The sequence below is a fragment of the Neoarius graeffei genome, chromosome 15, assembly GCF_027579695.1.
Source record: "Neoarius graeffei isolate fNeoGra1 chromosome 15, fNeoGra1.pri, whole genome shotgun sequence".
Classification (NCBI taxonomy): Eukaryota; Metazoa; Chordata; class Actinopteri; order Siluriformes; family Ariidae; genus Neoarius; species Neoarius graeffei.
Window position 1 is genome coordinate 42,993,112 of NC_083583.1, and position 288,358 is coordinate 43,281,469.

At 42.2% G+C, this 288,358-nt stretch overlaps 1 protein-coding gene across 1 annotated transcript; it reads right to left on the reverse strand.

The window, feature by feature from the left end:
- Positions 1–30,117: 30,117 nt before the first annotated feature.
- Positions 30,118–207,945, reverse strand: ncanb (neurocan b). The gene is made up of 14 exons (XM_060940663.1): positions 207,546–207,945; positions 200,091–200,265; positions 191,706–191,833; positions 189,415–189,708; positions 188,262–189,014; positions 172,232–173,314; positions 171,246–171,320; positions 133,253–133,369; positions 91,742–91,855; positions 49,980–50,138; positions 45,632–45,714; positions 45,009–45,153; positions 30,428–30,610; positions 30,118–30,236 (listed from the first exon to the last, which is right to left on the reverse strand). Exons 1-14 carry the CDS (start codon positions 207,943–207,945, stop codon positions 30,118–30,120), a joined length of 3,828 nt encoding a protein of 1,275 aa, XP_060796646.1.
- Positions 207,946–288,358: the final 80,413 nt, after the last annotated feature.

Consider the following 288,358-nt stretch of genomic DNA (forward strand, 5'->3'; position numbering starts at 1 on the left):
GGCAGTGAAAAAAGTGAAGAGCTCTGCTTGGCCTGGCATGCTCATAATGTGGCACTTCTTTTTACTGTTGCACTCAGTAGCAGAAATTAACATGCCATTTATTAAGTACACACCAGCCAGCTGTGCAAACAATTACCTTTACAAGCATCATTTAGATGATCATAATGCCCTGATAGCAATAATTCGATAAGCATGTTTTTGGTAGTTGAACATACCAGCGAGTGAGTTTCATGTTGCCGCTGCTTTACTACCTCACTAGTGGTCAAAAATTGCACTATTCATCAAACTGTGATGTGGCACAATATTACCTTCAGTAATGCACTTTAGATTAAAGACATTTTACCTGTTCATGTACATCTCTCTGTTCTTTGTTTGCATTTCGTCCTGTGGTTTAGGTTGGAACGAAAGAACAACAGGTGGTTGTTAGTAGCCATGATGATGGCTGATTCTGCCTCCAACAAACTGCCTCATCTGTTTGGCTCTTTTTCTTGGAAGCATTTCCTGGCAACACAGAGTTGAGTGTCTAGCTGCCTGGATGGGGCTTGACAAAATATTAGTTTGAAGGGAAAAACAATAAAAATGCATAGTCATGAATTCCAAAGTTTTTTTTTTTATTTCTACATAAATAAGTAACAATTACTATTATATTTAAGCTTTTTTTCTTTAATACATGTTATAGACAAAAGTCAGAACTGAGCTCAATTGTATAAAATGTAATTAAACTTATTAAGCTAAGGACAAATTCTAGTACAGCACTATAGTACAAACCTTCAGGGTCATCTGATCATCCATCACTTTTCATAGCAAGCAACTCCTGTCAAAATCCACTGCCTCATCATGGTCAAGATGACATACTTGACTTACAGTGGTGCTTGAAAGTTTGTGAACCCTTTAGAATTTTATATATTTCTGCGTAAATATGACCTAAAACAGCATCAGATTTTCACACAAGTCCTAAAAGTAGATAAAGAGAACCCAGTTAAACAAATGAGACAAAAATATTATACCTGGTCATTTATTTATTGAGGAAAATGATCCAATATTACATATCTGTGAGTGGCAAAAGTATGTGAACCTTGAGGATTAGCAGTTAATTTGAAGGTGAAATTAGAGTCAGGTGTTTTCAATCAGTGGGATGACAATCAGGTGTGAGTGGGCGCCCTGTTTTATTTAAAGAACAGGGATCTATCAAAGTCTGATCCTCACAACACATGTTTGTGGAAGTGTATCATGGCACGAACAAAGGAGATTTCTGAGGACCTCAGAAAAAGCATTGTTGATGCTCATCAGGCTGGAAAAGGTTACAAAACCATCTCTAAAGAGTTTGGACTCCACCAATCCACAGTCAGATAGATTGTGTACAAATGGAGGAAATTCAAGGCCATTGTTACCCTCCTCAGGAGTGGTTGACCAACAAAGATCACTCCAAGAGCAAGGCGTGTAACAGTCGGTGAGGTCACGAAGGATTCCAGGGTAACTAAGCAACTGAAGGCCTCTCTCACATTGGCTAATGTTAATGTTCATGAGTCTACCATCAGGAGAACACTGAACAACAATGGTGTGCATGGCAGGGTTGCAAGGAGAAAGCCACTGCTCTCCAAAAAGAACATTGCTGCACGTCTGCAGTTTGCTAAAGAGCACGTGGACAAGCCAGAAGGCTATTGGAAAAATGTTCTGTGGACGGATGAGACCAAAATAGAACTTTTTGGTTTAAATGAGAAGCATTATGTTTGGAGAAAGGAAAATACTGCATTCCAGCATAAGAACCTTATCCCATCTGTGAAACATGGTGGTGGTAGTATCATGGTTTGGGCCTGTTTTGCTGCATCTGGGCCAGGACGGCTTGCCATCATTGATGGAACAATGAATTCTGAATTATACCAGTGAATTCTAAAGGAAAATGTCAGGACATCTGTCCATGAACTGAATCTCAAGACAAGGTGGGTCATGCAGCAAGACAACGACCCTAAGCACACAAGTCATTCTACCAAAGAATGGTTAAAGAAGAATAAAGTTAATGTTTTGGAATGGCCAAGTCAAAGTCCTGACCTTAATCCAATTGAAATGTTGTGGAAGGACCTGAAGTGAGCAGTTCATGTGAGGAAACCCACCAACATCCCAGAGTTGAAGCTGTTCTGTACGGAGGAATGGGCTAAAATTCCTCCAAGCCGGTGTGTAGGACTGATCAACAGTTACCGGAAACGTTTAGTTGCAGTTATTGCTACACAAGGGGGTCACACCAGATACTGAAAGCAAAGGTTCACATACTTTTGCCACTCACAGATATGTAATATTGGATCATTTTCCTCAATAAATAAATGATAATAAATGATAAATAATATTTTTGTCTCATTTGTTTAACTGGGTTCTCTTTATTTACTTTTAGGACTTGTGTGAAAATCTGATGATGTTTTACGTTATATTAATGCAGAAATAGAGAAAATTCTAAAGGGTTCACAAACTTTCAACCACCACTGTACTTGACTTACACACCTGAGAGGCTTTGACCATATTTCAGTCCTATTAACCAGTGATCTGACTTCACATCAGGAACAAAGAGAACAGCAGATAAGAAACACTATGAGTGTGAGCCAGCGTGACACATTGCTCTTGAGTGTGCATGCGTTTTCATTTCATTTGATCTTCGCCTTTCCTTTCTTCAGCATAAAGTGAAATTAGGTGACCTTAGATCAGTTGAGCAGAGCCCAAGGGTAAGTAGAGCTGAAGCAGAAGAGCCTCCATCTGTGTCCCATTTCTCACTGCTGACAGGAGGCTAGAAGAAAAAAAAATCAAACATGATGAGACATACAAGCTGAGAAGGAACAAAAGTGTTATTACACACAGAGATGTATGAAACAAAGTCTTGTTGAATACATACCAGAGTTGAATACACACCAGAAAGGAAGACACCAGTAAATCCAGAGGAAGCGTTCAAAAACATGGGAATAACGTGCAGAGAAACTACACACACACACACACACACACACACACACACACACACACACACACACACACACACACACACACAGAGGACTGAACCAGGGACCCTGAAGTGGCAATGCTACTCACTGCACTATTACACCCAATCAATATCCACTTGTACAGTATGTTTTAACAGATACGCCATTGCAAATTTGTATTTTGCATGATTCAGATCACACTGATTCAGATTCAGAAAAGTATGAATGAATGGATAAAGGTAATGAAGGTGAGAAGCAGAGTTTTTGGTCTTAACTTTTTTCTCTCTCTTTAAAATGTCTGAGACCAGATGAGAATGATTGCATTAATAGATTGCATAGTTGTTTTTTTTTACCCTTGTTAATGTAATCCTTGTTTTCACCAGCTAGCATTCTTAACATCTTAGCAGATAGCTAGCAGTTCTAAAAGTCGCCAGTTAAAAACATGAATGCAAGCCAGCCAAGTAAGCTTTGTGACTGTAGGTCAAAATATTGCAATAATGTAATTATTTTGAGACAAGATGCCCATTTGTCCCCCTATCTTGTGGCTAACTTATATTTCCCTTAAAAAGATTTTTTTTAAAAGAAGCATAAGGAATTAATCCAGAGAAATACTTTCTCAGCATATAGAAAACAAACTGTTCAATATATAACATAGACACACAAATCATTACTAATCAAGTCAAAAATAAGCATTATCTCTCCACATCCCTGGCAAGTACAGAAGTTTCCAGCAGGTTTTTGGGTTAAAAAAAAGAGAGAAAATGTAACTCTAGTTGACAATAGAGAAAAAGAAAAACAAAATCAAATACCGTAAACAATACCCTTAAACGCGTCGTGCGGTAATTTCAGCAATCAGGCTATATCATGTGTCAAAATGTCGGGTTTGGTGGGTTATTCAAGCCCCTCGATTTCCCGCGATCTCAGTGTCACGATGCGCCCGCTACAAGCATTTAAAGTTGACGCGCACAGCCAAATTTAGGCAGCCAGCCGTTAACTAGGTCAACTTATGTGTGACGTCATACCAGTAACCTCCCTTGGGTGATGCTGGCCTGTCGCCATGTTTTCTCTATAGCGTGCGTTTACCAGAGTTGTTTACATTGCAGATTTTGTGGATTTATTCAGGGCCCGTTTACACGAGGACGCTGTCGGGTAAAAACGACTAAATATTTTATCAGAAGTGCCTTTCGTTTACACGAGGACGGTATTTCCAAGGCTGAAAAACGGATAAAATTGAAAACGCCTTCCAGAGTGGATAAGTTAAAAACGGCCCCCGTTGCATATCCGTCTAAACTACCCAATACGCGAAACTCTGCTCGGATCTGCTCACGTCGGGTACGCGTTTACGTCATACATATGTCATATACTGCACAAGCCAGCCCGGGAAGTAAGAAAGTAAGTAAAAAAGTAAGAGCATGTCTGATTACATCGATCCAACGGACCTTCAAGCTGCTCTGTGTTTTAATGCAGTAGATGTGTTTTCCTGCTCACCCGCCCAGCTGGAGCTCCTCAGTTTGGTGTCGCCAAGTTGTGCACGCGCGCGCCGCCTATTCAAGCCGCTCGTGAAACCATAAACCCGAGACTGAAAACAAAACTAGCAGCCGAACGGGTTTATTTTGCTGAGATGGACACTGCCTTTTCTCTTCTTCACCAAAACAAGAGTGAGTGTTACTTAATAAAGGCAGATTAAAAGAGTTTCGGTTTGCTCCTGCTCCTCCCTCGAGCACTACAGTACCTCAGCCGGACCGGTGTTCTGTAAAGTTATCCTAGCAAGTTCTCATACAGACCGTTTTATTATTCAAAACAAGTCATTACAAATTATTTGACTCGGCCAAAGACTCGACCAATACGCACAAAACATAAAAATCAGCAAATGCGTGAAATTCTCACCGATTTTCTATCAGCCCAGCTGATCGGTGGGACAAAACTACTGTTGAATTTTCCTACCCTCCTGGATTTCGCGCATGCGTAGTAGGCTTGGTAGGATAACTTGACAGAACAGCGGTGCAGATGTGCAGATCAGACAAGACAGAAGACGTTGCGCATGCGTGCAGACATAGCGGAGACATTTATGCGTCACCGTATAGACGCAGATTTCCTCCTTGAAAACGGTCGTGTAGACGCGGAAAAAAGTGAGAACGAAAACGGACTTTTGCGTTTTTGTTTTATACCGTCCCCGTGTAAAGTGGGCCTCAGTTTGTGGATAGTTTTGAACACTCAAAACACTATGAAATGATGTATTAATATTCTGTGATACAAAATGCCTAATCGGTGTATTGTGTTTGGCTGTAACAACGAACACTGAACACTATTTGTGACTGTTGTTATCAATGGATCTGATTTCAAGGTCATGGCTAGGTATTGATAGAAAAAAAATATTTTTTTTAAAAACACATGTTTTAAGTGTTTCTATGTATCAATCATTAATTGTACAAAATGATTTTCATACATTTATGTATTTGTCATATCTTTCTTTGTCACATGAAGTGTTGTCTTGATAACATATGTGGCACATAATTTTAGCAAATGGATGACAGAAGATTAATTGAAAGATTTATGCCACAGAGCTGCCTTTAACTAATAATTATCACTTATTACTGACGATTGTACGTTTACTAAACAATACAATACAAAGCTCAATACTCCCAGCCTATAACATACTGAATATCAAGTTAAAATCAACCGCAAATAAGGAAAATGAATGAAAGGAAAAGGAAAATGATGAAAACTGGAATATCAAGGGGTCTACTGTATCAGAAGGCCCACTGCATTTTGCGAGATCGCAAGCTGTCAAGTTGCTAGAATTCAATCTTTCTAGCTATACTTTCACCCCCTACAGCTATCAGTATTACACATAATCATAGATTAATCACACAGCATTCTAATTCAAGTGAAAATGGTCTTTAAAAATACACACAAGTAGTGATTTAGTCAGAGAAACCAACCAAAACAAGTCTTCAAGTCGCCGGTCTTCTTCATTCTCGTCTTTGTTTCTGTCATCGTCAGAACTGTCCTCATTTTCTTCTGAAGATGAGCGCTCAGGTTCAAATCTGTAAGGCTGGATACCACCAGGACATTCAGCTGTCAAAATCTCTACTTGTGGGCCATTTTCTTCTTCTGTATCGGTAAAATCAAAGCTAATTTCCTCAGCATCGCTCCTATTTTCTGGTGTGTCCGCCATTGCAACTGCACCGAGTGGTTACTGGTATGACGTCACGCAGCTGTTCCATTGACCGAGAGGGGGCGCTGCGAACGCGGGAAATTTCAAGTGATGGGCATGACCAAATAAGGACCGATTACAACCACGGGAAGCTTTTGAAAAATCGACGGTCAATTTATTTCGAATCTCGAAAGCATTCTGGTGCAGAATAATGCGACTTTTATCGCCACTGCGTGACGCCTTTAAGACACACCTCAGAATTCAATTGTTTTTCTTTATTTATATTCTTTAAAACTGGGCGGCACGGTGGTGTAGTGGTTAGCACTGTCGCCTCACAGCAAGAAGGTTCTGGGTTTGAGCCCAGCAGCCGGCGAGGGCCTTTCTGTGTGGAGTTTGCATGTTCTCCCTGTGTCTGCGTGGGTTTCCTCCGGGTGCTCTGGTTTCCCCCACAGTCCAAAGACATGCAGGTTAAGCCTCACTCACATCCCGCCATACGTGCTGCTACGGGCGGTCTACGGTAAAAAAATAATTTCAAAACCGTGCTTGAGACTTGCGCGACACTTGCGTGTGTTCAGCACTGTAGAAGGTCGAAGACTGCCCGTGGAGACTTTTGGTCCTGCACATGCAAATTTTACGGGTCTTGTGACAAATCGAGAACGCGTACACTACGTACGGAACCCGTACTCCTTTTGTACACCTGAACCAAGTCAGCAGCGTGGCTAGTAGGGGCTTTTTGCGATGACATTAAGACTCATGAGTGATGCACGGTCATCGTATGAGTGACGTCTCATCTCATCTCATTATCTCTAGCCGCTTTATCCTTCTACAGGGTCGCAGGCAAGCTGGAGCCTATCCCAGCTGACTATGGGCGAAAGGCGGGGTACACCCTGGACAAGTCGCCAGGTCATCACAGGGCTGACACATAGACACAGACAACCATTCACACTCACATTCACACCTACGGTCAATTTAGAGTCACCAGTTAACCTAACCTGCATGTCTTTGGACTGTGGGGGAAACCGGAGCACCCGGAGGAAACCCACGCGGACACGGGGAGAACATGCAAACTCCACACAGAAAGGCCCTCGCCGGCCCCGGGGCTCGAACCCAGGACCTTCTTGCTGTGAGGCAACAGCGCTAACCACTACACCACCGTGCCGCCCCGTATGAGTGACGTGCCTCAGAAATACTACACAAGTATTCCACATTTGCTATTTGTGTGGCGCAAGACAGAAGTGCATCTCACTTTCTACCCCTATGTGTGGCGTGCACGCAGTGCACCCGACATGAGGGGCAAGACTCTGGGTATATATATTAGGGAGGAACCAAGGAACCGATCGTGTAGCATTGTAGAAAGGAAGAAGACCACCTCATTTGCTGTTTTTATTTGAGTATATGTTTAATTTACCATGCAAACGTCAAATAATAAAACATGAATATAAGGGAATAACGCATTTTATTACATTGTAAAAAATCCCAACTAAATAGCCCAACAGTTTGAGCACTGAAGCACACTTTGACTCCAAGCTGCTGTCCTGCTCCTACTCCTGCTGAGTGGTGGGACGGGGTGTCAGGATGTCCTTGTCCTCATCACTGAGCATGGCACAATGGCCTGACAGTGATGCCGGGATTGCACTGTCCTCACTTCTGGGCATCGTTAGCTGAAACATACATGAAAAACAGCATATATAATATTAATCACATAAGCATATAGATATTGAAATGAATGTTTAAAGCATGTGTATTTACCTGTGAAAACCCCTCTGGCGGGATGCTGTGCCTTCTGCCGGCTTGAAGGCATACTTCTCCCTGTCCGTGCAGGGCTCGCCGGTGCTGCTACCATCATCAGGGCCGCTGACAGCTTTGGCTGGGCCCGGGACAAAATGCTCTGAATGGGCCCCCCCTAACAACCCCCCCGGCCAACCCACGCCCACCTCTCTTATCCCAGTCTTTACTCACTCCAACCCTTAAATGACAGGTATTCAAAAAGGTATTCAAAAAGGTATTCCTAAACTCGTGGATAGTCTACTATAATCATGCGATTGGGGTGCTCCTGAAGGAGCAGCGATGGACGGGGGATTTCAGGCAGGGCTGGGGGCGAACATAGTATACTGTGCGTGCGTACTGTCCAGTGTGAAAAGCAGAGAAGAACACACCGCTCGAGAAATGGCGGGATATGATTGCGGGCTAATGTGAATATTCTTAGCTTCAATCAGATATATGAAACACAATGTTATTAAGCCGTTGTGGTTATGAAATGATTCAATGCCCTGTGCGTTTGATATGGTGTTCAGTGTGACTTGCTCTCCCCTCGTTTGTAACATGAATTGCGTGCCGCGCGTGCCTTGGTTGGGGTTACTTTACGGGGCTGGAAAAAGTTGGCTGTGTCTTACCTGGCTCAGCTGCCCCACTGCCTTTGCTAGTACCTGCTGCATCATCCGAATCTTTTTTAAAATATTTATGCAGTGAGCCCCTGAGTCTCTTGGTTTCTTCCTCTCTTTTTTCTTTTCTTTTCTTTTCTGTGCTCCTGACTTGTACATGTTGGCAAATGGCACGCACGCTGATTGTCGAAGCGCTATGATCGAACGATGTCGTTTTTTTCCCCTTAATCAAAGAGTCAGACCAAACCATTTTTGCATTAGGGGTGGTAGGGGGTTCTTGACGCCTTTTTCAAAGACAATAAAGGCAAAAGATCTAGAAATCATTTATTGAATGCAAATATAGCACATTTCTCCCCCAAATCAACACATTTTGAAATGAAATAAAATAATTTAATCGCAACTTCATGAGAGCCCAGTTCTGGGCCCTCCCCATTCCTGGGCCCAGGACAACATACCCGTTTGTCCCCCCCGTCGGCAGGCCTGACCATCATCATCAAATTCTTCCTCCTCCTCCCCCTCTGCTGTTTCAGGCTGGGTTACTTCACTTTTGCTCGCTTCTTCTTGGGTCCCATTTTCTAAACTTCTCATCTCATCTCATCATCTCTAGCCGCTTTATCCTGTTCTACAGGGTCGCAGGCAAGCTGGAGCCTATCCCAGCTGACTACAGACGAAAGGCAGGGTACACCCTGGACAAGTCGCCAGGTCATCACAGGGCTGACACATAGACACAGACAACCATTCACATTCACACCTGCATGTCTTTGGACTGTGGGGGAAACCGGAGCACCCGGAGGAAACCCACGTGGACACGGGGAGAACATGCAAACTCCGCACAGAAAGGCCCTCGCCGGCCACGGGGCTCGAACCCGGACCTTCTTGCTGTGAGGCGACAGCGCTAACCACTACACCACCGTGCTGCCCCTTTTCTAAACTTTAAACTGAAAATTTTAAAATTTTTCCCACAAAATATCCAACGTTCTTCAGCCGAAAGACAGATGTAGAATGCTGCAGACACGCTGGTTTTATACCCACTCCTGGCTTGCATCACATCCAAGTTATGAGTGGTTGTCATGTGCTAATCACATGCATCACACACGCTACAAGTGCGGCCTGAACTCACAGCACAGGAAACTGGTAAAATGCAAGTCTCACACACTCCACACTCACTGAACACACACTGATCACGTGCGTCAGATATACGCTTTCCACGGGCTAACGACGCAATTTTTCCCACGCCTCAAGGAAGTCAGGTGTGCAACCTGTACTTGACAAGTACTTTGCCTGTACTCCTCCCCCAAACTTTCCCCCGGGTTCAACGCGACTCTGCGGCACAGCTGTGAGCTACCAAACCCTGCGACCCGTGAGTGTCCAAAACACTTATGGCGGATTGTGAGTGAGGCTTTAGGTTAACTGGTGTGGGTGCAATTGGTCTTAAGTGATCAGTCTCATTAAATCAGTCTCATTAATAATACCATTAATTTTGGTGTTTAATAATAAATTACCAAACAGCTAAATTATGGTATATTCCAAATTATTATGATCACTACTGATGCAGCAATAATGTATTACTTACTGTATTACATAGACACTACAGCCAATAGCATTCATATACACTTGGATGAAGACAATTTGGAGTTCTTTGAGACTGTGTGACTTCAAGGATACAGCAGCAAAACGGACAAGCACAGTTTAACAGAATAAATGAATTTATTATAACAACGATACTAAATGGGTAATAGCCGTTGAATACATTCAATATGGTCAGCAGCAATATATAGACAAGGCACAAACAGTTAAGTAGTACACTCGATGAGCATGTGTGTATGTGTGTGTGAGCGTGTGTCTGTGTGTGCGTGTGTGTGTGTGTGTGTGTGTGTGTGTGTGTGTGTGTATGAGAGGGAGAGCGAGAGGAGAGATAGAGAGAGTTTGAGTATGTGCGCGGGAGGTGCGCGGACAGAATGTGTGTATGCGTGAGGATGCGCTGTAAAATTTGGAGATGCGCGCGAGGACATGCAAGGTAAATAAATCAGAGATTGGAATGTTATCTAAAGTGTTGGGGGGAAGGGAAAATCACCTCGTGGTTTTCTTGAGACAAAGGAATTCGTCGTGGTTGCTAATTCCACTACCTTATAACATTACCAAATCCACTGAAATCTTGATGAGGTTAAAGTGTGTGTAATAATGAAATTAAGGGGTGTTAGAGAGGATAGAGAAGAGCATGCAACAACCTATCTATTAAAACAATGGAGAGAATAATGTAGAACAACAATGATCAACTCGACACTCTAAGTGTCTACAGTGTGCACAATTAAACAGTTTCTGAGTTTAAATTCACACTACTTCATAAAGCTAATTCCTAAGACTAGTTTGCCCAAATGCCAGCCTTACTTCCAGTATCTTGCTCCTATGCAGGAATGCAGAGATGTCCCAAAGTTTTGTGGAGTTTCGGGTGCTCGAGGAGGTTCACAGAAGGCTCGTGGGTCGCTCCTGTGAAGGCGCAGAGAAGTCCTTGATCCAAAGCTTCGTCGTTCGTGAGGAAAAGTCTCTGACCAATAATGTGCACAGCAATTAAGTCAGAAGGAATCCGGTCGCTTCTAACTTTTAATTAACTGCTTGGGCTGCAGTCGTAACATCACTTATAATAAACAAATAAACAGGTTGTAACTCAATTGAGTGAGACGACGCAACTTAGGTACTCTTTATCGTGGCCAGTGATATATACAAAAGCGCGCTGAGTCTTCTTTCTTGCAAGGCAGACGTCGTGATTTCGGATGGTCCGATGAACGGGGGTATCTCTATATGTCTGTATGACGTGAAGATCAACAGAGAGAGAGCGAATTGAGGGTGACCGGGTCACTTATAGAGTCAGGGCGATGTGACGTAGGTGATCATGGACGACGTGACTTAGGTCATTGCGGGAGTTAGTTGATGTGATTTGCAGTTCTAGACGGGGACTGTGGCTGTGCCTACACTGGTGGCTCTAAATTGACCGTAGGTGTCTAATGTGAGTGTGAATGGTTGTTTGTCTCTATGTGTCAGTCCTGTGATGACCTGGTGACTTGTCCAGGGTGTACCCCGCCTTTCGCCCATAGTCAGCTGGGATAGGCTCCAGCTTGCCTGCGACCCTGTAGAACAGGATAAGCAGCTACAGATAATGGATGGATGGATGGATGGATGTTAAATTACAAATTAATATCAAGGATGAATTTTGTATAATATGGATTACTACAGTTGTGGAATAGGGATATTTATTATATTTTTATTATTAACTATTTACTGTTTGATCTCAAATGCATTAATAAGGCAAGAAATTGCACTAATTAACTTATGATGAGGCACAATTATTAATTAAAAAGCATTCCAGGTGACTCCCTCATGAAGCTGGTTAAGATAATGCTAATAGTGTACAAAGCGTCATTAAGGTAAACAGTGGTAACTTTGAAGAATCTAAAGTACAAAACATGTTTTGTTTTTTGTTAAACATTTTTTGTTGGCCACATAATTCCATATATGTTCCATTTGTTATTTCATAGTTTTGATGTCTTCAGTATCATTCTACAGTGTACAAAAGAGTCAAAATACAGAAAAACCTATGAATGAGTAGATGTGTACAAACTTTTGACTGGTACTGTAGTTAAAACTGAGCACTGAGAAAAGTGAAGACAGTTATAAAGGGAAAGGCTGGACATACAGTGCCCTCCACAATTATTGGCACCCCGTAAAGATTGGTAAAAAGTATTATTTAAACAAATCCATATTTTGGTGAAGTAGCTTCATCTCACACTGAAATAATGAGAAAAATCCAACCCTTAATTAAAATAAATTTATTCAGAGAAAAACAAATCCCTCATCAAGAAATAATTATTTTGGCTTGTGTGTTCTCTTGTCTTTCCCATGTTGATGGATGACTAAGGGAATTTGGCCTCTGTGTCACCTCATATTTGTCCCCAGTTAATCAGGAAGTCATAAATTACAGCTTGAAAATTCCAACACACTCCAATCAACTCAAAATGTACAATTTAAATGGGAAACATGCTTCAGTTACATTGTGTTCACTATCATTTCCAGAGGTGCCAATAATAGCAGCACGTGTTTTTGTTGAAAATAATTATTTTTTGATGAGGGATTTGTTTTTCTCTGAATAAATTTATTTCAATGAAAGGTTGGGTTTTTCATTGTGAAATGAAGCTACTTCACCAAAAGGTGGATTTTTTTTCTAACTCTTTTTACTAATCTTTACAATGGGTGCCAATACTTGTGGGGGAACTGTACAAGATCTAAAAATAATATCACATTCAGAAACCATCCATCCATTATCTGTAACGGCTTATCCTGTACAGGGTCGCAGGCAAGCTGGAGCCTATCCCAGCTGACTACGGGCGAAAGGCGGGGTACACCCTGGACAAGTCACCAGGTCATCACAGGGCCGACACATAGACACAGACAACCATTCACACACATATTCACACCTACAGTCAATTTAGAGTCACCAGTTAACCTAACCTGCATGTCTTTGGACTGTGGGGGAAACCGGAGCACCCAGAGGAAACCCACGCGGACATGGGGAGAACATGCAAACTCCACACAGAAAGGGCCCTCATCAGCCGCTGGGCTCGAACCCGGACCTTCTTGCTGTGTTGCAGTGCTAACCACTACACCCCTGTGCCCCCATTCAGAAACCTTTAACTGATATTTTCAACTATTACATCTTAACATACAACTCTTGAACCCATTCAACCAAACACAACTAAATATGCTAATTAAAATAAATACAAACACTTGCACTTGACTGTAATGATGTAATCATTGTGATAAAGACATAAAAATAATCTAGAACATAACCACACAATAGATGGGATTTGTGATGAGGTTTCTTATCATTATTTGGTGTGGAAAAAATAAAGACATGAAAATGATCTCAGCAGGGAGTCTTCATTTATTCTGACCTTATGTGCAAAACAAAAATAATTCTCTTTTGATTCTAGCAAAGATGATACAACTGCGATAATAATCCCTCACTTCTTACAAACACTAAGCAGAGAATAAAGATATACAATGAATAATGAATTAAAAACAGCCATAGAATGAGCTCAGTTGTTGAAAGAAGAATCATTTGCAAAAATCATTTAACTTCAGGAAGCTTCAATGTTTAATATCTAAGAAAGTAGTTTGTAGATAATGAAAGTGCACACCTCTTTGTAAATTCTTCCAACAGAGCAAGCTTTTTCTTTGTTTACGCTCTGTGTGTGTGTGTGTGTGTGTGTGTGTGTGTGTGTGTGTGTGTGTGTGTGTGTGTGTGTGTGTGTGTGTGTGAAGCAGAAATCCAGCTGTTTAGTTGTAATTGTAAACTGTCAGGAGCACATATTAAGAATAAGCACTGCACTGCAACTGAAATTGAAATTGAAACAGAAATAAAAACCGTGAGGCTAATAAAAATGTTCAGACACAAGACACATAAGGAACAACAAGGCTGTCAAATCACTATTTAAGAAAAGAGAGAAACGTGTGTATATGGGTGACTCCATATCAGGCCATTAACCCTTGTAACACTTAAAAGTTCATCTTTTTCATAATATTTCAAAATTGAATTGCCAATGGCTGAATTTTGGTCTTAAACAAGAAAGAAGGTTTTTAAGCAAAGGATTAGTAAATAGAAAACAAACAGAATGTGGTTAATTATTCTTTATGCTAATGGCATTAAGAAATTAAGGACACTGATAATTTACTTATTTTTTAAATTAACTTAAAATGTATTTACTGGCGGCACGGTGGTGTAGTGGTTAGCGCTGTCGCCTCACAGCAAGAAGGTCCGGGTTCGAGCCCCGTGGCCGGCGAGGGCCTTTCTGTGCGGAGTTTGCATGTTCTCCCCGTGTCTGCGTGGGTTTCCTCCGGGTGCTCTGGTTTTCCCCACAGTCCAAAGACATGCAGGTTAGGTTAACTGGCGACTCTAAATTGACCGTAGGTGTGAATGTGAGTGTGAATGGTTGTCTGTGTCTATGTGTCAGCCCTGTGATGACCTGGCAACTTGTCCAGGGTGTACCCCGCCTTTCGCCCGTAGTCAGCTGGGATAGGCTCCAGCTTGCCTGCGACCCTGTAGAACAGGATAAAGTGGCTAGAGATAATGAGATGAATTTACTTTCAGTCTATAATTTGGGTGACAGGATTGTATTTTCAAAGTCTCATCTCATCTCATTATCTCTAGCCGCTTTATCCTTCTGCAGGGTCGCAGGCAAGCTGGAGCCTATCCCAGCTGACTACGGGCGAAAGGCGGGGTACACCCTGGACAAGTCGCCAGGTCATCACAGGGCTGACACATAGACACAGACAACCATTCACACTCACATTCACACCTACGGTCAATTTAGAGTCACCAGTTAACCTAACCTGCATGTCTTTGGACTGTGGGGGAAACCGGAGCACCCGGAGGAAACCCACGCGGACACGGGGAGAACATGCAGACTCCGCACAGAAAGGCCCTCGCCGGCCATGGGGCTCGAACCCGGACCTTCTTGCTGTGAGGCGACAGCGCTAACCACTACACCACCGTGCCGCCCTACTTTCAAAGTGACCTCATCATTTACATTACATTACATCACAGGCATTTAGCAGACGCGCTTACCCAGACAAGTGCAAAAGTCAGGTACAGGAAGTGCTGAACTTGTAGACAAGAAAGTTCATGTGCCAACTGAACAAATGACAGATTAACACCTAGTGTAATATTCTGTTGAAGTAACAATGATCAGCAAACAGCCAAGGAAAACAAGCCAACCATACAAATGAGCTGACAAAGTACAATGATATTGATTCATCAGTCAATCTCACAAGATCATTGAAAATAAAGAAAAAAGACAGGAGATAACTTACTTTTCTTCTTTCCAGGATCTTCAGGAAATTCAAATGATTACATTTTCTGTTGACTTCTGGAATGTTCAAAATATTTGATAGGGGTGAATGTTATTGGACTAAACGGTTTTATGTGGAGGTTTTATTAATGTTTTAAGTAAGTTGTATATCTGAAATATGTACATAGATTGTTGTGAAGGACACTTTATCTGTGTTTAAAAATGTCATTCACCTCTACTTTATATATGCCAGTCCTGCATGTCTTGGGGCGTGCACCTGGAGGCGCGCCTCGGGCTGCGTGCGCGCCAAATGAGCTCTGGCACGCGTGCTGTAAACAAAGCGCACCTGTCCTCTATCAGTGAACTAAGTGTTGGGCTATTTAAGGACTGTGCCGATGCAAAGACGACGTGAAGTATTACGCCACGTTCAGTGCACATTACCAAGCCTTGTTTCCCATTTTTGTGATCCTCCTGGTTCCTCGACTCTTGTTCCCAATTCTAGTTCTCGTTCTCGTTTTGCCTCCGATATCCTGTTTGGGCCTCGATTGACCCTTTGCCTGTTTTCACGTTTATGACCTTGCCTGCTGATTTGGACTGTTTGTTGTTCTATGTGTTTCCTGCACTGTATGTATATAGATCGCACTGTATTATAATAAGCACTTCTGCATTTACATCCGCCTCCTTTGCGCATCTGACATGCTTTTTAAACGTAATATCAATCAGACACAAATGGCACCCAAATCATGAAAATAAATATATTCTATAAAATGTCAGATTGCAAAAGTATACTCAGCATATAATCACCTTTAGTTCAGTTGTAGAACCTCAGTGAAATCAGGAAGCATCATGCTATGCATCAGGAAGCCATGTGTCAGTCAGGCATTTGGTTTGAACTGCAGATACAGAAAAAAAAATGATTTGTAACACCTGTCAACTGTAGGTATGAAGGTTAGCCATTCACCTGGAGGATTTGTATGGAGACCAGCAGTGAGAGGAAAAAGGCAAACACTGCACTCGACAGATACTCTGGCCGTCCCTGTGGCCAGTGAGGCATAATAATCCTGTCATATGGAGCATACACTAAGCTGCTTAATGAAGGAAATTTCTGGATCATCAGCCATGGACCTACAATAACAGCATGCTGGTAATATGTAGAACACACAGCCTGTGCCAGCCTTTAATGGCAGCACTAGAATGATATTCTGTATTTATCTGTTGGCTGTATTTTTTTTTTTGCTTGTTTTGCAGGGCATGCTATTTTAGAAACTATTAGAGGCTGCAGATTCACCACCTGTACAATCATTAGCCTGTTAAATGCAGTTGCACTTCCAGGGATTAGTGGACCTGCTCTATTCATCAGAGTCTCTGCTGCAATGATAAATGCATTTAAAAATGGGTATTAACCTTTGGGTGGCACCAAGTCACATGGTGTTTATGAAACAACTGCTTAATTGTGTCGTACAGCTGAGAAATGGATTCCTTACCCATTTTGTGTTGTAACCCTTAAATGCCCAGCTGTCTCACCAACTGTTTGTTCATCCCTCAGTTTTATTCACAAAATGGCACTTATGTCGAATCTGAATTGTGATACAATCTGCCATTACAAATGTTTAATTGCCAATAACAGATACAATGCAGCAAATTGCCTATGTAGCTATAACCATATTAACAAACAACATGACAACAGTTTTCGAATTTGACATTGTTGGCCATTTTTTGGTCTTGGAAGTGCTGATACTGGAGACTCCTTGCATGAATGTTAAATAAACATCTTGCAGAAAACTTCAGCAGTTCTTACTACAGAAACAATAACATATTAGAACAAATGCATTGGTATAAATCAAGTTTATTTTCAAGTTTATTTTTGTAGCGCTTTTGACAATAGACATTGTCGCAAAGCAGCTTTACAGAAAATTAAAGACTTTAACACAAACTAATTTTATCTCTAATTTATCCCCAGTGAGCAAGCCTGTGGCAATGATGGTGAGGGAAAAACTCCCTCAGACGACATGAGGAAGAAGACTCGAGAGGAGCCAGACTCAAAAGGGAACCCATCCTCATTTGGGTGATAACAGATAACATGATTATAAATAACTTGCTTCTATAACTGGGTCCTATAGAGTCACAAAGTATAACTGTGTAACCTGGAAATTCATTAGTTTTAACATGAGGTCTGCTTTGTTGAAGTTATAAACTGTTCATTGATGGAAACTGTTCATGACAACTGCAGTCCTAAAGTTAGCAAGTCAATTGAAGTCCTCAGACATAAATGCATTACTGTAAGTGTCCAGAGCCATCTTACAAGGGTGACTTCTGACTGTCTATATGGGGCCGTCCTCCACAGGTGCAATGTGATGAGACTCCAGCCAGACGTAGGGCATCAGGATGGATCAGGCAGGTCTGATTATTAATGACTATTAACAAAAGGCTTGACTAAACAGATGTTTTCAGCCTAGACCTAAAAACTGAGACTGTGTCTGATTCCCGAACAGTTGGAAGGCTGTTCCATAACTGTGGGGCTTTGTAAGAAAAGGCTCTGCCCCCTGATGTAGATGGGGGGGCATCTGCACTATACTATACAGTATGTCTGTACTATACGAGGTACCAGCAGATAGCCTGCACCTTTTGATCTAAGTAGGCGTGGCGGGTCATAGAGGAGCAGAAGTTCACTCAGGTACTGTGGTGCGAGACCATTCAGTGCTTTAAAGGTCAATAGTAGTATTTTATAATCAATACGAAATTTGATTGGGAGCCAATGCAGTGTGGATAAGACAGGGGTGATGTGGTCATATTTTCTAGTTCTAGTAAGGACTCTTGCTTCTGCATTTTGAACTAACTGGAGCTTGTTTATGCATTTATTGGAACATCCAGACAGTAAGGCATTACAGTAATCCAACCTGGAGGTAACAAAAGCATGAACGAGTTTTTCTGTGTCATGTAGTGACATTAAATTTCTTATCTTATCAATATTTCTGAGATGAAAGAAAGCTATCCGGGTAATATTATTGATATGAGTTTCAAATGAAAGATGGGTCAATAATCACCCCGAGGTCTTTTACTGCTGCACGTGAAGAAACAGAAAGGCCATCCAGACTTACTGTGTAATTAGAAAATTTACTTCTAGCTGCATGTGGTCCTAGTACTTCAGTCTTGTCAGAATTAAGCAGAAGGAAGTTAATAAATCTGTGATTTGGCTTGCAGCTGGAGCTACTGTCAGAGCTTCTGTTATAGGAATAATTAATCAACACCTTCTGAGCAGTCAGAATCGAGACCACAACAGCTCTGTGGTGTAACTGTCATTTCATGTTCATTTAACATCTTTCAATACATAAAAAAAACCTCTGTGAAAGAACATCTAAAATGCTCAAAAGCTCTTTTCCCTGCAGTAACTTACAGTGCATTGATTACTTTGTGTTCTGTTTTTGTGTAGGAGAGAAACATTTCGATCTCCTCTCTATCAATGTTCCACTTTTTCCCCACATTTAATGAGGATGGAGTGTCCTTGAAACCTGCAGAGCTGAGCACACATCAATCGCCATCAGTTTATCTCCTGTAGCTCTGAAAATGTGCATAGTCACAGTTAAATCTGAAGTGTTAATCTGCCAAAAGTGTTTTCGCAGAAAAATCTAGAGGGTGAAATTGTTCTTCTGAATATTCCAAGGCAAAATCAAAACTAATAATCTGAGGTAGATTGTGCCAATTTTAATATATTTCTGATCATGTACACTGGAGTGCTTGCAAACTTGCATTCACTGGCAAAAATACATTTGTAAACGATTGACTTTTGCCATTTCAAGACTTTGCCTCAAGCGTAAACAAAATGTATGAAAAGTGGTTTATGTAAATCAGTTTATGATGAACTGGCATTAATACTGGTGACCTACAGTCTGACATGGAAAAATAAATAATAGTATTCAGAGATGCTTGTTGAATAATAATAATAATAATAATAATATCATTATTAGGGGCGGCACGGTGGTGTAGTGGTTAGCGCTGTCGCCTCACAGCAAGAAGGTCCGGGTTCGAGCCCCGTGGCCGGCGAGGGCCTTTCTGTGCGGAGTTTGCATGTTCTCCCCGTGTCCGCGTGGGTTTCCTCCGGGTGCTCCGGTTTCCCCCACAGTCCAAAGACATGCAGGTTAGGTTAACTGGTGACTCTAAATTGACCGTAGGTGTGAATATGAGTGTGAATGGTTGTCTGTGTCTATGTGTCAGCCCTGTGATGACCTGGCGACTTGTCCAGGGTGTACCCCGCCTTTCGCCCGTAGTCAGCTGGGATAGGCTCCAGCTTGCCTGCGACCCTGTAGAACAGGATAAAGCGGCTACAGATAATGAGATGAGATGAGATATCATTATTAGGCACGGTGGTGTAGTGGTTAGCACTGTCGCCTCACAGCAAGAAGGTTCTGGGTTTGAGCCCAGCGGCCGGCGAGGGCCTTTCTGTGCGGAGTTTGCATGTTCTCCCCGTGTCCGCGTGGGTTTCCTCCGGGTGCTCCGGTTTCCCCCACAGTCCAAAGACATGCAGGTTAGGTTAACTGGTGACTCTAAATTGACCGTAGGTGTGAATGTGAGTGTGAATGGTTGTCTGTGTCTATGTGTCAGCCCTGTGATGACCTGGCGACTTGTCCAGGGTGTACCCCGCCTTTCGCCCGTAGTCAGCTGGGATAGGCTCCAGCTTGCCTGTGACCCTATAGAAGGATAAAGCGGCTAGAGATAATGAGATGAGATGAGATTATTAGGCACGGTGGTGTAGTGGTTAGCACTGTCGCCTCACAGCAAGAAGGTTCTGGGTTTGAGCCCAGCGGCCGGCGAGGGCCTTTCTGTGCGGAGTTTGCATGTTCTCCCCGTGTCCGCGTGGGTTTCCTCTGGGTGCTCCGGTTTCCCCCACAGTCCAAAGACATGCAGGTTAGGCTAATTGGTGGCTCTAAATTGACCGTAGGTGTGAATGTGAGTGTGAATGGTTGTGTGTGTCTCTGTATGTCAGTCCTGCGATGACCCGGTGACTTGTCCAGGGTGTACCCCGCCTCTCGCCCATAGTCAGCTGGGACAGGCTCCAGCTTGCCTGCAACCCTGTAGAACAGGATAAGCGGCTACAGATAATGGATTATTATAATTATTATTATTTACTGTGGAGCATTTTATCTGATGATAAAATGGTAAAGTAACTTAAATGCAAATATATTTAAATGAAAAGCAAACATTAAATTCTATATACATATACATCCACCCCAATACATCATCATTCTCCACAGATGATCACAGAAAAGATCCTCCAAAAGAAAAATATATGTGACGAATCTCAGTCATCCAGGCACATAGCAATCCGTGGTTGGCCGAAGAGTTGCTTGAAGATTCCTGAAAACGCTTCGCCTCTCATCCTAAAGGCATCCCCAGCTCTGTCCGACTAAAGGGAGTATCCAGTATTTATCCTCTCATGGATCATCACAGAATCCGAATCAGAATGCTGATGGCTGCATTGTAGGTGGCCAACAAAAGATGTCATAGACACCCACCTCTGTTCAACGATGGTCATTCCAGGTTGACAAAAATGAACGATCCTCTCTGGCCAAGATGTCCGCCAGTTTTCTGGAAGTCCTCTCATACTCCCGCACCAGTCGAAGGGATCTCATCCCAAAGTGCGTAGAAACATATCTGTGACGAATCTCAGTCCTTTAGTCGGACAGAGCTGGGGATGCCTTTAGGATGAGAGGCAAAACGTTTTCGGGAATCTTCAAGCGAGTCCAGTTGCTCTCTTCGGCCAACCACGGATTGCTATGTGCCTGGATGACTGAGATTCGTCACAGATATGTTTCTACGCACTTTGGGATGAGGTCCCTTCGACTGTTGCGGGAGTATGAGAGGACTTCCAGAAAACTGGCGGACATCTTGGCCAGAGAGGATCGTTCATTTTTGTCAACCTGGAACGACCATCGTTGAACAGAGGTGGGTGTCTATGACATCTTTTGTTGGCCACCTACAATGCAGCCATCAGCATTCTGTTTCGGATTCTGTGATGATCCATGAGAGGATAAATACTGGATACTCCCTTTAGTCGGACAGAGCTGGGGATGCCTTTAGGATGAAACGTTTTCGGGAATCTTCAAGCAAGTCCAGTTGCTCTCTTCGGCCAACCACGGATTCCAAAAGAAAAACTGCTTGAAAGAGTTCTTTGCATCTCAAAGTAGTTCTTTAGTTAAAAATCCTATACTCCTTGGTTCATCAAACATTCTTTGGAAAAGTTTTCTAAAGAGGTTCTCTGAAAGGGGAAACCCCTGTTATAGGTTTCTGTATAGCACTTTTAAGAGTTCCTCCAAATGGATAAACCAAAGAAACTTTTTGGGTGTGAGAAGGAATTTCCATCCATCCATTATCCATAACCGGTCATCTGGTGCAGAGTCGCAGGCAAGCTGGAGCCTATTCCAGCTGACTACGGGCGAGAGGCGGGGTACGCCCTGGACAAGTCGCCAGATCATTGCAGGGCTGACACATAGAGACAAACAACCATTCACACTCACACCTACAGTCAATTTAGAGCCACCAATCAGCCTAACCTGCATGTCTTTGGACTGTGGGGGAAACCGGAGCACCCGGAGGAAACCCATGCAGACACGGGGAGAACATGCAAACTCCACACAGAAAGGCCCTCGCTGGCAGCTGGGCTCGAACCCAGGACCTTCTTGCTGTGAGGCAACAGTGCTAACCATTACACCACCGTGCCACCAGAAGGAACTTTTTAAGACTAAATAGTTTCTTAACAGTGTAACAACACAAGGCATCCTTATGGAGAAGCCCAGAATAATATATTCTTACAACAACAACTAATCTTTGGTTCTTCAAATAGCATTCTAAATAGGTTCTATGTTGTGAATCATCTGTTGTAGGGTTCTACATAGAACCTTTGACCTAGATGGACAACCTGTAGCACCTATATAGAACTTTTTTTTTCCAATTGATGGGTAGCTGTCATTGAACCATAGTCTTATAAATCTGTTTAATCATCCAGTCATTACTTTTTGAATAAGATGTCCAGAGAACATTTTTTTCATTCAAAATGTCTTAAAAGGTTCTACTTACAATGCTTTTCCCAAAGGATTCTTTAGAACCCTCTCTTGTAGCGTTCTCCGTATAAGTTTTAAAGGGCTGATGACACGAACATGACTCTATGCAATTTCTTAAATAAACTATACAACATGGCAAACATGTTAGATTTCTGTTATAATTACGTGAAAAGAAGCTGTTGTTACGCAAATATCCAACTTTTAATTGCACAGCGCAAGAAAACTGGGTCCGTGGCTCGCGGCCATGTTGTGACGTCAGCGGGAGAACACGCTGCGGTTCACTGGCTGTTCTACTCATAGACATCCTATGGTTCTACTCTGGTTCTACTCTATGGAAATGGCGCATGAAAACGCCGGTGAACTCTCTAGTGCTAGCTCTTCCTCTTCTGGGAGTCTAGAATTGTGTTGATCTCTTCCGAATAGAATCTATGATAGCCTACCCTCTTTACCCTTTGCCTCTCGTTGCTAGGCGGCAGTTACATGAAAGCCGCAAGCTTTCACAAGCAAATACATGACTGATATCACACCGACTTTATGATTACATTTATGATTATCATGTAGAATCTATAGCTCTACGTACCTTTATCTTATGTCGTTTCACAACACATGTTCTGACAGGAGGACTGTCTTTGGATCCGGCATAGCTACTAGTAGACCCCCTCCGGAATACTGGCAGTGTTGCCAGATTGGGAGGTTTCCCGCCCAGTTGGGCGGTTTCAAGTGCATTTTGGTGGGTTTTGAACATATTTTGGGCTGGAAAACGTCAGCAGTATCTGGCAACAGATCTGGCAACAGATACTGCTGACGTTTTCCAGCCCAAAATATGTTCAAAACCCACCAAAATGTACTTGAAACCGCTCAACTGGGCGGGAAAAATCCCAATCTGGCAACACTGTAGGCACTGCTGATGGTAGTAACACACGTTTGTGCTGAACTGAACACCCAAGAGATTCCTTTAAGCTGGGAAGGGTGTCAAAACAATCCAAATCGAAGTGTTCAGAGCACAGGACGGATGTTGGTGAGGGCTCCCACTTGTCACGAGTGCGCCTGACTTGCTTCACCCACTTCGCATGCAGCTCAGGATCTCTGGGAAACTTGAATAAACTTACCCCATCCTTGTGGGTTTTGGAGCAAAAGCCGGCAACACAACGCGAAGGCATAATAACTAATATATATATATATATATATATATATATATATATATATATATATATATATATATATATATATAAAATAATGTATAATAATACTAATAATGACAAACTGAACACCTGTCGCATCAACAATAAACTGGTAAGTTAGGAGGAAGGTTCTTTCGCTGATGTCATATAGCTCCTCCTCCTCCTTCATCTCCTGGGTGTTGCAGCCCTGTCAAATTTGCCCAAATAGCCGTGTTTTTTATCATAACTTGTAAAATAGGCGCCTTCGTGAATTAATATATGGATCATCGGGAATTACTTTTTATGTTATAAAACATCGCCAAAGATGTCAAAAACGTGTCATCAGCACTTTAAGGCTTCCCTCACAAGCTTCCTAACATTGTGGCAATATAAGTATTACAAGCAAACTTTAAAAAAAAAAAAATCTTCAAGTGGTCATTGGATTAAGAGTTAAAGGCATGGTAAGCTATTTTTTTTCATAAACTTTTTGTTATATTTCTTTAAATTCTCTTTTTTGGTTATATTTATCTCATCTAATCTCATCTCATTATCTCTAGCCGCTTTATCCTTCTACAGGGTCGCAGGCAAGCTGGAGCCTATCCCAGCTGACTACAGGCGAAAGGCGGGGTACACCCTGGACAAGTCGTCAGGTCATCACAGGGCTGACACATAGACACAGACAACCATTCACACTCACATTCACACCTACGGTCAATTTAGAGTCACCAGTTAACCTAACCTGCATGTCTTTGGACTGTGGGGGAAACCGGAGCACCCGGAGGAAACCCACGCGGACACGGGGAGAACATGCAAACTCCACACAGAAAGGCCCTCGCCGGCCACGGGGCTCGAACCCGGACCTTCTTGCTGTGAGGCGACAGCGCTAACCACTACACCACCGTGCCGCCCACTGGTTATCTCATCTCATCTCATTATCTCTAGCCGCTTTATCCTTCTACAGGGTCGCAGGCAAGCTGGAGCCTATCCCAGCTGACTACGGGCGAAAGGCGGGGTACACCCTGGACAAGTCGCCAGGTCATCACAGGGCCGACACATAGACACAGACAACCATTCACACTCACATTCACACCTACGGTCAATTTAGAGTCACCAGTTAACCTAACCTGCATGTCTTTGGACTGTGGGGGAAACCGGAGCACCCGGAGGAAACCCACGCGGACACGGGGAGAACATGCAAACTCCACACAGAAAGGCCCTCGCCAGCCCCAGGGCTCGAACCCAGGACCTTCTTGCTGTGAGGCGACAGCGCTAACCACTACACCACCGTGCCGCCCCCCACTGGTTATATTTATTTAAATATAAAAAATATATTTCTTTTATTTCTTCTTGTTTGTTATATTTCTTTAAATTCTCTCTCTTTTTTAAAAAACTTTATTTTTTAAATACTTTTTTGCACTCTATTTTTTTTTTTGTTACTGTCTATTCCTGACTCTTTCTATCTGTGAGCTGCTGGAACATGTAAATTTCCCCACCAAAGGAAGAATAAAGTTTATCTTATCTATTCTTACATCCCAATAGCAATGAATAAACCAAATGCTCTGACAATAAAAAAAAAAAAAAAACTGTCATCTGTGGCAGTCACAGGGGTGTAAAAAGCTCGTACAAACATTTCATTCAGTCCAAAACCTGCCTGTCTGCAGTGCACACACTGCTCATGACTACAGTCACTGGAGTGCTAAAACTGGCAAACTCGTCACACAAGAATGGCAGAGAAAGTGGCAGACAAATTTTCCAGTTACGCCTAACATTATACCTTCAGCAGCTTGCACTGTTAAACAAAGCAAGAAAATGAAGACTGAAGTAGACAAAGCTACGACTGAAAAGAAGTTGGATAAATGCTGCCTTCACATGCTATCAGTACGTATTTTATGGTAAATGCAAACTGTTGACTTGGAAGTTGCACATGAACGACCTCTCGACTCATAATTTGGAGTGGGCACTTCAAAAACAATTTTGATACCCGAGTTCCCGATTGGGATGACCTTCAACCTTTCAACATGGTAGAGAAGAGGACAGTTTTAGGAGTTGATAGTACATAATTGTTTATTTTTTAGCAATACAACTCTCGTTAGCTGTTGCTTGTGTACATAATCTAACCTTTAATCCATGTACACTTGAATGCTATTTTGCATATGCATTATGGAATCAAAACAGGATTTTACTAAGAAACAGGTGAGAAGGAATTTTGCGTCCACTATTTTTCATTTCGCTCAGACAACAAAGCACTGAACATGACATACTCGTAATTCAGACTTCACAAGTGGGAAGTAGGCCCTTCCAAATAACACATGAAGGCAGGAAAAAAAAAAGCTCCTCAATGACAGCAACAACTAAGGGAGTTATCTGGTTGTTGTTGTTGTTTTTTTTTTTTTTGGGGGGGGGGGGGGGATTTTGTTAGTTGAATATGAGACACTCCTCTCCCCCAATGCTCTCTGTTGTGGATTTATCCTTCAGCAGTGATCAGGTAGTGCGCATTCCTGTGTTTTGGAATGGTTTTGGTGGGAAGCCTTAAGAGAGGGAATTTTTTGGGAGGATACTTTCAATATCTTGCTTAAACTTGATGGTTTCTCCAAAATCACCTACACTGTGATTACCCTTAAAGGTTCTTAAGGTCTTTAAAGGGTTTTTACCTGGAATGTTTTCTGATAATACTGGGAAATACTCTGTTGTACACTCTACGGTCAGGTTCTACAAACTTTAAATGCTCTGCCACAGGGATGAATGTAGGACCCTTTTGAATTATCTGAATGTAGATTGTGTCATTTTAAAAGTATGCATATAACTGAAACAAAAAAAAACAACACCCAGGAGTGGTACTGATCCAGCCAAATGATTTTAATTGATCATTTGTCAGGTAAAGAATGTAATACAATGACAGGACTAGAATTCATAAGAACACCTATAAATACTGATCAGTACACATGGAACACTTTCACATCGCCTGACTCAACATCAGTAGCTATAACAGAGCAATGACACTACTGCAAAAGGAAACCTGCGAGTCCATAGAAACCATAATGCCTCTATCAAGATGTTAAATGTTTCTCTCTGCTGTGGTTACTTTAACATTTTCCCCAATTTGTTCAATAAATCTACTTTGGATGGTAAGTTAGACTATGTGATTGTGTTCCATAACTCTAAGCAACAAACACATCCAGATTTCATTAGAAAAAACAGAAATGACAGGAAATGAAAAGTAGAAAGGTACAGAGTATGTACATCACAGAGGTGAGGAGTGGTGCAGCAGAGCTTTACACATCATCAGAGTGGTGGCAGGTGTATCAGCTAAACTCACGCTTGAGCCAAACCTTCGCTTTTCAGAAGATAGCATCTAAAACCTAATTTACTATAGTGTTTTACAAGTGAATTAAAACAGAACTTTATGTGGGTTAGAAAACCAATAAGAACACCTCACTGAAAAATTAGCATGATTCCAAAGAGAAGAAAGACTAATGTTAAGAGTCCTTTGAGACTAAAGCTGATATGGACTCATTTAACCAAGACTTTAAGTCAAATATGTACAAAAACTAAAAGCAAAATGTAGATCTGTGCTTTCATTACCCACCTCTACACTTCTATGTGGGATGGGGATTAGTCAACTAGCATGGTCTTGAGTCTCCACTTGCACAGTCTCTCTGACAGTCTGAGAGATCTATCACAAAACACAGTGTGTATGCCAATTATAATACTGTTATAGCGCTCGCCTGTTATTCTTCTGCTTAGTGTATGGCAAATTTCAAAAGCAAAAATGACATACATATGGAACAACCTGTGCCATTTACATCGGACTCCTCTGCCTCATTCTGTTACTTTCCTCACTTTATAAAAGCATATAACCAAAAACCCTCTTCGGCAAAGACAACGCAATGAGAAGGAGATAAGCTCCAAACACTGCTCACACCAAGTGGCGTAGTTGGGAGATGATAGATGTGCAACTCTAACAGTGTCTAGATGGAATAGAGGTCACTCCTTTTCCCCTAGCTCACTCCTGCCCTCCTTTTAAACACCTACAATACAAATACAAAAAGGTGCATGTCTTACAAAGTGTGCACGTCTGTATATGGACATTTCAATAGCAAATATTAAACCAAGACCTTTGACAAAGTTGCTGTCTGTTTATGCATGGTATAATATATTTCATGTCAGACAAATGTTCCTTAAATGGGGCCATGATCCAAAAACCTAACTAGTTTGTGATGCCGCCCCAGAACCTTCAGGGATTTCAATGGCTCTGGAGTAATTAGTTAGAAGACTTGCCTCAGGAAGCCTCAGCTTTGAAGAATACTCTCCAACAAACAGCTATGAGCATCCTCCATTTAGAGACTCAATGTCATAATTATGAGTCACTCTTCAGGTTGCTGTTATTCATCTGACTTGCCATTGTGGTTCTATAAAGAGTTTAAAGCTGTTTATATGACAAAATGTGAAGGAAAGGTAAATTAGAGAGTGTTCTCACGAGTGGTCAAGTCTGACAAATTTATATATTACCAGAATCTCATTTTTGAGCTGTTATAGTCGAGTCCGTCTGTATGTGATTTGATTCATTCTACTAGTATCAATAATGTCAGCTTTAGAAGCAAGTCTGATATTTTGCATAAACAAGTCATGAACTATTGTCTAAAAGTCACTGTGTGGATCTTAATGCCTATCACGCCATCATTTAAAAAACAGATGACCAGGAGTTGACCTTGACATTAATTAGCATTCTTGGGAATAAAAAAAGCAGGGTTTTTTTCCATCACCTTGCACATGTCCTTGTCATTGACAAGCTGAATAAAGGCAGCGATGAAGACTCAAGGAGTTAGAACACAAAATGGAAAGTGTAATCTCTAGAGGAACTGAGGGAGGACAGAGGGAGAGAGATAAGCACAAGTAGTGTAGGCATAACGGGGAGAATAAGGGAGGAATAAGGGAGATCATATGAAAGTGTGGCCCTTTTATGGCGAGGATGAGAGAAAGGCAGAGAGCTGGTGCAGATTTCATTCCAGTCAGCTGCTGCAGCCTTCTTTGGAAAACAGGACACGCACCTGATCCTTAAAAAAAGAGCAGAAAAGTTATCCAAACCACAACGAGCACTGAGCATAGTTTCGATTAGAAACAAATGTTGAGTCTCTTGTGGCTACTTTCCTCACATGTCTCTACAGTTTTAACCCCATGACCTTAAGTGTAGCTCAGAGTGGAAGTGAGGCACCTCTACAACTGGACATTTTACCCAGGAGCCCTTTTGGAATCTGTGCATGGCATGGGCTCATCTGTGTTTACAGTGTTGTAGTGATCGATCCTTTTTAATTCACTCCTGAACTATCTACATCAATTTCACAAGCAGCTTATGGGTACAGGGCATTACTCCATCTCTTCGTCTTTTGTTTTTATACATTTTAACTCTTTCATACAAATTGTCAGATAATTCCAACAATGAGTGGGAAAAATCGTTCTGCCTCAAAACAACAGCTATAGAATTATTATAGAATGTAAATGTAATTTAGGCATTATACTACCACACAATATAGACAAATAATTTTAAGAGACCTGTTGTTTTTAAGATAAAATAAAAGTACTGAAAAAAGAACCCTTTATGTATTTCCAAATTAGTTGTGCAACCACTTGAATAATTCTGGTATTAGTTTCCCCAAAACATCACAGTGGTGGAGGGTCACATTAAAACACTCTCTCTACCAGTAATGATGATCTTAACTTTTAAATGCTTTTGGGAAAATGGGCTCTGTATTGTCTTGGTTTATCGAATGAGAACATGCCAACCGTGCAATAGTTTTTGACTACTTGCATCATGCTAATCAAGATATTTTGGTTAATAACTATTCAGGGATTACTCAGTACATGTTAAAAATGTAAATGTCAAATAGTGCAACTAATATGACTAATTTAGCCCAACTATCCTTTTATTTATTTTATCGATCTCTGAAGTTGAAAGGTGAAAAAAGTTTCCTCTGTGTTGCCACTGTAGTAAAAGATTTTAAACACTAACACAAAACAACTCTAAGCAAACTTCCTAAATCAAATAATCATTACTTCTCTTAATAAAAACACAACAATCTATTCAGAATTACCATTTGGTTAAGGTAATGCCTTACAAACTGCTAACCAAAAAGAAACAAAGATAAAGAAATGCTCTCAGTTTATGAAAGATATATGGGAGTAAAACATGAGCATGAGTTCTTGACTATTGATCCTGCATTTTAAAAGAAATTCAGTACTACATGTACACTTCTGTCCCAAACTGCCACCTCTTATACCTGCTTATGTAAAAGTACAGTACACAACCAAAAACAGTTTTCAACCCCTAGGAGTGTGAATGAACTCCCTTGAGTAGGCTCATTGTAGGTACAATAAAATGATGGACAGATTAACAGAATGAACAACAACAACAACAAAAAAGAAACACTGTAGTCATTATAGTCTATGTGGGGTCTAGCAACGACCCTCTGATCACAGGTTTGAGGGATAGAGGCTGATGAAGGAAATGCAATGTTTCAGACAGTGCAGGAACAAAGAGAACTTGGGACATGGGTTTTGTTTTTGGTTAGAAATGGCCATGATCCTCCTGTCTACCCCGATGACCACCTGAGCCATGCTTCTTGTGCTTTCTGCGCTCATGATGAGATTTGTGATGATGGCGCCGGTAGCGATGGGATCTCCGAGCTGTAAAAAGAGATGGAAAGGGAAAGCAAATGAGCATCGAGTCGCCCAAAAGGAACTGCTCTGAACTGCTTCTTCTTTAGTGATCTTTAAAAGGCCAAATTCAGTTCATGTATTCATTTTGTTTACTCACACACTCAAACACTTGATATATGATATGTTAAGCCTATGTTTAATTTGACATGGTCACTTACACTTTGTGCAGAGGATTTTGGGATGGTCCCATTTACCACTGGCGCGGCACTTGGTGGTGGGAATATGGCGCTGAAGGAACCCATTTGCACACTGATAACGTACAACTGAGTGGATATCATAGTGTGAACGCTTGCGGCCAATCAGGACAGCATTGTCCACTAGGGGAGGGGGGCCACACAACACTGCAGTGACAGAAAAAAAAAATCACAGTAAAATCAATCAAATCACAAAATGTGTGGTATATGAGGTGAAGTGATCTGGGAAAACCTGTTAGTTGTCACTGTAGCTAAATAAGGAAATTACATTACTGGCATTTAGCAGATGCTCTTATCCAGAGCAACATACAACATACTGTACCCAGAGCAACCTGGAGAGCAGTTGGGGGTTAGATGCCTTGCTCAAGGGCACTTCAGCCATTCTTGCTGGCCCAGGGAATCAAACCGGTGACCTTTTGGTCCCAAAGCTGCTTCTCTAACCTTTAGGCCGTGGCTTCAGGAAGGAAATCAGGCTTTGACCAAAATTGGGGGTTTCTGCCTATAACATACTTTGACATCTCTATTTTGAAAAAATGTAAATATATCCATCCATCCATTATCTGTAGCCGCTTTATCCTGTCCTACAGGGTCGCAGGCAAGCTGGAGCCTATACCAGCTGACGATGGGCGAGTTGCAGGGTACACCCTGGACAAGTTGCCAGGTCATCACAGGGCTGACACATAAACACAGACAACCATTCACACTCACAATCACACCTACGGTCAATTTAGAGCCACCAATTAGCCTAACCTGCATGTCTTTGGACTGTGGGGGAAACCGGAGCACCCGGAGGAAACCCATGTGGATAGCATGCAAACTCCACACAGAAAGGCCCCTGTTGGCCGCTGGGCTCAAACCCAGGACCTTCTTGTGTGAGGCGACAGTGCTAACCACTACACCACTGTCCCGCCGAAATGTAAATATATTTTTAGCAAAATTAATTTAAGATACTTTGAAAATACAGTGATGCTTCAAAGTTTGTGAACCCTATAGAATTTTCTATATTTCTGCATAAATATGACCTAAAACATCATCAGATTTTCACACAAGTCCTAAAAGTAGATAAAGAGAACCCAGTTAAACAAATGAGACAAAAATATTATATTTGGTAATTTATTTATTGAGGAAAATGATCCAATATTACATATCTGTGAGTGCCAAAAGTATGTGAACCTTTGCTTTCAGTATCTGGTGTGACCCCCTTGTGCAGCAATAACTGCAACTAAACATTTCCGGTAACTGTTGATCAGTCCTGCACACCGGCTTGGAGGAATTTTAGCCCATTCCTCCATACAGAACAGCTTCAACTCTGGGATGTTGGTGGGTTTCCTCACATGAACTGCTCGCTTCAGGTCCTTCCACAACATTTCGATTGGATTAAGGTCAGGACTTTGACTTGGCCATTCCAAAACATTAACTTTGTTCTTCTTTAACCATTCTTTGGTAGAACAACTTGTGTGCTTAGGGTCGTTGTCTTGCTGCATGACCCACCTTCTCTTGAGATTCAGTTCATGGACAGATGTCCTGACATTTTCCTTTAGAATTCGCTGGTATAATTCAGAATTCATTGTTCCATCAATGATGGCAAGCCGTCCTGGCCCAGATGCAGCAAAACAGGCCTAAACCATGATACTACCACCACCATGTTTCACAGATGGGATAAGGTTCTTATGCTGGAATGCAGTGTTTTCCTTTCTCCAAACATAACGCTTCTCATTTAAACCAAAAAGTTCTATTTTGGTCTCATCCATCCACAAAACATTTTTCCAATAGCCTTCTGGCTTGTCCACGTGATCTTTAGCAAACTGCAGACGTGCAGCAATGTTCTTTTTGGAGAGCAGTGGCTTTCTCCTTGCAACCCTGCCATGCACACCATTGTTGTTCAGTGTTCTCCTGATGGTGGACTCATGAACATTAACATTAGCCAATGTGAGAGAGGCCTTCAGTTGCTTAGAAGTTACCCTGGGGTCCTTTGTGACCTCGCTGACTATTACACGCCTTGCTCTTGGAGTGATCTTTGTTGGTCGACCACTCCTGGAGTGGTTAAATGGAGGAAATTCAAGACCATTGTTACCCTCCCGTAACAATGGTCTTGAATTTCCTCCATTTGTACACAATCTGTCTGACTGTGGATTGGCGGAGTCCAAACTCTTTAGAGATAGTTTTGTAACCTTTTCCAGCCTGATGAGCATCAACAACACTTTTTCTGAGGTCCTCAGAAATCTCCTTTGTTCATGTCATGATACACTTCCACAAACATGTGTTGTGCAGATCAGACTTTGATAGATCCCTGTTCTTTAAATAAAACAGGGTGCCCACTCACACTTGATTGTCAACCCATTGATTGAAAACACCTGACTCTAATTTCACCTTCAAATGAACTGCTAATCCTAGAGGTTCACATACAACCCCGATTCCAAAAAAGTTGGGACAAAGTACAAATTGTAAATAAAAATGGAATGCAATAATTTACAAATCTCAAAAAGTGATACAGTGGGGCAAAAAAGTATTTAGTCAGCCACCAATTGTGCAAGTTCTCCCACTTAAAAAGATGAGAGAGGCCTGTAATTTTCATCATAGGTACACTTCAACTATGAGAGACAGAATGGGGGGAAGAATCCAGGAAATCACATTGTAGGATTTTTAATGAATTAATTGGTAAATTCCTCAGTAAAATAAGTATTTGGTCACCTACAAACAAGCAAGATTTCTGGCTCTCACAGACCTGTAACAACTTCTTTAAGAGGCTCCTCTGTCCTCCACTCGTTACCTGTATTAATGGCACCTGTTTGAACTCGTTATCAGTATAAAAGACACCTGTCCACAACCTCAAACAGTCACACTCCAAACTCCACTATGGCCAAGACCAAAGAGCTGTCAAAGGACACCAGAAACAAAATTGTAGACCTGCACCAGGCTGGGAAGACTGAATCTGCAATAGGTAAGCAGCTTGGTGTGAAGAAATCAACTGTGGGAGCAATTATTAGAAAATGGAAGGCATACAAGACCACTGATAATCTCCTTTGATCTGGGGCTCCATGCAAGATCTCACCCCGTGGGGTCAAAACGATCACAAGAACGGTGAGCAAAAATCCCAGAACCACACGGGGGGACCTAGTGAATGACCTGCAAAGAGCTGGGACCAAAGTAACAAAGGCTACCATGAGTAACACACTACGCCGCCAGGGACTCAAATCCTGCAGTGCCAGACGTGTTCCCCCTGCTTAAGCCAGTACATGTCCAGGCCCGTCTGAAGTTTGCTAGAGAGCATTTGGATGATCCAGAAGAGGATTGGGAGAATGTCATATGGTCAGATGAAACCAAAATAGAACTTTTTGGTAAAAACTCAACTTGTTGTGTTTGGAGGAGAAAGAATGCTGAGTTGCATCCAAAGAACACCATACCTACTGTGAAGCATGGGGGTGGAAACATCATGCTTTGGGGCTGTTTTTCTGCAAAGGGACCAGGACGACTGATCCGTGTAAAGGAAAGAATGAATGGGGCCATGTATCATGAGATTTTGAGTGAAAACCTCCTTCCATCAGCAAGGGCATTGAAGATGAAACGTGGCTGGGTCTTTCAACATGACAATGATCCCAAACACACCGCCCAGGCAACGAAGGAGTGGCTTCGTAAGAAGCATTTCAAGGTCCTGGAGTGGTCTAGCCAGTCTCCAGATCTCAACCCCATAGAAAATCTTTGGAGGGAGTTGAAAGTCTGTGTTGCCCAGCGACAGCCCCAAAACATCACTGCTCTAGAGGAGATCTGCATGGAGGAATGGGCCAAAATACCAGCAACAGTGTGTGAAAACCTTGTGAAGACTTACAGAAAACGTTTGACCTCTGTCATTGCCAACAAAGGGTATATAACAAAGTATTGAGATGAACTTTTGTTATTGACCAAATACTTATTTTCCACCATAATTTGCAAATAAATTCTTTAAAAATCAGACAATGTGATTTTCTGGATTTTTTTTCTTATTTTGTCTCTCATAGTTGAGGTATACCTATGATGAAAATTACAGGCCTCTCTCATCTTTTTAAGTGGGAGAACTTGCACAATTGGTGACTGACTAAATACTTTTTTGCCCCACTGTATTGTATTCACAATAGAACATAGACAACATATCAAATGTCGAAAGTGAGACATTTTGAAATTTCATGCCAAATATTGGCTCATTTGAAATTTAATGACAGCAACACATCTCAAAAAGTTGGCACAGGGGCAATAAGAGGCTGGAAAAGTTAAAGGTACAAAAAAGGAACATCTGGAGGACCAAATTGCAACTCATTAGGTCAATTAGCAATAGGTCATTAACATGACTGGGTATAAAAAGAGCATCTTGGAGTGGCAGCGGCTCTCAGAAGTAAAGATGGGAAGAGGATCACCAATCCCCCCAATTCTGCGCCGACAAATAGTGGAGCAATATCAGAAAGGAGTTCGACAGTGTAAAATTGCAAAGAGTTTGAACATATCATCATCTACAGTGCATAATATCATCAAAAGATTCAGAGAATCTGGAAGAATCTCTGTGCGTAAGGGTCAAGGCCGGAAAACCATACTGGGTGCCCGTGATTTTCGGGACCTTAGACGGAACTGCATCACATACAGGCATGCTTCTGTATTGGAAATCACAAAATGGGCTCAGGAATATTTCCAGAGAACATTTTCTGTGAACACAATTCACTGTGCCAGCCGCCGTTGCCAGCTAAAACTCTATAGTTCAAAGAAGAAGCCGTATCTAAACATGATCCAGAAGCGCAGACGTCTTCTCTGGGCCAAGGCTCATTTAAAATGGACTGTGGCAAAGTGGAAAACTGTTCTGTGGTCAGACGAATCAAAATTTGAAGCTCTTTATGGAAATCAGGGACGCCGTGTCATTCGGACTAAAGAGGAGAAGGACGACCCAAGTTGTTATCAGCGCTCAGTTCAGAAACCTGCATCTCTGATGGTATGGGGTTGCATTAGTGCGTGTGGCATGGGCAGCTTACACATCTGGAAATACACCATCAATGCTGAAAGGTATATCCAGGTTCTAGAGCAACATATGCTCCCAACCAGATGACGTCTCTTTCAGGGAAGACCTTGCATTTTCCAACAGGACAATGCCAAACCACATACTGCATCAATTACAGCATTATGGCTGCATAGAAGAAGGGTCCAGGTACTAAACTGGCCAGCCTGCAGTCCAGATCTTTCACCCATAGAAAACATTTGGTGCATCATAAAATGGAAGATACGACAAAAAATACCTAAGACAGTTGAGCAACTAGAATCCTACATTAGACAAGAATGGGTTAACATTCCTATCCCTAAACTTGAGCAACCTGTCTCCTCAGTCCCCAGACGTTTACAGACTGTTGTAAAGAGAAAAGGGGATGTCTCACAGTGGTAAACATGGCCTTGTCCCAACTTTTTTTAGATGTGTTTTTGTCATGAAATTTAAAATCACCTAATTTTTCTCTTTAAATGATACATTTCCTCAGTTTAAACATTTGATATGTCATCTATGTTCTATTCCGAATAAAATATGGAATTTTGAAACTTCCACATCATTGCATTCAGTTTTTATTTACAATTTGTACTTTGTCCCAACTTTTTTGGAATCGGGGTTGTACTTTTGCCTCTCACAGATATGTAATATTGGATCATTTTCCTCAATAAATAAATGACCAAGTATAATATTTTTGTCTCATTTGTTTAACTGGATTCTCTTTATCTACTTTTAGGACTTGTGTGAAAATCTGATGATGTTTTAGGCCATATTTATGCAGAAATATAGAAAATTTTAAAGGGTTCACAAACTTTCAAGCACCACTGTACTTTGAACCACTGCCTTTGCTTTCTGCATACAAAAACAAATTTGGGTAAGAAGCCAGTATAACAAACACAGTGGTAAATGCAGTCTGTCTGTCAGATATCAAAAACCTTTCCAGCTAAACGTGATTTCCTCACACAGCTTTGCTCAAGTTGTTGGACAGCTATGTGCCATAGTGAAAAGTGTAATGGATAATGCTGATTATGCTGATAAGTGACTGCAACTTTTCTTTGATAAATTTGTTGTAATTTGTATGTGTTTCATATTAAATTCAGTGCAAATGAAATCAATAGCTTTGAGAGAATCTATGTGTTTGTATTTCTCACTGGAGTTGGAAAGTGCAATTTTCTTCATTTTTGTTTTGTATGGTAGCCAAAATGTTTGAAAATGTTTAACTTTACTTCTGATTGAAATTCTTGCAAAATACATGTAGTGTTCAGAATTTCATATAGGAGAAAATGTTAAAAGGGCTTTCCCAGACCACTACACATTCATCATTAATACATCATTAACAAGTCTTTAGTGTCTAAGAAGACCAGGTGTTTGTAGAAATGGTTAAATATTGCAGAAATGTCACTGTGGTGGACAGGAAATAGACAGGACAGGACAAGAACAGGAAATGAATGTAATTATACTTGCACTTGGACTGAGAAAATGCAGAAATATTATAATTACACTAGACATATATATATATATATATATATATATATATATATATATATATATATATATATATATATGCTGGTTGAACTCATCTATGAGACGTAGCACTGAACAATGCAAAATGTCAACCATAATGATCCAGCTTATTATTCAGTTATGCATCTTAAAACATTTTATTCAGTAACTAAAGTAAAACTAGTACGAAGGGTGAGGAATGTGATTCAGGAGCTAGTGACAGGTCTGGGGTCAAGGACTTCATGAAACAGAATGCATTTTACTAGCGTGTCCTACTGTATTTCCAAACAAAACATCCGTCCATTATCTGTAGCCGCTTATCCTGTTCTACAGGGTCACAGGCAAGCTGGAGCCTATCCCAGCTGACTATGGGCGAGAGGCAGGGTACACCCTGGACAAATCGCCAGGTCATCACAGGGCTGACACACAGAGACAAACAACAATTCACGCTCACACCTACAGTCAATTTAGAGCCACCAATTATCTTAAAGTGCATATCCTGGACCAATTTCGTTTTTTTTATATGAAAGTATGTCCCTTTACACACTCATCCAGAACAGTAATTTTATACAAGGCCATCTGTCTACAGCAGAAAAAAATAAAATGACAAAATGCGTCTGGAAAAATCCCAAGGGAGTCTGAAGCCAGATTCGTGATGTCACCTGCGGAACCGCCAGCAGGCTGCGAGAGCTTGCACGGTTTCAGTGCACAGCCTGTGTAGACCAAGTTTAGCAGCTAGCGATTTTGCATTGAAATATGGAATTGTCACCTGAGCGCAATGTTACTTCACCTTTGGAAGAAGAATATAATGAGATGTCAGAATTATTTCTTACCCTGGCAACACTCAACTTGTGAATTGCCGATTTTCTTGGTCTTTTTCTCGGCTCTGCTTGGTTCTCGGCTTCGAGGGCCTCAGTGGATGTGGCACTTTGCCTTCTGTCAGGGGAGACGAACACGGCTGGCTCCTTTGGTGACGCTGACACAGATGGAGACGGTGTTGCTTTGGGCATTCTGACAGATGGAACTGCGTGTTTTTTCAGATCAAGTTGCCTCACGAAGCCCATTTCCCACTGCAAATAGTTCTCAAAGTCGTCGAACCTTGTGAAGTGAGCACCGCAAATAATGCTGTAGTCTGTAGCATGTAGCCAATTTTTCCGGGTGCCTCGCACGAAGCGCTCCCATTTCTCTCTCATTGTCCGGTCTTTTGGAAAACGATGAGTACTAATCCCATCAAGATTGGTGTTGCTACTCCCTCCTACGATACATCTGTTAACCATTTTAATAATTACGTGATAACGTTGAAGAAATTTGCAGAAAACCACCAGGTCGTTTTCTCATAAACAAACCAGCGCTGATGTAGGATTCAGAAGGCGGCATCCCGCACGTGACGTCACGAAAATCAATGTTTGCCGGGAAATCCAAATGCCAAGTTTTTTCAGAGGCGGACGAATTCGCCTCAAATGGCTTGATTTCAACTGAATTTTTCTGGTATTGCACAAGGTAAAAAAATTGCACAAAATGCAAAATGTGACAGATATTTGACCAAAGTTTAATATAAAATAGGAGAATTACATTGATCTTGCTCCTGAATTTACCCATGATATGCACTTTAACTTGCATGTCTTTGGACTGTGGGGGGAAACCGGAGCAAACCCGCACAGACACGGGGAGAACATGCAAACTCCATCCAGAAAGGCCCCCATCAGCCACTGGGCTCGGCCCCACAACCTTTTTGCTAACCACTACACCACCATGCCGCCCAAGGTAAAACATGGCAATGTCATTGCTTAATATTTGTTGTCACTGCCCACATGTGCAAGGTGATGTAGTCAGTTATCTGGAGATATTTAGAATAAGGCAAAAAAAATTGCACATTGATGGAATATTGCAGAAAGACTCTTTTTTTAAAGTGGTTGATACTGATGACCTGTGCAATTTGTGACCAAAAATATGAAACAACAAGATGAGAATGGTTCATTTTGATTTCAGTTCAAAGAGGTCTTGCTGTAGTTCTTTTCTCTTTCCTTAGATGGCAGTCTTGCTGCTTAAACTCTGTGTCTCTCTTGACTGAGTCTGCAAAATTAAACTGACCCAAGTCTGCTGTGGTGAGAAAAGACACACCACAGGGAACTAATTTGCAAACAGAACACATGTATTACCTGGTAATTTCCTGACAATCATTTCCAAACATCTCCAAGTATCTTTCAAACATCAATGAAGCAAAACAGTGAAAATCTACTAAATTCTATGACCATGATGGATTTATACCCATTTGGACTGTTATCGTTTCATGTGTCATTTGTTCCTTTTGAGATAATCTTTCTTTATCAACCACAACAACTCTAGAACAACAATCAACACTAAAGGTTATCTGTAATCCTTCAAGATTAATCAAATACAAGAAAAAAATAGATCTGCAATGCCAGTCGCTGTTGACATGCATCATCCAGCAGCTCCTCTAGATTCTCAAGATTCCACCACCTCCATGTGTGAATGAACTGAGAGCTTTGCACCTCTGTAGAGAGGCATACAGGCAAATGTCATCTAGAAAAGCCCTACTGCTGCACAAAATACAAAGGTCTAAAACAATATTATTGAAGGTGCGAGCATGAGACAAAGACAGATAGTTTTTCAGATTCTGCCATTTAGCAAAAACATTACTCAATTCCTTCCCTTACCTGGGATGATATTGCTGGACAAATAAGACATTTACAAAGAGTTTATTCTCCTAGGATTGTGAATGGTGCAACTATCCAACTGTTGCTCTTGAATAAAGCTGTAATTTCACAGCCAAGTCATTTATGGCGGCAGCACCAGGGAGGGTTTTGTAAAATAAAGCTGCATGGTGTTTTTTTTTAAAAGCCTGCAGATCCAAGCAAAACACTTCAGACATTTTCTGCTGCCTTTATAGTGCTGTCAAATCCAAGAAGGTGATTTAATATTATAGTCACATGTAGGACATCGCCTTACTGACTCAGGGTTTAGTACTGCCTAAGGGCAGACAGAGCCTCCTAACTACAGTAAAAATCTTGTGGACTTGGTGTTCTGTGAGGTTTACAAGAACTTATCTCCAGATAGAAGACTGTGATTTATTGTAAACAGAATTTTGGAATAGAGAATGCAACATCTGAAGTCAATCCTAAATTTGGATTTAAAAAAAAAAATTACGTTCTAAAAGTTCCAAAGAATGTTTTATAAAATTACACACTTCCATGCACAAATCTATATCCATCCATCCATCCATCCATCCATCCATCCATCTTCTACTGCTTATCCGGATCCGGGTCGCGGGGGTAGCAGCCTAAGCAGAGCAGCCCAGACTTCCTTCTCCCCGGCCACCTCCACCAGCTCTTCCGGGGGAATACTGAGGCGTTCCCAGGCCAGCTGAGAAATGTAATCTCTCCAGTGTGTCCTGGGTCTGCCCCGAGGTCTCCTCCCGGTGGGGCATGCCCAGAAAACCTCCCTTGGGAGGCGTCCAGGGGACATCCTAACAAGGTGCCCAAATCACCTCAACTGACTCCTTTCGATGTGGAGGAGCAGCGATTCTACTCCGAGTCTCTCCCGAATGACCAAGCTTCTCACCCTGTCTCTAAGGGAGAGCCCAGCCACCCTGCAGAGAAAACTCATTTCTACTGCTTGTATCCGCGATCTCATTCTTTCGGTCACTACCCATAGCTCGTGACCATAGGTGAGACTGGGAACGTAGATGGACCAGTAAATTGAGAGCTTTGCCTTTTGGCTCAGCTCTCTCTTTACCAAAACAGACCGGTTTAGCGTCCGCATCACTGCTGACGTTGCCCTGATCCTTCTGTCCAATTCCTGCTCCCCCTTACCCTCACTCGTGAACAAAACCCCGAGATACTTAAACTCCACTTTAGGTAGCAACTCCCCCTTGACCTGGAGTAGGTACTCCACCTGTTTCCGGCTGAGCGCCATGGCCACGGACTTGGAGGTGCTGATCCTCATCCTAGCCGCTTCGCACTCGGCTGCAAACCGTCCCAGAGCATGCTGTAAGTCACAGATTGATGAAGCCAACAGGACCACATCATCCGTAAAAAGCAGAGACGTGATCCAGATGCCAACAAACCAGACACCCTCCGCCCCTTGGCTGTGCCTAGAAATTCTGTCCATAAAAGTTATGAACAGAACCGGTGACAAAGGACAGCCCCGGCGGAGTCCAACGTGCACCGGGAATGAGTCCGACTTACTGTCAGCAATGCAAACCAAACTCCTGCTCCGGTCATACAGGGACCGAATGGCCTGCAGTAGTGGGCCCTGAACCCCATACTCCCGAAGCACCCCCCACAGAATACCACGAGGGACATGGTCATAAGCCTTCTCCAGGTCCACAAAACACATGTAGACCGATTGGGCAAACTCCCATGCACCGTCCAGTACCCTTGCAAGGGTAAAGAGCTGGTCCAGTGTTCCACGACCAGGATGAAAACCGCATTGTTCCTCCTGAATCCGAGGTTCGACTATTGACCAGAGTCTCCTCTCTGGCACCCCAGCATAGGCTTTCCCAGGGAGGCTGAGAAGTGTGATCTCCCTATAGTTGGAACACACTCTCCGGTTCCCCTTTTTAAAAAGAGGGACCACCACCCCAGTCTGCCAATCCAGAGGCACTGTCCCCAACCTCCACGCAATGTTGAAGAGGCGTGTCAGCCAAGGCAGCCCAACAACATCCAGTGCCTTCAGGAACTAAGGATGAACCTCATCCACCCCCGGAGCCTGGCCACCGAGGAGCTTTTTAACCATCTCGGCAACCTCAGCCCCTGTGATAGGCGAATCCTCCCAAGCACCCTCAGACTCTGCATCCTCCTCGGACAACATGAAGGTGGGATTGAGGAGATCCTCAAAGTATTCCTTCCACTGTTGGATGATGTCCCCAGTTGAGGTCAACAGTGCTCTGTCCCTCGCTGTAAACAGTAGGGACAGAACACTGTTTTCCTTTCCTGAGCCGCCGGATGGTTTGCCAGAATCTCTTCGAGGCCGACCGAAAGTCACTTTCCATGGCCTCTCCGAACTCCTCCCACACCCGAGTTTTTGCTTCAGTGACTGCCAGAGCCGCATTCCGCTTGGCCCGTCAGTATCTGTCAGCTGCCTCTGGAGACCCACAGGCTAACCAAGCCTGATAGGACTCCTTCTTCAGCTTGACGGCTCCCCTCACCACAGGTGTCCACCAGTGGGATTACCGCCACGACAGGCACCAACAACCTTGCAGCCACAGCTCTGCACGGCCACCTCAGCAGTGGAGGTGCAGAACGTGGTCCACTTGTACTCAATGTCCCCATCCTCCCCCGGTAAGCAGCTGAAGCTTTGCTGGGTGTGACAGTTGAAGATACGATGGATGGGAGCCTCCGCCAGACGTTCCCAGCATACCCTCACTACTCGTTTGGGCCTGCCCGGTCTGTCCAGCCTCCTCCCCCGCCATCTGATCCAGCTCGCCACCAGGTAGTGATCAGTTGACAGCTCTGCTCCTCTCTTCACCCAAGTGTCCAAGAAATATGGTCATAGATCAGATAAAATGACTACAAAGTCAATCATCGATTTGCGGCCTAGAGTGTCCTCATGCCACATGCACTTATGGACACCCTTATGCTCAAACATGGTGTTTGTTATGGCCAAACTGTGCATGGCACAAAAGTCCAACATCTGAACACCACTCGGGTTCAGATCAGGCAGGCCGTTCCTCCCAATCACACCCCTCCAGGTCTCACTGTCATTGCCCACGTGAGCATTGAAGTCCCCCAGTAAAACAATGGAGTCCCCTTGTGGTGCACTGTCTAGCACCCCACTCAAGGACTCCAAGAAGGCTGGGTACTCCGAACTACCATTTGGCGCATAAGCGTAAATGATAGTCAGCGACTGTTCCCCGACCCGACAGCACAGGGAAACGACCCTCTCGTTCACTGGGGAGAACTCTGATGTTAGCGCGCCAAACTGGGGGGCTACCAATAGCCCCACCCCTGCCCAGCCCCGCTCACCCTTGGCAACTCCAGCATAGAAGAGAGTCCAACCCCTCTCCAGGAAATTGGTTCCAGAGCCCAAGCTATGCGTTGAGGTGAGCCCAACTATATCTAGTTGGTACCGCTCAACCTCACGCACAAGCTCAGGCTCCTTTCCCACCAGAGAGGTGACATTCCATGTCCCAAAAGCCAGTTTTGTCAGCCAGGGATCAGTATGCCAGGGCCTCCGCCTTTGGCTGCCACCTGATCCACAGTGCACCGGACCCTTACAGCACCTCCTGTGGGTGGTGGGTCCACAGGAGAGTGGTTCCATGTTGCTCATTCGGGCTGGGCCCGGCCCCACGGATATAGGCCCAACCACCAGGCGTTCACCAACGAGCCCCTCCCCCAGACCTGGCTCCAGGGTGGGGCCCCTGTATCCCTGGTCCGGGCAAGGGTACTCGGATACCTGTTTTTTCTTTCATAAGGGTCCTTTTTGAACCACTCTTCGTCTGACCTCTCATCTAGGATCTGTTTGCATTGGGAGACCCTACCAGGGGCAATTGCCCTGACAACATAGCTCCTAGAATCCCTGAGGCACTCAAACCCCTCCACCACGTTAAGGTGGCGATTCAAGGAGGGGACAATCTACAAATCTATACACACTTCCTAAATGATTCACCCCGGACCTGTTTATTCATATTAATTTTAAAATTATGCAGACATAAACAAACACATCAACTCCACCTATAAACTTCACTTCAAATATCCTTTTATGACGATGACAGTAGATTCCATAGCTATCAATTTTTCAGTCACATGAATTGTTGATATAATGTTCACCAGGTTTTTTTTTTAATTCACTCACCCAACCCCCAGAAAAATTTCCAAAAAGAAAAAAGTTAGCATGAAATGTTTGTTTAAATATAACATGCTCCTTTTGGTTTATATATGCACTATGCATACAAACTGATGATGTAATGTGGCTGTTGGTATGAACTACTTTTACTAGCTATATTAATAAGCTTGAACAGTAACAAGAGTGAAAAATATACAGTACAGCACAGCACAGCACAAAACTTCACATTTTTCAAAATTTAATTGAGCGAGTCACTGGTCTGACTCACTAGACTGACTCAAATAATGTCAGTGTGCATCAATAGAACATCACAGCTCACAGCTGAAATGTTAGCTAAAGACTTTCTGCCTTTTTGTTGAGGGCATAAAGATATTCATCACACAGGATAAAGACTTTGGCTACATGAAGTTGTCCATCCTGGATGTTCAAATGCTTGCTTATTTTTCATAGTCGTACTTTTGAGTTCAATTATGTAAGACGTCACTATTTAGCCTAGTTAATTGGGCCGTTGGGCAAACGGACATACCATGTGACTGAACAGCACATTGGCGCTTTCACTAGCCTGGTGGGCTAGCTAATGAATTTACGATTTGTCCATCCCTAAACTAAGATTCAGCCATCAGGAAAAGGTGAGCCAGTACTAGTGTAGCTGTGCATGAGCACCATTTGTAAAAAATTTTGTAAGCAATCAGAATAACCATTCACAATCCAGCTAGGCAGCCAAACTGGGCTATTCTGCAAGCTTTGTCTGCTCCATATGCAAATCTTCAGACAGACAACGTGAGTATAATTGGCCCACAAAGGAATGAACTGAAGCACCAGTGGTATTACAGAAGGACCATAAACTACTTCATGTTATAATGAAGCCTTTAAAAACTGCCCTCCTGATAAAGTCTCTAGCACACCTTCACTGCCTCTGGGACTGACTTTTATCTGAAGAGGCACAGCAGAAGGAAGAATAGAAAGCTGAATTCACACTCTCCAGGTGGAAGATGAATGATTAAGGGTGATCGAGGATATGAGATACGATAAAATGAGACATGAGTTCAATTTGATGTATGCAAGTAGCATTAATATAAGTTGATACCATTGCTACAAGTGTCCGAAAGTGTCTTGAAGGCTCATATATGTTAATGTATGGAATGCAGAAATTCATAAATGAAACACAACACACATATGAGCAAACAGAATGCCAAACACACATCTTTCCATTCTCTTGCTCCCCTTCTCTCTCTCACACACCTGTGCCTTTCTTGCAGATATAGGGCAGCTTATAGTTGCAGGGCACGTCGTTCCATTTGCCATTCTCATGGGCGATCATCACCACACAGTCCTCTCCTCCCGCAAAGAAATTATCAGGCTGGTTCTCCCTCCAGTTCTCATATTGCTGCAGGAGGCACAGGAATATTTCAGACACAAACAGAATCCAGTTAACATATCCTGCCACACATCAAGCATATTACAAATTCATTTGCAGATAGAGCAAATGGATTTGAGGCCTTGGATATAAACAAGTTTACTGGCTTTACAAAGTTTGGAGAGTAAATATTTTGAGGTGTAATTTGTCTCAGAGCATATACTAACTGAGAGCTGTGCTATTTAAACTGCAAAAGAACAGAAAAATCCCACCGTACGCAGTTTTTGTTTAAACATTGCAGCTGTCTTGCATCTTGACCCAACCTTTTGAGTTATTTTAGAAACATTCAGCTAGCTGTCTAGCTTTCTGCAGTCAGCAGACTACTCATCAAAAAAGGCAATTGAATAATAACAAAAAAACCAACCCAAACCTGACAAAGGAATATGCCACTCAAACAAATTAGATGGAAACATCTAGTGACAGACAAGTGAGCTTTGCCTCGTCTCACCAGATCCATGTTATCAGTCCAATGGAAATCCTCCTCCACTGTTCTGTCATTAAGACCGATCCAAGTGTTCTCATGGCTCATACCTGTTAATAAAAGATCAAAAAGTTCAAAACAAGATCAAACCAAACAATATACAAAGTCAACCAAAAGCAGATTTCTCATTTGGTACTCCATCCATCCATCCATCCATCCATTATCTGTAGCCGCTTATCCTGTACAGGGTCACAGGCAAGCTGGAGCCTATCCCAGCTGACTATGGGCGAGAGGCGGGGTACACCCTGGACAAGTCGCCAGGTCATCACAGGGCTGACACAGAGACAAACAACCATTCACACTCACATTCACACCTACGGTCAATTTAGAGCCACCAATTAACCTAACCTGCATGTCTTTGGACTGTGGGGGAAACTGAAGCACCCGGAGGAAACCCACGCAGACACGGGGAGAACATGCAAACTCTACACAGAAAGGCCCTCGTCGGCCGCTGGGCTCGAACCCAGAACCTTCTTGCTGTGAGGCAACAGTGCTAACCACTACACCACTGTAACCACTCATTTGGTCGTCAATCTCGGTTATTAAACTTTTTAAAACCCACTTTTCTCCCAATTTAGTCACTGCCCATACTAGTGCCGCTTTTCCACTACCAACGCGGCTGAGTTGGGCTGAGCCGTGCGGTGCCGAGTTGGGCTGAGTCGAGCTGAGTGGGGCTGTTGGGGTTGCATTTCGACTACAACCGCGCTGAACCGTGCTGGCTGGAAGTGGGTGGACACATTGGGTGGAGTTAGCGAAAGTGGGTGGACGTCACGTGATGTCGTTAGGCGGCACAAACAGTGACATCAGTGACCTTTTAAGCGGTAGTCTCACGACCCGGATAGTAAACAATAAACATGGAGGACATGGAGTCGTTAGTGTTGCTGGTCTTGGTGCTGTGGCTTGTTGTCACCGACAATGCCAACAGATACTGGCAAGAGCATATAGATGAGGCGAGGCGCATAAGGCTTCATAAATTCTCATAATTCATAATTCTTCTTCTTCCGGGTTTACGGTGTTTACAGATCCCAGCGTGCTCGCGGGGCATGTGTGGGCATGTGAGGACACTCCTCCTCACCAATCAGTGCACAGGGGAGTGTCTCCTCACGCCCCTAGCCCCACTCGGCTCGGTTTGGCTCACTTCAGCCCCACTCCAAAACCGTGCGAGTTTTGGGTGCTGAGTAAGGCTGAAGCGAGCCCAGTCGCGCCACTCTGAGGTAGTCGAAACGCGAGTCGTGTTGGGCTGAAGTGAGCTGAAAAAGGGTAGTGGAAAAGGGCCATAGCTGAGTCTGTCCTACTGATTGACTCTAGGAGGGTGAGGGGTTGTTTCCTCCAACACATGTTCAAATTGCAATGCAACATCATCGGGCAGCTAAAGACACCTGGAGGAGCTTTCACATGTGAGATTGCCTAGCATTTGACAAGAAAGAGGAACGCCATTCTTTCCGCCCAGCAAGCAGGGCCAAGTTATATCCTCACAGATTTATCAGGATTCAATCTTGTAATTTCCCAATGAAAAGGGATTGCTGTGAAATCAAGAGTCAAATACACACACTGAGACTACGTTCAGACTGCACCCTGAAACGACCCATATCCGATTTTTTTGCCCATATGCGACCTGTATCCGATTTGTTATTGACAATCTGAACGACACAGATCCGATTTCTTTCACATGCGACCCAGGCCGCTTGGATATGTGGTCCTAATTCCGATGCATATCTGTTATTTTCACATGCGACTGCAGTCTGACCGGACAGGTCGCATTCATGCGACCTACACGTCATCAACAAGAGACAAACGTCACTATTCTGCGTTGGCTAATCCCGCCTCTTTGGTGGAAAACAACAACATTTGTACAGTTTTCAGAATTTAAATAGACTTTTATAGAATTGATCAAGCTAATGGTGGACTTGGTAGGGACCTGGATGTTGATCTGTTAGCCTGATTAAATAAAACAGTTTATATAACTAATTTATAACTTAAACCATCCTGTATTACAAGATTATAAGATTGTTCTGGAAATTTCCAGTAATTTGACACCTTCGGTCTCATTAGTCTGCTGCCCACATTAATCAGATTATTGTGTGAGTTCTGCCGCCGCCACAAAAATCACATCGCCAGGTCTCGCCTCATCTCCATGCTTTACTTGCAAACTTGAAGAGTGCGCTTTTTTTTTCTTTACGTATTACGTAGATGTGCTTATTACGTGTCAATTTGCGCATGCGGGACACTTTTGGGTCGTTTTCCGTTCATATTGGAGATCGCATACAAGTCTCATATAATTGGTAATGTGAACGGCCTAACAAAAAAATCGGATTTCACAACAAATCGGATATGGGTCGTTTCAGGTTGCAGTCTGAACGTAGTGTGAAGTCCATACTCCATGATTACTCACAAGCCCAAACCTGGATCTTTCCAATCTCAAACATTATTCAGACCTTAAAGCATGCACTACTGCCTACTGCTAACACATAAACACTGGCTGCCAATAATACATAAGTGTTACATACTTATGTTATCACAAGCAAGTTTACCCAGTCCCCATAAAGTGATGAAGGGTTTTGGAGAAAGGAGATTCTCAGTCATTGTGTTGCAGATGAACATCATTATAAGGACCTTTAATCTTCCTAATGGCTGAGCTTGTTTTATTGAAGGTGTAGAGACTAGTGTTTTCAAGATGATTAAACACACCTTTCGGGTTCCTGAGTGCTGCAACAGAGAAGCATTTGGCCTATCTTTCAGAGACGGCGAGTTCGATTCTTGAAAATGCCACAGCCAGTTGTGGCTGGGAGTCCAAGAGAGCAAAACTGGCCATGCTGTCTCGATGGGAGGGATGGCATACTCTCTCCCTCAGTCAGTCACGGCAACACTAGCTAATCTTGGGTGCCTGTGAGCTCATGTACAGTATGTGGAAGAGTTTGGACAGAGCTTTCCTCCAAGTGTTATATTGTTCTTTGATGCTGCATGAGCAGCCATTCAGAAAGATACAGTTGGCTGGCTTCACATGTCTTGGAAAAAATATGTGAGCGTCATAACCCTCCTTGGGTGGTAGCAATCATATGATAGGGGAGAGCTGGGAACTGGCCAAGTCTAAATAAGGGAGAAAATTATGGACTTTTTGGGATAAAATTGATGTTCCTCTATGTGAAGAAAATGTGTGTTTGAAACAGTGGTGACCAGCAATTGTCTCTATAATGTCATCAAATGTATACTGGCTTGGTAACACATGCACAATGTAATCATGTATTCTATATATCCCACTATATTACAGGCAGGATTGTACATTGGAGAATATTATTACATATGATAGAACAAATTTTAATAAAAGTGATTTCACACAGAAAGCTTTTAGTTCTGCACAAATGTCTATTTTAACCAATGTTTAAATCCACACTAACTATAGAATGTGCTGTAGAATCATGCTCCTATTTGTCAAACACTGCTTTTTTATAAGCATATAAACTCCACAGACATTCACCCAAATCTATTAAAAAATATTACTCTATTAAAACCAATTAATTTACAACATAGTCAGCAGTATAAATGCTTTTAACACCATTTGCAATTCTCATTTCAAATCTGCATGTTCACTTTCTTTTTCATGGTTCTTTCATGGTTTTTCTCCCTTTGATGCTTTACATTTATGCCCACTATCAAAACATAATCTCTAAGGATTTAGCAACTCCACATTTGCCTATATATAAACGTTTGACATTTTTTAAAGCAGAATATATCGATAAAGCTCTCCAAAAAGGAGGTTTAATTATTCTTTGCCATGTAATGATTTGTAACTAAAAATTTAGAAGAGAAAATGGCAGAGATATCTTTTCACAGATACACTCATCTTTTAACTCATTAACCAACATGTTTGCTTGCAATGCGATCAGACATAATTCGTGGGCTGTGTAGTGACCTGGAGTATTCAGTCCTATTGGGTAAAACACAAATTAAATTTTGTTAGTCATATTTTGGAAATACATACAGTTCATATACTATTTACCTGCAGATATAGACTGTATAATTTAGCACAAATCTTGCCTTTTATGTCTTTTTTTTTATTTCTTTGCCCAGCACCACAAGCAAATTCTACCATTCTGTAAATATTCAAGTTAATTTGTTTATTTTAAAATTCTTCAGTCTGCATTTTCTATCCACTGAATCTATTGGGATACCAAACCAGTAATTTAAATTATCAGACTGAGGGCTCAGAAAAAATTAATTAACCACCAGTTAGCACTTTTCTAAAACATGTATAAAGTGTTTACTGGATGTCCTGCAAAAGCATTACACAGTTTGTTAAATGTACAGAGTGACTAACTGTTGATGAAGTCCTGCTCTTCTCTGGTGTGAATGCTAGCCAGGTGGCCATTGTGCTCTCTACAATCTTTCTCCGCATCTTCCCAGTTGAGTCGGTGAATAAAGTATCTGTAACAATGACCGTGGAACTTCCTCCAGTTATGATCACAACCCTCAGTGTCTGCAGGGAGAGTGAAAAGTGAAGGAGAGAGAGAGAGAGAGAGAGAGAGAGAGAGAGAGGAAGCGTTCATTAATGCAACTGAAAAACTGAAAAGCCAAAGTCACCTTCCATTCTTTTCCCATTCATACTCCCACACACATACACACAGACTCTATGTTTCAATCAAGTGCACTAAAGAGACATGTCTAACTGTTTCATTTCCTCTTCTTGGCATCTATGTTCTGGCCCTCTAATCCGTGTCTGTGCACTTTATGAGTGAACAACTTAGCATTAGCACAAAAGACAGCAATCCAGAAAAAATGTCTTCCACTGCTGTGCTCAACAGCTAATTAAGGCCTTTCACATCATTGTCTGAGCATCTGAGCAGATTCTCTCCAACCCTCTAGGGTTTTGAGCATCTGTGCAGAAGAGGAAACATAATCTGCACACTTTTGTGTGTCTGTGTGTGTATTCACATGTAAGAACATAAAAGTGTATTAATACATACTGTATGTCTGTGTGTGAGTAGAGTGTGCAGGTCTTATGTGAAAGCCTGTTTCATCACCCTGGACAGATAATTTCAGGAGGCTCTGAGCACTGCACCACCGCTTTCTTCTAGCAAATCTAAAGCGACACCTGCAAATTGGCCAGTGCAAATTGGGCCGTATGGGCTGTGATTAGCATGCATGCCTGTAGAGACCCAGGCTGAGAGGAAGGTGTTATGAGCCGGAGTACTATAAAGTAAAAAGGTGAAAGAGACAGGTAGAGCAACGTGCCTTCATCGGCTGATGTAATTTTCCCTGCAGTATTAGTTCTCATTCTCATTCATCACATATCTGATCACTTCCAAATAATTTTTACACAATGTGGACATGACATGGAAGGTAAGCTGCCTTTGTTATACTTCAAACAAGTGTTCAGTAGTGTTGCAGAAATTGTGCTTGATGGTTCTGACCTTCATTTTCACTTCTTTCTATCATGAAGTACAAAAGACAAAGAACAAAAATGTATTCTGCAGTTATAATACAATGATTCTCCATAGTTATAATAAAAACATGAAATATAAAAAATTGTATAAACTTAAAAAAAAAGTAGAAATATAAATAAAGTCCATTTGTGGCAATGGGGGTGTGGTCAAGCGCCGGTTTGTGAATGGAGGGCGAGGCCAGGGAAGGTGAGTGGCAAAATGATTACACCTGTGGTTAATTGATGCTGTATGTGTGTGTTTTGCAGTAATGGCTGAGGGCTGATAAGGAAGGAGAGAGTGAAGAGGTGGCGTTTACCTCCCAACTGGAGCATTCAGGTGTGTGTGTGTGTGTGTGTGTGTGTGTGTGTGTGTGTGTGTGTGTGTAGTGACACACATTAGACAAAGCTGAAAAGCTGGGTAATAGAATAAAAACGAGTGAATTTATGACCACTACTCGCCTGCCTGTGCTTCAGTGTTCCACCCACTCTCAGGGACATTTACACCATTAGTAGCAGAGATATAATTAAACTGTAAAAACAGCTATTAAGAATTTAGTCTTTTTGGACTGGCAAAAGTACTAACCCCATTTCCATATGCTAACCCCATTTCCAAAATGCATAATGCATAATCAACAACAACAAACAAACAAAAAACCAATCTGTGATTTTTAATTCACATGAACCTTTATTTAATTGACAAAAATACAAAGAAAAGATTTTCAATAGTTTTACTGACCAACTTTGTTTATATTTACAAAATACAATTAAGTTAGAATTTGATGCCTGCAACACAATAAAAAAAGTTGGGACAGAGGCATTATTACCGTTGTATTACGTCACCTTTCCTTTTAATAACACTTTTCAATTGCATGGGAACTAATTGTTGCAGTTTTGCAATTGGATTATTTATCCATTCTTGCTTGATACAAGACTTCAGCTGCTCAACAGTCCGTGGTCACTGTTGTTTGATTCTCCATTTCATGATGCACCATACATTCTCAATAGGAGACAGGTGTGGACTGGCAGCAGGCCAGTCAAGCACATGCACTTTGTGTCTACGAAGCCACGCTGTTGTAGCCCATGCAGAATGAGACCTGGCATTGTCCTGCTGAAATAAGCATGGACTTCCCAAGAAGGGACATTGCCTTGCTGAATATGTCTCTCTAAAATCCCAGTATATTCCCCAGTATATCAATGGTACCTTCACACATATGCAACTCACCCATGCCGTGGGCACTGATGTACCCCCATACCATCACAGAGGCTGACTTTTGCACCTTTCTCTGATAACAAACTGGATGGTCGTGTTCACTTTTGGTACAGATAACTTGATGTCCAGTTTTCCCGAAAACAAGCTGAAATGTGGACTCATCTAACCACAGCACACATTTCCACTGTCTTTCAATCCACCAGAGATGAGTTCAGGCCCAGAGAAATCGGCAGTGGTTCTGCATAGAATTGATGAATGGCTTCCTCCTTGTGTAAATACAGTTTCAGGTTGCATTTCTGGATGCAGCGGCAGACTGTGATAACCCCTTCAGACACAAGGAAAAATGCTATGGAACTTCATGCTATGGAACGTCATGTGTACAATTGTACACATTATGTCTGAAGGGGTTAAGTGACAACAGTTTTCTGAAGTACTCCCGAGCCCATGTGGCTATATTTGTCACATTAACATGAGGGTTTGTCAGGTAGTGCCGCCTGAAGGCCACGTACATTCAACACAGGGCTTTACATTAACTTTTTTGCTCACCGGCCACTGCGGCTAGTGGTTTTCCCGAGTCACTAGCCATTCAGCCTTTTCACTAGCCACAATTTTGTTGCCAGGAAATCGCAGTTTTTTATTCATGATACGTTAAAGGAAGAGTCCACCGTATTTCCATAATGAAATACCGTAAAATACCAAATAATAGCCGAGTTCCAATTAACCGCCGAGTTCCCTTTAACGGCCGGGTGTACGCGTGTGTTGTGACAAATAAAGGCCGGTTCCGAATACTCGCCGGGGTCTAAAAAAAAAAAAAAAAAAAGCGTCCGAACGTTCTATCTAGAATCTTGAGGCCCAGCACTTTTCTGGTTTTCTGGTGTTTAAACGATTTTGCATTGCATAGTTTTCTACCGAAACAATATGAATGAATGAATGAATGAATGAAATTATTTCTGTAATACTGTTTACAACATTTTGTTACGTGATAATAAACATGCCATTTCAATGTTATAATCTTGGTCTACCGTAATATTTCTTGAGGAATGCAACTCCGTAACTTTTGACAGATGTCTTAGCCACCCCTTTGGGGTATTCACCCAACGAAAGCCAGCGTGTGTGGTGACATTGAGGACTGCGGGTTTCCAAGGTTGGACTGCTGCTTCTGTTAAACGACCTAAATTGCCGAATGCATGCGTCAAAGCACACACTGAGTTTTATTAAAGACCTTATACCATTTCACTTGCCCTTACCCATTCGGATCTGGAAGACGCTTTACAAAAAAGGTGAGAGCGTTCTAACATGCATTTCAGTCTGCTCGCGGCCAATCTAATCCAAGGGGCCTTTTCAACAAGTAATCTGTCGTGCAAGTTGGGCAGAAGCACGCGTCAGGCAGGCAGGCAACATGTAGGCCTACAAGTCAGTAACCTATTCAACTAACTTTCATCCCAACTTTAAGTTTTCTACGGGGTCGAGCCACCGTACCAACTCACTCGGGGAATAGGCTCATATCGGCCAAATAGGGAGACGTCTTGGAGAGAAACGTGAGAATGCAAGATGACAGTATGTAGCCACTGCAGGTCACTTATTTTTCAGCATAAGAAAAAACCCTTTGGTTTGACACTTCGCACCCTAATTATGTTGCTTCAACGTCGCGCCCTCCATGCAATTTCAGATTGACAGACATCGCGAAGCGCAAAGGGTGGAGGCTGCATGGGTGAGGGTGATAGCAAGTGACCATAACTTTGCAGAGTAATTAAATCACAGTGCTGCGCACAGACAATGGTGTGGTTTCTTGATTATTTTGTAAAGCATGCGCTTAACTAGTCATTAACAGGAAAAGGTGTGTGATTTATCCTTTATCCACCCCGACTGTGCCATGCGAAGATGCATTCTGCGTCTTCAAAATTCCCCGAAGTCGGCACCGTGCTATCTGTAATCTAACTCTAAACAAACTGTAAGTTATACTGGTTAAAAGTAGGCCTATCTGAGAATGATTTTTTCCCCGTTTTGAGGTAGATTTTGGGGAAGGTGCTTGTGAAGAAGGAATTAATCGCCTGTTCCAAATAGCCGCCTAGTCTCTAATACGCGCCGGGTCTCTTACGTGATTGAGACAAATAATCGCCCGGGCTATTATTTGGTATTTTACGGTATGCTCTTATCTGAATTGAGACGAGCTGCTCCGTACCTATCCAAGCTTTGCGTGACCTCCCAGTCAGTCAGACGCAGTCAGACGCGCTGTCACTCCTGTTAGCAATGTAGTGACAGGCGTACTAACACCTTCTGCGTACTTCGGCAGCGCATTGATATCTGAGCTCCGTATCAATGCGCTGCCGAAGCGCGCAGAAGGTGTTAGTATGCCTGCCATTATAGTGCGGACTTTCCATAGCATAGAAAATCGCTACGTTTCAATTTGTGTAACTGAACTTGTTTCATATCACTGGTCATATAAACCTATGTAAACAGGAAAAACGCGGAAGAGTTTGGTCACATCTAACTACAGCCCCAAAAAATACCGTTGGCTATACTGAGCCTAGCTACATTGCTAACAGGAGTGACAGCGCGTCTGACTGCGTCTGACTGACTGGGAGGTCGCGCAAAGCTTGGATAGGTACGGAGCAGCTCGTCTCAATTCAGATAAGAGCATATTTCATTATGGAAATACGGTGGACTGTTCCTTTAAAGTTTGGAAGATCTAGATTTAATTATGAATGGCAGCATATAATGTATCTCTACAGTAGCACTCAAGTATTCAGTGCTGTTAAGGTAGCTCCCTATATGAAAACATGCAACCAATTCAGACAAAAATATAAACAGAGTATTCTGTTTATTGAACTCAGATTCAAGCCCCTTACAATATGAAATATCGTATAATATGAAAAATAACATTCAGTACAACTGAACTGATTCTAATATTAAAAGTCCAATTCAAAACATTTATCATTGAAAAACATTTGATGTTTTGATATGCAAGTATTATGTGTATTATCAAGTGTTATTATGTATATTATGTATTATCTATTAATAGTGTGTGTGTGTGTGTGTGTGTGTGTGTGTGTGTGTGTGTGTGAACATGTGTAGAGAGATACATTAAATGTCCTCATTACATTCATCATCAGATGAGTCTGAATGGCCCATGAAAAATGGTCTTCATGACCTGAGGCTTCCAGCAGGCCATAAGTTGATAGCTGGGGCGAGATCAACTTCTTTCCAATCGCGTAAACGTTTCTAAACAGCAGCTCCATCCTCTCCAGCTCAGCCGACTTCATGACAGCCAGGGACTGAAAGCAATGCTGTCCTGTAGTGACCAGCTGCCTTTGCCTGTTCTGATGTTATAGTACCGATAGGTGCATTTGACTTTTCATGGTCCTTTATAGTTTCGAGTTTAAAGTTACCGGTGCCTGTCTTTGCCAGACTTTCTACAGTCTTCGCAGAACATGGTATTTTCGGTTTTGCTATGAACTAGCCAATCTCGCCCGAACTTCCATTTGCCATTAAACTGTCTTATCTTCCTATTAGCGTCTTGTTCATCTCCATGGCCGCAGCCAGCTCTGAGGCCCCCGTGGTCCGGACCTCGGTCATTTTTAAGAGCTGAAAATACATTTGTACGCTAAATATTCAACTGGATAAAAAAATAAAGAACACTCAAAAAAACCAACATGGGTGTCTGTTACATGAACCTAAGTCTAACATGTAACGGTTGACATTTAGGTCACTCAACAAAATTGTTTCTGGCTAAGTTAACGCATTTTACTTGGGTGGAAATACTTTCCATAATTTTATTATGTTCACTGAGCAAGTTATTTGCAAGTTATTTTTTTGAGTGAATAACATTAAAACGTCTCCATAAAAAGTGCATTGTTAATGATGTTAAACGTTGATTCTGTCTCTGTTTGGTGCGCGTGGCTCTGAGACCAAGAACACAAAAGCAAATGAGTGCACGCGCGACTCGGGGGAGGAACGCAGTGCAGGAGACACGGGGTTTCCATGGTAACCATCAGCGCACTTTCATGAAGCTCTTAAATTTACATTTTCGAACTTCATAGTCAGCTGGGATAGGATCCAGCTTGCCTGCGATCCTGTAGAACAGGATAAAGCGGCTAGAGATAACGAGATCAGATGAAAAAATGAATATTATTTCCCAGCTTAAGGTCGGTCCGTATCGTGAAATACCGTGACCTCGGCCCAGAGGCCTCGGTCAGTATTTTCAAGACCTCAGTCACGGTATTTCATGATACGGACCCCCCCAGCTGGTAAATAATACACACACACACACGACGGTACTGTTCCATCCCGGGTTATGAGAGATGCGGTACACTGATTCTGACAACATGATGACATCGTGGCTACAGCCTACAAACAAACAAACAAACAAACAAACAAACAAACAAACAAACAAACAAACAAACAAATGAATGAGTAGGTACACCTTTTCGACCAACAGGGAACAGGTTCTTGAGCCAATTCCATTCAGCATTCTTTGAACAAGAACAGAATCCGTTCTCTGTGGGTCGAAAAGGGGTAACGTCCCAGTTCGGTTATACTAAACATAGGCACTAATGGAACGCTGCTCAGCCAATCAAATTAGTGAGTCTGTATATTACTGAACTGTTGTATAATTAGTTAATTAGCTGATTATAGCTGAACCAGGGGAAAATGGCGCATTCCAGGACCACATTCAGGAATCTGTGGTGTAATGTGAAGGTGGCCATGTTTTGCCTCTAGTGGCTTTCCATATAGGATGCGCCATCAAAACCCTATATTCAATATCTTGAAAGAGGCTAAAGAGGAGCTCAAGAGGAGCTCATATGACTCTCTGAGCAGATCGGGTTTATCGGGAAGGTGTTATGAGCCGGAGTACTGTAAAGTAAAAAGGTGAAAGACAGGTAGAGCAACGTGCCTTCATCAGCTGATGTAATTTTCCCTGCAGTATTAGTTCTCATTCTCATTCATCACATATCTGATCACTTCCAAATAATTTTTATACAATGTGGACATGACATGGAAGGTAAGCTGCCTTTGTTATACTTCAAACAAGTGTTCAGTAGTGTTGCAGAAACTGTGCTTGATGGTTCTGACCTTTATTTTCACTTCTTTCTACCATGAAGTACAAAAGACAAAGAACAAAAATGTATTCTGCAGTTATAATACAACAATTCTCCATAGTTATAATAAAAACATGAAATATAAAAAATTGTATGAACTTTAAAAAAGTAGAAATATAAATAAAGTCCATTTGTGGCAATGGGGGTGTGGTCAAGCGCCGGTTTGTGAATGGAGGGCGAGGCCAGGGAAGGTGAGTGGCAAAATGATTACACCTGTGGTTAACTGATGCTGTATGTGTGTGTTTTGCAGTAATGGCTGAGGGCTGATAAGGAAGGAGAGAGTGAAGAGGTGGCGTTCATCTCCCAACTGGAGCATTCAGGTGTGTGTGTGTGTGTGTGTGTGTGTGGAGTGACACACATTAGACAAAGCTGAAAAGCTGGGTAATAGAATAAAAACAAGTGAATTTATGACCACTACTCGCCTGCCTGTGCTTCAGTGTTCCACCCACTCTCAGGGACATTTACACCATTAGTAGCAGAGATATAATTAAACTGTAAAAACAGCTATTAAGAATTTAGTCTTTTTGGACTGGCAAAAGTACTAACCCCATTTCCATATGCTAACCCCATTTCCAAAATGCATAATGCATAATGCAAAACAACAACAACAAACAAACAAACAAAAACAATCTGTGATTTTTAATTCACATGAGCCTTTATTTAATTGACAAAAATACAAAGAAAAGATTTTCAATAGTTTTACTGACCAACTTAATTGTATTTTGTAAATATAAACAAAGTTAGAATTTGATGCCTGCAACACAATAAAAAAAAGTTGGGACAGAGGCATTATTACCGTTGTATTACATCACCTTTCCTTTTAATAACACTTTTCAATCGCATGGGAACTAATTGTTGCAGTTTTGCAATTGGATTATTTATCCATTCTTGCTTGATACAAGACTTCAGCTGCTCAACAGTCCGTGGTCACTGTTGTTTGATTCTCCATTTCATGATGCACCATACATTCTCAATAGGAGACAGGTGTGGACTGGCAGCAGGCCAGTCAAGCACATGCACTTTGTGTCTATGAAGCCACGCTGTTGTAGCCCATGCAGAATGAGACCTGGCATTGTCCTGCTGAAATAAGCATGGACTTCCCAGGAAGGGACATTGCCTTGCTGAATATGTCTCTCTAAAATCCCAGTATATTCCCCAGTATATCAATGGTACTGTAACACACATGCAACTCACCCATGCCGTGGGCACTGATGTACCCCCGTACCATCACAGAGGCTGACTTTTGCACCTTTCTCTGATAACAAACTGGATGGTCGTGTTCACTTTTGGTACAGATAACTTGATGTCCAGTCTTCCTGAAAACAAGCTGAAATGTGGACTCATCTAACCACAGCACACATTTCCACTGTCTTTCAATCCACCAGAGATGAGTTCAGGCCCAGAGAAATCGGCAGTGGTTCTGCATAGAATTGATGAATGGCTTCCTCCTTGTGTAAATACAGTTTCAGGTTGCATTTCTGGATGCAGCGGCAGACTGTGATAACCCCTTCAGACACAAGGAAAAATGCTATGGAACTTCATGCTATGGAACGTCATGTGTACAATTGTACACATTATGTCTGAAGGGGTTAAGTGACAACAGTTTTCTGAAGTACTCCCGAGCCCATGTGGCTATATTTGTCACATTAACATGAGGGTTTGTCAGGTAGTGCCGCCTGAAGGCCACGTACATTCAACACAGGGCTTTACATTAACTTTTTTGCTCACCGGCCACTGCGGCTAGTGGTTTTCCCAAGTCACTAGCCATTCAGCCTTTTCACTAGCCACAATTTTGTTGCCAGGAAATCGAAGTTTTTTATTCATGATACGTTAAAGTTCAGAAGATCTAGATTTAATTATGAATGGCAGCGTATAATGTATCTCTACAGTAGCACTCAAGTATTCAGTGCTGTTAAGGTAGCTCCCTGTATGAAAACATGCAACCAATTCAGACAAAAATATAAACAGAGTATTCTGTTTATTGAACTCAAATTCAAGCCCCTTACAATATGAAATATCGTATAATATGAAAAATAACATTCAGTACAACTGAACTGATTCTAATATTAAAAGTCCAATTCAAAATATTTATCATTGAAAAACATTTGATGTTTTGATATGCAAGTATTATGTGTATTATCAAGTATTATGTATTATCTATTAATAGTGTGTGTGTGTGTGTGTGTGTGTGAACATGTGTAGAGAGAGACATTAAATGTCCTCATTACATTCATCATCAGATGAGTCTGAATGGCCCATGAAAAATGGTCTTCATGACCTGAGGCTTCCAGCAGGCCATAAGTTGATAGCTGGGGCGAGATCAACTTTTTTCCAATCGCATGAACGTTTCTAAACAGCAGCTCCATCCTCTCCAGCTCAGCCGACTTCATGACAGCCAGGGACTGAAAGCAATGCTGTCCTGTAGTGACCAGCTGTCTTTGCCTGTTTTGATGTTATAGTACCGATGTGTGCATTTGACTTTTCATGGTCCTTTATAGTTTCGAGTTTAAAATTACTGGTGCCTGTCTTTGCCAGACTTTCTACAGTCTTCGCAGTACATGGTATTTTCGGTTTTGCTATGAACTAGCCAATCTCACTCGAACTTCCATTTGCCATTGAACTGTCTTATCTTCCTATTAGTGTCTTGTTCATCTCCATGGCCGCAGCCAGCTCTGAGGCCCCCGTTGTCCGGACCTCAGTCATTTTTAAGAGCTGAAAATACATTTGTACGCTAAATATTCAACTGGATAAAAAAATAAAGAATAACATTAAAACGTCTCCGTAAAAAGTGCATTGTTAATGATGTTAAATGTTGATTCTGTCTCTGTTTGGTGCGCGCGGCTCTGAGACCAAGAACACAAAGGGAAATGAGCGCACGCGCGACTCGGGGGAGGAACACAGTGCAGGAGACACGGAGTTTCCATGGTAACCATCAGCGCACTTTCATGAAGCTGTTAAATTTACATTTTCGAACTTCGTAGTCAGCTGGGATAGGATCCAGCTTGCCTGCGATCCTGTAGAACAGGATAAAGCAGCTAGAGATAATGAGATGAGATGAAAAAATAAATATATTATTTCCCAGCTTAAGGTCGGTCTGTATCGTGAAATACCGTGACCTCGGCCCAGAGGCCTCGGTCAGTATTTTCAAGACCTCAGTCATGGTATTTCACGATACGGACCCCCCATCCAGCTGGTAAATAATACACACACACAACAGTACTGTTCCATCCCGGGTTATGAGAGATGCGTTACACTGATTCTGACAACATGATGACATCATGGCTACAGCCTACAAAAAAAAAAACCCTTATGAATGAGTAGGTACGCCTTTTCGACCAACAGGGAACAGGTTCTTGAACCAATTCCATTCAGGATTCTTTGAACAACAACAGAATCCGTTCTCTGTGGGTCGAAAAGGGGTAACGTCCCAGTTCGGTTATACTAAACATAGGCACTAATGGAACGCTGCTCAGCCAATCAAATTAGTGAGTCTGTATATTACTGAACTGTTGTATAATTAGTTAATTAGCTGATTATAGCTGAACCAGGGGAAAATGGCACATTCCAGGACCACATTCAGGAATCTGTGGTGTAATGTGAAGGTGGCCATGTTTTGCCTCTAGTGGCTTTCCATATAGGATGCACCATCAAAACCCTAGATTCAATACCTTGAAGGAGGCTAAAGAGGAGCTCAAGAGGAGCTCATATGACTCTCTGAGCAGATCGGGTTTACTTTTCAGGTTTACTCTGTACTACATGTTTAGCAGCGCATTTGTAGCCTGCCTTGTTTGTGATTTTAAAAATAAATCATTCGATAAGCCAAAGCAATAGAGTGGAAAGTTTCAACTTATGTTTGCCTTGGATAACTTTGCCTAAAACATGGTGTATACTGATTTTTTTTTCCCAGAATGTTTTTTTTTTGTGTAGGTGTAACGGATGCCAGATTGTGACTGCATCTCAGTTCCATAGGCTACAGTACATGGTTAGGGTATCTTTTGTGGGTGGTAAAAGAGAGCGACTGGACTTGCTTGAAGATTCTTGAAGACGTTTCACCTCTCATCCGAAAGGCTTCTTCAGTTCTGTCTGACTGGTAGGGAGGATCAGGTATTTATCCTCTAAAATAGAGGATAAATACCTGATGCTCCCTACCAGTCAGACAGAACTGAAGAAGCCTTTTGGATGAGAGGTGAAACGTCTTCAAGAATCTTCAAGCAAGTCCGGTTGCTCTCTTTTACCACCCACAGTTTACTATGACCTGGATGACTGAGAATCTTCACAGACAGGTATCTTTTGTCCTCATTGCTTGGGCCAGATCAAACCATTAAACAAGCTTAAATTATTCTTACTCTTGCCACATACATATTTTTTTTTTCAAAACTGATGATATTCAGTTCAAACACCATTAAAAGTAACTTCAGGAATAGATCTCTTGTGTGATGTGTAATTCACCCTCTCATTTAAATGTGTCGAACATTTTTCGGCGCATGCTTTGCGCATCACGGACCTCGGTGATTTTAAAATGCTGCTCCGGCCCTGATCATCTCTGCCCCTTTTTCCCTGAGCAGCAGGGTTTGAAACTCCAGCTATATGCCGCCACATAGTGCGCTTGTCAGCCATCAGCAACTTTGTTGCTTCGTTCATTAACCACAGGTCACTGTATCATTGATTTTATTTGAGCTGTTAACGAACGTTCTAATCCAGGGGTTTTCAAAGTGTGGGAGAGTCAGCCCCCCCTCAGAGAGCAAATAAACAGCCCCCCCCCTTACAATTTTTGTTGTTGCTATACTTAAATGTTCCATTCGTATTTAAAAAAAAATGGTTGTTATACACATTTTTATTTTTTTCTTTTACACATTTTAAACATCTGTGCTTTTTTAAAACTTTTTTTTTACACATTTTAAACATCTGTGGTTTTTTTTAAAAAACATCTTGTTTTACACATTTTAAACATCTTATAGCATCGTTAGCTAGCACCTCTTGGCAGACAACACACTGTGGCAGTGGAGCATCTTCAGATCCAGTCCATGAAAATCCAAACTTTAAATAATCGTGGTCATACTTCCTTCTTTTTTTTGCTTGGCCCAGACTCTGTCTCCTCACTCACTGTAGCTTTAGGTACTAAAAATCAATCCTGTTAGGGTTTTGCTGGGATTTGAACTCAGGTCGTTGGTGTGATAATCCAGCAAACCCCCACTAGGCCACCAGGGGGATGACTCAAGTGCAGAGGCGTGAGGCGAAAGTAGAGTATCAAAAAAAAAGTTTATTTACACTATTTACAATCCAATGGAAAAAACAAAAAGAAAATCCAAAAGCTCAGAAGATAAACCAAAATAAAAATATCCAAAGGTAAAATGTCCAAAAACAAAAGGAAAGGCAAAATGCTGAACGCTCAGAAGATCAAAAAGGTACAAAGTCCAAAGAAAGCAAAAATATCAAAAACACAAGGGCACAGGCAAGATACGTGGGACAGAGGAAACTAGCACTAGACAACATAGCATAAAGACTCCGTGACAAGGGAACAAACAGAGGGGTATTTATACACAAACTAATTAAGGAACAGGGCGGGGCAGGAAACAGGCAATCAAGACAAACACAAAACACAGTGGCGGCCTCTAGAGGCCAAAACAAACATGACAAGATAAACATAACAGCGGCCTCTAGAGGCCAAAACAGTCCCAGTCCTAACAGATCCATTTTGTCTCTGGCAAAGCCTAGCTGAAGTTCGCGAAATGTCCGCAATGGAGCACTTGCATGTGACGTCACAGCCGATCCAGATTGTGACAGACGCCATCTTGTCGGTCAAACGCCATATTTCCGCCTTCTACTTCTACTTCTGGTTCTACTTCTACCTTTTCTTCTGGAAAACCCTACTATATACAATTCTACTACAACGGCTGCGACTACAAGTTCTCCCTACCTGTGCATGATTTTTATGTTTTTTGTGTGTATTTTTGCGTGTTGTTCGTCTGTACCGGACTTCAATATCCACTACAACCGTATGGACTTACTGGACATTGGTTTCCAGCAGAAAATGACGGTTTGTAGTGATTTCCATCGCATGCACAACATTCCGGACGAGATAGCGAGACCAGCGGGGTCTCCGTGGATTGTTATTGGAAGCAAAGCGAAGGAGGCGGCGCCGGGAGCGGAAGCAAAAGCGAGGCTGCAGAGCCGGCCTGTTGACTAAGCTCAGAAAACAGCTACTTAAATCTCCACTGCTAAGCCTCTACCTCTCCAACGCTAGATCCATGGTAAACAAGACGGACGATTTGGAATTACAGCTGGAATTACCTTATTCTATTCTATAATCGGCTGGTCAGTGCTATACTCAATACTTAAGTGACTTACCCATCCAATGAGGATTCTTGTTTACAAGATGCCACATCTGAGTCGCTGACAAATCCTGAATTTCTGTAAAGATAACTGTCCAGAGATTTATAAGCACGCAGTGCTTCACCACTGAACAGCGAGGGAAAGTTAATGAGGTAATTATACACGTCTGGGTGTTCCGCTGGCAGTTCAAAATCCGGTCGTGAAAACTCCGTCCGGTAAGCCATAAGGGTCACTAATCTGTAGATCGTTTATTTTAGACATATATCTAGTTATCTGTTCATTAGAAAAATGAGCCATGTAGTCTGTCGGTTGAAATTGATCCATTCTGTACACGAGTGCAGCAGTATTCAGTGGTGTTTTTTACCGACAAGATGGCGGTTGTGTACTTTCCGGTCACGTGACTGCAAGATCTCTATAGTAACTTATTCTGGTTTATTTTTCCTCACGTTGCGCCCCCCCTGAAGAACTCTGGCGCCCCCTAGGGGAGGCGCGCCCCACACTTTGAAAAGCCCTGTTCTAAACAATTCTAACATGTCAGAATGTTTATGCAGGTGCTCATGGGAGTTGTAGGAGCGTAATATTACATTGCAATGCGTTTATTATATCAGATGCCTTCAGAGAAAACTACAATTAAAATATATTGTCATACCACAGAATAAACCACCCGCCAAAGTGGCTAGTAGGACTAAAGTTATTACCCACCAAAGCCGAATTTTACCCGCATTTGGCGGGTGGGTGGGTGCTAATGTAAAGCCCTGATTCAACGGTGGTTTCCAACCTTGCCCTTTATGCACTGAGATGTCTCTGAATTCCCTGAATCTTTTCACAATATTATGTGCTGAAGATTTTGAAAGACCTAAAATCTTGTGTTGAGAAATTTTCTTTTTGAACTGACTCACAATTCTCTCATGAATTTTGGTACAAAGCAGTGAGCCACTTCTCATCCTTGTGTGCAAAGACTGAGCCTTTGGTGCTGCTCCTTTTATACCCAATCATTTTAACAATTAACCTGCTTATTGTGGAATCTTCCAAAATGGTGTGACTGGAATATCCTATAAACTTTTCAGTCTTATTTTGCCTCTCTCCAAACTTTTTTGTGTGTTTGTTGCAGGCATCAAATTCTAACTTTCTTTATATTTACAAAAAACAATTAAGTTGGTCAGTAAAACTATTGAAAATCTTTTCTTTGTTCTTTTGTCAGTTAAATAAAGGCTCACATGAATTAACAAATCACAGATTTTTTGCTTTTCTTGCATTTTTGAAAATATCCCAACTTTTCTGGAAATGGGGTTAGTAATTGTAATATAATCAGAGGACATACTTAAATACTATACGTCATAAATGGATAGTTATTCAAAGTAACAAGGTTGTAAACACCTAATTGGTTTATACCTGCATTTCCACAAATATACTAATGATTTTATATTAAGAAGAAGAAGAAACCTTTATTTGTCACATGCACACTTCAAGCACAGTGAAATTCATCCTCTGCATTTAACCCATCTGAAGCAGTGAACACACGCACACTCAGAGCAGTGGGCAGCCACACCAGAGCGCCCGGGGAGCAGTCAGGGGTTAAGTACCTTGCTCAAGGGCACCTCAGCCCAAGGCCGCCCCATGTCAACCTAACTAAACCTAATTAAAAACAGACTCTTTCAGTGGTCAGAAATAATGCAACAGAAAAAAGTAAACCTTTGGCAAATACACCTACTATAGAAATCACAGAAACCCAACAAGCAGCAAAGCATAGAAAAGTTTAAAACATTTTGTAAAATGTGTCCAGCACTTATTTTCTTTACTTTGGCCCAGATAGCCAGAATACAATGTATTTCTGTAGCATGTTAGGTCTGTCCCTAAAAAAAACTTGCTGTTTGCAAAATAAACAGCAGTTTGGTTCACTTCTTGCAGCCGGGTTGATTACTGTGTTCACACCTGCCCAAAGATAACACACCTGGGTTCTAATAAAATGAACTAGGTGCTGCATATGTAAAAAGCATCCTTATTCATCCTGTTCTACCTGTCAACAATTGTAGTGCAATGACAGAGACAAGACAGTACCAGTATGTACTTGCTCATTAGGAGTCTATAAACTACATTAACAAAAAGTGAGAGAAACAACCTTGTCTCTTGCATTAAGCGTCTGATGGTTTCAAAATAAAAAAGCTTGTGCTACACAAGCATCCCTCTCTCTTCTCCAGTCCATCACACAGAGTCTGACTGCACAGCAGTCGGTATATTATTGTTCAGTGGGAGCATGTCCAAATCAGCTGGCTCCAGTGGAGCCCAGCCTGTTATCTCCACTAGCAGGAATAATACAGAGGCAGGAGGCTCTGCAAGCTACCATAGGTATACAGTGTGAGTTAGTGAGAATGGGAGTGGAGAGTGGTCCACTCTTTTCTCCCTACCTGCTAAGCATTGTCCCAAAGTCATGTGGAATTTACCAGTGGAGAGCACATGCAAATAAATGACTTCTCCCCTTCTCCATTTTCTTTTATCATATGTATTATTAATATTTGCACTGTGAAAGAACTCAAAACAGATATGAAGATCTGAGAATTCCCTTGTGCTTTTTGTGATCAATATTCAAAGGTTTAAAGACTCACCCCAATTAAAAAAAATACCAGTGCCCCTGCTGACTGGTTACTCTAGTTTGCGATTAATATTCATCCACCTGAATGAGCAGCAGTTAAAAATAAAACGGGGAAATGCTTCCAAGTGAGTGACTGGGTAATTTATCTCCATCATAAGGTGATATTTTAGTGCTTTAGCGTTCAAGATCCATGATGATAAAAGACTAAGCAAGGGGGAGGAGAGAGTGATTTTAAGGGCTTTTCTGTTGATGGCACTCTGTGGAGATGGGTGGCATGCTGCCATTTGTACAGGAGTCAGCCAGCTTTGCCAGCTCTCTGAACATGTTTTTGTTGAATGCTAAGATAAACAAAAATACATAATTAGCATATGTGTCGGCGATAAACGGGAACAGGGAAGGTACTGCAGTCTGTATGATGTACTAATGTGTGTGGATTTTCTCAGCTGTCTGTAAGTAGACATGGTGAAGAAAACCTGTGCCAGGAAAAAAAAAAAAACCCAAAAAACAAAAAACTTCCATGAACAGAGAACCTGGAGTGCCTGAAGTCATTCACTGTATAAGAGCAATGGAGGGACATTAGAGCTAGAAAAGAGAGAAAGGGAGGGGGAGACATAGGAGAAGAGAGAGACTTTTGAAAAACAGCACTTGGAAGAGACAGTGAAGAAGACATGAGCTCATGTTCTTGTTTAACATCTGTAGTAGGTTGTTGCTGAAGGTTCTGAGCATTCTGAATTTAAAGGACATGGAAGGTGGATTCAAGTAAACTGTGTACTGTAAAGGTCAGTATTCTGCTTACTGTATGAAAAGTGTTGGAATGGGCAAGTCCAGACCTCAACCCCTTTGAGATGTGGCAGGATCTTAAGAGAGCTGTACATAAGAAAATGGCCTCAAACATAAGTAAACTGAAGCAATGTTGCAAAGAAAAGTGGGCCAAAATTTCTCCAAAAGGACATGAGAGACTGATAAACTCTCACAGAAAATGTTTATTTCAAGTTGTTTTTCCTAAAGGTGGTTCTACATGTGACTGAATTATAGAGTATACTTATTTTTTCCCACCCGGTTTCTCGTAGGTTGCTTTATGAGGAATCGGCCAATATTTGGAATGCTGATGTTGCTGGTTTAAGAAGGTTGTGGTTCTCATCCAATACCTCTCTGCTCCCAGCTCCTGCTCTGCCAAATGTGCCTGGTCTTAAACACTCTGCAGCACTCGCTAAACACTCAGCAGCACTCATCCCCAAACCCACCAACAGAAAGCATCCATGTGTGAAGAGACTCCCCCATGATTAAGTAAGCACAAGATGTGCTCTTCTTCCCTTAATACACTTGGCAAAGATTATACATTAGCATATGGGCAGGAAGCAAGTCTGTAGTGCAACATTACAATTATGCAAAAGTCATTAGTTCGAGTCCTATTTATAAGGTGGAATGTTTTAAAATTGACTTACAAACAACGGAGAAGTAAATGTTCAGTGACAAGGTGATGCTCACAAATTATAAAACAACCATTACCTTCCAAATTCCATTCAATCCACGATGGGAATTTGTGCTACTTAATAATCAGTTTATTAATAAATACATTGATAAGTAGTTTTTAATCAAATGAGCAACAATGTGGCAGCGAAGATGTGGTCAAGCACCATCTGTAAAGCAGAGTTGCTGAGAACAAGTCTACTGATGTGTTTTTAACTCCTGCCAGATGGAAAAGAGAGAGAGAGAGAGAGAGAGAGAGAGAGAGAGAGAGAGAGACGGAGCAGTGAACAGTGAGATGATTATGTGCATTTTCTTTTCATTTGTTTGAGTGCACCGATAAGGTATAGCTCTGTAAAGCACCACTTGAAAAATTAAGAGAATAATAATCTGAATATTTAATTAGGAGTCCGCCTCCTGGCTCCTCATTCTACACCCAACTTAGCAGACTGTCACATACACATTCATTAAAAAAATGAAACACCACAATAATAAACTGATAAAGAAGAAATAAATTGACGTATAAAATAGTTAGTCAATCTACTAATACACTGAAAAGCATTTAACGGACTTGAAATTTCTCTTCTGATGTTGTGAACCAAGTGATATTGAAATTAGTCCAGCATTTTATCTACTCCATATTCTATTATCGCTTTGTCCACTGTCCCAGGAGGTATGACCAGAACATTTCACTGATTTTTAAAGTGGAGCTGTCATTACTCAAGGCTTTCTGCTTCTCATCACCTCTTATTTTAGACTTCTGTCACTGTGAAAAACAGTATGTAATTCAAAATGAAAAGAAAAAAGAAAAACTGTGGCTTGTCAGTTGATTTGTCGATTGACGAATTGATTATTCAGTGGCACAAAGAGGTCCCCTCTACTTGGGAATGCCTCAACATGTGTGAATATGGACCACTTGCATGTGACGTCACAGCCGATCCAGATTGTAAACAGACGCCATCTTGTCGGTCAAACGCCTTTCCGCCTTCTACTTCTACTTCTGGTTCCACTTCTACTTCTGGTTCTACTTCTGCTTCTACTTATAGCTTTTCTTCTGGAAAACCCTACTATATACAATTCTACTACAACGTCAACTCCACTGAAAATCAATAAAACATAAGACGAGTGGAATCCTGTGTCAGAGCTCAGAGGCCTCGGCTCAGAGGCCTCGGTCAGTATTTTCAAGGCTGAGGTCACGGTATTTCACGATACGGACCGACCTTAAGCTGGTAAATAATATATTTATTTTTTTCTTTACCAAATTCTAACAGAAAACGAAAGCGCCCGAAAGAGAAACCATATTTAGAACAAACCTGCTACAAGCTCGTTTTCGACTTTCTCCTGAAATGTTTTCTTTTATTTCGTCTTCATCGGGGTAGTAAAACTTGCTTTTGCTGTGAACACTGTCGTTATCGCTATCCATGCCGTAAAATTAATGCTATTATACTGAGAAATGCAAAAATAAATGTTGACAAAAAATTGCTACTACAACCCCGATTCCAAAAAAGTTGGGACAAAGTACAAATTGTAAATAAAAACGGAATGCAATAATTTACAAATCTCAAAAACTGATATTGTATTCACAATAGAACATAGACAACATATCAAATGTCGAAAGTGAGACATTTTGAAATTTCATGCCAAATATTGGCTCATTTGAAATTTCATGACAGCAACACATCTCAAAAAAGTTGGGACAGGGGCAATAAGAGGCTGGAAAAGTTAAAGGTACAAAAAAGGAACAGCTGGAGGACCAAATTGCAACTCATTAGGTCAATTGGCAATAGGTCATTAACATGACTGGGTATAAAAAGAGCATCTTGGAGTGGCAGCGGCTCTCAGAAGTAAAGATGGGAAGAGGATCACCAATCCCCCTAATTCTGCGCCGACAAATAGTGGAGCAATATCAGAAAGGAGTTTGACAGCGTAAAATTGCAAAGAGTTTGAACATATCATCATCTACAGTGCATAATATCATCAAAAGATTCAGAGAATCTGGAAGAATCTCTGTGCGTAAGGGTCAAGGCCGGAAAACCATACTGGGTGCCCGTGATCTTCGGGCCCTTAGACGGCACTGCATCACATACAGGCATGCTTCTGTATTGGAAATCACAAAATGGGCTCAGGAATATTTCCAGAGAACATTATCTGTGAACACAATTCACCGTGCCATCCGCCGTTGCCAGCTAAAACTCTATAGTTCAAAGAAGAAGCCGTATCTAAACATGATCCAGAAGCGCAGACGTCTTCTCTGGGCCAAGGCTCATTTAAAATGGACTGTGGCAAAGTGGAAAACTGTTCTGTGGTCAGACGAATCAAAATTTGAAGTTCTTTATGGAAATCAGGGACGCCGTGTCATTCAGACTAAAGAGGAGAAGGACGACCCAAGTTGTTATCAGCGCTCAGTTCAGAAGCCTGCATCTCTGATGGTATGGGGTTGCATTAGTGCGTGTGGCATGGGCAGCTTACACATCTGGAAAGACACCATCAACGCTGAAAGGTATATCCAGGTTCTAGAGCAACATATGCTCCCATCCAGACGACGTCTCTTTCAGGGAAGACCTTGCATTTTCCAGCATGACAATGCCAAACCACATAGTGCATCAATTACAGCATCATGGCTGTGTAGAAGGAGGGTCCGGGTACTGAACTGGCCAGCCTGCAGTCCAGATCTTTCACCCATAGAAAACATTTGGCGCATCATAAAACAGAAGATACGACAAAAAAGACCTAAGACAGTTGAGCAACTAGAATCTTACATTAGACAAGAATGGGCTAGCATTCCTATCCCTAAACTTGAGCAACTTGTCTCCTCAGTGCCCAGACGTTTACAGACTGTTGTAAAGAGAAAAGGGGATGTCTCACAGTGGTAAACATGGCCTTGTCCCAACTTTTTTGAGATGTGTTGTTATCATGAAATTTAAAATCACCTAATTTTTCCCTTTAAATGATACATTTTCTCAGTTTAAACATTTGATATGTCATCTATGTTCTATTCTGAATAAAATATGGAATTTTGAAACTTCCACATCATTGCATCTCATCTCATCTCATTATCTGTAGCCACTTTATCCTGTTCTACAGGGTCGCAGGCAAGCTGGAGCCTATCCCAGCTGACTACGGGCGAAAGGCGGGGTACACCCTGGACAAGTCGCCAGGTCATCACAGGGCTGACACAGTCCATTTTTATTTACAATTTGTACTTTGTCCCAACTTTTTTGGAATCGGGGTTGTATGTTTGTTGTTGTTGTGAATGAGCGAGTCGCCAAAGGTCCGTAACCGGGGTCTGGATTGTAGGATTCCGGACTGCTCGCGAGCCAATCAGAGCGCACGATTTGATGGAAACCGGACTGCAAAAAAAAAAACAATATAGCATACGAACCATCAAATTGTGTAGTGTCGTCTATTTCGCATCAATAAATTGCATCATTGCCTTGTGACAGTGATACCAATAATGAGATACGCATCACAGTTACAAATACATATTTACTCCTTTCTTTTATACAACATGCCATGTGCCAGAAACAACACCACAACATTAATTATGGTGCGACTCTGCTGGGTGCCTGGTGGACAGCAGTGAACCAGCGCTTTCACTCTGCATCATTACTATATAGTTACGATCGAACATCAAACCTAATGTCAAACAGTTGTCTGGTTACATCTGTCACACCCATGCGTGTTGGAGCTTGGAGCACACAGCCGCAGACTGCAAAGCACATGCATGCCATTGGGACTAATTAGCATGCATCTGTTACTGATTAGAGCTCAATCACAGCGCTTACATATAAGGACTCTCGGTAACACAGAGACATTGAGAAAGACTTGTATTTTGTATCATTTTTAGGGTTTTGACCCTGTTTGTGTTTTTGGACTGTGAGTATTGTATTACCTCTGATATCCTGTCTGTGCCTCGCTCGATCACTGCCTGTTTTTCGACTCTGCCTTTGTCTGTGTTTTGGATCCGTTTGCTCGTGTGCTTTCAATAAAACTCTTCCTGTGATTACATCCGTCTATCACCCTTACATGACAGAAACTATCAATTGTCCAACAAGCTGGTGGACTAATAATACTGTTTTAACTAGTTTTATATGAAACTCTCATGAATATTTTCTCTAAAATGTGTTCGTAAATAATCCCATGTTATTTTTTAAAAAGCAAATTAAAATAAGCACTGGATAAAAACCCATTTATCTTATGTAAATAAAGATACAAATTTCGTTGTCTGGCAGTCAAGTGTTTATGAGATACGTTACTTTGAACTTACAGTTGGGTTCCCTGTGGTGGTACGTTTGTTGTTCGTACGGACGTCGTACGGTCAAGCCATTAAAAATCATGTCAATGCATTACCATATTCTCTTAAGTATGGGGCTCTGCTATTACAATTAAGAAAAGTTCATTAGTGTAAATGATGCCTAAGGACTCAGGTGGTTGAAATTAATTTGATGGCATAAAGTACTTTCTGATACAGGACCCCAGTGGAACCGTCTATCTCAATTATTTGCATATCTAGGTCTCTATCTCAGCCCTGTGCCTGCCAATCTGGCAGTCAATCAGTGATCCTTTAAACAAATGCACAAAGACAATGTGTGGGATGATGTCATACAGCATGTGAAGCCAAAACTTTAATTAATGACAGTCCCTTGAAAGGTATTTGATCTGACTACAAGTTCATGAAACAGTCACAGGAACTGTTTATAATATAACTTATGAAATAATACTGTTAGTGGATTAACTATATCACACTATTTTAAATTCAAACACATATGCTGACTGAGTGGTGTGTCAACAAACAGCCTGCAAATGCACTTGACCACAGTAATGATATCCTTAAGCCGGATGTTGAGAGGACGCTGGCGTGTATGTCGCCGCTTCTCACATCCCACTGTTTACATGCTCTCTGGTTTGATTTTGTGTGTATAATCTTCACACAAGGAGTCGGAAAAAGTTTACTTGAAGTGCATCATTAACATTACTGTACAATCAGCGGCTAGCAAGCTTTACCAACGCTACGCGGACTAAATCAGCTGTCGTCAACTTCTATCGAACAAACTGGTCTTACCGGTGGTTACTCTGGCTTCCCCCACGTCAGGACTGCCTAGTCTCCCCTGCCAACATTGCTGCGGCTGCCTGAGCTATCCTTTACTGTCGCCACATCCAGGTTGGATTTTTCCCGGAGTGCAACCGGTGGCTTAGCTACCCAGCCAAGCTAGGTGCACTCCTGACATGGCTTTCTTTAAATACTCCTCAACGGAACTCAGGAATCTCTGCTCCTCCATCTCTCCGAGCTGCTTGGATGTCATAAAGGCTCTCCATCTTCTGCGTTGCCCCCCATATATCCACAGGGTCGCCCGACATAAACTGGTGCAAATAAGTATAACTTCGGCCATCTCAGCAGTTCGGTGCCTTACTTCCTTGCTGCGATGTCATCAAAACAAACATCATTCACGGTCTGTTAACCTGCGTCTCCTGACCTGTGTTGACATGGTTGCTCCCCCTGTCTCATTTACTAACAGGACTGCAACCTTCTTTCTCCTGAACACCCGTTCGCTAAATAATAAGGCTGGACTAATTCATGACATAATAACTGAGAGGAAATTGGATTTTATGTGTCTGACTGAGACATGGCAAAATCAGCAAGATTATCTATCACTCAACCAAGCCACCCCCCCAGGCTATGCCTACATCCAAAAGCCTCGCTGTTTGGGCCGTGGCGGTGGGTTGGCTGTAATATACCGTTCTGATATCATGGTCAAAGAACTCCCCATCAACTCAGCTACATTTGAATGTGTCCATTTTGTGCTAACTGGGGCTGCACAACTCCAAGTAGTCCTGGTCTACCGCCCTCCAAAATCCTCTAACAGTTTTCTATCTGAATTCTCAGAGTTACTCACAGCAGTCTGCCCCATGTCTCCATCCACCCTTGTTATTGGTGACTTTAACATTCATGTGGATTCCAGCAGCTGCCCTTTTGCTGCTGAATTTTTGTCACTCTTGGACTGCTTCAATATAGTACAGCATGTGCGTGGTCCCACACATGCCAAAGGGCACACCTTGGATCTGGTGTGCTCTACTGGCACAACCCCCTCCCATCTGGAGTGTATGGACCTAGCCGTATCGGACCACCATGCCATCCTGTTTTCTGTACCTGTGCCCCTACCCAGACAGCGTACCAAACGGAAAATTATGTTCAGGAACATCAAAAGTGTCTGTATATCCATGCTTTCCAGCATGCTGGCAACACATCTTGCCTCCCATCCCCCCAGCCACACTGTGGATGGCTTAGTCGAGCACTACAACACTGCCCTCTCACTCAGCTTCGACACTGTTGCCCCTCTTAAGACTCGGTCTGTCTCCTTCACTCAACCTGCTCCCTGGTTCACCTCTGAACTCCGCCTATTGAAGGCGGCTGGGCGTCGACTTGAAAGGCTCTGCAAAAAATCTGGCCTCACCGTCCATCATGAGGCCTACCAAAACCATGTCAGGATCTACAAAGAGGCGCTTTCCAGGGCAAAATTGTCTTACTACTCCACTCTTATCAATAATCCAACAGAATTACCCCAAGCTGCTCTTCTCAACTATCAACCGCCTCCTCTGCCCTCCAGATGCCCCTCAACTGTCTGATGCTGCTGAACTCTGCTTTAAATTCTGCAGCTTCTTCCAGCAAAAAGTGGACACCATCCACCAGCAGCTCCACCAGACATGCACTTCACCTGATCCTGCACTGCACCAGGATGACTGCAGTTCTGCCACTGCATGCCAGTGCATGGGCACCTCAACCTCTGTAGTCCGTCCACCACAGTGCTGCCTCTCCTCCTTCTCCCCACTGGATGACAACCAGGTCATGGAGCTTGTGTCAAAAGCTAAGGCTTCCTCTTGCAAGCTCGATCCCATGCCTACTGCCCTGGTAAAGGCATGCCTTTCTACACTGTGCCCTACAATGGCAGGGTTTCCCATACATAGACCATTGTGTGGCGCAGCGCCACACAATGGATTCCTATCGCCACACAATCAGACTCGCGATTTTGGAAAAAAAAAAATCTGTTGCGTATCGTTCCGTTCATTCATAGTGCTCTTTCTTCTCGTTTACACGCGCACACCCCCACACACAGAGAGAGACGGAGAGGCGTGTCCACAGGCCTGCAGCTGCGCATACTGTATACCCAGACTGCAAGTATAGGCCTGTTAGGCTAATTAAAAATAACGCAGCCTTCCCGATTCGCCTTCCGACCCCTTATTTTAAAAGGTAGCCTACATCGTGCTCGTGATGAGCTTTATCATAGCCTTCTTGGCTTACATGAAACGGACATCCCTGAGTCAGGCTATAAACCAATTTTGATGCACACAGTAGCAGCTTGACGCGAGGAACCGGCCTTATTGCATTATCCCGTTTATCCTGCTTCAGCAATGACTTCCCTTACGATAGGGCACTTGAGTTTTTTTTTTCAGGAAGCCACGCAGAATTAAATGTTCTGATAGGGCATGCAGGCTTTGCACCAATTAGGGTAATGCTTTTTCATTATTGTTAGTTGCCTTGGTGTTACCTTAAGTGGTTTCTTACATCTAATTATGATATTTTATTTTATTTTGTTGTTACACTATACTATTTATTTCATTTTAGTATTGGTTGAGGTAAGTGTTGAGTTCAATATTTAAAATAAAAACCTCCAGCTTGTTTTTTGCAATTTATTCCTTGAATGTCAACTAAAGAATGATTGAAAGATTGCCACCAAAAAGGCAGAAAACTAAGGTCAAAACCAGAGATGCACCGATTGACCAGCTGCCGATCGGAATCGGCCGATTTTCACGTGATCGGCCATGACCGGCGACCGGCCGGTCAAAATTAAAATATGCCGATTTTCTGCCGATCAAAACTTGTGTATCACATAGGGATGAAAGTGGAAATACTCGTAATTCGCAACTAAAAAGACTGCAGCTACACTGGCAGCTTGAACATGCTTTCTAGTGCGATTGTGTTGGGCTTGCGCAGAACAGTGTCAGTCCTGCGCGCCTAACGAGCTCCGGTGCGCGCGCCGTTAACAAAAAAAAAAATTTTCACTATATTTGGATATCCAAATATAGTGAATTTTTTTTTTGTGCCAGATATTGGATGTGAAAAGAAGAATTCTTGTGGTTGTGTGAATTTCCCATTACAGGAATTAATACGCTAGCCTATTACCAAACATCTAGTTAGATTTGTACAAAGAGAGAAAGAAAAAAAATATATTTTTGTTTGTTTTACAACCTTGGTTGCACTTGATTCCATTGGAAATTACTCTACAAATACACATTTGACAAAGATGATAGAATGGCTATGGTATAAGTATGACTGGAAATTATTTTTGTATTTTGATACTGAATGAAGAAATGGGTTGTTCTATAAGGCATAAGTTTTCAGATCTAAATAGGCTTATGAAAGTGTGTTCCATAGCAGTAGGCAAATAATATATGAGGGGGAAGTTGTTTTTGTGCCAGATATTGGATGGGAAAAGAAAAAATGTTTGTGTGAATTTCCTATTTCAGGAATTAATATGTTAATACCAAACATGAAGAAAGATTTTACAAAGAACAATGTCTTTTTGTTTGTTTTCAACCTTTGAGGTGTTGAAAATTTATTACTGAAAATCTGGCAGAATGTTCTATTAAAGAAAAGATAAAAAGAAAATAGTCTTTGTGTGTGCTGTGAAGTGGTTTGAAAAAATGAAATCGGAATCAGCCAAAATCAGTATCGGCAGGTCACACTCCATGGAAAATCGGAAATCGGAATCGGCCCAAAAAATTGCAATCAGTGCAGCTCTAGTAAAAACTAAACTTTAACTTCAATTTTGGTGAGTAATTTTCATAAATTTAAAAGACAGGTTTTCCACCAACATCAAGCCCAGCAAACTAATGGCCTGCCCTGTAATGTAAAGTTGGGTCGAGGAATGAAACCAGGCAGGGTTCTGGGAAAAATTGTTTTAGCTGTCTTCTCTTAAAGAACTTAAAAGAATTTAGATTGAACTGAATAATCTCAAATGCTTCTTGTAGCTTTAAAATAGTCCCAGCAGGTGACTCTGAAGAAAAATACTGTGTGTTTGAACACCGCCCGCTGTAAACACTTTGCATACACCCCAATGACTGACTCCACCGACCGCCACAACACCACCGTGGACGATTCCCTCATCGGCACAGTGGAGCACCACAAATTGCTACCTGGTCTGTGGGAAACACTGAATGGCCAATATCATCAACACCTCTCTGGCATCAAGGGTGGTGCCCACCAGCTTCAAGACAGCCGTAGTGATTCCCACGCTCAAAAAGCCTGGCCTGGACCCGGATGACCCTAACAACTACCGCCCAATTTCCAATCTTCCCTTTCTCAATAAAATTCTGGAAAGAGCAGTGGCTGCTCAGCTACAGAGCCACATGTCACACCATAACCTCTTCAACCCCCTCCAATCTGGTTTCAGAGCACACCACAGCACTGAGACCGCTCTCATCAAAATCATAAATGACGACCTCATAGCCGCTGACAATGGCCTCGTCAGCATCCTCATCCTCCTTGACCTCTCTGCTGCCTTTGACACTGTCTCCCACGCCATCCTTCTCAACCATCTATCTGAATACTTGGGCCTCACCGACACTGCTCTCTCCTGGTTTTACTCCTACCTTTCCAATAGGAAACAGTATATCACCATCAAGGACTCCAACTCTACCCCTGCCTCAGTCAACCATGGCGTGCCCCAGGGTTCAGTGCTAGGTCCCCTTCTGTTCACCATCTACATGCTCCCTCTTGGACAGATCATACGGCACCATGGACTCAACATCCACGGCTATGCTGACGACACCCAGCTCTACATCAGCATCAAACCCTCTGCCCAGCTCCCCCCCCTTCCACTTATCAACTGCCTTCATGAAATAAAAACATGGATGACAGCTAATCTACTCAAACTCAACTGCAATAAAACAGAGCTTATGGTGGTGGCCCCTGGCTCACTAGCCAAGAAGGTTGGCGATCTTCACCTTGATGTGGATGGCTGTACCATCATGCCATCCCCAGAAGCAAGAAACCTGGGTGTCATCCTGGACTCCAAGCTCTCATTCCAGACTCAAATCAAAAACACAACCAAATCTGCCTTCTTCCACCTTAAAAAAAACATCTCAAGACTTCGGCCATCACTCTCTGACTCTGTGACTGAGACTCTCATCCATGCATTCATCACTTCCCGCCTGGACTACTGCAATGGAGTGTTGTATGGTCTGCCCAGCAAGGCCCTGGACAGACTACAATATGTTCAGAACTCAGCTGCCAGAGTCCTAACCCGCACTAAGTTGTGGCAACACATCACCCCTGCACTCAAACAGCTTCACTGGCTCCCAGTCAAATCATGTATCTCATACAAAATTCTGCTCCTCACCTACAAATCCCTCCATGCACTTGCCCCACAGTACCTCTCTGACCTTCTCCACCCCCACTCCCAGTCTAGGTCCCTGCGGTCCTCTGCCAAGGACCAGCTCTCCATCCCCCATACCAGGCTGCGGACCACAGGGGATAGAGCCCTCTGTGTAGCTGCCCCCACTCTCTGGAACAGTCTACCACTCCACATACGCCATGCCCCCACACTGATGTCTTTCAAAAAAAGCATCTCAAAACACACATGTTCACTGAGGCCTTTGGTCTCTAACTGACCCCCCCCCCCCCCCCCCATTTCCTCCTGTAAAGCGACCTTGGGTACCTTGAAAGGCGCTATACAAAATTAAGCTATTATTATTATTATTATTATTATTATTATTAAGCCAAAAGTCAACAAACATCACTCACTTGTGCAAAGACCCAAGTAAATAAGTCTTTTGTTAGCTATGCCAGATTATCTATCCAAATATTGTTCTTTTGTCATGTTAAGTTAGCATGCATGGTCCTGTGTACACTGTAAAACCCGATAAGGTCACTGAGCTCAAAAATTTTATTGAAACCGATTACGTAAAAATTTTTGATGTAAGTAACTTAAAATTTTTAAGGTAAGATTTCTTAAAATTTACAATTAAGTGTAACTAGTGTAATTTTTAAGAAATCTTACCTTAAAAAATTTAAGTTACTTACCTCAAAAATTTTTACGTAATCGGTTTCAATAAAATTTTTGAGCTCAGTGACCTTATCGGGTTTTACAGTGTATTTATTATTCTGGATTTACTGTACATTTTTGCTATGTTGTGTACATTAAATTTATTTAGTAATGTGTACTGTGCTGCTAGACTCACCAGTCACTTTATTACGAGCACAGGTACACCTTATCCTTCATAAAATTATCCAATCAGCCAACCATGTGGCAGCAATGTATAAATCGTCTAGATACAGGCCAGGAGCTTCAATTAAAGCAACACTAGGTAGTAATTTCACCTTAAAATATCAGCTTCAAAATCATTTTGATGCTACATTGATTTGTTATTAGGAGAATGTCTTGTCTTCCATTCCAAGTCTGCACCTGGTTCGCCAGTTATAGCATTATGTAACTCTGGTGGGGCATCCCTGAGACATCGCACGGGCAGTGCGTAAGGCTGCATCACGCCACCATGAGAACTGTTAAAATAAAATAAAATATAAAATAGCGAAACAGCTTCCCATAAAAATAAGCTAAATTGGTATTCTCAGTCTGGACATCATGGCAGTTCATGGTGAAGATACCAAAGAAGACGCTATAGGAGGAAGCCAGGAAGAGAAAAAGAAAGTGTGCCCAAGCAAGAGACCAGACAAGAGTAAATATTGGACTGGATTTTAGTTGTTGGTGAGAGCTAAGAGCGATGTAAACGCTGCAAGATAGACACTGAGTTGAGCTTGTGTTTTTGCACTTGCTCAATGTTTGGCTGTGTTAGCAAAATTGTTGACTCAATAAATTTTGATCATGAGCCAAGTTACATCTTGAGGTGATGTTAGAGAATTTGTTAGATAACACTCAGACATCGGTACTGTTAAGAGGTGCTCATGTGTTTGTTGCTATCTAGATTTGTTGGCTAGCTTGCCACCCAAGTTTGCATCACTTTGTGTCAGGGGCATCCGAGTTTTGTAATTTAGTTGACTAGATGTTCTCTGTTTGTTAGCATTCCCCAGCATTAGATATGTCTGTGTAAGTATGGTTCTGGTTATGTTAACTTAGCATGCTACTATTCCAAGTTGTTTGCAATACTTGTACAATTTTTGACTTGCAGTGTGGCAAAAAATAAAAATAGAAAAATTAAAAAATGAGCATGCATGTTTACTTCAAGACAGAAATAGTGATCTCCCTTATGGCTCATGGGAAAACAATGAAATTCTGACAGCAGAGTGTACGTCTCTGCCAATATTATTTAGGAAAGACTGCAGTGTAGGCTGTAACCTTATTGGTGTTATCCATGTCTCATGGAGATTTGTAGTATTTCTGGATGACAAAAGGCACCTCACCTCAGTCCCATCTCAGGTTGCGAAAAACAAACAATATCCAGTAAGCAGCAGTTCTGCCAGCAGAAACAGCTTATTAATTAGAGAGGTCAGAGGAGAATGGCCAGACTGATTCAAGCTGACAGGAAGACTACAGTAACTCTAAAGACATATTCACAGTAGGTGATCTGTACCAAGCACATTTGACCCCCAAAGTCCGGATTGCTTGACTAGTGTAATTGTTGCATACCACGCTTGGATGTTGTTTAACTTGGACCACTTGTAAGAGGTGTGGTTTGGCACAGTTCAACTGGGCTCATGGTGGTCTGTGGTTGGTGTGATTGCCAACCACGCCCAAGCACGGAACTTGAATGCTATGATGTCAAAATTAGTTGACACGGCCAAAATGACTCCAAATAATCCACAATGTAAAAAGAGTCATGAAACAAAAACAAAAAATCCATTATGCTATGTGAGAGCGCTTTTGTTCAACACAAAAAGTCACACATCATGATGATGTAAGTGTGCTTGAGCATGGAATGATAAGCGCAGTGTGAGCAGAGGCGCAATGTGAGAAAGAGGCAGCAACGTGGTGCAAAAAGAACAGCAAGAAGATTCTGGGTTTTAACTTTGTGGCCTTTCTGTGTGGAGTTTGTATGTTCTCACCATGCCTGCGTGAGTTTTCTCTGGGTGCTGTTTCCTTGCACAGTCCTAACACATGCAGATTAGGTCAACTGGCTACTCTAAACTGCCCGTGAGAGTGAATGGTTGTTTGCCTTTGTTAGCCCTATGATAGATTGGCTACTTGCCCAGGTTGTACTCTGCCTCTTGTCCAAGGTTGGCTTACATACACACACTAACCCTATTTCCAGAAAAATTGGGATATTTTCCAAAATGCAATAAAAACAAGTCTGTGATTTTTAATTCACATGAACCTTTATTTAAATGACAAAAGTGCAAAGGAAAGATTTTCAATAGTTTTACTGACCAACTTAATTGTATTTTGTAAATATAAACAAAGTTAGAATTTGATGCCTGCAACATGCTCAAAAAAGTTGGGACAGAGGCATTATTACCATTGTATTACATCACTTTTCCTTTTAACAACACCTTTGAATTGTATGGAGGATAATAACTGTTGCAGTTTTGCAATTGGGATTTTTGTCCATTCTTGCCTGATACAAGACTTCAGCTGCTCAACAGTCCGTGGTCACCGTTGTCTGATTCTCCTCTTCATGATGCACCATAGATTCTCAATAGGAAACAGATCTGGACTGGCAGCAGGCCATTCAAGCACGCACAGTCAAGCTTGCTCCAGGGCTTGCTCCAGAGGCCGACAGGGTGGCCTTTTCTCCAGAGCTCACTCCAGACTACAGGGCAGCCACCGTTTCTGGCTTCAGGGAGGATGAGATCTTCCCTCTGCCACCTGGCTTCAGGGAGGACATGTCACTCAAATGAAGCCCATGCCTGAGTACATGCCCATGTTGGCACCAGGGTTTATGCCCATGCTCAAATCCATGCCCACGCCTGAGCTCAGGCCCAATTCTATGCCTGAGACCATGCCCAGATCTGTTCCTGAGCTCATGACCATGCTCAAGCCTATGTCCATGTTGAAATCCATGCCTGAGCCTCCACCTACATCCATGGCCCAGTATCAAGAGAAGTCGGAACCAAGGCCTCCACCTGCTTCCACCCTTCCATATCCTCCTGAGAACCAACCCATAGACTTGTGTCCTCTGTAGTTGACATTTGTTTTATGTGCACACCCTCTTACTCTTTCAAGCTACAGTATTCACTTGAATCCTGGTGTCTTGTAAAGAGTACATCCTGGGCTTTCCAATGATATATCATGTGACTAGGAGGGTTGCTGGGAAATTCCTAGTAAGGAAATCACAACAAAAGAGAAATTGAGAGACATTTTTTTCTTGGTTCCCAGGAGGAGATGAAGCCCAATCAGAACCCAAACCTTGACCTAAGCCCATGTTCTGGTGCCACATCCTTCCCGAGCTGGTGGGGGTGGGTTCTGTCAGATCCGTGCACGTTGGTGATCAGAGTACACAGCTCATGCTGTGGACTACTACTACTCACCCGCAGCGCCACACTTAAGCTCATTAGAGCTAAGTGTCATCAGAATCACTTTTATTGCCAGGTATGTGAACACACACGAGGAATTTGACTCCGGTTCCACTTAGCTTTCATAGTACAACACAGATAAAAGCATATACACAAAACAAACAAACAAACAAACAAACAAACAAACAAACAAAGAAAGGACTGGTGCAATCATAGGGAATACAGAGAGAGTCTAACTGCAGTGATCTTCAGGGGAAGATTGTTGCCCCAGCAACGACCTTGACCAAGGCAGTGCTGGCTGAGAGAGCCGATTGGAATTTGTTTAGACTCGAACGGGCAGACATGACTCTTTTGCAGACTACCCAGCTCGTCCATTCTGGTCACTAAAATGATCCATTTCTCTCTGCAAAGCAGTCAACCTCTCCAAGATCGAATCCACATTGTGATTCAAGTTCTGAATAGCCACAGTCTGAGTTACAACAGCTCTGCCCACCGCTTCAATCATATTGGGCAGCTTTATGGGGCTTTGAACAGCTGTCACCATTTTTTGATTTCCTCGATACACCAGGGTAATGCGGCACACGACACGCCACTTCTCCCAAGCGTCCCTCATATATCCGGCTGCGAACGGTCCAGCAGGACAGGCTGGTTCCCCCGAACCCAGGCTTCTCGTCGAGAAGATCGTGTCAATTGCATGAAGAGACCAGTTTATCAAATCCATGACTTTTGATTCGAAGAGCAATGCAGAAAGGGTCTCTCAGACAAGACGAGTCAGCAGAAGCAGAAGCAGGAAAGTTCAGGGGAGGGAGAGGCAGAGAAATGCGAGATGAGAGGAAAAAAATACCCCCGCATTATGCTCCTATCAGGAGCACAATGGGGAAACATTTAAAAAACCTCAGCGTGGCTTTCCGTGAAAACACAGAGAAGAATTAACACAACAATTACAAAAAACATAGAAAGTACGAGAGAGCAAAGTCCCGAGGCAGCTGTCCACGGCGCCAGTGCTTAATTTGTGAAGTGGGAGGTCCCGGAACGCCAAATATTTTCAAATAGATTTTCGTGAGAGCCATATATAAAAAGTGACGCTGAATACAACTAAAATGCATTTTTACGTATGACCAACAATTTGAGTGTAATATATTCTTTTTCATAATTAAGAGGCTCTTGACATGCCGTCTTCCTCCTGTCCCCCGCTGAATATTTTGACGCAAACGTAGCTTGGTGTGTTTCGAAGTGCCGCTTTATTTCATTGTTTCATCGATGCAATCTTGTCATTGTATAGGCCTATTGGACACAAAGCAGAACCCTCTCACCCCACAAAGGCGAATTCTTCTGTCCATTCCTGTTGAAATGTACGGTAGCCTACCAGTCACCTTTTTTCCCTTTTTGCCATGTTCATTGTCAAAAGACTTTGCTTTGCGGACAGCTAACTGACTTTTTCATTAAATGGAGGTGTACTTCTTGATCTCAATGTGAGCTGATTAATCTGCGAGCCAGATGCAGTCACCAAAAGAGCCACATCTGGCTCCCGAGCTATTGCAGACCCCTGCATTAAGGCAACAACTGGATCAACAATTAATAAATCAAACACAGGTTACAATATATTGATGGCCATAATAAAACACAGCAGAGTAAAGACTTAATCTTGCTTGTGTATCTGACTGACTGAGATTATAAAGAAAGTAAATAAATAAAACGGTCCTGGCACTTGCACCCACAACGCAGCCTCATAGACCGTAGAACGCATTTGAACAATAGACCTACCACGTGTCGACCGACCCGGCAGTGGCCCCGCTTGGCAAAAAAAAATAAAATAATAATAATATCAGACATTATGATCTTAGACAACGCTTTAGTGACGAACAGTTACAGACAGTAATATGTCGTGATATTATGTTATAAAATATTTTTTATTAGGCTATATATTAAATTATATATTAAATTTATCTTCTAAAATAACAGATTGTACTCATATCACAACCGGTTTATTTCACCACTGGAGATCAGATCACACAAGACATGAGTTAAATGACTCATTTTAAGGATTTAAGTAGGGTATTTAAAAGCATAGCCTAGGATTTCAAGCATATTTCAAGTTTAAAAGCAGTGCCAGCAAACATAAGTGCAATCAATTCAAGTAATAGTTAAGAAATAAAGGGTTTACAAAACAAGTTGGAGAATTCATTTTAAGGATTCAAGTTTTACTATATTCCAAGGATTCAAATAGCAGCCATAAGTGCAATCGATTCAAGTAATGGGTAAGTAATAACGGGGTTTTAAAAAGTGACGTGAACCATTTTTTCTTTTTCAAGTAACACGGTAAATTATTTTCTTAAGTAATAACGAGTTGACATGTAACATTTTTTTTTTCAGGGCAGCGATCCGCCTACACCCTTCACATAGTCAAGGATTTGTTATGTAACTGGGATTGTTCGCAGGTGCTTGGCAGGTTCAGGATGCACCGGCGCTTTGCCAGCCCATTGTAGCTCTCTCGGGTTGCTCCATCACGGGTGGGATCCTGCGCTGCCTGTGTAAAATGTCTGTAGAGGGCAGGGTAACGTTTAGGATCCGGCTGTCCTGGGACTTTGAAAAATTTTAGTAAGCTTTCTTGTTTTTTTGCCATTTTTTCCACAGCGCAAGCTAACGGCTACAAAAAACCCGGTGTTCTATTGAGCGGAAGTATACACCCCATGCCCCCCCTTCCCCCTTCGCATAGATTTTGTGGATGTCATAGGAGAGAAATCAACAACAGATATCAAAATCAAAACCGAACACTAAACAAATTTTTATTTACTTATTTATTTAATTTATTGTTTGATTTTTTTCCCTTTGTGATGGTCACGGAGATGATCTGATCCATTTAAATAGCTGCTGGAACACCGAATGAAATGAAAATAGCTGCCGGATCCGACGACGGAGGTTCCGGATCTTGTTCCGTCATGTTCCGGCTCAAATTAAGCCCTGCGTGGTGCCATCTTGGATGGAAGCTCTAATCAGGAACAAGTGCATGTATGTCATGCACTTGTTCCTGATTAGAGCGCAATCACAGCACGCGCTTATAAGGACTCTGAAAACACACAGACTGGGCGAAGTAACACGCGCTGTATGTTGTGTCTCAGATTACCAAGCCTTTGTTCTTTGTATTGCTTTCTTGGTTTTGACTTGCTTTTTTATTTTGGACTTTGCATTTGTTATTTCCTCTGATATCCTGTCTGTGTCTTGCTTGACCATTGCCTGTTTAATGACTCTGCCTTTGATTACTGATTTGGATCTGACAGCATGCTTTTAAATAAAATCTTCCAGCGATTACATCCGCATACCGCCTTTGTCTGACAACATCCTAACGGTTCAAGCTGTATCTGACATGTAATCATGTGAGCATTGAGTAGACCAGTATATGCAAAGTGAAAGTGTGGCTCAGTAAACCAGAAGCTGCATTAATAACTTATCAGACTCACATAACAGCACACCAGGGATTTCATACCTTTACTCAAGTTCATCTCTCACGTTCTCTCCACTAAACGAATATTTATGCATTGTATTGCAGTGAAAACAGAAGGAGCGAGAGCAAGAGAGCATTAACCATAGCATGAAATATTTTTTTATATACATAGTGTTCATCCTACAGCCTTGGGATTAATTAACTTCGGTTTTGCTCCTAACATCCTCTTGCTGTGTTTGTAAGTGACTTATAACACTAGGAGCACATAAATTGATGTCTTTGTATTTTCCTGCACTTTTCCTCTAGTAAATATTTTCAGGTTTTGAATAGTCAGGCTAATAAGAGTTTATCACTCATGCCAGGTGGGCAGAATTTGCCAGATATGCTTTGAGGTGCTATATAATTTGCTCTGCTGAAGTAAGCAAAAGGTAGGGGGAAAAAATCACAGCACAGGTCACAGAAAAAAAAAAACCTTAAGAGTATTCCAGGAAGTACTACAACAAATTATGTTTGTGAATGCTTAATAACAATCAGTCAAGGACACGTTCAAATTCATCCCTGTTTAACACAATGAATAAATATAGTCTACGTTTAGAGTGTTTTAAATTTATCATCTCATTGTTCCACAGTGCATGTCTCCTGTGAGCACGTGTATTTATAGATCCAAGAGCGCAATATGCTTCCTAAAAGACTGTAATTAACGTAACACTATCTCACATGTGCTGGGAGCCAGAGTAGAGTTAGCTGGCCTCCAAAGCATCATGGTCACTTGTCAAGTTTGGCAATGGGAAACTTATTGACTCTGGTCTCCATGGAAACTGGAAGGTCTTGCTGAGGGAGGCATGCTTCAAAAGACCAATGCCATTTGGAAGAGAGCAGACAAGCTTTGAGTCACATTACATGAGAGACCAAGGGAGCAAATAAATTAACCTGATATGGGAACATGGCATCTCTTTGATTATTCCAATCAAATGGGAGTGCCTGCTTGTACGTTTAGCACATCACCCATGAAACAACACCAAATTGTTTCTCCCCAGTTGAAATTCAAATGTGTCCAAACAAAATTACAATACTATTCTACATTTCTGTCTAAAATAGCAGTCTTTACACCCAGCAGTTTGGTAGCAACCAGAGGTGGACAGTAACGAAGTACATTTACTTGAGTACTGTACTTAAGTACACTTTTTGAGTATCTGTACTTTACTTGAGTATTATTTTTTTTAAACTTATGACTTTAACTTCACTACATTTGAAAGGCAAATATCGTACTTTTTACTCCACTACATTTCTATCAAGGTCCTCGTTACTCATTACTATGAAGCAGCTTTGAAAGTGGATTTTTTTTCTTTTTTTTTTCCTAAAATGTGATTGGTTTTTTCGCAGATGACACTGAGACAGCCAGTCAGTAATCACTAGGGTCACATCATGTCCATAGACCGGATAAAATCAAGTTCAATTTCTCTGCAGCATTATTTGAACACGATTAGTTGATGGCAGAGCGGAAGGAGGCGGTTCTTCTGGGGAATGCATGCACCCATGGCCCATGAACCCATGTTTCAGTTTTCTGAAAGGATTAAAGATTTGTTTAGTTTTAAATGTTTGCCGAAAACAAACCACATCACGGCCTACAAAAACTTGCCGTCCAAGCTGTGGAAGCATATTGAGGGATGTAAACATTTTATTCCAAGAGAAAGCTTGCAACGAAGTTGTCTGTGCTTTTAGAGCTAGCGATAATGTTGCAATAGCTATACAGTCTGGTTAGTCAAATGACTTTCTATGGATTTGCCCGCCAAGTTGCTACAGCCTTGTCCACACCTAACGTTAACACATTGCTAGTTAACTTGGACACTGTTAGTTAGCATGTAAAAACAGAGTTACGCTAACATGAATAATATTAACTTATTTGAAGTCACACACACATCACATTATCTCTAGCCGCTTTATCCTTCTACAGGGTCGCAGGCAAGCTGGAGCCTATCCCAGCTGACTACGGGCGAAAGGCGGGGTACACCCTGGACAAGTCGCCAGGTCATCACAGGGCTGACACATAGACACAGACAACCATTCACACTCACATTCACACCTACGGTCAATTTAGAGTCACCAGTTAACCTAACCTGCATGTCTTTGGACTGTGGGGGAAACCGGAGCACCCGGAGGAAACCCACGCGGACACGGGGAGAACATGCAAACTCCGCACAGAAAGGCCCTCGCCGGCCCCGGGGCTCGAACCCAGGACCTTCTTGCTGTGAGGTGACAGCGCTAACCACTACACCACCGTGCCGCCTTATTTGAAGTCCTTTCAGAAATATGTTTTAGCATAATCTTGCCAAATAAACAGAATGTAGAAATCTTTCTTTTCTAGTAACGTTAGCTACCCAATATGATTTAGAGTTTGAAAAGAGTTTGCTAGCATGTCAGGTGGAGTTTCACTGGCTAGCTAGCTTAACGTTAACCCACCAGTGATGGCACAGCATGCATTCATTTTATGAATTCACATTTCTGTCTTTGGTAACGGCATTAGGTTTTGTAAGCATTGTGGCAATAATACAATGATGCGTTGACAGAAAATGTACTTTTAATACTTAAGTATTTTGAAAAGCAAGTACTTCAGCACTTTAACTTAAGTAAAAATTTGACTGTACAACTTTCACTTGTATCGGAGTAACATTTGACCAGTGGGATCTGTACTTTGACTTAAGTAATGAAGTTGGGTACTTTGTCCACCTCTGGTAGCAACTGTGCAGCTCTGCACAACTAAATGTCTGTAAACATTCATGTGAGTATCCTCATCATTTATTGCACACATTTATAAGTATAATATCCATGAAAACCTCTGTACTATAAAGCAATAAGCTTTAATAGGAGGAAAATAGTGCATACATTTGCATACTCAAAAACAGCAATCTCAGTCTTGTACATTGCAACACTAAACTTTTCTGTTGTAATCCAGATTTCTGCTTCTCCTCTACGGCATGTCCGTCTTTAAAAATTCATCAGGCTGCTTTATGAAGGAGGCAGAATGGACATAACCACCCCCAAAATGCCCTGCTGCTCCAACTCAACCATGAAGACTCTACCACAGCAGGCTGCTTTCTAATGCAATTTCCAAAAACAAAGAGTGTGTGTGTGTGTCTGATATGGATTGCAGGAGGGGTTCATTTCCTTCTAATGTGTATGTTGATACTCCCTGCCTGTGTGTGTGAACCAGGGGCCCGACTAGAACCATTTAATCAGATTAAGGTGCATTTTCATCCAGCAGAGTGATCATATGGACCACTGTATCAATTTCCCTTGCCTTCTACTCATCGTCTCCATTTACAACTCTCTCTCTCTCTCTCTCTCATGGTCTCTTGTTGAAGGAAAAGGATCACCTGCAAGGTTGCAGAGAGTTGTAAAGTATTTCTGTGAATTAACTACACTGACTCAACATGCAGTAATGAATTTGTTTCACCAAAGCTGCAACCTTTCAGTCAGCCTTCTGAAAATATCAGAAATCTGATTCTCGGTTTCCACTGCCAGGCCTTAGAGCATACTGGCTCAAAAAGACATTCACATAAATTATATTATAGGTGCTTTTGAAATAAAATAAACAATACAATATTAAACTCAAGTAAAAAAATATTAGAACAAATACATCATGATTTCAGTTTCTGATGAGCTGAGTTCTGAAATGAAGCATGTAATTTGCATGAGCAAACTTATAATCTGTGTGCCATTTGTGCTGGAGGTGATTTAGAAAGAATAAAGCATAAATTACATCACATGCAAAGTAGAGAGAGGAAACAATATTTAAATGCAATTTGTGCATGTGTTAATTGTTCTTGCGGCAAGTTTGGATCTTAAAGCCATTTCCTGAAGAGTAAAACTGAAACTCGTCACACGAGCAGTTGCACCAACTACAATGCTGATTAACCCTTTAATGTGCATGTGTTTTGCTTCTACATATCTCAGGTCAGGAAACCAAGAAGAATAGAAAACTATCAAAACATTAATATCTATGTGATCAAATATAATATGTATATGTTTTATTATTTAGCTTGTTTCTGAAATGGAGCACTTGCATGTGACGTCACAGCCGATCCAGATTGTGACAGACGCCATCTTGTCGGTCAAACGCCATATTCCGCCTTCTACTTCTACTTCTGCTTTTACTTCTACCTTTTCTTCTGGAAAACCCTACTACATACAATTCTACTACAACGGCTGTGGCTACAAGCTCTCCCTACCTGTGCACGTTTTTTATGTTTTTTGTGTGTATTTTTGCCAGACTTCAATATCCACGACAACCGTATGGACTTACTGGACATTGGTTTCCAGCAGAAAATGACGGTTTGTAGCGATTTCCATCGCATGCACAACATTTCGGACGAGAAAAAAAAAAACATTCCGGATGAGATGGCGAGACCAGCGGGGTCTCTGTGGATTGTTATCGGAAACAAAGCGAAGGAGGCGGTGCCGGGAGCGGAAGCAAAAGCGAGGCTGCAGAGCCGGCCTGTTGACTAAGCTCAGAAAACAGCCACTCAAATCTCCACTGCCAAGCCTCTACCTCTCCAACGCCAGATCCATGTAAACAAGACGGACGATTTGGAATAACAGCTGGAATTACCTTATTCTATTCTATAATTGGCTGGTCAGTGCTATACTCAATACTTAAGTGACTTGCCCATCCAATGAGGATTCTTGTTTACAAGATGCCACATCTGAGTCGCTGACAAATCCTGAATTTCTGTAGAGATAACTGTCCAGAGATTTATAAGCACGCAGTGCTTCACCACTGAACAGCGAGGGAAAGTTGATGAGGTAATTATACACGTCCGGGTATTCCGCTGACAGTTCAAAATCCGGTCGTGAAAACTCCGTCCGGTAAGCCATAAGGGTCACAAATCTGTAGATCGTTTATTTTAGACCTATATCTAGTTATCTGTTCATTAGAAAAATGAGCCGTGTAGTCCGTCGGTTGAAATTGATCCATTCTGTACACGAGTGCAGTAGTATTCAACGGTGTTTTTTTCCGACAAGATGGCGGCTGTGTACTTTCCGGTCACGTGACTGCAAGATCTCTATAGTGCACAATGTTCTACAAATTACAAAGCATGTTTTTCTTATTTTTATTTTTACTTTGTTTTTGTCAGAACCTTTTATTTTGTCAGAGAGTTTGTCTTGTTATTTGTTAATTATTTTTCCAGAATTTGCAAATTATTAGAATATTCGATAGGTGGGCACCTATGTGAAACAAATGAATAATGTACAAGGGTCACTATTGAAAATACACTATATGGCCAAAAGTAGTATGTAGACATTCACATGTGAGCCTTCCGCAAACTGTTGCCACAAAGTTTGAAGCACACAACTGTATAGAATTTCTTTGTATGCTTTGACAGTACAATTTCCCTTCACTGGAATTAAGAGGCCCAAACCTGCATAACATGGCCCCTATGCACAAAGTGAGCTTCATGAAGACATGGTTTGCCAAGGCTGGAGCAGAAGAACTCGAGTGGACCGAGCCCTGACCTCAACCCACTGAACACCTTTGGGATAGACTTGAACACTGACTCAACATCAGAACCTGACCTCATTAATACTCTTGTGGCTGAATGGGTAAACCCCCACAGCCATTTTCCAAATCTAGTGAAAAGTCTTTGCAGAAGAATCAAAGCTGTTATAACAGCAAAGGGGGACCAACTTGAAGTTAATGCCTGTGGTTTTAGAATGGGCACATATTGATGTGATGATCAGCTGTCCACATACATTCGGCCATACAGTGTGCATATGCCTTTAAAGATTAATGACAGTAAAATGATTTAAAACATTTAAAATACAATAGGAGTATAAAATAAAAGTGTAGACCTGTGCATCTCTTCCATTTATGAAATAAATATAAAGCTAAGGGAATAACAACTCTCCACATATGTCAAGCATTTTAATCAATTAGCAGCAGGATTGTAGCTTATTTACAACTGGATTTTCCATACAGTACACATCAGTTATAGGCAATCTCCATGAGCGTTGGCTTGTGTCCTTGTGTGGGAGTGTGTGTGCGATTCAATTACCTTTTTCACATGTGGCTCCTCCATAGCTGGGTAAACACAAGCATACAAAAGAGTTGATCTCGTCAATGCAGGTGCCTCCATTCTGACATGGATTTGACTGACATTCATCAATATCTGACAAAGAAATGAAAACAAAGAAAGGAAAGATTCATGTGAATGTACTGGAAAAAAAAAACTCATATTAGCGACTGGGACTCCATAGCCACACAAGCTTTTGGCTTTTGGATGTTTTTTACACCAGAAACTCTGTTAAAGTGTAAAGAGCTTCATTCAGGAATGCTTGAAAGTTTGTGAACCCTTTAGAATTTTTGATATTTCTGCATAAATATGATGTAAAACATCATCAGATTTTCACACAAGTCCTAAAAGTAGATAAAGAGAAACCAGTTAAACAAATGAGACAAAAACATTCTACTTGGTCATTTATTTATTGAGGAAAATGATCCAATATTACATATCTGTGAGTGGCAAAAGTATGTGAACCTTTGCTTTCAGTATCTGGTGTGACCCCCTTGTGCAGCAATAACTGCAACTAAACGTTTCCGGTAACTGTTGATCAGTCCTGCACACCGGCTTGGAGGAGTTTTAGTCCATTCCTCCATACAGAACAGCTTCAACTCTGGAATGTTGGTGGGTTTCCTCACATGAACTGCTCGCTTCAGGTCGTTCCACAACATTTCAATGGGATTAAGGTCAGGACTTTGACTTGGCCATTCCAAAACATTAATTTTTTTCTTCTTTAACCATTCTTTGGTAGAACGACTTGTGTGCTTAGGGTCGTTGTCTTGCTGCATGACCCACCTTCTCTTGAGATTCCAATCGAAATGTTGTGGAAGGACCTGAAGCGAGCAGTTCATATGAGGAAACCCACCAACATCCCAGATGTCCTGACATTTTCCTTTAGAATTCGCTGGTATAATTCAGAATTCATTGTTCCATCAATAATGGCAAGCCGTCCTGGCCCAGATGCAGCAAAACAGGCCCAAACCATGATACTACCACCACCATGGTTCACAGATGGGATAAGGTTCTTATGCTGGAATGCAGTGTTTTCCTTTCTCCAAACATAACGCTTCTCATTTAAACCAAAAGGTTCTATTTTGATCTCATCCATCCACAAAACATTTTTCCAATAGACTTCTGGCTTGTCCACGTGATCTTTAGCAAACTGCAGATGAGCAGCAACGTTCTTTTTGGAGAGCAGTGGCTCTCTCCTTGCAACCCTGCCATGCACACCATTGTTGTTCAGTGTTCTCCTGATGGTGGACTCATGAACATTAACATTAGCCAATATGAGAGAGGCCTTCAGTTGCTTAGAAGTTACCCTGGGGTCCTTTGTGACCTCGCCAACTATTACACGCCTTGCTCTTGGAGCGATCTTTGTTGGTCGACCACTCCTGGTGAGGGTAACAATGGTCTTGAATTTCCTCCATTTGTACACAATCTGTCTGACTGTGGATTGGTGGAGTCCAAACTCTTTAGAGATGGTTTTGTGACCTTTTCTACCCTGATGAGCATCAACAACGCTTTTTCTGAGGTCCTCAGAAATCTCCTTTGTTCGTGCCATGATACACTTCCACAAACATGTGTTGTGAAGATCAGACTTTGGTAGAGCCTTGTTCTTTAAATAAAACAGGGTGCCCACTCACACCTGATTGTCATCCCATTGATTGAAAACACCTGACTCTAATTTCACCTTCAAATTAACTGTTAATCCTCGAGGTTCACATATTTTTGCCACTCACAGATATGTAATATTGGATCATTTTCCTCAATAAATAAATGACCAAAAATAATATTTTTGTCTCATTTGTTTAACTGGGTTCTCTTTATCTACTTTTAGGACTTGTGTGAAAATCTGATAATGTTTTAGGTCGTATTTATGCAGAAATATAGAAAATTCGAAAGGGTTCACAAACTTTGAAGCACCACTGTACATTCTGAAAATGGGCCACCTAAAGATGCACAATATCTGTGGGAAAAGGAAGAAGTCACTCACTCAAATACAGGAACATTTTCCAGATTTTTGCTAATTCTCCTTAAACCATGATTTATGTCCATGATTGCCTGAAACACTTTACATTAAGCATTGCATTATTGAGGCTTATTGCTTTGCTCTGGCTGTAACTGCCATTGGAATTGCCATTTTACGTTTCACTTTTCAAGCTGTTCATTTAATGTCTGGAGCAACGCCATAAAGCTGAGCCTATAACATGCCACTGATTACATATGATAACAAATGAGTCAGATTTTTTTTTTTTGTATTTGACAACTCCTATGACATGTTCCTTGAGAGCCATGATTGAGAATTTCATGACCCTCATCCCAGACAGCACGCAAGGATGTGAACAATAATTGGTCGGGGTTAAACTTGTAGTGTTTCACATCTCTTGACCAAGACACGGCAAGAATTTATGGCACTATGATTCTCTAATCTGAAATGATTACCATCATGAAAGACAAAAATATCGTGAAGACTGAACCAGGCATGACACAAAACTATTACTGTAGATAAATACCTATAATCCTAACCCTAATGTCAGTGTGCAAAGGAAAACCTTTTTTATCCTTGTTAGTATTTTGAAATTAGTGCTTCCTTATTTGAAGGCTTTTTTCTTTATTTTATTTTATTAGCTTCGTCATATATGTATATATAGATATAGTTATTGATATTTAAGGTTTCATGTGTTAAGTGAAGTGTGTTCGAGGAAATATAAAACTAAAATAACTGAAGACTAACTAAAATAGTCATATACTAATATTCATATATAACAGGGAAACCGCAACAGCGTCGAGCCAATTAGTGCGGCCCCAAATTAAGACTTAAAGCAACTAAATAGATAAATATTAATAATTAAAATTAGCAACTAATATAGAGCACATATTTCTTTATAAGTACATGAATGTCTAACTGTTTAATTATAGTGAGCAACTAATTAATTAAATGCATTTTACACACTTATTTTACATGCTCATATACACACACTAAAATACTTATATACCTATTCATACAGATTATTAATATGAAATCCAACCCGAGCTCAAAGTTCAGTAACTAAAAGGAAACATTTTGTTTCTTTTCATTTTTTAAATAAAAGCTGCAGTTTTCATATAAATAAATAAATAAATAAATAGTCAGCAAGCAAGTACAACCCTGATTCCAAAAAAGTTGGGACAAGTACAAATTGTAAATAAAAACGGAATGCAATAATTTACAAATCTCAAAAACTGATATTGTATTCACAATAGAACATAGACAACATATCAAATGTCGAAAATGAGACATTTTGAAATTTCATGCCAAGTATTGGCTCATTTGAAATTTCATGACAGCAACACATCTCAAAAAAGTTGGGACAGGGGCAATAAGAAGCTAGAAAAGTTAAAGGTACAAAAAAGGAACAGCTGGAGGACCAAATTGCAACTCATTAGGTCAACTGGCAATAGGTCATTAACATGACTGGGTATAAAAAGAGCATCTTGGAGTGGCAGCGGCTCTCAGAAGTAAAGATGGGAAGAGGATCACCAATCCCCCTAATTCTGCGCCGACAAATAGTGGAGCAATATCAGAAAGGAGTTTGACAGTGTAAAATTCCAAAGAGTTTGAACATATCATCTACAGTGCATAATATCATCAAAAGATTCAGAGAATCTGGAAGAATCTCTGTGCGTAAGGGTCAAGGCCGGAAAACCATACTGGGTGCCCGTGATCTTCGGGCCCTTAGACGGCACTGCATCACATACAGGCATGCTTCTGTATTGGAAATCACAAAGTGGGCTCAGGAATATTTCCAGAGAACATTTTCTGTGAACACAATTCACCGTGCCATCCGCCGTTGCCAGCTAAAACTCGATAGTTCAAAGAAGAAGCCGTATCTAAACACGATCCAGAAGCGCAGATGTCTTCTCTGGGCCAAGGCTCATTTAAAATGGACTGTGGCAAAGTGGAAAACTATTCTGTGGTCAGACGAATCAAAATTTGAAGTTCTTTATGGAAATCAGGGACGCCGTGTCATTCGGACTAAAGAGGAGAAGGACGATCCAAGTTGTTATCAGCGCTCAGTTCAGAAGCCTGCATCTCTGATGGTATGGGGTTGCATTAGTGCATGTGGCATGGGCAGCTTACACATCTGGAAAGACACCATCAATGCTGAAAGGTATATCCAGGTTCTAGAGCAACATATGCTCCCATCCAGACGACGTCTCTTTCAGGGAAGACCTTGCATTTTCCAACATGACAATGCCAAACCACGTACTGCATCAATTACAGCATCATGGCTGCGTAGAAGAAGGGTCCGGGTACTGAACTGGCCAGCCTGCAGTCCAGATCTTTCACCCATAGAAAACATTTGGCGCATCATAAAACGGAAGATACGACAAAAAAGACCTAAGACAGTTGAGCAACTAGAATCCTACATTAGACAAGAATGGGTTAACATTCCTATCCCTAAACTTGAGCAACTTGTCTCCTCAGTCACCAGACGTTTACAGACTGTTGTAAAGAGAAAAGGGGATGTCTCACAGTGGTAAACATGGCCTTGTCCCAACTTTTTTGAGATGTGGTGTTGTCATGAAATTTAAAATCACCTAATTTTTCTCTTTAAATGATACATTTTCTCAGTTTAAACATTTGATATGTCATCTATGTTCTATTCTGAATAAAATATGGAATTTTGAAACTTCCACATCATTGCATTCCGTTTTTATTTACAATTTGTACTTTGTCCCAACTTTTTTGGAATCGGGGTTGTACTTTTGCCACTCACAGATATGTAATATTGGATCATTTTCCTCAATAAATAAATGACCAAGTATAATATTTTTTTTCTCATTTGTTTAACTGGGTTCTCTTTATCTACTTTTTGGACTTGTGTGAAAATCTGATGATGTTTTAGGTCATATTTATGCAGAAATATAGAAAATTCTAAAGGGTTCACAAACTTTCAAGCAGCACTGTACTTTGAACCACTGCCTTTGCTTTCTTTTTTTGCATTCCGTTTTTATTTACAATTTGTACTTTGTCTCAACTTTTTTGGAATCGGGGTTGTAAGTAAGTAAAATAAAATATAAATAAATAAAGGAATTTTCCTCCACGATACCTGGCAAATGTCCCCACAAAGTAGGAGTGTAACGCAACAACACTATCCATCCATCCATTATCTGTAGCCGCTTACGCTGTTCTACAGGGTCGCAGGCAAGCTGGAGCCTATCCCAGCTGACTATGGGTGAGAGGCGGGGTACACCCTGGACAAGTCACCAGGTCATCACAGGGCCGACACAGAGACAACCAACCATTCGCACTTGGCTTAAAGGTCCCATGGCATGAAATTTTCACTTTCTGAGGTTTTTTAACGTTAAAATGAGTTCCTCTAACCTTCTTAAGTCACCCCAGTGGCTAGAAATGTCATAATGTGTAAACCAAACTATGCCCACCCTTTGTCAACATTTGAGAATGGCGCGTCAAAATGGCGTGTTGATAGGCTCTTCCCTTTACTACGTCAGCAAGGGAGATGATCCCCACGTCCCCCCTCTGGATTCCCACCCACTGTATGGATTGCCCGCCCAGCTCAAAAGTTGCCACCATAGATACGTCACTTCAATTTTGTAGTGAGGAGACCATAGAGGACACAACAACATGGCACCACCTAAGTGAGCGAAACATGGAAATTGCGCTGTACATGGATGTGACAACACAGAAAGGAGTCTGTTTTTACTGCCGACGGGAGAGCCCCTGAAGACGCAGTGGCTTAATTTTATTTACTCCAATAATACGCCGTCGAGTCTACCTAAGACGGTGTATGTTTGTCGGAAGCATTTTCCTGATGAATGTTTCCACAACTTGGGACAGTACAGGGCAGGTTTTGCACATCAACTGTCACTGAAGCCTGGGTCCGTACCAAGCATCCCTGCCGCATCAGCCACAAACACCGAACAAGTAAGTGTATAACTGTTAAGTCGTTTTGCCGTGTTTTAAAATCGGTGCGTTAGCCTTGCAATGGCTACATTAGCTGTGCAGCTAACCACTTCCTGCAGTTAGCGAGGTACTCTGCGCTGAAGGTACTCCGCGCTGAAGGTACTCCTGCTGAAGTCGGTGATTTACAGTTTGTTCAACTGCTTGCGCTTCTGCTTCGGGGTCGGACTCCGGGTCAAAAGCGAAAGCTTGGACTGTTGCTTGACCTGCCATTGCTACTGTTCACACACAGGTAGCATGCCTGCAGCTTGGTCAAGCCCCTCCCCCCATGGCCCACCCCCACCCTCTACCCTTCCCCGCCTCCATGCTTCTCATTAGCAAAACAACGCACTGGGAAAAGGGCTGAAATGGGGCTTTCTCCCAGCAGGCTATATCTACGTGCCGAGGGTTCATTTCGAGAAAGGCTGCGGATATAACATCCGGAAGCCTCCACGAGCCCGTTTAAAGCATCAACAAACCACCATGCCATGGGTCCTTTAAACATGTAGGGTTTTATTATTATTTTTTATTAAACATGAACCCCACAACTATATAACCTGGAAACACTGGACAAAACCAAGAGGTAGAAATGTCAGCATCATTCACAGAGTGTGTGAGTTCTGGCTCTGACAGTTCCTCAACCTCAGTGACATCACTCCAGTTCCACTTTGGGCAGCACAGTGGTGTAGTGGTTAGCACTGTCACCTCACAGCAAGAAGGTTCTGGGTTCGAGCCTAGTGGCTGATGAGGGCCTTTCTGTTTGGAGTTTCTGCATGTTCTCCCCGTGTCTGCATGGGTTTCCTCTGGTTTCCCCCACAGTCCAAAGACATGCAGGTTAGGCTAATTGGTGGCTCTAAATTGACCGTAGGTGTGAATGTGAGTGTGAATGGTCGTTTGTCTTTGTGTCAGCCCTGTGATGACCTGGTGACTTGTCCAGGGTGTACCCCGCCTCTCGCCCATAGTCAGCTGGGATAGGCTCCAGCTTGCCTGCGACCCTGTAGAACAGGATAAGCGGTTACAGATAATGGATGGAGATATATATATATATATATATATATATAATCTTTATGCATCCTTTGAGATTGCAAGCTATTCATTCTGAATAGTGTATTCAATTATATGAAGGTAAAGGTGAAAAGGTAAAAAAAATGCCAAAAATATCTAATCTTGTATGGACATTTGGTACCCACCCAGATATAGAAACATGCCTACCCACACACACATGCAAGTTCAAAAGGTCTGCTTGTCTTTAACTAAATCTTTCTTACTTATTTTAGACCAGAGGGAAAAATCAATTATAACACGGCTGGTGTATGTGTGTCATTAGTCTACACAACATCTGAAGTTATACCTCATGGGCTGTGAGGTGAAGCCAAAGGTGAAAACCCACTGGATCGTCTCTTCTTATTATTTGCCTGGAGAATGAATCCCCTACTGCTTGTCCAATGAACTTTATAAAGTTAACAGTTAAGTGTTAGGATGAAAGCAGTACTTTCCCATAATGATACACTGCAACAGCAGGAGATAGCTCAGTCAAAGAGCCAGCTGATTTGATGCAGCGCAGGTGTAGCATGTCTAGACAGACAATCCATGGATCATGGAGAAGGGATTATGCAGCCAAACTGGAGTACATGCATTCTCTATCTTATCAGAGAAAGCTCTGCACAGAAAAAAAAAGCACACCTTCTATTCCACCACCTCAGCACAACACAACTGCACACAAGCCATTTCCACATCACCCTTCATCATCACATACGCCATTCATTATGACATGACTCTTCTGAAACATGTTATTCAGTTTTAACAGGTTTTCCTGCCACTTGGCCAGTTAGGTTTCAACAGTGTCTCATCTCATCTCATTATCTCTAGCCGCTTTATCCTGTTCTACAGGGTCGCAGGCAAGCTGGAGCCTATCCCAGCTGACTACGGGCGAAAGGCGGGGTACACCCTGGACAAGTCGCCAGGTCATCACAGGGCTGACACATAGACACAGACAACCATTCACACTCACATTGTTATTCTTGATGTATTTGAGATTTTAGAAATACAGTACAACTAAGGGAAAGAAGCAAGAAGGTCTGGGTTCGAGCCCCGTGGCTGGCAAAGGCCTTTCTGTGTGGAGTTTGCATGTTCTCCCCGTGTCCGCGTGGGTTTCCTCCGGGTGCTCCGGTTTCCCCCACAGTCCAAAGACATGCAGGTTAGGTTAACTGGTGACTCTAAATTGACTGTAGGTGTGAATCTGAGTGTGAATGGTTGTCTATGTCTATGTGTCAGCCCTGTGATGACCTGGTGACTTGTCCAGGGTGTACCCCGCCTTTCGCCTGTAGTCAGCTGGGATAGGCTCCAGCTTGCCTGCGACCCTGTAGAACAGGATAAAGCGGCTAGAGATGATGAGATGAGTACAAGTAAGGTGAATGACTGTACCAGCATGATTCTGCGTATCACACTGACAGGAACTACACAACAGACCATTGTGTAACTGTAGGCAGATCTAAACCAATCCAGTGAGAGGAGGTATAGTCCATTTGACAGTGTAATTTGTTTTTTATTGAAGTACATTTGCATTTTATGGTGCAGTTTTATTTGCTTCTTATTTCACAATGCCCAAAACAATATTTCACCAATTTCTGACTTTGGACGAAGTGAAAATGAATTAATAATGCACTGTACAGTTCACAATCACTGGTACAAGATCCTGTCCCAACTAACAATCCTTCTTGTAACATTACTAGAAACATATGGTTTACCTGGTGTCACCCAGAAGAGGACAAGTAGGCATATCAGACGCTTGCTGTCTGTGCTGTGAAAATTGTGCATGTAGACGCTCATCTAAGTTTCCATATCTGTCACTGCTTAACTCTTGAATATGTTCTATTGTGAATACTATCACTAAAAAGCTTACAGTTTCTGCTTTCCAAAGAAAATTTTCTCATTAAGATCTGTTCACCCCTCCTAGAACTGCCACCTTATTGTGGTGGAGGGGTTTGTGTGCTTGAATGATCCTAGGAGCTATGTTGTCAGGGGCATTATGCCCCTGTTAGGGTCTCTCAAGGCAGACAGGTCCTAGTTGACAGGCCAGACCAAGAGCAGTTCACCAAACTCCTTATGGATATTAAAAGAACAAGGACCATGATGTCGCCCGGTATGGCGCAGCCTGGGCCCCACCCTGGAGCCAGGCCCAGGGTTGGGGCTCGTATGCGAGCGCCTGATGGGCGGGGCTTTGCCCACGGGGCCCGGCCAGGCTCAGCCCGAATCGGTGACGTGGACCCAACCTCCTGTGGGTTCACCACCCACAGAGGTAGCCGTAGGGGGCCGGTGCAGTGTGAATTGGGTGGCAGTCGAAGGCAGGGGCCTCGATGACCTGATCCCCGAACACAGTGGCTAGTTGTTGGGACATGGAATGTCACATCGCTGGGGGGGAAAGAGCCTGAGCTTATGAGGGAGGTTGAGAGGTACCGGCTAGAGATAGTCAAGCTCACCTCCACGCACAGCTTGGGCTCCGGAACCTAGCTCCTCAAGAGGGGCTGGACTCTCCACTTCTCTGGAGTCGCCCACGGTGAGTGGCGGCGGGCTGGTGTGGGCTTGCTTATAGCTCCCCAGCTCAGCCGCCATGTGTTGGAGTTTACCCCAGTGAACGAGAGGGTCGCCTCTCTGCGCCTTTGGGTCGGGGAGAGAGCTCTTGCTGTTGTTTGTGCCTATGGGCTGAATAGCAGTATAGAGTATCCGGCCTTCTTGGAGTCCCTGGGAGAGGTACTGAGAGGTGCTCAGACTGGGGACTCCATTGTGCTACTGGGGGACTTCAACGCTCACGTGGGCGACAACAGTGACACCTGGAGGGGTGTGATTGGGAGGAACGGCCTCCCTGATCTGAACCCGAGTGGTGCTTTGTTATTGGACTTCTGTGCTAGTCACGGTTTGTCCATAACAAACACCATGTCCGAGCATAGGGGTGTCCATAAGTGCACGTGGCACCAGGACACCTTAGGTCGGAGGTTGATGATCGACTTTGTAGTCGTTTCATCTGATCTCCGGCCCTATGTCTTGGACACTCGGGTGAAGAGAGGGGCTGAGCTGTCAACTGATCACCAGCTGGTGGCGAGTTGGATCCGCTGGCGGAGGAGGAAGCCGGACAGACCTGGCAGGCCCAAACGTATGGTGAGGGTCTGCTGAGAACGTCTGGCCGAGCACTCTGTCGGGGAGGTCTTTAACTCCCACCTCTGGGAGAGCTTCTCCCAGCTTCCGAGGGAGGCAGGGGACATTGAGTCTGAGTGGACCATGTTCTCTACCTCCATTGTAGATGCGGCTGTTCGGAACTGTGGCCGCAAGGTCTCCGGTGCCTGTCGTGGCGGCAATCCCCGAACCCGGTGGTGGACACTGGAAGTAAGGGATGCTGTCAAGCTGAAGAAGGAGTCCTATCGGGCCATGTTGGCCTCCGGGACTCCTGAGACAGCTGATGGGTATCGGCAGGCCAGGCGTGCCGCAGCTCGGGCAGTTGCAGAGGCAAAAACTCGGAACTGGGAGGAGTTTCTGTGAGGCCATGGAGGAGGACTATCGGTCGGCCTCGAAGAAATTCTGGCAAACCGTCCAGCGCCTCAGGAGGGGGAAGCAGTACTCTGCCAACATTGTTTACAGTGCGGGTGGGGAGCTGTTGACCTTGACTGGGGACATTGTCGGGCGGTGAAAGGAATACTTCGAGGATCTCCTCAATCCCACCGTCACGTCTTCCATTGAGGAAGCAGAGGCTGATGACTCAGAGGTGGACTCGTCCATTACCCAAGCTGAAGTCACTGAGGTGGTTTGCAAGCTCCTCGGTGGCAAGGCACCGGGGGTGGATGAGATCCGCCCTGAGTATCTCAAGTCTCTGGATGTTGTGGGGCTGTCTTGGCTGACATGCCTCTGCAGCATCGCGTGGCGGTTGGGGACAGTGCCTCTGGAGTGGCAGACCAGGGTGGTGGTCCCTCGTTTTAAGAAAGGGGACTAGAGAGTGTGCTCCAATTATAGGGGAATCACACTTCTTAGCCTCCCCGGGAAGGTTTACTCCAGGGTACTGGAGAGGAGAATTCGGCCAATAGTTGAACCTCGGATCCAGGAGGAACAATGCAGTTTTCGTCCTGGTTGTGGAACACTGGACCAGCTCTATACCCTTCATAGGGTGCTCGAGGGTTCATGGGAGTTTGCCCAACCAGTCCACATGTGCTTTGTGGATCTGGAGAAGGCATTCTACCATGTTCCTCATGGTATTCTGTGGGGGGTGCTTCGGGAGTATGGGGTTCAGGGCTCTTTGCTAAAGGCTGTCCGGTCCCTGTACTAACGGAGCAGGAGTCTGGCTCGCAGTAAGTCAGACCTGTTCCCAGTGCATGTTGGACTCCGGCAGGGCTGCCCTTTGTCACCGGTTCTGTTCATAATTTTTATGGACAGAATTTCTAGGTGCAGCCAGGGGCTGGAAGGAATCCTGTTTGGGAACCACAGGATTTCATCTCTGCTTTTTGCGGATGATGATGTCCTGTTGGCTTCTTCAAACCAGGACCTCCAGCATGCACTGGGGCGGTTTGCAGTCGAGTGTGAGGCGGCTGGGATGAGAATCAGCACCTCCAAGTCCGAGGCCATGGTTCTCGACCGGAAAAGGGTGGCTTGCCATCTCCAGGTTGGTGGAGAAGTCCTGCCTCAAGTGGAGGAGTTTAAGTATCTTGGGATCTCGTTCACGAGTGAGGGAAGGATAGAGCGTACGATCGACAGGCGGATCGGTGCAGCCTCCGCAGTGATGCGGTCGCTTTACCGGTCCATCGTGGTGAAGAAGGAGCTGAGCCAAAAGGCAAAGATCTCGATTTACCGGTCGATCTACGTTCCGACTCTCACCTATGGTCATGAGCTTTGGGTAATGACCGAAAGAACAAGATTGCGGATACAAGTGGCTGAAATGAGTTTCCTTTGCAGGGTGGCTGGGCGCTCCCTTAGAGATAGGGTGAGGAGGAGCTCGTAGTAGAGCCGCTGCTCCTCCACATTGAGAGGAATCAGCTGAGGTGGCTTGGGCATCTCTTTTGGATGCCTCCTGGACACCTCCCTGGGGAGGTGCTTCAGGCATGTCCCCCCGGGTGGAGGCCCCGGGGAAGACCCAGGACATGCTGGAGGGTCTATGTCTCTCGGCTGGCCTGGGAATGCCTCAGTGTTCTTCCCGAGGAGCTGGCTGAGGTGTCTGGGGAGAGGGAAGTTTGGGCTTCCATGCTCAGACTGCTGCCTCCATGACCTGGCCCCGGATAAGTGGATGAAGACGAGACGAGAAGATCTGTTCAGTACTTTGGGAGTAACGGCTGGTTGAAGTTGGTACAACAGAGTGCTCTCTCTGCTCGCATGACATCAGGAAACTGCTGGTGCTTTTTGAGTGACGGGAAAGTGGTCAGGCTCTCTCTCTTCTGATCGGCTTCCGACTAGATTATTCACAGATATCAGTCAGATAACCCCTGAATGAAGTATTCATCAAAAATTTTCTGTCCGCTAGTTTTGATGTTATGCTTCACAGGAGACTTTGAAGTGAGTTGTCATAGCTTTACCAACTTCTTTTTTCAAATCAAACTGATTCATACAGGCAAATAACTATTTTAGAATATACAGTGGTGCTTGAAAGTTTGTGAACCCTTTAGAATTTTCTATATTTCTGCATAAATATCAGATAAAACATCATCAGATTTTCACACAAGTCCTAAAAGTAGATAAAGAGAACCCAGTTAAACAAATGAGACAAAAATATTATACTTGTTCATTTATTTACTGAGGAAAATGATCCAATATTACATATCTGTGAGTGGCAAAAGTATGTGAACCTTTGCTTTCAGTATCTGGTGTGACCCCCTTGTGCAGCAATAACTGCAACTAAACGTTTCCGGTAACTGTTGATCAGTCCTGCACACCGGCTTGGAGGAATTTTAGCCCATTCCTCCGTACAGAACAGCTTCAACTCTGGGATGTTGGTGGGTTTCCTCACATGAACTGCTCACTTCAGGTCCTTCCACAACATTTTGATTGGATTAAGGTCAGGACTTTGACTTGGCCATTCCAAAACATTAAGTTTATTCTTCTTTAACCATTCTTTGGTAGAACGACTTGTGTGCTTAGGGTCGTTGTCTTGCTGCATGACCCACCTTCTCTTGAGATTCAGTTCATGGACAGATGTCCTGACATTTTCCTTTAGAATTCGCTGGTATCATTCAGAATTCATTGTTCCATCAATGATGGCAAGCCGTTCTGGCCCAGATGCAGCAAAACAGGCCCAAACCATGACACTACCACCACCATGTTTCACAGATGGGATAAGGTTCTTATGCTGGAATGCAGTGTTTTCCTTCCTCCAAATATAATGCTTCTCATTTAAACCAAAATTTCCATGTTGGTCTCATCCGTCCACAAAACATCTTTCCAATAGCCTTCTGGCTTGTCCACATGACCTTTAGCAAACTGCAGATGAGCAGCAATGTTCTTTTTGGAGAGCAATGGCTTTCTCCTTGCAACCCTGCCATGCACACCATTGTTGTTCAGTGTTCTTCTGATGGTGGACTCATGAACATTAGCATTAGCCAATGGGAGAAAGGCCTTCAGTTGCTTAGAAGTTACCCTGGGGTCCTTTGTGACCTCACTGACTATTACATGCCTTGCTCTTGGAGTGATCTTTGCTGGTCGATCACTCCTGGGGAGGGTAACAATGGTCTTGAATTTCCTCCATTTGTACACAATCTGTCTGACTGTGGATTGGTGGAGTCCAAACTCTTTAGAGATGGTTTTGTAAGCTTTTCCAGCCTAATGAGCATCAACAATAATTTTTCTGAGGTCCTCAGAAATCTCCTTTGTTTGTGCCATGATACACTTCCACAAACATGTGTTGTGAAGATCAGACTTTGATAGATCCCTGTTCTTTAAATAAAACAGGGTGCCCACTCACACTTGATTGTCATCCCATTGATTGAAAACACCTGACTCTAATTTCACCTTCAAATTAACGGCTAATCCTAGAGGTTCACATACTTTTGCCACTCACAGATATGTAATATTGGATCATTTTCCTCAATAAATAAATGAACAAGTATAATATTTTTGTCTCATTTGTTTAACTGGGTTCTCTTTATCTACTTTTAGGACTTGTGTGAAAATCTGATGATGTTTTAGGTCATATTTATGCAGAAATATAGAAAATTCTAAAGGGTTCACAAAATTTCAAGCACCACTGTAGCTAACTGTAGTTGTTTTGATGAAAAATACTGAGATCTTAGTGGTCGGAATGGTATTTTAAAAAAACAGAAGTCAGAAAAGCGAGTGTCAATTTCAATTCACTTAACTGGTTTTGTTTATTAGATGTGGCTCACACAGTGTTTTCGAGGTAAGCTTTGAAAGCTGTGAATATTAATTGAAATAATAAGTTTTTTCAAATCCTGCGCTCTGATTGGCTGGCAAGCGGGTCCATATCCTATGGTACGGACCCCGGTTACGGACCTCTGGCGACTCACTCGTTCATAACAACAAATATAGTAGCATTTTTTGTCAACATTTATCTTTTTTTCTAAGATTTATTTATAAGATTATCAAAAATCTTATAAATTTTTGCCAGCATTTCTCAGGAGAATAGCATTAATTTTACAGCATGGATAGCAATAACGACAGTGTTCACAGCGAAAGCGAGTTTTACTACCCTGAGGAAGAAGAAATAAAATAAAACATTTCAGGAGAAAGCTTAAAAACCTGTAACTTGCTAACACCGAGCAAAAGCATGGCTGAATCCTGAATGACTCCTATTTGTATAAACAGGGGACTACATAGGCGGCAAAATGTAGGGTTTTTTTTCCTGCCATGGAAGTGCACTTGTATACTGAGGAGGAAGCAATATGCATTACAGCCGTGAATGAGGATTCAAAATGGCAGCTCGGCTTGATTTTCCCTTTCGAGCGCTCTCGTTTTCTGTTAGAATTTGGTAAAGAAAAAACAAATATATTATTTCTCAGGAAAATAGCATCAATTTTACATCATGGATAGCGATAACGACAGTGTTCACAGGGAAAGTGAGCTTTACTACCCTGCGGAAGACAAAATAAAACATTTCAGGAGAAAGCTAAAAACCTGTAACTTGCTAACAGTTTGATCTTAGTTAATGAGGCCCATTTTGGACCATGTTATCCTAATACATAATATTACATTAGGTAAAAACTTTAAGCCAGTACAATCTCTTCTTCAAAGTTTCACCAAATGGCATAATACTGTATAACTTTGGTCGAGCAAAAACATGGCTGAATCCTGAATGACTGAATTTTGTATAAATAGGGGACTACATAGGCGGCAAAATGTAGTTTTTTTTTTTTCCTGCCATGGAAGTGCACTTGTATACCGGGGAGGAAGCAATTTGCATTACAGCCGTGAATGAGGATTCAAAATGGCGGCTCGGCTCGGTTTTCCCTTTCAGGCGCTCTCGTTTTCTGTTAGAATTTGGTAAAGAAAAAAATAAATATATTATTTACCAGCTTAAGGTCGGTCTGTATGGTGAAATACCGTGACCTCGGCCTTGAATACTGACCTCGGCCCAGAGGGCCTCGCTCAGTACTTTCAAGACCTCAGTCACGGTATTTCACCATACGGACCTCCCAGCTGGGAAATAACATGTATATATATATATATTCTTTCATATAAACATTCGTAGGCTCTACTTAGAAATACAAAGGCCTACAGAGCATAAAGAGGGCATTATAAATATTCTTTTATTACTTTATTTTAATAAAATTTTACTTTATTTTATGATATAATAATAAGCAATATAATAAAATATTACTTTATTTTATGGCTGTGAATGACATTCAGCGCTTATTTATGCATATTTTATAATTAACATTGATTTCTCCTTCTTTGTGATGTATAAATGAGAGTTAATATCAGCTTTATATTGCACAAATAAAGCCATTTGGTGAAACTTTGAAGAGAGTGTACCGATTTAAGGTTTCTACTTACAACCCCGATTCCGAAAAAGTTGGGACAAAGTACAATTTGTAAATAAAAACGGAATGCAATGATGTGGAAGTTTCAAAATTCCATATTTTATTCAGAATGGAACATAGATGACATATCAAATGTTTAAACTGAGAAAACGTATCATGTAAAGAGAAAAATTAGGTGATTTTAAATTTCATGACAACACCACATCTCAAAAAAGTTGGGACAAGGCCATGTTTACCACTGTGAGACATCCCCTTTTCTCTTTACAACAGTCTGTAAACGTCTGGGGACTGAGGAGACAAGTTGCTCAAGTTTAGGGATAGGAATGTTAACCCATTCTTGTCTAATGTAGGATTCTAGTTGCTCAACTGTCTTAGGTCTTTTTTGTCGTATCTTCCGTTTTATGATGCGCCAAATGTTTTCTATGGGTGAAAGATCTGGACTGCAGGCTGGCCAGTTCAGTACCCGGACCCTTCTTCTACGCAGCCATGATGCTGTAATTGATGCAGTATGTGGTTTGGCATTGTCATGTTGGAAAATGCAAGGTCTTCCCTGAAAGAGACGTCGTCTGGATGGGAGCATATGTTGCTCTAGAACCTGGATATACCTTTCAGCATTGATGGTGTCTTTCCAGATGTGTAAGCTGCCCATGCCACACACACTAATGCAACCCCATACCCTCAGAGATGCAGGCTTCCGAACTGAACGCTGATAACAACTTGGGTCGTCCTTCTCCTCTTTAGTCCGAATGACACGGCGTCCCTGATTTCCATAAAGAACTTCAAATTTTGATTCGTCTGACCACAGAACAGTTTTCCACTTTGCCACAGTCCATTTTAAATGAGCCTTGGCCCAGAGAAGACATCTGTGCTTCTGGATCGTGTTTAGATACAGCTTCTTCTTTGAACTATAGAGTTTTAGCTGGCAACGGCGGATGGCACGGTGAATTGTGTTCACAGATAATGTTCTCTGGAAATATTCCTGAGCCCATTTTGTGATTTCCAATACAGAAGCATGCCTGTATGTGATGCAGTGCCGTCTAAGGGCCCGAAGATCACGGGCACCCAGTATGGTTTTCCGGCCTTGACCCTTACGCACAGAGATTCTTCCAGATTCTCTGAATCTTTTGATGATATTATGCACTGTAGATGATGATATGTTCAAACTCTTTGGAATTTTACACTGTCAAACTCCTTTCTGATATTGCTCCACTATTTGTCGGCGCAGAATTAGGGGGATTGGTGATCCTCTTCCCATCTTTACTTCTGAGAGCCGCTGCCACTCCAAGATGCTCTTTTTATACCCAGTCATGTTAATGACCTATTGCCAGTTGACCTAATGAGTTGCAATTTGCTCCTCCAGCTGTTCCTTTTTTGTACCTTTAACTTTTCCAGCCTCTTATTGCCCCTGTCCCAACTTTTTTGGGATGTGTTGCTGTCATGAAATTTCAAATGAGCCAATATTTGGCATGAAATTTCAAAATGTCTCACTTTTGACATTTGATATGTTGTCTATGTTCTATTGTGAATACAATATCAGTTTTTGAGATTTGTAAATTATTGCATTCCGTTTTTATTTACAATTTGTACTTTGTCCCAACTTTTTTGGAATCGGGGTTGTAATTAGCATAATTAATATGAATTAAATACTAATTTGCATAATCGTTTTTTTTTTTTACAAATTTTTCAAACTTTGTATTCAGTATACAACCATCTATGTGCCTGCCAATTTCCATGTATATATCTTGAAAAATAAAAAAAAAGTTATTAAGAAAAACATTTGATCTCATTCGTTAATGAGGCCCGTTTTGGACCATGTGGCCCGAATACATAATGTAACGACAGTTTTCTAAAAAATTAAGTCTTTTTTTCAATCTCCGATTGGTAATACCTCAAGAACGGATAAACATATTTTAATTCTGTAAAAAGTATGTTGTTTAGCATTCAATTCTGAATTCAGTGAGAGCAGATTCAAGCAATTTGGATTGAATTGGATTTTCACCTAATATGCCTAGGACGAGTTCCTTTTTGAGGGCAGTTCCTCTCAAATCTCCTTCATTGTGTTGTTGAGTTTTTTCCTTGCCACTGTTGCTTGCATTAGGGAAATAAATCTAAATCTGGATTTCTGGTAAAACTGCTTTGTGACAATGTCTACTGTTAAAAGTGCTAGACAAATAATTGGAATTTAAACTTTTTAATGGCAATAATGTACATGATCACACACTGAACAGGATTTTCACTCATATAGAAACTGTTCTGCGGCAGTTAGAACTTTCACAAGGTTTGGATTTACAAAAAAAAAAAGCATACTGCTGAAGTAGCACTACAGCTCCCTCATTACCCTGCGCAAGTTACATTAACCATTTTAGTCACGCAATGCATTTTCAAATGAAACCAAAAGATACAAGTAATTTAAATAGATATGTCGTGTTACCAGTGATTTGAGATAGCACTTTGAACTGACACTGTATATAACTAAGCAGCAGGCAAGCAATTAGTCAAGAGCTGTGTTAAAAATAAAAAATTCTAAATCAGTGTTTTTTAATCTTGCATGGCACTGATGGCAGTCATGATTTCTTACAGCAACATATGCTTATATTTATAATTTCACCCAGATTACATCATGGTTAAGATGACAATATGATTTCAGTTTGCACCCATATGCTGTAAGACAGCTCAGCCTCTGATTTCTGGTCACTGTATTACTGTAGATTAACCTAATTAAAATACACTAAAATGCTTTGTGGCAGCCGGGGTGTGGTCAAGTGTCGGTTTGTGAATGGAGGGCGAGGCCGGGGAAGGTGAGTGGAAAAGTGATCGCACCTGTCGTTAATTGATGCTGTGTGTGTGTGTTTTGCAGCAATGACAGAGGGCTGATAAGGAGGGAGAGAGGGGAGAGGTGGCATTTGTCTCCTGACTGGAGCGTGTGTGTGTGTGTGTGCGCGCGCACGCGTGTGTATGCACATCTCATCTCATTATCTGTAGCCACTTTATCCTGTTCTACAGGGTCGCAGGCGAGCTGGAGCCTATCCCAGCTGACTACGGGCGAAAGGCGGGGTACACCCTGGACAAGTCGCCAGGTCATCACAGGGCTGACACATAGACACAGACAACCATTCACACTCACATTCACACCTACGCTCAATTTAGAGTCACCAGTTAACCTAACCTGCATGTCTTTGGACTGTGGGGGAAACCGGAGCACCCGGAGGAAACCCACGCGGACACGGGGAGAACATGCAAACTCCACACAGAAAGGCTCTCGCTGGCCACGGGGCTCGAACCTGGACCTTCTTGCTGTGAGGCGACAGCGCTAACCACTGTGCCGCCTGTGTATGCACATGTACATAGTAAATACTGAGCTGAAAAGCTATCATGAAAATAAAAAAAGACAGAATTTACCAAAAAAAGACCGAATTTACCATCACAACCCTCCTGTCTGCGCTTCAGTGTTCCACTCACTCTCAGGGACATTTTACACGCTTATTTATTTTAAACAAATCTTTGAATGAAGCACTCTGGATCATATGTTATATGTCCGGGAATGATCTGGAACTCTGAAGATTTAATGCATTTTAATGAAGCTGGAAATCCATGATTCAATCATAAGGACAAATGGCAAGTAATAGAGAACATTAAAAAGAGAATATTTCAAAGCCCTAGATTCTCTCTGAATGTGTGTGTGCTCACACTCGTGACATTAATCTGAGTGGCAGAGAATGATATAGCACAACCCTTGTTACAAAAATGTATTCCGTAAGTAGATTGCAATAGCATTTTTCTACAAAAATCTTATATCCAGCAGTTTTAAAATGATCGCACAATTAAATGGTGCAAGACAGAATGCATGGAAATTTCTATGGCATAAAGGACGAAGTTTGTTAAATAAAGATCACTGCCATGCCAACCTTGCCAAAAAAGATAATAGCACAGCTTAGGGATTAAGCTTGTGGTATGTCACAGTGCACATGGTGTATTTTTGCATCTATCTGTACATACTGTATATTGTTAAACATGTATCTCTATCTCAGAACTGTACTTTGTGGCACAGAATAGTGAAAGTTTTATATAATTCTAACCTGTCTTAATAGTGGACTGCCAAGAATATGATATGATAAAATATTTGGTAGCTATAAATCAAGACTCCTCACTGCATTCAGTACACTTTAAAAACTTTACGTGCCTCTGGAAATTTACATCTCAAGCTATCATCCTTCAGAACTCATGATGCTCATCTTTACCCACTTCTTTACCATGACTACTGTATGTGGTCATGAAAAGCACCAACACTGTCACCAAGTTGCTGATGGCGTTGCTGCCGTGTGGATGACATTCCATCAGGATGAATTAGTTTATGGGAACAAGACAACCTGCCTGGTGCCTGGCGCAACAACATCTCCCAGAATGTTGACAAAAACAAAGAACTGATTTTCAGTTTTTGAAGAGACAGGCATGCTGTCCGTCAGTTTATTGATATGTACTGAGGAAATACCTCCAAGAAAATCATCTATTCTAGCTCATAATCATTGCCTTCCTACAGATAAAGAAGCAATTGTGTACATCGATTTCTCCAAAGCTATAATCCAAAACCCCTCACATTTCACTAGAGCCATTGTAGCAAGCCAATCCACTGACAGTTTCATGGTTTGGTATGACAGCTACACCATATCAGACTGCAAAGCTCTACAGAGGGTAATGAAATCAGCACATCACATCATCAGGTCACTGCCCCCGCTCAGCTCCAACGTCTATAAGAAATGCTGTATGAGGAAGGAACGCAGTACTATCAGTGACCCTGTGTACCCCAGACCAGACCTCTTCACACTGCTGTCATCCAGCAAATAATACTGGAGCTTTCGCTCAAGTAGCCAGCAAAAGGACAATTTCTATCTCCAAGACTTCAGTCATCTCAACCTGTCTTCACTGAGCTATTTGTTCTAATATTTAAAGGGGAACAGAGGGCAATATATAGAGTAAATATAACAATAAAACACACATTAACGAACCTTATTCAAGACTTACAAAAGTTTTTTGTTCTAAGGTTGGAAAGTTATAGTGTTTTGAAAGTAGCTCGAGCAAACTATTTCCGCAGTTTGAACAGCCCGCCATGATATTAATTTTATCCAATAAGAATGCACGTTCATTTTCTCTGCGTAACACTCATGACGTATGTACGTGCCCAGCTGTGTTGGCTCATTGAGGTTGGGAATAGCACGTGTGAATCGGAAAGTAGGATGAATTGTAAGTGATCGGCTACACAATGCCACGGTGTGTTGCTTTCGGGTGTAATAACAGGACCGATGGAAAGCATAACGATCCTCCAGACGTGTCTTTTGCGGGATCTCTTCGTATGATTCGACAGAGCTGTCGCTTTCACTTGATGCGCCCGACGCCATGATTACACGCTTCTCTCCTAGTGCAGTGGGTAGGGCTGACGTCACGGTCTTTTAAAAATGGCGACTCTTGTGCCGTTTAGCGTACCGACTATTATATTTACAATTACCAAGATATTTCGTTGTTTTCTAGTATATAAATTTGATAGAATACTTAAGAATACGTTACTTTGTCACATCAGCAACTGTATATATTATATTTGGTACCCCTTTAATGCATATCTGCACCTTTTAAAATGATTTCTTAAACGTTTTATTACTCTCGGTATAGTGTGTGCACTATTTTCTCTCTCAGTATTGCTTAGTTATTGCCCCCTGACCTGTAAACGCTTACCAGTTACTATTTAATAGTTATCAATGTCTCATGTAATATCGTATCCAGGAGGAGTAGTCTTAATTTTGGTAAAAGGATCAGAAATTAAAGTGAGCTTTGACTTTTGAGTTTGAAGAAAACAGTCGATATTTACTAAAAAGCAGACAGAGTAATTAATGAAAACTGCTGAGGATGCACAGCCCATCACTTTTGCATCACTTCTCCAACATCACTACAAGCTGTTCCAAATAAGCATCTGCTGGGGGAAAAAAAAAAAGCTGAGTAAGATACAGTATGAAGCATCCTGCCATACAGAGGGAGAAGCACTTCTGGCTGCATATCTAGAAAAGCAAGTGTTCTTTACATCAACTGCAAGCAGCACAAGCTCCAGACAAATCGGGCCAGTGATTGGGTTGAAAACATCTATACGCTCTGCACAAGAGAAATATGTGTAAGCAGCCTTAGCCATTGAACTGCATCCCAGAGGGCAGCAGCCTGACATCAACTTTCCAGGCAGGGACACATTTCTCAGTGCCTTCAGTTCATGTAGGTCTTGGGACCTGAAGTTGGATCTTTCATTTCACGCTCTTCAGATTTATTCTTTCAATTTCACTGGCTGCCAAAGCATTTGTAAATGAGCAGCCATATAAAATGTAAACAGCACCCTATCTCTAATAAATGAGACCTTAAATGCAATCAACATTTTCACTGACATGGCTCCAGGCACGATTTCCTTTTGGCTTGATGTCCACTCGGTGGGATCTAATAAAGCACTAAAAATTTGAGAGGAAAACAAATAGATCAATATGATCACTAAAAGACTTTTTTGGAAAGAACACAGAAAGCTCCCTGGGATTACATGCTATCAGCCAGTGCTGCTGGGTTCAAATGCTGATGATTAAAAATGTAAACGCTCCAGACAGAGGCAGGCAGAGCTCACTTGCTATGCACTGGTTGTCTGCAGTCTTCTTTTGGCTGTCAGCCCATCATTGAAATCTATCAAAGAGCAGCTCTTCTGGTCCTTCTTATAGCGCAGGCAACAGCGTCGACCACATGACCTGATTTGGTGTGCAATGAGTCGCAAAAGACAAAAAAAAAAAAAACCTCTTTTGCTCAACTTTTAGAAAAGTGTAGGACAGCAAAAATATTTGGTATTCATCTAAACATATTTATATTCCATTCCAAATGTTTTAGAAGTGACCTAAGAACCTGTGCTGACTGCTTAAACTTTTTGTGTATACTTTGGATTTTCAAAACTCTTGATGCATTTGTAGAACTGCACAAACAGCGCACGCCCATGAGGAGTCACACAGAATGCTGTAAACATATTAATAATTCCACTTAGGTCAGAATGATTTGTCAGCAAAGAAGGTGATGAATGGGAATGCTCTGAATCCTGACACAGAATTTCTATTATTTAGCATTTATTATTTTGCTTTTGAAGGACAAATTGGTCTTTTCAGTGGCTTGTGTGTCCCATTGATGCTGATTGCCTTCAATGTAATTGCCTTGGCAAGCTGAGAATAGGTTTTTCAGTGAAATTGGCCGTGAATTGTAGCTGGGATTGGGACTGTCAGAAGGAGAGAAGGATGTGTGAGAGAGGCGACAAGCGTTCAGCGCTGATTCATCTCATGTTGAGTCTTGCTCAGAACAAATTGTGGTAAATGTAGCCTTGCAATTAATGTTCAGCAGTAAACAAGGCACTTTGAATAACTATTCCTCCAATGTAATGACTAAAACAATCAGAAACAAATTGATTCTCCACAAACCTTCCCGCTTCAAACTTGTCCTGAGATTTTTCCCCCTCCCTTTTTAATGACACCTGTAAGCTCAGGCTAGAGTAACATGGAACACTAAGGACTCTTGTCAAGGAACTAAATGCCAACACTTCTTTTGTGTCTTGATTAATTAAACAGGGCCTGCTAAATGCCAGCAAGAGAATTCTCACATCACACTGGGTGCAAAAAGGGCAGGCTTGAAGTTGGGGATTAAACCAGAAGTGTCACATTAGCCCCGCAGATCTGCACCCCTGTGACGGAGACAAAAAACATACAACCACAATCCATTATCCACTACTTAAGAAAACTGACAGATATTGTCCTAGTCAAAGACTGATTCTCTTGAATCCCACAGGTTTAATCCATAGCCACTCACTTATTTACAGAGATGCATGCAGTGGAATGATACCAAACAAGAGGTCATCTCATCTCATTATCTGTAGCCGCTTTATCCTGTTCTACAGGGTCGCAGGCAAGCTGGAGCCTATACCAGCTGACTACGGGCGAAAGGCGGGGTACACCCTGGACAAGTCGCCAGGTCATCACAGGGCTGACACATAGACACAGACAACCATTCACACTCACATTCACACCTACGGTCAATTTAGAGTCACCAGTTAACCTAACCTGCATGTCTTTGGGGGAAACCGGAGCACCCGGAGGAAACCCACGCGAACACGGGGAGAACATGCAAACTCCGCACAGAAAGGCCCTCGCCGGCCACAGGGCTCGAACCCGGACCTTCTTGCTGTGAGGCGACAGCGCTAACCACTACACCACCGTGCCGCCCACAAGAGGTCATATTGTGACTTAAAATAGTGCATTAGACAGTGGATGTCAACTTTAATACAAGCATCAGATTGGTCACTACTATTTTATGCTTTTGCCTCATTGCATACTGCATCTAGGTGAAGTGTACTGTGATATTTAACAGTTATTCCACGAAATCGAGTCGGATATGCGCTGACAGCCGAAGAGGCGCGTAGTGCTGAGTCACAAGCCATGTACGACGAGATTGAGTGGAATAACTGTTTTATTCTATCCACATTCACTGGATTTTGAGAAACGGAGCATTTTTATTTTTAGCAAATTCAACAAATAAAAACTTTATACGAAACATCCGACAAAATCATTTCCACTTAGAATGTAAACAAACTGGCGGCACAGTGGTGTAGTGGTTAGCGCTGTCGCCTCACAGCAAGAAGGTCCTGGGTTTGAGCCCCGGGGCCGGCGAGGGCCTTTCTGTGCGGAGTTTGCATGTTCTCCCCGTGTCCGCGTGGGTTTCCTCCGGGTGCTCCGGTTTCCCCCACAGTCCAAAGACATGCAGGTTAGGTTACCTGGTGACTCTAAATTGACCGTAGGTGTGAATGTGAGTGTGAATGGTTGTCTGTGTCTATGTGTCAGCCCTGTGATGACCTGGCGACTTGTCCAGGGTGTACCCCGCCTTTCGCCCGTAGTCAGCTGGGATAGGCTCCAGCTTGCCTGCGACCCTGTAGAAGGATAAAGCGGCTAGAGATAATGAGATGAGACTCCACCATTTGCTTCTTCTTCTTTAGGGTTTTTGGTGGTTTGGTGCCACCGACTGAGCTGGAGTGTGGAACAGGAGATTTTTTTTTGGGGGGGGGAGAGACTATATTCTTTTAGCTATTTCTGTTTCTTTTAAATACTTGATAACAAAGTGATATATCTGACTTGATGCGCTCCACCATTTTGTTTTTCTCTCTTCTTGCAAGTTTATTTGAGATTGCTTCACAGCTCCGTGTGTAATGATTTATACATGCAGCTGGTTAATCTAATGCTAATCTGGTTGCCTTAAACTATCCTTACTGTTTAGCAACATAAGCTTTTTAGCTGCAGTCCAAAAACTAAAGAAACAAACAAGTGAGTTTAATTTTTTGGGCCAAACTAATTCCTCAAAATGTAAACACATCAGAAACTCTAGTGCAACCTCAGGACTATAAATTAGGAATTCTCACAACTGTTCCAGCAGTCATGCTGTTGTGTTGCCCTTCATACTGGACAGCTTCCAAGAAATCATTGGCTTCACTCAGAGCGAGCAGCTCTGGAGGTTAGAGCAGCCATAGCTGTTGGTTTAAGCCAGACAGGCACAGGATGCTATTGACAGGGCTGGTGTACCAACTCAGGGAGCTCTGCAGAGCCTAATGAGCAGACTTGTCACAACATCTCGAACTGCTGCACCTCTGATCTGACAGGCTTTCTGTTCTCTGTGTGATGGGGTGAGATCAAACTTGCTCACTTTCGTTGCTGTCTTCAACAGAATGCGCATGTTTGAGTGTGTGAAAAGAGGGAACAACAGAGACAAACATATGGGGGGGGGGGACTGATACAAATAGAGCATGCCATAAGAAATTTGAAGTGATTTAGGAAGCTATGCTGAAAACAAACAGAACAAATATGAAAACACACAGGAAACAAGAAAACACTTTCAGGCTTGACAACTTATTTTGAATAAAGCTCATTCCTGGGTGTAGAGATTATAAAACCAGAGGATTTTGTCTTTTAAAAGCTAGTCTATTCATCTACTCTGTAGTACTAGACAGTAAAGAACAATAATTCTTGAGGTTATTTAGTGATGATAATACAACCCCGATTCCAAAAAAGTTGGGACAAAGTACAAATTGTAAATAAAAAAGGAATGCAATAATTCACAAATCTCAAAAACTGACATTGTATTCACAATAGAGCATAGACAACATATCAAATGTCGAAAGTGAGACATTTTGAAATTTCATGCCAAATATTGGCTCATTTGAAATTTCATGACAGCAACACATCTCAAAAAAGTTGGGACAGGGGCAATAAGAGGCTGGAAAAGTTAAAGGTACAAAAAAGGAACAGCTGGAGGACCAAATTGCAACTCATTAGGCCAATTGGCAATAGGTCATTAACATGACTGGGTATAAAAAGAGCATCTTGGAGTGGCAGCGGCTCTCAGAAGTAAAGATGGGAAGAGGATCGCCAATCCCCCTAATTCTGTGCCAAGAAATAGTGGAGCAATATCAGAAAGGAGTTTGACAGTGTAAAATTGCAAAGAGTTTGAACATATCATCATCTACAGTGCATAATATCATCAAAAGATTCAGAGAATCTGGAAGAATCTCTGTGCATAAGGGTCAAGGCAGGAAAACCATACTGGGTGCCCGTGATCTTCGGGCCCTTAGACGGCACTGCATCACATACAGGCATGCTTCTGTATTGGAAATCACAAAATGGGCTCAGGAATATTTCCAGAGAACATTATCTGTGAACACAATTCACCGTGCCATCCGCCGTTGCCAGCTAAAACTCTATAGTTCAAAGAAGAACCTGTATCAAAACATGATCCAGAAGCGCAGACGTCTTCTCTGGGCCAAGGCTCATTTAAAATGGACTGTGGCAAAGTGGAAAACTGTTCTGTGGTCAGACGAATCAAAATTTGAAGTTCTTTATGGAAATCAGGGACACCGTGTCATTCGGACTAAAGAGGAGAAGAACGACCCAAGTTGTTATCAGCGCTCAGTTCAGAAGCCTGCATCTCTGATGGTATGGGGTTGCATTAGTGCGTGTGGCATGGGGAGCTTACAAATCTGGAAAGACACCATCAATGCTGAAAGGTATATCCAGGTTCTAGAGCAACATATGCTCCCATCTAAACGACGTCTCTTTCAGGGAAGACCTTGCATTTTCCAACATGACAATGCCAAACCACATACTGCATCAATTACAGCATCATGGCTGCATAGAAGAAGGGTCCGGGTACTGAACTGGCCAGCCTGCAGTCCAAATCTTTCACCCAGAGAAAACATTTGGCGCATCATAAAACGGAAGATACAACAAAAAAAAGACCTAAGACAGTTGAGCAACTAGAATCCTACATTAGACAAGAATGGGTTAACATTCCTATCCCTAAACTTGAGCAACTTGTCTCCTCAGTCCCCAGACGTTTACAGACTGTTGTAAAGAGAAAAGGAGATGTCTCACAGTGGTAAACATGGCCTTGTCCCAACTTTTTTGAGATGTGTTGTTGTCATGAAATTTAAAATCACCTAATTTTTCTCTTTAAATGATACATTTTCTCAGTTTAAACATTTGATATGTCATCTATGTTCTATTCTGAATAAAATATGGAATTTTGAAACTTCCAAATCATTGCATTCCATTTTTATTTACAATTTGTACTTTGTCCCAACTTTTTTGGAATCGGGGTTGTAATAAAGTTCAGACGACATCAGGCCTCAGCCATCAGAGAGCTAATCACTGACTGGGTACATCTGAAGTGCGCTTAAAATGAGCTATCAGACAATACTCGTGAGCCTGTAATGTAGAGCAGATAGCTGAGGAGTCTGGAAGAGGTACAGCTTCATTGCTTTTTCTACCTCTCCTATTATTAACCACATAATTACAAAAAGGAAAGTTAAACTTTTTTTTTTCATTTCTACCTAATTCATTTATGACTCCCACAAAATACAAATGTAGAAAAAGAGTTCGTAGACAATGACATAAGTATGTTTTTTTTTTTTTACAGTGCAGATTAAGGCATTCCTTAAACGTAGACTGCCTTTCAGATTTTTCAAGTTTAGGTCATAAAAAGAATTTTCCCTGACACCCAACTATTTTTGTTTAGTGGACCGAAAGCTACTGAATGCAAATCACAGACTTCCAATTTTATTTTATTTTTTTTCAATAGAACAATTAATGAGTTTAGGGCCACATGGCCCTAAATTCTCCGCTATTTTTTCCTGCTTCACCATGACCCAATTCAAGACACTACGTCATGCATCACGTGGTGGGCTTTCCCCGTTCGTGCAAGGCATTGTGGGATACAAATTTGAAACAGGAGAGAAAAATGGAGGACGTGAGTGTGTGAATGAAATGTGAAAGACTGACTACAGTAACGGAAAGCGAGAAGAAAAGACGTTATGTTGAGAAGGAAAGGAAACGCAGGACCAAACTAATAAATATCGGCGGTCAGCGAGCACCTCGGTGTGATCAGCTGTTCGTTTAGTGACAGAATGATGTAACTGTCAGTGCACGCTCAAGGTAAACCTGCGCATGCGCACACGGACTTCCTCTGTCTGCTTGACTGCGCGAAGCGAGCGATTTCATGCACATTATTTGCTCCCCTCAAATTAAATAACTTCCCGGCCACAGAATGGCCTGATATTTTGTGAGATATTACAGAACTAAACATGTATCACAATGACAGGGTTTCCCCAGGTTTGACCACCATAAATTTAAGACTTTTTTAAGACCTTTTTAAGACCACTTAAATGAGAATTAAGACCTACATCGTACCCATTATGCGGTCGTAGAACACTAGATCAAATTCCCAATAATGACAAATTTTTCAAGTAAAAATACTTTTATTATAAAAGTTATATACTTAAAAGTCATTATGTGCATTGCTTGTCGAATCTTCACATTCAAGACAAAAAAACAAGTCTAAACCTGGAAGAAAGGAGCACAACGTAGGGTCCAAGTCATGGCCTTAAAGGTACACAAAAATGCAATAGGCATACCAACACACTAATGCCAAAGGTGTGCACTCACCAGTCAAAAAGCCAAACTGAGGGCCTAACTCGAGGCCTAAAGAACTGTCTCTGAACTAATTATGACCATGCACCCAGAGATGATACTTAAAATAAAAATGTGATGTGGGTGTATTTTTTTTAAATAAAATATCAAAACATTCACAACACTCTAAACAGACAAACTCTTTGTCCTAGTTTCCCAGAACTTGCTTCAACCATTTTACATTTTGTACCCTTGTAAACGAGGGAGGGAGAGAGATACAGAGGGGCATAGATAGATAAGAGACGAGGGGGATGGATGGGAAAAGAGAGAGGTAGATAGATAGATCGATCGAGAGAAAAAAGGTAAGCCTAAAGACTCTTAAAGGTGCACAAAAATGCAATTGGTGTACCAATACATTGGTACAATGGTGTGCACTCACCAGTCAAAAAGCCAAACTGAGGGCCCAGCTCAAGGCCTAAAGAACGGTCTCTAAACTAATTATGACCATGCACCCAGAGATGATAAACAGACAAACTCTTTGTCTTAGTTTCCCAGCATTCAACTTGCTTCAACCATTTTACATTTTGAAGAATAAAAAGAAATGTAAATACTCCTAGTAAACAAGGGAGGGAGGGAAGACATAGATGTGGAGGTGGATAGATAAGCGACACAATGAGATAAATCCACCACTTGCCTCGTTAACATCTTTGACCAACTCCTTCGTTATATAAGGAGCAAGACCGAATTTTGTTATGCAAGACGTTTTGTTTTTCCACAGGAGAATGTTGTAGTGACTTCCGAGTCTGGGAACACAGCCTTAAAGAGTTCGCTTATGCCCACATTCGAGCTGTACGAGTGGTGTTCCGTAATTGTTTTTAAAATCCAGAGCACCTCTGCCCGAAGTGTCGGGGTTCCACTGACACCCATCATGCCACTGCTCGGCCCTTGTGTTGTTGCTAGCCTTGCTGATGATGTCTGGCTTGGCTGATGCTGCTGACGTTCGACAGTGGTGCTAGTGCCAACTCCAGGTGCATTCGGAGATTGAACCGTGCAGAACTGAGCGATGGGCTGGTGGCGGTGGAGGGCAGATGCAATGTGCTTTGAGCTCTTCATGTGAGACTCTAAAGCGAAATGACCGATAGTGGACAACTTGAAGGTCTTTCGACAAACACAGCATCTTGCTTCAACGTCGCTTCCAGGAACCTCCCTCACCCAATCACAATATCTTTCATCTGAAAGCCACTGCTGATTAAAACGACACTTCCCCATGCTGCGATTCGCGGAGTCTCCTCTCCACCACGGACTCCGACGATTGCGCCGGCGTGAAAATGTATCAATATTGTTTCTTTCTTTGCGCATACTCCAAGAAATTCACTGATGTTACGCAAAACCCACGTTTTCACATCGTAGAATAGTATGAGTAAATTTAAGACCTTTGTTTAAAAAATTAAGACTTGTGCAAAGCAATTTAAGACTTTTTAAGGCCTTAATTTTGGAATATTAAATTTAAGACTTTTTTAAGACTTTTAAGACCCCGCGGCTACCATGAATGAGCAAATTTCAGAGGGAACTAAAATTTCACCGATTTTATGAAATCGAAAGGCCGTCTCGCTTTAATCTCAGACATAACCCTGTGCATGAAGTGCTGGCATTTTTTCTGCTTTTTTTCTATCACATACCTCTTACTGAGTTTTTATACTTTACTGCAGGAATGTACAGACAACAGCACCATTCATACATCTTGTGATCACAAGTCTTTTTAATTTTTTTTCAAGATAAGCACATCCCTATTTTCTCATTTCCAGTGATCATCTTCAAGACAACACAGCCACCTTGTAGGTTGATAAGGATTTCATGGAAATTCTTTGTGTCCTCACATATATAGTATATGTCACAGCTTGAGCTTATGTTTCATTTACGGTTTATCTTGTTGTATATCCAGAGATGATGGAATACCAGCATCCCCAGAGCTTATGTCCCACATCAGGAGAATCAGAGAAACACAAACTCTGGAACATTATCCTTATCACTCTGGGGAACTGGGGAGGTTCTTGACAGTTATTCTGCATCAAATGTGGCAGCTTCATCTGGCTGTACTTGAAAATGTCATGCAGTGCTGCTGACCAAACTATAGTTTAATATGTTGTCTAATGGAATCAAGGCATGGTGGTGCAGTGGGTAAGCTTAATCATCCCCAGCTCCAGGGTCTGTGTGGCATTTTGCATGTTCAACACATATCATGTGGGTTTGCTCTGGGTTCTCTGGTTTCCTCTGACATCCAAAAAACACGCCGGTAGGTGGATCAGCTCTGCTACATTGCTCTTAGGTGTGAATATGTGCACATGAAGCCATGTGATGGACTGCTGTCCCATCTATGGTGTACAATTTGATCTCATGTCCAGGTTTCTCTTTGGCTTCAAGTCCAACGAGATCCTGACCAATATAAAGCAATTACTGAAGATGAATGAATGAATGAATGAATGAATGAATGAAAGCAAAAAGCAGAGAAAATGATGCTTAGCATCTTTTGAAGTTTGACCCCATTTACAAGAAACAGTGTGATGAGCACTGCTTTATTTACACCACAGTGCTTTCACACTTGAAGAGATGGCAGAACATTCAAGAGATGGAGTTACTGATGTGTTTTCATCCTACAGCAAAAGGGTCTTTTTCTTGTCCTTTAATAGCGTCACTAAAATTGTGAGTGCCACTAAATCTGGAATCAGAGGATTGGGAGTGCTTTCATGGCAGCAGCATTCCTCCCTTACAGTCTAAGGTATTTTGAACCCATATGTTACAGCGCAAAATTATTAATAGAGCGGGCTTCATACATCATTCAAATGCAATTAAGGGACTGGTGTCTATGCAAAGAACCCAGGAAATGTAGTTATGAGAATAGGTATGGAGTTATTTTCAGTTCTTTATCTGGAAATGTGTAAAATGTCGAGTATTTTCCTTTTTTCCTGTTGCCTGTATATAAATTGATTTTGTGAGTTTACCTGGGAGGTGTGAGAGGTTAGGGGTGGAAGAAGTGTGCTGGTGAAGGCAATGAAATGAACTTTGCCAGAGAAAAAGAGTGGCGAGCCATAGGGCTGCTTTCACCTCCTCTGTGCTGCATATAGCAATTTCCATTCAACTTCTGTGCAAAATAACAAAAGGCTGGCAGGGAAGAGAAGCTGCAATAAGAAAAAAGAATAGCATTCTGGAGGAAAAAAGAGAAAATGCAGTGGAAGAAGCATGTTGCAGCATTGTAAATGGGCTGAGTGCATATGAAAGATGAGAAATATTCTTATCTCACCATTTGTTGAAAAGAAATTCAGATTAGGTACACGTTAACTTCAGACTTTTTTGTGAAAAGCAAGCAAATAAATCAAGAAATAACTTGTGATAAATTTCAATTTAACCTTCCTGGAAAATAAACAAGTTTAGAAAGCACTTTATGTCTAAACAGACCGTTAATATGCCTGCTTATGTGAGTGTAGAGCGGCATCAGCTATGGCTGAATAAACTGATTCTCGAGTAGCAGTCCTTGCCACAACTGCTGCACATGAAGGTTGTTGGTGTAAAATATCTGAATCCACACCATAAAATGCTTATGCTTTTTACCCCAGTAAAAAATGCTTTTTACCCCCAGTGTGACAAGTGGGTGCGTGACCAGCGCCTTCATGGCTGCAGGAGCGGACGGCTGCTTGCTTGCGCTGGATTACCTCCTCCCCTCCCCCCCTTACCCCTGATTCCCCCCCTCACCCCTGATTCCCCCCCTCAAGTCCCATGTTTAAAGTGTACCTGTGTTGTAGTTGTGCTTATGCAAAGTTTTTTTTTTAAATGTTCCCATACTGTACTCCTGACAGGAGCATAGTGTGTGTGTGTGTGTGGGGGGGGGGGGGGGGGGGGGGGGGGGGGTTCTTTTTTTTTTCCTTATTTCTCCTCATGTTGTGTTTCCTTTTTATCTTTATCCCTGTCTTTCTGTCCTGTCTACCCTATGTCAATTGTATGTTGTATAGAGGGTTCCCACATGACGTCACCGCGCCGCGAGATTTCGGTAGTCGCCATATTGGAAGACCAAGTACACATCTATGCAAGTACATACATACATAAAACAAACTACACCTGAAATGTAGCCAGGGCCGGTTCTGCCCTAATCTGGACCCGGGTGCAACATCGCGCAACCCCCCCCCAAAAAAACACCAGTCTAAATCAGGACAACCAGTGTTCAAACTACGGGGGTACTCGGGGGATCCGAGATCCCCTGAAACAGACATGAGATCCCTTGAAAACATGATTTGGGAAATTTTGGGGGGGTCTCTAAAATATTGGCAAAATGATGTCTATTGACATAGCAATCGTGTGTAACGGGAAGCATTTGCATATCCGAAGTGTTGTGTTTACATCAAAGATAAAATAAACTGATATGACAACGACTGCTGCTGCCAGGTTGGTTGTTGAGTAGCCTGACTGTTTTTTTGTTCTTGCGTGTGGTATCATTGTTGACACGAGGTTGTTTTTTGAACATGCCAATGCGGACACGATTTGGATGTGGAGGTGTGGAGTCCACGTGATATGTGCGTAAGATAGGCTTCTCGTGTTTAGAGATCCGTGCTCCGAGACAAGCGCAAGCACCCCCCCAAGGGAAAAAAAGGGACCCCCCGAAAATATCGGCATAGTTCGAACACTGAGGACAACCATCACATAACTATAACTATAAACATTTTAGATCAACTATTTTAACTCAATGGGCTATAATAAATAAGCCTGCAGGCAGCCACGGCGGGCTGCCTCAGAAAAGTAACCATTCAATGACACAACTGAAAGCCTGCAGCCACGGCGGGCTGCCTCAGAAAAGTAACCATTTGTCCTACCTTAAAACTTGTTTTGCATTTTCTGCCTCCTTTTTTGTATTTTCGACCCTGTGTTTATTTTCTTTCCTTTTCTGAAAACCCGATTTGTGTCCAGACATTTTGTTCTGCTTCCAACGAACTAACTCGTCAGGTCTCGTCTCTCGAGTCCGCGATGAAGGGCAACAATTGATACATTTTTACAAACAGCCAATAAACAGCCAATAGGGAGGTTGCAACATTCAGGCTCTCCTTTGCTCACAGACACTCAGTAATGCACTTATTCTCTGTCTCCTGGCAGAAAGCTCCTTGGTTTGCTTGTGTCTCAATCACAGCTGGTATTCTGAAGAACGACTTCTTTTCACCTTTCCCATCAGCTTTGTTGGAACACCCTAACACAGCACAAAAGTTTACCATTGTAGGTTTATGATGAATCAAGTGCCTCGTGGGTTTAAATTCCACGCGCTGCCGTTATTTCCCCCTAATCACGAGTTTGTTGGTCTTCCAATATGGCGCAGGGTTTGTTTACTTCCGGTTTCCGGTGACGTCAGTGGGAAGGGTCTATATGTACGGACAGGTTGACGGCTAATTTTGCTGGTACATGTGACTAGTGACAATAAAGGGCATCATCATCATCATCATCAAAAGGTATGATCACACTGTAAAAAAAATGGCTGAACTAGATAGAACTCGACGCCAACGGCGTTGATGGGGATGCCTCCGCCTGGTAGACTACACGCCTTATTAAGTTGTGATTTGGGGATGGACATTTGATCTCACAGTAATCGTGACCAGGTGAAATTACTTGTATCAACCTTGGAGATATTGTGTTCACAAGGTTTTCGGACAGACATTTGACCTCACAGTGACCTTGACCTTAGACCTTTTGATCTCAAAATCTAATCAGTTTATCTGTGCCACCAAATGCACAAATGGTGAAAGTTTGGTGAAATTCCTTTCATCTGCCTTGGAGATATTGTGTTCACAAGGTTTTCGGACAGACATTTGACCTCACAGTGACCTTGACCTTAGACCTTTTGATCTCAAAATCTAATCAGTTCATGTTTGTCCCAAAGTGCACAAATGGTGAAAGTTTGGTGAAATTCCTTTCATTAGCCTTTGAGATATCGTGCTCACAAGGTTTCGGGACGGACGCACGGATGGACACACGCACGGATGCACGCACGGACAGACGGACAACCCGAAAACATAATGCCTCCTGCACCTTACGGTGGAGGAGGCATAAAAAATTGACTAATTTACTGGCAACAGGACTGCCAATAAAGTACTGTAAATTTACTTTTAACAAAGTAGTTGTAGGGCGGCACGGTGGTGTAGTGGTTAGCGCTGTCGTCTCACAGCAAGAAGGTCCGGGTTCGAGCCCCGTGGCCGGTGAGGGCCTTTCTGTGCGGAGTTTGCATGTTCTCCCCGTGTCCGCGTGGGTTCCCTCCGGGTGCTCCGGTTTCCCCCACAGTCCAAAGACATGCAGGTTAGGTTAACTGGTGACTCTAAATTGACCGTAGGTGTGAATGTGAGTGTGAATGGTTGTCTGTGTCTATGTGTCAGCCCTGTGATGACCTGGCGACTTGTCCAGGGTGTACCCCGCCTTTCGCCTGTAGTCAGCTGGGATAGGCTCCAGCTTGCCTGCGACCCTGTAGAACAGGATAAAGTGGCTAGAGATGATGAGATGAGATGAAAATAGTTGTGGCAGCACAGTGGTTAAAGCATTGCATTATAGGTGAGAAAAGCAGGGGTTCTACCATGATTGATTTATGTTTTTTGAACAATATCCTTAACCTTCAGCTCAGTTGTATCCTGTCTCATTTGTAAGTTGCTTTCTTTAAAGGCATCATTCTTATGAACAAATGTACTGAATTATGTATTTTATTACATTACCTTAATGGCATTTAGCAGATGCTCTTATCCAGAGCGGCATACAACATACCAGACCAGCCTGGGGAGTAGTTGGGGGTTAGATGCCTTGCTCAAACGCACTTCAGCCACTCCTACTGGTCCATGGAATTGAACCAGCAATCTTTTGGTCCCAAAGCTGCTTCTTGAACCATTAGGCCATGGCCAATGACTAACTACAGTTGTGTAGTCGACTACCTACAAAAGCTACAAGTTAAAAATTCTGCTTTGGTGTTCTCAGTTTCACAGGCACAGTGTAATAGCCTTTGGAAATTATGTAAACTTGTGGGTTCCCCCCCCAGAAGAGGATGCAGATTGCAGGGTCCTTGGGGGGATGTTTGCTAGGATTGATTATTAAATAAACTTTCTAAGAATAAACTTTCTAAAAAGTGTTTGCATAATGGTACTGATTCAGATAATATATTAGTACTTGAAAAGAAAAAGGAAAAATCTGAATTGAAATATATTATGCACAAATATTTGCCTTTAATTTCATAATCAAATTATGAAAATGAGTACTGAAAAATTGATTCCCAATGTTTGAGATCTGGATTGAGACCAGTAGAGAGGATAAGGGAAAGAGCGATACGGAATGCTCGATGCTGAAGGTGACCCCATCAACTTTCCCTCAACCACCCTAACAACCCCCCCATCCACTGCAAAAACAACCACCCTCACCCTTCAGGACTGGTGAATGCAGTTAACTAAATGAACAAGACCATCTAATAACCTTGCCTGGCTTGTTGTTGCTGACCCAGACCACTGCATAATGACTGTGCATCAGCACCTGTCATTTCCCCTAAAGGTACAGTTAAATTGATGGACAACACTGCATTCCTTTTTCTATTGTCTTGAAGCACCAGTAGGCTTCAACTGATTTCTTCAGATGTTCTTTGGTAGGACAACATGGTGCCCTCAGGTAACTTAATTTGGCTTGCTCTCAAACAAAGTTGATTTGCTGACCCAAGCTCAATAAATAGTGACCGCGGGTTAACGGCGCTTCCTCTGTGAAGTAACAAATTCAGCGAGAGATAGGAGCACTGTTAGTTTTAATGACCCATTATTTAACTTCAGCACATCATTGAGGATCCCTGTTCCTAGCTATTCCTATTAGCTCATGTGTTTCCTGGAATATGTTACGGTTTTACAGACAGCCTAATCCAGAGGAAACGGGCTCTCTCTCTCTCTCTCTCTGGACACTTTCTGATTACCTCATAAATATTTTAGCTGTCTAGTAGTAATGTAGTCCATGCATTATGCAGGAATCCTAAACACCTCTTCTCAAATAATCGTTCAGCACAACTTCGGAAACTTAGGGAAATCCTCTGAGAACACTGTGTCTGGTTTCGTTTTTTGTAACTTCAGAAAGAAAGAAAGAAAGAAAGAAAGACGAGTTGGATAAAATGACAGGAGTCCAACTGCTCATTTGAATTCACCCCTATCTCTTAAATACTGTAGATTGACTAGAATGAGCAGGTGTAAAGTTGCAGAATATCTAGTCAAGCATTTGTGCTAATATGCAATTAACCTACTTGCCATTATGAGTAATTAATTTTACACACACACAGAAACATTATATATATATATATATATATATATATATATATATATATATATATATATATATATATATATATATATATAAATAAAACGTTTGTGTGTGTGTGTTACATGGTGGCGCCAAGATATGAAGTTTATCTTCAAGTGGTGAATGTATATTTCACGAGAGAACAAAGCAAACAAATGAAAATATTTTCAATACAAGGAGATAAACTTCATATCTTTGTACCACTGTGTAATGTTCTTTATATTACATGGACACATCCACAAAAAATATGCAAGTGAATCATAAAAATTGTAATTTTGAACCGGTTTGCCATTTTGACAACGTGAGTCAAGTCAGCAGGAAAACACTGGGAGTGACATCATTGGAGTGAAATTCTGGGAATTATTATACATACGGGCCACTTTTTCCATGGAATAAAAACATGTATTCTATTCCCTTCTAGCGGGTTTACTGATGGCATGCAATATTGTTATCATATCGCTTATCCTCCATGTATTATGCCACTCTCCCCAATGCAGAATGAGCCTGCAATATTGTTACAATATTGCACGTTGTCAAGCATGTGCACAATCATTTCTTTATTGGCCAGGAGAGAGAGAAGATGGGGTTAATTCAGTGCTCGGATTAAGCAATAAATAAATAAGCTGAAACTAAAGACGCGCTGAACACCCGAAAGGCTACCAAAACTTCACTGGATATTCTTCACGCGTATTTACAATAGAAAAACATACCAACGGACATCGAAAAACTGGAAAAGAGACACATCGGAGATGTAAAACTTCTGCACTAGTGAGTGACTGACAGTTTGTTCACAAAAATGGCAACAAGGTTTGCTTCATTAAAAGCTGAAGATTTAAAGAGAAAGATGTGCTAAACACCTGAAAGCCTACAAAAACTTCACTGGATATTCTTCACACATATTTACAAGAGAAAAACATACCAATGGACATTGAAAAACCGGAAAAGAGAGCAATAGCAGAAATATAAAGTTCTACTTGGAGGTGAGGAAAAGTGACGAAGACTTTTACAAGAGGACTTCACTCATGGACTTCACTCAGCAAAGCCCTTTTGTTTTGAACAACTGCAACATAACAATTAACTATGACCAAAAGTAACTTTGAATGTGAACTGTCTACCTGTATATAGCCTGTATATAAGTTGGGTTGTTGTTCAGGCTTTTTGGACTTGTACCATTTTTATTGTTAGAACTTTGACTTTGTGCAGTACATTGGATTGACAGAACACTGAATTACATTCGATCAGAATCAGCATTCAATATTGGTAAGTTACCCCCCTGTTCTTAACTTTTTGTAAAATCTATAATTGTTCCATCGAATGTGTATGTATAATAATATTGGCTGTTTTTTTGTGGTATATCAGATGTATTCCATTCAGCTATTCATCTTCGACTCGTTCAATATCATGCTAGCTGAATGGAATATATCCGATATACCATGAAAAAAGCCAGCCAGACATCCATCCAGCCATCCATTATCTGTAGCCGCTTATCCTGTTCTACAGGGTTGCAGGCAAGCTGGAGCCTATCCCAGCTGACTACGGGCGAAAGGCGGGGTACACCCTGGACAAGTCACCAGGTCATCACAGGGCTGACACATAGACAACCATTCACACCTACAGTCAATTTAGAGTCACCAGTTAACCTAACCTGCATGTCTTTGGACTGTGGGGGAAATCGGAGCACCCGGAGAAAACCTACGCAGACACGGGGAGAACATGCAAACTCCGCACAGAAAGGCCCTCACCAGCCGCTGGGCTCAAACCTAGTACGTTCTTGCTGTGAGGCGACAGTGCTCACCACTACACCACTGCGCCGCTCAAAAGCTAGCCAATATTATTTAAATATTTCACTCCGATCTACGATGTATTTTGTCTGAAAAATACACGTTTTTCAATACAAGAAAACAAACTTCATATATTTAAACAAACGTGATTTTCTTTTTGTTATATAGACACATTCACAAACAAAAAGTACCCAAATTTATCAAAACAATTCATCTATATCCTCAATATCTGTCTTATCTATCTATCTATCTATCTATCTATCTATCTATCTATCTATCTATCTATATATATATAGAGAGAGAGAGAGTACACATAATGTTTTAAAAATGCAGGCTGAAAGCTAGAAAGAACCATAGTCATACCAAAAGACAAAGCTTGTGTGAATGTGATTTGAACCACAGATATCAGTAATGAGCCCTACTCTGACTTTTACAATGTAATTTGCATTGTGAAGCAGTTAGCATACAGATGTCAGTAATTATTGGCACACATGCAGTTTAATGGATGGAGCGTCCCTTTGGCCTTTATTAGTTAACATAATTCAAACATTGATTGTGCAACTGCTGTGTTGAGAGATTGATAATCATGACCCATGATAATGAAACCTCTGTGCCTTTTGACACAGTGGAGAACAGCTGTGACCTCTGACCTCAAAGCATGTGCACAATTACATATCAAGTGTGGCCCTTTGTCAGAACATTTTTGTACTACGGCATTATGGATTTGCTGAGATGGTATTGCTTCAGTAATATGCTTTGTGTCTGTATACATTATTTGGACTTCTGAATATTCTAGCTGTGCTGTAAACATCCGATTTTGCAGGAATTTGCACAAATTAAGAAATGAAATATTACAAGTGCCTTAGGTTAGGGCATTAGGACAAGGTTATTAGTTTGGGTTTTGTTTTTTTTTTCTGTTTTTTAGCTGTATAAAATTGCAAGGAAGTTCCCCTTCCACATTTTCTTTTACCTTCCTCATTCATATGGCTAGTTATGTTGTGCATACCGGTAATTCATCAGCATCAATCACAAAATTCTTGTATTTACATAAACCTTCATCAAAATGCAATATCTGTAAACATCTTGTAATTTTTCAGTACAGAGCCATGCATGCACACACACACACAAACACACACACACACAAACACACGTCATGAAATGTAAATGCTTGGTCAGTTTCTGTCTGAAATACACCATCTTACAGAAGAGAAATGTGTTGTATGTTCTGATTTACATTTCAGTGTTTTACCCAGTCTATACTATCAGTGGCCAACTTTAAACTAATGTTTAATTGCGCAAGATTTATGGTAAGTCAGGCAGTAATGTATATCTTAAGAATTATGTTGAGTGAAATCAATTTTAAAACTAATGCTCTGTAGCATTCACACTGTACTATAAAAAAATATGACTCGTGTATCAATATTTATAATCAATATATGCTCTTCAATTGTGAAAATTTTTGTCAATGAGTTTATATCCGGGCGGCACGGTGGTGTAGTGGTTAGCGCTGTTGCCTCACAGCAAGAAGGTCCGGGTTCGAGCCCCGTGGCCGGCGAGGGCCTTTCTGTGCGGAGTTTGCATGTTCTCCCCGTGTCCGCGTGGGTTTCCTCCGGGTGCTCCGGTTTCCCCCACAGTCCAAAGACATGCAGGATAGGTTAACTGGTGACTCTAAATTGACCGTAGGTGTGAATGTGAGTGTGAATGGTTGTCTGTGTCTATGTGTCAGCCCTGTGATGACCTGGCGACTTGTCCAGGGTGTACCCCGCCTTTCGCCCGTAGTCAGCTGGGATAGGCTCCAGCTTGCCTGCGACCCTGTAGAAGGATAAAGCGGCTACAGATAATGAGATGAGATGAGAATGAGTTTATATCCATGAAGTGCCAAGAGACCATATGATCAGACATAAGTCCTGTTGACTGAAACCAGGCTCTCGCTTCAACTAATGACAGCTGGGAGATTACCAGAGAAGATAAATCTATATCCTACTCTTTCAGAGTAGAGCTCTGATGTGTGTGTAGGTTGCACTGCCGTTTCTCTGCATAGCTCTTCCTCGTCACAGAGACACAGCACTGCTGTATAAGTTAATGTAGTCACTTTGGGGCTGAAGATCTTCATTAAGCCAAAAGAGGTTAAAGTTGTGGAATGATAAGGACAGAGTTTATGTAAATGTAAATGTGTTTGCTCTCACAGCTTCATGCACCACTTGAGTCCTCACATACTTTTCCACACACTGGCTTTGTTATTATAATCAATCTCGTGTGATCAAACAAGAAAATGACAAGTGGGCCAAGAATGAAGAAAGGACAAAATAAGCTACCTTGTACATTATCCCCTCAAGGTAGCGCTGCTTCATTATCTTCATTGCTATCATCTGTGTGATCACCAGCATCAGAACAGTGTCGATAAGGAACCGTCCTTCGTATTTTATTTTTCCTTCACTCAACCCTTGACCTTGAGCTTTGATCTTTGCACTCGTTTGTTCACTCACCAATCTCGCAGCTCTCTCCATAGTATCCCAGAGGGCAGAGGCAGCTGTACCCTTCGCCTTCCCGCAAGCAGCTTCCCCCATGCAGACAAGGGTTCATCTGGCAAGGCTCTTCCTCTGCTGGAGAGAGAAAACAAAGGAAAAACAGCATTACCAAGACTCAGGAATTGACCAATCCTTGTACCCTGTAATCACTGCTTCGCATGCTATCTGCGTCAGTCACACCAGATATGACAGAAAATTCCAATGCAAAAAGGTGAAAAATTTTCGTGCAAAATTTTCGCACACATAGTATGCACACCGAGTCTGTTTCAATTTTTAAAATATTTCCTGTTCTATTTTGTGCTCATTTCAAGCTGGTTTCACACTGCAACTGTCAGTAGGGTCTTGAGTGAATGATGGAATCATCTAGTAGTGATGAAAAGACAAAATAATTCTCGACATGCTCTCCAGAAAGTTTTGGGTAGACCCATTGTTGGAATGGAGACAACAGGGAGAGTTTCATAATCTTGTTCAGGAGCTGAAGCTGAGAGACAGGATGTTGGGCAACAAGAAAGAAAGCAACACTCTTGGTGTTGTGTATTCATGGGTCAAATATAGCCATTCAGCTCCTGGACCTGGCACCTCGCATTGACTGTTCTATTTTGTGACATCAGTAGAGCATCCCTATTTGGACATCCCTGTTCTCTTTCTATAGCTCAGCAGCCCAGTGGAGAGAAATAGAGGAAATACATTACTGACTCGCCGCCTTCACCAACGCCACCACATTAGCCATTTGAGGAATAACAGGGGAATTTACAGCGCTTCATCTCACCACCCTACAAAACTGCATGGCTCTTGACATTCTGTTAGCAAGGGGGTGGGCTGTCTCTGTTATTTGGTGGGTGATCCTTGTTGCACCTGCACAGTTGACCCCAGGTACTTGAATTCACCAATTTTCTTTACATCTACTCCTTGCATCTGCACTACACTCTCATCCCCATTCTCATTGATGCACATGTATTCTGTTTTGCTCCTGCTCACCTTCATTCCTCTTCGTTTCAATGCATACCGCCATCTCTCCAAACCCAACTCAACCTCCTTTCTACTTTCACCACATATCACAATATCCACATATCACAATATCATCTGCAAACATCATGTTCCATGGTGACTCTTGTCTTACTTCATCCGGTAAGACGTATAAGAGAGTAGTGAGACCAGCTGTGATGTATGGATTGGAGACCGTACCCTTAACGAAGAGACAGGAGGCAAAGTTGGAGGTGGCGGAGTTGAGGATGTTAAGGTTTGTGATGGGAGTGACAAGGTTGGACAGGATAAGGAACGAGCACATCAGGGGACAGCACATGTGGAGAGCTTGGGAATTAAGCTCAGAGAGATGAGATTGAGATGGTATGGGCACATCCTGAGAAGAGATGCAGAGCATGTTGGAAGGAGAATGTTGAGGATGGAGCTGCCAGGCACACGAAAACGAAGAAGGCCAAAGAGGAGATGCATGGATGTGGTGAGAGAGGACATGAAAGTGGCAGGTGTGGTAGAGAAGGATGCGGAAGACAGGGAGCAATGGAGACGAAAGATCCGCTGTGGCGACCCCTAATCGGGAGCAGCCAGAAGAAGAAGATCCTTGTTGCACCTACATACCCCCTAATGATGATACTCTTGGGAACATCTCCTTGGTGCCAGAGCAATTACAAGATATTACGAAACAACTAAATACAGTACCAGTCAAATGTTTGGACACCCCTACTCATTCATAGGGTTTTCTGTATTTTGACTATTTTCTAGGGGCGGCACGGTTAGCGCTGTCGCCTCACAGCAAGAAGGTCCGGGTTCGAGCCCCGTGGCCGGCGAGGGCCTTTCTGTGCGGAGTTTGCATGTTCTCCCCGTGTCCGCGTGGGTTTCCTCCGGGTGCTCCGGTTTCCCCCACAGTCCAAAGACATGCAGGTTAGGTTAACTGGTGACTCTAAATTGACCGTAGGTGTGAATGTGAGTGTGAATGGTTGTCTGTGTCTATGTGTCAGCCCTGTGATGACCTGGCGACTTGTCCAGGGTGTACCCCGCCTTTCGCCCGTAGTCAGCTGGGATAGGCTCCAGCTTGCCTGCGACCCTGTAGAAGGATAAAGCGGCTAGAGATAATGAGATGAGATGAGACTATTTTCTACACTGTAGAACAATACTAAAGACATCAAAACTATGAAATAACAGATGGAACATATATGGAATTGTGTGGTAGACAAAAAGTGTTTAAAAAACAAAATGTTTTGTACTTTAGATTCTTCAAAGTAGCCAGCGTTTATCTTGATGACACTTTACACACTATTGGCATTATCTTAACCAGCTTCATGAGGGAGTCACCTGGAATGCTTTTCAATTAACAGCTGTGCCTCGTCTAAAGTTAATTAGTGCAATTTCTTGCCTTATTAATGTGTTTGAGATCAAACAGTAAATAGTAAATAATAAAAATACAGTAAATAGTCCGATTTCACAACTGTAGTAATCCATATTATGTCAAGAACCGCTCAACTAAGTAAAGAGACACGACATCCATCATTACTTTAAGACATTAAGTGACTTTTAATTAATAAAAATAAAGAAAAACCATTGAATTACAAGGGGTGTCCACATTTTGACGGGTACTGTACATGATGACAAAAACAGAATAAAATTAAAACTTCTGCTTGTTTCTCCGGATGTGTTCATGTCGCTTTCTGTTTGCAAACTTTCAAGACAGATCCAAATTTATTTTTTCATTGTACCAGATTTCATTCTTGGTGTGTAAAGACTAATAAGAACACATGTATTTAATGACCTGCATGATTTTGTGCAAATATTTCATCTGAAAATTTGAACTTGGTGTACTAAGGACTTTAGCCAGCATAAAAGGTTTTCTCATGGACAGATTTTTATTTTAAAATTCTATATGTGGTTTAAAAAAATGCATCTGGGAGAGTGTAGATAGTGTTATAAAAATAACCTCCATGTGAGCACACTCACCACATCCAAAGACATCACTCTCTCTCATCAAAGGCAAGTCATTTCATTTGCAGTGTTGATAATTTAACTCATTCTGACTATATAATAAGGTGCATGACACTGTGAAACATAGCTAAAGTTCACTGATACGCTAAAAGTTAGCTATCAAGCTAACAGGTGTGTAACACAATGACACTATGTATCTGTTTCCTTTTCCAAATGTCCATACCTGTATTTTATTTCATTTAAACACAAAGTGGGTGTGGCCAAAACAAGAAGTGCCCTTGGAAAAAAAATTGCCAACTATTCACATCTGTATTGGCATTTGTTTAGAACACATTATCCGATAATTCCATATTTGTACTTAGTCACTTCCATACTAGCGAGTCTTTTTAAATATTTTTATGTTGCTTTTGACATCTCAGCTGTGCATGAAGCATTTACTGCCATGGTGGAATTTTGCCTTAATTTTCCCTTCATTGTAATATTTTCTCATCTCATCTCATCTCATTATCTGTAGCCACTTTATCCTGTTCTACAGGGTCGCAGGCGAGCTGGAGCCTATCCCAGCTGACTACGGGCGAAAGGCGGGGTACACCCTGGACAAGTCGCCAGGTCATCACAGGGCTGACACATAGACACAGACACCCATTCACACTCACATTCACACCTACGGTCAATTTAGAGTCAACAGTTAACCTAACCTGCATGTCTTTGGACTGTGGGGGAAACCGGAGCACCCGGAGGAAACCCACGCGGACACGGGGAGAACATGCAAACTCCGCACAGAAAGGCCCTCGCCGGCCACGGGGCTTGAACCCGGACCTTCTTGCTGTGAGGCGACAGCGCTAACCACTACACCACCGTGCCGCCGTCTGTAATATTTTCTGACATCTTAAAATAATTTTACACAATGGATGGAGTTGTATGGAAGTCACTGCTTTAGGTTACTTTATAAAGCACCTCCGAAAGCACAAATCTGATCTATTATATCTAGTGGCAGCTGCCTTTCATGATAGCAACATTAACCAAGCATTTGCCATTTGATGTTTTGTATTCAATATCAAAGGTCATGAGCTTATGGCAGCATGGTGGTGCAGTGCTTAGCGCTGTCGCCTCACAGCAAGAAGGTTCTGGGTTCAAGCCCAGTGGCTGGCAGGGACCTTTCTGTGTGGAGTTTGCATCTTCTCCCTGTGGGTTTACTCTGGGTGCTCTGGGTTTCCCCCCACGGTCCAAAGACATGTGGTTAGGTTAACTGGATACTTTAAATTGTCCGTGTGTGAATGGTTATTTCCCAAGCCCAATGGGAGGGTTGTGGCAGGAAGGGCATCCAGTGTAAAACTATACTCCAATTAATATGACATGTGGATTAATAGGGTCCACATGGCAGTGACTGCATAAGTGGGACAAGCTGGAAGAAGTGAGTGAGTGATCAAAGGTCATGAGCTTGGGTTTAACCAGCAGAACTAGCTTTGGCTTTGCAGAATAATGCTACAGGATCCATGCACACTTTTGTGTGTGTATACAGTGGGGCAAAAAAGTATTTAGTCAGTCACCAATTGTGCAAGTTCTCCCACTTAAAAAGATGAGAGAGGCCTGTAATTTTCATCATAGATATACCTCAACTATGAGAGACAAAATGAGAAAAAAATCCAGAAAATCACATTTTTAAAGAATTTATTTGCAAATTATGGTGGAAAATAAGTATTTGGTCAATAACAAAAGTTCATCTCAATACTTTGTTATATACCCTTTGTTGGCAATGACAGAGGTCAAACGTTTTCTGTAAGTCTTCACAAGGTTTTCACACACTGTTGCTGGTATTTTGGCCCATTCCTCCATGCAGATCTCCTCTAGAGCAGTGATGTTTTGGGGCTGTCGCTGGGCAACACGGACTTTCAACTCCCTCCAAAGATTTTCTGTGGGGTTGAGATCTGGAGACTGGCTAGGCCACTCCAGGACCTTGAAATGCTTCTTACGAAGCCACTCCTTCGTTGCCCGGGCGGTGTGTTTGGGATCATTGTCATGCTGAAAGACCCAGCCACGTTTCATCTTCAATGCCCTTGCTGATGGAAGGAGGTTTTCACTCAAAATCTCACGATACATGGTTCCATTCATTCTTTCCTTTACACGGATCAGTCGTCCTGGTCCCTTTGCAGAAAAACAGCCCCAAAGCATGATGTTTCCACCCCCATGCTTCACAGTAGGTATGGTGTTCTTTGGATGCAACTCAGCATTCTTTCTCCTCCAAACACCACAAGTTGAGTTTTTACCAAAAAGTTCTATTTTGGTTTCATCTGACCATATGACGTTCTCCCAGTCCTCTTCTGGATCATCCAAATGCTCTCTAGCAAACTTCAGACGGGCCTGGACATGTACTGGTTTAAGCAGGGGGACACGTCTGGCACTGCAGGATTTGAGTCCCTGGCAGCGTAGTGTGTTACTGATGGTATCCTTTGTTACTTTGGTCCCAGCTCTCTGCAGGTCATTCACTAGGTCCCCCCGTGTGGTTCTGAGATTTTTGCTCACAGTTCTTGTGATCATTTTGACCCCACGGGGTGAGATCTTGTGTGGAGCCCCAGATTGAGGGAGATTATCAGTGGTCTTGTATGTCTTCCATTTTCTAATAATTGCTCCCACAGTTGATTTCTTCACACCAAGCTGCTTACCTATTGCAGATTCAGTCTTCCCAGCCTGGTGCAGGTCTACAATTTTGTTTCTGGTGTCCTTTGACAGCTCTTTGGTCTTGGCCATAGTGGAGTTTGGAGTGTGACTGTTTGAGGTTGTGGACAGGTGTCTTTTATACTGATAACGAGTTCAAACAGGTGCCATTAATACAGGTAACGAGTGGAGGACAGAGGAGCCTCTTAAAGAAGTTGTTACACGTCTGTGAGAGCCAGAAATCTTGCTTGTTTGTAGGTGACCAAATACTTATTTTATCGAGGAATTTACCAATTAATTCATTAAAAATCCTACAATGTGATTTCCTGGATTCTTTCCCCCCATTCTGTCTCTCATAGTTGAGGTATACCTATGATGAAAATTACAGGCCTCTCTCATCTTTTTTTTTTAAAGTGGGAGAACTTGCACAATTGGTGGCTGACTAAATACTTTTTTGCCCCACTGTGTATATATATATATATATATATATATATATATATATATATATATATATATATGGTAGAGGGGAGTCCAGCCACATGACTTTCAGCACAGTGACAGATTGGCACGAATTTGTTGTCGGCACCCCACTTATCATGATGGATGCTCCCTGGGGAAGGACAATGTGATCCAGCTCTTCCCACTTCACTGATGTGCTCGGATCTCATAAATTATCTACTCATCGCCTTGTGGTACCACACACTGCTGTCTGTTTTTATGCTGCAATCTTGAAGTGTTCTCATGTGTTACAACTCCCTGCTATATGTGTTTTGGGGGGTCAGTGGTAAATGAGAGATTTAACAAATGAAATGTTGTAATTATAACTGCAGTAGGAGGAAAGTTTACAAGGATGGTGGCCCAGCAGATGTCTGTCTCTCTCACTCTCTCATGGCTTGTTCTGGAAAATTGATTAAGTGCTGTTGCATAATCCATTTGCAACCCAGGCTGCATCACACACTGCGTAGCCTGCATTATAATTTTGGGCACATGTAATGACACACAGCTGGAAGGCTAAATCCCAGCATAAACCTGAAAGGACAGCATGTGGGATCTTGCCACAAGAGAAGACATTCAGGGTGACTTAATATAGTTTATTTTGCTGCAAAAATGTGATCTGTCTGGCTCGTTTTTTGCAAATTGGTAAGATATAAAACTATGGAAAACAACAATAACAAGAACAAAAAAAACAACATAGCAAGCATTTTGTGATCTAGCAGATGGATTTGTAACAGTTCTAACAGACACTAAAATACAATCATAAATAAACACGGAAGCAGCTCTGAGAGCTTAGGCTGCCAGAAAATGAAAAACCTTTTATTACTTTTTATGAGTTGTGGACCCACGTAATAGTTTCTCTGACTACACAGTCCAACCTTTGGTTGTGATATACAGAAGCCTGAGTGCTAATGCTAGTGTCCTTCCACCACCATTAGTTGGCAATGCAGGCAGGGGTTACTGACAGTGCAATAATAGACTGGATGGAAAGGGGGAGTTTGATGAGGACAGGAGCAAGGCCAGCCATCAACATGCTCACACTAAACATATGCCACCAATATATAAAAATACACAAACAGTACACTCCAATTTGGTTGGCATTAATAATGTGTGACTGTGCTGGTGTAAAATAGCAGTTAGGAAATATCCACTTTATTAGGCTGTAGGTAATCAGGATAATCGCACAATTGCAAGTATGATATTAGTTTTATAAAACAGTTCTATAAACAAGAAATTAATATAGAGTAAGTGACATTTAGGACACAATATTGTCAAATGTTCTGTTTATTTTTGCTCCGTTAGCGGAAACAGATCCTGAAGAAGTCACACTCACTTTATAGTACGTAGGCCATCTCACTCACATTGATTTGTACAGTTGCATTAAAGGTGCTTCCAGTGCTGACTGGTGTCCCTTCTTCCCTTTCATCTTCATCTGATGAACCGAATTCAAAACTTATATTCCTTAAACGTAGACTGTCTTTCAGATTTTTCAAGTGTAGGTCATAAAAAGAATTTTCCCTGACACCCAATTATTTTTGTTTTGTGGACCGAAAGCTACTGAATTAGAATCACAGACTTACAATTTTTTTTTTTAACAGAACAATTAATGAATTCAGGGCCACATGGGATACAAATTTGAAACAGGAGAGAAAAATGGAGGACGTGAGTGTGCAAATGAAACGTGAAAGACTGACTACAGTAACAGAAAGCGAGAAGAAAAGACGTTATGTTGAGAAGGAAAGGAAACGCAGGACCAAACTAATAAATATCAGCGGTCAGCGAGCACCTCGGTGTGATCAGCTGTTCGTTTAGCGACAGAATGATGTAACTGTCAGTGCACGCTCAAGGTAAACCTGCGCATGAGCACACGGACTTCCTCTGTCTGCCTGACTGCGCGAAGCGAGTGATTTCATGCACATTATTTGTTCCCCTCAAATTAAATAACTTCCCGTCCACAGAATGGCCTGATATTTTGTGAGATATTGCAGAAATAAACATATATCACAATGACCAAATTTCAGAAGGAACTAGATTTCATAGATTTTATGAAATCGAAAGGCCGTCTAGCTTTAAAAGTATCGTTTACTATGTCTGCTGATGATGTCACTAAAAACTACTGTAGTAACCATTAAGTAGAATTTTATGTGGCAATCACAGATGAGTGGAGTGATACAAACAGTGAAACGTCCCAGTGTGGTTATAATAAATATAAGCACTCTTGGAATACTGTGTGACCAATCAAATTATTGGGCCAGAACTAACTGTTGTATAAACACTAATTTTACTGTGTCTTTAAACAGTCTGGAAGATTCCAGAAACTGATGTAATAAGTTCATAAACATCTGACCGGCCAATTGTCATAATTATTTTTTAAAGAATTTTTGCAGCATTCTGTGTAAACTAGGGTGGCACGGTGGTGTAGTGGTTAGTGCTGTCACCTCACAGCAAGAAGGTCCTGGGTTCGAGCCCCGTGGCCGGCGAGGGCCTTTCTGTGTGGAGTTTGCATGTTCTCCCCGTGTCCGCGTGGGTTTCCTCCGGGTGCTCCGGTTTCCCCCACAGTCCAAAGACATGCAGGTTAGGTTAACTGGTGACTCTAAATTGACCGTAGGTGTGAATGTGAGTGTGAATGGTTGTCTGTGTCTATGTGTCAGCCCTGTGATGACCTGGCGACTTGTCCAGGGTGTACCCCGCCTTTTGCCCCTAGTCAGCTGGGATAGGCTCCAGCTTGCCTGCGACCCTGTAGAACAGGATAAAGCGGCTACAGATAATGAGATGAGATGAGATTCTGTGTAAACTCTAGAAAGCGCTGTCCAGGAAAATCCAAAGAGATTAGCAGTTTATGAAATACTCAAACCAGCCCGTCTGACACTAACTAACCATTCTAAGATGTTTTATGGTTGAACTTTAACTGAAGCTTGATGTGTAACTTGACTTCTATTTTATATATTGTGCTGCTGTCACATGATTGGCTGAATGGATAACTACATAAATGTGTACAGGTGCTCCTAATAAAGTGGTCTGTGAGTATAATTCATGGTATTATGGTCCTACAAATTTAGCACTAAGTTGTGAAGGTTCCCCACAACACAAGTTTTTTTGATTCGCTCTTAAAAGTTTGTTGTAGATCTTTTGGAGGGTTTAACATTTAACAGGGATTTAAGTGCCTTAAGCAATGATTCTATCCAAAACTGAAACAGTTTTCTTTTTAAATTACAATATTCAGAACTGCTTTAGGGTAATCTGTGCATATATTAGTCTTCTGTCGTATTGACCGATCAATCATCGGCCAGTCCACAGTAAATCACTTTGACTCACTCAAAAAAGCGATCCCCAGAGCAAAATATATTTCAGCATTTGTTTTCAAATTGTTCTTTGGGGGACGAGAATAATATTATAAGAGATATTTAACAGATGAGTACACAGCTATCGACACAGGTGCACTAGGGATTTCAGTAAAATAAGCACCGACCTCCTTTTATGAAAACGGCAATGATATTCCCATAAGAGCCAGCTAGCAAATTTGTATTCTAAGAGCAGGGCATAGCCACGCTGAAGGTTCTCTCTGCCCAGTTTAATGAGTCTTTCCCAGACCTGATCATACACTCCTTCACTCACAGTGCTCTTTCACAGAGCATGACCACAGTGATAGAGTTCAAGGGCTTCCTACCATTGTTATGATGAAATAAACTCTCCATTGCCTATTTGAGTGGTGTCTCTTTTTTTTTTTTTTTTCAAAATCATGTCAAATGGATAATTCGGTAAGTGGACAGATTGCTCTCAACATTAAGTGGTCTTGGTGCAAGCTGCAAAGGAATAAGGATAAAGGAATAATTAAATTTTCAAACAATTAGTCATGACTTATTGCTTACAAATGAGATTGGGTTCGGTTCTCTAAGCAGTGGATGATGTGTAAAATACACTTGTAATCAATATTCCATTAATTAAAATACAAACTAGTTCACTGTATGCCATGAAATTAACTGACTGAGCCACAGCCCAGTTTCAGACACAGATTCATTGTTAATGAAGAGAAAACAGATATGTAATGTAAGGATAGAAAAATAAGAAAACAGAGGTGATAAAAAAAGGGAAAAAGGAGAATGTAGCAGAAATAGGAAGCTGTAACAATGGTGTTTTCTGCTTCATGCTTTTGGATTATGATTAACTCTGCAGTGCTCTTAAAACAACCCTGCTTCATCAATTATGTTGCTGTCGTCTTCTCTAAATCTGTGGTTTCAACTGACAGAAAAAAAAAATCAGTGTATCAGTCTTCACTGAATGCATCTTCCAGCAACACGTTCATTTAGCTGCATAACATTAACCTCAACATTCCCTATCTACTCAACAAATGGATGTGTGGTTGTGGTTTAGGACTCTGGGGATGTGACATAACTTACTGATCAGACTGCTACACACAGTAAACCCAAAACGTTTCTCTCTACAGACAGATTCTATTTTACCTATCAGCCTGAATGCCTTTCTGGTCTATAAGTGTGAGCACTTGTCACATATGATGCACTGTATCACATTTTGTATCATCCTTTTGCATCACGTCACAGGAGGGCATCTCATCTCATTATCTCTAGCCGCTTTATCCTGTTCTACAGGGTCGCAGGCAAGCTGGAGCCTATCCCAGCTGACTACGGGCGAAAGGCGGGGTACACCCTGGACAAGTCGCCAGGTCATCACAGGGCTGACACATAGACGCAGACAACCATTCACACTCACATTCACACCTACGGTCAATTTAGAGCCACCAATTAGCCTAACCTGCATGTCTTTGGGGGAAACCGGAGCACCCGGAGGAAACCCACACAGACACGGGGAGAACATGCAAACTCCACACAGAAAGGCCCTCGCCGGCCGCTGGGCTTGAACCCAGGACCTTCTTGCTGTGAGGCGACAGCGCTAACCACTACACCACCATGGATATTAGAATCCCAGTAGGTCAAACGTTTCGATACACCAGTTTGACTGCTTCTTTAAACAGTATGGAAGATTCCAGGAATTGATGTAATGGCTACAGAAGCTTCTGATTGGCTGACTGTTATAATTATTTAATTGGGAGTGCACTTGTGCCTGTAGAAGGGCTTACTTTTAGAGACAGGGCCTTTTTGCCCTTGATTGCATAGGAAAATCCAAGCAACTCAGTAAATCTGTGCCTCTTTTTGTGGCACCTACAGCTGTTTGGAAATTGCTCCTGAGGAGGAACTGGACTTGTGGAGGTCCACAATTTTTTTTTTCTGGAAAAAAACTCAACAACCAACCAACCAACCAACCAACCAAACAAAAACCACAAACAAACAGTGTATGTAAACTTTTTACTCACTGAGAATCTGATATACCAAATAAAAGCTGAAATAAATGTCTGTTAGCTATTGAAATATACCATAACTGATTTCACAGGAAATATACAGTATTATATCCCTCATCAGGGGCAGCATGGTGGTTTAGTGGTTAGCACTGTCGTCTCATAGCAAGAAGGTTCTGGGTTCGAGCCCCATGGTCAGCGAGGGCCTTTCTGTGTGGAGTTTGCATGTTCTCCCTGTGTCCGCATGGGTTTCCTCCGGGTGCTCCGGTTTCCCCCACAGTCCAAAGACATGCAGGTGAGGTTAACTGGTGACTCTAAATTGACCGTAGGTGTGAATGTGAGTGTGAATGGTTGTCTGTGTCTATGTGTCGGCCCTGTGATGACCTGGCGACTTGTCCAGGGTGTACCCCGCCTTTCGCCCGTAGTCAGCTTGCCTGCAACCCTGTAGAACAGGATAAAGCGGCTACAGATGATGAGATGAGATGAGATGAGATATCCCTCATCAAAAAATTCCCATGCAGGGATTGGCCAAAGATGGCTCACATGACATAAAATAGTGTTAAGAGACAAGTGATGAAGCAATTGATGAAACAATGTATCTCATGACATCAAAAATTTTAAAAAATGGATATGGTGTGAACCAGTCATGGTATATCCTGGATATACCATGAACTGACATCACAATTTCAAGTTATATGGCCGACTCGAGTCACAGTTGTGGCTCTGCAAGCATTTCTGTGTTTGTAGATCTATGTATCATGATCATGCCTAGCGAGGCAAGCAATAGCATGGTACGTTGCACATGCGCAGGTCGAAGGTCGCTCCGACATAAACAACAAACATGGCTGCCTCCAGTGAGTTTATGCTGAGATTCAACCTTAACACTTTTAGTTTGGAATTTTTTGATGAGGGATATAAATCAAATATACCATGCACTGAGAGGCACCAGTAATTATGGATTCTCTTTGGTGACTGGCATAGTACTATTTTCTTCAGGGCTGTGCCCCTCACAAAATAGTACTATGCCAGTCACCTCAGAGAATCCATCATTTCAACCGGAGCCTCTCAGTGCATGGTATATTTGATTAACATGAAATGCGTGGAGTTGTGAAAATTGAGTTTGAACATTTTTAGTCAATATAAATTTTTGGTCTCAATAGAATATCATATTTACAGTGCAAAAAAAAAAAAGCATCACTAATTCCACTAATTATTAGAGTGCATTGATTCATGATGGTTGCCATATCCTGCCTGACATAAGTTTTCATAAGTGGGAATAATTTAATTAATTTTTATTTGAAAGTTCATTATATCCCTCATCAGAAAGATCTGCTTTAATATACATCAAAATTATATTATCTTATAACACTATATGCTCAGATATTTACAAAACTGAACTCACTTCAAAGCACAGCAAGGGGTGCAAAGCGGTACGAGGGAAGAAAATTGGTGATAATTATGGATAATTTCTACAAGACTAAATGCAGATCAAAATTACTGAGTGCACATAAAAAAATGGCAGCGTCTGCAAGTTATACAAGTATATTTTTCTTGAGCATTTAATTGTATATTACTCCAATGAAGGTTGATAGAGAGTAAAAAAACAAGGTGTGCTGAAGAAATTATGTTGTTCATCTATGTGTCATGAGAGCTGTGAAAATATTCAAAATGAGTCTTTATGAAACCAAAGTTTCACAGCACACCTTAGAACAAAAAAAGAAGCTTGGAACACAAGCTGTCTTTACAAATGTATTTAAATTAAATGTTTTTAATTTGCGGAAAGAAATTCCCCAGAAATACAATCTTGTTAAATTCACTTCACCAGCGTTATTGAGTCATCCATACCATGTACAGACATAATTCTCATAATTCTAACTTCAACACTTCTAACCCTATCATAAAACAGCACTATTAATAGTAGGATATGAGACAGCTTCTCTCGTCTGCTCTGAGTGGCATGCTGCAGCTTTCATATCTCCACATATGGCACTTGAGCTGAATGCAAAAAAAAGCTAGAGGCTCTTATCCAGACCTTTTGTTACTGTTAGCATCTGGAGAGCCTTTAACAGTTTGGATAATAGAAGATGCTCCATATTGCAGGCCTTGGTGCTGCTGCTCTAAATGCAGCAAAAATCTACCCTGCCTGTCTTTTCACTTCACCTCTGCTTTCCACTCCTTCCGTCACCCTCCATCTTCCACTGGGTGAAAGCCTCCCATGTGCTCGGAGTGCTTCACCTTCTGTCTGGTAATTACCAGAAAATAATGTCTTGAGTGGGTTCAGGTCTGGAGAGTGCTGTGAAATGCCGTCTTTCTTCTCTGAATGCGCTTTGAAACACAGCTATCCTCCCCAATCATAACAGAGCAAGCTGACTTCAGATCAAGTGCACTTCTACTACAACGTAATAACACATAGTGGTAGCACGGTAGAATGTAAATTCGAAGACACTTTAGAAGATGTATACACACAGGTAGAGTTAATCATGATTATAAATGAGAAAAGGGAGGCAAAGACAAGCAGCAGGAAATACTAAGACCACAGAGAAATCACAGATCTAGGGAACAAGCTGCATACTGCTGACACAAACAAACCAGACTTCACAAACTATAAAGTAAACTGGAGAACATGTGTGTGTGTGTGTGTGTGTATCTTAATGAGTCCATGATCAAAGAACAGGTGCAGGAGATAATGAGCCAGGGCTGTGGGGGCAGAGTTGGAGCCAATCTGAACTTTTGTAAGACAGAGCCCACTTTCTCACAATCAAGGATGTTTCCTTGGTAGGATGGGTCCTTCCAAGTCAGGTCCTTCAGAGATGAGGCAAGACTCATTTCAAGCTTTTGGAGAACGCATAATGCAACAATCTAGCAAGTGTATAGCCGAGCATCATCATCTTCTGTCGAGTTTACTGGAAGCTTGAAATCTTAGTGCATTAAAAGCATCCGCAGGACTGAGGTGTGGAAAACCTTTGGGAATATGAATGCTTTAAAGTTGACATACTCCATGGTGGTGTAGTGGTTAGCACTGTCGCCTCACAGCAAGAAGGTCCTGGGTTCGAGCCCCGTGGCTGGCGAGGGCCTTTCTGTGTGGAGTTTGCATGTTCTCCGCATGGGTTTCCTCCAGGTGCTCCGGTTTCCCCCACAGTCCAAAGACATGCAGGTTAGGTTAACTGGTGACTCTAAATTGACCGTAGGTGTGAGTGTGAATGGTTGTTTGTCTCTGTGTCAGCCCTGCGATGATTTGGCAACTTGTCCAGGGTGTACCCCGCCTTTCGCCCATAGTCAGCTGGGATAGGCTCCAGCTTGCCTGCAACTCTGTACAGGATAAGCGGCTAGAGATAATGGATGGAAATTATACTCCTTTTCCACAAGTTGACACAGTTCCCTGAGATGTTAATACAATTTTTGTGACTTGCTTTGATCAAAATATCACAAGGATTAAGCACCACAGCACCAAACTCATGCTGTCTAACCAGCCCCATTCAAAATAGCTGATTTGAGTGCCTGTTCCTTTAAAGCCCCATTATGCCAGAATTGGTATTTTTTACTCTTGGGATCCCCAAACAGTTGCGGGTTGTAATTCAATTTAACACCACTTTCATAAATACAAGTCATGTTTTGAGTTCCCCTCATGAACAGCTGTGCACTTGTGTCTTTTTATAAGCTAAAGGATATGGAACCAGCAGAAGCCAAAGAACCATGTCTACTGACAAGGTAGAATAATATTACAGAATTTTACACAAATATGACTGCAGAGTATTATTTATTGTGACATCAGAGTTGAACACTAACAAAGTTTTAGTTTCGCTGAAATACAGTGTTTTCATTTTCAGGCCATATACACTGTTTGCCATATACGCTGTTATAATATATTCTATGGAAAGTTATACTTCCTCTTGGGCAGCAGGATGGTGCAGTGGTTAGCACCGTTGCCTCACAGCAGGAAGATTCCACGTTCAAACCTCATGGCTGACTGGGGCCTTTCTGTGTGGAGTTTGCCTGTTCTCCCCATTTCTGTGTGGCTTTCCTCCCTCAGTCCAAAGACATGCTGATTCGATCAACTGGCTACTCTAAATTGCCCATAGATGTGAGTGTGAATGGTTGTTCATCTCTGTTTTAGCCCTTTGACAGACTGGTGATCTATCCATGGTGTACCCTGCCTCTCACCCAAAGTCAGCTGAGACTGGCTCCAGCTTCCTCCACAACCCTGATGGACAAGAGATCTAGATAATGGATGGATGGATGGATATTTCCTCTTCCAGGAATGGGAAAATAACATACTAAAGTAACAGGAAAAGAACAGGCACTGTAGAGTCTGGAGAGAGGAGTCAGCTCTGTTCATCTCACATAATACAGGCCCTGATTCCACAGCAATAAGAAAGCTAAATTCACACAGACAATCAAATACAAGGAAATACTCCATCATACCATTCTGGACTACAGTACGGTCAGAGGCTCATACTGTATTAGCCAGAACAATGCAGCTTTTACACTGTGAGATATCACCCCACTGTTTTGATTCTCCAGATACTGAGACACTGGTTTCAGAATATAAACAGCAAAATGAGATGGCCATAAATGTATTAATGTAGACTAATGATAAAAGTGGTTTTACACTGTGTGATTTTGGTTGTCTTAGAATTAGATTATCACTTGTCATTCTGCAAGATGATGGCAAAAAAACTTTTCCCAATTCTGTAGTGTTATATACTGTATGGTGTAACGTGTATCTTAGATTATACAATGAAGATCCTCTAATAATAGATGTGCAGTTATAGAAAATATGTCAGCAATCAGAGTAATCTGGGTTTGTGCAGAAACTCTCATGTCATCTCATTCTCTCTAGCCACTTTATCCTGTTCTACAGGGTCGCAGGCAAGCTGGAGCCTATCCCAGCTGACTATGGGCGAAAGGCGGGGTACACCCTGGACAAGTCGCCAGGTCATCACAGGGCTGACACATAGACACAGACAACCATTCACACTCACATTCACACCTACGGTCAATTTAGAGTCACCAGTTAACCTAACCTGCATGTTTTTGGACTGTGGGGGAAACCGGAGCACCTGGAGGAAACCCACGCGGACACGGGGAGAACATGCAAACTCCATACAGAAAGGCCCTCGCCGGCCATGGGACTCGAACCCGGACCTTCTTGCTGTGAGGCGACAGCGCTAACCACTACACCACCGTGCCGCCCCTGTGCAGAAAATGAAGTCGCATAAACAGAACCAACCTTCAAAGTGAGCATGAGTTAATAAGCCTATTTTTTTATCCAATAGCATATTTCATTTACATTTAATCATTGCCTCTACACTAGCTGCCCTGAAAGTTGCATGTAAACATATACCTTCCTCCTATTGGTGGCTTTTTGATGAGCACTGAAGCGGCACTCACACTCAGATTTAAATCATATTTCAGATACTGCCAGAACTTTGTATATTATGTGCGTTATGTGCTTTCCCCCATTTTCTCCCTAATTTGGTCAATTCCCACCCACCAGCCACCTCTCATACAACAGATAACAACCAGGAAAAGTAAAGTGTAACGTTACCTCTGAGATACGTGAGGCCAGCCAACCACATCTTTTCGACCTGCTGCTCCTGCTGTGCTATAGGGCAGCATTACGCACTCTGAGAAAAGTACTATCAACCCTCTTCCATATTAGCTGCAACTGACAGAGTGAAAAGAGAGTACTCCATCCATTCATCCCTCCCAAACAGCATGGCCAATTTTGCATCTTGTACTCCTAGGATGGCTTTCTGCAACTGATGTCTGTCTTTTTGTCTTTGACTACAATATTGAACTGAAAATCCAATAGTATAAACCAGGCTTACAGAGAAATATGCTGTTCATGATATCTCAATTTACTTTAAATGAAATCATAGAATTGTAGAAAGGTAAATTTTCAGTTTGTTCCAAACTGGTTCCTAGAAAATTCCTATTTTTAAAGCACATTCTACAGCACTGACAAACAGGACCTAGTAGACCACACAGGGAATTATGTACAGTAGGTGGTGCCACAGTAAATAACAGTAAACCATCTCAAGGTGTTATGATGTCTGACTGAAGAGAGCTTGGCAGATCTGTCAGATGAAATTACAACATGTAAGCTTTCCTGCTAAGAGCAGTGCAACTCTATGTCTTGTTTGATCAAAGACCATATGTAGAACTTCTCATTGGGGCTGAGACATTGTAAGTGTTCACACTCACTTTCACACCTCAGTTGAGATTGTTATCTCCCTTGAACCAAACTTTCAGCACCAGTGTGAAAAACTCAGTAGACCCTGCAGACTGTTGCACATAAAGAAAAGCTCAATATTGCTCCACTCAGTTATTCAATTTTTGAACCAGCGGAGGTAAGGGGAAGGGCACAAAGTCAAACTGCAGTCATCAGCTGAAAAGGTACTCTGGATTTTGAGCAGTATTTGAGCCAGTACTCTGCATACACCAGTGTGGAACCCTAACATACCCTGCTGACAGGATCGATATTAAATCTTGGGGTTCCTGAGTGGCAGAACTGTTTAAGCACCAGCCCTACCATCAGGACATCACAAATTTGTGTGTTACCAGGTTGAAGTGAAACAAATCCGATTTTCTGTTTTAATGTGAGACAGATCTGATTTTTCCAAGACAAAAGTGACATACAAACTGTAAAACATGAACCATTTTTGTATGTGGTCCTAGATCGGCTGTATATCTGTTATGTGGACATGCAACATAAATGACAATGGTCAGATGTGAATCCAATGGAGGACAGCAACAACAGTGACTACTTAAAGGAGATACACAGAACCTTTATTTTTAAATACATTTCTGAGCGGATAGTATCTCCATCCTTGACTCTTGTATGCTGCATAAATGGGAATTAAAAATATATATTTTTGAGAGTTAAAAGTTGGCATTCGAGCTGCCCCGCTGAGCCAGCCAGCCCTGAGTGCGTGACGTCACAGCGGGAACTGGTTTTAAGGCCGAGGCCTTTTACAGCTATAGACCAAAGTCATATAAATAAAAATTTATAGTGAAAGTAAGAAATACCGTTACCGACTTGCTCAACTAAGACTGATTTGACTTCATTGATTGTGGGTTGACTCTCATTAAAACAGGATAGGTGTTATAACTTATGCAACATACATGTACATGCATGCATTTTCACTGATAAAACGTAAAAGGCTAATTAAATAATCAGATGAACTGAGAATCACATTCTGAAGCAAATTAAATAATCTTATACTGGTAACTTAAACACACAATACAAGTTACATGTATTAATATAAATGCAGGTAAACAACATGTTGTTTTTGTTGTTGTTTTTTTATCCAAATGAGAGTCGGAGCTTACCCGTCTGTGTTCTCGCTTCTTGAAGGCCGATCTTGTAGCCAATTGTTTTGAAACAATCTGACTTTCAGTTATTCGTTCAGTTCTCTGTTCATTCACTTCTTCCACGTAAGGGTGAGATGGCAGCAATATCCAGTTTAGAAATCAGACGGCTGGTCCACTCATTCTCCATTTTATCCATACGGAGTACTCCGCCATTACTGCTCGGCTCAAGCAATTACTAAAACCCGGGACGGGATATCACCGGTTTTAGCAACAACTGCGGGGAGGTCACTGCCCAAGCGATATGTCACATCCTGTTTCATCCCGGGTTTTAGCAACAACCCTCAGCTCACTCCGGGAGGACTGGTGCAACTGAACTTTGCTTTAAAAAAAAATAAAAAAATACTTTCCTTTTCTTGTAGTTTTCTTTTTCTTTAATTGTTGATACTGCACCCTCTTCCAATACGGGCTTATAGCCAACGCTCCTCAACAGATCAGAGGTCTTGTATGAGTCTTCAGTAAAATGTGCAGAGCTGAGGAGAGACCACTTCATAGGCGCCCAATGTGTCCGTGAACTTCTCGCAAAATGCGTCCAAATATTTGCAGTTTGAACATTCTTGGGCCGTGAATGCAACGTAAATCCACCTTCTGTTATGTTGCTGGCGGGTGCAGCAACACATCTACATGGCATGGTGATAAATTAGCTCAAAATGGAGGATCAGAGTTGCAGTCAGCTCTGTGTTTTAGTATAGTGGAAATGGCGATGAGACCGATAGACTTCCTGCTGTGACATTACAGATTTCAAGGTCATTCACTCAGACCACTACCTATATAAATCAGTTTAATCATAAAAATTACTATATTAGATTTATTGTTAACACTTAAAACTATTCCTGTGCCATTCTTGAGGTCTCAAGGCATTTATAAACAAAAGTGAGGCCATGGATCTGCGTATATGCTTTAAGTCAGGGGTCATCAAACTACGGCCTGCAGGCCAACTCCAGCCTGCTACCCCCCTTTGACCGGCCCCCAGCCCCTCTGCCTCCCACCATTTGAACCGGCCCTATGAGGCAATCCCCAAAAGTGGTCATGGCCTATTTTTTTTAATTGCTTTTTAGCAAATAATAACATGTCTGCATCTTGTATTTTGTTGATTTTATCAATTAAAATTGATATTTAGTTATAAAATGAACTATTCATATTTTCTGAATTTTCATCATATGCTCGGGATCAAGCAGTGACAGGCAGCGCACGCACAGAGAACTGTCAGTGTTCAGGGCAGCAAAATGCTAGCGGTAAGCGAAAAGCTGACAGAGAGTGCAGAGTTTTTAAAGAACAGTGGACCACCGATTATTTTTTCGTTCAGTGTAAGGACCATGCAGTTTGTCTTGTATGTAAAGAAAGTGTGTCGGTTTTCAAACAATATAATCTGCGTCGTCTCTACAAAACCTGCCACAAAGAGTATGCTAGTTTGCCAGGGCAAACAAGAGAAGACAGGATTCGGAGGATGAAATGCGGACTGGCTGCACAACAGAATGCATTCCTTCGCCAAACCCAGATCAACCAGGCTGCTGTCCGAGCTAGCTATAAGGTAGCTCACCTACTAGCTACCCATGGAAAGCCGTTTACTGATGGGGACTTTGTTAAAGTATGCATGCTTGCTGTGGCCGAGGAGGTGTGTCCCGACAAGAAGGATGCACTCAACGAGGTGAGTCTCTCCGCACCTACTATGACCAGGCGAACCGAAGATTTGGGGGACAACGTGTATGACCAGCTGAATGAGAGAGCGTCAGAATTCGAGTTTTTTGCTTTGGCCATGGATGAGAGCAATGACGTGCAGGACACAGCACAACTGCTGTGATCTATTGATCTATTGCTCATATTATAATTTCACTGTTTTTTTTAAATGTATTTATTTTATAGGCCTATTTATTTGACCTTTATTAAGTGCTGCACACAATTATTATTAATATTATTAATAGTATCAACAGGCCTACCTACAATTTATAATTTTCCACTCACCTTTGCCAGTGTCAATCACCTCAACTAGGCAGATGTTTCTTACCTTGACAGCTTTGATGTTATTTTTATTTGAAAATAAATAAATGGAATATCTGTGGCATTTCAAATTAAAACAAAGTGTGAAGACTCGATTACTACTTTGCAAACCACTAGTAAAGATAAACAAATATGTGCCAGGAATCAAGTGTTGATATAGTAGTATGGATATAGTAGTGTGGATGGCTGTGCCAGGCTAGTAATCTCTACTACATAATGAGGCCTGCTGGTGGTCATATTTGTCTGGGTCATACAATTCTATGTTATATAGCTGACCCGACCCCGGCCCCCATCACAGTCAGGAACGACAATGTGGCCCCCAGAGAAAAAAGTTTGGTGACCCCTGCTTTAAGTGAAAGAATAGGGAAGACTGATTAGATTAGATTAGATTAGATTAGATTAGATTAGATTAGATTAGATTAGATTAGATAAAACTTTATTGATCCCTTTGGAAGGGTTCCCTCAGGGAAATTAAGATTCCAGCAGCATCATTACAGATAAACAGAGAAAAGAAATAGAGAAAAACTTCTAGATAAATTGAATTAAATTAAGTATTTACATATACAAATATAAAAAGAATAAGATATGGGGAAGAGAGGAAGGGGGGAGAGAGAGGAGGGAAAAAAAGGGAAAGGGGGGGCAGCAGGAGAGATGTTGCACTTTATATTGCACATTATTTTGCACATTGTCCGGTATTGCTTATTGTTAGGCTAGGCTACTGCTCCTTCCCGTCCTCTGTCCTCCTGTTACCCCTCCTCCCACCCAGAGAGGAGTTGTACAGTCTGATGGCATGAGGGACAAAGGAGTTTTTGAGTCTGTTCATCCTGCACTTGGGAAGGCGCATTCTGTCACTGAACAGGCTCCTCTGGTTGCCGATGATGGTGTGCAGAGGGTGACTGGCATCGTCCATGATGTTCAATAGTTTGTTCATAGACCTCTTCTCTGCCACCGTCACCAGAGAGTCCAGCTTCATGCCGACCACAGAGCCGGCCCGCCTGATCAGTTTGTCCAGCCTGGATGTGTCCTTCTTGGATGTGCTGCCCCCCCCAGCACACCACGGTGTAAAACAGGACACTGGTGAACACAGACTGATAGAACATCGACAGGAGTTTCCTGCAGATGTTAAAGGACCGCAGCCTCCTAAGGAAGTATAGCCTTCCTTAGAAGTATATACTTCCTTCCTCTGTTCCTTCCTGTATAAGTGATTGGTGTTGCAAGTCCAGTCCAGCTTGCTGTCCAGCCACAGCCCGAGGTACTTGTAGGAATCCACAGCCTTCACCTCGACTCCCTCGATCAGAACTCGTCGTGACCTTGGTCTGGACCTTCCAAAGTCAATGACCAGCTCCTTGGTCTTCGAGGTGTTGAGCTGCAGATGGTTCCTGTTGCACCACACAGCAAAGTCCCTCACCAGGCTCCTATACTCCTCCTCTCTGTTGTCACTGATACACCCAACGATGGCTGTGTTATCAGCAAACTTCTGAATGTGACACAGCTCCGAGTTGTAGCAGAAGTCTGCAGTGTACAGGGTGAAGAAAAGAGGGGCTAGCACCATGCCCTGGGGTGATCCGGTGCTGCTAATCACAGTGTCAGACGTGATGTCCTTCAGCCTGACGTACTGTGGCCTGTCAGTGAGGTAACTGGAGATCCAGGTCACCAGGCAGGGGCCCACTCGCATCCTGTCTCAGGAGGCTGAGGAAGAGCCGCTCCAATGTCTTCATCAGATGTGAAGTGAGTGCCACCGGTCGGAAGTCGTTCAGCTCACTGAGCCGATTCTTTTTGGGAACTGGAATGATACATGATGTCTTCCAGAGGGTGGGCACTCTCCCCAGCTGCAGGCTGAGGTTGAAGATGCGTTGGAGTGGTTCACCCAGTTCAGCAGCGCAGGTCTTCAGTAGTCGGGGACACACCTTGTCTGGGCCTGCTGCTTTCCTGAGGTGAAGCTTCCTCAGTTGACCTCTGACCTGGTCTGCAGTAATGCATGGAGGAGTCTGTGTTGAGGTGGGGGAAGAGGGGGCTGCTGTGATGACTGGGGGGAGGTGTGTTGAGGGAAGAAGGAGAGATGGCTGCAGTGAGAGGGAGGGTGGGGGGGACGTGGGCTGGTTGAACCGGTTGAAGAAGTCATTCAACTCGTTCGCCCTCTCCACTGTCCCCTCAACAACTCTGGTCTTTGTATTGTGGTTTTCACACCTTCCCAGACCTCCCTCATGCTGTTCTCCTTCAGCTTCTGCTCCACCTTTCTCCTGTAGCTGTCCTTAGCTTCCCTCACACAGCGTTTCACCTCCTGCTGTGCTGCTTTCATCACCTCCCTATCCCTGCTCCTAAAGGTGACCTTCTTCCTGTTGAGGACAGCTTTGACTTCCTGTGTTAGCCATGGCTTGTTATTAGGGTAACACCGTACAGTCTTAGCGGAGGAGACCACGTCTGCACAGAAGTTGAGGTAATCCGTCAGACAGTGTGTCAACCCCTCTATGTCCTCACAGTGTGGGCTAAGCAGCACATCCCAGTCTGTGATGTCATAGCAGTCTCTGAGGGCATCTTCCATTTCAGGGGACCACCTCCTGATGGAGCTAGTTGTTGCAGGCTGCCTTTGAACCAGGGGGGTGTACTTTGGCTGTAGAAGAACCAGGTTGTGGTCAGACTTCCCTAGTGGGGGGAGGGGTGTGACTCTGTATGCATCCCTCACATTAGCATACAGCAAGTCAATTGTCCTGTTGTTCCTTGTTGGACAATCCACAGCCTGGTAAAAAGCAGCCAAAGTAGAGTCCAAAGTAGCATGATTAAAGTCCCCAGAAATGATCATAAATGCCTCAGGGTGCTGTGTCTGCAGCCTTGCTGTGACAGAGTGAATCCTCTCACATGCAGCGGCTGTGTCTGCCCTCGGAGAGATGTAAACACAGATGGTGATCATGTGACTGAACTCCCTCGGCAGATAATATAGCTGCAGGCTAACGGCTAGCAGCTCCAAGTCCGGGCAACATAAAACTGTCTTTACGGAGATATGTCCCGGGTTACACCAGCGGTTGTTAACATAAATGATGAGTCCCCCACCTTTTCCCCGGCATGTGTTAATGTCTCTGTCAGCTCTCACAGCAATGAATCCCCGCAGGTCCACGTTAGCATCCGGTACAAGGTGTGTTAGCCATGTCTCTATAAAGATAAATAAGCTGCTCTCCCGATAAATCCGCTGGTTGTTCAATGCGGTAATGAAGCCAAAGGGCCTCTGGTCTACATACTTGTCAGATGGATGACATTTCTCTCTCCACTTATTCTAGCTGGTTGCTGGAAATCTGTGTTAGCCTTCATTCTCAGAAGCCACTTTTACACAGAGATCCCACAATACTGCTGTAAAGAAGACCCCTCAATATGCTGACTTTGGTTGTTTACACCAGTGTGGGTTTTTACATAGTGTGCTGGCTTTCTGGAACCAAAATTGTGACATGTAATACAACAGAGCACTGGCAACTAGTGTGATGGATAAAATACTACACGTCAGAAATACGAATACCCTGAGCATGCTGGCATTGCTTTCAAAACAATAATGGAGGGTGAAGTAAGTGTTGAGTTGCTTTTACTAGCCATGCACATTTATACCACTCTTCAAATCTAAGTAAAGTAAGCACGTAGACCTTAGACCCCTGAGACAGAGATGTTTGAATTTGTGCGAGTTTTGGAAATAAGAATGTCAAAGGCATCACAACCCTGTTCCACAATGCCAGCTGTACCTTTTACACAGACGTCAATTCTGGTTGTTACTACCAATCGTTCTGGCTCAGAGACATAACAAAATGACCCCCCATTCCGCATTCTGACCTTTTACATAGAACAACGAGGCGGAATAAAACAGCAACATTACTGCCTTGAACTGGCTGTGTGAACTGGGCTAGAGATTTGAAACTGTTGTGTAATGTAGGAAGAATCAGCTATTGGGTCAGAAATAGCAATGAATAGATTGTGAGAAAAATGGATAAAATAAAGGATAAAGAAGCCCATATCTCACACAGAAGTCTAATTGTTATTTTTGATACCTACCCTAAGAGGATATTTTTAATCAGGTTTGAACCTTTTTGCATGAGCTCTCAAAACAACATCCATGCCCAGTTCTGCCATTGAACTTTTATTATATTTTTGTTTTTCTGAACGCCAAGACTAATAAATATACCAATATATAAAGCATGAAAATTCAACTTCAACATAAAGGGGGAAAGCAAGCACCAATAAACATACTGAGAGTTCTCTGAATAAAATAGAGTTTAAGTTTCCCAACTTTAAATTTTACATAACCATCATGTGTATTTATGAATAAGTCTAAAGTAATATTCACAACACAAACATCTGCAGATTCTTGGTATATTCTCTGGACTCTCTACCAAAATAAATGCTGTTCACAGTAAAGAAGCTGTTTTTTAAAATTATACTGAGCTCTACTGCTCCACAAAGCGAATCCTTGCCATTAAAGTGCTTGCGGATTTTATAGGATTTGATACGGTGTGACTGATATAGAACACATGAGCATTTACAGTATTTAAATCAAAAGAACAGATACATGATGAACTGACTGTAAAATCCTGCTTAGAATATTCCTGAAATAAGACACAATGCCAGATCTTTGACTATCCATGGTTTCTTAAGTACTCTCATAAACACTGGCAAGAAACAAGACATAACAATGATGAAAAAAATAAGCAGCAGAATGCGTTTGTGAGCATAAATCTGAAGGAGCTGGATGCAGAAATAAAGAAAACAGTGTAGAAAATCAATAGTCTCCTCACACTGAATTCAAGGGTTGGTAGGCGGCTAGAAGAAGAAAAAAAAGAAAAAAAAGTCAAGCTAGATTTTCATATATTCAATGTGTTTTACCTTGTAGGCATAGTAGGTGGCCTTAAAGATTAGCTGGAAAGCTATAACTCAAATGTCTTCCATTTTACTGTCTACCGAGTCTATTTTACTGCCAAAGCTGAGAGCATGAGATTCTGACTTCACACAAATTACTTTTCCTTTTGGACCAAAATATATGTGCACACTCAAATTTATCCTGCCCCTGCATGGATTTGCTTGGATTATGCACAAAACTGCATACACACACTTGAAATGATGCTGTTTCCAAGCATAATGCACGCTTAGTTTCATCCTGACTTTTTTGGACACACGTTTATATTTCTTATGCTTTATTCTTGCATTTTCATTGCAACAAAAGTCATCCTCAAATTATTCTAAGCAACTCATCAGCTCATTAGTCAAGGAAATTGAAGAGAAGCCCCTGCTGCTCACACGCCATTTTAGTGAATGCAGGCATTTAGAAGCAAGACCAAAGCCCTATCAAAAAATGGAAAGTTAGCAATATTACAGGATCTGAACACATTTGCTTTTCATATTCAGACACAAATGAACTATGTACCACAGAGATGCATTTGTTTATTGTGCAATATAAATGAAGATAATTAGCATTACGGGCGGCACGGTGGTGTAGTGGTTAGCGCTGTCGCCTCACAGCAAGAAGGTCCGGGTTCGAGCCCAGTGGCCAGGGAGGGCCTTTCTGTGCGGAGTTTGCATGTTCTCCCCGTTAGGGATGTTAACCGATGACTGGTTGACCACATCAACCGGTTAATTTTTTTTGGTTGTCGGTTAAAAAAAATCAATCGTTTTGAAGCTGCCGATTTTGGAGCGGACAGCTGACAAATCAGAAACACCCATTCAGTCATGTCCCGCCCCAGTTAAAGACAGCTGACAAATCAGAAACACCCATTCAGTCATGTCCCGCCCAGCTGCCACTCGGTGAAAGAAAAGTGTAGACACCGGCTTTTTAGCTTACAAATTACTATTGTGTTTTTTTTTTTTTTTAATTATTAGAAGGCACATGGAGTTTAGTCCTGCCTTGGCCAGTGCATTCTGAAAGTATGTTTCGGTCTGTAGCCAACAATGCATGTTATTGCAGATCATATCTCTCCACACAAACTAAAGGCGCAGATGCCGACTTTTTTTTTTTTTTAATCGCGCAGATCCGTTTTTTTTTTTGGGGGGGGGGGGGGGGGGCGTTGGAGTGTCCGATTGTAATTTCAAGGTGGATTCTGTATTAAAATTACTAAATAGGCGGGTGCCGTTGCAGTCCATGAGGCGTGGGGGGGTGAAAGGAGGGCAGTGGATCGGGGGGGCTGCGCGCGTTTGCGCGGAGGCTGCGCAATCAGTAGATCAGAGTGCGCACATTAAATTTTGCGCGGGCGCGCGGCTTTCTGATTTGCTGTTTTCTTCTCGTGCTTGTACTTCCTGTGTTTCGTGGACTGTGGCGGCATTTACTTATATGCAGAATTTGCTTTGATGAAGTTGTGGTCGGACGCTCCAACGCCCCCCCTTGGGAAAGGAAGGTCGGATCTGCGCGATTCAGCCATGGAGAGGGCGGCATCCGCCAAAAGGCGCGCCGTTTGCATCCCTGTAATAATTCCAATTCTAGAATTTTAAACACATAGGTTAAGCGACTTTAACCGGCTAATGAGGCTCGGTGGTTGGTCAAGATTTTTTTTAGTTTTCGCCATCCCTACTCACAGCAAGAAGGTCCGGGTTCGAGCCCCATGGCCGGTGAGGGCCTTTCTGTGTGGAGTTTGCATGTTCTCCCTGTGTCTGCGTGGGTTTCCTCCGGGTGCTCCGGTTTCCCCCACAGTCCAAAGACATGCAGGTTAGGTTAACTGGTGACTCTAAATTGACCGTGAGTGTGAATGGTTGTCTGTGTCTATAGCTGTGTTCACATATATACTGGTACGATAGTGGTATAACTGTATCGATACAAGTTGATTTGGGCGGTGGGGGTATGTGGCAGCGGGGGTGTGGCCAAGCAGCTGTCTGTGAATGGAGGGCGGGGTCGGGGAAGGTAAGTGGCTAAGTCATTCCACCTGCTGTCAATTAGTGTGTGTGTGTGTGTGTGTGTGTGTGTGTTAGTTATAGGGATGGAGCATAAAAGGAGAGAGAGCAGAGAAAAGGGGTCTCTCCCCTGACCACAACACATGTGTGAGTGAGTGAAAGAAAGAAAGATCAGTAGTGTGTGTAAACATCAACTCTCGCCTGCTGTGCTTTTGTGCTCCACCCACATCAGGAACTGTTACATAAAGCTTGGAAGGAAGTAACAAGCAACACAAGTGACCTGTCTCCTGCTACTGTGAATGACCGACAAAATGGGAAACTGTGCTGTTTTTGAAGATGATTATTTAATTATGTTACAGGAATTTTTTAAATAAACCATTTCACAGCAAAACTATTTTAAAATGGCCAGTGTAATTTTTGGTTTCCGCTTGCGATAAGAATGGAGCAAATTAACAAAATTTCACACTTCAAAGCTTCTCACTTATTCTCACTGGTTAACAATTTTGGTAGCACTGCTACAATGAACATCCAAGAATTAGAAGGAAATCTGAGTGCAGGAGAGTAAAGAGTTTCGCAAGTGAACAGGGGATCAGGACACTTCGTCCAATGACCATTTCGTCCAATAGTTGAGACATTTCGTCCAAGGCCTTTTTCATACGCACTATCAATTATTTTATATGTGGTGACAATGTGTGCGACAAGATTGAGATATAAACAAGCCATAATTCATTTAAGGGAGTGCATTAAGCAGGTTTATGACTGTGTCTCCCTGTAATAAATGGAAATAAACAATTTTTGTAAAGCAAATGAGTGCTGTAGTACGAATGCTTTGGTGTAAGGGGCGTAAACAAGTAGACCCTTACCATCACAGGCTGCTGTCCGAGCTTTGAGTCCAGTGAAGCCATTTGATTCATCATACAGCAAGTCTTAATAAGGCCAACACAGCCTTAATCAGTCAAATGTTTCAATAAATATTTTATTTAAATAGTATTTTATTCATTTAAGGGAGTGCATTAAGCAGGTTTATGACTGCATCTCCCCATAATAAATGGAAACATATGGCTAAAGATAGTGAGGTGACAATATGTGCGACAAATTGCTGTATATTTTTAAACCAATCCTAAAGAAGAATTCTCAATAGAATTTGATCGAAGTGGAAAACATTTTTGTAAAGCAAACGAGCGACTCTTACCATTACAGGCTGCTCTCCGAGCTTTGAGTCCAGTGAAGCCATTTAATTCATCCTATAACCAGTCTTAATAAGGCACACGCATGGTCCGGAGCGCACCCGAGAGTCCTGCGCGAGGAAGGAGTTTTTGTTGAATATTTCTTGGATTTTACATGAATACTAGGTAGGAACCCATCGTTTTGAACACACTCACCGAGAAAGGTGGGTCTGGGGCGATCTTTACTCGCCATTAGATTTTACAACTTGCGTTTGGCGAGTGGCAGGTGGTTAAACTACACGCTGCAAAAATGTGTTTTGCTTCGGTCAAATTCCGTTGAGAATTTCAAACAAACAAATAACTGAAATATAAAATAGTTGATAGTGCATATGAAAAAGGCTTTGGACGAAATGTCTTAACTATTGGATGAAATGGCATTGGACGAAGTGTCCTGTATCCGTGAGCAGGGTGAATTTGAGTGTGCACATCCTTTGAGGAGAGCAAATTTGTGTGAGTATAGTGTAATTGGGCTTGTGCACATAAAAATCAGTGCATAAGCAGATCAAACAGGTGCATGAGCAGCCAGGATAGATTACTTTTACATGAGAGCAAAATAAATCCATGTGAGAGCCAAACAAATTCTGTTCACAGGTATCGTGGTTGATTAAGCTACTGTGTTCTTGACATTTAGCAGTAAAATAAAGTGATACTAATCAGCTACACCTTGGGCAGAGCCTCAGACAGAAAATTAATTTAAAGTCTGGTGCATGTTTTACCTGACTTAATAAAAAGCTGCAGATGAAGCCAAATTCTGATCTAGACCTAGATGCAGTGTGTTTATAGGAGTGCACAGTATTATGTGATGAATATAGTGTGAAAACAATTCAGATATATGAGAAATATATAAGAAATATTTTTGAACAATGCTGCGATAATGATTATGTAATTAATTAATACAACTGGTTAACAAACATGCTCAGTTAATCCATGATTGCAAAAATGTGTCCTGGTAAGTGCTTCGGAATGAATAACACAGAACAAGCCGTGCTGTTATATGAAAATAATCCATTCTGGGTTGGTGTGATATTGTTACCTCCTCAAAGTGGATTATTTCATATACAGTACCAGTCAAAAGTTTGGACACCCCTTCGAATTCAATGTTTTTTTTCTTTATTTTTATTAATTAAAAGTCACTTCATATCTTAAAGTAATGATGGATGTCGTTTCTCTTTACTTAGTTGAGCGGTTCATGACATAATATGGATTACTACAGATGTGGAATAGGGCTATTTACTGTATTTTTATTATTTACTATTTACTGTTAGATCTCAAACACATTAATAAGGCAAGAAATTGTACTAATTAACTTTTGACGAGGCACAGCTGTTAATTGAAAAGCATTCCAGGTGACTCCCTCATGAAGCTGGTTAAGATAATGCCAATAGTGTACAAAGTGTCATCAAGGTAAACGCTGGCTACTTTGAAGAATCTAAAATATGAAACATTGTGGGGTTTTTTTAACATTTTTTTGTTTACCACACAATTCCATACATGTTCCATCTGTTATTTCATAGTTTTGATGTCTTTAGTATTGTTCTACAGTGTAGAAAATAGTCAAAATACAGAAAAACCTATGAATGTGTCGGGGTGTCCAAACATTTGACTGGTACTGTAGTTGTTTCGTAATATCTTGCAATTGATCTGGCACCAAGGAGATGTTCCCAAGAGTATCATCAATAGGGGGTATGTACAACCCCGATTCCAAAAAAGTTGGGACAAAGTACAAATTGTAAATAAAAATGGAATGAAATAATTTACATATCTCAAAAAACTGATATTGTATTCACAATAGAACATAGACAACATATCAGATGTCGAAAGTGAGAGATTTTGAAATTTCATGCCAAATACTGGCTCATTTGAAATTTCATGACAGCAACACATCTCAAAAAAGTTGGGACAGGGGCAATAAGAGGCTGGAAAAGTTAAAGGTACAAAAAAGGAACAGCTGGAGGACCAAATTGCAACTCATTACCATAGGTCAATTGGCAATAGGTCATTAACATGACTGGGTATAAAAAGAGCATCTTGGAGTGGCAGCGGCTCTCAGAAGTAAAGATGGGAAGAGGCTCACCAATCCCCTTAATTCTGCGCCGACAAATAGTGGAGCAATATCAGAAAGGAGTTCGACAGTGTAAAATTGCAAAGAGTTTGAACATATCATCTACAGTGCATAATATCATCAAAAGATTCAGAGAATCTGGAAGAATCTCTGTGCGTAAGGGTCAAGGCCGGAAAACCATACTGGGTGCCCGTGATTTTCGGGCCCTTAGACGGAACTGCATCACATACAGGCATGCTTCTGTATTGGAAATCACAAAATGGGCTCAGGAATATTTTCAGAGAACATTATCTGTGAACACAATTCACCGTGCCAGCCGCCGTTGCCAGCTAAAACTCTATAGTTCAAAGAAGAAGCCGTATCTAAACATGATCCAGAAGCGCAGACGTCTTCTCTGGGCCAAGGCTCATTTAAAATGGACTGTGGCAAAGTGGAAAACTGTTCTGTGGTCAGACAAATCAAAAATTGAAGTTCTTTATGGAAATCAGGGACGCCGTGTCATTCGGACTAAAGAGGAGAAGGACGACCCGAGTTGTTATCAGCGCTCAGTTCAGAAGCCTGCATCTCTGATGGTATGGGGTTGCATTAGTGCATGTGGCATGGGCAGCTTACACATCTGGAAAGACACCATCAATGCTGAAAGGTATATCCAGGTTCTAGAGCAACATATGCTCCCATCTAGACGACGTCTCTTTCAGGGAAGACCTTGCATTTTCCAACATGACAATGCCAAACCACATACTGCATCAATTACAGCATCATGGCTGCGTAGAAGAAGGGTCCGGGTACTGAACTGGCCAGCCTGCAGTCCAGATCTTTCACCCATAGAAAACATTTGGCACATCATAAAACGGAAGATTCGACAAAAAAGACCTAAGACAGTTGAGCAACTAGAATCCTACATTAGACAAGAATGGGTTAACATTCCTATCCCTAAACTTGAGCAACTTGTCTCCTCAGTCCCCAGACGTTTACAGACTGTTGTAAAGAGAAAAGGGGATGTCTCACAGTGGTAAACATGGCCTTGTCCCAACTTTTTTGAGATGTGTTGTTGTCATGAAATTTAAAATCATCTAATTTTTCTCTTTAAATTATACGTTTTCTCAGTTTAAACATTTGATGTCATCTATGTTCTATTCTGAATAAAATATGGAATTTTGAAACTTCCACATCATTGCATTCCGTTTTTATTTACAATTTGTACTTTGTCCCAACTTTTTTGGAATCGGGGTTGTAGGTGCTGAGCCGTAGAAAGAGAACAGGGATGTCCAAATATGGATGTTCCACTGATGTCACAAAATAGAACAGCATAACCACTATGTGCCGGTTTCACACACATGTCCGGGAGATGAGTGGCTATATTTCACCCATGAATACACAACACAAAGATTATTGCTTTCTTTCTTGCTGCCCAATATCCTATCACTGAACTTCAACTCCTGGACAAGATTATGAAACATATTTTGTTCCTTTACCACTTTTTTATTTACCACATAATTCCATATACAGTGGTGCTTGAAAGTTTGTGAACCCTTCAGAATTTTCTATATTTCTGTATAAATATGACCTAAAACATCATCAGATTTTCACACAAGTCCTAAAAGTAGATAAAGAGAACCCAGTTAAACAAATGAGACAAAAATATTATACTTGGTCATTTATTTATTGAGGAAAATGATCCAATATTACATATCTGTGAGTGGCAAAAGTATGTGAACCTTTGCTTTCAGTATCTGGTGTGACCCCCTTGTGCAGCAATAACTGCAACTAAACGTTTCCGGTAACTGTTGATCAGTCCTGCACACCGGCTTGGAGCAATTTTAGCCCATTCCTCCGTACAGAACAGCTTCAGCTCTGGGATGTTGGTGGGTTTCCTCACATGAACTGCTCGCTTCATGTCCTTCCACAACATTTCGATTGGATTAAGGTCAGGACTTTGACTTGGCCATTCCAAAACATTAACTTTATTCTTCTTTAACCATTCTCTGGTAGAACGACTTGTGTGCTTAGGGTCCTTGTCTTGCTGCATGACCCACCTTCTCTTGAGATTCAGTTCATGGACAGATGTCCTGACATTTTCCTTTAGAATTTGCTGGTATAATTCAGAATTCATTGTTCCATCAATGATGGCAAGCCGTCCTGGCCCAGATGCAGCAAAACAGGCCCAAACCATGATACTACCACCACCATGTTTCACAGATGGGATAAGGTTCTTATGCTGAAATGCAGTGTTTTCCTTTCTCCAAACATAACGCTTCTCATTTAAACCAAAAAGTTCCATTTTGGTCTCATCCGTCCACAAAACATTTTTCCAATAGCCTTCTGGCTTGTTCATGTGATCTTTAGCAAACTGCAGACAAGCAGCAATGTTCTTTTTGGAGAGCAGTGTCTTTCTCCTTGCAACCCTGCCATGCACACGATTGTTGTTCAGTGTTCTCCTGATGGTGGACTCATGAACATTAACATTAGCCAATGTGAGAGAGGCCTTCAGTTGCTTAGAAATTACCCTGGGGTCCTTTGTGACCTTGCCGACTATTACACTCCTTGCTCTTGGAGTGATCTTTGTTGGTCAACCACTCCTGGTGAGGGTAACAATGGTCTTGAATTTCCTCCATTTGTACACAGTCTGTCTGACTGTGGATTGGTGGAGTCCAAACTCTTTAGAGATGGTTTTGTAACCCTTTCCAGCCTGATGAGCATCAACAACGCTTTTTCTGAGGTCCTCAGAAATCTCCTTTGTTCGTGCCATGATACACTTCCACAAACATGTGTTGTGAAGATCAGACTTTGATAGATCCCTGTTCTTTAAATAAAACAGGGTGCCCATTCACACCTGATTGTCATCCCATTGATTGAAAACACCTGACTCTAATTTCACCTTCAAATGAACTGCTAATCCTAGAGGTTCACATACTTTTGCCACTCACAGTTATGTAATATTGGATCATTTTCCTCAATAAATAAATGAGCAAGTATAATATTTTTGTCTCATTTGTTTAACTGGGTTCTCTTTATCTAACTTTAGGAATTGTGTGAAAATCTGATGATGTTTTAGGTCATATTTATGCAGAAATATCAAAAATTCTAAAGGGTTCACAAACTTTCAAGCACCACTATATGCTCCATATGTTATTTCACAGTTTTGATGTCGTCAGTATTGTTCTACAATGTAGAAAATAGTCAAAATACAGAAAAAAACCTATGAATGAGTCGGTGTGTGAAAACCTTTGACTGATACTGTAAAACTGGCTCAAAGTGTGTTATTCTGATTATACCACAGTGATGTACCAACAAATAGAATTTTTAATTTATTAATGGAGGATGCATCACATTTTAACTATTTATTGTAACATATAATGTTGTGGAATGTGTATGTGGCAAGTTAGTACCTGCTATCACTTACTTTTTGTAAGCTATAAACAGTTTCTTCCTGTTTTAGTTAACGCAGCATGTTACAGAGAAACCACAAAGCGTAAACCCCTCTTTAAATATCTCCTCTATTTTAAGTTATTGTCTCCTCTACCTATTCTATTTTAAGTTAATGCTACCTTTAACAAATCACAGTCAGTTCTCCCCTGAGGCCTGCAGATTTTTTGCTGGAAGCCAGTGAGAGAGAGAGAGAGAACTGCTTTGAAAGAGAATTATATATTGGCGGCAAACCTGCAGTGGAAGTGTCAACATACATCCACTCATCCATTTTCTATATCACTTATCCATCAGGGTTGTGCAGGAAGCTGAAGCCAATCCCAGCTGACTAAAGGCGAGAGGCAGGGTACAACATGGAGAGGTCACCAATCTATCACAGGGCTAACACAGAGAAGAACAACAATCCAGACTCACATTCACACTTGTGGGCAATTTAAAGTATCCAGGTGACTTAATCTACATGTCTTTGGACTGTGGGAGGAAACCCGCACAAGGAGAACATGCAAACTCCATACAGAAAGGCCCCTGTCATTTGCAAGGTTCAAACCCAGAACCTTCTTGATGTGAGGTGACAGTGCTAACCACTGCACCACCATATCGCCCAGTATCAACAATTTGATTAAACTGATTCCAGTAAAAATTTCAGCCTAGTATTATGTAGTTACATTCAAAACAATTGAGTCCTTGAATCAGAGTGGGTTGATCAAGTTTCTATAAGAGCAGTTCCATCTATCATTTGACTCATTTAAGTCAAAGGTTTATATTAAAGTGCATATTCTGGACCAATTTCGTTTTTTTTTTTATATGAAAGTATGTCCCTTTACACACTCATCCAGAAGGGTAATTTTGCACAAGGCCATCTGTCTACAGCAGAAAAAAATAAAATAACAAAACGCGTCTGGAAAAATCCCAAGGGAGTCTGGAGCCAGATTCGTGACGTTATCTGCGGAAGCGCCAGCAGGCTGCGCGAGCTTTGCACGGTTTCAGTGCACAGCCTGTGTAGACCAAGCGCTCCCATTTCTCTTTCATTGTCCGGTCTTTTGGGAAAGGATGAGTACTAATCCCATCAAGATTGGTGTTGCTACACCCTCCTACGATACATCTGTTAACCATTTTAATAATTACGCGATAACGTTGAAGAAATTTGCAGAAAACCACCAGGTCGTTTTCTCATAAACAAACCAGCGCTGACGTAGGATTCAGAAGGAGGCGTCCCGCAGATGACATCACGAAAATCAATGTTTGTCGGGAAATCCAAATGGCAAGTTTTTTCAGAGGCGGACCAATTCGCCTCAAATGGCTTGATTTCAATTGAATTTTTCTGGTATTGCGCAAGGTAAAAAAATTGCAGAGAATGCAGAATGTTACAGATATTTGACCAAAGTTTAATATAAAATAGGAGAATTACATTGAGGGGCAGCACGGTGGTGTAGTGGTTAGCGCTGTCGCCTCACAGCAAGAAGGTCCTGGGTTCGAGCCCCGGGGCCAGCGAGGGCCTTTCTGTGTGGAGTTTGCATGTTCTCCCCGTGTCCGCGTGGGTTTCCTCCGGGTGCTCCGGTTTCCCCCACAGTCCAAAGACATGCAGGTTAGGTTAACTGGTGACTCTAAATTGAGGTGTGAATGTGAGTGTGAATGGTTGTCTGTGTCTATGTGTCAGCCCTGTGATGACCTGGCGACTTGTCCAGGGTGTACCCCGCCTTTCACCCGTAGTCAGCTGGGATAGGCTCCAGCTTGCCTGCGACCCTGTAGAACAGGATAAAGTGGCTACAGATAATGAGATGAGAATTACATTGATCTTGCTCCTGAATTTACCCGTGATATGCGCTTTAACCCCTTGGCTGCCACCCATAATTAATTGTAATGTGCCGGGCATATAAGACAAAAATAGGTCAAAATTGGGATATTTTGATAATCTTTCTCTAACTTGTTCAGAAATTTATATTTTAATATTTGTATAGAAACATCACAAAAAACACTGCTGCAGAGTAAAAATAACTTTAGTAATAAAAAACAACTTCAAAAGCAAAACAACAGGTCTTGTCAATGAGAACCTGTCCATAAACATGAATTACTAGTACTTGAAAACACAATGTACACCAAATACCATTTTTATGACAGTCATTGGTATGACCCAACCATGAATAGAACTCACGATCTCCTGATTGAGAAGTAGGCATGCTAACCACCAGGCCAACTCACAGTAATGTACCACTGTGAAGTAAAAGTAATGTGCCATGTAAGGTACATAAAAGGCGGTGTTTATGACAAGTAGCGTACGTCATAAGGCACAGCGGTAAACGATTTCATGATGTACGTGACTCGTCCAAGGGCATCGAAGGGGTTAATTTGCTTGTTCTAATATATTATTGTTTCTGTAGTAACAAATTATTTACGAGGACTTGTAAGTTAGATGTTCCACATAATCCAAGCCTAATAATAAGCACATTAAGAAAACGTTGTCATTTAACAGAGAAAAAGGTACAGTCACTGATACTGTGCAGCTTTTTGTTAGGAGAGGTTTATGTAACATTTACGGAAGGAGTCTCCAGTGTGGGCGGCACGGTGGTGTAGTGGTTAGCGCTGTCGCCTCACAGCAAGAAGGTCCTGGGTTCGAGCCCCGGGGCTGGCGAGGGCCTTTCTGTGTGGAATTTGCATGTTCTCCCCGTGTCCGCGTGGGTTTCCTCCGGGTGCTCCGGTTTCCCCCACAGTCCAAAGACATGCAGGTTAGGTTAACTGGCGACTCTAAATTGACCGTAGGTGTGAGTGTGAATGGTTGTCTGTGTCTATGTGTCAGCCCTGTGATGACCTGGCGACTTGTCCAGGGTGTACCCCGCCTTTCGCCTGTAGTCAGCTGGGATAGGCTCCAGCTTGCCTGCGACCCTGTAGAACAGGATAAAGCGGCTAGAGATAATGAGATGAGTCTCCAGTGTGAGTGTGATATAGCAGTCAATAAGCATCATGAGAGACTTCAAAACTGAGCAATTTCTGGTTTCTTGGTAACAAGACAAGTTGAGTTTTTGTGTTATTATCTTCAAGGGAAGAAAAAAAAGAGAGGCTGGTGAAGGAACTCGTTACAAGTGTTATAAAGTGTTAACAGAAATTAACTTTTCTCACGGTTGTTTCATAACATTAACTGTAACTATAAATGGTTAAAAAAATTGCATTATTCGTTAATAAATTAAAAATTGTAATTGCTGCCAAATCGCTGTGGTATAAGAGATTTTGAGACATACTCTGGAAAATATCGCACCACCCCAGTGTGGATTAGTTTCCTTTAACAGCACAGTCCATCATTATGTTATTGATTGTGTAACAAGAAAATAAAACAAGAAATGGTGTGTCAGGTATGTAGCCACAATTGCAGTAAAGCCACTTGCAAAACATACGATAAATGCAGGCAGAAGGGGTGTGTATGTGTTCATCTGTGTTCCTTGTTACACATATCCTTAGATACACAAGCTAAATGTAGCTTATTACTCTATCTACTCCACTAATAGATTCCTCGCTGTGCTCCGTGTAGAGATATTTTGTGTGATAGTATGCCCCATCAAGTGAGTATGGAGTGGGCGGGCACACATCTCTTTGTACGAGATGTGTGTCTATTTATGAATATTGACTGACCTTTGTGAATGTTCACATAGCTCGCGGTCACATCAATGGGATTGACAGAAAGCTCCAACGTGCGAGACGCAGCACCTTTCACACAATAATACCTCTTTCCAATTAAGAGCCAGTGGGTACTGCACTGCTGTTATGATTGTCATGAAAGCAGCCATTTTTCAAAATGCCCTTCTGTGATGCCTAAAAGGTCTCTTGGGAAAAGCAGACAGCAGAAGCTTCTCCAGCAGCAGATCATTGATGAAACAGGCTGATGAATTTCCACCTGTACTACGGGAAAAAAGAGACGATCCAGGGTCTCCCTGGTTGTTTTCATTCATTCCTTTACTTGTCAGATCCTTTTTCGCTCATGGAGCATCAACTGTCTTTTTCTAAAGCAGAATCAGGATAAGGGGAATAATGACCGAATAGAGGATGAGAATGATTCTTTTCAGCTGGCTGCTGTGCTGTAAATAATGTCATCACACAAGATGAATTTTACTAGTAAATCCATTGCAGTGTAGCAATATTAGGAGGAAAATGGCAAGAAAAGGTCTTAAAACATGCCCATAAATTACTTAATGAAAAAGTTATTTAACAAAAAGCCATGAAATGCAAAGTAAGTGAATGTGAAAGAGAAAGTGACTGGAGGTAATTACTGCACACATTTACTGTCTTCTGCCAACACTGATTTGTTCAGGTCGAAGATCTTTGCCTTAGCCAGCTGCCCCAATTCCACTACTCATGAACCTCTAATTAGATTGCTAGTGCTGTTTCAATCCAGTGTCATTCTCCTTCTTTGTTTACATTTATCCCTGATGTTGAAAAGAATGAGAGAGGGACGGTAAGATCAGGGAACAGGTGAGGCATGACGAATGAGCCTTTCTCACTGCAAGCTGAAGTCACTTAATATAAATCGTGGTGTTCAACAAAGAACAAGCTAATCATAACAGCGTCACGCAAGCTTGTGTGGACAAAGTGGATGACAAAACAATGCAGAAGAAACTCACCTGATGAAGCTAAAGAGTTGTTTTCATAGTCGACTGCAGCGTTGCTTGTGTTATCTCCACTTGTGCTCCCAGTGGTAGGAGCTGGTTGGGTCTCTGGTTCAGTCTCTGCCTGCCTGGATGTTTCCTTCACATATGGTGTGGTCAGTTGAACTGTGTTGCTCGTAGTCTCAAGTTTTACACTCGTCACTGTGGTAGACACATATGTCTGTGGTTCTTGAGTTTCTTCTTGAACCATTGGTAACCAAGTAACTAATACTTCAGGATCTATAACAGACACAGTATCTTCAGCAGTGGTTGCATCTGTAGTTTGAATCTGACTGTTCAGTGTTGTCACGGTGTTGGTGCTTGGCATTTGGTCAGTAGCACTTGAAGCTTCTGGGGTGAGTTCTGAAGTTGTGGCCACATAAGGAGTCAGGATTTCAGACGCATTGGGTGTGTGTGTGCTCAGCTTCTTCTTGAGTAAAGGCACTTTGATCCTTTTAAAATGAGTGTTCCTAGATTCTTCTGTAGGATGATGCATGTAGAGGATCTCCCCCCTGGCCTCCTTAGGAACCGTGGTGTCTTTGGAGACACTGGCAGTGTGAGAGGGTTGTCCAGTTGGTAGATCTAGGAGCTCCCATTGCACTGTTGTTTGGATGAAAACATTCTGTTCTTCAGAGGCTTCCAGAGTAGCCTGTTTTATCTGAGTGCTGCTGATAAATAAATCATTTCCTCCACTCCCATCAGTATCATTCTCCTCTTCTGAACTCCCTCTTTGTGGAGAGGTTTGTGATGTAGACACCTTTGGCAGTGTGTAACTCTCTTCAATATGATCCTTGCCTTCTCCAGAATAGTTCTCATGGTTCTCCCCAATGACCGGAATAGTCATGAGCTCTACTGCCTCTCGTTTGGTCTCCACAGGTCCATTGGTCTGGGTTGTAAGGATCCCATTACTGCTTGGGGTAGCGTATCCTCTTAGAGACTGAAGCGCCCCTTCCTGTTGGCTGCCCAGCACTGGCATGGAGCCAAAACTGCTCCTGGAACCCAAGGGACTCATTGCAGCTGTGGGATTCATCACCTCCTTCCGTCCTGATGCAATTAGTCCTGCAGGAATGACACCATACTGCAATTAACATTGTTAGGAGGAGGAGATTGCTTTAAATGCATCTTTAATTAGCAAGTCAAACATGATGCACCACCAAAACCACAGCTATTAACTTTAATGTATGCAGCCTTGCACACTACACTCATTATTTATCCATCATACCCTTTCAAATACCCTGACATTTATACAGCACTTACTTTCGGATCTCATGGTATGCATTAACAATATATAGGCATAATTCACAAGTCTTGCATGTCATTTAAATGGCAATATTTGCACCAACTTGATTTTTGCCACAATTATGCAGCATGCAATATATTTTCACAATTTCCTTTAACTTTTTACTTTCATCAAGTACTTGTATAGTTCACACTCAAACATGCAATACAGTATATTTGTTTCTAGGTTTTGTTTCAGGACACACAGCAAATCTTACATTCCAAGTACATTAATATCTCTGTAAGTGGCATAATTTTGCCAGAGTTGACATGTGTCCGTTGTTATATTACACTGTGTGTGTGTGTGTGTGTGTGTGTGTGTGTGTGTGTGTGTGTGTGTGTGTGTGTGTGTGTTACTGTGTGACAGCCTTAAAAAGTTACGATGCTATACTAGTAACCTATCATAACAGTGTTTTTCAGCAAGACAGCATAAACGTATCCTTCATTACAAAACAGTAAAATAAATATGAAGGAATGTGTAAAAAGGGTATTTTTTTCTTTTTCAGAGTCGATAAAGCATGATTTAATATTCTAGCAGCTAGCTTCTAACAAACCATAAGTCATCCAGCACTATGTTGTGTCATGATTTGTACCATTTTTACTGTCTCCACTGTGTTTAATTTTGACCTAAAATGTTGTTCTCAAGGCGGCATGGTGGTGTAGTGGTTAGCGCTGTTGCCTCACAGCAAGAAGGTCCGGGTTCGAGCCCCGTGGCCGGCGAGGGCCTTTCTGTGTGGAGTTTGCATGTTCTCCCCGTGTCCGTGTGGGTTTCCTCTGGGTGCTCCGGTTTCCCCCACAGTCCAAAGACATGCAGGTTAGGTTAACTGGTGACTCTAAATTGACCGTAGGTGTGAATGTGAGTGTGAATGGTTGTCTGTGTCTATGTGTCAGCCCTGTGATGACCTGGCGACTTGTCCAGGGTGTACCCCGCCTTTCGCCCGTAGTCAGCTGGGATAGGCTCCAGCTTGCCTGCGACCCTGTAGAACAGGATAAATCGTCTAGAGATAATGAGATGAGAGATGTTGTTCTCAGATTTAAAAAAAAAGCATGGTTCATATAATAGGCCCATTATTTACTACAAATTGAGACTACATGGATAATTTGGCACACAGGTAACATGAGCCGCCCTCAGGCAACATGCTGTGGGAACACATTAAAAGATATTCTGTGATCATGATGAAATATTTAATCAATAATGAATTATTCAGTGCTCTACAGTTACAGCATCATATAATCATAGGGCAATTTACATAGCCAAGTTGCTGTCTAATTAATGATTTGAATAATTAAGTAACAACTTCAATCATACATGTGAAGGGAGATTCTAAAGCAGCCACATGATCAATTTACATTTATAAGTGAGAAAAGAATGAAAGAAAGCAATGAAATAATAAAGTAATGACAAATAATTGCCCTCATTGTCCCAAACATATGATCAAGTACATGTTGACTGGAGGAAGACAAAGCCAACATGCACAACACACGTGTACTGAACATTGCTTATATCTGCTTTTTTCTGAAACCCTGTAAAAATCTGCAAATTCACTCTATTCTTTTTACTCATCTCATTATCTGTAGCCACTTTATCCTGTTCTACAGGGTCGCAGGCAAGCTGGAGCCTATCCCAGCTGACTACGGGCAAAAGGCGGGGTACACCCTGGACAAGTCGCCAGGTCATCACAGGGCTGACACATAGACAACCATTCACACTCACATTCACACCTACAGTCAATTTATGGCCCTTTTCCACTACCCTTTTTCAGCTCACTTCAGCTCGCTTCAGCTCACTTCAGCCCGACACGGCTCGCGTTTCGACTACCAAAAAACAGCACGACTCAGCTCGCTTCAGCCCTGCTTCACCCCTAAAACTCGCACCGTTTTGGAGTGGGGCTGAAGCGAGCCAAAGCGAGCCGAGTGAGGCTGGGGGCGTAAGCAGACACTCCCCTGTGCACTGATTGGTGAGGAGGAGTGTCCTCACATGCCCACACACGCCCCGCGAGCACGCTGGGATCTGTAAACACCGTAAACCCGGAAGGAGAAGAATTACGAATTACGAGAATTATGAAGCCTTATGCGCCTCGCCTCATCTATACGCTCTTGCCAGTATCTGTCCGCGTTGTCGGTGACAACAAGCCACAGCACCAAGACCAGCAACACTAACGACTCCATGTCCTCCATGTTTATTGTTTACTATTCGGGTCGTGAGACTACCGCTTAAAAGCTCACTGATGTCACTGTTTGCGCTGCTAAACGACATCACGTGACGTCCACCCACTTTCGCTAACTCCACCCAATGTGTCCACCCACTTCCAGCCAGCACGGTTCAGCGCGGTTGTAGTCGAAATGCAACTCCAACAGCCCCGCTCAGCTCGACTCAGCACGGCACGGCTCAGCTGCGTTTGTAGTGGAAAAGCGGCATTAGAGTCACCAGTTAACCTAACCTGCATGTCTTTGGACTGTGGGGGAAACCGGAGCACCCGGAGGAAACCCACGCGGACAACATGCAAGCTCCACACAGAAAGGCCCTCGCCGGCCACAGGGCTCGAACCCGGACCTTCTTGCTGTGAGGCGACAGGACTAACCACTACACCGCTGTGCCGCCCCTATTCTTTTTAATGATCTACTTTTTACTTTGTGATAGTAAAATTACATTGCAAATCATTCAGTTAACAATTAGAACTTAAATTAATGGAAATAACTTAATAACTGTGAAATATTATCATGTAACTGTAATTTACAGTATTTGTGGATCATTTAAAATAAAGCTTGCATATGGATATATGAATAACACATACTCAACAAAAACCTCCAATATAAATTAGTATAAATGATAAAATTAAGCTTTTAAACATAATTTTAAATGCCTTCAGAGTGATAAAGGTACCTTATAAAAATTACAAACAGCACTAGGCATCATAAGAGGACAGTCTTATGATTTAAGGACTGGTCAAAACAAGCTCTACTGGCAAGAAAATTTCCACAAGACTGGTTGGTGTACCTCTCTGATATTACTTTATTTAAAATGATTTTTCTTTCCTCCATGTTACATTAATTAGTTCAGTACCACTGTCTAAAGCAGGGATGAGAGTGGGTGGTCACCAAAAAAGCAGAAAACAAGATGGCGCCCGAAGCCGGGATCCGGGAGGGATACTCCCCAGGAAAATTTTGAAAAATAAGGCCTTACAAACCACTTTTCCTGCAATCTGAGTTGTAGTAGATAAAAAATCTGTTGTCTTTTTTATATATTTACATGAAAATATGTTTCAAATCAATAGGAGTATTGTTTGAATTCAAAATAAAATCACATTCTACATTCAAGGGTATGGTTATAATTTATGATCAACAAAAATGACAAACTAAATTGGTGACTCTAAATTGACCGTAGGTGTGAATGTGAGTGTGAATGGTTGTCTGTGTCTATGTGTCAGCCCTGTGATGACCTGGCGACTTGTCCAGGGTGTACCCCGCCTTTCGCCCGTAGTCAGCTGGGATAGGCTCCAGCTTGCCTGCGACCCTGTAGAAGGATAAAGCGGCTAGAGATAATGAGATGAGATGATTGGCTTTTGTTCTCTCCCACACTCTTGTAAGAACTGTTATGATTGGCTTTTGTTCTCTCCCACACTCTTGTAACAACTGTTATGATTGGCTATCATGCTCTCGCCAGCGATGTTTTGGCCAATTACATTGTAGATAACACGTATTCTACCGCGAGACTTAGCGAGACTAAAGATGGCAAAAATGTAAACATGTAACATCGTCGTACGCTTGAGTATCACGAAGGAACATACCCCAACCCTCCTCAATGGAAAAAACATCTCAACGGATTTGGCATAATATTGATTTTCGCTCAGAAAAAGCGGAAATCTGCCGAAAAGCGGAAAACTCTCATCCCTGCTAAAGTAATAGACAGTGGTACTGGTGATTAAGTGCTAGCTCATTGGGCTAGCTTGTTGGTTAGCTAGGGTCATGGTTTGCCTCCTTGTTCAACTGTTCCCATGGTGACAAATGTGATCATGGTTTCTGTTCTAGTCCTGTCTCCACTCATGTTCTACCACTGATTTGTTACCCGATTGCTTTCACTTGATCTGTATTTACTTCTGATTTATTTCATTGTTTGTATTTTCTAAATGTCATTTTCTTATACTAAGCATTATTATTGTAAATTCAAAGCTAATGACAACAGTTTTAGTTCTTTTTTTTTTTTTAGCTTAAACTCTTGGACATGTGGTTTCATTGATTATTTTGTTATGAATGATGCTTGATTTGCCCTGATTAAGCACTTGCGTCCTGCCTCTCACTGCATGACAAAACCTCATAAAATTCATCAGTCACTATTAATTCTTCTCATGTCAACTTAATAACTTATAATTTGACTTATCATAATAACTGCATTGCTTTCTTTACTTCCACTCTTCCTCCTCATTCCTTCTTAAAGGGTACCGGTACAGCACTTAAACATGCACGATATCTATAGTGGGGCAGCACGGTGGTGTAGTGGTTAGCGCTGTCGCCTCACAGCAAGAAGGTCCGGGTTCGAGCCCAGCAGCCGGCGAGGGCCTTTCTGTGCGGAGTTTGCATGTTCTCCCCGTGTCCGCGTGGGTTTCCTCCGGGTGCTCTGGTTTCCCCCACAGTCCAAAGACATGCAGGTTAGGTTAACTGGTGACTCTAAATTGACCGTAGGTGTGAATGTGAGTGTGAATGGTTGTCTGTGTCTATGTGTCAGCCCTGTGATGACCTGGCGACTTGTCCAGGGTGTACCCCGCCTTTCGCCCGTAGTCAGCTGGGATAGGCTCCAGCTTGCCTGCGACCCAGTAGAACAGGATAAAGTGGCTACAGATAATGAGATGAAGTATAGCAAGACCTAAACACACATAGAAGCTAAAACATGTCTAGTTGATATTGTTAGTTGCTTATGATGAACAAAAAGTGATTCTAACTTCAGAGTCCTAATAAAGTTAAAAATTTTTTTAAATAATTCAACATGTGCATTTTTCACATTATAGACTGGTACCAAAATCCAGAATTGTGACACCCAAAGGCATTTTTGAGACAAAGTCGGCAAACAGTCTTATTTTGTCAATTTGGGTGTGCCGAATTCAAATCTGCAATATGCCGAGCTCTATCTGACCTCTGTTGACCTCTAGAGGTCATTGAACTTTGGGCCTGTAAACGTCTCAGCTGAACCCAGTTTCTCAGCTTTCTAAGGAATGAAATGTACTAAAATGATTAATGAAGTTAGCAAATGGCCTTGTTTGTTAAATGTTTGGGTGCTGAATTCATTTTTCATTTGTAAAACGACATATGACCTCTGATAACCTCAAGGTCATTAAACTTGGCCTATAGGCCTATGCATTTAACGTCATTTTTAAACTGACTTTACTCCCCCAAAAAGAATATGAACAGACAAAAAACAAATAGAAAGGAACAAATACAACATTAAATGCCAGTCCATGTACATGTGACTTACTTTTCACAATGAGAATGCCTCGGCAATCACCTTACAAAACATTGCATTACATTTAGCGGTTATTGTTTATACAAAGCTACTGAAAAAAGGACAGATTCAGCAGCATACAAAATGTGGGGGCATACAGGGTATACAGGTTAATCAGGGTTAGTATATATGAGAGTTTTTTTCTTTGTTGTTTGTTTTGTTTTAAACGGGGTAAAGCCTTTACAAAAAACAAACAACAAAGAAAAAAACTCTCATATATACTCACCCTGATTAACCTGTATACCCTGTATGCCCCCACATTTTGTATGCTGCTGAATCTGTCCTTTTTTCAGTAGCTTTGTATAAACAATAACCGCTAAATGTAATGCAATGTTATGTAAGGTGATCGCCGAGGCATTCTCATTGTGAAAAGTAAGTCACATGTACATGGACTGGCATTTAATGTTGTATTTGTTCCTTTCTATTTGTTTTTTGTCTGTTCATATTCTTTTTGGGGGAGTAAAGTCAGTTTAAAAATGACGTTAAATGCATAGGCCTATAGGCCAAGTTTAATGACCTTGAGGTTATCAGAGGTCATATGTCATTTTACAAATGAAAAATGAATTCAGCACCCAAACATTTAACAAACAAGGCCATTTGCTAACTTCATTAATCATTTTAGTACATTTCATTCCTTAGAAAGCTGAGAAACTGGGTTCAGCTGAGACGTTTACAGGCCCAAAGTTCAATGACCTCTAGAGGTCAACAGAGGTCAGATAGAGCTCGGCATATTGCAGATTTGAATTCGGCACACCCAAATTGACAAAATAAGACTGTTTGCCGACTTTGTCTCAAAAATGCCTTTAACTCCTTAAATAAGCACTTTTTTGAATTTTGGTACCAGTCTATTAAGCTTGATAAGGGAACTAAAGTCAAGTTTTTTGTCACTCTGCAGTCATTACATTAATTGGATTTCATCTTTTTCACCTGTTAGGCTTATCCTTTCTCCTTGGGTTCACTGGATGTTCTTGTTGTTTTCTTTGTGTACAAGTGCATTTGTTCAGTTTCTACAATACCTCATGTACTTGGATCTGCTAACTTCCTGTTTGACCTTACCTGTACTTATCCAATTGCACATTCTCACTTGGTTTGGGTTAGATTTTTACAATATATTATTATAAGTTCAAGCATATAGTGTTGGAACACTGTAATTTTTTAAAGTATTTTTTAGATGTCCATGCACGTAAGTGGTAGTACCTTTAAATCAGTACTGGATGATGATGATAATGATGATAGTTTATTTCGAACATGTAAACAAACAATGAATAAATAAGCAGAAAACAAGAAAAGCAAAACAGCATTTGCAACAAGAACATGTAAAAAGCCACTAAATTAGAAAATAAACCATAAATAATATAGGTAATAATAATATATCAAAATCAAAACAAAAGAAAACAAAACAAAAATACAAACAAGGACGCACTAAGCAGTTTTGAGTTTACATGTCCAAAAAGGAGTGGGCTGAAGTAAAAACTTATTTAATCCCACCCCTCTTCTTTAGTCAATATAAATTGATTATCGAGCTCAGCATTTCTCAACCTTTTTTCAGTCATGGCACCCTTCAGAAGTATGCAAATTCTCAAGGCACTCCCATATAAAATATACGCAGTCACGCTGACCATACGCTGACCCCGGCAGTGACGTTGTGACATGGGAAAGGGGGCCGTGAGACAAATTTTGATGATGCATGAGGCGGCGATGATCTGCATTTGTGTAACTATCGTTTTTGGAATTTTAATTCATTTTATTTATTTTAATGTTAGAATATATAATTTTTTGATGGCACCCCTAATGAAGCCAGGCGGCACCCTGGTTGAAAAGCTGATCTAGCTTCCTTATATATATCCACACACATATATACATATACTAGTATATATATACGCATACATACATACACTGTTTATTACTTATTACTTCAACTATTCAGATATCAATTCTCTATGACTATATCATATAATTAATTATATATCGTCGCTGTCAGTTCAAAACCTGCTATGTGACAATTTAGGTCAAATTGGGTTCTCTATGCTAATTGGTCAGTTTCGATCTCGTGCTTCCATTTATGCTAATTAGAAAAGATAATAATAGAACAAGTAAACTTTTACTGGCTTCTCAGCTTGTTATTTCAGAGTTTTATTCAGTTTTTTACGTCTCCTGTAAAAAAAGGAAAAATGTCACATAGCAGGTTTTGACCTGACAGCGACGATATGTATATCCATATGTCAGCACATAAGTTTACTACTAATACCACGCTCACAATGGAGAAGAACAAGATAAAAACAAAACAAATAGACGATGACTCAAAAAAGAACAAAATAAAAAAATACACAGTAAACAGCTAGTTATGATTCACCCTTCACCTTTATATCTTGTGAAAATCAAATTTTTGCACATCTTTTTAAACCGCTTCATGTCTGGACATCCCTTGAGCTCCTCATTAAACTGTTCCACCGCTTCACCCCACAAACATCTCATCTCATTATCTGTAGCCGCTTTATCCTGTCCTACAGGGTCGCAGGCAAGCTGGAGCCTATCCCAGCTGACTACGGGCGAAAGGTGGGGTACACCCTGGACAAGTCGCCAGGTCATCACAGGGCTGACACATAGACAGACAACCATTCACACTCACATTCACACCTACGGTCAATTTAGAGTCACCAGTTAACCTAACCTGCATGTCTTTGGACTGTGGGGGAAACCGGAGCGCCCGGAGGAAACCCACGCGGACACGGGGAGAACATGCAAACTCCGCACAGAAAGGCCCTCGCCGGCCACGGGGCTCGAACCCGGACCTTCTTGCTGTGAGGCGACAGCACTAACCACTACACCACCGTGCCGCCCCACCCCAAAAACAGAAATACAAAAACTTTTCTTGGTTGTGCGCACCCTATAATTTTTAAATTTAAATAAACCCCTTAAATTATAACTCCCTTCTCTTTCAGCGAACAGTTTTTGAATATTATGTGGTAGCTGATTATTGTTTGCTTTGAATAATATTTGTGCCATTTGATAGTCCACCAGATCTGCAAATTTCAGTATTTCTGACTGTAAGAATAATGTATTTGTATGATCCCGATAACCAGCCTTGTGTATAATCCTTATTGCTCTTTTTTGGAGAATGAATAATGAATGTATTGTATTTTTGTAATTATTGCCCCATACCTCTGCACAGTAACTTAAATAAGGTGGAACCGGGGAACAGTAAAGAATCCGGAGTGAATTGTGATCTAGAAACTGTTTGACTTTGTTTAATGTTGCTATACTTCTTGATACTTTGGATTGTATGTTTTTTATATGTGGTTTCCAGCTGAGTTTTTCATCAATAGTTGTTCCGAGAAATTTGATTTCCTTAACTCTTTCTATAATAACCCCATCTATTCGAATATTTATTTGTGTGTTTGTTTTGTTGTTACCAAATAATATTACTTTGGATTTGTTCAAGTTTAATGATAATTTGTTACTGTTTAACCATATTATTAATTTACTTATTTACTTCAGTGTTTTCAAAAAGCTAACATCTGTCAAGCACATCTGTAGCATATGTGTTAACAATAGACAATCATTTTGAAATTAAAAATAGATTTGTATAGAGTCTTATTCTGTATAAAAGTGTCTCTCATTTTAATAATTTTCTGTTCTTTAGACCTTTTTATTTAGATCCAAAGACAGACTTGATAACATGCAGCTCAGTTTTAGTGAGAGAAGTTTAAATTCTCTACACCATCTATCCAATCAAATGTAAAACAAGACAAAAGACAAAAAAATTCAGACCCAGTGAAGGATGAAATAGCCACCAAAGTCCGATTCACTTAAATGGCCCCTGCCTGAGACTTCAAAACTGAAGCAGCCCCCCTGAAAACATCATTTCAGAGTATTTTTGGCACTTCTTCACTCAGTGCATATATATGTATGTACAGTTAGGTCCATAAATATTTGGACAGAAACAACATTTTTCTAGTTTTGGTTCTGTACATTACCACAATGAATTTTGAACAAAACAATTCAGATGCAGTTGAAGTTCAGACTTTCAGCTTTAATTCAGTGGGTTGAACAAAATGATTGCATAAAAATGTGAGGAACTAAAGCATTTTTTTAAAACACAATCCCTTCACTTCAGGGGCTCAAAAGTAATTGGACAAATTAAATAATTGTAAATAAAATGTTCATTTCTAATACTTGGTTGAAAACCCTTTGTTGGCAATGACTGCCTGAAGTCTTGAACTCATGGACATCACCAGACACTGCGTTTCCTCCTTTTTAATGCTCTGCCAGGCCTTTACTGCAGCGGTTTTCAGTTGCTGTTTGTTTGTGGGCCTTTCTGTCTGAAGTTTAGTCTTTAACAAGTGAAATGCATGCTCAATTGGGTTGAGATCAGGTGACTGACTTGGCCATTCAAGAATATTCCACTTCTTTGCTTTAATAAACTCCTGGGTTGCTTTGGCTTTATGTTTTGGGTCATTGTCCATCTGTATTATGAAATGCTGACCAATCAGTTTGGCTGCATTTGGCTGGATTTGAGCACACAGTATGTCTCTGAATACCTCAGAATTCATCCGGCTGCTTCTGTCCTGTGTCACATCATCAATAAACACTAGTGACCCAGTGCCACTGGCAGCCATGCATGCCCAAGCCATCACACTGCCTCCGCCGTGTTTTACAGATGATGCTTTGGATCATGAGCTGTACCATGCCTTCGCCATACATTTTCTTTCCATCATTCTGGTAGAGGTTGATCTTGGTTTCATCTGTCCAAAGAATGTTCTTCCAGAACTGTGCTGGCTTTTTTAGATGTTTTTTAGCAAAGTCCAATCTAGCCTTTTTATTCTTGAGGCTTATGAGTGGCTTGCACTGTGCAGTGAACCCTCTGTATTTACTTTCATGCAGTCTTCTCTTTATGGTAGATTTGGATATTGATACGCCTACCTCCTGGAGAGTGTTGTTCACTTGGTTGGCTGTTGTGAAGGGGTTTCTCTTCACCATGGAAATTATTCTGCGATCATCCACCACTGTTGTCTTCTGTGGGCGTCCAGGTCTTTTTGCATTGATGAGTTCACCAGTTCTTTCTTTCTTTCTTTCTTTCTTTCTTTCTTTCTTTCTTTCTTTCTCAGGATGTACCAAACTGTAGATTTTGCCACTCCTAATATTGTAGCAATTTCTCAGATGGGTTTTTTTCTGTTTTCGCAGCTTAAGGATGGCTTGTTTCACCTGCATGGAGAGCTCCTTTGACCGCGTATTTTCTTCACAGCAAAATCTTCCAAATGCAAGCACCACACCTCAAATCAACTCCAGGCCTTTTATCTGCTTAATTGAGAATGACATAACGAAGGAATTGCCCACACCTGCCCATGAAATAGCCTGTGAGTCAATTGTCCAATTACTTTTGGTCCCTTTAAAAACAGGGTGGCACATGTTAAGGAGCTGAAACTCCTAAACCCTTCATCCAGTTTTAATGTGGATACCCTCAAATGAAAGCTGAAAGTCTGGACTTTATGTCCATGTCCATTATATAACTATAACTTGAATAGGTTTCAGTAAACAGGTAAAAAACCAAAATTTGTGTCAGTGTCCACATATATATGGACCTAACTGTATGTATGTATGTACAATCACACATCACGCACACTCTAATTGGAAGAGACCTACAATGCTCTGGCTGAACTGATGGCTTGGCTATGGTGCATTAATTAGATTCGGGTATAAATAATTCATGCAGACTAAAGCTAAATTCTTACCTAGAATTAAATTTTAATGTTCCCCAGAGAATTTGGCTTACAGAAGAAGGATAGCTGTATTGATGCTGCCTCAAGTGGGAATACTGTGCCAAAATAGCGTACCAATCACAGCTTAATGCTGAAAGCATTAATGTGGCATTAGTTTTCACAATGCAATATAATATGCCACTATGGAGGGATATAACAGAAAAACTGAATGCAGTAAATGTAGTAAATCTCATTAATGTGACCTCTTCAACCCCACACCCCTCTTCTACTCCTCCCCCTTCTCTGAGAATAAAGTGTGTCTGATGGAAAACCTCTACACGCGGTGGCCAGTCTCCCTGGACCATGTGCAGTTTATGGATGCTACACATTCCTAATTTTACCATTTTTAAACTTGTTTCTAAGGGTATAACCACTTAAGCCCCAAACAACTTGCACAGATATTTTTTAAGATGTCTTTTGGGAAAATTTTGCATTCGAATGCACATAGAAGAAAAAAGCTAACTGTAATCTGTGCTTATGCATAAATCTCCTTGCTAAGAGGCGGCCATAGTCTGTATTTGTTTTCAAAAATGCACCCAAAAAAGTATGTAAAAATAGTGCACTCCTTACCAGAATCAGCTACTATTTCACACCATTTAGACTCTGTTTAAAAAGCCTTCTTGGAATATAAATGGCCATGCACAGAAATTATAACTGTAGCAGATGAATTGTTTAAAACTAAACAGATGAGCAGAAACTGTGGAATGTTGAGCAGAAGCTGAAAAATGAGATATACTGTGTGTGTGTGTGTGTGTTCTCTTGAGAGTATCCTTTGCTTGCTTTGCTCAATTCCACTTCTTTTCTGCACTCAGCTGAACCACATAACAAAATGAATCTAGGAAGACCCAGTATCAGGGAAAGAAAAAAACTATGTTCCTAACTGCACACTGCTGTGTTGTACATTCTGTATATCAGTCCTTATAACTACATACTCAGTGCGTTTACATGCACATAGAGAGAATCGAATTTCTGCCGTTGCTCGACTGAAATCGAAGTTCAAAATGCCATGTATACACCTTAATTCGGCTGAAATTGAACCGAACTTGATTTCTCGGAATCGAGCTACACGACCTAGATTATGCGATTTCTGCCGAGCTACTTAGTGCATGTAAACCCTATCGAGCTAGTAGTCGAGCTACTTACTGCCCCTTCCGGAAGTGACAAGGGACGAGACCACAAGCAGGAAACACAACAGCCTCGGTCGGCATGACAACGAATCATGACAACGGCATGAATCTTTTCTTTTTGTGGCATTGTTTGCACTGTTAAAATTTAGCTCACTTACTGTATCACCAAATACATCTGTACAGCTGTTGCATAGCTGTGAATTGTGTACATAAGTCATTGTATGTGTGTGTATGTCCAACATCTGAAGAATGTCAATAAAAACAAAACAATTGAACTTTGTGTGTTTATTAAGACATAAGTTAAATTGTAAGCAAAAAATGGACTTTAGAAAAATATACAATTGTGCAAAATAAGTTGTCTTACAAAACAGTGGTCTGCGCAGGACAGTTTGTAGCCATACAGTCTGTTAGAGCAAGCCTAACAGCTTGAACACGGAACTGCCAGTGTTGCCAGATTTTAAGTGCATTTTTGCCGGATTTGAACATGTTTTGGGCTGGAAAACGTCAGCAGTATCTGGCAACACTATAGCTCTTCTTCATGACAACCGGAAGTGTACCAACACGATGGGGCGTGTAGCGCCACCTGTGGCTCGGGTGCACAATGCACCTCACACAATAGCTCGATTTCACAGTTGCATGTAGGATTGGATTTCTCTGGCACCCCTGCTGGGACCCTTTGCTCGATTACCGACAGTAGCTCGATTTGGATGTGCATGTAAACGTACTGACTGTTTGACCTACTATTAGTACGGGGAGATTTGTGGGATGTATTTAAATGATCTACTTGAAACCCAAATGGTCTGTTTGGGCATTGTATTGCGAAAACAGTAAGCTCCAGCAGATGAGCAGAAAGTAAGAAATTCTTTGAGCTCATAAGTGGCATAACAGAAAAGCATTCACACTGTAGTCCGGAGATTGCAAGCTTGAATCGATGATGCCACAGACATCTGTGACTAGGAGTGCAAGAGAGTAAAAATTTCCCATCCTCTCTGGGTGGGAAGAATAACATACTCTCTCCCCATCATGGTGACACTAATCAATCACAGGCATTTGCAAGCTCATGTATGTGGAAGAGGATGGCTAATGCTTTCCTCTAAATGTTACGCAGAGATGTCCACAAGCGCTGGCGACTGGCGGTTTTCTCCGCCTACACAGACGGTCTGCGCCAGCTACTCGAACCCAGAAAAAAATTAAAACTTTCCTTTCAATGTTCAAGCGATTTATATCGTCTCTGCTACCCATAATTTGCTGCAAATCCAATTATTTCACTACGAAATTGTCTTCGATTCGGGTCTGGCATGACTGGAAGCAACACCATATTTGTTGATCGATTCTCACACTTTGATTGGCTAATCCAAATCACATGACCACGCCATAGAGTATGTAGTTATGTTACAGAGCCAGGCAGCATACTACAGAGAGTAACTGAGAAAGCCAAGCACACATACATCTGGAGAGAAATGTCATACATATTTTGCAAGTATTTTACAAAGAAATGGTTAGTAATTTCTCATCTCATCTCATTATCTCTAGCCGCTTTATCCTTCTATAGGGTCGCAGGCAAGCTGGAGCCTATCTCAGCTGACTACGGGCGAAAGGCGGGGTACACCCTGGACAAGTCGCCAGGTCATCACAGGGCTGACACATAGACACAGACAACCATTCACATTCACACAATTTAGAGTCAATTTAGAGTCACCAGTTAACCTAACCTGCATGTCTTTGGACTGTGGGGGAAACCGGAGCACCCGGAGGAAACCCACGCGGACACGGGGAGAACATGCAAACTCCACACAGAAACGCCCTCGCCGGCCCCGGGGCTCGAACCCAGGACCTTCTTGCTGTGAGGCGACAGCGCTAACCACTACACCACCGTGCCGCCCTGGTTAGTAATTTATTAGCTGAAAATGCACCAGAAGGCAAGTAAATTTCAAAATTTTCTAGGGAAGCATGCCCCCAGACCCCCCTAGTATTAGCACAACGGCTTTGCCGCTGCAAATTCCAGGGCCGCCTACTACTTTTTTTAGCCAGCTACTTCAGATTTTCTGGAGAACCCTGGTTACGCAACCCTGTGACACAGCAGTTTGTAAAGACAGAAGAAGCACATGTTAGCATTCACCCTCTGCAGCTTTAACACGATAGGGGCACTGACTGGTGAGTGGGCTGATGACCAAATTAGGGAGAAAATGGGTGAAAAATCCAAAAAATTGAATTTTGAAATTAAGAATTGCAATTAATTACGAAATGTTAAAATTATGTACAATAACACTACACCGACACGAGGCCAATAATAATAATAGCAAGACATACTTTGACCTTGCAGCAAATAAACTGTAGAGTATTCTTACCTTCGGACGCTGTTGGTTGTGTAAGTGAAGGTTCTGTTTGGAATTTGCTGGGATTCTTCAGCTCATTTACTGGTACTGGCAGAACCATTTCTTTCTCTTGCTCTAAAAGTCGTTCCTCTGAATATGGTGTGGAGGGGTTAGTTGAAGGCTCCATACTCTCAGGGTCCAAGATAGCATTATCAATACTTCCTTTAGTCCCTCTAAGCCCACCCCCTGACTTCACCCTGGCTGCCTGGACTTCCTCTGATGTCTCCATCCATAGACCTGACACTGCTGAAGGTGCCTCTGTCTCTGCACTGCCTTTCCAGTATTTCCAGGGCTTCATGATGGACTCAACAAAGTTAAAAAGCATGCTGTTGCTGGTTTGAGCCTGTGTGAATGAGGATGGCGTGGTCAATGAGGGTTCAAGGGATAATCTGTGGTCCTCGGTCACTTTTCTTTCATCAGGTTCCTCTCTTGCTGAACCCCCATGGACCTCCAGAACAGAAGGAGATTGATCTTCAGACATAAGTATTTCCTGGCTCACTGGATTCTCTCTCGGCCTGAGATGGATTACCACATGCTCTCCTGATATCTCAGAGGACTCGTTGTCTGCAATGGAAATGAACTCTTCCTTAACAAGGTCCACCAGTCCAGTCCAGGTGGAAGGGTGAGGAAAGGCTCCATTCTGTTGGAGATGTTCTAAGTCATCTGTGGTGTTTGAGCTCGCAGTCTGTGAAGTCTGAACAAGTGCCTTTGCTTCTGGCTGTCTCTCTGAAATACAGAAAGAGAAATGAGATGTAATCACCATTGTATTTGCTGCCTTTTCCTGTTGAAAAACAACCAAAATATCTCCATAATGATCCGAAAAAGCAAAATTACAAAGCCAAAATTTATACTGATGCCCCCTGCATAAAATGTTGCAGACAAATGAAAAAATAATCAATGTAATCTGTATGTCACATTTGATAATTAGTCTCTTGCTCATGCTGAAATTAGTAATCTAATATACTATTATAATAAAGTGCATATGGTGTGAGTGAGTCTATATGATCTCTCCAAAGAGTGCAATAATCAGAATGGACTGCAGATGACTGCAGCTTCTCTGCCATACATACATAAATTCATGAATTCACTGACAGCAAACAAGTAGTTCATCAAACCAGAAGCATACCTCTGTAGCAGTAAGCATCGAAGAGGCTGGCAGTGTCAGGAAAGCCAGTGCGGTTGGGGTTATGGTAGAGAGTGCGTACCCCTGGCTCATCTCCTCCACAGTTGCGCCGTGGTTGATTGATGGGGTAGCGCACACTACCGTCAGCCAGCCAGCCTGGGTCACAGCGGTCCAGTCCAGCCTGCCAGGCCAGATAAAGTTGACCCACTGTGGCCAGCTGAGCACCCAATGCGTGACAGTGAGTGGAAGCTGTGGCCAGACTCAACTTATCTGGCACACTAGCATGGAACACTTCACCTGAAACAGAGAGGAGACAGACTGCAATAAGCCACCATGAATAATAAAGTAATAAAAATGAGAAGAAGGGATTGATTGGACATCGGCATAAAAACACAATACTGTCCTGAAGGTGAAATTTGAGCCCCAGTATTTTTCAAGGAGAAAATTGCTGCCGTCACTGCCAAACCCAATCTGGGCTTGAGGCAAACCATGTTTGGTTGACTTGGCCAGAACTGCAGCAGTAGGGTGGCCAGTTCCTTTCTGTGCACTCACACGTATGGGCAATTTAGAGTAGCCAGTTAACCTAACTGTTTGTCTTTGGACTGTGGGGGAAACCGGAGCTCCTGGGGGAAACCCATGCAGACACAGGGAGAGCATGCAAATGCCACACAGAAAGGCCTCCGTTGGCCACTGGGCTTGAACCCAGAACCTTCTTGCTGTGAGGCAACAGTGCTAACTGCTACCCCCCCAAGGAGAATTCTGTCCTCCATCCATCCCATCCATCCATTATCTGTAGCCGCTTATCCTGTTCTACAGGGTCGCAGGCAAGTTGGAACCTATCCCAGCTGACTATGGGCGAGAGGCGGGGTACACCCTGGACAAGTTGCCAGGTTATCGCAGGGCCGACACATAGAGACAAACAATCATTCACACTCACATTCACACCTACGGTCAATTTAGAGCTACCAATTAGCCTAACCTGCATGTCTTTGGACTGTGGGGGAAACCGGAGCACCCGGAGGAAACCCACGCAGACACGGGGAGAACATGCAAACTCCACACAGAAAGGCCCTCGCCGGCCACGGGGCTCGAACCCAGGACCTTCTTGCTGTGAGGCAACAGTGCAAACCACTACACCACCACCCCCAAGAAGAATTGTGTGCTCATTTTTAAAAAAAAAACTTTTAAAAACATTACGTCACTGTCACGAGCGACAAATTTTGCTTCTTGGTGTTCAAATGAAACACCTGATATGATATTTTTAGACACAAACACCATTTTCTATCTTGACAAACATGTTCTTTTCTTTGTTCAAAACATCTCAATAATAAATGACCAAGAAAAAATATTCTCTTTCAGGAAAAGGAATATAAATTTCAAGTTAAAGTTGGGTTTTAATATTATTTTAAGAGTTCACATCACATCACATTATCTCTAGCCGCTTTATCCTTCTACAGGGTCGCAGGCAAGCTGGAGCCTATCCCAGCTGACTACGGGCGAAAGGCGGGGTACACCCTGGACAAGTCGCCAGGTCATCACAGGGCTGACACATAGACACAGACAACCATTCACACTCACATTCACACCTACGCTCAATTTAGAGTCACCAGTTAACCTAACCTGCATGTCTTTGGACTGTGGGGGAAACCGGAGCACCCGGAGGAAACCCACGCGGACACGGGGAGAACATGCAAACTCCGCACAGAAAGGCCCTCGCCGGCCCCGGGGCTCGAACCCAGGACCTTCTTGCTGTGAGGCGACAGCGCTAACCACTACACCACCGTGCCGCCTATTTTAAGAGTTATGAGATAAATTCAGTATGTGGTGAAGATACATTGCTGTTTATAAACATTTTGACACAACTTAGTTGCACGCATTATGCATGTGACAAAAGTCAGTTCAGCAAAAAAGGTGGAGGGGCTTTTGCCAGACTGTGAACTCAGTGCACCAAATGAACTCTGAACACTCAAACTAAATAGCAGTATTATAATCTATTCATCTTAAAAATCTGTGGTAAGTATTTTCTGGTGGAAATAATCAACAGATCTTGCAGTTTATACTCCTGTGAGTAGGGCAATCTTGTTCAAATATCCCCATTCTGACATGAACAGTGGAGCAGAGCAGAAAAGATGGTGACCTAGTTTGACGCACAGTACAAGCAGCTGGGACAAGAAGCAGGTGCATGCAATGTGCGTGTCTGGGTCATGACTCACATTTGTTCCTGAGAGAAGAGACTTAAAAAAGGTTTAAGAAGGACTGTGCATGACTAAACTACATGTGATGACCTATCATACCTTTCAGACTCTCAGCAAAGCAGTACACATCAAACAGCTCATCAGTGGCACGATTACCATAGTTTCTCACACCAGGAGTGTCTTCCCGGTCACCATAGCAGCCAGGCCGTGGAGACTGGATGGGATACCTGTGGAGACAACCAAATAAAATAAAAGAACTTCTTCCAGTTGGAGGAAACGTCAAGTCAGAAACACACACACACACACACACACACACACACACAAAGACATAAATATCCTTTACATTTACATCTAGAACGATAGGAATAATTTCTCACTCATCTCATTCTCTCTAGCTGCTTTATCCTGTTCTACAGAGTATCTAGTAGCATCTCATCTCATTATCCGTAGCTGCTTTATCCTGTTCTACAGGGTCGCAGGCAAGCTGGAGCCTATCCCAGCTGACTACGGGCGAAAGGCGGGGTACACCCTGGACAAGTCGCCAGGTCATCACAGGGCTGACACATAGACACAGACAACCATTCACACTCACATTCGCACCTACGGTCAATTTAGAGTCACCAGTTAACCTAACCTGCATGTCTTTGGACTGTGGGGGAAACCGGAGCACCCGGAGGAAACCCATGCGGACACGGGGAGAACATGCAAACTCCACACAGAAAGGCCCTCGCCGGCCACGGGGCTCGAACCCGGACCTTCTTGCTGTGAGGCGACAGCGCTAACCACTACACCACCGTGCCGCCCAGGAATAATTTCAAAATCCAAATTTTACTTGTCACAGCCATCATTGTTTAAACTTTATTATTCATTAGTCTACTTTTATTTGTATTATGGCAATATAGTTTGGGGATCTACTTATAAAACAAGTCTGAATAGACTGATTGTTTTGCAAAAGCGTGTCATACGAATTATCACTAAATCCTCATACGAAGCACATACTGGTCCTTTATTTTATAGATATAATTTGTTAAATTTGAATAACATTCACTCTTTACAAGTAGGACTAGTCATGTGCTCTGTTCATTTTAATACTATACCAGAAACATTTAAAAGTATTTTTTGTAAAAATGTTCAAATTCATCAATATGCTACTAAGGGCGGCACGGTGGTGTAGTGGTTAGCGCTGTAGCCTCACAGCAAGAAGGTCCAGGTTCAAGCCCCATGGCCAGCGAGGGCCTTTCTGTGCGGAGTTTGCATGTTCTCCCTGTGGGTTTCCTCCGGGTGCTCCGGTTTCCCCCACAGTCCAAAGACATGCAGGTTAGGTTAACTGGTGACTCTAAATTGAGCGTAGGTGTGAATGTGAGTGTGAATGGTTGTCTGTGTCTATGTGTCAGCCCTGTGATGACCTGGCGACTTCTCCAGGGTGTACCCCGCCTTTCGCCCATAGTCAGCTGGGATAGGCTCCAGCTTGCCTGCGACCCTGTAGAACAGGATAAAGCAGCTACGGATAATGAGATGAGATGCTACTAGATACTCAAGCGATTACAGAGTTAAGCTTTGCAGAACTAATATCTAGAAATTTACTATTGCCGCTAATGGGCCTAAATTATGGCATTCCCTCCCGAAGGAACTTAAATCTGAGTCAACTATTATTAAATTAAAAAAAAAACTTGAAGCAATATTTACTCAGTTTAGCAAAACCCTAGGAAGTTTGTATTTAAAGTGTCAAATGTTATTGAAATTGTTGTTTTACTGTTTACAGTTTCATTAACAATTGTTACTCAGTTATGTGAGGATTACTTATTTTTGGCATCTTTCCTTATATTTTTCTATAGTTGCAACTAATCTTATGTCTTGAAAATAATTTGAGACAGTACAAAAGTATAAGCCTAGGTCTTCTTTGTGAATACTGTCTCACCATTAGAGATGCACTGCATTTGAATTACATTTAATTTTAATTAAAATTAACGATTCATGTAGAAGAGCAAATAACAGATCCATTTACATATTGATTGATATTTGTGTTAAACAAGCGGTCTTTTTTCCAATGTTTGTGTTGATTCTGTTCAAAGTAATATATCCGCGTGGTATGATGTAAACAAACTGTAATCTGTTGGCTATCAAGATCACGTGTTCAAACCGTCCAATAAAAATATCGAAAGAAAACGTCAGACATCCTGGAATTTTCCGATTCATTATAAGCGATCTCATTGGCTGCCGATGTTGTCCCCCACCAGATGGACAAAGCCGACTGATTTTAATCACAAAAGTTTGACCTAGTCTATTATCATTATGGCTTCGATCAAAGATTGGTTGACTAAACATCAACAAACCCATGTGAGTGATGGTGCACAAAACCAGACAACTGTCACGACAACAAAAACGTCGTCAATTTTGATCACAGCGACTGGCTCAAAAAGCACTCGCTGGACAGTTTGATCCACATCAGCATGGATGACAGCGAGATGGACTATGAGAGGGCTGCCCAACATTGGGCCAAGCAACAGCCAAGGAGAATTAATCTGCTTTAAAGGAGTAGAAAACTTAATTCATTAGTTTGGGTTTGCAGAAAGATTATGTACTTATAAACACACTCATGAAGTGAAGTTGTCCAAACGTGTCCAATATAGCATAATTTCAAATAATAATCATAAGCGTTTTTGGCAGTGTGAAGTCACTGGGATCCATTTAACAAAAGGCGGCTCCGGATTATTCTTTTGTTAAAGGCTCACAGTGACATCACACTGCCAAATATGCTTATTATTATTATTCGAAATTATGCTACATTTGACACTTATTAACAAATTCTCTTCATGAATGTGTTAATAAGTACATAATCTCCCTGCAAACTTAAATATATGAATTAAGTTTTCTTTTCCTTTAAATATGTTTTAATCTTAATCTAGTCCATTTAATACAGTGCCAAAATTTAAACTTTATAATATGCAGTTGCCTTACTTTTCTTTTCAGTGTATCTTAGTTATACATATACAGTGGGGCAAAAAAGTATTTAGTCAGTCACCAATTGTGCAAGTTCTCCCACTTAAAAAGATGAGAGAGGCCTGTAATTTTCATCATAGGTACACTTCAACTATGAGAGACAAAATGAGAAAAAAAATCCAGAAAATCACATTGTCTGTCTGATTTTTAAAGAATTTATTTGCAAATTATGGTGGAAAATAAGTATTTGGTCAATAACAAAAGTTCATCTCAATACTTTGTTATATACCCTTTGTTGGCAATGACAGAGGTCAAACGTTTTCTGTAAGTCTTCACAAGGTTTTCACACACTGTTGCTGGTATTTTGGCCCATTCCTCCATGCAGATCTCCTCTAGAGCAGTGATGTTTTGGGGCTGTCGCTGGGCAACACGGACTTTCAACTCCCTCCAAAGATTTTCTATGGGATTGAGATTTGGAGACTGGCTAGGCCACTCCAGGACCTTGAAATGCTTCTTACGAAGCCACTCCTTCGTTGCCCGGGCGGTGTGTTTGGGATCATTGTCATGCTGAAAGACCCAGCCACGTTTCATCTTCAATGCCCTTGCTGATGGAAGGAGGTTTTCACTCAAAATCTCACGATACATGGCCCCATTCATTCTTTCCTTTACACGGATCAGTCGTCCTGGTCCCTTTGCAGAAAAACAGCCCCAAAGCATGATGTTTCCACCCCCATGCTTCACAGTAGGTATGGTGTTCTTTGGATGCAACTCAGCATTCTTTCTCCTCCAAACACGACAAGTTGAGTTTTTACCAAAAAGTTCTATTTTGGTTTCATCTGACCATATGACATTCTCCCAATCCTCTTCTGGATCATCTAAATGCTCTCTAGCAAACTTCAGACGGGCCTGGACATGTACTGGCTTAAGCAGGGGGACATGTCTGGCACTGCAGGATTTGAGTCCCTGGCGGCGTAGTGTGTTACTGATGGTAGCCTTTAGCCTAGGTCACAACCGGACGTATGATTTTTTTGGCTGTGCGATTTTTGGCATTTCCCAAATCGCTGCGTTTTTTTGTTTGTGGAGAAAGATGCACGTTGGCCGTAAGTTTGTCTTGCAACCTGAAAAAAATGTAAGCGCCCGTAGAGTTTGTTTGACATGACAAAGAACCTCTGAGGCCAGTCTACGGCTCGAAAATCAGCACATCACACGTGCGCCCTTTGTGCGTTTCTTGCGTTTTTTGCATGTAGACCGGCCATAGGAGCACATACGGCTGGTTGTGACCGAGGCTTTATGGCCCTTTTCCACTACCCTTTTTCAGCTCACTTCAGCTCGCTTCAGCCCACTTCAGCCCGACATGGCTCGCGTTTCGACTACCAAAAAACAGCACGACTCAGCTCGCTTCAGCCCTGCTTAGCCCCTAAAACTCGCACCGTTTTGGAGTAGGGCTGAAGCGAGCCAAACCGTGCCGAGTGAGGCTGGGGGCGTGAGCAGACACTCCCCTGTGCACTGATTGGTGAGGAGGAGTGTCCTCACATGCCCACACACGCCCCGCGAGCACGCTGGGATCTGTAAACACCGCAAACCCGGAAGAAGGAGAATTACGAGAATTATGAAGCCTTATGCGCTTCGCCTCATCTATACACTCTTGCCAGTATCTGTTGGCGTTGTCGGTGACAACAAGCCACAGCACCAAGACCAGCAACACTAACGACTCTATGTCCTCCATGTTTATTGTTTACTATCCGGGTCGTGAGACTACCGCTTAAAAGCTCACTGATGTCACTGTTTGCGCTGCTTAACGACATCACGTGATGTCCACCCACTTTCGCTAACTCCACCCAATGTGTCCACCCACTTCCAGCCAGCACGGTTCAGCGCGGTTGTAGTCGAAATGCAACTCCAACAGCCCCGCTCAGCTCGACTCAGCACGGCACGGCTCAGCCCGACTCAGCCGCGTTTGTAGTGGAAAAGCGGCATTAGTTACTTTGGTCCCAGCTCTCTGCAGGTCATTCACTAGGTCCCCCCGTGTGGTTCTGGGATTTTTGCTCACAGTTCTTGTGATCATTTTGACCCCACGGGGTGAGATCTTGCATGGAGCCCCAGATCGAGGGAGATTATCAGTGGTCTTGTATGTCTTCCATTTTCTAATAATTGCTCCCACAGTTGATTTCTTCACACCAAGCTGCTTACCTATTGCAGATTCAGTCTTCCCAGCCTGGTGCAGGTCTACAATTGTGTTTCTGGTGTCCTTTGACAGCTCTTTGGTCTTGGCCATAGTGGAGTTTGGAGTGTGACTGTTTGAGGTTGTGGACAGGTGTCTTTTATACTGATAACGAGTTCAAACAGGTGCCATTAATACAGGTAACGAGTGGAGGACATAGGAGCCTCTTAAAGAAGAAGTTACAGGTCTGTGAGAGCCAGAAATCTTGCTTGTTTGTAGGTGACCAAATACTTATTTTACCGAGGAATTTACCAATTAATTCATTAAAAATCCTACAATGTGATTTCCTGGATTCTTTCCCCCCATTCTGTCTCTCATAGTTGAAGTGTACCTATGATGAAAATTACAGGCCTCTCATCTTTTTAAGTGGGAGAACTTGCACGATTGGTGGCTGACTAAATACTTTTTTGCCCCACTGTATTATGGTAATTGCATCAGAAACATTCTAAATCATTACAGTTATAGTAATATAGCAACTTATTTTAAGGTGGCAGTTCTGAGGTTCAGATCCCTTTGTGATCAACAGGAGGTCATGATGATCGATTCTCTTCGTTGGATTGCATAAGATGGAGCAAACCACTGGTCATACGGTATTTTCATGCACATTTTTGTTACAACACTATTTGATCAGAGATAATTAAGGGATCCCCGTAGATTTTCAATCTATCATATACCTCAGTAATCTATAACAAAACAGTTTAACTTGCATGTTGAACTTTAAGGTGAAATTTCAAATGTGTCTACATTAATACTATTTAGGTCAGAAATCATTGAAACACTGGTAAAATCTATCCTATAATCATGTATCTAAAACCTCTCAGAGACCCTGAAAATGCACCTGAGAGCATCTATTTTCAAAAAATTTTCCGAGGGGGGCATGCCTCCGGACCCCCCTAGTTTTGCTTCGCATCTTTGGTGCTCGCTTTCGCACTATTGGCGCTCAATTGTCTGTGTATTATCATGCCAGAATTTAGGGCTTTAATTTTTTTCTGGGGAAAACACTGATATATAATGTGTGTGTGTGTGTGTGTGTGTGTGTGTGTGTGTGTGTGTGTGTGTGTGTGTTACACTTGCATTATCATTTATACAAAATGAACTTTAATTCTTTTTTTTATTGTTATAAAATTTGTTAATTATGCCTTAGATATCATGGTAATGTATAAATAATGTAGTATATCTACATTAGTTGTAAATTTTATTAAATTCATTCATTTAATAACACATTCAGTCCCAATTGAACACACTGACTCAAATGAGGCTGAGGCTAAAATTTGATTAAGATATACTACCCAAGTTTTGGGAAAAAGCACCTGAAAGGGAGTTCATGTGTTTTTCCAGCAACTGCAGCCAAATTAATTCACCGTTTAAACCAACACATATTTATTTCAGTTAGAAAATATCTGACATAGCTATACATTTGCTTAATTGTGTTTGCTGAATATTTGGGTATAAAATATTTCAACTCAAATGAGCTTCATGCTGATATGACTGTAAACAACTCAAGAAAACTGGTGATAGTTCAGTATGTGCAACTGTTATGTAAGAACACAGCGAAGATGATAGTCAAGTCAAGTTTATTTTTATAGCGCTTTTAACAACAGACATTGTCGCAAAGCAGCTTTACAGAATTTTAGTGACTTTAAACATGAGCTAATTTTTATTATAATTTTTATTATAAAAAATTATATAAAAACATGTTACTAAAAATATATGAGAATGAGGACAGGCAGACTATATAGGTGATGATGAAATTGAGAGTAAGTCTGTGACTGGTCTTCTTGTATTTTGTGTATAGTTATAGGTATGTGTATATGTATGTACTGTATAGGTGTATTGTATTGTATGTGTGTATATATGCATAACATAAGTATCTGTATATATGATTGGATTTGGTAGATATTATACCATGTCGGTTTGTCTTGGTATGTTGGTATGTTTTCGTTTTGTTTGTTGCTTTTGTTTTCTTTTGTATATATAGTTTATTATGGCGGAAAGTGACGTTTGATTAGCGGTGGTATAGAGGGTTAGGATTGGATAAGTTATTACTTCTTCCTAATCCTTTCTGAACATTATTATGTTACTGCCTTGTGGCTACGCTATACTGTTTGTTTATGACGATGTTTTGATTATTGCATTTTTTATTTAAAATTTTTTTATTTTTAGATCTTCTTTATTGTTCAGAATAAAGTAATCAATCAATCAATCAATCAATCAATCCCTAGTCTATCCCCAATTAGCAAGCCTAAATAATCCAAGAAAATACTTTGCTTAGGCAGCAAATGCAAGAATGTACATGCTTACTAGGAATTCTTTATTTATACCATTTATCCATTGCAGGCCAGAAGAGACATTCCCAGCTGACACTGGGCGAGAGGCCAGGCCAATACAGAGAAAGAGACAGCCATTCACACTCATGGGCAATTTAGAGTAGCCAGCTGCCCTAATCTGCATGTCTTTGGAAGGAAACCAAGGCACCTGGAGGAAACCAGACCCCAGCTGATTTGATCCCAGAACCTTGCTTGCTGTGAGGCAACAGTGCACCACCATGCCATCCCAAATAGCAGTTATGTCAGGTATACTAGGGTGCATCAGTTGCCCCCTAAAAATGAAAAGTTCCTCCGATCATGATGCATTTTTGTTTTTATGTTCCTTTTGGTAAGAAAACACACTGGGTGAAATATTTTGACAAAATTCAAAAGTTTAATGGTGGCACCAGGAGCTCAAAGTTATGGAAAAGCTGCTACTTTATGACTTTTATGACAAAATTTCAATCACTTTTCATGAAACATTATGGCACCTTATAGAGTATACCAAATATCTTAGATACTCATTTTTAGTACATAATTATTCTAAATATATTATCCAGCACAGTTTGAGTTTTAGCTGTTCATTGAATCATTGTTCAACTACTTTTAAACAATACAAATGTATTATGAATCACATTAATGCTTCTCAATCCCTTGCAAAGGTTCTTAACATGATCTCTGGGTCACAAGAAATCAATAAATGGAGTCCAACATTGTGATTCAAACCTTATGCGAAAACATAAAATAAGCGTTTTTTGGCAAAAAAATGAACCTCATGGTGCCACCATTAGACTTTTGAATATGGTCAAAAAATTGTACAGGATGTCTTTATTGGTGAAAAGGAACACCCAAACAAAAATGCATCAGATTTTATGAAAGTGAGGGCAACTGATGCACCCTAAGGTATACCTCAGACCTATAACCTGAATGCAGTGCAATATTTGCAAACAATATTTGCAACAGAACTCACTGACACTGAATGGAAGTGGAGCCAGTGTAATAACCTCTTAACCTCACCTTACAGTCTGGTCAGAGAGCCAGCCGGCATCGCAGTTGTCATATCCATCATCAAAAGTAGCCTGCAGCTGCCCAGGTGTGGAGATCACTGCAGAGTTTTCCACACATGCCTGCTTAGCATCAGGGAATGACAAGGCATAGCGGTCATGAGGAGCTCGATAGTGGAAGACTGCACCTGTGAAAGTCATACATTGGGAAGAAAGAAGTATCAGATGATGAGTTATTTTTTAACACCAGCACACAGCGATATATATATATATATATATATATATATATATATATATATATATATATATATATATATATATATACAGTATATACACAATGTTCACGAGTGCTTATAAATTAAATAAATAACTACAGCATGTTTCAAAGTGTATGCCAGCCTGTAGAAATTAAAGAGTGTGAGTGAGAGGATAAACAAATAGTATGAAGTGCGAAGTGTGAGCCAGGCTTTTTGTTGACGATGTTCTGATCTGGTGGTGGATGGGATTTCACTCTGTTGTGCAGAGAAATAAAAACTATGATTGTTTTTTGAAATGTCCACCTGCTATTCCCATCCTGTGTGAGCCAGGTACATTACCAATCCCCTATTCCTCCTACACATTTCTAGAAATCCCCTCTCCTAGTAAATCCCACCTCTATTCCCAGGAGAACATACAGACATGAAAGAGATGAGTACAAGAAGGCCATGGCTGCATTCTTCTAAATGGCTGTTTCATCTTCAGGAGCTCAAAATAAAGAATTGTCTTGGCAACAATGGGGTGGGGTGAGGTGGTTGAGTAAAGGCGGCGCTATTTCAGGGGGAATGCTTGAGGCATTGCCAAGGAAAAAAAAGAGACCCTATCCCTCAGTGTGGTAGAGACCCCAACACACTTTCCCTTTGCTCTCTGTGTCAGTTTTCAATGATAGACTACTTCAAAGACACATGAGATGGAAGCAACTATTTTATTTTGCTCCTACTTTTTTGTATTAACATATTGTATTGTATTTTTTTTTTATAAATCTCTGTTTCTGAGTTAGGTTCAAAAAAAGGTTATTGAGTTTATAGTTTATCATAGTCAGCACTATCTTGTTCTGCTTCCTCTTTCAAGTTGCAATATTAACAGCACAACTGTGGGTGGAAATCAAATACATAGTACTGTTGACTACCCTAATTAACTCAATCAATAGTTGATCGACAAACCCAAATCAGAAAACATTTGGAGCGTATGTCGAAATTTAAATTAAAACTGAAAACAATGATTTGTAAATAATATTTGACTGTAGTGCACTCAAAACAATACAACAGCACATTATTTGATGTTTTGCCTGATGAATTTTTTTTTTAAATAAACACTTTCATCTCATCTCATTATCTCTAGCTGCTTTATCCTTCTACAGGGTCGCAGGCAAGCTGGAGCCTATCCCAGCTGACTACGGGCGAAAGGCGGGGTACACCCTGGACAAGTCGCCAGGTCATCACAGGGCTGACACATAGGCTACATCCACACGACAACGGCAACGAGATGTTATTTAAAAAAATATCGCGTCCAAATGGGCAACGATCAGTAAAATATCAGGTCCATATGGCAACGCAACGCTTGCTGAAAACGATGCAATACACATGCCACACCTCTAGGGGCGCTGTAAGACGGTCCCTTCGGAGACACCAGAACAATAGAAGAAGTAAGGACGCATGCGCATAAACTATTATGCGCGAGACTTCATATTAGCCACAAAGTCAGAAAAATCTGTTCGTAAAATTACGTTATAATGACCAAATACAATGAAAAGTATTTTTCCAGTCTCACCTGTGAAAGGTAATCCCATGTGATCTCGTTTGGACAGTAAACCTGTTGGTACAGTTAAACGCAGCACATGAATGAGGCATCTTTATTCTCCGCTTTGACCCATCCAATATGGCGGCGAGGATGACGTATGATTCTACGCGGAAGGCGGCGTCTTTAATGGTCCGGAATAAATTGAATGCTACACGTTGATGGATTAATTTGTTCTTCTACGCCCTTTTTGAGGAATGTATTGTAGGACTTGAACCAACATCTGAAGAGGTGAGATTGCTCCTTTTTTTCCCTATTTTTGCTGGCGGGATTGACTCTGCCCTAAGGGCTATTCTCTCTCTCTCTCTCACTTTGCACCATTACACAATAAATATTCATAGTGAAAATATTTTGTAAGCGCGTTTCATGAACCAAGTTATAGGATTTGTTGACAACTCGCATCGAGTTCGTTACACTTCTACCCGGCGTGAAGCACTCACAGTCATGTGGTTGTGACGTCATCGTAAACAAATCCGTTCTACTCATCCAGATGACTTCGCAACGGCAACGTTGCCAGATCTTTCCACTCTGGAACCCGTTCTCAAAAGATTGCGTTGTGGGGCACCCAAAACGCCGGTGCCGTGTGGATGACATGATAAACAATTGTATCAGATTCACCTGAATCCGTTGCCGTGTGGACAGGGCCATAGACACAGACAACCATTCACACTCATGCCTACGGTCAATTTAGAGTCACCAGTTAACCTAACCTGCATGTCTTTGGACTGTGGGGGAAACCGGAGCACCCGGAGGAAACCCACGCGGACACGGGGAGAACATGCAAACTCCGCACAGAAAGGCCCTCGCCGGCCACGGGGCTCGAACCCGGACCTTCTTGCTGTGAGGCGACAGCGCTAACCACTACGCCGCCCCTGAATAAACACTTTTTCAATTTTAATTCTTGCAACGCATTTCAAAAAAAGTTGTGATGGTAAAGCATTTACCACACTGTAATGTTGCCATTCCTTCTCACAACACTTCAAAGATGTTTAGAGACTGAAGACACCAAATGATGAAGCATTTCAGGTGTGATTTTGTCCCATTCTTCCTGCAAACAGGTCTTAAGGTGTGCAACAGTACAGGGCCATTGTTGTCATATTTTTCATTTCAAAATTCGCCACACATTCTCTATTGGGGACTGAGGGGACAGACACCCTCTTCCTCCACAGCCATGCCTTTGTAATGTGTGCAGAATGTGGCTTTGCATTGTCTTGTTGAAATATCCCTGGAAAAAAAAAGTCATTTTGAAGGCAGCATATGTTGCTCCAAAATCTCAATATACTTTTCTACATTAATGCTGTCATCACAGAAGTATAAGATACCGTTGCTGGGGGTGTCGTGGCTCAGGTGGTTAAGGCGCCATGCCATGAATGCGGGCGACCCGGGTTCGGTTCCGGCCCGGGGTCGTTTCCCGATCCCTTCCCGTCTCTCTCTCTCCCGCTCATTTCCTGTCTCTGCACTGTCCTATCCAATAAAGGTGCAAAAAGCCCAAAAAAATATATCTTTAAGATACCGTTGCTAAGTTCACTGACACAACCCCATGCCATGACAGACCTTGACTTTCAGACTTGTTGCTGGTAACAGTCTGGATGGTCCTTTTTGCCTTTGGACTGGAGCACACGGCATCCATTCTTCCAAAAAAAAAAAACAAAAAGACCTGGAATTCTGATTTCTCTGACCACAGTATATGTTTCCACTGTGTGATGGTCCATCCCAGATGCCTCCGAACCCAAAGAAGTTGATGGCACTTCTGGACACAGTTAACATAAGGCTTTCTTTTTATACAGTAAAGTTTTAACTGGTATTTTTGACTAACTCCGTATTGTAGTGCTTGACAAAGGTTTTCCAAAGTCATTCCGGGCCCATGTGGTTATATCAGCTCTGGATGAATGACAGTTCTTGATGCAGTGCTGTCTGGGGGATCAGAGATCATAGGTGTTCAGCTTAGGCTTGTGCCCTTGCCCTTTACACACCGAAATTCCGTATTCCTTAAATTGTTTAATGATATTATGCACCATAGAGTGCAAATCCCTTACTATCTTTCTTTGAGGAATGTTATTTTTAAACATTTCAATAATTCTCTCACACATTCGTTGACAGTTTGGAGATCCCCAGACCATCTTTGCACCTCAAAGACTAGGCCTTTCCTGGATACTATACTGTACATTTTGCACCAAATCATGATTACAATCACCTGTTGACATCACCTGTTTCAAATCACATCATTATTTAATTGTCTTATCTCATTACTAGCCCTAAATTGCCCCCGTCCCAACTTTGAATATGTTGCAGGCCTGAAATGAAAGAATGGATATATATTAACAAATGAAATGAAGTTGTCCAGACAAAACATGAAATATATTGGGTTCATACTGTCTGCAATGAAATACAAGTCAAAATACATTTAGAAATCACTGCTTTCTTTTTTTATTTGTATTTTCCTCACCATACCAACTTCTTCTGATTTGAGGTTGTATAAGAGACTGAAAACTGAAACCAGAATACCACTGTTCTGTTTGTTCTATTTTATTTGAAGCGGTTAGCAGTTGCATTAAATATTGCATATAATTGATGCAATCATTCTGGAATAATGTTAAAAGCTGACAGCAGCAATTACCAGCAGTGACATGGCCGCTCTGATGGCTTTTACCGGCCATCAAAGTCTCTAGGGAAGAATTACAGTAGTGGTTTCCCGTTGCCTTCGACTGGATTATTATAGAGGTTTTCTCCTCTCAACCATTCACACATGTGGGCAATTTAGAGTAGTCAATTAACCTAACGGCATGTCTTTGGATGGTGGGGGAAACCAGAGCACCCAGAGGAGACCCACCCAGGCACAGGGAGAACATGAAAACTCCAAACAGAAAGGCCCCCATCAGCTTCAAATCCAGAACCTTCTTGCGGGGAGGTGACAGTGCTAACCACTGCATCACCATATAACCTGTTACTGCTGAAATACATGCATCTGGCCAACATAAACCTAAGAAAATGGTCTAAAAGGAACGTAAAGTTTGGCCCAAATTACTACAATACAGATATTGCCTAGTGCTATTGATTTTTGTTAATTATTATGTTTGGCTGCCTTTGTGTTCTTTGATTTTTAATTAAGACGCTCTTAGGACTAAAGACAGGGGGATACCGCCTTTCTTTGTACAGAAGCAGCTTTATGTTTTGTTAATCAATTCCTCCGATGGGTGACCTCTTGAGCTCCTGAGCGTCTTAAAATTCATGGACATTTGTAGTGTTTAGCTTTTCAGTGCTGAATCTCTGATGCATTGAAGTAGGCTGAGTCACTTTCCTTTATCCATGTGGTCTCTAAGGCCCTGTCCACACGGCAACGGATTCAGGTGACTCCGATACAATTGCTTATCGTTTAGGCCTGGCGTCCACACGGCACCGGCGTTCTGGGTGCCCCAAACGCAATCTTTTTGAGAACGGGTTCCAGAGTGGAAAGATCTGGCAACGTTGCCGTTGTGAAGTCGTCTGGATGAGTAGAACGGATTTGTTTACGATGACGTCACAACCGCATGACTGTGAGTGCTTCACGCCGGGTAGAAGTGTAACGAATATCACCAGGATATCACCAGGAAAAAGCCTTACAGAGCACTAGTGAGAGTGAAACGAGCTTGGATATCTCATCTCATCTCATTATCTCTAGCCGCTTTATCCTTCTACAGGGTCGCAGGCAAGCTGGAGTCTATCCCAGCTGACTACGGGCGAAAGGCAGGGTACACCCTGGACAAGTCGCCAGGTCATCACAGGGCTGACACATAGACACAGACAACCATTCACACTCACATTCACACCTACGGTCAATTTAGAACCACCAGTTAACCTAACCTGCATGTCTTTGGACTGTGGGGGAAACCGGAGCACCCGGAGGAAACCCACGCGGACACGGGGAGAACATGCAAACTCCACACAGAAAGGCCCTCGCCGGCCCTGGGGCTCAAACCCAGGACCTTCTTGCTGTGAGGCGACAGCGCTAACCACTACACCACCGTGCCGCCCGAGCTTGGATATTATTATTATTATTATTATGTTCAGTGTTAGTTCACAGTAGTAATGCAAGAAGCAGAATAGTGACAGTAATAGTGAAGCAAAAACATGCAATTGTACAAACACTGCAGCTCTACAGCAAAATATTCATTTATGAAATGGTCTGATTCTTAACACCAGTAGTGCCAATGATCTTCTCATTGCGATGCGATGCGAGTTGTCAACAAATCCTATAACTTGGTTCATGAAACGCGCTTACAAAATATTTTCACTGTGAATATTTATTGTGTAATGGTGCAAAGTGAGAGAGAGAGAGAGACTCTGCCCTTAGGGGATCCCGCCAGCAAAAATAGGGAAAAAAAAAGGAGCGACCTCACCTCTTCAGATGTGGGTTTAAGTCCTACAATACATTCCTCAAAAAGGGCGTAGAAGAAATTAATCCATCAACGTGTATCATTCAATTTATTCCGGACCATTAAAGACGCCGCCTTCTGCGTAGAATCATACGTCATCCTCGTCGCCATATTGGATAGGTCAAAGCGGAGAATAAAGATTCATGTGCTGCGTTTAACTGTACCAACAGGTTTACCGTCCAAATGAGATCATATGGGATTGCCTGTCACAGGTGAGAAACAACAAATTAATCCATCAACGTGTATCATTCAATTTATTCCGGACCATTAAAGACGCCGCCTTCCGCGTAGAATCATACGTCATCCTCGCCGCCATTTTGGAGAGGTCAAAGCGGAGAATAAAGATTAGCTGCGTTTAACTGTACCAACAGGTTTGCCGTCCAAACGAGATCACATGGGATTACCTTTCACAGGTGAGACTGGAAAAATACTTTTCATTGTATTTGGTCATTATAATGTAATTTTACGAACAGATTTTCCTGACTTTGTGGCTAATATGAAGTCTCGCGCATAATAGTTTATGCGCATGCGTCCTTACTTCTTCTATTGTTCTGGTGTCTCCGAAGGGACCGTCTTACAGCGCCCCTAGAGGTGTGGCATGTGTATTGCATCGTTTTCAGCAAGCGTTGCGTTGCCATATGGACCTGATATTTTACTGATTGTTGCCCATTTGGACGTGATATATTTTTAAATAACATCTCGTTGCCGTTGTCGTGTGGATGTAGCCTAAGATTAAGTCAAAAGTCATCTAAAGGATCTCCTAAATATAGGTTTTGGAACAGATCAAGCTACTGGTAAAGGCACAACCTGTTTTGTGAATTATGCACCCTCTAAACGTATTCTGTAATGATAGATGACATACAGCACATATTGGTGGATATGAGGGAAAACAAACCCTCCATGTTGTGTATGGTAATATAATTACAGTAATTTTAAACCCAGTAGTCACAGAAATAACTGTGAGTTTATTGCACCTTGAAGTGTAATAAATGTTATTAAGCATGAGAACATGCCTCATAACAGTTAAATTGTGATGCTGCTAGGCGAAAACTCAGCCTCTGTTTACAGTAAAACCTGAAAAAGTAGGTCAGAGATAAACAGTACAGTAGAATACAGATGGCGATAACTTTCCTTTGACCTGAAGGCACCCTGTGGTGGAAGGCTCACATCACTTCATGGACAAGAACAGACACATACATTAGCATTCTGTAGCACTAACTCACCTGTGACCTGGAGAGGCACTGTGTCTTGTTCGTCGTTAAGGCCCACCACTACCTCACAGCGGTACATGCCCGAGTCGCTGGATCTCAGACCTGTCAGTGCTAGGCTGGCATTGTAGCGGTTCTCCGTGTAGTTGGGCAGGGTGACGCGTCCCTGGAAGGCTTTTTTCACCTTCACCACATTGCCTTTTGCCACCAATACAGACTGCTCCCTCTGTATCCCGTCAAGCCCATGGTGGCCCCAGATTTTGGTCCACTTAATACGAGGAGCATCATGAGTTTCATGGGCTGGGCTGGGCCGTAGAGTAAAGATGCAAGGCAGCACAGCTGTGCCTGACAGAGGTACCTGCACTACCTGGTGAGTCACCTTCCGCATGTTCACTACAGTTTCACCCCATACCATATCTAAGGAGGAGGGAAGAGAAAAGCCAAACTGTATGATATTTTTTTCAGGTTAAAATGAGTATGCACTCATGCAGTACAAAAAATCCACAGTATAAGGGCATATAAAGGCTGTTACATGAATTCGTAACCAACTAACATCGGACCAACACCAAATGCAAATGGAATTAGGTTTGTTAAAGGTAGACTGGCTTTCAGATTTTTCAAGTGTAGGTTATAAAAATAAATTTTCTCTGACACCCAAGTATTTTTCTTTACTGAACTAAAAGCTACTGAATTCAAATCACAGTCTTCCATTTTTATTAGTTTTTTTTTAAATAGAACAATTATGTGGCCTTAAATTCTCCGCTATTCTTTCCTGCTTCACCATGACCCAATTCAAGACACTACGTCATGCATCACGTGGTGGGCTTTCCCCGTTCGTGCAAGGCATTGTGGGATACAAATTTGAAACAGGAGAGAAAAATGGAGGACGTGAGTGTGCGAATGAAACATGAAAGACTGACTACAGTAACAGAAAGTGAGAAGAAAAGACGTTATGTTGAGAAGGAAAGGAAATGCAGGACCAAACTAATAAATATCGGCGGTCAGCGAGCACCTCGGTGTGATCAGCTGTTCGTTTAGTGACAGAATGATGGAACTGTCAGTGCATGGTCAAGGTAAACCTGTAGATGGCGGTAATGTGGATGCCAGCTGCCGTAAAACCCAAAAGAAGAAGAAGAAGAAGAAGAAGGTAAACCTGCGTGTGCGCACACGGACTTCTTCTGTCTGCTTGACTGCGCGAACCGAGTGATTTCATGCACATTATTTGCTCAGGAATCCCCTCAAATTAAATAACTTCCCAGCCACAGAATGGCCTGATATTCTGTGAGATATTACAGAAATAAACATATATCACTATCGCCAAATTTCAGAGGGAACTAAATTTCACTGAATTTATGAAATCGAAAGGTCGTCTTGCTTTAAGCAAAGTGCAAAACTCATGAGAATATGCTCACGCAGGCCTACAGCTGTCACACATCTGCTGCAAGATGACACTATAAAGTTTTACTTTGTAAGATAGATGACAGACTACAAAGTGGCTTTCACAGCCTGCAACAGGTACATAGATTTTTATTCCTTCATTAAATTCACAAACAGCAACAGCTAGCGTACGCATCTGGACAACTCATAATAGATCATAGGCATTGCATTAAATTTTTGCTCATTGATTCAAAAAGGCAGAAAGGACATGAAGAGGCTTTAAGTGGCCTGTGAAATAATGTATAAAGCTGACTTTCTGAGATCAATGAATAATGAATAATGTATTTTCCCTTGCCAGTACTGGCTGCAGTATACATTCACTAAGTGAGGCCAAGGTGATACAGAACCAAATGGCATTATCAAGAATTTTTTTCTGAAGAAAATACATTTCTCAAAAGGCATACTTTTCCTCTTACTTTCTAAGTGCACATACAGTGCTGAGCGTAAATGAGTACACCCCTTTTGAAAAGTAACATTTTAAACAATATCTCAATGAACACAAACAATTTCCAAAATGTTGACAAGACAAAGTTTAATATAACATCTGTTTAACTTATAACGGGAAAAAGTAAGGTTAATAATATAACTTAGATTACACGTTTTTCAGTTTTACTCAAATTAGGGTGGTGCAAAAATGAGTACACCCCACAACAAAAACTACTACATCTAGTACTTTGTATGGCCTCCGTGATTTTTAATGACAGCACCAAGTCTTCTAGGCATGGAATGAACAAGTTGGTGACATTTTGCAACATCAATCTTTTTCCATTCTTCAACAATGACCTCTTTTAGTGACTGGATGCTGGATGGAGAGTGATGCTCAACTGGTCTCTTCAGAATTCCCCATAGGTGTTCGATTGGGTTCAGATCAGGAGACATACTTGGCCACTGAATCACTTTCACCCTGTTCTTCTTCAGAAATCCAACAGTGGCCTTAGATGTGTGTTTAGTCATGTTGGAAAAGTGCACAACGACCAAGGGCACGGAGTGATGGTAGCATCTTCTCTTTCAGTATAGAGCAATACATCTGTGAATTCATGATGCCATCAATGAAATGCAGCTCCCCGACACCAGCAGCACTCATGCAGCCCCACATAAGGACACTGCCACCACCATGTTTCACTGTAGGCACCAGGCATTTTTCTTTGTATTCCTCACCTTTGCGACGCCATACAGTTTTGAAGCCATCAGTTCCAAAAACATTTATCTTGGTCTCATCACTCCAGAGTATAGAGTCCCAGTAGTCTTCATCTTTGTCAGCATGGGCCCTGGCAAACTCTAGGGGGGCTTTTTTGTGCCTGGGCTTTAGGAGAGGCTTCTTTCGTGGACGGCATCCATGCATGCCATTCCTCTGCAGTGTACGCCGTATTGTGTCACGGGAAATAGTCACCCCAGTTTGGCTTTCTACTTCTTTAGATAACTGCAGTGAACTTGCATGCTGATTTTCTTCAACCCTTCTCATCAGAAGACACTCCTGTCGAGGTGTTAACTTCAGTGGACGACCTGGACGTCTCTATGAGATGGTTGCAGTTCCATCTTTCTTAAATTTTTGTACCACTTTTGCTACAGTATTCTGACTGATAAGTAAAGCTTTGCTGATAATCTTGTAGCCTTCACCTTTTTGGTGTAAAGAAATTATTTTCTTTTTTTTTAAAGATATTTTTTTGGGCTTTTTGCACCTTTATTGGATAGGACAGTGTAGAGACAGGAAATGAGCGGGAGAGAGAGAGACGGGAAGGGATCGGGAAATGACCTCGGGCCGGAATCAAACCCGGGTCGCCCGCATTCATGGTATGGCGCCTTAACCACCTGAGCCACGACGCCCCCAGAAATTATTTTCTTTGGGGAATTCTGAAGAGACCAGTTGAGCATCACTCTCCATCCAGCATCCAGTCACTAAAAGAGGTCATTGTTGAAGAATGGAAAAAGATTGATGCTGCAAAATGTTGTCAACTTGTTCATTCCATGCCTAGAAGACTTGGTGCCGTCATTAAAAATCATGGAGGCCATACAAAGTACTAGATGTAGTAGTTTTTGTTGTGGGGTGTACTCATTTTTGCACCACCTTAATTTGAGTAAAACTGAAAAACGTGTAATCTAAGTTATATTATTAACCTTACTTTTTCCCGTTATAAGTTAAACAGATGTTATATTAAACTTTGGCTTGTCAACATTTTGGAAATTGTTTGTGTTCATTGAGATATTGTTTAAAATGTTACTTTTCAAAGGGGGTGTACTCATTTACGCTCAGCACTGTATCATAGTATAAAAGATGTTTTGAAATAAAGTTTTAAAGCATGAATATGGCAGGTGAGTGACATCCTAGGCTAATTAGGTCAGCATTATGCCTAATCCATAATTAATTTTACTCACAATATACGGTCTGTAAGGTCTGGAAGTAAAGACTCGCCTACATTAGAGTTTCTGATTCTTTTCCTAATTTTAGCCAGGAAAAGCCCTTGTTATTAGTCTGATAACATCCCCCAGTAGCTATAATAATATGGAGGAAGAATTCATTAGGTGTTCATTAGTTGGGGCATCGACAGAATCACTGTGCCTCAGGCCATCACAAAATCAAATCTCGTTTCCAGCTGCACTTAAAAGCAATCCCTATTACATAGAATTTCCATTAAAGCCTATCACAGATTATGGCTGAAGTCAGAGACACATTGGATATGGCATCCTCAGTGATTCATTATATCACATAAACAGGGCCAGGGGTACAAAAGAGGTTCTGAAGCCATTTTCCCCCTTTCTCACAAGAAGAGTGGAAATGTAATTTTCAGGCTGATGGGAGAATGTGAATGATGAAAAGATGGAAAACTGAAATGGGATGAAATGAGAACTCACTCATTAATTTACTTTCATTAGATACGGTTTTGGACCTCCTGCTTACACCTTCACACTTCACAGCATTTATGTATTTTGATTAAAAGGACGGTTTTAATCACACCGTGGAAGAATGGCATGTCTTAAGGTTGTTTCTTTGTAAAAGTTTCACAAGTAAAATTTTATCTCCGTTGAATTCAATGTTTTGAATTCACTTTGCAGTTTTGCTACATTTGCTATACACAAAACAACAGTCTAAAAGAAAGCAAAAACTAAAGACAGTTAAACTTACCTAATAAAAAAAAAAGGGGGTTCCAAATTGTACTTGTTGCTGGGGATCATTTGTACCTTTAACATGTATCTTTTACCTAGGAAAGTGCTTATGGTGGACCTTTAACGAGAGTTTAGAGAAAAGCTTTAAAGATACAGCCCAAAGGTCTAATTTTGTCTTTAAGGTGTTTTTTTTAAAGACATACTATATTCACATTTCCAGGTGAAGGATACTGTACATACTAAGCATCAAGGACACGTTATCCTAATGGGCTTCATGGGCAGCTGCCCAGGGCCTCGGGCACTAGGGGGCCTTGGAGGGAGCGAGATCGGAAAATATGAAAAGATATTTTCAGAAGTTTTGATCATATTGATAACATTTTTGATGCATTTCGCCACCCGTAAGGAAGCCCACCTTGTCCCGTCGCATAAATCACCCGTCATTATCAATATGATCACTGTCCACCATGTCTTCACACGCTACGCCAGCTTGAGTTCAATGATTTAATTAATGACTTCGCTTTCCAGAAAAGTAGGAAAGTGCCCTTATAAGTTGACCCATGGCTGTCAAACTGAATGCGCAAAACTGTGTGCCACTGCTGTTTGGGACATTACGTGTGTGAAAGGATGAAATGTTTCACATAGCCTAACATTTTGAGATTTATTTCTGAGAAGCAAGATATTTTTCTTTCTTTGTTATCGCTCTTTGTTTTCACAAGTTAAAAGTCGCCTGGATTCCAAAATGAAAACGAACGGTTATATACCAAATGAATGTTCTTGTTCTGAATACTAAAGAAACTGTTGTAGGCCTAGGTTATGTTCTTGGCATGTTGTTCATTGACTCACTCATTCAAAGGCTTCTTGAGGCTAAACTTTAGTTAACCAGACTTGTTAACCGTGATGTCTGATGGATTTTTTCACCATGCAGTTGCCTATTTCACCATTGCTTTTTCTCGATTAAATAGGTGTTGATGGATATAAAGTTTTATCGTTCAATAGTATTTCTAATTGTGCCACTGTCATTATTTAAGTTTCTGTGTCTAGTTAGACAGGCACGTCTGAGGGGGTGAATTTGCTGAGAGCAGTTGACAACAGGCGGGGGTGGGGCCTCGGGGGGGGTCTGCCCAGGACCTCAGCAAGGGTTAACGCGGCCCTGCTAAGCATACAAAAGAAGTACCCTTGATGGTACACTGCAACAACAAGGATAAGTATAACAAAGAAAAGATTTACATTATACTTTTTTTTCTGATTAGTTGCTTGGTTAACCAATTAAATTATTGGCGAAAATGCTCACTGACAAAAGGAAATAACATTGTAAGGATTTTGCTAAAGATCGCTATGACGTTCATATCCCATATAATCTGAAAACAAATATAACTATTTTATTTTCTATTCATTAGTTAGTTAATTAGTTACGTCATACTGAGGAAGTAAAAGAACATATGTGACATCCTCATTTTGTATCGCATTTGGAGTTTTGCAATCCTATTCCATATCTATTATGCAACTATGAAGAACAGTGATGCAACATAAGGTAATGTAAAAGATTTACAATGTGCTGGTTTTCACCGTTACCCAAAATTCATAATGTTATGGAGAAGTGAGCTAATAAGAGATAACAGGCTTCATTTTTTAGCGCTTTTTAGATTTTACAGCGAGGGTTAGGGCTATGATTAGATGGTTGGGTCTGACTTTACCCCTATGCGCAGTATGAGAACAATTTTGCTATACTAACACATGCCTCACTAAACAGTTATTGCTGAATTGAAGCAAAACATCTTCACGCTCCAGCTATTCATTCCTTGAGATGAAGTGAGAATGCTTTAGCTGTGACCGACTGTAAAAAAAAAACCTCTTACATATATACATACAGTATCTTTCCCTGAACTGTTGGAATATAAACCTGAGAATCTCCTTTCTCTGACTGCTGAATACTCATATACATTCCTGTAATTGGTACAGAACTGGCATTTTGTGTCAGGAGGGTAATAACAGCAGTGCAGCAATGCTCTTGGCAAAATACCAACATTGATAAGTTAATGAAATAATGATCCTGACCCATTAGCAGACGTGTATGCAGAATGACAGCTAAAAAAGTGTCTACAAACAGTACAGACTGGGCACATCTTACAGTATATACACTAAATTAGCACCCTGGAGGTAAATGCGATTCTATAATGGCATCTGTGATGACACTTCACTAAGGCTTGACAGATAATGTGTTTTCAACCATGGGGATAATGGTGCAGCTCATCTTGGGAGTAATGATGGCTACTCACTTCTCTAAGATCGAATGGAACAGCACACTCATCTCCTGTGTTTAAGGAAAGCAATGTGATATACAGTCAGTGCAAAAGCTTAGATTCTCACAAAGAGAGAGAGCCTAAATTTCAGCGTTTTATTATTCTACTGTTTCATCTGACCAGATTGTTCAAAGTGCTATACAGTGACTGAATTCTCACAAAAAAAGATATTGTGCTGTTGAGAAATAAGAAAAATATTATGATAAAGTACACAAATATAACTACATTTTAACCAATCCGGGATGAGCGCAATCCATCAAGTAGTTATGCTACAATGGCCTGCATAGCGCTTGTATTGTTTCTGCCTACCGTTAGCAGCCTGCAGTGGCTACTCATGCGTCACGTTTTGGTCTTTGCTTTCTACGTTATTGATTCCCGTGCGGATTTCTCCAGTACACAAATACTGATGACATAGTCAGTATTCTCAGTAACCTCGTGGTTCTCGAATTTTCGCGATGCGACAACGGGAAGTGGAAAAAAATTGTTTATGAAGTAGACCCTCATCTTCCGACTTCTGCTACTATCAGTGGTGAGTAGGTTGTATTTTCTAAACATATAGAAGTGATAGCTTAAGTATTTTTCTTGATTACTGCCAAGTTTCATCGTAATCAAAAGACTAGCACATAGTTTTCTAACGTTAGCAAAACCAATGTGTCCAAGTGCTGCCGGCGGACGGACAAAAAGTAGGACAAAAATTAAGCAAGTTATGGTCATTTACAGGTGGAAGTTGTTGAGATCAGTCACAGTTCTTCTATTGTTTTAGTGTGTAATTAAGGGCTGAAAATCCCCTCGATTTTTCGAAATTAAAAAATCCATAACTTTCTTAATATTTGTCATAGATAGCTGGTTCATGCATCATTTTAAAGGTCTTTTCTAGTGCTTTCTAGTGTAGTAGAAATATTCTTAATCTAATAACTTTGATTTTTATTGTCACATGCCTACATCAAGTGAAATCACTAACCAGTTCTGCTGAAACGTTTAACACCTGGCCTGGTTGCTCTTAATTTCTATTTTTACATCGAAATGTAATGAAGTAAAATTATGCAAAAAAGAAAGGATGATTAAAGATACTCTTAGGAATCTGCTCTAGCTCGATGTGATACATATTTCCTGGTGGCAAAGTGACACTGTGCCTTGTAGATGTGTGTTGACCATAAGGCTCTATGGAGACAGATACTCATGCGCAAACACACAACACACACGATGCCTCTCACTATCTCCCTCCCCCCAGGCATAACCGCGTTTACAACACACCTCTCCACCGAATGTCACATCTGTGTTCCGGGATGCATCCTGAAGCCAAATGAAAGGAGCCACATCTAATTTCATATTGCTAAATTTCATGCTTGAGAAACACAAGCAATCAGTCATTAATTGTACCAACTGTAATGCATGACGATAATTGCTCCAGGTTTTCATATGTTCTGTAATCAACCGAATACACCACAGTGTAAAGGACTGGATTTCACCAGTATTAATCTGTTGTTTTTAAATACAGCACTTTACTGTTAACACAAAAGAAAATCTGTTAAATTACACTCCATTGACCGTCTGTTAACAGTACTATAATGTATTCCTAAAACACAGCACTTTACTGCTAATCAGCCACAACAGTATCATGCAGTATGTTTTGCATTTTTGTTATGAAGAGCCAAGCTGAACTGCACGTGTGAAGCTGGAGCTGTTTTCTTCATCCACCCCCACCATCTTACTAATTATTTGGCAGGTAGCAATTTTATTTAATTCATAAACACTTTCAAATTTTATCAGTAATGTTTCCAGTTTGTTTTATTACTGAATATGTGGACGTCAATATGTGAAGGATTCAGTAGCTAATGTTAGCTAAATTTCATAGATGATTGCAGCTAGCCAGAATTTAATCTCATCTCATCATCTCTAGCCGCTTTATCCTGTTCTACAGGGTCGCAGGCAAGCTGGAGCCTATCCCAGCTGACTACGGGCGAAAGGCAGGGTACACCCTGGACAAGTCGCCAGGTCATCACAGGGCTGACACATAGACACAGACAACCATTCACACTCACATTCACACCTACGCTCAATTTAGAGTCACCAGTTAACCTAACCTGCATGTCTTTGGACTGTGGGGGAAACCGGAGCACCCGGAGGAAACCCACGCGGACACGGGGAGAACATGCAAACTCCGCACAGAAAGGCCCTCGCCGGCCACGGGGCTCGAACCCGGACCTTCTTGCTGTGAGGCGACAGCGCTAACCACTACACCACCGTGCTGCCCGCCAGAATTTAATATTTAATAAAAATTAATGTTCATCAATGAGACAACACAAGGAGCTCATTGTAATTTCTACATGTCTAAGTTTAATTCATAAATCATTTCCAAGTCTATCAGTGATGTTTCAGGTTTATTTGCATTACTGAACACGTGCATGTCATGACAGAAGAATTTAGGAGCTCAATAGAATTTCATAGATGATTGCATATTAATCAGACAACACAAAGAGCTCATTTTCATATCTACATGTCTAATTTAACATGTGGACACATGTATTTTGCCAGTGAATTCATGACGCATAATCTTGACAGTAAACCTTTTACAGTCTATGAACATCACTTCATCACTTTAAAGCAGATATGCAGAACCTTTATTTTTAAATACATTTCTGAGCGGATAGTATCTCCATCCTTGACTCTTGTATGCTGCATAAATAGGAATAAAAAATATATTTTTGAGAGTTAAAATCGACCGCAAAGTTGGCATTCGAGCTGCCCCGCTGAGCCAGCCAGCCCTGAGTGCGTGACGTCACAGCGGGAACCGGTTTTAAGGCCGAGGCCTTTTACAGCTATAGACCAAAGTCATATAAATAAAAATTTATGGTGAAAGTAAGAAATACCGTTACCGACTTGCTCAACTAAGACTGATTTGACTTCATTGATTGTGGGTTGACTCTCATTAAAACAGGATAGGTGTTATAACTTATGCAACATACATGTACATGCATGCATTTTCACTGATAAAACATAAAGGCTAATTAAATAATCAGATGAACTGAGAATCACATTCTGAAGCAAATTAAATAATCTTATTCCGGTAACTTAAACACACAATACAACTTACATGTATTAATCTAAATGCAGGTAAACAACATGTTGTTTTTGTTGTTTTGTATCCAAATGACCAGGGCCGGCTCTAGGTCTTTGGCTGCCCTAGGCGAGATTGAGTTTTGGCGCCCCCCCCCAGAAAAAAACCCCTCTAATAACATCTAAATAACACTTTAATCTAATCACTCTATTTCTATTACTATTAAACAATGTACGGTGCATGGACAATAAACAAGAAGTCATTTTTATCTTTTTCATTATTGTTATTATTGTTATCATTATTAGCATAAAGTGTCACAAAGTAAAATGACCACACAAATTCAATACATATCTCCATATAATGGGCAAAAACTCTTCTGCACCCTGTTCAAAGTGTAGTGCATGGACAATAAACAAGAAATTATTTTTAGTTTCTTTTTTGCTATTAAAAGTTAAGTCATCTGTGAAGAATTAACAAATTAAATGAATAAAAAATTCTATAATTCTAAATTGTGCAAACTTAAGCACCCTGTTAGGACATCAATGGGCTGTATTTTCAAACAAAAGTGCTATTATGGGTACTTTGTTATTGAAGTCTATTGCTGTTTGCATCTAGTTAGCTAGGCAGACATTGATTCAGGCGTCTAAAATATTAATTTGCCACTATAATGGTTGATATGAGAGATTAGATCAGACTTACCTCTATACTTGGCTTTATTTGTTTCTTCCTGTAGCCTTCGTTTGCGCCCTTGCGCACCCGAGAGTTTGGATTTCTTCATTTAAGCACTTGTAGTCTGGGCTACTTTTTGCAGTGGATAGCCATTCTCATTCCCCGATGAACACCGCTCCCCCCGCCCCCCTTATAACCTATCATTGTGCATTTTTAGTAGGCATAAGGAAATCACCGACCACTACTGCGTAGGCTACACTTGTTTTTCAACCTTTTTGAGCCAGGGCGCACTTTTTTCAATGAAAAAAATCTCAAGGCACATCACCAATAGAAAATGTTGACTGAAACTAAAACGCTGTTGCCAATATTTACAATATACAGTCATTCTATAATTTTCCACGGTACACTTGGTGATCTCTCACGGCACACTAGTGTTCCGCGGTACTAGAGTTCGGCAGCACAGTGGTTGAAAACACTGTACACCACTGATGCACTTGGTAACATCTCCATTCAATAACTCCATCCCTCCTTTTTGGTGGGGTTTTGGTCGCCCTTGGCGCCCCTGGGCACACTTTGCGCTCTAGGCAATTGCCTAGGTCGCCTATAGCAATCGCCGGCTATGATTACATGGCCAAAACAGAGAATAGCCGCGGATGCGCACTTGCGTGCCCGAAGACACACTATAGACAGGACGAACCACTGTTGAGCGCTTATTGTTTCATGATTAACAACCATCATCCCACCCCACTTTTTTTGACAAATCGCACCCTGACTACATGCTTTGCTGTACAATTAAATTAGGCTAAGACATTATAATGCTGACTCGTTTTCAGAATAGTGGAAGTCATAATTTTTCTCCCCCGTTTCTGCGCCCCTGGATGGACGCAGCGCCCTTAGCATTTGCCTATATTGCCTATGCCACGGGCCGGCTCTGCAAATGAGAGTCGGCGCTTACCCGTCTGTGCTCTCGCTTCTTGAAGGCCGATCTTGTGGCCGATTTGTTTTGAAACAATCTGACTTTCAGTTGTTCGTTCAGTTCGTTCCCTTCTTCCACGTAAGGGTGAGATGGCAGCAATATCCAGTGGAGAAATCAGACAGCTGCTCCACTCATTCTCCATTTTCTCCATACTGTGTATTCCGCTATTACTGCTGGGCTCAGGCAATTACTAAAACCCGGGACAGAACGGGACGTCACCAATTTTAGCAACAACCGTGGGGAGGTCACTGCCCGAGTGATACGTCACGTCCCATTCCGTCCCGGGTTTTAGCAACAACCCTCGGCTCACTCCGGGAGGACTGGTGCAACTGAACTTACTTTCCTTTTTTAAAAAAATTAAAAAATAAATAAATAAATAAATACTTTTCTTGTTTTCTTTTCCTTTAATTATTGGTACTGCACCCTCTTTCAATACAGGCTTATAGCCAACGCTCCTCAACAGATCAGAGGTTTCGTACGAGTCTTCAGTAAAATGTGCAGAGCAGAGGAGAGACCACTTTATAGGCGCCCAATGTGCCCGTGAACTTCTTGCAAAACGCGTCCAAATCTTTGCAGTTTGAACATTCTTGGGCCATGAATGCGACGTAAATCCACCTTTTGTCATGTTACTGCACCGGCCAGCAACACATCTACGTGGCATGGTGATAAATTAGCTCAAAATGGAGGATTGGAGTTGCAGTCAGCTCTGTGTTTTAGTATAGCGGAAATGGTGATGAGACCGATAGACTTCCTGCTGTGATGTCAAGGTCATTCACTCAGACCGCTACCTATATAAATCACTTTAATCGTAAAAATTACCATATTAGATTTATAGTTAATGCTTAAAACTATTCCTGTGCCATTCTTGAGGTCTCAAGGCATTTTTAAACGAAAGTGAGGCCATGGTTCTGCGTATCTCCTTTAAGTGCATGCTGGTTATTGGTGGCAAGTCAGCGGTGCAGATTCAAAGTATAAGGTAAGGTTATTTCCAAGCTAATCATTGGATGAGAACTTAAGTGCTGAAGAAGATTTGCTTTGCTCTAACTTACTGCTTCTTCAAATCTGTGCAAGTGTGCAAGTTTTTCTCCAAGTTGTTTTAACTGCATTGCCATGAGTCCGCTTGATCACATTGACAGTAAAGGCCATAATGCAGAAGCTGCGGGTGTATTAGCTAAAGTGTTGAGTATTTTGTGAGTGTTTTGTGCATCATTTCAATCAGGCTGTTCAGTTGTATTTAGGTTGATTTGTGGTATTTTTCTCTAATGTTACAGATGCACCAGACTACACTGAAGTACGTCAGATGACCTGGTGAATGGAGTTGCTGTGTTCCAGCTGTAGGTTACTGTTAATTGAACCGTAACAGTCAGGTCTGCTTGGCTTACAATGATGTTTTCTTGTCAGATCTATGGACATGTGCAACTTTATTTTAAAATAAAAAGTAAAGTGCAATAGGGAGCTGTGGGTTGTTGTTTTTTCTCACACATCGTAATTAAATTATTGAAAAATCAGTCATTTAGCCCTATTCTTCACTCAGAAAAGTGGTTTGTGTTCTGTAGCCCGCTTTGGACAGAGATTTTGGGAAGACTGACAACCGGTAAGGTAAATTATAGCTTTTTTCTTAACAAAAGTGCCTTTAATCATATGTAGTGTGACTGTTCTTATGTGTATAACCTGCTAAGTCAGCATTAATTCAGGTTTTTAAAAAGTAGGTTTATTAAAATGTATGTAAAAAATACAAACTAAAAAGTGCATTAATACAAATCAGTCAACTGATAAATACTGTGGGAAAAAAAGCTATATAGTGTATTTTTCAGTTAATGTAAAATACTTTGAAAGGATAAAAAAAAAAACCCAGGTCCATACTGTATTTTTAATTGGTAGTACAAAACCATACATTTTAGTGTCAGTAAAAAAAATGTTAATTTTAAATAATGGCAATCCTGCTGCCAGGTGTTTACTGTTTTTTTACAGGAAGCTTTTTTACAGTGAATGACAAAAGAATGCTGTTTATACAGCAACAATAACCCCCCCCCCTCCCCCCCAGATTGGCGCTATTTTCTGAGCACAGATCATTCAACATTAAATTAAAAATCAATTGCAGATGCCGCCTTTAAAAATCAAATTACAGCCCAAAAGAATCCAGCAAAATTGCTTTATTCCCACATGGTTAAATAATGAATGTGTATTGCAGCCATGTCATAGCAGATATACCAAATCTGCATTTAGATGGAAATGTTTCAACAAAAAAATCTCCCTTGAGACTCTCTCTTTGTTTGAAATCTGCTGCTTTTTTTTGCTTTAATAATTCCTCCTTGAAATAAGACACAGACTGATAAATTTTTAGAGGAGCTACAGTTTTGTATCCTACATAGTGCAAAGTGAGAGACAGCTAGAATGAACAAGAGCGAGAGAAAGAAACAGTCACAGTCAGTGTGTTGTAGTTGTTAACTTTTGTCTTATTTGTTGTCTCTTTTATACACCTGAATTGCAACAAGCACCTTCAGAGGCTGTTTGCCAGAAACAGTAGCCAACATCACAACAGAACTAAAAGCATCTCAACAATAAGAACATAATTATATTTTCATTTCTCATCTACTCCTCTGCTCTGTGCTCACTAACACCACTTATCTAGTCAATACCAATCGATCAGTTATGTGTGTGCTGACAATCGGCATCATATAATCGGTTAATTCCTTCAGCTACTTAATCTGAAGAAGTGTATCTGTGAATAGTCTACCTTTTTACTGTCAGTTGAGAGCTCAGAATAAATAAGGTATTCCTTTTTAAAAAGATCATTATAGGAAAACATATTTACTGTCTTGGCTGCTGAGTTATTATGATTAGCAGACATTTGCAGCCTACTAAACACACGATCTTTTATTATAAAAGGAAGACAAAAGCTTTTTAACACAATAGACCTTAGTACCCAAAAAACGGGTAGCAGATGTTAGCCCCCTTCTTACACATCCCTTAATCATTACCATGGCAACAGAGGTATGTATGACTAGAAGGAGGATTATACGGGTGTAAGGACGGGGAGTGAAAGTTTCATATTATCACTCTATAATACCATTAATCCAAGATTTTATGATTAAATTATAAAATTGCTTTTTAAAAAATGATACATTCTGATTGTGTTTTAATCTATCCTTAATTGAGTTTCTATCTATTTTTGACTATTGATGGAGTCTGATCCACAGACTCCATCAATATTCAGTGAGGTCGCAGTGAGCCACCTCTGTTTTACCCTCACACGCTCATAAACACTCAAAGGCTGCATTCATGACTAATTTCCTCCCCTTTGTTAGGTAATAGTACATTTATCACGCCTGGCACAGGGCTGGGGGTGTTTTTTTCTGTCTGCTTTTTTTACCCATCAAAATAACATAGATCTTCACACACACACACACACACACACACACACACACACACACACACACACACACACACACACACACACACCCTCATCTCCACCTTCTTCCCAAACTCCCCAGTCATCCACTTCCATATTCTTTCCTGCATAGTGGAAGGGACAGGAGTCGGTGGTACACCTTCAGGAGTATCTGGAAAGTAGGCATGACTAAAAGGACTTATTTACACTGCAGGCATCCTGTGGTGAGCCAAGATGAGGAGGACAGTACATAGAAGGAGAACTGAATTTATTTTCAAATTCTTTTTTATGTAAGGAAATTTCACGCTTCCACCAGCAGACAGCACGTGAATCCTGCCTCAGACTGTACACCTGAGAAGGGGCTTTCTACCCCATGTGGTACAATGGCTGCAGATGGCAGCAGACACACAGAGAGATAGAATACCGTATTAACATAGGATAGGATCTTAGCATATGAGCCTGTCTGACTGCTCTCTGACCCTGAAGCACACTTTTGGAATCAGCAAATCTTTTTAAGATTGCGTGTTTTCACCAAACAATTACATATCTAGATGTGGAGATTTACCAGCCCTGCGATGACCTGGCGACTTGTCCAGGGTGTACCCCGCCTCTCGCCTATAGTCAGCTGGGATAGGCTCCAGCTTGTCCGTGATCCTACACAGGATAAGCGGCTACAGATAATAGATGGATGGATGGATGGATGGATGGATGGATGGATGGATGGATGGACGGACGGACGGATGTGGAGATTTACCCATGCACAGTCTAAAAATAACACCCGGGGAGGAGTTTACAAGTTGAATTTCTTGCTTTGAGAATAGGTATCCGGTTATTTAGCACAAAAGTTTTAGCATAAATCCAAAGTCTTTTAGCACAAGTTCTAAAGTCTCTTAGCACAACTCTATGTTCTTTAGCACAACTCTGGATTATGGTCACAATAATAATAATAAAAAATACTCATCTTGATATAGGAAGGGGTGTATTATGATTGCTCAGGGACTGGAAGCCGGAGTTTATGCTGCTGTGCATGTTAAGGATCAGTTGTTGATCCCTGAAATGTGGACTGAAAATCTGATTCTTTGGTGTCTTTGGATATTTGAAGAAGAAGCCTTTATTTGTCACATGAACACCCAAGCAGAGTGAAATTCATCCTCTGCATTTAACTCATCTGAAGCAGTGAACACACGCATACACAAGTGAGCACACACACATACCCAGAGCAGTGGGCAGCCACACTACAGCGCCTGGGGAGCAGTTACAGGTTAGGTACTTTGCTCAAGGGCACTTCAGCCCAAGGCCACCCCATGTTAACCTAACTGCATGTCTTTGAACTGTGGGGGGAACCGGAGCTCCCAGAGGGAACCCACACAGACACGGGAAGAACATGCAAACTCCACACAGAAAGGCCCCTGCTGGCCACGAACCCAGAACCTTCTTGCTGTGAGGCGACAGTGCTAACCACTACACCACCGTGTCGCCGTATTTGTAGTTAAGCCATAACAAACCTTGAATTGTGGGCACCTTCATAGATAACTTCAATCACTTCTGATCATATCACAAATTCAACTGACTGTCAATAATTACGCGGTTGCCGAATTAATTAACCGGCGGATTATGTCTCTTGCTGGGGCAGCACGGTGGTGTAGTGGTTAGTGCTGTCGCCTCACAGCAAGAAGGTCTGGGTTCGAGCCCCGTGGCCGGCGAGGGCCTTTCTGTGCGGAGTTTGCATGTTCTCCCCGTGTCCGTGTGGGTTTCCTCCGGGTGCTCCGGTTTCCCCCACAGTCCAAAGACATGCAGGTTAGGTTAACTGGTGACTCTAAATTGACCGTAGGTGTGAATGAGAGTGTGAATGGTTGTCTGTGTCTATGTGTCAGCCCTGTGATGACCTGGCGACTTGTCCAGGGTGTACCCCGCCTCTCGCCTGTAGTCAGCTGGGATAGGCTCCAGCTTGCCTGCGACCCTGTAGAACAGGATAAAGCAGCTAGAGATGATGAGATGAGATGAGATTATGTCTCCTGCCCTGCTTGACAACATGTGTTTTGCCAACTCAGAAATAACCAACAGTTGCGATATGTAAACAAACGAAAGAAACTTTCACTAAAGTATCCTAGAACGAATGGCAATTAAATTAAAGTGCAATATAAACGTTCAGTCATGACAAAACAACCAAAATTAATACATCAATTGTTTATAATATGGTGTGGCAGCAGGGGCGTGGCCAAACATCAGTTTGTGAATGGAGGGCGGGGTCGGGGAAGGTGAGTGGCAAAGTCAATACAACTGCTGTCAATTAATGTTTTGTGTGTGTGTGTTTGTTGCACTGATGGTAGAACAGAGAAAAGGAGGGAGAGAGCAGAGAGAAGAGAGCTCCCCGGAACAGAACACGACTGTGTGTGTCCGAAAAGTGAGCAAGTTAAGCTGAAAAGCCTAAAAAAACGCGTGTCTAAATATCATCTCCTGCCTGCCGTGTTTCTGTACTCCACCCACATCAGGGAATTGTTACTGTACATGCAGCAATCATGAAGCAAGAAGAAGATGAAGAAGAAGAGATTATACTAAGATGTAAGGGTTGTTTGATCATCAAGACAAGTCTCGAAGCTGTGGCTAGTTTACAGGGAAATCGCTCGTTTTCGATCAGAATCTCGGCAACTTTCATAAAAAATCCATCAAACATCTTTAAACATGATCAGTAAATATTCATAATAAAGATTAAGCGTTCTTGGATCTTATGCTAAAGAACATAGAGTTGTGCTAAGAGACTTCAGAACTTGTGCTAAAAGACTTTAGATTTGTGCTAAAAGATTTTTGTGCTAAATAACCGTAAACCTTGAGAATATATTGCTTTAAAATATTTATTCTGTTCACAGAAAGCTCATTACAATTAGCAAAAATTGGTTGCTTTATCATCAGACCACTGATTCATCACTGAAATTAATTAGCTTTTTTGCTGTTATTTCCAACGCACTGCACTGTTCACATCTCAAATGACGGTTTGTAAACAACTTGATTTGCTCAGTGGACAGAATGATGTCATCCCCAAATCTCATCTATTCTTGGTTAAAGAAATTGTCACAGACTGTGTTTACCATGTAGAAATACTGTATGCTATATACAGAGTTAGTGTTACAGAGCTTGGTTTTTGCTCCTTCTAATTGTGTTTTTACTCTCTCTCTCTCTCTCTCTCTCTCTCTCATGGTTATGTGAACACACTCACAAGGACATAGATGAGTTGAGACAGTTAGCTATAGGTATTACAGTGACTGATGATAAGTCTTTTGGTGGCAATGCCGAGAAATGAGGCTTTCACAGATGAAAGTGTTCCTCATGCTCTCTATTTACTGGCCGAGGGCCCAAGGAGACAGCCTGGGGAAATTTGTCTTTATCGCACCTCCTAAAGGGCTACAGTAATTATTATGGGATAAAAGGAGAAAAGTAAAACTTCTGCAGCAAGAAGGGGAAACAGTGCTGCACCAGGCTACAGTGTGGCCTAATACTCACTGTGGGCATATTACCCTGAAGGTGAGCTATTATAGAGCCATGATGGTGGACTGAGGATTGAACAGACTCCTACACAACTCTGCTGAAATTCAATCCAACATGACTAAACTGACCAAACTCTGGCATAAAAATAACAGTGAGAAAGAACTGGGGTCTAAATGAGCAGGAAGTGGACTCACCATGTTGCAGAGTGATGAGCAGAAACACAGTCAAGAGAGACTGAAGCCCAGCCACACGACACTCCCTCAACATCCTGAGAGAGAGAGGGGAGGGGGGTGTACATATTCCTGGTTAGTGAGATCAGTTCATTTTAGAGGTTTTTTTTCTGGCTGTAAAATCTCTTTGAGAACTGCAGAAGAGCTTTATACTCCATGAGAGCAAGATTCTAAAAATGTTCCAAACAAAAATCTGGATAAAACTTTAATGAAATAATAAACCAATTCTGTAACATGGATGAGAAATTTGGGGAACAAATTTACACCTGGATGTGAAAAACTGAGTTCAAAATCAGTTGAGTCAGTACAATTGAAATTTGCAAAAAATATTCAAGAATACCTCCAATATCACATACAAGACAGAGCTGAGGCTTTATCCACTACAAATCGAAATACAAAAAAAGCAATAACATCTTGGCACTCACTCAATCAGACTGCCCCTTTTCAATAAAATATAAAGCTCTTCTGGCCAAATGGCTCTCTACAGAGTGTTTACTCGCCCAACATGTCACTAATCAAAGTCAGAGTCCCTCTCACGCCAGAATCTGGTCTTCCCAGCCAGTATCCTGTCCCAGTACTAACCAGCTCTTTGAGGCATGTGGGTGATGCACCGATCTCCGTTTCGACAGCCTTTGGCCTCTCACCTATACAGCTAGGGTTACAGTGGGGGGCTGGTCCTCTGATAACCGCGAGAGTTTGACCTCCCCACTCACATCTGTCTTGCAGCGTGCTTTGCCAGACGGTAGTAGGTACCATTTTTATGATGGTCTCTGGCATGGCCTGACCACAAGTAGAACTCGCGATCTCCCAATTGAGAGGTGGACACGCTAACCACTAGGCCAACTCACGGTTCTCACTAATCACATAGACCTGAAAAATCACATAGACCTGAAATCTTCCCCCTCCTCCAGGAACAAGCAAACATGTCAGTTTCTCACCCTTAAATACAACAGTATTTAGAAAAAATGAAATAACAAATCAAAGAAATAGTAAACTAAATGAAAACTTTTTAACCATTAGATACGTTATATTAAAGAAAAAATATTTAAAATGACCTGGAAGTGGAAAAAGGACAGCACCACATAAGCTGAAAGCTGAGAGAGGACAGGGTGAGTAGGCACTGTCAGTTATTCCAGGCAGGATATGAAGCACACTTTCTCCTCCTAATGCACGAAATATGAATCCATCAGAGATAAATTCTTTAAACTATTTGAAAAAATATAATAATGCTTTCCCTGTTCTTTGTGACTCAGAGAAGAAGCTGAACAAAGCCCAATATGTTTCAGCACTTCATCAATGCAGAAATGGTACATAAATTGTTTCTGTATAACTTGCATGTTTCACTTTTTTTTGTATGGTTCTCTTGGTTTAGTAGATTGTGCTGGGTTTCTTATGTTTCCTGCTTTACTATAACTATTACTACTTACTGTTACTCATTTATAGTATTACTGTGTCACATGCTGCTTTTCTCTTACATTCAGAATTGCTCTGACAACATCGTATAATGACAGTCACAGCAATAAAGCTTTAGTAATGAGAAGTGAAAATGACAGCGGGTGAGGGAGAAGGGAAGGGTGACTAAAGATTTCCTAAAGATTGTGAGATTTTATTAGTTTACGGTTATAATCAAATGGTGACTCCAGCTGATTAAAATAAGACAAGATAAGATAAGAAGACCTTTATTATCCCACAATGGGGAAATTTCCTGTTTGCAGCAGCACAGTGGATAGCAGCAGAAAAGGACATATGAAGCCACACAAGTAAAACAAACAAGCAAACATATATATATATATATATATATATATATATATATATATATATATATATATATATATATGCAAATTTCATCTGTTTTCCAACAGTTCCATCAGGTATCAAATATTTGCGCATACCCACAAAAAGCCAATAACGGAGCAAATATAGCCCGCAAACTGATCATGAGGCATATCTTTGTTCCCATGGTGATTCTTGGGTATGCTATGTCCTGACATTTTAACAGAACTCTTCAAATATCTACAGCGACAGGGTAAAAATGAAGACCAAAAGGGAAAAAGGTCCATCTGGCGACATTTGCACTGAAACGTCAGATGAAAGTGCAAAGACTAGGCCAATCTTCCTTTCTGGATGAAACTGAATAAAGACACTGGCCAAACAATAGGTTTTCATTTTAACCACTCAATCAGGGCTTTCTATTCCCTTTATTTGAGAGGCCAAAGGCAGACAAATGTCTGACAAGTCCATTCCACACCGATGAGGGCTTTGGAGTATTTAGCAAGCACCATGTGCACAGAGACAAAAAACCTGTCAGTGAATAATAGATGCAGTGGGTTCGACAAACTGTGGCCAAGAGCAAAATCAGAGCTGTAGGCTGAAAGATTGGCCACAGATAGCTGGTATAAGTTACACCAGCAAAGGCATGCACAAGGACAAACTAAGAGGAAACCATTCAAGAGCAAATCAATACGTTAGTGAATCAGCATAGTCAGCAAGTCAACATGAATCTAGCAGCTTATTTTAATTATAATAAATAATCAACATGTATGGGGTGACATGCTGGCACAGTGGATAAAATTGTCATCTTACAGCTACAGAGTCCCAGCTTTGCTCCTGAGCTTGGGTTAATATCTGTTCAGAATTTCTCATGTTCTTTCCACGTTCATGTGCGTTTTCCTCCAGGTTCTCTGGTTTCCTCCCACTGTCCCAAAAATGCAGGCAGGTGGACTGCAGATGCTAAATTGCCCGTAGGTGTGAATGAGTGTGTGAATGTGTGTGAGAATGGTGTCCTATGACGGACCAGTGTCCCATTATCTATGTACGTTATTATAAATAAATGTAATAAATTCTATCTTTCCTTAACTTAAGGTCCAATTATGTACCTTGAGTTATTTTTAAATGTACACTACCTTTAAGAGAAATATTACATACTAATGATAACACTCCAGTGCAAGGAAAGGTACAGTTTAGGATACTTTTCCCTAAAAGTTTATAGCTTTTAATTCTCCAAGTTTGTTATTAAGATCATACTTTTGTATAGTTCACATATTGCATGATATGAAGACTATACAAATGTCATTAGCTAATAGAAAAGGCACAGAATAACCATAGGATACAAAAAGTCGCAAAGCATGTGATCATCAAGTTTTCAAAGAGTCAGCTCAATCACTGTGAGGATGTCAGTATCAGATATTGCCTGAAACACAAACCATAGGCAGCAAAAATGAGCCGGACTGATGCATCCCTGTTTATAAAGTTTAGGATGGCTTTAAGTGATGAGCTAACTATCAATTAAAATTAATTTTCAGTGAAACAAAAGAAAACTGGCAATATAGAATAAAGCATGTGCCTAAAACCAGATTCTCGTCTTTCAGTCACATGACTTACACCTTTTCACTGAGTGCTGTGTACAAACGAAGTGGTGTCGCTTTTCCTCCTACTGGCTGTCTTCATCCCTCTGTCTTGTCGTCCCTGTCTCTCACTTCTCACATGTCAGCCTCTCTCTTTTTCCCTCTCCTTCCTGTAGCCTTGGCACTGTAATGCCCCTATCTTCCATCTTTGCCTGTCTCAGCTGGAGGAACTCGGGCTCTATCTCTTAATTGTATCTATGAGTTGGACTCACGCTGTTTTCGCTGGCCTTCACAAGCAGATGACAGCTGGCAGATGACAGATGACTTGGAGCATTCAGCAGACAGGCAGACAGAAACACAATATATTGAAAAATAATTATGCACAGATGTATACACATGATGCACATAACAGAAACAGCTTATATATATATATATATATATATATATATATATATATATATATATATATATATATATATATATGGGTCCGTCTCAGAAACTGGTCTCTCATTTGGGACATTATGGTCAAAAAATATATTTTCTAATTTAACAATTTTTTTTGCATTTACCTAACAATGTTTCTTTTGTCATGTTTAATAAGAATAAAGATAGCATCTTGCTTTATCTGGCCTCCACTGTGGAAAATTTTTTTGATTACAATTCAATGTTTTTGTAAAATTGATTTACATATAAAATAACTACATCATGAAGAATTAAAGCCCCTCCTTCACAGATAAGTGAAAATATTGAATAAATTTCCTCTTTTTGATTGCTTGGGTTTAAAATGCCAAATTATGATGACTGAATTGATTATTCACTTAAATATGAATAATATGATACAGTTTGGGTATTTGATATGGCGAAATAGGACACAATGGAAAAATCAAGTACACACCGGAAAGATGAGAATAATGGCGGTAGTAAAAGAACAGCGACTGTACTGGCTGAAGGTCGCGCGGGTGTCTGCTGCGGCGCGCGAGCAACGGGACATCACTACCGCACCGGACGGAGCGCGAGGCAGGGGCGGGACAAAATGACTGGCCGTAGATTCTATCAAAAGTTTGATCTAAATTGACCATGGTTGCAAAATATTGGCCAAAAATACGCAAGCACTATGAAATATGAAAGTAAGATGAAAAAGAAACATTTTGTTGCCTTATACTGCAAGACTAAAACAAAATAAAACTGTCAAAACTCACCTTTTCAGTGATAACGTCCAAACAGATCACCCGCGTAACAGAAAGACCGCAAATGGAAACACGATCAACTTCTAACTGTTAGAGTGGAAAATTCCATTCTACACATGCAAATTGTTAATGTGTGTCCTTCCCCGCACACAAATAACACGCTACGGTAAAAAATAGACCACAACTCATTTTATAGCTCAGAAATTCATACAAGACCAGCTACCATCGTAACATATTCTGTAAGATATTCTATACCTAACTTTCAGCTTTCATTTTAAAAAACAAAATCGCAGATTTATAACTAAGTTTTTATATGGCGTAGTGATTTTAAGTTACTACTTTTGGTGAGGTAGTGACCTTGACCCTGAGGCTTTCCATTTAGATCAAAACACGCGATCGTATTGGTTTTGGGTCTGCGGAAAATGGAGTTACGACGGTGATAAAATATTTTGCATGATGTTTTATTGTGGTTATGATTATTCTGTGAGCGCACCAATCCTTAGGTGTATAAAGTTACAACTTAAAATACAATTAGTGATAACTGTAGACTTTTCAGTGGACTACAGCCTTTTTAAGGGAATGCGATGTAGTCAACCATTTATCATGTCCCAGATCAAGCTGCCATTTTTTCACAAATTTGCAGAATTTTTGCCAAATTCTGAATAGAGTATTCACATCAAAGATTTAGTTTTATCTGTATTATTTATTTCATCATTTATTTCAAATTAAAACCAACATCACCATTCAAAACCATATAGTTTATTGACTGTGAGTATATTTAGTGAGGTACCCCCACAGTACCCAGTTTCTGAGACAGACCCATATATATATATAATATATTTACAATACTTTTTATATGATTTAATCAGAATAAAAGTTGTTGCTGTCTCTCCATGTGCTCTGGCACAGAGTGATCCTTGTGCTGTGTCTGTGCTTTGGCTCTAATAATGACCTTCACCAGCTGATCCAAAATCAGCCTTAGTGTTCCTTCAAGAGCAAAAATTCGTACGCTGCTCTCAGGCTGAGAAGTGAACAGAGAATGTTATAGAACATTTTACTGCAGCAGTCATTTGCAGTCTTGTCACTGAGCAGTACAAAACATGCTCAGGCTCTCTCAGCTTGTCAGCACAACACACATACACACACACACACACAACTGTGCCATTTCCACTGGCCGGGATTTACACGCCTCTTTGACACTCTTCTCCTCAGCATTTCACTTACACACACACACACACACACACACACACACACACACACACACACACAAGAGAAATGGGCACCATTTCTTCCACCACTAATACACATGTAGGGTTTTGTTTTATTTTTTTCAAAAATGTGTACTGCCTAGACTCTGCTAAAAGCTTACTCATAAAACCTGAATGAGCCAAATAAGCAGGCTGCAATTTCATATAATCCAAAAATGCTTGCTTTTTTACGAACTGCCAACAAAACAACAATATGACGCATGACCCATCAATTCTGTTTGGCCTTACAGAAAGCGAGAGAGAAAAGAAAAGAGAAAGAGCCAGAAGACAAAAGAGTTTGTGGAGAGAACTCAAGAGACTGTCAAATCCATACATATACAATATTTATCCTTCTACAATAAGCAATCAACCAACAAGAGGATCTGAATCTTAAAAAGCCAGGCTTCTGAAATTTCATTTCCACTGATGGTGCTACTGTGGAGAATTTGGAGAATTTGTCCACATAATATTGAGCTCCATGCACAGTAAGCAAGCAGCCTGCCAAACAATTGTCACTGACACTGAAGGCACGGACAATCTGGATGCTGATATCAGCAGTATACGAGGTCCTCTGATAATACACTGAGACTCCCACAATCCCCAAACTCCAACCCACTAAAAATAGATCCAGATTTCTCCAGCCCTCCATATGGTTTAACAAATGACACTGGGGAGTTCCTTGCCCCCTGACCATCTGAGCCTGGAGTCTGAACTGTTGTTAGTCACAGACTCATAATTACCATTACAGTTTGACTAAAATATAAAATTGGTTACAGACAATTCTAGATAAAGGTCAATCTCAATAAAGAAAAATATTGTCATTTCATGAAAGAGTTAACCATGTGGGAGCATAATTTCTACTGTTTCAGAAATGCCACCCCTATAATTAAAAAATATTCACATATTCACAACGCTACGTTTTTCTCCCTATCTACAGAGGAAAGCTTTTGGTACATTCCAAAAGCAAATATACTTTTAAAACTATGCTTTCTGTTTTCCTACTTTTATAGAGTATGATATGCTTTCTAGGATCATCCTAAACACTCCCCTGTTCATGTGATCTTTCATCTAAAACACTTATAAGTTGCTATACATTTAAAAATTATGCAAGGATGTTTTATTTTTATTCAGATATGTGCACAGACAAGTAGTGAGGCACACTGCAATCTATATGGTTCATATGTCACATCCACGATGCTGTAATTATGTTGACACAACTCCACTGCTGTAGCCTGAAATCAACAATCATGTGGGTTGAACTGGTATATAGCTCTGTGTGTGTGTGTGTGTGTGTGTGTGTGTGTGTGTGTGTGTGTGTGTGTGTGTCTAAAACGATGCAGTTAAGCAGAGGGTGTTAGACAGGAGAGGGAGGCTGTGTGACATGTTAACGTTTCAGTGCAAAAATTGGGGCTCACTCACACTCATGTCCACAGTGGCAAGTGATTTTCGCACAGCCCGTTCCTCGGTCTCAATGCCCCTGATTGCTTTTAATGGTGCAGGATGTGACCAGGATGCGAATGGGGGGATGAGAGTTTGTTTTGATCTAAGGTTGTGTGACTGTATCTTTTCATGTTTTAATGTATTTTTTTAACTCTCTCTCTCTCTCTCTCCCCTACACTGTTGTGGTAGAAACAACCTTCTGTTCAGTGTAGCTAAGTAATAAACAAGCTGGTTCTGATGCACCCCAAGATGCCACTTTCCATATAAGGGCTGTTTGACAATCAGGATGTACTTTACTTTTCAGATCCACAACAGTCCAAAAATCAAACCTCAGATTTTTGTGTTTCTCTGCTGCCAAAAATGACCTTTTGAGATGGAAATGAACTGCGCAGAATTTCAGAGTTACAGGTCATATACTGGGCATGTTCCCTGCGGTGAGAAGACAGCAGATAGTGTATTTCTAAAACTGACCCACTTCCTTATAGTCTACAAGAGGAAGGTATACAAAGTGAAAAACTGTTGAAATGTATTTGATTTTAAGTACAAATGTTCAAGTACTGTGCAGTGATGTTTGTTCAGGTGGTGACTGTAATAACAGCTGAAGTGGAGATGATCCTTGTGGTTTTCCAGAGAGGACACTTTTTGGGACACACATTTCAACCACATGTGAAGCTCTGCTGCAAATGTGTCTCACATCTGTTTCAAGCCCTGTTTTGTTTTGTTTTTTACTGTGCAACAACAGAGTCTTCTGCTTCAAAAGAGACAAATATTTTCGGAAAAAATCACTTACAACCTCATCATATAGTGAGTGTTTTCCAGAGAGGACATTTTTGATGGACAAAAGATACTGGCGGAGGCACTTAGTTTACCAAAAAAAAAAGTAGCGTTCACTTAAATATCTTTCTATTGTGAATGAAAGTCTCATCTCATTCTCATCTCATTATCTCTAGCCGCTTTATCCTTCTACAGGGTCGCAGGCAAGCTGGAGCCTATCCCAGCTGACTACGGGCGAAAGGCGGGGTACACCCTGGGCAAGTCACCAGGTCATCACAGGGCTGACACATAGACACAGACAACCATTCACACTCACATTCACACCTACGCTCAATTTAGAGCCACCAGGTAACCTAACCTGCATGTCTTTGGACTGTGGGGGAAACCGGAGCACCCGGAGGAAACCCACGCGGACCCGGGGAGAACATGCAAACTCCGCACAGAAAGGCCCTTGCCAGCCACGGGGCTCGAACCCAGACCTTCTTGCTGTGAGGCGACAGCGCTAACCACTACACCACCGTGCCGCCCGTGAATGAAAGTATACGTCCCAAAGTAAAACCTAGTTAGTGCTAAAAAAAAGTAATTCTGAATTTAACCAGTAAAATGTAAGTGCAGTAATTAAAGTAGAATTTAATGAAATGACCACAAGGTCAAAACTGAGCCTGCTTTTGACTCTTACAGACATATTTATAAGAACTTATAAAAGACAGTGCTGCTGTAGGTAGGGCTGGTGTGTCCCTGTAAAATAACATATAAGAAACTCCAGTATATATTTATACTGGACCTAGTTGCAGGAGTTAGTTGATGTTATTCAAAAAGTCAACCATGATTGTGAAACATCCCATATGATCGTATAGCCCAAATACATTCTGATGTGAAACAAAAATCTGTCTGCCCCAAACCAAGAGTAAAAACTATGCCAGTTCAGAACATTACATGTGTGTTTTCTTCAAAGCACTCATTGTCTGCAAATCCATTTTTGATCCAGAAGTAACACTTCCGCTTTGCAGCATATCAAAAGGCAGTAGATTGTGTGAGATTCCTTCTTTCCAGTTCAGAGGCTCACCCAGCCAATGAAAAAATCCTGGCAATCACAACTAAGTGTCTGTCTCCTAAAGGCTCTCAAACATCTTTCTTTTATCCACCAACTCTCTTCAACATCTCAAAGAGTGAAAGTAGAGACCCCTGCTTTGAAAAATGAGGTGACAAAAAGCGTATTCTGTGTGAGCCAGGCCACTGACAACTCCAAATGTCTGTTTGTTTTTTCACTTGTGCCCAGAAATGCACCAGCTATGCCTGAGTGCTGCGGAAATCTTTAGCTCGCTGCTTTGACATATCAAGTTCTTTTCAGCCAGGATTTTTTTTAAATCCAAGATTGTCAGGAACATTTAAACAGCAATTTTGGACTACTGATGTGTCTATCCAACTTGCTACATTAATAAAGTGGTGATTTACATGACTGCGAGAGCTTTGAGAGAATCAAATCAGGCTTGTCTGTCTGAATAATAGCTGCCTTGGTTATTATTGATAAAGCCTGGAAACCTAATGCTCTCCACAGAACCTCTATACCAACTGCCACAAAACCATGACGAAAAGTCCACTGGGAAACTGCAGCCGTAGCAAGTAAGTTCAGTTCAGAAGCAGAACAAAATGAAAGCCACAATCATAAACAGTGTCAGGGCAAATTACAAGAACATGAGTGCCGGCTTTTGTCCACGCTGCCTGGACACCATGTCATCACTTAATTATTTTGCCTGGTCTCTGCAGCCTCAATGTGCTATATTTCATGCAGCCCTCCCTTCCCTGGCTGCTCCAGCCTCTCGGCAAATGAACAATCTTGGCAGAGCATAAATCTAACCTCTGCTGACTGGGAACTGTTAAGACCCCCCACACACTTAATCAAAGTTACCAGTCTGCTATCTCTGCACTGTGGCCTGCATGTAGGCTTTGGAGAGGCTGCATTTCTGAAATATTCTGCCAGACCTGATCTGTTAATGAACACTGTGCTTCAGAATCTGTCCTTGTGTCTAAAATAAAATCAGGACTGATTGCATGAAAATAGACTAATGGTACTGCCTAGTCAGCAGTGCATTAGGGATTAAGAAAAATAAACCACAGGATCAAGATGGACCCTAGGTAATGGCTACCTAAATCTTAACAAATAGGAACATGGCTTTGGCTTGAAGCCCTTTCTGCGTCTCATTAGGGAAAGTTCTACTAGATGGGTGCTCTGTCCCAGTGCTGGGGCTTGTCCTGGAAAAGGAAAAGAAACAGGTGGGAAGAGGCAGAAAATAATGCTTGAGTCACACCAGGCAGGCCAGGAGAAAAGCAGTGTTCTGCCAAAGCTATGTTATAATAAGGCTTCCTGCTCTATGCCTCTCATGATCTTTTTTGTATCATTTGTGTAATATGCAAGCATTATCTTGCATAGAATGCCAAAGCCAAGGTGTATCATACTCAAGCAATGTATCATGCAAACTGACAGAGATAAAGCAAACGTAGACGCCATTTGGAAGTGTGTGTGTGTGTGTGTGTGTGTGTGTGTGTGTGTGTGTGTGTGTGTGTGTGTGTGTGTGTGTGTGTGTGTGTGTGTATTGCCTGCGTGTATCTGACCATAGACAAAATATGCAAATGTGCTAAAGGCTCAGACCAGATGCCAGACCAGCCTCTGGTGTTCTGTCCCAGCCCATTGCCTCTGATCCCTTTATGAAAACACAGCTAGCTCAATTATCCCTCAAGCATTATCCACAATGTGAGGTGTAAAGCATATGCTGCCTCTACACATGTCAATCCCTTCAAACAACAAACACGCACAGCACACATACTGTAGCCGATCTGTCCTAAAACACTGCCTCGCATCAGAAATACAAGTGGATATCACAACCCATTGAAAACACAATGGGGTTCCTGTCTAACATTTTATAAACACACGCCCAAACACCCACAGACTGTCAGAGATAGGTAAGGATGCAGCTATAGTGACAAGTTCTGCTTTCAATGAAAAGATTTAGAGGATTTTTATGCCTTTCTTGGTGCAAATAGATTCTAAAAAACATTTCTGGCAAACAGGCAAAACAAAAACTGATATCAGAAACCAAACATGATGCAATTTTAATATCACAATATAAGACTTAGTTAACAGGAAACTGATTCCTAAGGTGGACTAACACACTGGCCTGTCATACTTGTCATGCCTTAATTTAATTCCATAGACATCACTACATCTGTTAGCAATTCTATGATATGATGTATAGAGTCTGAACCATTCACTCAATCAATCAAGCCGTTAGACTAATACAGACAACCAGGAAATAAAAAATAAAGAAGAAAAAAGAAAACATATTCAGCTCAAAAAAACTGCAAAAAAACTGCAAGAAAAGAGAGATGATTTCATCCAGATGTGTAAATTTCCACAAAGGAGGTTTTGATAGCATTGTTTCTTATGTGACAATCTGAGGCATCTGCAGGAAACTGAACCTACTGTACAATGCATGCATGTGAATGTGTTTATTAAATAATCACGTTCAGAGAATTTAAGGAGTCATGAAACTCTGCAGATGTTTCCAGCTCACTCTGTTTCTGCATGACACCAGCCGAGTGTTGGCGGTAATAGTTTAGAGGTGGTTTTCAAAGTGAGAAAGTGAGAGAAGAGCAAATGAAGGAGAGTGAGAAGCAAGAACAGGAAAGCAGGAAAGGGGGAGAGGTGGGAAAAAGAAGAAATGATGGAAGGAATGAAACATTATAAGTTTCTTTGTCATTAAACACTGTTTCTTTGTCTGACTATAATGGAACCCTGAGTAATGTGTAATGACCAAAAATTGGTCTTATGCTTGCTGTAGCAGTTGTACCATTACATGTGCATATTAACACAATGATATAAAGGCTCACTGCAATAAAACATTGTTGTAAACTTGTCATAAGACTCATGTCTTTATTTTCTGTCACTCGCAGATTTATTACTTAATATATATTGAAAAAAAATGCTACACAAAATTTTGGAATTGCTACACAAAATTACTATTGTGTAGCATTTTTTGCTACACAAAAAATGTTATCTTTAACGTTGGTCCTTATAATCCTTACTAAAAATATTTTATACCTTTTATACCTACCATGCTTCGTGTCTTGTTTGTAAAGGCTTCTTCTTCTTAACCCTGGAGCTAACCCCAGGTGGACAAATGACATAAATTTTCGCTTTACTGGAAAGTAAAAGCTCTAGTGATCTGCTCAGGCCCATGCTATGGTCACCTAAAAACGTAATGGATTGGGCTAAAAGGCAGTAGCTAAGGAACTAAGGGAAACAAATAACTATATGCTCCTTATCCTCTTCTCACAAAAGACTGCAGTTTAATCAAGAAAGCTTCTCGGTCAACACCTTCTTTACTGTGGAATTTTCTGCTGCATCTGATCTTGTCAGCATAAAAGATCCATTTCTTCTTCTTTCCCACTTCACTGCCTGCATGTTTGTAAGCAACACAAGTACTTTGGTAATTGGATTTAAACTCATAGTTCAAAATGTCAGCACCAGATAATTATAAATGGGAAAACCCCTGATGCAACATCCCATTCATTAATCATCCTCCCCGCATTTCTTCGGTCCAAGGGGACAGGTGGGACATCTTAAAAAGGGGGACTCATTTAATAAACTGAGGAAACTTCTAGACATAAACCTCCTGTATGTTTGGAAGCATTGCTTTGCTCTTATCTAACCTTTGGTTTTGTCTTAAATCCAACCTGGAGAAAATAATTTATAGGTGCCACACACTTCACAATAATAATTTAAAAAAAATGTCTAATGGCATTGACGGATGCTTCAAAATCATGCTTAAGCTATATTGTAATTTTTTAAATAAGTAATACATTTGAAGCAGATGTACAGTGCTGCTTGAAAGTTTGCGAACCCTTTAGAATTTTCTACATTTCTGCATAAATATGACCTAAAACATCATCAGATTTTCACACAAGTCCTAAAAGTAGATAAAGAGAACCTCAGAAAAAGCATTGTTGATGCTCATCAGGTTGGAAAAGATTACAAAACCATCTCTAAAGAGTTTGGACTCCACCAATCCATAGTCAGACAGATTGTGTACAAATGGAGGAAATTCAAGACGACTGTGACCCTCCCCAGGAGTGGTCGACCAACAAAGATCACTCCAAGAGCAAGGCATGTAATAGTTGGCGAGGTCACAAAGGACCCCAGGGTAACTTCTAAGCAACTGAAGGCCTCTCTCATATTGGCTAATGTTAATGTTCATGAGTCCACCATCAGGAGAACACTGAACAACAATGGTGTGCATGGCAGGGTTGCAAGGAGAAAGCCACTGCTCTCCAAAAAGAGCACTGCTGCTCGTCTACAGTTTGCTAAAGATCACATGGACAAGCCAGAAGGCTATTGGAAAAATGTTTTGTGGATGGATGAGACCAAAATAGAACTTTTTGGTTTCAATGAGATGCGTTATGTTTGGAGAAAGGAAAACACTGCATTCCAGCATAAGAACCTTATCCTATCTGTGAAACATGGTGATGTCATGGCTTGGGCCTGTTTTGCTGCATCTGGGCCAGGACGGCTTGCCATCATTGATGGAACAATGAATTCTGAATTATACCAGCGAATTCTAAAGGAAAATGTCAGGACATCTGTCCATGAACTGAATCTCAAGAGAAGGTGGGTCATGCAGCATGACAACGACCCTAAGCACACAAGTCATTCTACCAAAGAATGGTTAAAGAAGAATAAAGTTAATGTTTTGGAATGGCCAAGTCAAAGTCCTGACCTTAATCCAATCAAAATGTTGTGGAAGGACCTGAAGCGAGCAGTTCATGTGAGGAAACCCACCAACATCCCAGAGTTGAAGCTGTTCTGTATGGAGGAATGGGCTAAAATTCCTCCAAGCCGGTGTGCAGGACTGATCAACAGTTACCGGAAACGTTTAGTTGCAGTTATTGCTGCACAAGGGGGTCACACCAGATACTGAAAGCAAAGGTTTACATACTTTTGCCACTCACAGATATGTAATATTGGATTATTTCCCTCAATAAATAAATGACCAAGTCTAATATTTTTGTCTTATTTGTTTAACTGGGTTCTCTTTATCTACTTTTAGAACTTGTGTGAAAATCTGCTGATGTTTTAGGTCATATTTATGCAGAAATATAGAAAATTCTAAAGGGTTCACAAACTTTCAAGCACCACTGTACAAGAGCTATGTCTCAGTTAATCGCTAATAAAACATGACATGACTCTAAATTGTGTAGCCTACAAATTGAGAGTATGACCCTATAATCTATTTGTCTGCATGGTTAGTCTTCTACATTTTAGCACAAAATCAATATTTTGTTCTCTTCTTTAAATTAACATTATATTTTTACCCCTATTATTCAATTATATAAATTACAAGGAGATGGCTCTTTAATAAATCGAAACTGGTCATTAGTTCCCTAATATGGAATAGATTCATATCCATAAAAACTTAAGACCAGCTATAAAGGTGCAAGGAATCTCTAATCTGATTAATTGTAAGAAAGTAAAAGGGAATACAGGGGAAATAAAGTAGGGCTTTCGTTTAACACCAGCATTTCCCAAGACGTAAAAAAAAACCCACAAAAAAACCCGGCAGTTTCCATATATTCAGTGGATCCTCAGATCCATAAAAGTTATTGCCTGCAGAAATAAATCAACCACTGCGCTGCTTTAAATGTGGTCAAATGCACAGCAAGAGCACACATTTACTGGGTTTGCAGTCTTGAAAAATATTAACAGCTATAATTGGACAACTCTCATAAGGGCATTTCAAGTACTGGTATTAGCTCCACAGTGACTCATAATCTGCCAGCATATAACATCTCTTAATTGTGACATTCTGCATGCACAGAGCAAGAGGAAAACAAGACACCTCTGATAAAATGCGAGTTTACTGACATTCAGTATAAATTAGCAAGCTAGAATTTAAATCAAAGAACATTTGTTGACATGTATATGAAATCCACTTTATCATTCTAACAGACTATTCATCAGATTATACTTGTTCTTAGCCATCAATCTCAAAGTGTGATGAATGAGTAACCAATATTCTTCATTCTTTAATTTACGTTAAGCCACTGGAGTTCTTGTCACTGGTGTCATACGCACAGACCATTGCACCATTTTTATAAAATATTTTACAAGCAGACTGAAAGGTGTACCTCCAGTAACTGCATCTAAATTATCCACAAGAAAAAAAAAACAGAATTTATAATCAAAGTAATAATGTATTGAGTTCAGAAGGAATGTCTGTTGGTGTTGGTTGAAACGGACACTCATTCTTCTGAACTTTGATCCTGGAAGCACCAGCTTTTTTCAAAAAGCTTCAAAAGATGGGTTTGTAAAATAAGTAACACTAGTGATATGACATGCAGAGACAAAGGTTCTTTTTAAATTATTTATATCATTAAACATTTTCAGGTGGCATGGTGGTGCAGTGGTTAGCATTGGCGCCTCACAGCAAAAAGGTTCTGGGTTTGAATCTTGCAGGTGACTGGAGCCTTTCTGTGTGGTGTGTGCATGTTCTCCCTGTGCCTGTGTGAGTTTCCTCTGGGTGCCCTGGTTTCCTCCCACAGTCCAAAGATATGCAGATTAGGTCACCTAGCTACACTAAGGCTACATCCACACGACAACGGCAACGAGATTTTATTTAAAAAAATATCGCGTCCACATGGGCAACGGATCAGTAAAATATCAGGTACATATGGCAACGCAACGCTTGCTGAAAACGATGCAATACACATGCCACACCTCTAGGGGCGCTATAAGACGGTCCCATCAGAGACACCAGAACAATAGAAGAAGTAAACGCATGCGCATAAACCCCTTCTTCTACCCGGTGTGAAGCACTGACAGGAACAAACACACAACAAGAAGATGGCTGCGACTACGCGAGGAAATCGTGCCTTCTGTGTGTACAAATTAGTTTTATTAGTGTGCATAGTTTTATATAACTTAATTTTCTTATTGTGTGTGAACATTTTGAAAAGCATTTTTCAAATTGAGAAGTATTGTATTTCTTCCCACTCCTTTTTCGAACAATGTGCGGTGTATTGTAATGTCTTAGCTCTTTATGTATTTTATTTATTATTTTTTTGTCATTTTCTCATTTTCTTTCTTTTGTATGTACAAATAGTTACATACATTTTTTATAAATGTTCGAAATAAATAAAATAAATAAATAAAAATAAATAAATAATTTATATAACTTTTTATATTGTGTGCGAACATTTTGAAAAGCAGTCTTATCCAATAAAAAAAGAAATTCAAGAAATGGTTCAGTTACTTGTTTATTTAAAAGAAAAGCTGTATACAAAAGTGAATGCAATGCAGTGGTTCATACAAAACAGCGAGAGTGCTGCTTGTTCTAGTCATGTGGTTGTGACGTCATCGTAAACAAATCCGTTCTACTCATCCAGACAACTTCGCAACGGAGCCGTTGCCAGATTTTTCCACTCTGGAACCCATTCTCAAAAAATATCGTTGTGGGGCACCCAAAACGCCGGTGCCGTGTGGACGCCAGGCCGAAACGATAAACAATTTTATCAGATTCACCTGAATCCGTTGCCGTGTGCACAGGGCCTAAATTGCCCATAGGTGTGAATGTGAGTGTGACTGGTTGTTCATCTCTTGCCCCTTTTCCACCAAATCAGTTCCAGGGCTGGTTCGGGGCTGGTGCTGGTGCTTGTGCTGGTTCACAACTCGTTCAACTTGCGAGCCAGCTGAGAACCAGTTTGCTTTTCCATAGCTCAGGGTGCTAAGGGGAGCCACGTCATTACGTCGCTGTATACGTCAGTTACGTCACTGCGTTTGCATAAACCTTGGCGCAAACATCAAAGCAACAACAACACGGAGAAGAAGAAGCAGCAACAACAACAACAATAATGGATGACTTCGCATTTGTACAGCTGCTGCTTCTCGTCGCTTAAAAATGGCGACCTTTCACGGTCTTGCAATTGTTGTTGATCTTAACAACTCCCCCCCACCCACCCCACCCCCGCTGACGTAAGCGGTTCTTTCCTCTGGCCCAGCAAAGAGTTGGTGCTAGCCTGGAACCGGTTCTTCTGGCCCCAGAGCCAGTTCTTTGTCAGTGGAAACAGAAAACCCAGTTCCAAACTAAGCACTGGCCCCGAACCAGCCCTGGAACTGCTTTGGTGGAAAAGGGGCATGTGTTAGCCTTGCAATAGATTGGCGACCTGCCCAGCATGTACCCCACCTCTTTCCTGAAGTCAGCTGGGATTGGCTCCAGCTTCCCCCACAACCCTGACAGATAAGCGGTATGGATGGATTAATTTTTTTTATTATATTCTGTTATTTACATATCTGATCTCATACTTATGTTTCCATACATTTTACATTTATTAGTGTGCTTGCTCTGCTGTGTGCAAGCACACTATTGTTGTTCTTAAGTTTACTTATTCTGCCTTATTCCGACACATTTTTTGGATCCACTACTCCTCCTAGGCCGTTCGAAATAGAGACACCGTTCCAACTCTGAGACGTCTGGCCCAAAGTGGTGTGGCGTGCTTATATACAGTTTTTGGATCGACGCGCCCGTTCTCTTGTTCTTGTCGTTTTTCTTTTGTTTTTTTTCCCATAGAGAATGAATAGGGCTCATGAATCGAATCGTCCTACTCGGACAGGCTCCATCGCAGATGCACTAAACCTCATGTGATACTTCAGGCCAACTCCCCTGACACATACATGCAATCGGTTCTGACCTGCACTCATATTTTTCCTTTCTTTTTGCTCATCCCTTTTTCCTCCATAGGTTTGCATTGATTTTTGGCCCCATTGAAAATGAATGGTGTTTCAGGAGAAAAACTCTCACTCTCCATCAATTTTTTTAACCAAGTGACCAAACTTCAAGAAACTTCACTTGATGCCTCAGGCCAAGTCCCCGCACAGATCCATCCCCTCATCTGAGACCTGCACTCGTCTTTTCCTTGGTTTTCACGCATCTCTTTTTACCTCCATAGGCTTCCATTGATTTTTGGCCCCATTCAAATGAATGGAGTTTTGCTCAGTAACACTTCACTACACATCCACCAAACTTCATATACTGTAGCACCTCAGGCCAAATCACCCATCACACACATGATATCGGTTCTGACCCGCACTCGTCTTTGTCTTGCCTTTCATCCATCCATTTTTTCTCCATTTTGCCGCTAATCAATGGAAGCTTGACTGAGTCATTCCTCCCTTCCCCCATAGGTGATGATGCATTTGGCAAGGATCTGCTCATTTGAGACTTTGACAGCAAATCAACTTCAACTCAATGGCCACTTTATTAGGAATACTTACACGCACACACGATAGCAACTAGCATATAAGCATTCACATGTTACCATGCTAGCTGTTAGCATGTTACCCATTACGATATCATGCCTGATGTTAGCTCGCGAGTTGTTAGCATGTTCACCATTAGCATGTTATCATGAGAGCTGTTAACATGTTAGGGTTAGCATGGTAGCATGCAGAGTTCGCATGTTTGCTGTTAGCGAGTTCACCTGAGCATGTTAGCATGCTAACTGTTAGCATGTTAGCTGTTAGCATGTCACCCTCAGCATTTTACCATGCTAAAAGTTAACATACTAGCCATTAGCATGTTAGCCTGTTAGCTGTTAGCATGATAGCTGTCAGCATATTAGCCTTAAAGTGTTAGAATTTTAACAAATAGCAGGTTAATCATGAGCATGTTAGAATGCTAGCTGTTAGCATGTTATCTATTAGCATGTTATCTATTAGCATGTTAGCATTAACATGTTAACATGCTAGCTTTTAGCATGTTAGTATGCTGTTAGCATGTTAGTATGCTAACTGTTAGCATGCTAGTTGTTAGCATGTTGGCATTAGCATGCTAGCATGCTAGCTTTTAGCATGCTAGCATGATAGCTGTTCTGCTACAGCTCAGCAAGCACACTTTGCATTTTCTCTGCGGAAATGCAGTCTAGTCTAATTTATAGAATTGAACAATTGAGGACGGCACGGTGGTGTAGTGGTTAGCGCTGTCGCCTCACAGCAAGAAGGTCCTGGGTTCGAGCCCCGGGGCCGGCGAGGGCCTTTCTGTGCGGAGTTTGCATGTTCTCCCCGTGTCCGCGTGGGTTTCCTCCGGGTGCTCCGGTTTCCCCCACAGTCCAAAGACATGCAGGTTAGGTTAACTGGCGACTCTAAATTGACCGTAGGTGTGAATGTGAGTGTGAATGGTTGTCTGTGTCTATGTGTCAGCCCTGTGATGACCTGGCGACTTGTCCAGGGTGTACCCCGCCTTTCGCCCGTAGTCAGCTGGGATAGGCTCCAGCTTGCCTGCGACCCTGTAGAAGGATAAAGCGGCTAGAGATAATGAATGAATGAATGAATGAATGAACAATTGAGGGTTAAGGGTCTTGCTCAAGGGCCCAGCAGGGGCAGCTTGGCAGTGCTGGGATTTGAACTCAAAATTTTATTAGTAAAGTAGTAAAAGAGTTGAACCATTTTTATTGCTTAGGAACTAATACAACCCCGATTCCAAAAAAGTTGGGACAAAGTACAAATTGTAAATAAAAACGGAATACAATAATTTACAAATCTCAAAAACTGATATTGTATTCACAATAGAACATAGACAACATATCAAATGTCGAAAGTGAGACATTTTGAAATTTCATGCCAAATATTGGCTCATTTGAAATTTCATGACAGCAACACATCTCAAAAAAGTTGGGACAGGGGCAATAAGAAGCTAGAAAAGTTAAAGGTACAAAAAAGGAACAGCTGGAGGACCAAATTGCAACTCATTAGGACAATTGGCAATAGGTCATTAACATGACTGGGTATAAAAAGAGCATCTTGAAGTGGCAGCGGCTCTCAGAAATAAAGATGGGAAGAGGGTCACCAATCTCCCTAATTCTGCGCCGACAAATAGTGGAGCAATATCAGAAAGGAGTTTGACAGTGTAAAATTGCAAAGAGTTTGAACATATCATCATCCACAGTGCATAATATCATCAAAAGATTCAGAGAATCTGGAAGAATCTCTGTGCGTAAGGGTCAAGGCCGGAAAACCATACTGGGTGCCCGTGATCTTCAGGCCCTTAGACGGCACTACATCACATACAGGCATGCTTCTGTATTGGAAATCACAAAATGGGCTCAGGAATATTTTCAGAGAACATTATCTGTGAACGGGCGGCACGGTGGTGTAGTGGTTAGCGCTGTCGCCTCACAGCAAGAAGGTCCTGGGTTCGAGCCCCGGGGCCGGCGAGGGCCTTTCTGTGTGGAGTTTGCATGTTCTCCCCGTGTCCGCGTGGGTTTCCTCCGGGTGCTCCGGTTTCCCCCACAGTCCAAAGACATGCAGGTTAGGTTAACTGGTGACTCTAAATTGACCGTAGGTGTGAATGTGAGTGTGAATGGTTGTCTGTGTCTATGTGTCAGCCCTGTGATGACCTGGCGACTTGTCCAGGGTGTACCCCGCCTTTCGCCCGTAGTCAGCTGGGATAGGCTCCAGCTTGCCTGCGACCCTGTAGAAGGATAAAGCGGCTAGAGATAATGAGATGAGATGAGATTATCTGTGAACACAATTCACCGTGCCAGCCGCCGTTGCCAGCTAAAACTCTATAGTTCAAAGAAGAAGCCGTATCTAAACATGATCCAGAAGCGCAGACGTCTTCTCTGGGCCAAGGCTCATTTAAAATGGACTGTGGCAAAGTGGAAAACTGTTCTGTGGTCAGACGAATCAAAATTTGAAGTTCTTTATGGAAATCAGGGACGCCGTGTCATTCGGACTAAAGAGGAGAAGGACGACCCAAGTTATCAGTGCTCAGTTCAGAAGCCTGCATCTCTGATGGTATGGGGTTGCATTAGTGCATGTGGCATGGGCAGCTTACACATCTGGAAAGACACCATCAATGCTGAAAGGTATATCCAGGTTCTAGAGCAACATATGCTCCCATCCAGACGACGTCTCTTTCAGGGAAGACCTTGCATTTTCCAACATGACAATGCCAAACCACATACTGCATCAATTACAGCATCATGGCTGCGTAGAAGAAGGGTCCGGGTACTGAACTGGCCAGCCTGCAGTCCAGATCTTTCACCCATAGAAAACATTTGGCGCATCATAAAACGGAAGATATGACAAAGAAGACCTAAGACAGTTGAGCAACTAGAATCCTACATTAGACAAGAATGGGTTAACATTCCTATCCCTAAACTTGAGCAACTTGTCTCCTCAGTCCCCAGACGTTTACAGACTGTTGTAAAGAGAAAAGGGGATGTCTCACAGTGGTAAACATGGCCTTGTCCCAACTTTTTTGAGATGTGTTGTTGTCATGAAATTTAAAATCACCTAATTTTTCTCTTTAAATGATACATTTTCTCAGTTTAAACATTTGATATGTCATCTATGTTCTATTCTGAATAAAATATGGAATTTTGAAACTTCCACATCATTGCATTCCGTTTTTATTTACAATTTGTACTTTGTCCCAACTTTTTTGGAATCGGGGTTGTACAATGATGCCTCTTCTGAAAATTCTGCGACTATGTTAAATATGTCATGACCAATAAATTAAGGATCAGGTTTGTCACCATAGTCTGAGAATGACTCAACAACACAGTCTCATGATTGCAAAGACTTCAAAATATTTCACATGGCTGCTGTTAAAATAAATGAATATTTAAGGTTTAGGGAAGGAGCAGGTTTAAGGCTTGAGGCTTCTGTTATACTTTCACTCATTTGAAAGTCAGTAAAGTCACTCTGGCTCATATAGCATAGGGGTGATACAGTAGTATTATGGAGAAACACAGAGTCCTCTGGTTAAGAGACACCAAACACTATTAAGCTGCTTTTACACAGGCACTTGTGCCAGGGTAAGTTGTTCTCAGAACAAGTTGCCCCGGTGCAAATGCCCATCTAGACATTAATTTTTCCGGAACAATTTGACACTGGTGGGTGCAACTTGCTCCACTTTACGAGGTGTTGCAGCTTGTTCTGGAACATCTTGATCCCGCTTACCACCGAAACACAATTGGTGGCAAGTAGGAGGCCTTACACATGTGCAGTAGCTTTCAGCTGGGTCATTGTGGCAGTGGGGGCGTGGCCAAGCAGCAGTCTGTGAATGGAGGGCGGGGTCAGGGAAGGTAAGTGGCTAGGTCATTACACCTGATGTCAATTTGTGTGTGTGTGTGTTTTGTTGCAGGGATGGAGTATAAAGGGAGGGGAAGAGGAGAGAAGAGGCTCTCCCCGACCACAACACTTGTGTGTGTGTGTGTGTGTGAGTGAGTGAGAGAGAGAAAGAAAGACAGAAAGAAAAAGCTGAAAAGCTGAATAAAGTGCGTGTGTGTAAACACTAACTCTCGCCTGCCGTGCTTCTGTGCTCCACCCACACCGGGGTTTACTACAATGGTGCCGAAACCCGGGACCCACAGAAGGGAACCGCCCCATGGAGTCCTCCCCGTTCAACGAGCTCATCCTTGCCCTCGCTACCGCCCAACAGAACCAGCATCGAGAGCTGATCACCCTCCGGAAGGAGCAGCAGCAGCGCTTCGCAGCCTTGATGCTGGCCCAGCAGGAAGATCGCCAGGCGTTCCGGCACCGGCTCACGTCAGCAGGGCCACCGGCCGCCGCTGCCGCCACCCTCACGAAGATGGGACCGCAGGACGATCCGGAAGCGTTCCTCGCTCTCTTTGAGCAAACAGCTGAGGCGTGGGGGTGGCCGCTGGAGCAGCGCGTGGCACGCCTCCTCCCACTCTTAACTAGCGAGGCGCAGCTCGCAGAGCAGCAGCTCCCTGCTGACAGCCGGCTGGTCTTTGCCGACCTGAGGAAAGCCATCCTGCAGCGGCTCGGCCGCTCCCCGGAGCAACACCGTCAGCGCTTCCGGACGCTGACACTGGAGCAGGTCGGCCAGCCGTTTGCATTCGGCCAGCAACTCCGGGATGCCTGCCGGCGGTGGCTGAGGGCGGAAGACCACGACGCCGAGGAGATCATCGATCTGGTGGCACTGGAGCAGTTTATCTCTCAACTTCCGGAAGGAACGGCGGAATGGGTCCAGAAATGAGCCATCGAGCGTTGCTGGAATGAGCCATCGAGCTGGCGGAGGACCATCTGGAGGCGGCTCTGACGGCAGGCAGACGAGGCGCCTCCCTCGCTTCTCTTCTCCCTCTCTCTCTCCTGTCTCTTGTCCTCCTCCCCACCCCGTTCCCCTCCCCACCCCGTTCCCCTGCCACGAAGGCGGTGGCTGGCTCCTCCCCAGCCGGCCCGTCGCACCCGTGGTGCCCTCCTATCTCCCTCTTCTGTGTCTGTGTTGTCTCCCCCTCAGGTGAGTGACACCCATAACACCAGTGCAGAGGGAAAGCCTGGGCCGGTGTGCTGGCGCGGCGGGGAATCGGAGCGTCTCCCGAATCAGAGTCCCGCAAGGGAGGTGGGGGTTGTCATCCGGATCCCCGACGCACCGGAAACCGCCCCCGATCGGGCCGGAACGTATCACGTACCGGTGAGTATTCAAGGGGATACATATCACGTAGTCTGGCTAACGCGACAAAGCTCTACGAGCTATTGGTCTGGCCAAGATATTAAGCCCAACCGTTTCCCAAAGCGTGTGGTTGACCCACCTCCCTGAAATGCCTCAGTTTGCTACTGGTTGAAGCCAGAAAAGGCTGTGACGAAGCTTAAACCAATCACATCACTCTTTCCTCTGACGTATGCGACGCGACGGGGCTAACTGGTAGATTAAACTCTTACCGAAGCCGGTCAGGAGCAAGGCGAAAACGTCCTTCCTTTCAATAAATACCTCCAGGGCTGCTCTTTGCTCTGTTTTCAATGAGAACTTCCCGTTGAATGCTTTCAATACAGCATCTATGCGTAATAGATGCGGAAGCGTGAATGAAGCGCTTCCGGCATAGATTCTGTAAACAATCTATGGCTTCCGGTCACAGTTCTACTACGTCAGTGCCTTGAACACGCCTCTACCCAGGGCCGTTGGAGATGCTCAAAGTTGATTGGTTCCCGATTTTTCGGGAGCTTGGAAGAGCTGTAGACCGCTTGCCTGGCCAGACTAAGCTCGCAACAGGCCCTCGTGTTGTGTCACGCTTAGGATAGGCGGGCCCAGGCTACATATCACACTTTGGTGGATTCCAGTTGCAATCAGACTTCAATTCACCAACGCCTGGTGCAAGGTGAGGCATTGGGGGGAGCACAAGCGGTGAAAGTGTTGTGTGTGCACGGGGATGTTCACCATTACCCTCTAGTGTCTGTCCATATTCTATTCCGGGGCCAAACGCATAAAATGAAGGCGGCGGTTAATCTTCGCCTTACCCACTCATTGATCTTGGGTACTGATTGGCTGGGATTTAAAGAATTACTGGAGTATTTAACACGCAGTGGGTCCTGCCCTAGTAGGTCACAGGAAGATCCTGGTGTGGCATTGGCTGGAGAAGCTGTCACAGAGCCGTCTGCGTCACCACCGCGTCAGAGTGAGGAGCACTCCGCTCCTCCTCCCTCTCTCGGGGATTCTATTGGGGATTTCCCATTACAGCAGTCGCGAGACGAGACTCTGCGGCATCCGTTTGACCAAGTGAGAGTAATCGATGGTCAAACTCTTCAGCCAAGCGCGGCGCCAACCTTCCCCTATTTTGCCATTATTAAAGATAGATTGTACCGAGTGACGCAGGACACTCAAACCAAGGAACGAGTAACCCAGTTGTTAATCCCAAAGAGCCGTAGGGAACTCGTATTCCATGCGGCTCACTTTAATCCCATGGCTGGACACTTGGGGCAAGACAAAACACTAGCCCGAATAATGGCCCGGTTCTATTGGCCTGGGATTCGCGGGAATGTCCGTCGGTGGTGTGCGGCATGCTGTGAATGCCAATTAGTAAATCCCGCGGCCACTCCAAAAGCGCCGTTGCGCCCTCTTCCTCTAATCGAGACCCCGTTTGAGCGAATTGGGATGGATCTCGTCGGGCCATTAGATCGGTCAGCACGGGGATATCGCTTTATTTTAGTTCTGGTGGACTATGCAACGCGATATCCGGAGGCAGTGCCTCTCCGCAATATCTCAGCACGCAGTATTGCGGAAGCGCTCTTCCGCGTTATCTCCCGGGTCAGGATTCCGAAAGAAATCCTGACAGACCAGGGCACCTCGTTTATGTCACTCACACTGTGCGAGCTGTATGGGTTACTGGGGATTAAGTCCATCCGCACCAGTGTATAGAGCAATTCCAGCGTTATGGACGTGACACTTGAACTCAAAATGGCAACAAATGACCCAGTGCATGTTTTATTGTCTCCCAGTATTTAAACAGGTGTTGCATATTTTAAGGCTGTACCATACTGGAGAAGTGATAGAACAAGAACAATTCCCATAGTACATCTAGGGCATGCCAGAAAATGCCAATAAAAGATGCGTTATGGATGTGACAGAAAAAGTATCACTTTTCTTGGGTGACTGTACATTTTTATCAAACTCTGTGAAATTGTAAACCTAATGTCGAAATGGAGATATCCATTTGATAGAGGGGTCCAAGGTGAATATTAAAAAATCTTTGTTTAAAATATTTTGTATTTCATGCAGAGTTTCGGAAGGAAAAGTCAGCGTTATGGATGTGACGAAATTCCGTTATGGATGTGACGCGTCTGAAATAGACATGGCATATGTTTAGAAAATCAGCAGTTTAACCAGCATAACCCTTTGAAAAACTCTCTAAATATCAGCTAAAACTATCAAAGTTCTTAAATAATATTTAGGATGGCTATTGTTTTGCTGTTTTGTGGATTTTAGCATACATTTCTGTGGCTTGTGGCAATAATATAGAATTGTACATGATCAAAGTTGATTTTAGCTTGGGTTTTACATTATAAGAAAGAAAGACTGACAGTGACACATTAGGTTGGTTACAAATTGGTTCAACTTATTCACATCTGTAAAATACAGGCCTAGATGATATCTCTGGGAGTGGTTTTGATGTATTACATGTTGCTTTATTTTTGCATGGTGAGGTTGACATTTACATGGAATTGCCCTATATCACCCACAAATGGATGGATTAGTAGAGCGATTCAACCAGACACTCAAAAACATAATCCGGAAATTCGTTAGTGAAGATGTGCGTAATTGGGATAAGTGGCTCGAACCCCTATTGTTCGCAGTACGAGAGGTTCCGCTAGCCCCCACAGGGTTTTCTCCCTTCCAATTATTATATGGGCGTAAGCCGTGTGGCATTCTGGATGTGCTGTGGGAAAATTGGGAGGAGGGACCTTCACCGAGTAAAAATGAAATCCAGTACGTTCTTGACCTGCGCGCAAAACTCCACACCCTCACGCAATTAACACAGGAGAATTTACGGCAGGCACAAGAACGTCAAAGCCGGCTGTACGACAGGGGCACGTGCCTTAGAGAATTCACGCCGGGAGAAAAAGTACTCGTATTATTGCCCACGTTGAGTTCTAAATTAGTCGCCAAGTGGCAAGGGCCCTTTGAGGTCACACGGCGAGTCGGGGACGTCGACTATGAGGTAAAGCGAACGGATAGGGGAGGGGCACTGCAAGTATACCACCTCAACCTTTTAAAACGCTGTAATGAGGGTCCCCGTGGCGTTGGCGTCGGTCGTCCCAGAGAAGGCGGAGCTGGGGCCGGAGGTAAAAAAGATAACATCACAGACCACTCCGGTCCCTTGTGGAGACCACCTCTCACCGACCCAACTCACGGAGGTAGCCAGGTTGCAGAAGGAATTTTCCGACGTGTTCTCGCCCCTTTCGGGTCGTACCCACCTCATAGAACACCACATTGAAACGCCCCCGGGGGTGGTAGTGCATAGCCGCCCTTACCGCTTGCCCGAACACAATAAAAAGGTGGTTCGGGATGAACTCAAGGCCATGCTCGAAATGGGCATAATCGAGGAGTCCCACAGTGACTGGAGCAGCCCAGTGGTCCTGGTTCCCAAGACTGATGGGTCGGTCCGGTTCTGTGTGGACTATAGAAAGGTCAACGCGGTGTCTAAATTTGACGCGTACCCAATGCCTCGCATTGATGAGTTGCTTGATCGGTTAGGCGCTGATCGCTTTTATTCAACACTGGATCTAACCAAGGGATATTGGCAGATCCCCTTGACTCCTCTATCCCGAGAGAAAATGGCCTTTTCCACACCGTTTGGTTTACACCAATTCGTCACGCTCCCCTTTGGGTTATTTGGGGCGCCCGCTACGTTCTAGCGGCTTATGGACAGGGTCCTCCGCCCTCATGCTGCCTACGCGGCCGCCTATCTAGATGACATAATAATCTACAGTCATGATTGGCCATGGCACTTGGAACACCTGAGGGCTGTTCTAAAGTCACTGAGGTGAGCGGGCCTCACAGCTAACCCGAAAAAGTGTGCGATTGGGCGGGTGGAAGTACGGTATCTGGGGTTCCACTTGAGTCATGGGCAGGTGCATCCCCAAATTAACAAGACTGCAGTGATTGCGGCCTGCCTGAGGCCCAAGACCAAAAAGGAGGTGAGGCGGTTCTTGGGGCTGGCTGGCTATTATCGTAGGTTTATACCTAACTATTCGGACGTCACCAGCCCACTAACCGACCTCACTAAAAAGGGGGCTCCAGATCCGGTCCAGTGGACGGAGCAATGCCAACAGGCCTTCTCGGAGGTAAAAGCTGCACTGTGTGGGGGGCCACTTTTACACTCCCCTGACTTCTCCCTCCCCTTTATTTTGCAGACTGATGCATCGGACAGGGGACTGGGGGCCGTTTTGTCCCAGGAGGTGGAGGGTGAGGAGCGCCCGGTGCTGTACATCAGCCGGAAGCTGTCGATGCGCGAGAGCAAGTACAGCACAATTGAAAAGGAGTGTCTTGCCATCAAGTGGGCGGTCCTTGCCCTCTGATACTACCTGCTGGGGCGCCCTTTCACCCTCTGTTCGGACCACGCGCCCCTCCAGTGGCTCCACCGCATGAAGGATGCCAATGCGCGGATCACCCGTTGGTATCTCGCGCTCCAGCCATTTAAGTTCGAGGTGATCCACAGGCCGGGGGCGCAGATGGTGGTGGTGGACTTCCTGTCCCGTCAGGGGGGGGAGTCAGCTTCAGGCCGGATGGCTCCCCGGTCTGAGTCGGGCGGTGGGGGTATGTGGCAGTGGGGGCGTGGCCAAGCAGCAGTCTGTGAATGGAGGGCGGGGTCAGGGAAGGTAAGTGGCTAGGTCATTACACCTGATGTCAATTTGTGTGTGTGTGTGTGTGTGTGTGTGTGTCTTTTGTTGCAGGGATGGAGTATAAAGGGAGGGGGAGAGGAGAGAAGAGGCTCTCCCCGACCACAACACTTGTGTGTGTGTGTGTGTGTGTGTGTGTGTGTGTGTGTGTGTGTGTGTGTGTGTGTGTGAGAGAGAGAGAGAGAGAGAGAGAGAGAGAGAAAGAAAGAAAGAAAGAAAGAAAAAGCTGAAAAGCTGAATAAAGTGCATGTGTGTAAACACTAACTCTCGCCTGCCGTGCTTCTGTGCTCCACCCACACCGGGGTTTACTACAGTCATTTATCATCAGGACAAGACCACTTTGCGGCAAATTCAGTGGTCAGTTCTTCATGAGTGCTTTTGCTTCTCAAACTTCTCCACCTTTAAATGATGGAGTCAAGCGATTCCCAAGCCAATCGCAGTGATAACTGGACTAAAGAAACAGTTCTTACCTTCATCTAGTTGTGGGAGATGCAGATCATCGTCTGCTTTTTCAATTTAAAATTCATCGAAAAGAGCGGACTCAAAGAGTCTATTCATTCCCTGAACAACACATCACTCAGAGTGAATCGGTTTTCCAGAAGCGAAAGTTGGATTTACCGCTGAATCACCGAACATTTAAACAGAAACAAGCAGCTAGAGGAAAATAAAGCAAGTTAAAAACAAGCTTCTGATCACTGATTTGTGCATGAGCACTTTTGTCTTTTCCTCCAGTTTCCCACCAATAAAGAGTGAGCGTGTAAACATGAAGAAAAGTGGACACAACTTCTTCTGGGCGCAACTTGTTCTCGTTGCCTGTGTAAAAGCAGCTTTAGAGTGGCCAGCACTTTCAAGCATAACCTAATTAACATGAAACTGAAGGAGCTGCATAACTCAAAATGGCACACACTCAGTAAGCATTCAGTGGAGCAGTGTTATTAATGACTAACAGGCCCGACAGTTCCACTCATATTATTGCTGCTGCTTGGTCGAACACCACATGTGGGCTTGGTGATAAGATTTAAACCAATTGTAAATTTTATTCATCTCCCTTAGCCAATCTACTATGAAACACTAAGAGACTCAAACAATGAACCAAAAATAGCTTTTGTACAAAGAATGTCTGGTGCCTAAGTATTCACCGCCCTTGAACTTTTCTAGATTTTGTAGTGTTTCAGCCTAGAACTGAAACAGATGTACTGCTGTTGGGATTATATGTCATGAATCTACATAATAGTGAATGTAGGTGGTGGAGGATCAATATAGTTGAGTAGTGAGTGCATTATGCAACCAGCTACCATAAGAAAGTCACATAATTAGTGGAATAGAGTTGATCTGTGCATAATTAAATTGTCATATGATCTTATGTAATATAAATATGCCCGTTCCTCAGAGAGTTTGTTGCAGAACACACCTCAACAAACTGCATCATATCATAAAGACCAAAGAGCTATCAGAACAAATGTCCTGGAAAAGTACTATCAGGTTTTGGTTATAAAAAAATATCTCAAACTTTGAACATCCTGCAAAACTCAATTAAAGTAATTATTAAAAAAATAGAAAGAATATGGCCCAATCATGATTTTGCCTAGAGTAAAACATCCACCAAAATTCAATCTAAATGAACATTAGTCAGACAAGCAACAGTTTGTACTATTTTGTGATTCATGACATATAATCCCAATTACATCCATTCACTGTCTAGGCTCTAACATGGCAAAAAGGTTCAAGAGTTGATCATCATATTTGGGTCAGGTGTGTGTTATGATGTATAACTACTGAGACCTGTCCACTATTCATCTGTAATTACTGTATAGCTGTATAGTGTTGAAAATAGACCTGGGAGCAGCACAGCACAAACTGATACTGAATTAATGATGGTGTTGATAGAAATGACTGCAGTATGAGGTATCACTTCAAGTGATTGTGCTATAATTGGAAACTGACTAATGCTCTAACAGGTTACTTCCCTAATGCTTTCTCAATTTCTCTTGGTCTTTCACTTCCTTTTTCAACTTTTATCTATCCCCTGCTGGTTCTCTGCTCCGCACAGCATGTTTGAGAAATGTGGCAACTTGATGGATAAACTTCACAAACTTTGCCATTGATGGCTAGCTACTGTGTTCACCTCAGCATCTGGTCTTCCCAGGAGAGAGTGAGAGAGAGAGAGAGAGAGAGAGAGAGAGAGAGAGAGAGAGAGACATACAGATAGACAGAGAGACACAGACAGACAGACAGACAGACAGACAGACAGACAGACAGACAGACAGACAGACAGAGAGAAACAGACAGAAAGACAGAGAGAGACCACAGAGAGAGAGAGAGAGAGAGAGAGAGAGAGAGAGAGAGACATACAGACAGACAAAGAGACAGACAGACAGAGAGAAAGAGAGACAGAGACACACCACAGAGAAAGAGAGAGAGAGACAGACAGACAGACAGACAGACAGACAGACAGACAGAGACAGAAGAAGAGAGAGAGACAGGCAAACAGACAGACAGACAGAGAGACAGAAAAAGAGAGAGAGAGACAGAAACACACACCAAGAGAAAGGGAGAGAGCAACAGACAGACAGATAGACAGACAGAGACCACAGAGAAAGAGAAAGACAGAAAGACATACATACACACAGACAGACAGAGACAGAGACAGACAGACAGACAGACACAGAGAGAGCAAAAGAGAGAGAGGCAGATACACACCACAGACAGAGAGAGAGAGAGAGAGAGAGAGAGAGAGAGAGAGAGAGACACCACAGAGAAAGAGAGACAGACAGACAGAGACAGAAAAAGAGAGAGAGAGAGAGAGAGACAGGCAAACAGACAGACAGAGAGACAGAAAGAGAGAGAGAGAGACAGAAACACACACCAAGAGAAAGGGAGAGAGCAACAGACAGACAGATAGACAGACAGAGACCACAGAGAGAGAGACAGAAAGACATACATACACACAGACAGACAGAGAGACAGACAGACAGACAGACAGACACAGAGAGAGCGAAAGAAAGAGAGACAGAGATACACACCACAGAGAGAGAGACAGAGAGAGAGACAGGCAGACAGAGAGAGAGACAGAAAGAGAAAGAGAGACAGAAGCACACACCAGAGAGAGAGAGAGAGAGAGAGAGAGAGACAGAAAGAGAGACAGAAACACACACCAGAGAGAGAGAGAGAGAGAGAGAGAGAGAGAGAGAGAGATGGTTTTAGCATAAAGAGCTAAAGAGCAGCAAACAGAGTCACTTGTATTCACCCAGTCAAATGATACACATCTCAGTTATTGCCACACTCTGATATTACAGTTTTTCAAGGGAACATTATATGCCACAGGTTTGAAGGCCGAAAGATAAAACACGTATCTAGAAACTGTTGAAAATAACAAAACAATCTTGCTTGAAAATGCCTGCACTACACCGACTGTGTTCAGCTTATCTATCTGGCAGCTCAAGCTGATTGAAGGCAACAGCACAGTAAAAGATGCTAGTCATCTTTCACACAAAAATTCCTGCTTCCACCTTGAGGTCCATAAGCATGTCATCTGAGGTTAAAGAGCATGTTTTTGCTCCAATTCATGGCAACCTGAATGCAATCCAGCACTAACAGGTGTGATGAATGCCGTCCTGTCAGAGACACCAACTGTTACAGATACTGTTGGGAGCATCTAAAATTTTTACTGATGCCTCAAAATCTGGCCAATTAATTCATGTTAATATTCATTCCACAGTTCTCTTGACTTCCCAGAGGGGGAGAATGTGAGGAAGAGGAAGTGAGAAGCCCAGCTTTAGACAATTGTAGCTACATAGACTACAGCTCATTTTTATTTTCAGCAAGCACATAATCCATCCTCACTTTGTCTCCCAGTTCAGCCTAAGCATGCACACAGTCCATAATAAGCATGCACTGGGATGTTCACCTAAGTGTTGACTGAAAATGTTCATCCATTAAGTCACAGCACACAGCAAGCAATGGAGTGCAGACTTCAGCTACCCAGTGCTTTATGAGCTTATAACTGTGATGTTATTTATTTATCAGATGAGCTGCCGGACTCGGATATACAGTGTATAATGAATAAAGGCAGAACAGCTCTCCTCCCAACATGGTGACATAATCCTGGTTAGAACATTGAAGATGCCACTACTTCATGCAGCCTAATTAAACACAGAGAGCTGGCAACATCTACGATGTGGGTGCTGTGATGAGGTGTGTGAAGGAAAGAGAAAGGCATGGACAGGTGAGGACACAGCTACGCAATGTAAACAGAGTCAAATCTATTGCTGTAGACCATCCTGACCTTTCATGTACAGTATATCAATATAGCACATATGAACTAGTATAATGCAGCCAAGCACAAACAATCCTGCTCATAACAAAGCTCTGCCTGGATATTTTCATATCAGAATCCTGATAAACAAACACACTTTCTCCACCAATGCAAAGTGTCAAAATCAGTACAAAAGAAGGTTCGCATAATATAAAATATTGCTTCTTGTTGTTGGAGTTTGCGCACTGATGTCCTGACAAGTGGCCCTTAACAGCATTACTATGCATTAAAACGCAATCTGTAATATTAATGGCGTTTCAAAACCACATGACTGTGAGGATCTAAGATACAAAAAATGACTCTGCTTTGATTTCAGAGCCATTGGAGAAAGCAATGCTAAAGGTTCTGATTATGAATGCCAGTACAATCAAGCAGCATGATTGCATTTCAGATACTAAACACCACTTAATGTGCTGTTTTGACCCTCTAGCCTAGACTGAAATTATAAGAGAGAAGGGAAGGGCCATGTATTTTTGCTTTGCCATGTTGAACATGCAATAAGATCAATGAACAACAAAAGAATCGTCTGTGAAATTCATTATGAACATGACAGGAACATTAAATGCTTTTGCAACGGACATTAGAACAAAATAGCTTTATATTAAAAAAAATATTCACCACAATGTACACATCATTTAAATGTAGAAAATCACCAGTGCAAAAGGCTTTAATTTAAAGTGCTGCTAATTGCAACAAAAGGCCATGCTTAATTAATGTCCTGTGAATTCCATATTAATGCTTTAAATGTCATGAAGCACAAGAAAGGGGGGGCATTGACCTCTACAAACAGGCATCACGTACCAATACCACAACACACTTGGGAGAAAGCCATTTTGCTGTGTCTTGAATACAGACAAATTTGAGACAGAGAAATATGTTGATGAGCATGCAAGAGCTGATCACTCTTTCCCAATCCCAACAGCACAGAGCAATTGTGAGGCACTATTAAGAAGAACAACAACAATAACTTTATTCATCACATGTAAACTTGTGAAATTTCTCTCTGCATTTAACCCATCTGAAGCAGTGAACACACACATGCACACACATGTGAGCAGTGAGCACACACACACATACCCAGAGCAGTGGGCAGCCATGATGGTTAGGTGCCTCGCTCAAGGGCACCTCAGCCGAAGGCCACCCCATATTAACCTAACCGCATGTCTTTGAACCCTGACAATGTAGGACAATGCGATGCCTGCCAATAACTTCATCAGGGTTCTACAACTGAACACAAAAAAGATGTATAAGAACATTTATGTGTACAAAATAATCTGCTATCATTTTGACCAAAAAATGCACCTACAGTGGTGCTTGAAAGTTTGTGAACCCTTTAGAATTTTCTATATTTCTGTATAATTATGACCTAAAACATCATCAGATTTTCACACAAGTCCTAAAAGTAGATAAAGAAAACCCAGTTAAACAAATGAGACAAAAATATTATCCTTGGTCATTTATTTATTGAGGAAAATGATCCAATATTACATATCTGTGAGTGGCAAAAGTATGTGAACCTTTGCTTTCAGTATCTGGTGTGACCCCTTTGTGCAGCAATAACTGCAACTAAATGTTTCCGGTAACTGTTGATCAGTCCTGCACACCGGCTTGGAGGAATTTTAGCCCATTCCTCCATACAGAACAGCTTCAACTCTGGGATGTTGGTGGGTTTCCTCACATGAACTGCTCGCTTCAGGTCCTTCCACAACATTTTGATTGGATTAAGGTCAGGACTTTGACTTGGCCATTCCAAAACATTAACTTTATTCTTCTTTAACCATTCTTTGGTTGAACGACTTGTGTGCTTAGGGTCGTTGTCTTGCTGCATGACCCACCTTCTCTTGAGATTCAGTTCATGGACAGATGTCCTGACATTTTCCTTTAGAATTCGCTGGTATAATTCAGAATTCATTGTTCCATCAATGATGGCAAGCTGTCATGGTCCAGATTCAGCAAGACAGGCCCAAACCATGATATCACAGATGGGATAAGGTTCTTATACTGGAATGCAGTGTTTTCCTTTCTCCAAACATAACGCTTCTCATTTAAACCAAAAAGTTCCATTTTGGTCTCATCCGTCCACAAAACATTTTTCCAATAGCCTTCTGGCTTGTCCACGTGATCTTTAGCAAACTGCAGATGAGCAGCAATGTTCTTTTTGGAGAGCAGTGGCTTTCTCCTTGCAACCTTGCCATGCACACCATTGTTGTTCAGTATTCTCCTGATGGTGGACTCATGAACATTAACATTAGCCAATGTGAGAGAGGCCTTCAGTTGCTTAGAAGTTACCCTGGGGTCCTTTGTGACCTCACCGACTATTACACGCCTTGCTCTTGGAGTGATCTTTGTTGGTCGACCACTCCTGGGGAGGGTAACAGTGGTCTTGAATTTCCCCCATTTGTACACAATCTGTCTGACTGTGGAATGGTGGAGTCCAAACTCTTTAGAGATGGTTTTGTAACCTTTTCCAGCCTCATGAGCATCAACAACGCTTTTTCTGAGGTCCTCAGAAATCTCCTTTGTTTGTGCCATGATACACTTCCACAAACATGTGTTGTGAAGATCAGACTTTGATAGATCCCTGTTCTTTAAATAAAACAGGGTGCCTACTCACACCTGACTGTCATCCCATTGATTGAAAACACCTGACTCTAATTTCACCTTCAAATGAACTGCTAATCCTAGAGGTTCACATACTTTTGCCACTCACAGATATGTAATATTGGATCATTTTCCACAATAAATAAATGACCAAGTATAATATTTTTGTCTCATTTGTTTAACTCGGTTATCTTTATCTACTTTTAGGACTTGTGTGAAAATCTGATGATGTTTTAGGTAATAGTTATGCAGAAATACAGAAAATTCTAAAGGGTTCACAAACTTTCAAGCACCACTATACTGGCTTTACATGCACTTAAGTAATCAGATTTTGGACTTCCAATAGAATAGTGTTCACCCACATCCATGGACAAGTGCCAAAGAAGTACAATTGGCTGTACACTCTGGATGAGAGGTATGGTATACATTCTCCCCACTTGATCAAGACAAAACTAGCCGATTGTGCTATTTGTGAGCTAATGTATGTAGAAAAGAGCAAATAGTGCTAAGGGTGATAACATTTCCCTGTGATGCAGCATGAGCAGCAGTTTGAAAAGATGAAATTGGCTGGCTTTGTGATTTGGAGAAATAGGTTAGCCTTTACCCTTCCTGTTTGGTAGTTGTCATATAACAGGGGAGAGCTAGCTGGTGGGTGGGAACTGACAAGTCGAAGACAAAATCCTAATCCAAAAAGAGTAATGAAGAAACTTCATGTCTTTATCAGTCAGTAATCGGATTTAATCTGATGCATACATGTATGTGACTTTACAGTTGCTTTGCATACATAGACATTCAACCTGCCAATAAACCCACCAATGAAGGATATGCAGTAAAATGCAAATTTCATTTTTGGAGTTGTTTTACTGGTAATTATTGGGAGATTTTATGGTTGCAAACTGCTCATAGTGCTGCTCTTCAAGCTGTTAAGTCTGTGGTATTTACTGCTTCTCCTGCTGAAAAGCATAATATGTTAATGATATACATGCACTGAATAACTCATTTATTTGGCAAGAATCCAGGTGTACTTCAGTCCTTGGTGGCTGAAATAGTCTCAAACCCAATGTAGACTGTCAGTCACAGTTTCAAATTTGCATAATTATTTAAATAACAATTTGGCAGCTGCAGTAATCAGATAAAGCTTATATTATTAATGTGCAAATAAATGCACTCATTGGTGCTGAATCAGACCAGAGCACTGGTGTCTGCAAAAGTTGCTCACAAAAGAGTTGCAGGATGATTGTTCACAATGTTTTTGTGCTTACTTTGTGTTTCACTGTTTTTTGCCCCTTATTAATGTTTCCAATTGTTTATAATTATTTTACCAGTAAAAGTTTTAGGACAGTCTAAAAGGTTTTGGTCTGTTATCAAGATCTTCTGGTTGAAGGTTAGAGCTGTGATTAATGCCATGTGTGTTAGTGTCATTCTCATTCATGTCACCACAGTTATTTGTTAGCTAGAAATGATACACAATCAGTGGAGGTGGATGTTGATGTACACTTGAATGATGTGCAGCTAGGTGCATAAACACAAGGTAAAGTACAATGAGTTTGAATATTGTTTGATATCAGTGGATACTAGTAGAAGGATGTGAAAAACAAGCCTTTTGAAAGCGTATGGAATTCAATGTGTTATATTAAAATATTGACACATTCAAGTGTTTGGCTCAAGGCCAACAACTCCCACATAACTGACAACATAAATACATTTCAGCTACTGTAGCTTGTTCTGGGTCCCTAATTACCACTCATCAGAGTCTCATTTCTCTGTGGAAATAATTCACTGTCTTTCAACTTGGTTTTTCCACATTCTATATTTATTGTACAAGATGACAGCTAATTGCAGAGGTGAACTGGTTACAGCCACACCTGTTAAGTCTTAATATGGCAAACAAAATGGAAAGGCATTTTGAAACCACTGAGGAAAATTTGCCTGCGGAAGTACTTTGTCAAGCTGCTCAATGCTAATTGTTAAACAGACTGCTGTCAAAGATGTGCTGGGAATACATCACTTACACATTCAGATTTTTATACAAACATCCCTCCAATGACAAGTGTTTTGCTGTGTCTGTATATTCTGTATATAATTTATGTATACATATATATGCTTCCTTTGCATAGAGATAAATGTAACTTTTGCAAACGGAGAGTTCATTTGTCGATGTATTTTTAGCTGCAGTAAACATTCTACAGGTATGATGACCTGATCATCTTTCTCTCCCAACTGAATGAAACAGAGGTCACTCCAGGTTTTTGGCTTTTGTGAATTCCTTCACCAAGGTGGCGCAAAAACAGTACAGCCCTGGTGTGACTTGTTTCTGGAAGAAACATAGTGGTTCAGTAAATACATAACCTCAGCCAGCTGACTAGTTTGTAGTTTGAAATGATAATAATAAACAGTTCCTCCGTGTCAACTCTTTGAGAAACTTGTAAACCCTGCTCTGCACTTGTTTTCTATTGGCCTGTGCTTCAGATCTTGGCAGACTCAGTGGGTTAAAATAAAGCAAATTCAACGTAAGTGGACGCGAAATTAACCACTGCCAGAAGAGAATCCGTTTTTCATATACCATGTCCTCACCGTTCAAGTGACCAAGCAAGATTTTATTCTACAGTTAGGTCCATATATATTTGGACACTGACACAAATTTTGTTTTTTTACCTGTTTACTGAAACATATTCAAGTTATAGTTATATAATGGACATGGACATAAAGTCCAGCCTTTCAGCTTTCATTTGAGGGTATCCACATTAAAATTGGATGAAGGGTTTAGGAGTTTCAGCTCCTTAACCTGTGCCACCCCGTTTTTAAAGGGACCAAAAGTCTCGTCTCGTCTCGTCTTCTTCCGCTTTATCCGGGACCGGGTCGCGGAGGCAGCAGTCTAAGCATGGAAGCCCAAACTCCCTCTCCCCAGACACCTCGGCCAGCTCCTCGGGAAGAACACTGAGGCGTTCCCAGGCCAGCCGAGAGACATAGTCCCTCCAGCGTGTCCTGGGTCTTCCCCGGGGCCTCCTCCCGGGGGGACATGCCTGGAACACCTCCCCAGGGAGGCGTCCAGGAGGCATCCGAAAAAGATGCCCGAGCTACCTCAGCTGATTCCTCTCGATGTGGAGGAGCAGCGGCTCTACTCCAAGCTCCTCCCGAGTGACTGTGCTTCTCACCCTATCTCTAAGGGAGCGCCCAGCCACCCTGCGAAGGAAACTCATTTCGGCCGCTTGTATCCGCAATCTTGCTCTTTTGGTCATTACCCAAAGCTCATGACCATAGGTGACAGTCGGAACGTAGATCGACCGGTAAATTGAGAGCTTCGCCTTTTGGCTCAGCTCCTTCTTCACCACGACGGACCGGTAAAGCGACCGCATCACTGCGGAGGCAGCACCGATCCGCCTGTCGATCTCACACTCCATCCTTCCCTCACTCGTGAACAAGATCCCGAGATACTTAAATTCCTCCACTTGAGGCAGGACTTCTCCACCAACCTGGAGAGGGCAAGCCACTCTTTTCCAGTCGAGAACCATGGCCTCGGACTTGGAGGTGCTGATTCTCATCCCAGCCACTTCACACTCGACTGCAAACCGCCCCAGTGCATGCTGAAGGTCCTGGTTTGAAGAAGCCAACAAGACAACATCATCCGCAAAAAGCAGAGATGAAATCCCGTGGTTCCCAAACAGGATTCCTTCCGGCCCCTGGCTGCGCCTAGAAATTCTGTCCATAAAAATTATGAACAGAACCGGTGACAAAGGGCAGCCCTGCCAGAGTCCAACATGCACTGGGAACAGGTCTGACTTACTGCCGGCAATGCGAACCAGACTCCTGCTCCATTCGTACAGGGACCAGACAGCCCTTAGCAAAGAGCCCCAAACCCCATACTCCCGAAGCACCCCCCACAGAATACCACGGGGGACACGGTCGAATGTCTTCTCCAGATCCACAAAGCACATGTGGACTGGTTGGGCAAACTCCCATGAACCCTCGAGCACCCTATGAAGGGTATAGAGCTGGTCCAGTGTTCCGCGACCAGGACGAAAACCGCATTGTTCCTCCTGGATCTGAGGTTCGACTATTGGTTGAATTCTCCTCTCCAGTACCCTGGAGTAAACCTTCCCTGGGAGGTTGAGAAGTGTGATTCCCCTATAATTGGAGCACACTCTCCGGTTCCGGTCCCCTTTTTAAAAAGAGGGACCATCACCCCAGTCTGCCACTCCAGAGGCACTGTCCCCGACCGCCATGCGATGTTGCAGAGGCGTGTCAACCAAGACAGCCCCCACAACATCCAGAGACTTGAGATACTCAGGGCGGATCTCATCCACCCCCGGTGCCTTGCCACTGAGGAGCTTGCAAACCACCTCAGTGACTTCAGTTTGGGTAATGGACGAGTCCACCTCTGAGTCATCAGCCTCAGTCTCCTCAATGGAAGACGTGACGATGGGATTGAGGAGATCCTCAAAGTATTCCTTCCACCGCCCGACAATGTCCCCAGTCGAGGTCAACAGCTCCCCACCCACACTGTAAACAGTGTTGGTAGAGTACTGCTTCCCCCTCCTGAGGCGCCAGATGGTTTGCCAGGAATTTCTTCGAGGCCGACCAATAGTCCTTCTCCATGGCCTCCCCGAACTCTTCCCAGTTCCGAGTTTTTGCCCTCCGCAACTGCCCGAGCTGCAGCACGCCTGGCCTGCCGATACCCGTCAGCTGCCTCAGGAGTCCCAGAGGTCAACATGGCCCGATAGGACTCCTTCTTCAGCTTGACGGCCATCCCTTACTTCTGGTGTCCACCACCGGGTTCAGGGATTGCCGCCACGACAGGCACCGGAGACCTTGCGGCCACAGCTCCGAACAGCTGCGTCCACAATGGAGGTACAGAACATGGTCCACTCAGACTCAATGTCCCCCACCTCCCTCGGAAGCTGGGAAAAGCTCTCCCGGAAGTGGGAGTTAAAGACCTCCCCAACAGAGTGCTCGGCCAGATGTTCCCAGCAGACCCTCACCATACGTTTGGGCCTGCCAGATCTGTCCAGCTTCCTCCTCCGCCAGCGGGATCCAACTCATCACCAGGTGGTGAGCAGTTGACAGCTCAGCCCCTCTCTTCACCCGAGTGTCCAAGACATAGGGCCGGAGATCAGATGAAACGACAACAAAGTCTATCATCGACCTCCGACCTAAGGTGTCCTAGTGCCACGTGCACTTATGGACACCCCTATGCTCGAACATGGTGTTTGTTATGGACAAACCGTGACTAGCACAGAAGTCCAATAACAAAACACCACTCGGGTTCAGATCGGGGAGGCTGTTCCTCCCAACCACGCCCCTCCAGGTGTCACTGTCGTCGCCCACGTGAGCATTGAAGTCCCCCAGTAGCACAATGGAGTCCCCAGTCTGAGCACCCCTCAGTACCTCTCCCAGGGACTCCAAGAAGGCCGGATACTCTATACTGCTATTCGGCCCGTAGGCACAAACAACAGCAAGAGCCCTCTCCCCAATCCGAAGGCACAGAGAGGCGACCCTCTCGTTCACTGGGGTAAACTCCAACACATGGCGGCTGAGCTGGGGAGCTATAAGCAAGCCCACACCAGCCCGCCGCCGCTCACCATGGGCGACTCCAGAGAAGTGGAGAGTCCAGCCCCTCTCGAGGAGCTGGGTTCCAGAGCCCAAGCTGTGCATGGAGGTGAGCCCAACTATCTCTAGCCAGTACCTCTCAACCTCCCACACAAGCTCAGGCTCTTTCCCCCCCAGCGATGTGACATTCCATGTCCCAACAGCTAGTCGCTGTGTCCGGGGATCAGGTCATCGAGGCCCCTGCCTTCGACTGCCACCCAATCCACATTGCACCAGTCCCCTACTACTACCTCTGTGGGTGGTGAACCCACAGGAGGCTGGGCCCACGTCACCTCTTCGGGCTGAGCCCAGCCGGGCCCCCATGGGCAAAGGCCCAGCCACCAAGCGCTCGCATACGAGCCCCAACCCCGGGCCTGGCTCCAGGGTGGGGCCCCGGCTGCGCCATACCGGGCAACGTCATGGTCCTCGATTGTTTCTCCATAAGGGTTTTGGTGGGACTGCTCTTGGTCTGGCCTGTCACCTAGGACCTGTCTGCCTTGGGAAACCTGACAGGGCATAATGCCCCCAACAACATAGCTCCTAGGATCATTCAAGCACACAAACCCCTCCACCACAATAAGGTGGCAAGTTCTGGGGGGGGGGGGGACCAAAAGTAATTGGACCAATTGACTCAACGGCTATTTCATGGGCAGGTGGGGGCAATTCCCTCGTTATGTCATTCTCAATTAAGCAAATAAAAGGCCTGGAGTTGATTTGAGGTGTGGTGCTTGCATTTGGAAGATTTTGCTGTGAAGAAAACATGCGGTCAAAGGAGCTCTCCATGCAGGTGAAACAAGCCATCCTTAAGCTGCGAAAACAGAAAAAAACCATCTGAGAAATTGCTACAATATTAGGAGTGGCAAAATCTACAGTTTGGTACATCCTAAGAAAGAAAGAAAGAAAGAAAGAAAGAAAGAAAGAAAGAAAGAAAGAAAGAAAGAAAGAAAGAAAGAAAGAAAGAAAGAAAGAAAGAAAGAAAGAAAGAAAGAAAGAAAGAAAGAAAGAAAGAAAGAAAGAAAGAAAGAAAGAAAGAAAGAAAGAAAGAAAGAAAGAAAGAAAGAAAGAAAGAAAGAAAGAAAGAAAGAAAGAAAGAAAGAAAGAAAGAAAGAAAGAAAGAAAGAAAGAAAGAAAGAAAGAAAGAAAGAAAGAAAGAAAGAAAGAAAGAAAGAAAGAAAGAAAGAAAGAAAGAAAGAAAGAAAGAAAGAAAGAAAGAAAGAAAGAAAGAAAGAAAGAAAGAAAGAAAGAAAGAAAGAAAGAAAGAAAGAAAGAAAGAAAGAAAGAAAGAAAGAAAGAAAGAAAGAAAGAAAGAAAGAAAGAAAGAAAGAAAGAAAGAAAGAAAGAAAGAAAGAAAGAAAGAAAGAAAGAAAGAAAGAAAGAAAGAAAGAAAGAAAGAAAGAAAGAAAGAAAGAAGAAGAAAGAAAGAAAGAAAGAAAGAAAGAAAGAAAGAAAGAAAGAAAGACCTGGACGCCCACAGAAGACAACAGTGGTGGATGATCGCAGAATAATTTCCATGGTGAAAAGAAACCCCTTCACAACAGTCAACCAAGTGAACAACACTCTCCAGGAGGTAGGCGTATCAATATCCAAATCTACCATAAAGAGAAGACTGCATGAAAGTAAATACAGAGGGTTCACTGCACAGTGCAAGCCACTCATAAGCCTCAAGAATAAAAAGGCTAGATTGGACTTTGCTAAAAAAGCATCTAAAAAAGCCAGCACAGTTCTGGAAGAACATTCTTTGGACAGATGAAACCAAGATCAACCTCTACCAGAATGATGGCAAGAAAAAAGTATGGCGAAGGCGTGGTACAGCTCATGATCCAAAGCATACCACATCATCTGTAAAACACGGCGGAGGCAGTGTGATGGCTTGGGCATGCATGGCTGCCAGTGGCACTGGGTCACTAGTGTTTATTGATGATGTGACACAGGACAGAAGCAGCCGGATGAATTCTGAGGTATTCAGAGACATACTGTGTGCTCAAATCCAGCCAAATGCAGCCAAACTGATTGGTCAGCATTTCATAATACAGATGGACAATGACCCAAAACATAAAGCCAAAGCAACCCAGGAGTTTATTAAAGCAAAGAAGTGGAATATTCTTGAATGGCCAAGCCAATCACCTGATCTCAACCCAATTGAGCATGCATTTCACTTGTTAAAGACTAAACTTCAGACAGAAATGCCCACAAACAAACAGCAACTGAAAACCGCTGCAGTAAAGGCCTGGCAGAGCATTAAAAAGGAGGAAACGCAGCGTCTGGTGATGTCCATGAGTTCAAGACTTCAGGCAGTCATTGCAAACAAAGGGTTTTCAACCAAGTATTAGAAATGAACATTTTATTTACAATTATTTAATTTGTCCAATTACTTTTGAGCCCCTGAAATGAAGGGATTGTGTTTAAAAAATGCTTTAGTTCCTCACATTTTTATGCAATCATTTTGTTCAACCCACTGAATTAAAGCTGAAAGTCTGAACTTCAACTGCATCTGAATTGTTTTGTTCAAAATTCATTGTGGTAATGTACAGAACCAAAATTAGAAAAATGTTGTCTCTGTCCAAATATTTATGGACCTAACTGTATATATTCAGTGACCTGTAATCTCTGCCTGTTTATATATCATTTACAACAAAGCAGCGGTCTATCTACAGTACAAATCATACTATCAAGAAACAATAGAAAACATACAACAATTCTAAGACTATTTAAGTTTTTTTTCCCCATGACAGTTGGTCACCAATTCTGAAAAATTCAGACAAATGACAGTAATTTTTGACTTAAGAGTACCATAACTCATTTTTCTCTGTATAACCACTTCAGTGGAGCAATAAAAACTTCATTGCAGGTTGTAGAGAGATATAGAATAAAGTCTTCTGCAAGGACATCTGACCTGTGACGCACTAGGATGAATTGAGAAACTCAGAAATGCAATCAATAGAGTGGCTTTTGGCTCAGAACTGCTGTCTGGTGTGTGTAGTGTTCATGCTGATCTGGGGGAAACTCTGTAGTGATCCAGTTCAGTGGGAGGGTTGAGAGGCTTGAGTATAAGCTCCTCGCCTGTCACATCTCATTCAGCTGCCCTTAGCACAGCTCAGCAGCACCTCAAAACAGGACCACCTCTCATGAAGTAAGGCACATTTTATACAAAGCTTACAAGGCTCCAGATTCGTCTGATTTAGTACCAGCAGAAGATCACAGCCAAATCAGCAACCCTGGTTACACGCTGTTGTGCCAATGTGTGTATAAAACATTTTGTTTTCCACAAACATTCATTCACCTTCAATATCTGCTTTATTCTGGTCAGGGTTGCAGTGGATCCGGAGCCTATCCCAGGAAAACTAGGCATGAGTTGGGAATACACCCTTCATGGGGTACCATGAACACAGTCAGTTTCACCCATTCACACCTAAGGGTAATTCACTGTCGTAATTCACTTAGCTATATTTTTGGGTGGTGAGAGGAAATCAGAGAATCAGGAAGAAACCCACAAGGACACGGGTGAACATGTGATACTCCACAAATACAGTAAGTATCTCAAATTCAGAATAAAAGCAGGGACCCTGGAGCTGTGAGATGGCAACATGCTGTCCAATCCCAAAACATGGGACAATAAAACATCCTAAAAAATACAACTGTTGAAACTTTAATGAAAGTTATATTGGTCTATTAAAATTTTGCTTGAAATTTGACCAAATAAGGATGAGCAGAGATCCCAATATTTTCTCTCATCTTATCCCATCTCATCTCATTATCTCTAGTCGCTTTATCCTGTTCTACAGGGTCGCAGGCAAGCTGGAGCCTATCCCAGCTGACTACGGGCGAAAGGCGGGGTACACCCTGGACAAGTTGCCAGGTCATCACGGGGCTGACACATAGACACAGACAACCATTCACACTCACATTCACACCTAAGGTCAATTTAGAGCCACCAATTAGCCTAACCTGCATGTCTTTGGACTATGGGGGAAACCGGAGCACCCGGAGGAAACCCACACGGACACAGGGAGAACATGCAAGCTCCCAATATTTTCTCTCACCATGTAAATCCATATGATCTACTAAGAGAAATCAACATCACAATGCAATATTACTTTGCAAAGACTGTGAAGGGAAACCGAAATGCACCCCTGTGAAAAATAGACGGATTTGTAGAAATTAATTACACTGTGTTACTTTCAGTGCCCTTATAAGCCTTAAAGATTCTTTATTTGACTCTTTTTCTGTGTCCCAGGATATGAGTGATAGTTATAACATTAGTGGAGGTTTCTTTTTTATACCCATCACGTAAAACAGAGGAGTAATGAGGAAAACTCCTAGGAGGATTTGGCTTGATGGATAGGTGTGGGAAGTAATTTGTCATATATGTGATTCAGTTTTTGACCCTTCTTGCAAATCAGCCTTGAGCAAGCACACCTTTAAATGGTGCAGTAACATTTATGTAGTTATATTACTGGGAAGTCATGACCTAATGATTAGAGAAGCAGCTTTGGGACCAAACGGGCACTGGTTTGATTCCCTGGACCAGCAGGAATGGCAGAAGTGCATTTGAGCAAGGCACCTCACCCCAGCTGCTCCCCAGTCTGCACTGGGTATGTTGTATATTGTCTAAATGCCATTAATGTAATGTAATAAATACTTCTGCATCAACTATCATAATGATGACAATAATCAAAAGCAGCTTTTTCAACTCAGTACTAGAACCAATAAATGAAACCCCGAACAAGCTATATGAGCCATACAAGCTGAGAAGCAATATTTCTGTGAAGAAATGGCATTTTCTCTGATCTGATGCAGATGTAACTCATTTACTTTTGCAGCTGTGACCAAGCTGAGTAGAAAATAAATCCTATGTGAGGGAACTGTCCAGTGCTGAATCTTAAAGGAACCATTAATAATTCCTTATTTGAAAGTGTGTGTTATAAAATTTTAATTTTTTTTCTTGATCTATAATGATCATGCAATTTCAAAGGTACCCAAGGCACCATACAATACACAATACTGCCTTACAGTGGATCTGGATGGTTTCTTTGTTTCAGGCATCACCTATTCAGCATGCATATTAGCTCCACCCCTTGCATGAGAGATCTGCTCAGTTGTAATGCTTTTCTCTAAAAGGCAACTTTTGAGGCATACATAGTTTTAATAGAGGGGGTGAGGTCAGTTTAGGGGGGATGCGGAAAGCTTGGCATTTTTTCCCCCTGCATTTACAATGTTCCTTCCTTGCTATAAAACTACAAAGGAACTCAAGGATCTCAAAATACACCTAAAAAATTGGTGTTAGAGTAGAATTCATCCCTCAAAAAAAGACCAAAAACTAGAGGCCTATTTAATAATGTCTCTTACAAATACTGAAATATAAGTAATGCATTAATGCTTTCGAAGGGGCGAAATCCCTGTCTTGAATAATGAACCCTATCTCATGTCTGCCATCGGATGAATATTCATAGTGGACAGCCATACACAGCCTGACTGACATGTGTGTAGTCCAGGAGGTCAAACTAAATCCACACACATTCTGGATCACTAAGACTAAACAAACATTGTTAAGGGCGGCATGGTGGTGTCAGATATGGATAGAGGCTGATGTAAGTGCTGGAAGAGTTTATTATAAAAAACAACAATCGGGCTCAAAATTGGCAAGCAAAATCAACAGCAGTGGACAGACAAAGGTCGAGTGAGGCACAAATGGACAATCGGAGGCAAAGATGAGGGCAGAATCAAAAAAACACAAAACTAGAGTCAGAAACGAGAATGACAATGGTAACATATAAAGCTTGGTACAGTTATTAAGAATGCAATATTTCACAATGTGGATGAGTAAACAGCCTCCTGTTACAAGTGCACTGATTGCACTTTCATCCAGAACAGGTGCATGGAATTAGTCTTTGAGGCGCATGCTGTTCAGAGTGCACGCGAGGGGAAGCTCGACACGTACGTGCGTGGATGTGACGTGGCTTGCACTGTTGTCTCACAGCAAGAAGGTCCTGGGTTTGAGCCCAGCGGTTGACGAGGGCCTTTCTGTGTGGAGTCTGCATGTTCTCCCTGTGCCTGTGTGGGTTTCCTCAGGGAGTTCTGGTTTCCTCACAGTCCAGAGACATGCAGTTAGGTTAACCGACGACTCTAAATTGCTCATGTATGTGAATGGTTGTTTGTCTGCAGAAGCTGCGACAAGCCTAGCAAGCCGGTAGTAGATGAAGTGCGCTCTTGGCCGATGCAGACAGCCTCATAAGAGGGTGGCAACTGACAGGCCAGTTGGCCTACAGGGCGTCAGGATAAAAATAAATAAATTAAACATTTTAAAAAAACAGTATCAAATAGAGCTCGTGTAAGTCTGGAGTCCAACACAGTTTGGTGATTTCCCTAACAGGAAAATAGATATCAGGAAAATTCTTATATCTGAATGGAAGTTGACCCAAGAGACTGTGTGCTGAGAAAGACCAAGCATAAAACTTAGTCTTTTGGTCTTGGTCTGCGACACATAACCTTGTGTATGAAAGAGTGTACACGAACACGATTAGATTTATGAATCCCAGTATAAGCAACTTTGGTTCTGCAGTGAGAAAACACATTATATGAAGTAGCTTTAGTAGAAAGCATTCACTAGGAACATCATTTTCAGGACTATGTGCCCAGCTTAGGCTTCCTGAGTAATTTCAGTCATTCGCACAGTAGACTCGGTCCATTAAGCTCTTTGCATGATAATTTATGACAAGGACATTATCTCCTGGAATCTGAAGACGCTGGGTTGTTTGGATGCTTCTCAAATAAAAATTTAATTCCACTTGTCAACATTCCTCTCCTTACAAGTGTTGATGCTAAGCTTTGCGCAGCCAGGCAGAAACACATTACTGAAATAAGGGAGAATCAATCAAGCCCCTGCTAAAAACAGCATCATAGCACAGGGTTGGTATGCCAAAGCAATTTCCACCTTGCTTTTAATGACAATATGAGGGTGCCCTCTTGGCTTTTGTACATGCTGAAGAAGGAGTTTAGTTCTCGTGCAGATGAGAAACTGTGCTGATGAGTTACTGTGGACATAAGTCTGGCAGCATAATGCCAAGCCATCTTGAAGTTAAATACAGAAGCAGTGCTAGTGACAGTGACAGGATTATAGAGATGTGTTTATCAGAGGTCTGATGAATCACAACAAGATTCCCAGATCCTGATAAAAGGTCAGTGACAGTGATTTTACAGGTACTCAGTGTTTATTTAAGTGATGTCAAAACATACATTATCAAACAAATGATGAATAATGCAGATGCTGAGAGGTGTTTGATCTCACCAGTGTGGGGGATGAGAGAGAGAGAGAGAGAGAGAGAGAGAGAGAGAGAGTCACACAGCCAACAGTATGAGAGAGAGCATTATTGAGAGAGACTGCTTTCATCACAACGTGGTGAGAAATACCACTGTTGACTGATGTAAACTGTAACACGTTATCGTGGAGAGTGAAAAAGATAGGATGAGTATGAATGTGTCTAGGTGAGAGGAAAAAGGGGATGGGGTAAGGGCAGATATAGTCGGACAAGAAAAAAAGCAGAGCAGGAGCAAGAAGACATGAGAGACATTGAAAGAACCAGCAACCAATTTGCTACAAACAGCTGCTTGAAATTTCCCCAGGGCTCCTATAAACACAATGTGCTGCCACTCTCTATTTCAGATGCACTTTGACAAATAACAAGGGAAAACGCACACACATGCACGCACGCACACACACGCATATACACACAACGTGGAAAGATGATTCTCTTGTATACAACCACTTTTTTGTCAAATACCAAGACATGTTCCAGACTGATGGCCCAAATGCTAGGGAGTGCTGTGTGCCTCTTTCATCAGCCCCTGCGTCTCCTGAGTCTGAGTCATATAGAACAGATGAAACTGCACAGACAGACACGACAGCATGCCATCATGGATCAACTCTGCCTCCTTCTCCCACTGTCATTACGACAAGCTTAGATGCGAATGTGCTCACCACTTATCAAACTTCACATGACCTAGAGCGTCATGTGAAGTTTGTGTCTTACTGCCAGAAAATATACACTTCTGCCCTGTTTGAAATGCCACTTGTAATTCCTGCTTGATCAAAAAAAAATTGTAAACAGCTTTTTTAATATATATATATAATTTTTTTTTTTACTTGTGTGGTTTGATATGTCCTCTTCTGCTGCTATCCACTGTGCTGCTGCAAACAGGAAATTTCCCCACTGTGGGATAATAAAGGTCTTCTTATCTTATCTTATCTTATCTTATCTTATCTTATCTTATCTTATCTTATCTTATCTTATCTTATCTTATCTTATCTTATCTTATCTTATCTTAAAGCTTGCACCTTGCAAATAGGATATAAAGTGACTGGAAAGCTGCATGGGGCGTCTCTCTGTTTGACAATCACATGGTTTAAAGGCGAGAGCTGTTTACAATTTTTTTTTTTTTTTTGATCAAGCAGGAATTACAAGTGCCATTTCAAACAGGGCAGAAGTGTATACTTTCTGGCAGTAAGGCACAAAGTAAACAGAGAAGTCAGATTGATGAGACCTGAAGTGACACTTTATTGAACACTCCTTAAAAAAAGAAAGGTACTAGACTGTACCTTTCCTTGCTGTTTCTATGGTGTTTTACCTGGAAACATGAATATAGTGTACCTTTAAAAAAGATTTTAGGTAAATACATAATTGGGCCATACATTTTAGTGTACTGCATGCACTTTTCTAGGTAAAAGATGAGGATACCACCAGCAACAAGGAATGGTACTGTTTAGTATCCTTTTCAGAGTGTGGAGGTGTGCAATATGACAATAGTGATATGATAGGGACTCGACTTGGGACAACTGGAACGACTGGCCCAGGATCGAGATTCCAAGAGACATCTTGTTAGGAGCCACAGGTGATGCTGATGATGATGGTACGATAAATTTTTGCACAATACACTTTTTGGTGTTATCATGGGCAATATCAGTACTATTATATCACTGACCACCTCCAATATTATTCACGCTTACAGTTTTACTCTTTGTCTCATGTTAACCTATTTACCCATCCATCCATTATCTGTAGCTGCTTATCCTGTTCTACAGGGGCGCAGGCAAGCTGGAGCCTATCCCAGATGACCATGGGTGAGAGGCGGGGTACACCCTGGACAAGTCGCCAGGCTGACACAGAGACAAACAACCATTCACACTCACGGTCAATTTAGAGCCACCAGTTAACCTAACCTGCATGTCTTTAGACTGTGGGGGAAACTGGAGCACCCGGAGGAAACCCACGCAGACACGGGGAGAACATGCAAACTCTACACAGAAAGGCCCTCGCCGGCCTCTGGGCTCAAACCCAGGACCTTCTTGCTGTGAGGCAACAGTGCTAACCACTACACCACCATGCCACCCTTAAACTATTTATCTTTCTACTAAATTGAAGTAGCCGCTTATCTGTCCTACAGGGTCGCAGGCATGCTGGAGCCTATCCCAGCTGACTATGGGCAAGAGGCGGGGTACACCCTGGACAAGTCGCCAGGCTGACACAAAGACAAACAACCATTCACACTCACGGTCAATTTAGAGCCATCAGTTAAACTAACCTGCATGTCTTTGGACTGTGGGGGGAACCTGGAGCACCCAGAGGAAACCCACACAGACACGGGGAGAACATGCAAACTCCACACAGAAAGGCCCTCGCCGGCAGCTAGGCTCGAACCCAGAACCTTCTTGCTATGCTACACCATCTTGCCGCCCTTAAACTATTTATCTTTCTATTAAACTGAAGTAGCCACTTATCCTGTCCTACAGGGTCGCAGGCAAGCTGGAGCCTATCCCAGCTGACTATGAGCGAGAGGCGGGGTACACCCTGGACAAGTCACCAGGTTATTGCAGGGCTGACACATAGAGACAAACAACCATTTACGCCTACGGTCAATTTAGAGCCACCAGTTAGCCTAACCTGCATGTCTTTGGACTGTGGGGGAAACCGGAGGAAACCCACACAGACACGGGGAGAACATGCAAACTCCACACAGAAAGGCCCTTACCGGATGCTGGGCTCGAACCCAGAACCTTCTTGCTACACTACACCACCTTGCCGCCCTTAAACTATTTATCTTTCTACTAAACTGAAGTATAATTGAACTCTTTCACGTTTACTCTTTTGCTCGCCCTTTGTTATAAAAGAAAGGCGAAATATCCTGATATCTATCAAGTACTGTGAAATCACGTCTTCCAAATGTCTGAAATGTGGAAAATAACATTTTGGTGAAACACATAGATTATATTTTAAATACCACTCCAGGTATTAATATATCTCTGTGTTGTACATAATAACAGTCAGAAACAATCTGTAAACAGTCTAATCTGGAGCAGGATGCTTCACCTGCAAGTGCACAGCTATTATAAGGGTTGTTTTACAATCAGGGTACAAAGTTTGTGTCACAGGGGTCCAAAATTCAAATTGATTCAAACTGGTTCTTGTACCAGTTTTTAAGTGAAGGACAAGTTAAAGAACAGATTTCAGGTAATTTTTTGACATATGTGTAGGGTAGTTTTGTGTAATCTGCTATAAGATGGGAGAAACAAATGAAGTGATTCTCAGAGAGGACATTTTTTTTTGACAATTCAGAATCCACTACTTCCATAGTGCTTTTAAATATAAGGCTGTAAGCTTTGTGTTAGTTGTCTCTAATATTTATGTCCCAATATCTTGACCACATTTTAGGATGAAAATAATCATTTTAGATATGTTATTTTATATTGAAAAATTAGCTGTCTCGGAGAGGACATTTTTTTGACACAATTACATACTAATTTGATCAAAATAGTCTGAAAACTTACTGGCATTCAACATTAAAACTTAACTATGTTTCCAATGATATGGAACCAAATATTTGTTTTATGGTATAAAGAATGATTTAAGGGGCGGCACGGTGGTGTAGTGGTTAGCGCTGTCGCCTCACAGCAAGAAGGTCCGGGTTCGAGCCCCGTGGCCGGCGAGGGCCTTTCTGTGTGGAGTTTGTATGTTCTCCCCGTGTCCGCGTGGGTTTCCTCCGGGTGCTCCGGTTTCCCTCACAGTCCAAAGACATGCAGGTTACGTTAACTGGTGACTCTAAATTGACCGTAGGTGTGAATGTGAGTGTGAATGGTTGTCTGTGTCTATGTGTCAGCCCTGTGATGACCTGGCGACTTGTCCAGGGTGTACCCCGCCTTTCGCCCGTAGTCAGCTGGGATAGGCTCCAGCTTGCTTGCGACTGTGTAGAAGGATAAAGCGGCTAGAGATAATGAGATGAGATGGTATAAAGAATGATTTAAGGGTCGGCACGGTGGTGTAGTGGTTAGCGCTGTCGCCTCACAGCAAGAAGGTCCGGGTTCGAGCCCCATGGCCGGCGAGGGCCTTTCTGTGTGGAGTTTGCATGTTCTCCCCGTGGGTTTCCTCCGGGTGCTCCGGTTTCCCCCACAGTCCAAAGACATGCAGGTTAGGTTAACTGGTGACTCTAAATTGACCGTAGGTGTGAATGTGAGCGTGAATGGTTGTCTGTGTCTATGTGTCAGCCCTGTGATGACCTGGCGACTTGTCCAGGGTGTACCCCGCCTTTCGCCCGTAGTCAGCTGGGATAGGCTCCAGCTTGCCTGCGACCCTGTAGAGCAGGATAAAGCGGCTAGAAATAATGAGATGAGATGAGATGAGAATGATTTAAGTGCATCCCTTTTGGAGCGACCTGTGGTCAAAAAAGCACTTTTTCTAAATGACACGAGTAATTTTGCTAAATATAACATATATTGCCATACATTCACCAAAAATCACGTTATCACCAATTTTTTTTTTTTTTTTGCATGGTAAATAGAGCTATCACAGGGCTACAATAAACAACCAAGTTTATTTAGTCAAGCCTTTTGATATTGAAGATAAAAAGTGTTAAATGTGATTTTCAGCTTGCGTATCCTGATTGTAAAACAACCCATAATAAACTCATTAACTCTCACAGTGTTCATGTATCAGCAGCACTGAAGTGTTCAACACTGGGATGTCTTTCATTGTCCAGTCCTTATCGCCTTTTACATCTTACTGGGGTTTTTTTTTTCAGGGCTTTCTTTGCTCCTAAACACATTTCTGTCTCCAGTTCGTGTCTGACTCGGCGAATATAAGGGCAGCTGAGAAAAAAAAATCCTCTCACCTTTTCTTGTGGTATTTCCGGCGTGTGTAAGCGCTCAGGAATGTGAGCTAGCCGGAGTTAGCTTCTCCTCAGGGCAGCTGCTCCGTCCGGCTCTCTTCCGTTACTCAGTTTTATATATATTTATATATGTTATAAAAATAACACTAATAAAAAGCGCGACAGCTTATGAACACGTGAAGAAATGACCAGGTTCTGGTTCGTTGCAGAGACGATTAAAATAAAATAAAATAAATCCGTGTTTGTGTTTGACTTTTCCTCACAGTGATGCGCGCGCGAGAGAAAGATGAGAAAAAGCAAAGCGGCGCGCGCGCTTCCCGCCGGTCGCGAGGAGACAGAAGTGAACAAAAGCGCGCGCGGGTCCTCAGCGCAGTGTCCCCTCCTCCTGTTTAAATGAGCGGATTACAGTCCGCACTGTAGCGCCTGCTGCTCCGCCTCAGCCTCCATTACAGCGCACAGGCTCGCACACCGGAGCATCCCCGAGTCCTGTCGCGCAGAGGCGGCGAGTTCGTGGGCGGTTTGAGTGTTTTACATGGCGGGTGGTGGGGTGACTAATTTTACACTCAGCTGCACTTAGATTTCTTACTACACAAAGTGGAGTCTGTGAAGCATAGCCGGGGGGGGGGGGTTTGCAAACAAGGGATATGCAACCAAATATTAAGTGTTACTTAGCCTACTTTAAGTCTATTTGTGGGTGTTGCAGGAGTTAGCGCTGTCGCCTCAGAGCAAGAAGGTTCTGGGTTCGAGCCCAGTAGCCGACAGGGGCCTTTCTGTATGGACTTTGCATGTTCTCCCCGTGGGCATCACGGTGGTGTCGTGGTTAGCACTGTCACCTCAGAACAAGAAGGTTCTGGGTTCGAGCCCAGTAGCCGACAGGGGCCTTTCTGTATGGACTTTGCATGTTATCACGGTGGTGTGGTGGTTAGCACTGTCGCCTCAGAGCAAGAAGGTTCTGGGTTCGAGCCCAGTAGCCGACAGGGGCCTTTCTGTATGAACTTTGCATGTTCTCCCCGTGGGCATCACGGTGGTGTCGTGGTTAGCACTGTCGCCTCAGAGCACGAAGGTTCTGGGTTCGAGCCCAGTGGCCAACAGGGGCCTTTCTGTATGGACTTTGCATGTTATCACGGTGGTGTGGTGGTTAGCACTGTCGCCTCAGAGCAAGAAGGTTCTGGGTTCGAGCCCAGTAGCCGACAGGGGCCTTTCTGTATGAACTTTGCATGTTCTCTCCGTGGGCATCACGGTGGTGTCGTGGTTAGCACTGTCGCCTCAGAGCACGAAGGTTCTGGGTTCGAGCCCAGTGGCCAACAGGGGCCTTTCTGTATGGACTTTGCATGTTATCACGGTGGTGTGGTGGTTAGCACTGTCGCCTCAGAGCAAGAAGGTTCTGGGTTCGAGCCCAGTAGCCGACAGGGGCCTTTCTGTATGAACTTTGCATGTTCTCCCCGTGGGCATCACGGTGGTGTCGTGGTTAGCACTGTCGCCTCAGAGCACGAAGGTTCTGGGTTCGAGCCCAGTGGCCAACAGGGGCCTTTCTGTATGGACTTTGCATGTTATCACAGTGGTGTAGTGGTTAGCACTGTCGCCTCAGAGCAAGAAGGTTCTGGGTTCGAGCCCAGTAGCCAACAGGGGCCTTTCTGTATGGACTTTGCATGTTCTCCCCGTGGGCATCACGGTGGTGTCGTGGTTAGCACTGTCGCCTCAGAACAAGAAGGTTCTGGGTTCGAGCCCAGTGGCCGACAGGGGCCTTTCTGTATGGACTTTGCATGTTCTCCCCGTGGGCATCACAGTGGTGTAGTGGTTAGCACTGTTGCCTCAGAGCAAGAAGGTTTTGGGTTCGAGCTCATTGGCCGACAGGGGCCTTTCTGTATGGACTTTGCATGTTATCACAGTGGTGTAGTGGTTAGCACTGTCGCCTCAGAGCAAGAAGGTTCTGGGTTCGAGCCCAGTAGCCAGCAGGGGCCTTTCTGTATGGACTTTGCATGTTCTCCCCGTGGGCATCATGGTGGTGTCGTGGTTAGCACTGTCACCTTAGAACAAGAAGGTTCTGGGTTCGAGCCCAGTGGCCGACAGGGGCCTTTCTGTATGGACTTTGCATGTTCTCCCCGTGGGCATCACGGTGGTGTAGTGGTTAGCACTGTTGCCTCAGAGCAAGAAGGTTTTGGGTTCGAGCTCAGTGGCCGACAGGGGCCTTTCTGTATGGACTTTGCATGTTATCACGGTGGTGTAATGGTTAGCACTGTCGCCTCAGAGCAAGAAAGTTCTTGGTTCGAGCCCAGTAGCCAACAGGGGCCTTTCTGTATGGACTTTGCATGTTCTCCCCATGGGCATCACGGTGGTGTCGTGGTTAGCACTGTCGCCTCAGAGCAAGAAGGTTCTGGGTTCGAGCCCAGTGGCTGACAGGGGCCTTTCTGTTTGGACTTTGCATGTTCTCCCCGTGGGCATCACGGTGGTGTAGTGGTTAGCACTGTCGCCTCAGAGCAAGAAGGTTCTGGGTTCGAGCCCAGTGGCCAACAGGGGCCTTTCTGTATGGACTTTGCATGTTATCACAGTGGTGTATTGGTTAGCACTGTCGCCGCAGAGCAAGAAGGTTCTGGGTTCGAGCCCAGTAGCCAACAGGGGCCTTTCTGTATGGACTTTGCATGTTCTCCCCGTGGGCATCACGGTGGTGTCGTGGTTAGCACTGTCGCCTCAGAACAAGAAGGTTCTGGGTTCGAGCCCAGTGGCCGACAGGGGCCTTTCTGTATGGACTTTGCATGTTCTCCCCGTGGGCATCACAGTGGTGTAGTGGTTAGCACTGTTGCCTCAGAGCAAGAAGGTTTTGGGTTCGAGCTCATTGGCCGACAGGGGCCTTTCTGTATGGACTTTGCATGTTATCACAGTGGTGTAGTGGTTAGCACTGTCGCCTCAGAGCAAGAAGGTTCTGGGTTCGAGCCCAGTAGCCAGCAGGGGCCTTTCTGTATGGACTTTGCATGTTCTCCCCGTGGGCATCATGGTGGTGTCGTGGTTAGCACTGTCACCTTAGAACAAGAAGGTTCTGGGTTCGAGCCCAGTGGCCGACAGGGGCCTTTCTGTATGGACTTTGCATGTTCTCCCCGTGGGCATCACGGTGGTGTAGTGGTTAGCACTGTTGCCTCAGAGCAAGAAGGTTTTGGGTTCGAGCTCAGTGGCCGACAGGGGCCTTTCTGTATGGACTTTGCATGTTATCACGGTGGTGTAATGGTTAGCACTGTCGCCTCAGAGCAAGAAAGTTCTTGGTTCGAGCCCAGTAGCCAACAGGGGCCTTTCTGTATGGACTTTGCATGTTCTCCCCATGGGCATCACGGTGGTGTCGTGGTTAGCACTGTCGCCTCAGAGCAAGAAGGTTCTGGGTTCGAGCCCAGTGGCTGACAGGGGCCTTTCTGTTTGGACTTTGCATGTTCTCCCCGTGGGCATCACGGTGGTGTAGTGGTTAGCACTGTCGCCTCAGAGCAAGAAGGTTCTGGGTTCGAGCCCAGTGGCCAACAGGGGCCTTTCTGTATGGACTTTGCATGTTATCACAGTGGTGTATTGGTTAGCACTGTCGCCGCAGAGCAAGAAGGTTCTGGGTTCGAGCCCAGTAGCCAACAGGGGCCTTTCTGTATGGACTTTGCATGTTCTCCCCGTGGGCATCACGGTGGTGTCGTGGTTAGCACTGTCACCTCAGAACAAGAAGGTTCTGGGTTCGAGCCCAGTGGCCGACAGGGGCCTTTCTGTATGGACTTTGCATGTTCTCCTCGTGGGCATCACGATGGTGTAGTGGTTAGCACTGTTGCCTCAGAGCAAGAAGGTTTTGGGTTCGAGCTCATTGGCTGACAGGGGCCTTTCTGTATGGACTTTGCATGTTATCACGGTGGTGTGGTGGTTAGCACTGTCGCCTCACAGCAAGAAGGTTCTGGGTTCGAGCCCAGTAGCCGACAGGGGCCTTTCTGTATGAACTTTGCATGTTCTCCCCGTGGGCATCACGGTGGTGTCGTGGTTAGCACTGTCGCCTCAGAGCAAGAAGGTTCTGGGTTCGAGCCCAGTGGCCAACAGGGGCCTTTCTGTATGGACTTTGCATGTTATCACAGTGGTGTATTGGTTAGCACTGTCGCCGCAGAGCAAGAAGGTTCTGGGTTCGAGCCCAGTAGCCAACAGGGGCCTTTCTGTATGGACTTTGCATGTTCTCCCCGTGGGCATCACGGTGGTGTCGTGGTTAGCACTGTCACCTCAGAACAAGAAGGTTCTGGGTTCGAGCCCAGTGGCCGACAGGGGCCTTTCTGTATGGACTTTGCATGTTCTCCCCGTGGGCATCACGGTGGTGTAGTGGTTAGCACTGTTGCCTCAGAGCAAGAAGGTTTTGGGTTCGAGCTCAGTGGCCGACAGGGGCCTTTCTGTATGGACTTTGCATGTTATCACGGTGGTGTAGTGGTTAGCACTGTCGCCTCAGAGCAAGAAGGTTCTTGGTTCGAGCCCAGTAGCCAACAGGGGCCTTTCTGTATGGACTTTGCATGTTCTCCCCATGGGCATCACGGTGGTGTCGTGGTTAGCACTGTCGCCTCAGAGCAAGAAGGTTCTGGGTTCGAGCCCAGTGGCTGACAGGGGCCTTTCTGTTTGGACTTTGCATGTTCTCCCCGTGGGCATCACGGTGGTGTAGTGGTTAGCACTGTTGCCTCAGAGCAAGAAGGTTCTGGGTTCGAGCTCAGTGGCTGACAGGGGCCTTTCTGTATGGACTTTGCATGTTCTCCCTGTGGGCATCACAGTGCTGTAGTGGTTAGCACTGTCACCTCACAGCAAGAAGGTTCTAGGTTCAAGCCCAATGGCCGACAGGGTCTTTGTGTGTGGAGTTTGTGCTGTTTGTGTGGAGTCTATTTGTGGGTGTTGCAGGAGCTAGCGCTGTCACTTCACAGCAAGAAGGTTTCAGATTCGAACCTCACAGCCGACGAGGGACCTTTCTGTATGGACTTTGCACGTTCTCTTTGTGGGCAGCACGGCAGTGTAGTGGTTACCACTGTCGCCTCACAGCAAGAAGGTTCTGAGTTTGAGCCCAGTGGCCGACAGGGGCCTTTCTGTGTGGAGTTTGCATGTTCTCCCCATATCTGCATGGGTTTCTTCCAGGTGCTCCAGTTTCCCCCACTGTCCAAAGACATGTGGTGGCTCTAAATTGACTGTGAGTTTGAATGGTTGTTTGTCTCTATGTGTCAGCCCTGCGATGACCTGGTGACTTGTCCAGGGTGTACCCCACCTCTCACTCATAGTCAGCTGGGATAGGATCCAGCTTGCCCATGACCCTGTAAAGGATAAGCGGTTATGGATAATGGATGGATGCACTCACATTTCTTACTACACAAAGTGGAGTCTGTGAAGCATAGCCGGGGGGTGTTTGCAAACAAGGGATATGCAACCAAATATTAAGTGTTACTTAGCCTACTTTAAGTCTATTTGTGGGTGTTGCAGGCATTAGCGCTGTCGCCTCACAGCAAGAAGGTTCCGGATTCGAACCTCACGGCCAACGAGGGACCTTTCTGTATGGACTTTGCCCCATGGGCAGCACAGTGGTGCAGTGGTTAGCACTGTCACCTCACGGCAAGAAGGTTCTGGGTTTGAGCCCAGTGGCCGACAGGGGCCTTTCTGTGTGGAGTTTGCATGTTCTCCCTGTGGTTGCATGGGTTTCCTCCAAGTGCTCCGGTTTCCCCCACAGTCCAAAGACATGCGGTGGCTCTAAATTGACTGTGAGTGTGAATTGTTGTTTGTCTCTATGTGTCAGCCCTGTGATGATCTGGCAACTTGTCCAGCATGTATCTTGCCCATAGTCAGCTGGGATAGGCTCCAGCTTGCCCGTGACACTGCACAGGGTAAGTGGTTACGGATGATGGATGGCTGAATTTATGGATGTTCTCCCCATGTCTGCATGGGTTTCCTCTGGCTGCTCTGGTTTCCCCCACAGTCCAAAGACATGCAGTTAGGCTAACTGGCTACTCTAAATTGTCAATTGATCAAGATTAGAGAGGGATGGGCTCTGCCAGTTTTAAATGCCCTAGATACACCAATGATGGACTGTTAAAATGTTATCAGTGGTGCCCCTATGACACTTGCTGGCTCTGAGAAAAAGCGTATCTGCTCCAATACTTTTGCTCACCTAAAGATTGGCTGATCTGCCACCAAGGAGGGCATGTTTTAAGTTGTTTTAACTTGTGCAGATGTAAATATCCAGAAATAAAAACTGAAGTTCTGATCGATCATGTCATATTAATTTTTTGATCTCAAACCCATGTCTTCTGGGTATAGCAAAAAAAGAAAAAGAAAAGGATTGGCTTTAGTGTTCTAATACTTTCAGGACATAGATTATCAGATTATCTTGATAAACGTTTTAATGAAACTAATATTTGAAAAGTTTCATTATGCTCACAAAATAAATCTGTTCTGAGGGGATTAGTGGAATTTATTTTGACCCTGGCTGCAATCCCTGGATCCCTGGCTGCAAGCTCATGCCAGAATCAGACTACACAATACTTTTGTCTTTCATAATGGTCAACATGTCAGATTAGGCAATCAGGGTGCCATAAATTTTTTGCCATGTCTTGATCGGAAGACTGGCAACACTACGAGTTTGACCCTGATCAATCATCATTCACACCCTTGCATGTCGCTCGAGAAGGAGGGTCAAGAAATTGTCAATATGGCAAGTGGTCAATGTCAAAGAACATTTCATAGTTGTTATCAAACTAGGCAAGAATATACAAAACATTCTGACATGTTAGACATTTTGTCAGGGTGTTGTGGGGCTTCCCAGATGCTACTTTGCTGTTCATCGATTATGTCACAGTACAAGGCCTATTTGTTCTTCCCAATTATCATATTCAGGCCCATCGCTGGAAATTTGTTGGCCGTGCTGAATTTGTATAGTCTGATCCTGGCATTAAATAAGACAAAAGGCATTTTGCTAAATTTGTACCCTCAGCAACGGGATTAACACATTCTGCATTCAACTCTAACAGTGTTACAAACAAGTCACATTTGTTTAGTTAGTTACATTTACATGTGGAGGGAAGGGCATGTTTTTACTGGCGACCATATGTCCCTACACAAGACATATGAATATCATATGAAGGGACATAAGAATATCTGACAGTTTTGACCATGTGGGCACCAAACCTGAAAAAACAACCAAAACAGGGTCAAAGGTTCAATTTTTGTGACTGAGGTTAAGGTTAAGGTAGGTTTATTTTTATTCATTTATCTTCAATAACTGCTTTATCCTGGTCAGGATTGTGGTGGATCCAGAGCCGGCAACACTGGGTGTAGGGCAGGAGATTTCACCCCAAAATGGATGCCAGCACATCATTCAGCACAAAATTAAATGTTACAGAAAAAAAATAGTTTGTATCTGAGCAGCATAAGTGATCACTTTTCAGATTAAAAAAGAAAACATAATGAAGGCTGCTGGGTTTTGCTCCATAATTAAGAAGCAAGTGTGACAGTCAGTGTCCAGAAGAACTGTGGCTGGTTCTGCAAGATGCTCAGTAAAACCTACAGCTCATTTCCTTATAAAACTGCACTCATTGTACCTGAGATTACCATTTTTCTAAAGCAAAGGGTCGTTTCACACCAAATATTGACTTTGTTTCATTTATTATGGCTTACTGCTATTTATAGTATTTTTTAATGTTTAAACATTTCATTTTATTATTTTGAAGCCATTTTTGGTCTACAGCATTTCTTTACATGTGCCTAAGACTTTTGCACAGTACTGTATGTTATATGGTTGGACATGTGAGTTCCATTGTGTTACTGTCCTTAAATAAGTTTAATGAAATATTTAGTGATTACTTAGCGCATGTGAGTTTTTGCTGTGTGAAAGGGTATGAATGACCATGAATCTTCCACAAATCCTGGGGTACCTCTTTGTCCTTTTCTCTCAGTAACACACACTATATTCTTACACAGCAAAAAGCAAAGTGTGGAAGTATGCTAACGTTCGCATCTAAATGAAATTGTGTAGATGTTAACTTTGTGGTGTTGTTGAACATTGTTTTCTGTGTTTTTAGCTGTGTATTTTTCTGATATCCAAATAAATATTTTCTACAGCTGCACATCCCCTAAGGCTGGAGGCTGACCTGCTCGCTTTCTTTACTCCAGAATAATGATGTCCCCAGAGATGCAGAAGGATAGCAATATGGCCCACTGACACACATTTCATCTGACACACAAACGCCCACCTCCGTCTCTTTCACTTATTTATAGCCACACATGCTAATTCTCTTGGTTCACCCTGTAAAGTCCCAATTTTCTCCCATATTTATTTTGTCTGGAACAATCTTTCTTTAATTGTTTTGTTTATCACATCATTTTTCTTTTCTTGATTTTGGCAAGAAGTAAACATCCAGAGAACAAAACAAGAGAGAGAGATGTCACACAATTTTTTCACAAAGAAAGGTGGGTGTAGTCTGTGAGTAATGGGAATTAACCTGTTTGCTTAGTTCATAGTGAAATAGGCTATATTTACTCCCCTGAGTGTTTATGTTTCACTCCTCCCTTAGCCGACATTTAATCAATGCAGACAAACTTCGAGTAAGCTATTCATAGTAAATCAGTTGTCTCTGCCCAGTGACAGGCCCAACAGATGCAGCTTTAGACTCAAAAACTGTAAAAGATGGGCTTTAGCACATTTCTTATAGAAGGTATCAGACTTGCATCAAATAGTGAATTCCACTGTATGTAGAATGTTGCATGCATGTCTGCACGTTATATTTCAGGGTTGGTGTGCCCTGGGGTGGTGGGGTCCAATGTAGTATCTTTCCATGGGGCCCAAAATCTACCACAGCACCCCTGAGGTATGTTGTCGAATCTATAAGCGCAATCAATTGTCATTATATATCAAAATGAATCTTCTTAATAAAGCATAAACACAATAAAGCTGATACAGTCTTCCCTGTATTCAGTGCTCAAAATGGCAGCAATTGCACTGTGTGATATCACATGAAAACTCAAAGTTATTCAATGTTAAACTCATTATTGCAACATGGTGCTCTACTTGAGACTATACCGCCGATCATAAATCATACCCACACAGATCCTCTGCTTTGGCATGAAAATTTTCATTTGTGGGGGCCAAGGTAGGCCAGTGTTCTAAATACTTTTTGTTGTTATGGGGGTACATTCATATCAGATAACTAAATAATAAAAATTAACTACCAAAATTTCATTTGTCGGGGAAAGGTAGCCCCCAGTGTTCTAAATGTTCACCACCTGTGAATAGGAAAATACTCTATCATGGGATACATTTTACATTTATTGTTTAGGAGCCTACAGTAGTATTGGATCTTGGGTGAAGTGTTTGAATCCAGTAC

What these genes read in the sequence shown, in the direction of transcription:
- ncanb (XM_060940663.1), bottom strand. Translation starts at nt 207,945, where the DNA reads ATGGTATGGGGTGAAACTGTAGTGAACATGCGGAAGGTGACTCACCAG. An exon ending in CAACTCTTTAGCTTCATCAG is followed by an intron (nt 171,321 to 172,231) that starts GTGAGTTTCTTC and finishes ATTGTGTGAAAG; the next exon opens with GTGCTGCGTCTCGCACGTTG. An exon ending in CTATGTGAACATTCACAAAG is followed by an intron (nt 133,370 to 171,245) that starts GTCAGTCAATAT and finishes TTCTCTCTCCAG; the next exon opens with CAGAGGAAGAGCCTTGCCAG.